At 39.2% G+C, this 288358-nt stretch overlaps 6 protein-coding genes across 31 annotated transcripts in view; 2 read left to right on the top strand and 4 right to left on the bottom strand.

Annotated features, from left to right (window-relative positions):
- LOC307040521 (protein FAM3C) overlaps positions 1-985 on the bottom strand; it is a 6644-nt gene extending 5659 nt beyond the window's left edge. For 2 of the 4 annotated variants that reach the window (XM_079683432.1, XM_079683434.1), the window contains exons 1-2: positions 877-985; positions 618-757 (exon numbers count right to left, since the gene is read on the bottom strand). In XM_079683432.1, the coding sequence (XP_079539558.1) occupies positions 618-651 (34 nt within the window). In that variant the 5' untranslated portion in view covers positions 652-757; positions 877-985. Of the gene's footprint in view, positions 758-876 lie in introns of those variants that run through there. The other 2 variants (XM_079683433.1, XM_079683435.1) reach the window with 1 other exon arrangement.
- Positions 986-3191: 2206 nt separating this feature from the next.
- cfap20dc (CFAP20 domain containing) lies at positions 3192-37153 on the bottom strand. Of its 7 annotated transcripts, XM_079683431.1 has the most exons (16): positions 36931-37107; positions 36695-36784; positions 35066-35159; positions 34904-34976; positions 33771-33885; positions 33482-33629; positions 32896-33042; positions 30040-30212; positions 29816-29924; positions 27650-27742; positions 24202-24509; positions 19286-19633; positions 18327-18581; positions 13370-13431; positions 6383-6474; positions 3198-5515 (listed from the first exon to the last, which is right to left on the bottom strand). In XM_079683431.1, the coding sequence occupies exons 1-16, from the start codon at positions 36949-36951 to the stop codon at positions 5397-5399; spliced, it is 2247 nt and encodes a 748-aa protein (XP_079539557.1). In that variant the 5' UTR covers positions 36952-37107; the 3' UTR covers positions 3198-5396. The 7 variants fall into 7 exon arrangements, with proteins under 7 accessions (XP_079539552.1, XP_079539555.1, XP_079539556.1 ...); XM_079683426.1 differs by lacking the exon at positions 6383-6474 and having other exon boundaries at positions 3192-5515; positions 24202-24506; positions 33461-33629; XM_079683429.1 differs by lacking the exon at positions 6383-6474 and having other exon boundaries at positions 3192-5515; positions 24202-24506; positions 29882-29924; positions 33461-33629.
- A 48135-nt stretch (positions 37154-85288) lies between these two features.
- On the top strand, positions 85289-196629 carry ca16b (carbonic anhydrase XVI b). Of its 3 annotated transcripts, XM_079682166.1 has the most exons (30): positions 85289-85956; positions 113674-113739; positions 115814-115918; positions 146255-146434; positions 155446-155594; positions 166316-166411; positions 168609-168675; positions 170876-171033; positions 172272-172464; positions 176773-176957; positions 179577-179685; positions 179805-179854; positions 179950-180691; positions 181978-182116; positions 184664-184755; positions 186564-186655; positions 187801-187897; positions 188016-188098; positions 188412-188546; positions 188636-188770; positions 189321-189493; positions 189630-189765; positions 190520-190666; positions 191122-191215; positions 191752-191828; positions 192017-192145; positions 192331-192477; positions 192610-192752; positions 193664-193799; positions 194242-196629. In XM_079682166.1, exons 1-30 carry the CDS (start codon positions 85872-85874, stop codon positions 194386-194388), a joined length of 4287 nt encoding a protein of 1428 aa, XP_079538292.1. In that variant the 5' UTR covers positions 85289-85871; the 3' UTR covers positions 194389-196629. The 3 variants fall into 3 exon arrangements, with proteins under 3 accessions (XP_079538292.1, XP_079538293.1, XP_079538294.1); XM_079682167.1 differs by lacking the exon at positions 113674-113739; XM_079682168.1 differs by lacking the exons at positions 85289-85956; positions 113674-113739 and adding an exon at positions 103498-103505.
- A 1533-nt stretch (positions 196630-198162) lies between these two features.
- cadpsb (Ca2+-dependent activator protein for secretion b) lies at positions 198163-256173 on the bottom strand. 15 transcript variants are annotated; one of them, XM_079683408.1, is made up of 31 exons: positions 255592-256169; positions 243030-243143; positions 241208-241540; positions 232700-232780; positions 232199-232432; positions 230823-230944; positions 227496-227607; positions 226132-226271; positions 225662-225728; positions 225258-225366; positions 224946-225158; positions 222038-222049; positions 219022-219158; positions 218718-218905; positions 217844-217945; positions 217672-217735; positions 217453-217576; positions 216115-216183; positions 212561-212667; positions 211838-211867; positions 208903-209059; positions 208664-208805; positions 207786-207947; positions 206030-206185; positions 205753-205900; positions 205560-205634; positions 204799-204882; positions 204375-204407; positions 204102-204209; positions 199873-199977; positions 198163-199457 (listed from the first exon to the last, which is right to left on the bottom strand). In XM_079683408.1, the coding sequence occupies exons 1-31, from the start codon at positions 255928-255930 to the stop codon at positions 199281-199283; spliced, it is 4044 nt and encodes a 1347-aa protein (XP_079539534.1). In that variant the 5' UTR covers positions 255931-256169; the 3' UTR covers positions 198163-199280. The 15 variants fall into 15 exon arrangements, with proteins under 15 accessions (XP_079539534.1, XP_079539543.1, XP_079539535.1 ...); XM_079683417.1 differs by lacking the exon at positions 216115-216183 and adding an exon at positions 215240-215272 and having other exon boundaries at positions 255592-256168; XM_079683409.1 differs by lacking the exon at positions 207786-207947 and having other exon boundaries at positions 255592-256173.
- An 8849-nt stretch (positions 256174-265022) lies between these two features.
- On the top strand, positions 265023-272499 carry LOC307038892 (synaptoporin-like; the record flags this gene model as incomplete). Its single annotated transcript, XM_079680566.1, has 6 exons — positions 265023-265265; positions 265607-265639; positions 267539-267663; positions 269133-269331; positions 269481-269672; positions 269756-272499. The coding sequence occupies 6 exons, from the start codon at positions 265023-265025 to the stop codon at positions 270110-270112; spliced, it is 1149 nt and encodes a 382-aa protein (XP_079536692.1). The 3' UTR covers positions 270113-272499.
- Positions 272500-274080: 1581 nt separating this feature from the next.
- On the bottom strand, positions 274081-275869 carry LOC307041191 (green-sensitive opsin-like; the record flags this gene model as incomplete). The annotated part of the gene is made up of 5 exons (XM_079684516.1): positions 274081-274179; positions 274287-274526; positions 274641-274806; positions 275028-275196; positions 275485-275869. The coding sequence occupies 5 exons, from the start codon at positions 275867-275869 to the stop codon at positions 274081-274083; spliced, it is 1059 nt and encodes a 352-aa protein (XP_079540642.1).
- Positions 275870-288358: the final 12489 nt, after the last annotated feature.

Here is a 288358-nt window from a genome sequence, read left to right as displayed (position 1 = left end):
TAACGCCCCTTGCCACTCTACAACCAACATAACAGAGTCTCCTTAATATGCCGCCCTATTTAACCTGCCAGACCTCTCTCAATGCATTGCTTGCTGCTGCTACTTCCACGTCGCTGCTGCTTGCCTGCCCCACCACCACCCCAGCTTCCACCTGTAGGCTCGGGGGTTAGTTATTTGATCATCACTCATCGTGCTATGTATATCTATGGAGTGATGATGCCCGAGCCTAGTCGCCAAACTCAACTATATGCTGCTTCTAATAAACATGTTAAAGAAACACGTGAGTTGTATGACTGAAATTGCATTAAACATAAGGAAATAACACTCTCATAAGAAATCGAGCCAGACGAAGAATACAAATCCAGAAACATAATCCACAGGTGCAACAAATCCATGATTGAATCAGTCAGTCGTCTGAAATTAAATCATCTCTTTTATAGGAGATTCAGTCTTTATATTATTGCCCAGTGAATAAAAAAATCCAAACATTTTGTAAAACATGAGAAGTTGGTGCTTTTCAATTCCTCTATATATAATAGGTTTAAGATTTGTTTTTTTTAGACTTGACAAGAAAACACATTTGAGCTTGAAGAAAAAGATGATGGGTATTTTCTTACTTGTTTCTGATGTTGAGTGGAACAAAGGATTCATCTACAAGGAAAACAATCTTTTGCTGAAGTCCTTAAGCACACAATTCATCCAAAATAAACTCAGCCAGTCCTGCAGCATCCCCCTCGGACACTTATTCCAGAAGATCCTGTCATGAGGAAAAAAAACATGACGTGTGAAGAGATAGGGTAAGCTTTGTTGTGTTTCTGTGGGATACACAACGGTGAAAAATGAAAAATATAGTAAGGGTAGCCATGAAGCACTGACCTCATCCGACTCCTCTCCCACTGTGCAGGGCCCCGTGTCCCCCCCCTCTGTCATGGCTGAACCCTGTTCCTCCATTCCCCTCAGCGTGGAGTATCTGTAACTCGCCTCACTGAAAACAAGTGACAGACCAGGGTGATGTGTTCATACTGCACTGAGGATTTGAAATACTCTCATACACGCTCATTTAAAAAGTCTGCTTACTTGACTGGGTAGCAGTATTTTCGGATGATCAATAGAGCAGCAAGTATTGCCGCCACAGAGACGAAGATCACCGATGCAATAACCCCAGGGTGAATTCGACCTAACCCTGCCTAAAAAGACAAATTAATTCAATCCAATGAGATCTAACAGTGGGGTAGTTAAAGAGCCCATAAACCTAACAGCTCAGTTCATGATGTGTGGCTCAGATAAAAAAAGGAAATACGGGCAGGAGATATGACAGCTGAACAGCGTGTGTGTTATGGATCACACTGGTGTACGACCCAAAAGCTCAACAGCAGGAGTGTGAATCACAGGCCAAGCAGGGAAACAAAAGCAATTTTGACAAATAAATGATCACACACGTCAGCACTAGGATCACAAACCAATATCTTTAAAGTCAGAGCTATGCATAATATCATACACTCTGTAACGTTAGGATTAGAGTGTGAAAACTTTAATCTTTAAGTGTTAATTATGATTCACAAGACCAGAAGGTTACAATTCAACAATTAATCACACATCAGGAGGTGTCTGAGCTGAAAAACAATGAAGCTGTGATGAGATATCACCTCACTTATATTCACGTTATTATTTAGTATCAATATAAATGTGGCCTATCACTTTCTTATTATACTTTTTTTAATTTAAGGTGCTGAATTGAAGTTGAAAGTTGAATATTCATCTTTTACAGACTATGGCTGAAAGACATCTTTGATTTGTAGCTTCCTACACAGTTAATAAAGTGCATACAGTCTGTGTGGAGACATCGTGAGTGGAGACACAAATTCTGCTAAACCTAATATTGTCATTATTATAATTATTATTTTTTAGAGTAATATGAATCTTGATGGATATGTATGTTAGCTCACTTTGCTAGAACTTCAATGATTCCGAAAGTTCTGTAAAACAGTGAGTATTGTGCAGGAAAAAACAGAATGTAGCCTAACAATAGGTGTATTTCTTAGCGTTTTTAGTGCATATTGTAATAACTTGAATGAAATCAGCCTGTATGGTTCTTCAACGAATAAGGTAAACATACCCATATTTAAATTTCCCAAAACTCTAGGCCTTTTTGTACAAAAGGTTAAAAGTCACGGTAAACAATATACACGGAGTTACTTCTGTTATGTTCCTGAGAATTACATGACTCGCCATTGTAACACCACGGTCATAATGAACTGTTTTTATTTTGGCATGTTCAGGGTTATGTCTTTCAAACCATAGATAGACCATTACCGGAAGATATCAGCGGATCTGTCAGACCTTTTCACATATTTACCTTTTCTGCTGACATCCTCGTGACTTATCAAGCCCCAAATAGTTTTGGGGAATTGTAATAACTTAATACTAAATGTTTTCTGTAAGTTATCGCGCTGGGTCAAACCATGGTTGTTTACTTCCTGGTTGCTCTAACCTGTTGCAAGCAGTCGACGCCCCCTTTTAGGAGACGTCACTCGACATTTGGTGTATGGTTTTGTGTCACGTGGCTTTTATGAGGAGATGCAGTCTATGGATGAAATAAATGTATAACAGTATCGAGGTTTGTAGTTTTGAATGCACAAAATGCATTTTTTTTGTTTATTGAAAAAACACCCAAGCCTCAAATTCCGCCTTTCTGTGGAACATCCCTTTTGGCAAAATTCCTGAGTCATACATCATAATATTATGCATAAAGATCATATTTAAAAGACTATGAAACGTATGAGAGGTGCTGGGAAACTGCATGTATTCCCCTTCAGGCATATCATAATATGCTAATGTTCAACCATGTGTCTATTCAATTTATTTCCTCATTTCTAAGTTCTTGTTTTGGTGTGTCCGTTACATACTACACATAAGCTGGTTGGAAAAAAGGGTTTTGCAAATAAGAGAGAACTTCTCAGACTGATCATAACATGTAATTGTGTAAATATCAGTATTTGACATAGAAAAGTGCAGACCTGGGCCTAGCATGCTGGATAGGCCGACTGACTTGTCACTGATCCAGTGTGGGGTAATGTTTGATTAAAACTACTAGGAATCGCAATGTGATGAATGCATATTAGTTTTCCTCTTCTTTTCATTTAATTTGTTTCCTGTCACTGTCAAGCGGCAATTCATCTCAGGCTGAAAATGATGAATTCAACTTGTATAAGCCGTTCATCAGGTTTGATCAGTGTTTTGGAAAGATTAAATGACCTGCCAGCCCCATGAGCTCCCCATCTGTTGGTTCAGGTTCACCTGTGAACACGGTTATTACAACTAGTGCTGCACGATTCTTGCTCAAATGTGAATCATGATTTTCCTCCATAAGAATTGAGATCACGATTCTCACACGATTCTCATCGTTTCAATGAAAATATTTATTGCACTCTTACTCTTAGACGTCACGTGAGTACAATGAATTTAAACAGACAACATTTGTCTCTCTTGTAACACAAACATAATTTTGTCTTTAGTCTGTAGTTGCTGAATACTGAACAAACATTACTACATTCAAAATGTGGCACCTGGAGCCAACTATTGTGGCTTTAAACAGACACCATCAACATCAAAGCGTACACTTTGCAGTAGCACCTGTCCACAGTGGACACCCAACTACTGTACATCAACACCAACCTGTTTGTTACAGGGAGGAATGCACTTAAGTTACTCAAAATACCTCACCACAGTGCTGAATATAAAAACAAAACAATCACAGATTTAGAATAATAATATAAAAAAAGCCTAGCCGGCTAGCACCCAGTTCAACTACTGCACTTAAAAGGTTCTTGTACTGAAAAAAACATAAACTTAAACAAAGTGCTAGACTCCACTGAGTAGTAATGTCACTGAATCAAAAGGATTAACTTAAATACTGCAGTCAGTACTGAATATAAAAATGGAACAGAACATAAAGTTACAGCTTCAGAATAAATGTAAATAAAGCCTAGCTGCCTAGCTACTAGCACAGTCCATCTACGGCATTTTAAGATTCTTGGCTAAGAACACCAACATGTCGACATTCTGAGGTTTCAGGGAGGAACGCTGGCAAGTTACAATGTTCCCCCCTGTACTGAAAGCCCTTTCTGAAGTCACTCATTTCTGTCTCACTCATTTCTGTTTTTTTGTAGCCTACTACTAGTCGCCCTCGTCACTCTTTGCTAATCAGTGCTAATGCTAACGCTTCTGTAAACATACTGCCGGCTCCTGCCCTCACGTGCTGCAGTCAGTGAGTGTTGCCAGGTATACTTATTATAAGCCACATTGGGCTTATCTTTCTGTAAAGTTGTTGTAGTAAGTAATAATGGTTTTTGCGGTTGTGAGCTTGTAGACCCGACATATATAGGTTTAAAGTGCTCATGTTCTTTTGCGCTTGTTTTCATAGACCTGGTTGCTTATTCCTTCCGCAAAAACTGGCAACACTAGTGGCTGCAGCGTTAACACTGCATGCGAGGAGGAGAGACAGACAGAACACTACCATTTGCATGCGATCATGGTACTTTAATGTTAAATGTATAGAGTATATTTGCTTTACATCGTTTAAGTGTGATTGACATTGCAAGTTGGTATTATTCAGAAGCAAAATAATACAACATTTTTAAAAATCCGCATGACGTCATAGGATCGCCGTAATTTAGAAATGAGATCGAATAGGTGTCTGAATCGAGATCACGATCTTTTTTCGATTAATCGTGCAGCACTAATTACAACAAGGGATTATTGTGACCATTATATACACATAGATATACATCTTTATATATAAACACAGTATACACCTACACACACCCTCACACAGTATGGATCATTTAGTAAGGCTTAATAGGTGAATAGCTTTGCCACAGCAGTTTCCTTAAATTCACACATGGAATCAGCAACACTGTCTTCTCAAATCATTTTTAATTCAAACAATATATATATATACACAAATTATTTTGAATTACATTACTTCACAAATTATAATAAATATAGAACAAAATAAAGCATTCTGCAATGTAAAAATCATGGGAAAAGTTAAATGTCAGAAATCTTCTGCGTAAATAGAAGCTCTAGGATGTCATCAAAAAAAAGTTAACATATTATTTTGGTAGCCAAGACTTCTGTAAAGACTCTTTCTACTATCAGATGTGCTACTGAATGGGGCACCATCCAATGTCTTACTTATTGAGTCAGTCCCACTCCCTTACACACTGACATGAGTATTGATGGAGACACAAAGCCCGTTAGTTTCACATGGAAAGATGTTTGTGAATGGGTTATTCAGTACTGATCAATAAGCTAGGCCTCAAAAACTTGATGAAGCCATTCACCCACCTTCAATAACTTATGATTTATTAATTTAGATTCTCTTGAGCTTTGAGTCAAGCTAGTTCATAGTACTTCCCCGTCTTTGGATCGAAATAGCAGTTCAGGCAAGGATCATAGAGCAGATTCAAATACTCATCCTCCTTTTCCTGTTCATTCAGCGACTCATCCCGTCCTGTTATAAAGAAAATCACTTGATATTAATTGTGCAATACATATATAACAATACATACATATAACGATGCAATTGTAATTCAAATCAATGACGTTTGCGAGGGTACCATTTTTTTTGTTCATGCATGTCAAATGTAATTTGTATTTTCTATGTACAGTAGCATAGTCATGCCAGAGATAAGTAAGGGCCTCCTCTATCAGCTGTTACTGAAATGAAATAAGAAGCCCGGATGGCGAGGTGACCTTCAGATTCAGGTGGATTTAAAAGTTTTCTGTCGTTGCCATTCTTTCCTTCATCAATCAAGTCCTAAGACAGTCCCCGTACCACATTATGAAGCAGTAAGGAGATTCCCTATAATCCCCGCTACTTTAAAGTGGGAGAATTTCGCTGTTAAATTGACAGGCAGTTAAATGCTAAAAAGGTTATGGAATACTCCAGGAGCAACATTTTATCTTATCAGAACTTTGGCGACGATAATGAAAACTAATTATAAGACACATTGTGTAAGAGCTTTAAAAATGATGTTGTAAACTCAAAAGGTTTCATCAATTAACCTTGCCGATGTGTCTTGGGGGTGCAGACCTGTAATGAGCCTGTCTCTTTTGACCTATGGAGTTATGTGGAGGACAGAGAGCTCCACTCTCATGGGCTTTTACTCTTAATTAGATACAGTTTCACATGCTTTCCCACAGTGTTGAGAGCGGTCTTTGGGTGGAAGCTCTGACACCAGTGAATGTTTCCATTAGTACTACGCGTTTGCATAATTACAGTGGTAAATGTTAAGGCATTGTATTGTTTGCCGTCTGACTTTAAAAAGGACATTGAAGGATGTTTGGGGGCAAAAGTACCAAATTAACATTACTGTACCTCCGATTAGATCCAAATTGTTCCATGTGTTGGCTGACCTTCTCCCATGGCTGAGAGGCATTAAGGGAGGGCTGAGCACGTCCATCCACTCCCTAGGTAAAGGGCCATAAACGCATACAGTCATGACAACCCATGCCATTACACACACTATCTTACTGTAACATGCCCATCAAATCGCCTCCATATGACGTTTTAACAATGAAGCCCCATCATGGTGAGCTCTCAGAAGCCCATCTTAGCCCCTATTGTCCTTGAGCCCCTTCTCCTGCACACTTAGCCTCGCTGCCGCACAGTTTCACCTGAAGGATCATTTATTAGACTCTGACTCAAGCTGTGATTTGCACATGTCGGAATTCTGGCCCAGAGTAAGGGGCCTAACCTTGCCTGTGTCTCTGAGAGCAGGGCTGACTTTGTGTCTAAATGAGTTTATCTTTCCCGTCTGAGAGCTACACAGGCAACTAATACATCAATCATTTTTCAGTAAAGTGCAACACTGCTCTTTTAGTGCGGAGCAACAGATTAGAGGAAGAGAGGAAAAAAATGCCACAAGATGAATTATTACATGAAAGCACTGTAGGATTCATTTGTTTAACAGAATTCATAATACGGTTAGGCTATACATCAGTTGCACAATTATCCATTTACATCTTTTGCCTCCATGACTGACTTTTCTAAGGAATCGGATCTCCGGGGGGGATTGATTCCCGGCTCCACAAAGGAACCAAAGCAAGTGGTGGGCCTTCTACTCATCTTCTGCCTCTGGACATAACATCTCAGAAGTGCACATCATAGTACATTTAATTAGGTACTATAAATCCTAAACTGTGCAACATTTAGCTGACATCAGATTATTTAAACATTCATTATTAATGATTGATAATGTCTCTCCCTCTGAAGGGGTACATTCACCAACCACATTATAGTATGGTCACTAAACTAAAATCCTGACCTGCTAATGCTACCAGCACGCTAAGTAGGTAAACATTTACATTTATAGTATATTCTCTGATTATTGTGCATTTTGGCGATAAAGAGAATTTGGGTATTAGTGCATGCCAAATAATCCTCCTTTATTGCAGTAAATACTATAATAACATAAGTATAATACTGCTAGTGATGTGCCATCTGGAACTTAATGCACATGCAAAACTGTTAGATAGTATGTTAAACTAAAACTGTATGAATCAGTCAAAAGTAAAATGCACAGTTTGAAATAGAATTTACATAGATACATAAAAACTATTGTTACCATAGATTCATCCCGATGAAATACAAAACCAATGCAATGATTTACACCCACATACAGGCCATTCATTCATATCTCATCTCAGCATGCATTCAAACCAGAATCATTTCTTTATTCCTTATCTCTTGCCTTTAAAGTGATAAAATACATTATCTCTGTCGAGGCTCTGATTTTGCTTTCTAACAAAAGGCCTTTACCCGCTCTAACACCCCATTGACGTTGTGATAGGCAAGAACATAGCACAAAAGTTAACGAAAGCAATTTTCGAGGACAAAGGCCTCTGCTACAGAGCTGCAAATTGAACTTTCAATGTTGAAGGAACTTGGTGTGGGTTATTAAAGTCTTCTATTTTCAAGTAATTATAAATCGAGATACGGTGGAACCTGTGATAAAGGGAATAAATTAGTTTGATTTCATTCGAGTGAGCACACTGTTTTTACACAGCAGTGAAGTTTATTGAAATCAAGCTTTCCAAAAACCTCCCAGCTAAACGGTGTCAAAGCAACTCTGTTTGTCTGACACTGTGCAATTGAACAGAATTCAACAATTGTCTTTATTGTGAGAACAATTTAAATCCTACTCTTGGGTCCTGTGACAGCCTGATTTGTGGTTTTAACATTTGGTATTCCAGCCAGAGGCAGACGCAAGTAACAAGCAAAGAAACATGTTAAAAATGCTAAAGCCCTGGCACTATTAAGCACAGCAACAGGAGCATTTCAGCTGTTAAGAAAACTGTAGCCCTCAACAGTGAGGAAGCCTTGCAGTGATGCCAAAATCCTGAAATAATACCATGATAGAATTCACTGGAAGGGTGTCTCAGAATGCAATTCCTGAAAGAAAAGGAGCAATAACAACGACAAATCCTGTGCAGCTGCTCTTCCAATATGTAAATCAAAGCTTCGAAGTCTTAATTCAGTACAGCTGCGGATGCTGTGTGAGGGAGAAAGCTTAAGGTCTATAGCAATATTAATTTCAGTGGACATTCAATCAAACATAACCTCACTGAATATTTCAACCAAAAACATGTAAGCATTGAAATAAGAAAGTATTTCATCTGAGTTTACACATGTTCATGACAAGCTGCTTGGCTTTTCATCAATAAATCAGAAGTGTTAGAGAGGAGGTGGTAGCATATTTGAGTTTCAGACCTATGATGCAATCCCTTTGTCTTGTTTTGTAACATGCAGTAGGATTGTGTACATCTACAAAGAGATGGAGAGGTGCAGAGAGCGGGCTCAGTGGGGTGAGGCGGGGTCTCCATAGCCCTCCGAGGGGAACCGAGAGATCCATCAATCTGCTGCCACGGTCGGGCATGGTGTGTGTGAGCCTTTTAGATTCAGCCCAGATGGTCATGTGTGATAGCGTATTACATACTAAAGAATGTTTTATAACATGATTTAACATTTTAAAATCTGCCTCAGAGAGCGTCCCTTCCAGGAAAACAAAAAAAAGCCCCTTTAAATGAACTTAAAAAATACATTCTCTTCTGCTGTTAAAATAATCTTTCATTTTTGACAGAGCACATTGTCAGATGAAGTGTTATAGTTTACCTTTTTGATGTCCCCACTTAATCTTATTGTCAACTTCTACTTAATTGAGTGGTTCCTGGGCTACATAATGTGTGTTCATTGCATATGCCTGTAGTTGATATTGGATTCCAAAAATAATAGTGGTTGTAAGTTATGCTGCCTTCCCCAGTAATATAGCCCATTCATCAATATGTTTTACTTTTGAGGTTAGACTTCAACTTTACTCTGCTTTAACCTCTGGGCAGCTACAGCGAGGCTTGTGGCTGCTGAGCATTGTGAACTACTAAGGCTCCTTCCATGCAGAAGAAGGTGTTTGCTTTATCAAGGACAGATTTGTTCTTGTTTAAGGCAGTGATAAATCATGGCGTTGGATTTTTCAAAAAGACTTGAACCAAAAACTGTGAGTGTCGAAAATTAATGATCTAGAAGATAAAAGTGTAATAAAAAGCTGCCAGTTATAAATCTGACAAGCATAATAATAAGTCAGTAACCAGAGGGCAATTTCTGAAGAATGAAAGATTTGTTGAAAGGCTGACGCATAACTAAATTGTTGGCTTAAAGGTTAAATAATGCAAAGTCTGAAAGATGTGAAGTATTTGAGGGTTTGTTGGAAAGCAGAGACTTAACTGAATTTGTGGCTTTTAAAGATCCCCTTTCATGCTATTTTTAGGCATACATTATGGGTCTCAGATATATACAAATATAAAAAACATGTCTGTGATGTGTTTTGCTCAAAATACCAAACAGATCATGCATTGTAGACATCCCTCATATCCCTCTATTTCAGCCCTGTAATGGCGCATTTCCACTACACGGCTTCACTCGGTATGGCTTCGTTAGGACTGGCTCACTTTATGGCGCATTTCCATAACAGTTTAGGAACTGGGGTAGTATCTATACTATAGTAACGCAGTGTAGGCGGAGCCGTGACGTCATCTTCAATGAGAACCACACAAAACCAACATAAGCCGTTAGCTGTTAGCCCTCAGAGCTCACAGCTCCTCATATCTGTTCAGAAACTAGACAAAAGTTAATCAAGTTCAAACCACAGACTGTCTGTGTCATGGCGAATACAGTCGCTGGTTTATTTATGTCTGTATAGGCCGTTGTTGTGAGTGTAGACGGTCGGAGCATATACTGCGCTAGCTTAGCCGATCTCCATTTAGAAAACACGCATTTTAAAAGGTTTTTTGCCTGCCGTCTGTCTGCAGATTTGTCAAAGCATTAATTCATGGTTTTTACTAACCGGTATCAGTATGTTGTTACTTCGGCATCATTTTGAAACGTGTATTACAATTAAATCACGGTCAAATATGTTCATCTTGTTGTAGTTGTAGCCCTCTTGCCAGCGATTCTCTCTAGCATACTCAGCCCGACTCAGCCTGGTTGTTGGCCCGGAAAGAACCTCGATTTTATGGGGCCAGAAAACTGTGAAATATTACCTGCTAGCCGGAACTACGCCAAGTGGAAACATAACCAAAAACGGGCCCCGCGCGGCTCGGCACGCTTAAAGCGAGCTCCGCGCTGTAGTGGAAATGCGCCATTAGAGAATGGCTGATTCTCTGCTGGCCCCGCCCCCTTTTGAGCATGCAGGCTGACTGCTCTGCTCAGATGCAGCTAAATGCTGCCATGATGAAACACCATATATGTTCCAAACCACTTGAAGGATTATTTCTGAAACGGTATTGAGCTCAAATGCTTCTTTTCTTGCGGGTTTACTACAAGGTGAGTACCTTTTTATATTCTTGCTTTTTTACACATGCTCTCTCCAGTACAGGTTAGCTCTGAGTGTTAGCAATGGTTGCTAATGTAAACAAAGACCATATTACTTCTAAAATACGTTGTGCATTGTTTCTGATAGCGACGTTTCTGATAGGGCCGTGGGTGTAAAGCCAGCCCACATTTCCGATATTACGTCATATCCAACGCAAATCTGAATCAGCTCTGTTGTATCCCCGTTTTCAGAGATGGGGGTAAGGAGGAAAAGTTTTATTTTATTTTATGACACTTTGTGAGTTCCCTGACCCACCGGGGACACATATTTATGTATAAAAGACATCAAAAAGTGCATTTTGCATGATAGGAGATCTTTAATGTCAAAGTATTAATAAGTACATGTAACAGGACTGGGCAGATAAAGAGAAAAGTGGTAGTGTAGCAATCACAACAGAAGCAGTGTTCAAGTCCAAAAAAGAGGCTTTATTGCTGTTAAACTCAAAAATACCTTTAACTATAAAAAGGCTAACGTAGCCGGGCCGCTAACCGACTTACCAGCTTACAAAATGTTTCCTCACGCTGGGAGTCTCCTGCTCCCTCCATGTGCCACACACAACTGAGAAACTCTGTCTGCTTTGTCTCCCTTGAGAGAGTGATTAGCACCAGGTGTGAGGTCTCCACACCTGCTCCCAATACTGTTAATTGGAAGCGGGTGGAGCCACCTATTAGGAATGTAGGTGCCTCCCACTACTCTGCCTCTCAGTTCCTTACAGTAGGGAAGAATAAAAAAAAAACATCTGCATGTTTCAAACTGGATTTATAAACTCATCTTAATCTGCTCTGTGTCCCAACCTGCAATTAAATGTTGCCATGGGGACGGTAACTGTCATGTGACTTCCGTCCTTGAAATTCCATTTCACAGAGATTAGACTGAGACCTCTCACCCTACCACTTTCAGCTCAAGACTTTAACCACTGTCGCTTAATGTTTGCAAGACAGGAGACCCTACTTTGCACACAGTGTAAAATGCATGCGCCTAGTGCCAACAGTGTGATGATTAGAGCAGGTTAGAGAAGTAACTGTTTATGCTTCCCTCGTGAAATGTCTGGTCTCAGTTAATAAAAGGAGGAATCAATTGAGCAGTGTGTTTTTCACTCATGTCATTTAAGGCTAACAGTGCCACGAGATGTCTGTTTCAAAGCATACATGTTTTGATGTATGAAGTAAAGGCTGCACATTATTGAGGAAACTGAGATTGCAATATTTGTTTCTGGTATATAATAGTTGAGAAGAACAAAGACTAAATAGACTTTGGTCAATGCTGTTTTAATTGCCACAAAATGTTCCTTTTTGGTGCGTTTCTTCTCTTCATCGCTCATTTTAGGGTTGTTGTCGGGAATTAACAAGGCCTGCTTTGGTTGTATAATAAATAAAATGTTCAAGCAAGCTCTAAACTTATGTCGAAATCCCCCCAAGTTCTGAAATGGCATAAACCTGAACTGAGATAGTGTGAAAAGTATTGAAACATTTGAACAAGTTGAATTTATCAGAGGAAGTCCAAAATACTTTCAAAGTCTGAGTGGAGTTTCTCTGTGAATGTGGTAATAGAAGAAGTTAAAGAGGAGTTGGTTTGAGGGTTTTTCTAATTGAGGGTATAAATCCAGACTTTTTGAAAGATGTGGTACATTTAGAAGTTTGAATGAGGTTTCTACATCTTTGTATGTATGAGAAGATAAGAGTGGAAAAATTAATGAAAAAAATGAAAATGTGTCAAATTTGAACATTCATTTGAATAAAAAAAGGAAAAATCATGGACAAGTTGAACGTATGAAGGATATGAATAATAAAGATTTATAGCAATGTTTCCTATTTCCTAATTTGTTTCACTGTTCATATCAACTTCAAAAGTATGAAAATGACAACAGCAGTTAAGGGAGAAGAACTACAACACACTCAATTTATTCATACTAATCTGTAAGCCAGAAAGCCTTGATTTGCATATCTATCTGACAGTTGACATTTAGCCTTAATTCTGCAGTGACTGGTTATTATCTGATTGTGATCTTCAGGGAGTTTCATGTAAATGCAAGCAAAGACAGACTACATAAGGCAATATATAAAATACACCAGTCTTTTGTCACGTGTTCTCACCAAGACTTGGTTACAAACAACCCAGTTCCTTGGGACCACATGTCAGTTCTTTTTAAAGATCTCTTCTGTATCAATACACAAGTGTTGTTGTGTCAGCCTTTTCTTGTATTGCTGATTTTATTATATTTTTAGACATACACAGCTCAGCAGATTATTTATGCTACAAATGTGTGTGTGTGTGTGTGTGTGTGTGTGTGTGTGTGTGTGTGTGTGTGTGTGTGTGTGTGTGTGTGTGTGTGTGTGTGTGTGTGTGTGTGTGTGTGTGTGTGTGTGTGTGTGTGTGTGTGTGTGTGTGTGTGTGTGTGTGTGTGTGTGTGTGTGTGTGTGTGTGTGTCACATGCTTACCTAGGGTTTGATTGAAAGAGTGGGTTCATTTCCTTCCGATAGTGGTGACCCTGATTAACTGGCTGGATCAGAAATATAACAAAAAAAAAGAAGTTTGGTTAAAAAAAGTCCTTGAATACTCATAAATCCACCACTATCAGACTAAGTTTTAAGTTTATTACTGAACATATTATCATTGTCTTACATCAGAAATGTCTTTCTGATGGACGAACTATTACAGGGAACAACCTATATTTTGTGAAGGGACCAATGTCCATAACATTAGCCTAGGTGCCCAGTATCACAACAATGCCCTATCTATAGGCAAACATCATCAAAACTGCCCCACCTACATCTGTGTATGCCCCACAGAGATCAAGAACCAACATCAAGAAATGCAAGGAACATTCTCTCTAAAACAAACACAAATAATATGTGTGTTTCATGTTTAACTGTCAAAACAAACCTGAATTCCACAGCAAGAATTAGAAAAACAAAGGGGAGAACAATGTAGGGTAAACAAACCAAGATCAAGGGATCATTCAAATCTTTAATGTGTTCACAAATGTATTGCACACTAACTATTGTTTGGTGAGAAAGAATTGGAGCTGGGTTGTATTTGTTATTTGGGCTTTTTAAAAACATGAAAAGGTACATTCTGTGTGAGCTGTAAGAAATAAGATAAGAAAATATTTCACATTCAGTGTGAGGTGGTATTCAGTGCATTACCCTCTCCATCTTGTCAAAGCTAAAGACCATATTATAGCCTCAGGAGTCTATTTAAATCTAGTGCCTGTTTAAAGGCTATTACCTTACATGACGTTGATCAAGATGCTGTCATTCTGAAGCTGAAGTCCTTGCATTGCTTAAGTAAATGTAGCCATCTTCGTGCTCCAGTCCCTTCTTTATCTAATCCTCTTCTAAAAATAAGGCTGCACCTAAAATTGTACCCAGTGGAATTGTGCATGTAATGTGTACTGATGATGATGATGAGTCACCTGTCAGGTGATGGGAACAAATCGTTTGGGGAAGTAGGAGCTGAACCATTTCTGTACTCTATCTGTAATGTAAATCCCAGAGCCTCAAATGGTCAGTTAAAGTTGCATGGACTACAGAATAAAAGAGAACGCTTGGGTCCAGAAGTCTTAAAAATACATTTGCTGCTAACAGAAATACATTAATTATTTTGATCACCTCTTAATTGAAGAAAATGTGGTCTGTGTGTGAACACAGCAGCACTGGCTGTCTGTAGCGGCAGAGTCTATGTGAAGACTTGGAACAAAATCTTCAGTATTACATCTCAGATTTTTTTTTTTTTAAAGTCTAAGCTTAAAGTTTGCTATACACAGAGGTGGGAAGTAACTAAGTACATTTACTCAAGTATTGTACTTAAAGGTGGGGTATGTAATTTATTTCAGAAACACTTTTTGTTGTATTCCATGGAATGCTCTTAACATCCCGATAGCAATGAATATATTAAATGCTTCGACAATAAATACATTCAAAATCATGTACTTTTAATCCACTCCATTTATTTCATATCTTTAGTTACTTTGCAGAATCAAAAACATATAATATATATTATTCTGAAATAGGTCAATCTGCATAATAAGTCCTACTTCGGTACTTTAAGTATATGTCGATGCTAATACTTTTGTACTTCTACTTGAGTAACATTTTGAACGCAGGACTTTTACTTGTAAAAGAGTATTCATACACTCTGGTACTTCTTTTACTCAAGTACAAGATCTGAGTACTTCTCCCACCTCTGGCTATACACCAGCTTTGCCTACGCCTTTTTCCTTAAAACCGTAAAGAAGGACTGTTTAAATGCAAGTTAAATGCCCAGCATTCGGCGCCCCTCGATGACGTAGTATACTTGAAATAATGGCTCTGCATCAGGTATACTCGACATTGAGAAACGGCCCCTGTCTTGACCTCTAACGTTTGACCATTAACCACTCCTGAGCATCATCTGCTACCCTGCATGCTCTGTCAAATGATGCTATAAACAAAAAGGGCTCCGCTGGTCTCTGATCAGCATTGTAGTAGACTGACTCATTTCTGGCTCTTTGCCTGCCCTCTGTTATGGAGACATAAACTCAGCAGGTACCTTTGAATCAGAACATTTGTTTTTGCTCCACTGCATTTCTGGGCTGCACAGACTTGTTTGGCAATATCCAACCAAACTGTTCTGGTGCTAGATCATTTATTTTTAACATCCATCTTACAGCCTTTTTTATCAAGTCAGTTTCCAGGTGATTGCTTTGGATATGCCCCACTTTATGCTTTTTTGTCTATATATGCTATTCCTATTACTAACCCCCACATTGTAGACCTGCCACTCCTCTCCCATCTAAAATGTATTCCTCTAACACATCTAATATTAATTATCCTCCTTTGATTTAAGAACTATCTAGGACTCATCCTTGCACACCTAAATTAAGAAGCTTGCTTCCAGAATTGGAATTTCTTACATGTGTTATTTAGTGAAGCGACGGCTGACACTTTTCTCCGCAAAGGAACCTGGCTGAATGCCAATGTGGGTGTTTCAGGATATAACTTATTTATATGTGAAGGAAAAGGCAAAGGACATGTAGTGGTTTTGGTAAAGAGTTGTTTCACTGTACAATTGCTGAACTCATCTTCTGAACATTGAGTATGTTGCTCTAAATGTTTAAGCCATGGCTTGGAGAGCTTCTGGCACAGACACCGACTGGCAGAATGTTAGACAGAAGAGGCATCTCATCATCTTTATATGGAAAGCTAAATCTGATCATTATCTAGTGTCATTTTTAGGGTGTAGATTCTAAAAACTAGATTTAGTCTTTCACACTGCTCACATTAATCAGTTGTGGCAATTTTCCTGCTCTAGTTAACCATTCGATCATTTACATTTTGTTACTTTGTTTGGCTGATTAAAATAAAACCAGGCATGGATATGCCAGAACTGGTAGAGGAACCTCCGACCAAGGGCGGCCATCTTTGACCCACTGAGTGGACAGACTCAGAACCAACTCATGAAAAGATCAAAAATATATACGCTCTATTATTAAAACGGACAAACCCAGACTGTAGGTAATTCATGGGAAACATTGCATTGGATTGCTCAAGGAAAGTGAGAACCATGGCAGTTTTCTTTTGGTATCATCAACCAGTAAAAAAGTTGTAGCAAAAATATGTTTGATTTCATTAGACGACATTGCAAGTCCTCCAATTTGAATAATGTGAGTGCACACTTAATGTTAATGCTGATGAAATATAGCGTTAAGCCCTAAAAGAAGCTGACATTTTCCAAGCTAAGACAGGGTGAGTATTTGCCTTGGTACAGACCTTTGAATGGACCCACCTTCTGTCTGATATCAGGGGGAGTATTAAACTCAAAAAGGATTTTGGTCAGACTTCTTATTTTTGAGTGTCATCTTTTTTCACACTGCCATCTGTAGCTTTAACCAGACGTCATGGTCCATCAGAAGAACCTCTGATTTGGCAGTTCTTACCTCAGTCATGTGCCCACAGGGAGAATGTGCATCAAATACATATAAAGGTGTCTGACATCTAAGTGGACACAACACTAAAGACAGCAACAGCAGGCACTTGAATCACAGCATCTAGAGGCAAGACATGGCTTGTGACTATTCACTTCCAAGGCCCCCCAAACCTTTTCTTGTGTTTATCTTTGAAAGACACCTGTTAGGTTTTTATTTATAGGTATATTATATTATATTATATTATATTTGTAGGTAATTCACTTCAGAAACACTTTTTGTTATATTCCATCATGGAATGCTCTTAACATCCCGACAGCCATGAATACATGAAATGCTTTGACAATAAATACATAAAAAATGTCATCTGTGGAAGCCGTAGTACGGGTCAAATAACTACATGGCCTACCTGCCTGTCAGTCTTCCATCTCGTGGACAAACTTATCTCGTGCCCTCATTGGTCATGTGTGCGTTCGTGTGTGTTGGAGGAGGGGCTCTGTAAGGAAGTTGCAGATTTTTTCCGGTTGTGTATTTTCAAATTCTAGCTTACTGGAGCTGGTTTCTCCATTCTTACCTACCCTGCCTTTAAGTTTTATTTTTCAAAACCTTTCATCAAATAAGAACAATATTTGTATTAAATAAATTACTTTTCTGTGTTCTCTCATTTTGGCAAAGCATTTTATTAATATGCTGATGGTGGTGCTGTTGCCATATGCATTTGAATAGTAAACCACTGTGACTGATTTGGAAAGGATCACATCGGGGTTTGTTCAAGTCGAGTGGAAACGTAACCTGTCACCGTGGAAAACTGTTTTGAGGGTACAGTACGAAGATACAACATTTGATTTGACACCCCATCACTGTGTCCTCTGGAGAAACCATGAGATGATAATCCCTGCATGAAGTCACAGTTCTGCTTGAATCTCAGTATATTAATGGATACCTGCATGTCGAGAAATAGTAACAGGGCTATGACCCCAGCATGTGTAATCATTCTATTCAATGGGGATCGTGCAGTAGACCCAGCAGGGCCAGGCAGGGCAGTGTTCACTCTTCATAAGTGCAATGTGCTTATGTTAATTGCCCATAGATATAAATGACCTTCAATAGCCAAGAGCAAACCGCACACTCCTTGAATTCTAAAAGGACTTGTGTGGATCATTTCAAATGACCTAAATGTTTTCTAGTCACTGGGGGAAACTGTGGATATTATGCCAGTGTGCTTTTAAGAGCTATAAGAGGCCAATCAATGTGTTTCGATCTCCATAATCTTTTGTAATGCAGAAAACACACGGGAGAAAAAGGTGCATTAGCACTTCCCGTTTGCATAAGTCCGGGGCTTGATATGTAAATGAACAAGGGCGAGGATCAACCGGGGTCAAAATAATGATTCCACACGGGCGATAGAGAGACGGACAACGTGCTAATGATTGTAAATAGTGAGACGAGCTGCACATGAGCTGCTGGTAGAAGAGGATGATGGTACAGACCTTGGAGATGTGGGTCCAGGTAGAAGCGTCGTCACTGCTCATGCTAACGCTGACATTACAGTGTTGGATCTGAGAGGCACTGAGGCCTGAGGCTTTACATTCATCTTCCTCATGCTCTCTTTTGAGGCTTGCCAGCATTCGAAGCTCTTCTTCATCTTCCCCATGTGTTCGTAGACTGCTAAGCGGGTGCAAGTTGTAAACACTGGAGTCATTAGGGTGTACGGTGTTGGCTCCTTCTTCCTTTAAACTGATCACCTGCACACAAACACATGACTTATTTGAAGGAAATCCCCAAAAGAATGTCTTTCAATTAGTCAGAACCACAGATACACTCTCCACATAGTTGATACAATGCTTTGTGCAAACAACAACATAGAGAAAAACAGCAGACAGTGGTCTCAGACAGAGCTCAACGCGGCTTTGGACACTACTCCTTACCCTCTAAAGAAAATGTGTTTTAACAGTGGATCTATTGATTTAAGAGAGTGCTATGCTAACTGGATTTGTGCAAGGAAGCCTAGTGTTTCCCTGCTGTCGAATCAATGGCAGTCAATAAACCAGGGCTGTAGGGAGGGAAACAAAATCCTTGTCATATTTTTCTGACAACCTTTCAGTCAAAGCTTTCACTGCATGCTGCCTGCCGGAGTCGGCACAAATAATCAGCTAGAAGCTGTACCGTAGAAGGATGCTGGGACTTGTCTCAGCAGTGAGTCGCGTAAATGCAGAAAGCAACAGCCAAGTGACTGATCTCCCCTCAGGCCTTGTGATCGCTCCAGTTGACAATACTCTGATCCTGGATCTTTTCAACTGGAGCAGCGGCCAACCTCAATTTGCAACAGTCCGTAGTCTGATCCGTCTCAGCACGGTGTTGCAACAAACTTTTTCAAGAGTCCTTCTTAGCTCTGCCTCTCTGTCACAAACAAAATAGAGCCAGAGCCTGTTGTATATATAAGCAGTACCTTGTTCTGTGTGGAGGCATTTAATTTGACTTCATGCAGGAGACTTCTGGAAAGCGTGACACTGCTGTTCTCATCCACAAACTGGTTCAGTGTGTCTGATCCACGCGGGCCACACTTGTGTTCCTGCCTTCTGGGTGTCACACTGGGTGAGAGGCAGCGTGTTGGGGCCATCTCAGCTGCCTCCGCCCCCCCACTGGATGGAGACTGCATGCCGGTGGAAGCTGGACTGAGCTCCGTTGGTGCTGTTTGGTCCATGTTTTGAGATTCAGGGTGGACTTCAAGTTGACCATCCAAATATGGACTAGGAGATCTTGAAGTAGCATGGTTGATCTTGGTGAAGCTGTTATCCTTAAAGAAATACAGAGAAATACAATTGTTGATGTTTAAATGATTGTAAAACCCACTGTAAAAACAGATGATTAGTAATGACCTAAGAGTAGGCAGCCTCTCCTAGTGTTACCTGAACAACTTTAATGTTGTGTTCTGTCCTTTAGATTGATGTTGGCTTAATTAAATATGATAATGAGATGTCTAACAGTCATTGGGATTGATCGGGTGTTGGTGGCTTAGCTTTAAATTAACCTTACATTTCAAAAGGGTAATGGCATTCTCTTTAAGTGTGCTAATCTCCCCCCTCCCCCCCCCCCCCCCCTTTAAACTGTGATGTACTTCACGATGTGTCACCTACCAATAAGGTTATATTTATTTTCAATATTTCAGGAATACTCCACTGAAAAAGAGTTTTGAATATCAAACACTCGCCACCGAAAGATATGTGATTCAGAGAAGTTTGCTCATTTACTGAGGGTGGCTGCTGGATTCACAATAGATTCCAAGTGTGACCCACTTTCACAGTAAGAAAAGTTAAAAAAACAAAAGCGCCAAAACTTTCACAAAAACATCCTACACTAAAAACCACCTCACCGAACACAGGTAAACCGTATGAACAGACCGCCACAGTGATGCAAGTCTACATTTAAAGCATAGAACGCTGTTATATATTTTTAATGTTAACTCCAGCCTTTGCATTTCTCCATAAATACAGAAGATTATAATTGTATAATACTTACGCCCAGACAGCAAGCACACACTTTTTCAGTTCATAATATAGACATTGTTTCTCATCAATTACACCGTTTGAAGCTTCCCTCAAAATGACACTATCTCTTCATTTCTTCCTCCAGCCGTCTCTTTTTGAGGCATTTTCTTTCATCTCTGAGCTTTGTTTTTTTTCGGGGTGAAAGGTTATCATAAGCACCTCAAGGTTCTTATCTCACTCGCTCCATATGTTATTTGTTTTCTCTTTTCTGTCTATGCTTTATCATTGTAACAAGTGCAAGTGAATAAACAATGAATGAGTATCATGAAAGTAGTCGCTGCACTACTGCATCTGTTCGGGTTTTATTATTGCATTTTCCTGAATATATATATATATTTTTTTACATTGGTTCTATTGTCTCTTATCCATTTCAAAATAGTTCATAATGCACACTGCAGGTTCATTGCTTTGTTTTGTCGTTAATATTTCTCTTTGAACAAATGTTAGCTCAAAAGAATTGCATGAAACTGATGCAACTACTTGAAAGATGATATTGCTCCAAGAAATGAGCAACCTACCATAAATGAATAGAAATCTAAATCAGGCCAATTTCTGCTAGATGGCTAACCACAGTCACAGTGTGTTATTACTTTGGACAGGATGAAGCAAGCATTTAGTTGTGTCACTACACTGAGCTACAGTGAATGGGACCTGAGATTAGGAAGCTTTTACAAATGTCTCTAGAATGTGCATAACACTTGGATCCACTGATTAAAAGGTCAGTTTGGGGGTGTATAGACTTTGTGGAAGTCACTCACCTTTACCATGAGCCGTTGACAAAGAGTAATGCTAATACAAAGCTAACTAAAACCAACAGGATTTCATAAACAGAAGGGCTTCCATCAGGGCTCACAGAGGAAACCAGGACGGAGCCATTTAAGCCCCTGTCTGAAGACAGAATTTGGGACAAACCAAGAAGGAAAGTCTTCACCCAACATACCAAATACCATCAGTGGAGATTCATTTAATTGAAACTCAGAAATCCATCCAGTTCTCCTTCCTTACTTGTCACACTCTCCCCCTCCTCTCCACTCCTAGGGTTCACTGACCAAATGAAAAACTGGTCACTGTGAGAACCAAAATTACCTCTTGTCCCTTTCTTCTCCCTACTACCATTTTCTCTTCCTCTCTCTCCCCCCAAACGCCCTGAGGCGTTCAAATCCACCATTATGGTTAAGCTCCGGACACCTTTGACGAATGTGTCCAAGTCACATCATTTATAGAATGTGGATTGTCTTATTTGTAACCTGGCTGGGAAATGGTAGCAGTCACCCCAGATCCTAACACCTCCAAACTTTAATGTTACGAATGTTTCTCGACATGACAGGAAAGGTGGTGATGTTGCTGCTATAATTAAAGACTGCTTTCAATGCAAGCAGATATCATTTGGGGATTTTGTCTACTATGAATATCTTTGCACAGTGTTGAAAAGATAAAGAAAAATCCTGCTGTTAATAATTTACAGAACAAATTTTGATAGATTTCGGTAATAATTTAGATGCTTTTCTGATATCTCAGCAGATTTAGCAATTATTCAATTCACATTCATAACCCCAAAGACAAAAGGGAGCGAGGGGATTCTGTAGTCTGTTTGAAACGTCTGATCTGTTGCAAGAGGAAGGGCCGACAGAGCCAAGGGCACGCACTGGATTAGTTTACTCACAATAGTGTTAATATTTTAACAGCGATTTCAACAATACTCATGACTTATTGACAGCTGTTTAGAAGTGTACTAATCCCTAATTATGATTAGCCCCTTATTTCCTCAATACGTTTTAATGGGTATATCATTTAAGTGAAAACATGTGTGCCTTAACGCTTACATTTTGCAGAACCCGATAGCAGTGCCTACCCTGGAAAAACCAATAAATAAAAGTTTGGGATAAATTGAGATTTTAAAAGTGTGTTGACAGATCATTTGCTTTCCATCCCAGCCCTGCTGATTGCTATTTGGTATGCTTAAATCTTTCCTGAGAAATAAGCAATCAAGAAAAAGTAATATTGAGGATATTTCTAAAAACAAGCACACTGCATTTGCTTAAAAGTATCTGAAAGACCTACACATAGATAAAGAGCTCCATAGTGGGACTATAGTTCAAAAACAAATCTTCGCTCAATGGGAATAAGTAACAATAACGATCCACATGTTTCCACCTTCTGGGGCAATGTGTAATTTTCAGCTTTGTGCTTCACCATAAACAGCCTTCATACAAATATACACTGTCGGAGAGCAGTCTATATTTGAAGAAGTTGTGGTTATCCAATATATAATCTTTGGGGATAGCAAAAAAAAAAAACTGTGTTTATTTTGGATATTACAGAAGCGTGGCTCATTTTCGCCTCTGAAGAATAGTCACTTCCAAACTGACCATCTCACAGAAAAGTTGTACGCGAGAAGCATAACACTTCAAATGCCCTTCTTCCTGCTGGTAGTTTCAAAACACTGAGCATTTTACCAGATCCAAGTTCTTACTCTTTTTTTTAACAGTATTGAAAGTGCATGCTTTATTCTTCACCTTTTAACTATACTTCATGCAGAGTGATGGGAGCTGATTTTAATGTGTTAATTCGAAAAAGTGCTCCTTTAATCACCCCCCTTAGACACACTTGTAGTGTTATTTCATTGTGAAATGTTGTAATTAAAAAAGTCATCCAATTTCCTTCAACCTCAGCTGTTTAACGTCAGTAGTAACATTCAACCAAAAAAAACCCAAGCTATGGTTGGCGTGTGTTTGTTACTTTTGGAAGTGTTTGGGTGGCTCACTTTAGGGCAACATTTCAAATCAGTTTTGGAACACTGTGTGCTGTATGACTTCTCTTTTGCAAAAAGCACACACTGTATATTTTCCTCTTTTTTCGTTAGTTTTTCTTGGGAAGTAGTATAATGAAACACTGTTGGTTATAAGCTAATAATCTATTTGTGGATTGTAAGCAATGAACACTGGCAGAAAACCAGCCGTAATGAAAATGTTTCAACAGAGGTACATATATGGTAGACATAAAGCCCTTCTTCAAAAACAAAAGTGGAAAATCAAAATGTCAACTCTGGTTAGGGCCGTAACACGAGCAAACAGAACCTGTGTACTGTTGTTCTTACCAGATCAACCTGATGTGAGCTCTATAGATGTTTATCTGCACATGCACACATAGCAATGGAAAAGGGGCATTTTCCCAGGCTTCCTGTTGACTCCATTTCAAATGACCAGGAAATAAACTGATACTTTCTGGATTGTTATCACAAGTTAAAAAAAGCATATTGAAACCATAGACTGTATAAAGATTGAAACATGAGATGTTACACATACATGCAACAGAGATGTCCAGAATCAGTTTCTGGTAAGGTTTCTTTTGTTTAAGCAGTGGATTTTCTTCTTTAACATTCAAAGGTCACTTAAATCATTTAATGCAACACATTTTTTTTAAACTAATCAGCTTCACAACTACATTTGGGTTCTTAATGGGTCTGAATAATCTGACTTATTATAACGTTCTAAATAAGTAAAAGCAATTAGCATTTCTTTGAAGGTCTTTGCACTTGGTTCAACACTTTAGATTTCTGTGCTCAGCAATAGAAAAACTACTTATCTTAATTATAAGTCTCAGAACCATTATTAAATATTCTGATAATAAATGCCCCCCCTGACCTTTGAAGTTAAGGTATTCTGCAGTTAACTGCCACTGATCAATGAATCAAATCAAACTGAATGGAATCAAAATGTGGATATAATGCAAAATATTATAACATCATTGAATATTTTTCAAATGTGCACATTAAGTACTGGCAGTGTGCACGTGCCCCTACAAAGATCAGACATACCTCATCACTCTCACTGCCGATGAAGTCGTCCTCGGGCTTGGCCTCATACCGCCTTCCACTCTGAACCGGATCATCTCCCATCTCCGTCTTCTCCTGCTCACCCTGGCCTTGCCCTCGTTTGGGTGAGTGTGGCTGGGATGAGAAAGTGAACACCTCTTCTTTCAGAGTGAGCTGGGGCTCGGACCCGTCATTACTCTCCCAGCTGCTCCCGACCTGCAGGTCACGAGAAAGACCTGGACCGATGAAGCCGCGCAGGGGCTCTGCTGGAGAGGGGGCAGATCCTGAACTCTCCCTGAGGCTACACTCTTCTGAAATAAAAGAAAAAAAGTAAAAATCCTCATATTTAAACTGAAGCAGGAGAAAAAATCTTTTTTGAAAAGCCAACCTTGAGTGTACAAATCGTTGGATTCATGAATAAGTCTTTTAGAAAAACACATGAAGGTCTTAGCCAGGTGGAGTAAAGAATAATGATAGGAATCTAACTACAGTGAATGATTTGAGTTTTTTTCATCGTGTGATTAATATCCTTCTAGTTTCATTTGATTATATGCACATAAAAATACATAATAAAAATATGCAAAGTTGTAATGAATTTGATTGCCTGCCAGAAAAAGGCCATTCATCTCTCCAGCACTGATGTGATGGAGTAGTTCTTTTTTTATAGCCCTGCTACGCTGATACCGTAATGATAATATGAACAACATAATCAGTAGTGAGGACAGCAGTTTACTGCAACGTTGTCACTCAAACAATGAAAGCTCTGTACAAACACTCTTTAAAACTGACATATTTTCCAGGTAAATGTTGCAGCCGTTCCGCTTTATATTTCAATTTTTTGTTACAGAACAAAGAGAAACTGTGACAGTATGTTCCTGAATATCTGGGTACAATCTCTTCAAGCCTTAAATGAAAGATGCATGACACACTGAATCCTTAACCTCCTCCGGCCTGAGATCAAAGGGAGTGGCACCACTATGTGAATGAGGGAGCACATCTGAACCTCTCGACAGTATAATCACTTTCTCTAATTGCCCACTGTGTGGCAAACCCTGAGCTCAGGAGATGGCCCTCTGACTTTTATTTAATATGCCACATTACCATTAATGAACTAACTGCTTTCAGTCTTTGGGCAGGGCTACAGCCAAGGAGCTTATTGCTGTGGAGAAACATCCATAGATGAGCTTTCAGAGCACGTGCACACGTTTTCTGAGGACAATGCCGGTGTAGGTGGGTGTGTGGCGTGTGTGTGCGCGCCTGTGTGTAAGTGTGTGTGGAGGGGGGTTTCTTGGGCTAAGATAGAAGTAGGTACACCTACACAAATCCTGAAATGGCCTTGACGTGGGCTATGCAAAATTAAAAAGGGGGAACAAAAGCGATGGTGTATGCAGCACTGAATGTGGCTCATTAAAATTCATGCAATATTTTTGAAGTGATTTAAATTAAGACTGGAAATAGTTATTTTTTATCAAGTATAAAAAAGCTCCTTGGTCAAATCAGAACAGGCAAAGTAGAAACCAATATCACTCAGTATGCATATTATTCTCCTTTGTCCCATCACTCACTATCTTTTTAGACTCTTCAAACCATCACTCAGTATGAAAGTGCACACATCTCCCTGCTGCTCCATCTGCTGCTACACTCCCTGTCTATTCACAGCAGAAGATAGCCTAACCTGCTGTTAGGGGCTTTGTAGTTTCTGTTAGGGTCAGGGGTTGGTGCTCACTCTTTTGCCTACTGGGTGTGGAATTGCCTTTCTCCCTGGTTTTACTTCTCTTTCTGTTGCCACCATGGAACAGCATCTGGAGAGGCTGCTAATCAGAATTAAATAACCTACGGTAGGGGTTCCCAATACGTCGATCGCGATCGACCGGTCGATCACAAGGGTAGTGTGTGTAGATCGCATGGCATTGAAAAAAAAAAAGAAGAAAAGAAAAAAAAACATTTTATTTTTTTCAAAGTTAGCCTATCATCCATCCTTACCATGGCATTTGCCACTTGATTTACGTACAGGTAAGCCAGTCTGAGTTGTATTGTGCCATATGGGTTCATGCAGTTATGAGGGGGCCTCACCTCCTCATCTGAAGCGCAAATGCGGCGCACTATTATACGTTTATGCGGCGCAATCGACCTTTCGCAAAGCCACGCCCCTAAATGCCCGTTGTCCAATCATATTCGATCACGTGCGCGGCTCCCTGTGGAAGTCCGACAAGCTTAGCGTTCAAATTCATTGCGAAAATGGTGAAGCGTTGTGCTTATGGTCTTTGCAAATCGGATAGCAGATATCCCATAAGCTTAGAGGGGGGGGGGGTGATATTTTACCCATTTCCTAAACCCAAAACCCGAGAGGAGAGATGCCGCCAGTGGATAAAGAAATGCGGCAGGCCCCATGCCCAGCTGAATATGGCGAATATCAACTAACACAAATACGTTTGCTCCAAGGTAAATACGTGCTAACGTAGCTAGCTAGCTAGCAAAGATTACATTCACAAATTAACTAACTAATTTAATTAACTAATTTCACTAACTAACGTTAGCTAAAGTCACACGACTACAGCTGTAAGCTGTGTGCTTATAGGTCGTTTTGACCATGTATATCACTTGATGTATAATAATGTCTGAACAGCTGAGCTCCGTTATTAGTCTACCTGTGGTCAAAGTACAAACAAGAAAGCCAACAGGCAATCATTCATTTATATTTTGCTTTAATCTTTGTAGCATTTTGTTAATGGAAAGCCTACTGCCGACTTCCCTAATCCTGCTGCACAAGTGGGCACCCCGACCCCCACAAAGGAACAACAAGGTGGATGCAGAAAGCCACCAAGGAAACGGTAGTTAACTTTAGACAAACTACAACATTTAATGCCTCTTGTGATTGTATTGTTTTATTCCAAAATAATAATAATAATTCCGTCGAATTTGACATACAGCTCATGTGGTTTTCACTCTTGCACTGCGACCTGTATGCAAGTGCCTCTATTGATGTTGTGCCTCCCTCTTTTCTAATGTTTATACTGTGGATATAACCCTCCATAGCGTATTGTAGTCCCTTTTGTCGGGACCTGGAGGATATTGCTGCGTTATTGCTCCAAAATGAGTCTTTTAAGGCGACTCCGACGTTACGGAGACCCTCCATTATGGCTTTGTTTAACGCATCTGGCTCTCAGCTTGTCGGACTAGCAACAGTAACCAAGGGGGGGCGTGGCTTTGCGAAAGGTCAATTGGTGTAAGCGCGCCACAGTTTATCCACCGCCGTTTATCCGCCGCCGTTTAGTCCACTAGCACCCCCCCCCCCGGCCCTGTAGGTAGATCACTTGGGCGTGGTCATTTTAAAAGTAGCTCCCAAGCTGAAAAAGTGTGGGCACCCCCTGACCTACGGTGTTGAACCTGTAAACACGTTAAAACTGTGTATTCCAACATACTCAGTGAACACGCGATGAAGTGATCTCACCTCTTCCTGCACTGTACACCCGGAGCTTCTTAGATCCCTGCTTGTCAAACACTCTGTCTTTCGGGGGATGGGGCTGTAAACTGCCAAGTGTTCCTACAGAGTCCTTTCAACATTAGAACAGCTTTATAACACAAAACAGTCAAACAATGTTATTATAGCTTGCCAGAAGCATATCTGTGAAATGATTATGCACTGTGAAAGTCCTTATTAATGAAGGCATTTCAGTAACTGAGCTTCTTACATTCATTCAGTGCAGGGAGAATACATCCTGCTACATTATGTTCAGCTGATTAAGGAATTGTAATCATCGGTTTTTGCATTCAGTCATGCTCAAAGGATGGTGCATTACCAACGGAAAAAGCTGTTATTAGGTGCTTGGGAGAATAAACTGTGCCAGAGCTGGGATCTTGTTTTGTTGGTTGATATGTAATGCTTTAACTGATGCACAAGAATAATCGGATGCATTCTTAAGGCCAAGAAGATGTGATTAGGGGAATGCAGTGTGCGCTTTAACAGCAAGAAGCGCACTTTAAGTCATGCAGCTATACACCGGATCTGCATCGGTGCACATCACATTCACAAGCCTTACAATAAAACCAACGGAGTGATTTCCATCGATGATGTTTCTCAGTCACCCAGGGTACAAGATATTAGGAGGTACCGAGTCAAAGCCTACGTCATGTCCCTTGATCAGTTTATAACATTTTCACTGCAAGACAAACAACTAGAGCTTGGTTGATTTGCTTTGTTTGCATATGAGAAAAAGGGATATTTAAGTTTGGTTCTTTCAAATTATAATGTTTGGCGTTTTTGCGTTATGAATTAATGAGGGTGGGTCGCAATGATATTGGTATCTCCTCTATAAGCCAATGCTGAGCAGTGAAAAAGTAAGCCTTGCTTTTCCAAAAAAACACTTTCTAGCTACAGGAATAAACTTTAATTCTGTAATTTTCTAAAAACTTGTCAGCTATGTTTCTGTGCTGGGTTCAGTCTCCCATTTTAGTTTAATTTCAAATGTTCTGCTCCTTATTACCGCCTATCAGTCACTTAAAAACAGGTCGCTCTCTTTGGCAAAAGTTGTCATGTGCGTTATTTATGCATCACTGCCAGCTCCCTCTCTGACTCTGTCGGTCTCGCTGATTGCTTACCTATTAATGACTGAGCTTTTGAACAAAGACCAAATAATCTGCCTTTTGCGATAACTGCTCAACCTCTGCATTCTGCTTCTTGGTCCACATTACAACTAAGACTGTACATATATCTATTTATTTCTTCTTTCCAATGATCCGTTTGCATGTTTGCTGCTTGCTATTGGGTCCAGAGACCTACAACTACATACAAAAAAATGGCCAGTGTGGGATTTAACAACCAATCAGAGATGGAGAATCATCTGTCGATCATGGGCTTTGTAAGGAAACACTCACTGGCTTCAAAAAGAAAAACCGCTCTGGTTGGTAATGTGTGCACACATTAGGAAAAACAATAGCCAAAGCTGTCATTGAACAATCAATGATCTCAATTTTTTTTTAACCTAGAAGCTGATCTGAGGAGAAGGAACAAAATACGCTTAAAGACTAACAGACCTCCTTTCACTTCATATTTTAATTACTTTACAGCATTGTCTTGTTATCAGTGTTTATTGTTCTGTATTTAACACTGGCCACCCCCCTAAACTCTAAACCATGTTGTGATTCAGTGAGTGAGCGTAATGGCTGCTTTATTCTACAGTAAGTGTGATATACCAATGTGCTTGTTTAACACTGTATATTTATATATAAATATAATGAATACATATATTTTATATACGAGGTATATACTTATATAGCTGTTAAGCATTATTGTTAATCTGATTATTTTTTACCAACTTAATGTTTTGTGTATGTATATACACACACTGTATATTTTTAATATTAATAATAAAGCTTAGTCTTTTATCCACAGAAAAACAGGTAGAAGAAAATTAAATGTCAGCTTCTTCCCACACAGATTTTCATTTTGTTGAATTTAAAGCCATCCTCATGTAAGTAAGTCTGTATACAACGCCTTAAACAAATAAAGATACAAATGTATCTGGTGATATAATAGCTGACGAGGGCATGTATAGTTGTAGTGTAGGAAGCATGCAGCTGAGATAAAACCACACATCGAACTCTTATTCGATTCTACCCTGGAGAAGAATTTGGGAAGGTTCTCCGTGTGATAAATGATCCCTCAGTTTGGCACTGCTCTCACTTTCTGCAGCAACTTTTTGGTTCATTTTACTAGACGGGGATGCCTGCAGGGAACAACAAGAGAAGGAAAACAAGTTCAAAAACAACATGATCTATTTTGTATTTGTAGTCATGTATGACATATAGTTATGTTTGATATTATGGGATTCATGAGCTTACCACATTCGATACAAAGAGAAGACTTTTATCCATTTCTTCTGAGGCTGCACTGCTTTTTCTTCCAGTTTGAGGGGGTGGCCCTGAAACCCTGGAGCCTGAGGCTGTGTGTAAAACACCCTGAGGCCTGGCTCTTCTATAACCGGTAGATCTGGCAGTGGTAGACTGGTCAGGAACTGAAACGAAATGTCAATCATAGACCTTTGTTGTTTAATTAAGATTTCCATTTTTCGAATTTTCTTACATCTTTTTCTCATACATAATCTAAACGTGGCTTTACCTCAGCCACAACGCAGACTCTATGCATTACATTCATTCACACAATGTTGACAATTCTCAGCAGGAAACCGATGGACTGTCCACTCCAAGTAGGGAATGAGTCCTTACCCCGAGTGAAGGAGTTCAAGTATCTCGGGGTCTTGTTCTCGATTGAGGGAACAATGGAGCGTGATGGGTCGGAGAATCGGAGCAGCGGGAGCGGTACTGCAGTCGCTTTACCGCACCGTTGTGACGAAAAGGGAGCTGAGCCAGAAGGCAAAGCTCTCTGTCTACCGGGCCATTTTCGTTCCTACCCTCACCTATGGTCATGAAGGATGGGTCATGACCGAAAGAACGAGATCGCGGATGCAAGCGGCCGAGATGGATTTTCTCCGCAGGGTGGCTGGTGTCTCCCTTAGGGATAAGGTGAGAAGTTCGGTCATCCGGGAGGGACTCGGAGTTGAACCGCTCCTCCTTCGCGTCGAAAGGAGCCAGTTGAGGTGGTTCGGGCACCTAGTTAGGATGCCACCTGGGCGCCTCCCTAGGGAGGTGTTCCAGGCACGTCCAGCTGGGAAGAGACCAAGGGGTAGACCTAGGACCAGGTGGAGGGATTATATCTCTTTGCTGGCCTGGGAGCGCCTTGGGATCCCCCAGTCAGAGCTGGTTGATGTGGCCAGGGAAAGGAAAGTTTGGGGCTCTCTGCTGGAACTGCTACCCCCGCGACCCGACCACAGATAAGCGGGAGAAGATGGATGGATGGATGTTGACAATATCTGTTTTTTTTACTGCACATATTTTATATCATTCTATTTCAATGTAAATACTGCTTTATTTGATTTTACTATATTTTGTATTATTATTATTTTTTAATGTTATTATAGTGTTCTTAAAATAGTTTGCTATCGGTGTTTTTGTGTCATTAGGACCACGTCCGCTGGTGCTAACAGAAACACACACTCTCTGTCTGATCGTCATAAGAGCCAAAAGCAGACACAAAACACATAGGATTGCCAAGATGATACAGACAGAGCCAAGCTGATGCACTCAGAGCGAAGAAAGAGAAGTCACGCTCATTTGATACAGCAGATTTGACTCCAAAGTGACCATGGTTTCAGAGTTTTGTTGTGCATTTTCAATCTGCAGAATCCCAGAAATCAAAAAAGATATATGATGAATTGATGATCATTATTTATTTTGAGCGTTGATTTGATCTGTGCAAATTCATTGACCTGGAAACAGAATGTCTTAGATAACCACGTTTTGTTTGCTGCTGCGCGTTAAATACTGCCGTCGCTTACTTTTAACAGTTTCTGACAGATTGGGTAGTGAAGCAACAATATTCACCAAGCAACTTTGTCACAGTTAAATTGGATGCCTAGTTTAATAGCAATCGTTTTAATTATGATTAGAAATGTCATGCTAATAATGCTGATGCTAATTAGGAAAAGCCATTTGTTGTGTGTGGTTACTGCTCTCTTCCATGGGCATTGCCAGTTGACTCAACATGACTTAGACAGCTGTCAGAACAAATAAATAAGCGCTGATAAGAAAGGCCACAGAGGCGGCAGAGCTGGATTACTGGTGCATGTCTTTTTATATGAGGAGATAATTGCAGCACTCCGAGTACAGGTGAGGTGCACACGAACATAAAAATGAGGACTAAAGGCATTTCATGGGAGGAAAATAAAAAGATTCAAATCCCAGTCTGAAATCGTAGGAAGCTGTTTATTTATGTGCATCAATTTCTACACCATCTCTACAGTATGTATATTAACTGTTGCATTGATAACGGCAGATATCTTGTGTTGTAAATATATATGAGCAAACCTTCAGTATACAGTACTTGTTGTTATACATTTAAACATGTTATGATGCATTAAAGATAACATTCCTTTAAATGGAGCAGTGTGTATGAATAAAGGGGATCTATTGGCGAAAGTATAATATTCATCACTATTTTATTTTTAAAAAGATATTTTTTCTTGCGTTCGCCTTGAGATGCAGAGTTGAAAGGGAGAGACAGAGGGATTAACTTTGCCTGAAACCTTCTGAAGGCTCGGGAGTCAAACCTGCGTTCTGGGCAGAAGACAGCCAGCTCACAACTGAGCTGCCCAGGGTCCCATGTGAGCGACACACTTATTTGTATTTGTTTATAACCACCTGAAGCTAAGAATTGTTATTTTTTTCATCAGCCTAAAATGAGCCCTTCACATGTACATTAGCAGCGGGTCAATGTCTCCATGTTTCTACAGTAGCTCAGAGCGGTGAAACTCTGGATAATTGAGCTGTATTCAGTCACTTAATCGTATGCACTAGCCCTTTAAATGAAAAGAAAAAGGATAAGGGAGCTTAATTTCCAAGCTTATATTTGATTCAAACACGGGGGTTTTGATGCTGTTGTTATAGCTGAAATATTATTGCTGTCGGAAAAATGTATTAAAAAATACAATCTTTTCTTTCAAATGTAGTGGAATATAAAATGGAAAATCTGAAGAATAAAAGGTACCACAAAAATGTTAATATAGTGCTTGAGTAAATGTACTTAAGATATTATCCACCAATGTATAGCATTTTACAATCATGTGATTTTCTCTTACCCACCACAGTCAGAGCTCAACAGTCCAGCCCTCATGTCTGCCTTCCGTAAATTCTCCATGTTCAACACTTGGGTAACGTAGTTTACATCAGATGGGAACTGGCAGCTGCGAGGGACCGAGTCCATGAGACCGGCTCCACTGAGAAACGTATCTTGATCAAAAAAAGAGAACATGCTCAGATTAAGCCAAATCAGACAATAAACCCAAACACTTATTATTGACTTAACATACATGTAGCACTTTTGTCAACAGAAAAATACAAATGACAAGCTGTCTTATCTGGCAAGTAACGTATGTGTGCAGTAAGCAGCCAGTGCTGAGTGCAGCTGTTTGCTCCGCTGAGCCATTTTAGAGTTGAACAAAAACCACCGCTCTCAGCCAACTACCATAGACACAGCCAACTTGTTCTCTCTCTCCCAACACACATACACACAGTTCCAAATAAAGACAGACTAAACCTATTTAAAGTGAAGAGCATTGATTCGAAGTTTCAGTGCAAAGCCATTATCTCTTATATAACGAGTCAGGGAGGGCACTTTACGGATTAAACATTTGTTTAATCAGCCTACCTGTTTTGTTTAAAGCATTACCATCGCCTGAGAGTTCGGAAGGCACTGTTTTCATGGTGAAGATTCTGCGGACTTTACAGGTTGCAAACAAAGTGATGCCATCCAATGTCAAAAACCCCTTGAACAGTTCACTGGTGAATGATATAAGGTCGATGCACAAAGTAGACCACTGAGACAAAAGAAACAATATGATACTGTAGTTATAAGGTTCTCTTAGAGCAGCTCACGAGATTTAAAACAAACAATAAAGAAGCACGTATCTGAAAGAACTCGGAGAATAGAACATGGCAAGGATGTGAAAGATACTCACGACACTGCGTTTCAATCCTACGAGAGGTATCTTTGCATGCAAATGTGTGGCAGACAGCTCTTTATGTACTGTTGATAAGTAAAGTCTTCTTTTCAGGTGCTCTAAATCGGTTATCCTGTAAATGACAGACAAGAAAATATAAATAATCATCAGCATAAACGGTGTCATAAGGAAGTACTGAGCAGAAAATGCCACAAGCTTTTATTGGTCTGTAGAAGGTTAGCTCTTAAAAAGGAGCTTTTACTTTAATGTAGCCTCGTGAAATCAGCTGTCATGGCACTCTCTAATGGAACAGCAACCCCAGCAATATTACCCCATATTCTTAAAATGATTTAGTGTGCATGTAAAATAGTAGGTTAGCAACTTTGTAGTGTAGAAATGATTTAAAGTTCTGACAGTATGTCCTCCTTGTTTTATTGAGGGCCTGCTGCATGCCATATCACTTTCTAAACAGCAGCATCGATACTGTAAACCAGAGCCTGAGACCGTAATGAATTATATTTGACTATGAAGAGAATACATACATCAGGAGTTTTGAGCACAGGGAGTGTGTCTGTAGACATTGGTAGAGAGTTGATTGCACAAACAGTGATTTATTGATCATGAGAACACTGGTAAATCGCAGTGGCATTCTTATTTCTATCAACAAACATCCATGCAGATCATATTATGTTTTACACATTTAAAATATTCCTTTGTAAATAACCTTGTAGAATTGACTCTGGATGGTAAGATAAAAGCTTTCTTTGTAGCATGTAGTTTAATAACATCTTAATCATAAATGATTATATAAGCAAATTAGAGTACATAATAAGCATTGCTGATAAAGTCATTATTCCAGGAGGCTCAAGGGCTTCCAACAAACTGTTTATATTTATTTATTTAGGTAGTCTGAGGGGAATGCACTCCAGTTACATTCATATTTTTTAAATTTCACATTATATTATAGTTTTTTTCCTTGTGTAACAAAGTTTGTATTCACTCCATTAGAGATTGATGTCTCTACCATATTGAGCCACAGTTGCAGTTATGAAATTCATTTATCACCCACAGAATAAAAGATTTACTGAGATGTTCATGCAATACAAAATGAAGTATTTTGAACAGAAAACTATTTTGCTTGCTGTACTTACAAAAGCTCAATGGAAAAATCCTTGCACTGTTCAATATGCACTTGAAGGACCAAGAATCTTTGAAGAAGTCCAACTAACAAAAGTAGGCAAATAAATAAATTACTATTAAGCTGTGGGAAGCCAAAATGCCATGAACTATTAGGTGCAAGTGTGTTTACTTACGAGACATTTTCCCATGCTCTGGCATTTGCATCTTGACTGTCTGGCTGCTGCCCTCCAGACAGTAAACAAAGCCTCTGACTTCTTTATTGTACTCCTAAAGGAGAAAATAATACATCAGAGAGCTTGCTAAGTACAAGGCCTCGCTCAGTGAAGTGACCATTGTTGTGTACTAACAGTGGGCTACAGGTAAGATTTTGAGACTTTTTTTATGTAAGCATGAGTTTTGAAATTTAAAAAAGGCTAGAGGTCAAGAACAGAATTTTAATATAAAATGTAAGCCACATTCTACTCTGAATTGAACCCATAAGGACCCACCGTAACACGGTGTCACATTGACTTTAAATGTTCTGGAAAGTTCCTTATACAGCTTTAGCTTTTTTGTTGCTAAAAGGTCAAATTCAAGCCATTTAAGAATTAAAATGCTTACATAACATGCCCTTTATTACATTTAACATGTTGTAGAAACATTTCTTGATCAAATTGATATGAAACAAATGACACACATCGCTGTGACACTGGTGTCACATCGGGACTTTAACCCAAACGTTCACAGTAAACCCAAAGTGACATATATGCACAATTAGAAATATTATTATGATCTGATCAGTTAATTTAGCTGATTCAATTATATTGAGTTGCTATGTTCTTATTTTTCAATTCAAAGAATGTTCAAACTAATTCAAACCAAAAAATCCTCCTTGTTAATGAAGTTATATATAAGAGCTTAGTCTAAATTATGTTCCCCTTAATTTCCCCAAAAGTAGAAATGGGTCCGGGTTCTTATGGGTTAAGGTAAAGGATATAACCCATGGAAACTTGTACAATGTCAAACAGTGTAGGTTAGGTTTACAGCCTAAATGTATTGTTTCAATGCAGCATGTTATCTAGGGGGGTTAGTTAAACCCTGTGGTAACTATTCAGACTTTGTGAACGTTAGGCATTAGGCAGGTACTCAGATCGTATACTTGAATAAAAGTAGAAGTACCAGAGTGTAGGAATACTCTGTTACAAGTAAAAGTCCTGCATTCATAATGTTACTCAAGTAGAAGTACACAAGTATTAGCATCAAAACAAACTCAAAGTACCAAACGTTAAAGTACTTATTAAGCAAATTGGTCCATTACAGAATAATATTATATGTTTTGATTGTGATTCTTGATGCATTCATGTGTTATCAAGGCTGGTAAAGGTGCTGCGAGTTTTAAGGACTTTGTATACTGCAGCTTGAATGTTACTCCAGGTGTAACTAAAGTCTTATTTAAGTGTTGATTATATTTCACATCATTAGTCCAAATCTGCAAAGAAACTTAAGGTATTAAATAAATGTAGTGGGGTATAAATACACGATTTATCTCTGGATTGAAGTGGAATAGAAGTACGAAGTACAAAGTAGTAGTAATAGTATACTTTAAATATTCAAGTAAAGTGCAAGTTTGTCAAAATTGTACTTGTAAGTTCAGTACTTGAGTAAATGTACTTAGTTACTTCCACCCACTGACTTTAGGATATGTATTGTACTTTATCAGATTATACACAGGGCCGATGTGCTAGCTTGACGTAGAGCACAAGTGGGCTAGTAAAATCACCATGTGAAGGTGGTAGGGTAAACTAGCAACTCTGAAATCTCACCTTGTGTATGAAGGACGGACCTCCACAAAGTTTCCATTTTGCTACAGGGTCTTTTCCTTGTCCACTGAATATCTCAACCACAGGTCCCCCCTGCGAGGATACACGATGGGTTGTGAGTAAAAGCCTCCAGCTAATGTCATGCTACACATTAAGCTAATTAGCCTAAAGATACAGGTGTTTACTAAGAGCGTTGCGTTCAAAGATGGCCAAAAACAGATGGGTTAAAATAAACGTACCTGATAATTATTCCTGAACATTTTACGTGACGACACACCAATGGTTGAACGTTTAGAATATACAATTTATAGATAGCTTACTACATATCTGTTACAGTTCACGGAAAAGTAATGTTTGGCATACTTAAGTACGAGCAGCAAGTAAAAAAAGCAAGACGCATTTGTAGGACAGCCAAACACAAAGGATATATCTCCATGGTTACCTGATGCTACTGTAGCTACGACGTCACTTAACAACCGTAGTCAGGTAGACAACGGGTTTACGACGTAATTTTGATCTGAGCAGTAGAAATAAGATTGGTCTCTCAACCAGTCTATGGTCTCACTTGCAGCAGCAGAGGTGAGACGAGTGCGAACGAAGTACAATGCAACCCCGAAAAAAGATTGGCCTACAAAAAAACAACAACATTAAATTCCCAGTCAATACATTGGAGTAGTCTCTCATTGCATGGTTTCTTGTGGTATTCATTCATTTTTTTTGTTTTATGTACTCTCTTTGTGGTCAGCTCTATGTATGGGTGCTGTACTTGAATGTGCAGTACTGATTTAATGTACTTATTTTAAATTAAGTTTTGGGTAAAAAAAGGAGGTGCCTACTGCCTAACGATACATACTTCAACAACATTACTTGTTGCCATAGTGACGTTGCTGTAACTTGCATAGGCAATTTCGTATACTTAACTTTTCCAAGATTTGTAGATCCAAGGTCTTATATAAAACGGTAAGCGACATAGCAAAATAAATATTAAAATGTATACTGACAAAAACAATGAAAAAACCATGAGATTTACACTCAGCTTGACTTTATCTGTCAATCAAGAGCTCAAAGTGATATGTGACTCGCTGAATGCGAGGACAGGGCCGTCTACTCTTGTGTAGAATGACTTTCATTTTTCGAAATGTTGATTGCAAATGTGTTTTTCTCTCTTAACTTCACTCCCCATTCTCATCACTGGACTCCTCAAGGACGAAAAATAGTTTCTCATACCGAACATTCACTATAGGTTCATTGAGGGCTTGGGATGTTTTGATTAATATCATACCCAAAGATGTTGCAAACAAATTGATACATAATGAACCTGTATTTAAGTATCTTCTGTTAGAATGCTAAAATCCATTATTGTGTCATTGTCGCTTGCTTTGTTTACCCTGGCAGCAAGGCTATTATGAGATCAAAAAGATGTCTTTTTAATTAGCTACTGAGGGAGACCACATCCGGAAGTACATCGGTATGGTACTGCTACAGCATTTGTGCACGTCTCTGACTTCAAACACAAGGTGGTCTCAGTTATTTATGGATATAGAACAAAAGACACTGCAAAAAAAGAAATCTGTCCCATCACAGCTATGAATACTGTGAGTTGTATTGTTTTTGAAGAAGTCATACAACCATTTAATAAAACTGTCTTCATTTGCATTTTCATGGATTTCTTTGAGTTCAGGCTTGCAGGCGCCCAAAGAAAAATCTTCTGATGTATTAGCAAATACTAAACAGTTCTGTCCTTAAAACAATTTCCGAATGAATATCGAGAATGCATCATATAAAATGGAATTGGATGCCAAGTCTTACAACATTTGCATGAGTGGGCCATCCTGGCTCAACCTTTGCTGTTTGTCTCAAACAACTAAAACATAAAGGAATATGTAACAGATAGGTCAAATGGAGCACATTTGTTTTATATGATATACCTGTATCAAGAAAGTTTCAACTCCCAAATATTATTCATGTTGGATAGATGTTTTATTCAGATGAATAGTTTGAGGGGTTTTTGGCTGATTCTCCTTACACAAGTTTGACATTCAATGAATTTTAAATGCATGAGCTTATTTCTATTATCTTGCTTCTGAAAAAGTGAAGTCTATTAGTATCATCATACCTGTCATTTCCACATGTGAAATTATACTTCTGTACAATGGATGTATAAATGTACCCCCGAAACGTAACCACTATATAGGCTCTTGATACACTTAACCATGATTAATTATTAAGAGTAATGAAGAGCACTTAGGTAAAGTACTTCTACTAGTAATTCCTTTAGCTGCATCACCCCAGGGCTTATCATCACTGTGCAGAGTATCCCCTCCTTATTGCTGCTTTATTATGACACTCAATGCAGAAATGTGTTAGATAGAAAGAGCGTCAACAGAGCATGGCATGGAGAAAGTTTCATAATTAACTTTTTTTTCTCTACAGGAAAGGCTTGACACTGATTGGGACAGACAGTATCATTAAAATAAAGCCTGGCATGCAGTGAACACTGACGAAGCCGGTATGGAGAAATCAGTTAATAAATCAGTGCTTGTTAGCATACTTAATTATGACTAATTATTCAGTCATTATTTTGAAAATAATCTATTCATTTGCATCAGTCAAAACACAACAATTACTATTGACAATGTTAGTTTTGAGATACTTGAGACTAGTGACAGTAACATAAAGCTGTTTTCCCAAACGATTAAGTTCATAATAAAAGTATGAATGCAATTAAGGCGTCCAGAAATAAAATCACCCTTATACCTTAACCGATAACTAGCGTTGCATTCAAATAGCACTTGGTTCCAGCTTTCCTTAAAAGAGCTTTTTTTTGTGGGAAAAAGGGACTAAGGGAAGAAGGGAGTGACCCACACAGATTAGCTGCCAGACCAAAATGCATCTCATCGAAAATCACGCATCAGCTGCCTTAACCAATAAACCTATTTGTATTGAACCAGTCTGTGTTTCTCTTCCTTATACTAATCATAATTGAAAAATAAGCTTCTTTTGAAGTAAAAAATGTAATCCTTACAAAATAGTGTAGAGGCCATACTGTGTATTATTAGAGCCACTTACATCCAAAGCTAAAGCATGTTTGGTTAGCAGGTGCATTCAACTTAAAAACTTGTATCCCAAATGAGGGTAATTAAGTACATACAACTTAAAATTCCTTTTAAATCAAGCGGTAAAACTAGTTGGAACAACTTCATTTTTGGAGTAATCAACTTAAAAACTTGTATCCCGAATGAGGGTAATTAAGTACAAACAACTTAAAATCCCTTTTAAATCAAGCGATAAAACTAGTTGGAACAAGTTAGTTTTTGGAGTAATCAACTTAAAAACTTGTGTTTATGCTACCAATTATTAAGTAAGTGGTAATTAAATCAAGTGGTAAAACTAGTTGGAAAAAACTAAATTTTTTGAGTAATCAACTTAAAAACTTGTGTTTATGCTACCAATTATTAAGTAAGTGGTAATTAAAAATACCTCTGATTGTAGAGGAAAATCCTTCTCCCCTAACTCAAATAACTTTGTTGCTTTAAGACAATTTCATTAGAAGTTGTCTTAACTCAATAAACATCGATGCAAACTGTTGCGTTGATTTTCTTTGTTGAGCCAAGGCATTTGTTTTTAGAGTGTACAAAGGGTTTTATTTGATCTTCTTCCACTTCGTTGCTATTTTAGATTACAACCTTTCTTATTAAAGATCACCCTAGCAGGGAGCACCTGCACTGGAAAGTGAGCTGAGCAGATAATGATCAAGTCACTGATATTCAGTCAAATTAGCCTGAGGCATATCTGCCAAAGTCAGTAAAGTATCTGACACGAGGGAGAGTGTTGATTAATTTGTCAAAGTATGAGGTTTCCAAATTACATTTCCTTGCTACTCTGAAACAAGGGGTCACCTCGATGATGGGCAATCATTCACTAGCATGGTTGCAGAGAAACAGGCTGCCTTCAGTATTTAGGGGGCTGAATTTGGATAATTATGTCAGTCGTGACATGGGTTTATTGCTCTGCTGCAGGGTAGCAGATAAAGGTACAGCACACACACAGCAGTATCAGTAGTGCCTCATATGTGTTTCATCTTTAACACAACTGTGCCCTGTGACAAAGCTTTGCTGCAGGAGAAATTGATGAGTGTGTGTCTGTAAAATGTCGACACTAAGCTTGTGATCTTTAAATTGGCTAAGACAACAAGGAACATGATGAAAATACATTGCCTTAGTGATCTTTGTGGAGATAACTTGAGAGCTCTGCAGCAGGTAACGGTGGCTTTGCTGCGACGAGGAAATGATGACATATGAACTATGCCACATTAAGTCACCCATGCTCAACTAACCTCCAGTCTAATGTTATGTTCTACCTAGGAAGAGGAAAATGTTGCAGCATGAGCCACACAGTCAGTTACCATGCACGCACAGGACCTCAATTCCAACAAGGGCCATGACTACAGTCTGTTGTAATATCATATTTGTCTGGCCAATTTGCTATTCTAAACTTCTGCAACCACAAATTGAAACTTGCATTTCAGAAGATGTCTCTTGCCTCTTTGTCACTCATTTCCCTATGGATGGGGGAGAGCGGTACTAACGTAATCTCTGCTCTTGATTCAAATCCGCCTGACTGCTTTTGATTCAAAACTTCTTATAAAGTGCATGCATCCAATGTTGACAAGGTGAATGCTTCTCAAGGTAGAAAATAGGAGATGTTTACTCTTTCACCCTCTCTCTCTGTCTCTCTGCTCCTTAAACATAACCTGTCAACAAGTCACAAAAGGTAAATAAAATATATAAAATCTGAATTCTAACCTTTGCTATCAGATCTGTGTTAATGTATGCTACCTGTCATTCATGCATATGCACATTTGTGCAAAGGATACAGACTTTAGAATGTCTACTCATCCACATTAGACTTTTTTGCTTCTAAATAAGGATTTGATTTAATGTAAATGATGTGGAATGCTTTGCACTAATATACTAGGCGTTATTACAAGTTAAAGCATCCCACACAATCCAAGCAGGGACCAAAGAGTAATGAAAATGTATCCTGTCTTACATTATTTAGGTGTCCAAAAAATTGAGAGATAGCTGGAGTATTTTCAGGGCAATTATTGCAAAATCTCCCTCCACAGGATAAGAGCTGGCAACACAAAACTTGTACGCTGGCAAAGCTAATAGCTCATTCTCATCAGGTTCTACTAATGCTTTGGCAAGGTAAGGAGTGCTGAGTGAAAAAATAGGAGATTTACAGGCCTCATTAATTCCCCCTCTGATTAAAAATATTGGTTGTTTTTGCTGAAATCCTTGAATCTGAATAATTTCATTGCTGCTCTTTGTACACACTTCAAATGTATTGAGTTAGTCAGTTAAGTTTAATCAAATATTGAAAATGTAATGACTATTAATTTGTTTCTGAATGATAGCTGTTTACTTGTCTGTCAAGATATAATAAACTAAAGCTTTCAGGAAAAGTTAAGCATTATATTTATGACCACTGGTCTAGTAAACTACACATTCACAAACAGAACAGCATTGCTGCTCAGTGCAGTGATGATGATGATGATGATGATGGTGTTTTTAGTACAACACACAACAACAATTTAAAAACTTTGGATATGGGCATTGGTTCGATATAATATCTACTTTAAAATGGCACATGCGGGCTCCGTTTTCAACCCAGTGGTGGAGCCGGTCATTCAAAAATAGTTTTTCTCAAGTCGACCCAAGTCTTATCGCAAGAATTCAACATCAAGTCCAGATAGCGCTGGAGTCTGTGCGCACAGGTGTTTTTAAAAAATGGAAATAGTAGGAGGCTCATCATATTGATATTATTGATATTTTATTAATTTACTCAAGCAAAAAGTATTCTCAAACTGTCACAATAAGGAGGTGTTGTGCTCATTTAATAAGAGGCAGGCTACTGCTGGACAGTCAAGACAACTGAGAAGCGTTGGAGGAAAGAGACATCTTTTTCACCAGCTCAATTCTTTTCATGTTGTTGGACAGCTGTGAATAGATTCAAGACTGGTCTATCGACCCTCCTTTGGGAAAATGACAGTTTTGTATATGTGTGTGTGTGTGTGTGTGTGTGTGTGTGTGTGTGTGTGTGTGTGTGTGTGTGTGTGTGTGTGTGTGTCTGTGTGTGTGTGTGTGTGTGTGTGTGTGTGTGTGTGTGTGTGTGTGTGTGTGTGTGTGTGTGTGTGTACACGTGCATCAGTTGGAGGGAGGGAAAGACAGGCAGACAGAATTGGTTATTTTGTGTGTTACTTGGCACAGTATTATTGAGAGCTCGGTGGAGGTTTTGTTAAACCCTGCAATGTCTCAGCAGCACTGACAGCTGCACACCTCACGTCCCGTATATAGCCACTCTACCTGCCAATAAACACCGCTCTGTCATTGTGAACTGATCCCAGTGTTACCTTTGCCCTGTCACTTTGTTTTTGGTCTATATATAGGCCTACAGTAGTTTTTGATTTAGACTGGAGGCAGCCTTATGGGCTTGATCTCCCTCAAAGATGCCAGCTTGTGTGTGTGTGTGTGTGTGTGTGTGTGTGTGTCTGTGTGTGTGTGTGTGTGTGTGTGTGTGTGTGTGTGTGTGTGTGTGTGTGTGTGTGTGTGTGTGTGTGTGTGTGTGTGTGTGTGTGTGTGTGTGTGTGTGTGTGTGTGTGTGTGTGTGTGTGTGTGTGTGTGTGTGTGTGTGTGTGTGTGTGTGTGTGTGTGTGTGTGTGTTCACGTATAGCGGCCTGGAGGTGGGCTTGGCAGTGTGACAATGTTGTGGTTGTTAGAAGCTTCCTGCAGGTTTTCTGCTGATATGAGGTAAGTCATATCAGCAGAAAATAAGTCATGCATTTGCATTGCAAGCAATTTGGTTTGTGAGTTTATTTGTTTGCAATGTTATTTTTTAATAAACCTAATTGTATACGAGCAAAAGCAATCACAATGTAGAGATTGTGTATAAAACATGTAACATTATAGAGGCACTAACCTAAGTCACTTGTGTGCAGCAGTTACAGATAATACAACTAGTTTTATTATCTGAGGCTCAATGTTGCTAAAGATTAAGTGGATTTAGAGTGAATCCTGGTTGGAGAACATGTCACTGCATGGAAATAACAAGATGTGTGAATCAAGCAATATTTCACACAAAATGTGTCCTTGTAGTAATGTGCAGCAGCTGTGGACTGCTGAAAGAAATTCTCATAGAGCTTTCTCAAGCCATTCGCTGAATAATTTACTTCCCTGTTGTCCATTATGAATATGTTACAAACATTCCGAGTTTCTAAAAAATATGGGCAAAAAAAAACACATTCTGGTTTTATTTTTGCATGACGCCTATTGTTCACATGTACGTATGTTCTGAGCCATCATTTAAGATTAGTATACTTTTATTTTATGTATATTAAAAGTTAATAAAAAAGCTGGAGGGAGGGAATCAGGGTATTTTGTTTGCGTAATGATGAGAAGACTGGATTGTGCTGGCTACTAGGTTTTTACTCACTTTTAATGAGGAGATGCCAAAAAATGCTTCTCACACCTTTGTTTTAACCCCTTCACGAGACCGTAACTGCTGTCATGTTTTCATGAACTCTGACTCACTGAACGCAAATGACATGTTAATCAAAACATGACACATGGGTTGTTCTCATTAGTGCCAAAAACCTTTTTTTTTACTTGGCTAATGCTATTCTGTATCCCCATTGGCCATTGTAATTTAATTTGGTGCTCAGGCATTTGCTGAAGCAAGCTATATTTTGAACCCATGCCTGCACATAATAATGTCCGGTCCACAGGGGGAATTTATTCACCTGATATGCTTGCATTTCCACAAGCTAAGATTGTCTAATGTAATATAGTTATTCCTAAGTGGTGTAAACTCGTGTAAGTAAGAAATAATCCATGACACACAACACAGTGCAGAGTCTGCTGGTTGTTTTAAAAACAATATATGAACACAAAGAAGCATTTAGTGTGACTCATGGGCAAACAAACAATTAAATAGGCCTTCATATGCTTTTGTGAAACAACTTAAACCGAGGAGTAAGGTTATAGCAAAAAGTAAGTAATTCCATGTTTTGCATGTTTCCATGGTTACAAATCCAGGTTTGTTAGCAACTTTATGAGAATCAAATTCATTATAGCTGATTTTCATTTGTACATAATGGAGGGGGCAGACTGGCCCAGAAACGAAACTGGCTGTAAGAAACTTCAATAATATCAGTGTTATGAAGAAACTTGTTTATAAATGTTTTTGAAATTCAAAAATGTATGGTGTTAGTGGACTTCCCATTGACTCCTGATGCAGTTCTCTAATTGTATCATCTCATTTTCTTTGTTCAACAATAGCAGTGAGCAGTGACAAATTGTTTCCTCTGAGACATGAAACTCTCAGAATACAGAATCCTGCTCTGGATGTGCTTTTTGTGTGATTGGCAGGTGAGTAATCTGCTTGTTAGACCTGAGAGAATTGCCTCTTGCAGACCTACCAACGAGTCTTGACAAGGAAATTCAGACAGTACCTTCCTATTTGGCTGGATTTTTCAACTTAAAACTTACAAGCAAGTCGTTCCTAATGATATTTTAATGCAGTCTGCATTTCAATAACAACACAATGTAAAAAACAGGGTTTAGTGAACAAAAGTTAGCTTCAGTGGTACCATTGTTTGTGTTTTAGAGTTCAGCACTGTGTAACTTGTAACATTAAAGAGCATGTTGCCACACTCACACATGCACACACACACATATACACACACACACACACACACACACACACGCACGCACGCACGCACGCACGCACGCACGCACGCACGCACACGCACGTACACACACACACACACACACACACACACACACACACACACACACACACACACACACTAACACAGTGAAAAACATACCCTTTTGTCATTAATTGATGCTTAGTATTCAGCGCAAATAATCCTTTCTTGTGTTGAATGATGCTGGGACTCTTTGTCTTATATCTCATTCAAACATGCTGTTTGTTGCAAGCCTCTGCTATCATTGTTCCATGTTGCCATAGTTACCTCCGCCTCTCGTATTTTCTGGTCCTGAGGTCAACTCGTTTGCATTATCAATGTGGCCTTCCTTCATATTTGTTTACCATAGAAACACATCCTGTGTTTACTAATGTATATATTTGGGGGAAATCGCCTTTTTTTTCAAGAGAGAAAAGGGTGAAGAAACTGAGATGTTTATGCTTTGGGATTATTTCTTGAACTCAAACTGACAACATGTTTCTCAGAGGTCTTGACCTCAAACTTGGGTTGAAAAAAAATGAAATCCAACTAAATCTGTTCGTTAGCAAGAAGCAGCAGTAAAGGTGAATTTAAGGTTTAGAAAAAGAAATTAATTCAGTTGAATACGGGCACATTTAAAAACTGTTTTTTTATTCAAAAGATATCCATAAACAAATGACTTAACCACACATTTTGATATTCCTATGCAATTACAACTATCATGCTGATATACTTAACGTTTTCAAATTGTGTTATAGACCCCCACAATTACATTTGATTGAAAGATGAAAAATATTTAAAGTAATTTTAGGAGCGGAAAAGAGAGACATTTTGAGATAAAGACTCAAATGTAATTTGTTGATATGCATTTTTCTTATACGACATGCAATTCACACAGAAAGAGGCTTGCAACTTGGAAACAGTATTTGTTTGTGCACTTTGTCTTTAATACGGCAGAGTACTCTTTTAGAAAACCATCTTAAATTTAATTTTCAAAAACAAAAAGCATGTTTGACACACTCTACTGACTCCACTTTCTGAAATGTAACTCCTCAAAAGGGTTCATGTGTGTAAATCATCAAACCACAGAATAGTGCGTAGTAAAAGATAACACCTGGTTTTACATTGCAGCTGATTATAAACATAACTAATCTGGATAGGTTGCTTAAAGAATGAACATATCTATCTAGCAAGACAGATAATCACCAGGAAAAACGGAACAAACTCGCTTAAAAAGAAAAACAATTGAATGCATTTGATTAACTCATCATGTTGAGTCATTTCTGTTAGACTTCGTGAGTAATCTGCTGTCTGCCTATGTGGCCCCTTTGGCCACAGACAGTGGCCCTCCTTTCATCATTAACCTTTACCTCACTTTCAAATTACTGTATAATAGAGTAAGCTAATCTTTGGCTCTGCTTAAAGGACACCTTGTGCACTGTTCATCAGTTCCTACAGACTTCTTAAGATAAAAAAGTAATTTCTTATACTCTGACAGATAAGACCTGAATTCCATAATATTCTGCTGCATGGCATTTTGAACTTAAGGCTAAATCTTTGCTATTATATCTGTGAGTTTATAGACAATTGTTCCTTGCATATTGTCATTGGCGCTGTTAAGAGAATACACCTTTGAGTTTTAGAGCGTCTACCTCAACATTGTACAAGAATGTTTGCAATAGTTCAATAAGTTGTGTCCTGAATTATGTGAACTATAATAAAAATGATTCATTCATTGTCATTTAATATTATTGAGGAAGTGAAGGAGAAAATCCTTCCTGCAGCTCTTCAGATTTAAAACCGCGTGGTTGACGATTCTCCAGCCCCTGCAGCCATAACGGTGTTCTCAGATCTGCCTCAAAGTGACTCATCACCCTGCGGGGCCTACCGACGCTCCTCTTCCAAAGCAGGTCTGCCTGTTCCAAAGTCTCCTCTGGGGATAGAGATTTCTCCTGTGCCCCAGAGCATCACAGTTATTTTACTTCAAGGATGTTTTTCTTTCAGGGAAGCTAAGGTCATTCCTGGGCCTTCTGTGGACACACTTGGAGCTGCACCATTTTAAGTGATCCCCGGGGCCATTCTACGCTATGCCCGATTCACAAAAAACACTGTCTAGCCGGGTTGTTGAAGTGCTGACTAAAGGTCTGAGGCGCAAAAATGTCTGATCGTCTGTGAATTAATGACTAAACAAGTGAACACTTAGTTGGGTGGGTACTTGTTCCAATGTGCATGTTCTATCTTTTGTGTACAGTTATTAATTTAAACTTTATGTCTAATTATTTTGAATGGAAATGTGCATTGAACGCTTGATTGAATTCAAGTGGTTGTGTGGCGTCAACAACTACACTGTGGTTAAGTAATGTATGAACAGGGAGAGGTGGTTAGGTTACTGTGTAGTCATACACTTTCATTGTCATCATATAATAACAATGATGTTCGATTTAATTTTGTATTTCTTTATAATTCAATTTTTTTATATTTAATTCCACAAGTCTAGTCCTTTGAAATGTGTTGATACTTTAATTCTGATGGATCTCTTTTTCTTTACCACTCTCTGTCTTGGATATTTGTATTTGGAAAGCAATAATACAATCCTAAACACAAGACATCGGTATTTGGAATGTATTGAAATAAGCATATGAGGTGTGTTGCAATCTAACAGACAAACAGATAAAAAAACAAAAACAAACATCATTATTCAGCTGCTGAGGTCAAGATAAAGGGTGCAAGTCGTTGGTTTTCCTCATGACATAATGGAAGCCAGAAACAAATAACACAAATCACTAATTGAAGTTGCAGGGTGAATTATGCATCCATTTTCCAACGAGTGTGAGGACTTCTGCTAATGAAATAAGTGATGATAATAACAGACTCTTTTTGAAAACAACACAGGATATTACAATTACTGGAATGGATAAAGAGCTATTTAAAATTGTTATCTTGAATTCTTTCACCTGCCTCTTTCTGCCTAGATGAAAGTCACAGCAGTGATATATCTGCCAGTGTTTGCAGGAAAGTACTTTTTAATACAGATTCCCATTTGTGTTGCAATGGCAGATGAGATGTGTCTCTGCTGAAAACCACTGAAGAGACCTTGATAGCACTCTCCATATGTTCAGCTAAATGATTTCCAGCATTATGCAGTCACTTGAGTGATGAAACATCCCATCACTGGTGAACGTTGTCAATGCCTCATTACAACAAAACACAGGCGTGCAGCACTGTCAGTATGAAGGATTCTGTGTTGAGAATAAAACATGGACTTTTCCATGAAAGCATGTGTAATAGAGGTTGAAACATCATATGGGAAATGCAGTTTTACCCTATCTACTCACTGAAGGTAAATAAGAATGTGTTCTCTCCAAAACAAGGAAAAACACAAGTCAATCATTTTTAATCCGTGCCATTTTACGCAATTGTTTTTGTACCATGCATGGCCTGTGTTGCCCTCATCCAGTTCAACTGTGTATAAACTAAACAGCATTAACTGTGGGGCCTATGTTGTTCTTGATGCAACTTTTATAATTGGTTTCAGGGAAACTATAAAACTTGGGAGAAAGCTGTGCCAGCGTCTGTTTGTTTGAATAATGACAATGACCTGATAATATTGAAAAATATGCTGCTCTCGCTCTAATTTATGAAGCTTCACCCTCAGGGCAACAGAACGTAATATTTCTTAAATGATTTACTGAAAAAAACACTGGTATTGTAAAAGAACACAGCATACAGTAGATGCGTGTGTTTGTTAGCGAAAACAATAGATGTCTATATACTGCAAATGCGGGGGTGCAGCAAAATGTAATGATTTTTACATATTTTTTACATTTGTTTTGTTAAAGCGATGTATATGTATTTTTGTGACAAGCCTGTCTCCGTGGGTTTTTATAGAACATGGAGAGAACTGAGCTGTGTTGTGTGTGCTCAGGTGTGTCTGGAGCCACACTGTGAGGAATAGAGGGCATTATGAATAGTATATGTAAGCACTGTTTATTCAGCTGTTAATTTACCTACTTAAAGCTGTGCAGCCCCTCATTCGAGTCACTAACTACTCTCCAGTCACACATGATGCCTAAAACGGCACCCTGTTGCCACATAACCCCCACTAAAGAACATGCTGGGGACTCATCCAGTCGGTGATTGGCCTCCGCCCAAATGAGTTGGAGGAATAATCTGCCACCACCATGTGAATGGCAACCAAGCGGAAACCCCTGTAACGGTATCAGTTTGAGAGTAGCTTACATTTCATTACATGTTACTTGTTAGACGTTTTTATCCAAAGCGACTTACATACTCAATACTGTGGGCAATCCCCACAGGAGCAATTTGGGGTGAAGTGTCTTGCCCAGGGACACAACGACAAGCTGACTGCCGTGGGGTTTGAACCTGTGCTCCCCTGATCCGAACACCAACGCACTAGTCCACTGTGCCACAGCCTTTGAAAAGTGAGAGGATCAACAGTGAAAACCAAACTTTACCTTAATAACTTAACTTAATGGAAAAAGTTTGTTTTTCTCTGAACTCTGGAAACAGCGGATTCAATAAAACCAATTTAGTCAGAGACACTTTTATAGCGAATTGTTATACAGTTATATTTAGCTGCCCTTCATGGAATACGAGCAGCGACGTTGATTCTGCTGAGAGAGCTAAACCCCTTTAATAAACACATTAGTGAACATACATCTTAATTATACCAAGGCCCCATAAGGAGGAGGTGAAGGGGCGTTGGAGGGAGCTGGGCAGCAGGCAGTGTTGGCATAATCAGCAGAATAACAGTGATAAGTCTCAGGCTAAATTATTACATTGCCACCCAGCTTGTGAATGAGATCGTAAAGCACATTATAAACAGTGCGCCTTCAGTGCCTGAGCTAACACTGTGCTTCATTATTATTTGTATTATTATTATTTAATGATTTACCAAAGCTTACCTTAGTTACCAATGCTAATGAAAGATAAACTGGGAACTTCTTGGTCCACTGTTAAACCCTTTATGCTCTCAAAGATTCAACGGCTTTACTGTCATAAGCACAGTACCTACAGTGTATATGGCAATGAAAAACTTAAGTCCCAAGCTCCTCCAACAATGCAACATAATCTATATACTATAGGACATACAACAATACAACTAAAATATGACTAAATCAATAAATAAACTAAAATATAACTAAATAAATCAAATACAAATAGTACAAGAAGAAACAAAGTAGAATACAATTGTGCAGATTATGTTGTAGGACCAATGTGCAAGTAATGCAGGTGAAGTAAACTAAATACAATAAGCTAAGTGTAGCAGTGAATGTTGTGTGACCAAGTATATGCAGGAGTCTATACATACAATAAGATGGACAAGGACAGAATGTAAAAGCCCTTCATTTTCTCCTAATTATCCACTTCCTGCCACCTGTTGTTGCTCCTCGTGATATGGTAATACCTTTCCCTGTGCATCTGCTCTAAGGTCAAGGATGTATTGAATTCCAGCAGTAGAGGGCATCGTGGCACTTTCACTTTGACCAATGGATTGACAGATTTTATTGATTTAAAGTAATTGTCTTCTGGGAGGATCTTCTACAGTAAACCTGCATTTCCCACTACATGGTGTCATTTATAGATAAAAAGAAGACCTTGGTGCGTCTGCAAGTTCTTGCTCTCATTGCATTCAAAATTATGTATGCAACCCATGAGAATTAAAATCATTTCCAAAAACCTCGATATTAAAATCAAATCAAAATGGGTCTTCAGTTTGTTTGTTTGTTTGTTTGTTTCCTTTATTTAACCAGGAGAAATCCCATTAAGATCAAACGATCTCTTTTTCAAGGGCGACCTGCAGCAGTAATGCAAGTCCTTAATATATGCTATTGCTGATTCATCGAAGGCCAACATGAAACTAGAAACAGTTGAATGTCAAGATCTTATTGATGTCTGTCATTAAAAATAAACCTGTAGACTCAACGTTTTCTTGGAAAGAGACCAAGACCTGTCTACTGATGACAGTATTCTGACATTCACTTTCAAAGTCCAAAACCTGGTCATTTGGAGATTCGGCATGTGTATAAGCACTGTATTCCTTTATTCTCTTCTAAACAGGCACCATTCAGACCTTAAGGATCATTATATGTCAAAAGAAAAGTGTTCCACCTGACTAAAAAATATCAGTGCCCCAACTCATTTTTAATGTTCATAGATATTTCAATATTAAACAAATGTTGTTCATGCTTGACATCCAGGTAACTGACTGAAAAAGAGAATCCTAAATATTTGTAATTAATCATACATGTTTGTTTTAGTTTAATTTCCAAATGAAAGACAATCATCATAAACAATTACATTTAATTGTTCGATGTTTGAGTACTCAAACCCAATCTCTTTTTCTAGTCACGTATTAGTGGACGGATTTCAATCAAGTATTGAGAGAATCAATCAGATGAGATGGTCTTTCCCTCCCTTTCTCTTCCTTTTTCTGCGAGGCCCTCCTGCACGCTCCCTGTGGACCATGCCTGTCTAAATGTGGACCCCCTCGCTTGATTAAATGTGTCAGGTAGTAGTTGGTCTTCAAATCACTGCGGTGAAGCCAGCTGCCTGAGGGCTTCCGGTGGGTGTAGTTTCCTGACAGCCTTTGGATTTGATCTGTGATCCTTGTTTTTTACAGACACAGGAACAACATTATCAGTTCCAAACCATGATTAAAGCTACCCGTACCTGTCTCATTCAACAGGCCCAGGTGTGTTGTTCAGAGTCTGGATGGGTGTCCCTTCTAAAGATTCACGGGCAAATTCACAAAAGTATTGCGTGGCTTTTTTGGCTATTAAAACTGCAGAAACAGGATTAAAAAAAAGAAGTATTTATACTCAAAGCAGAACAGAGGTGAAATGCTGCCAACAAAAGAGGGTCATGTTGCTTCTGTGATATTTGCAAATATTTAAATAAGGGGATATGCTGTAGTTTGACTCAGAATTGTCACCTTTCTATTAATGTGCTTCACCGCAGAAAAAGTCAAATGTACAGAGATAAGCATAATGGCTACACACAATAAAAGGGACATTATTAGTGTCGTAATAGAGTTGTAGTAACTAAAGCGCATTTATACTGAGAGGTTGGGATAATAAATCACAAATATGGATTCTCTTCTGCATGTTTAACTTCCTTATCAGACGTTTTGAGAAAAAGCCTCTTCACCTCTTCGGTTGGGAACTGTAGGTCATTTTCTACATTTGGTTTTTCCTACTGTGAGGAAGCACAAGCAGTTGGTGAAATGAAAGGCAAAACAAGGGCACATTTCACTCAGCTGCAAAACATTATGGCTGTTTTTCATGTTAATATAATCAACACAATGTCTTCATCATGACACGTATCAATACATGGTGCTATCAGTATCCATTCTTTGTGAATCTACTTCCCTACATGTCTCACAGAGAGTGAAAACACGGTTAATGCTGGCAATAAAACCTCATTGTACAGACAAAAATTCTGCACATTCAATTACAAAAGGGTCAGAGTTGAGGAGGTCAGAACTAACATGGATATGAACAGCAGTTTGGCCATCCAGAATTCTCTTTTAACATATTATTATGTTTTTTCTACAGCACAGTGATAAAATGCCAAGTAGTTATCTTCACTGACTCCAATTTTATCCAAAGTCGTATCCGGTATCAGCAACCAAGGAGCAGAGTCTTAATTAAAATGAAGGTGTTTGAAAGCTTCGATGAAGAGAATCAGGAAATTGAAATTTCCTAAACCAAACATGCTTCACTGGCTTTACCCTTTTCACAAATAGACGCATCTCAGGTTTCTTGTCACAGTAAAACATGTTGATGCCTGTGTTCAGTTCAGTGTTGGCCCCGGTGTAACTCTCCCAAGGACTGGTTATCTTTTATTGAACCTCGAGAGCATTGTTTGTAATTACTAAAAGCATGCTTTTTCTTTGGGTAAAACAAAGGCTGATTATTGTACATTCATGTCTGTGGTCACTGTCCCTAGGTGGAAACTGTCGATGGGAACTGTCACAGGCTGATTTCATTTCCACGGTCTCGTTCAAAGGGACCCAGCGCTCTCTCTTCATTACACTCCCTATGCACATTCCCCTCATTTCTACAGACAATCCATCTAGCGTTCTAAAACCTGTTTTGTCAAGAGTTGTTAGCTGCTTGGCCCTAGGGATGAGCACCGCAGGCTATTATTAATCTTGTTTGTTTCGTGTTTCTCTGTCTCTGTGCAATAGCAGGAGTGAATGCCCAGTGGACTCTCTTTTCCACACACATAATCAGCGACTTAAGTAAGTGCAGATTATCATTGAGACTTGTGAAGGAGGGCCGCCTCTGAGGTCAACATGTATCACCTTGTGAATGATTAGATATTTGTACAGAAGCAGTTTTGCTGTTGTAGCTTTGAATTGCTGCTAAATTCAGTAAAAACACAAAGGCAAAGAGAGACATCTTAAGAATAATTCTGGCAAAAGGCCCATAAGCTTGTGTGCTATGTTTTAATAGCAAATTATTTAATCGATTGTTTTCATGTAAATAACAAAAAAAATCAAGCTTCATTTGTATGTGCGTGTTATATTCATGCCTTGTGATTTTCTGATACCGGGGGAATATTCCTGCAAATGGAATTTATAGCTATTAATTAAACACCTTTGCAGAGTGTGATTTCCAGTAAAGTTATGCTGACCAGTTGTTAACGCCGGGAAGCCAACGGTGGGAAAAGCTGACAGAGTCAGATCCCTGATAATCATGATGTTGTCAGAGAAGGACAGGAGGAGAAGAGAAGGACATTGCTGATTCTGGCTCCTGCGTCTTTGATCTAGCCAGAGGCACTGAGGATTTCTGAGCACTCATAATCAATACATTTTCACCCATGTTTCAGATGGAAGTGAGATCTGACCTGGAATCAATCCCACTTTGGTGACTCCGATGCCTTGCTGACCTCATCTTTTTTCCATCACATTAGCATCGAACAAATGAGCTGTATCCCCTCGTGCTGCCTCACAGTTCCACAGACATCTCAGTAATCAAACTGCAAAGAAAAATGATCAAAACTGCACTGTGGATGTTTTTCCTTCAATTTAACTAGTGCGTAGTTCCCTGAACTCATAAATCTGATGTCACTATAAAATTGAGTTTCTGCGAAAACAATACACTGAATAATAAAAAAAAATCTCTTTGAAGAATTAGGTTTGAGTGCAAATAAATCACGGCACTATTTACGGAAGCCAGTAGAAGGAACACTAAACCAACCTTTTGTGGGTTACACTAAAATTAAGAGGTGCTGCACATGCATTTCTACATAACTTGTGAAAATGCACACCCCATTCATGATGGTAGAATGTATCCTTGTTAGACCACATTAATTTAAGCGTGTTAACCATAAACAACTGGAAACTGAATCTTTATCATTCTGTTGCAGACCATAGACTGGTGCTGACCTGCAAGTTCACTTATTGTCTCTGTGCAGTTGCTGCTTGTGTGTTTAAGAATATATGAGGCTGCTGACGCACTTGCTGATGAAGAAATGTTACTCGGATGTTCATGGTTCCCACATATTATTAATGATTCCTTGATATTTCCTCTAGCGCCACAAGGAGGTTGACAGGTTGGCCAATGACAGGATCCATAAAGTAAAGAAATGGGCATCTTATTTCTTGAACCTAATATTGAGAAAGGCTTAGGCTTGTCTGGCAAGGATTCAACTGACTCCTTTATTGTTTCTACTCTTTCCTTCACTTCCACATCTGCAGTATATTAGCTCTCTTCCCCCCATCCTCCTCTGATCTGCTTTCTGCCTCTATTTCATCCTCTTTCTCAGGTAAAGGTACAGAGCCATCTAGAAGCACGATACAGAATTAGTGTTCAGGTATAGCCAAATTTACATATGTTAAGTTTGCACAGCCTAGCCTCTAGGATAACTGTGTCGCGGTAAGAGCTATCTTTTGATAATTTAAATATTGGTTATTGCTATTGAAAATTGCCCTTCCCTCTTTGTCCAGCCTTAGCCTCTCGACCCTTACTGGATATTCAGGTTTAATGTTTTGATCCTATTACATTTAATTTCCTTACAGCTGGGGAACATTGTTAATTAGCAAATGTTAGCATGCTAACACAGCAAACAACATGGCACAAATCAAATAAGAATAAACATTATACCGGAGAAAGAAATTCCACACCATGACTATTATCATTGTGAATATGTTAGCATTAACTCAAACTACTGCTGTGTGTAATTACAGCCTCACAAAGCTGAAATGCTAATTTGTCAGCTATCATTGTTAGTTGACAGTTCTGTCCAAAGGTTATTATTGTACTCAAAACAATATCATTAGCCGGAGAGATGTAATTTAGTGCCATTTATGCCTATACAGTAATTAGTCTTGTTCTTTTGTTATTGACGCAACATTTAGATGAGTTTTTAAAAAAAAATGTTTTTATTATTTTCGGTTTTTAAATGCCTGTTTTTAAATGCCTTTTTATAATGCGCTTCCACTGTATTTGTTCTTAAATGTATTTTATTTCATTTTGTAAAGCACTTTGGGTTGCCGTGTGCTGAAAGGTGCTGTATACATAAACTTGCCTTGCCTTGCCTTGTTGTCTTGTGTTAGTATATGCTCCTAATTTCAGGTGCTTTGTTAGGGAGCCGCCACACAGCATCTGGTGCTCAGACAGCACATTGAGGGTGCTCATTAGATAGTATATTCCCTCCGTTGTCTGAGGTGAGGCCAGTGGCTTCAGTAAAACATTTGTAGTTATTACTACTACTGCTGCTCACATTACATTCCAGTAAATGCAGTATCTAATGGGGTTATTACTGTCACTCCAATATCTTCACAGTTGAGCTTGACGTATGCTTAAATGAGTGGGATGAAGGCCGAGCTGCGATGTCAAATATCAATTCTTTACATATATTCCTTGGAACTTGGCACACAAATATGTCTAACTTGCCAGAATGTAGCTCCTTTTGGCTCAGTAATGTCTAGATCTCATTTTAAATATATGTCCACTTAACATGTGTCACTTTGGTTTTCTTGTATAGTTTGACCAAACATTCTTCTTGTAAAGGCTGGGTAAAAAACAACTTCAACCTAAAGGCGATTAAATAAAAATCGTGTTTGTTCAAGATTTAATATAGGCCGGTAGTGGGAGGTGAGACAAACGTATCCAACAGGACAAGGGTGTTAATCTAATTTTAGTACATGGAACACAAAACCAAATGTAATTTTATGTGGTAAAACAATTGCACAATAATAACAAAAACCTCTAAATGCTTCTCTCTATTTAATTATAAAGTACCAGGACAAAATGTAAACATTCAGATTGATTGAAGTATGCATTAACAAAAGAGATGATAAACAGCCTTAGGTGTCTCGCTCATCTCTCTGCTACGACTAAAAACAGACTGCTGCTTATTCAAACAAATATATCTTCTCTGCTCTCAGTTGTCCTTGAATGTACTTGTAATTAAAAAAATGGCACTAATGAATTCTCTGCAATTTTCCCACCTCGCAAAGTCATCCACGGGGACGGTCTGCATCTTTAGAGGGCTGGAAACTGGTCTTGGGGCCGTATGTTTGACACCCCTCAATAGCAGATCAGGATAGAGAGCAGTAGGCAGGACGGGGGTCCTAACAGGCCAGGAGGAAATGGATGCACAATAAACAATGTGATTGAGATGAAAGAAAGTGGGCAGAAGTACCAGAGGGTTGATGAGAAGAGTGGAACAGGTGTGCAGGTGTGCGGGCGGATCAGGTGATGGATAATTTGGGGGGGATCAGGGGTTACTGCAGGGCATGTAGCAGGTTTGTAATGGACAGACAGTGTTCACACATGGAAGGGGGAAAAAGTAGACAAGGGAAAATGTGAGAATTGGAATTAGCTGTGATTTTGACACTTATGTCGGTTTGAGATGTTTGCAGAGATCCAGCATCACTTGTGAGCCTCTGTGGAGTTTTAAGCATAATAACTCATTAAAACAGGTTGTTCGTGAACTCGTGATCACTCAAAGAACAATTTCCAACTACATGCTTCAGAAGCGATTAAAGAGGGTATTTGACATGAGACTGACAAGTCCCAAAGCACTCAATTATAATTGTGTGTTTCATACAGTGCCTTCATGCCAAAATGGACATGATTGAAACTTTCAATTAAATTTGATTTCCATGGGGTCAATTGTCTTGTTTTTTTTAAGCCATTTGGTAACATACACTATTGTATTAATGACATTAAAGGAATAGCTGCATCCATAGGGGTTGGCATTTATCAATATTTAACCCACCATATTAAACCATATTAAAGCACCTTTCATTCAGACTTTGAGATTTCAAATCCAAGGTTAAAATCAAAGGGTGTTTTATAATCCCTGCAATTTTTCAACCTTCATAAAAAAAAACAGAGGCAATCTGAAAGGCACTTCCTATTTGAACTCCACCTTACCTTATTGTACCCTCATTTATTTTGTTCCTTTTTTTATGTGACTACACATATAACATAATTGTCCTTACTGACATTATTTAGCTTTTTCTCATATTCAATATTTTTTTATATTGGACCTCATTTGGAACTTGAACTATCATTATACTCTTGATATTACCATAGTTGTACAATGTAACATCAAAGACCTTGCTTGGGGTTTCTGTAAATTGATATTCTTTCGGAATGTGTCATGCAGAGTCTCTGTTCAGAGTTGCAAAGTGACTTTACACACACAGCATGTGATGAGCCACATCTGTAGATGTACCGGTGTATATAACCTGAGGGGAAGTTTTAATGAGCATTTACAAAACTGAGAAAGTATTGCATATCAAATGGGTAGATAATGTCCCTCAAGAACTGAATAAACAGTTTGAAAGTATTTGAAAGTGAGATCAAAATCTGCAATAAGTAGAAAACACACACATTTACGATCATATTACACCCACTTCTTAATAATGCATATATTAATCAGTATTCAGTATGAAAATGACTCACAAGCATTCTACTGCGTACAGCATCTCATGGCCATGGGGCTTTTCACAATGAGACTTTAGGACTGAACAAGCCAAAGACAAAAATGAAGCAACACTCCCAAACATCTCTTTCCATTAGATAGCACTGTTGCTCAGCTTGATGATCTCGGTATTAAGTACATAAATATACTATGGTCATTAGAAGAAAACAAGATTTTTCTAAACAAACGTTGGACTTTATCAAAGACTTTGTTACACAGTAAAATGTGCACATGCTTTTGAATCAAGTAATGTTTATTTTTGCTCCTTAATCAGAGTAACATCGTCCAAGGGCTTCACAATACAAATTAAAAAAATACATAAAAACAGAATCTATACAAGAGCTTCTCACGAGAGAACAAAGAAAACTAAGAAAACTATAAGATACAGAAAACAATATGAAACATGGCTAGTGGCTTCTTCCAGTAGCAGCACCATTTGAGTGGCGAATATCTCCTCCAATTAATGCCTTAGTTTACGTCCCAATGAAGTCATGGCCATGCCTCTTACTGTACTTACAGGCGTTGTTGAGAAAGATCTTCTGAACCTTTGCAAGGTATTTTATAAACCATAATAAATTCAAAGGTTGACAGAATCGAATACAGTATGTAAATGTAGATTGTAAACAGAACTGGCGAATTTAGCTTTAAATGCATAATTCATATTACAACCACAGTCATATTTTAATAAGGTTTTGTGTTGCTCACTTTGTTGTGGAGCATTTGTTCATGAGGAGACCACTGACAGGGACGACAGGGCATACACTACCCAATTATCCAAGAAGGTGTCAGTGTTGGTTGGTGAGCCGGTGTTATTATGTGGCAAACTGTAGCCTTAGTTGGTGAGAGCAGTTCAAGTTGTAGCTGAGTTTTCCTGCCAGTAGGCGTTAGCCCATTGATCCCCAAGCAAAGTCTCGCTGCTGATTATGAAGTTGTTATACCTGTGGGTTTGTCTGACAGCCACACTCGTACAGCTTGGAGTTTTATGTTTGTTTCAGGCCTAATGCCATTGGCTGTTGCATTAATCAACTGCAGGTAAAAGATTGAATGATCCTAAAACAAGCGGTAAGACGTTTTTCGCATGTTTGCGCCTGTAGGCTATACAGAAAAAAACTCTCCAGTTGTGACTTTCATTTGCCCTATTCATATAGATTTTACGGAATCAGAAATATGTTTATTGCCAAGTAGAATTTTGCTGCAAATAGTATTTCTTGGAAATGTGAAATATATTTGCTCACCTCAGAGGATGAAAAAAAGCCTGTGAACAAATCCTAGTGAAATCACTGAGAGGTGGAACTGAAAGGATTATGATGATTTATAATGATAATTGCCTTTCTGCTTCAGCCTGCGTTAAAAGCTTCATTTCAGATACACTCTACAATCTAACATCTTGCTACGGACATCGTGGTTTGAATGCAGAAACACTTAAACTAGAGTGGTTGCACATTCAGTAAAATCACTGAGAAACCATAGAATCAGCTTGGGGTTTTATTCACTATCAGGACTACAAGAAGAGCCCAGACTCTTTGAAAGAACCACTTTCCCCCCCCGTGCGTTGTTTGAATGCGTGCCCTCGGGGATGCCTTAGGCAAAGAAGAATATTTACAAAAAGTCACGTATTTCTAGTGAAACTGATATCTTAGACTTGCTACACTTCCTATAATTACTGCCGCTATTCTTCTCGACAGCACAGCTTTGCATATGAGTCATTCAATACGTGTGTGGATGTAGATTTGAGGTCATTTCTATTTTACATGTCTCTTGATGTTATTCTTTTTGTATGTTTCATCTATATCCTGTATTTTTATTGTGTCTTATGTTGCATTATCAAAGAAAACTGAAAGTTAATTATAAAGTCTTAACGCATTAATCCTAATACTGTATAATTTAGTCACATTTAAAAGATGCAATATGCAATATATAATTCAATGTAAACTGATTAATTGTTGGCTTGAGTTTGAAAGGACCAGCTTTATATAATAAGTTAGGACTCTGCAAGAACTCACATGATTTATCACTTGACAAAAATTAACCAGACACTATTTTGGTAATGGTTCATTATTTTTCTTCCATTTTTCAAGCATAAATGCCACATATTTGCTGCATCCAGCCCCCAAAATGTGAGGTTTTGGTGTTTGTCTTTGTCGGGGAAAACTAAAAACTTTAATATTTGGACTGTCAAATGAAATAAGGAATGAAATAAATTATAATAAACTGTATTTCTCATTTGATTTAGGTCATCTCTCTTCCACGGAGCAATTAAAATGGGTCGAATCAAAAGCACAACTGGTTGTTATTTTTCTTAGGTTTTCATTATCTTTTGAAATTGATGTCAATTGATAAATTATCCACGCATCATCTTGTGGTAATCCATTTAATAACAAGCCTGATAAAAGCCCGAATCCTTTGTACATGTGTAAACAGACAATCATGTTTTTCCCCCCACACAACCTGTACAAGTTAAAATGTGACTGCTGTTTAAATTGCCCATTTCACTCTCAGTGATTCATTATACATGCAATGAGATATGTGATTACCATTTTGAGTATCAGCCCCCCTTTCAATCATCTGCCCACTACCCCACCCACTCTCACACATACACACACAGAGAAATGAAGACTACAACACACTGAAGGTCATTTTTAAAGGACGAGTTTTCTGTTTTATTTTGTAAAACAGAAGAGAGTAAAACCTTTGTTTATGTCTATCTGTGTGTCAGAGATCATCTTTCTGACTCAGTACTCAACATCAAAAATCAGCATCAACGACACCTGTTTGGGGTTAAATGCCAAACTGCTGGGCACATAGCCAGCAGGCATTTCCATCTTTGTGCAGCTGAAAATAAATGCTAATGGTTTTGCTCACATGATGGTGATGGAAACAGTAGCATCTACTCTCGAACACCATGCAGTATATACTATTATTTATTTCATTACAAAAAAAAATCTGAGCTCAGTGGACTTTAAAAAGCCATCTGTCAACTTACCTGTCAGCATCTGTTATTATACAGCAATTATTTTTATGTCATTATTTCCCACAAACAACTTTTTTTTTTAAACTAAAACATTTTACGACACGATATGACAGGAAGATAAAAAAAATAAGGCTGGCTAGCATTCTTTAAATGTGTCATTCCCCGCCTATTTTCCTTTGCCTTACTCCTTGCGTTCTTATATCAAAGGAAATGCTCCATTTTTCTTGGACTCAACTGGACTCAGCTTCTCTCTCATGTTGCATTCATGTCTTGTTTTTCTGAGAGCAGTTGCACCAGGAAAAAAATACATTTAAGAGCTTCATAATGCTTTTCTCCTGCTGCCCACACTCTGTTCAGCACCTTCCACTTATGTCTCTTCTTTCCCATATTCTGCTTCTGTGTCTGCACAGGAAATAACTCAAATGGAAGAAGGGACCTGCCAGCTGACTTGCTCTTCATTTATCACAGTCTTTTTGTGGCCATTGTACGCATGGGGTGAGTCAGCAGTAACGTGCGCATCCATGCACCACAGGGGCATTGGTGGTCTTCAGCAAAGTGGACAGGTGTGCTGCTTTTGGCATGCTGTCACACATGATGCCTGCTACCTTTGAACCGGCCCAGTGCTGAAATGCTAATGATTGCAGCAAAGAAGCATTGTCATTGGAATACAATCTGAAATGTCATTAGCGACGAGGCCAACCCATTCTAATCACTAACATCTTGAAAAGGCTGCTTCTGACATTGGTGCAGGGCCTGAATGAGTTGTGATAGCTGATGATTGTTATCTGCTCCAGGGGTGACAAACTCTCCCCGTCACCATACTGCTGCGGCTTTGAATGCAACATGACAGAAAACCCAATCTCACATCCTGCAATGTAAGAGGATTGTTAATTCAGCCAAGGGGGAAAAAACATTGGTGGCAAATTGCTATTTTCTCATAGAATGGTCATACATAGAATCAGGCAAAGCCGTTTATGTGATGATTTGGTGAATAAGCAATTTCTTGTAGAAAATCCTGCTGATCCAGACTGGCGTATTCACTTAGGAGTTATATAACTTCGCTAAAAGCATTCCCGTAGATGACATTGAATTATGTTTGCAAATGAGCATTACATTTTCATTCCAAACCAGACACCTGTACAACAAAGCAAATAACTTGCTGATGTTATGCAAACTCTCTCCATTTCCCTCCTGCACAGATATACACATGCATATTGAGTAAATGTTTACCGATTAGCATTTCAACACAAAAGAGAATAAATTAGATACATATCATGAGTCCTACGATGGATTGTAATTTGAACCAGTAAACATACAGTGTACATACTGATGTGGTTCTGTTTAATTTAACCACAGCATGGTGTCGGGGGTTGTGTGCCCTGCTAGAGTGAAAAGATGCCAAAATGTTTCCATTTAGCCAATTACCGGTTGCAGCTATCCTCCCACACTCGAAATCTCATCATGTAGCCAAATAGTCGGTTGCCATTTAAAATGGGGGAAATGGTTAACAATTTAACACAATTAATATTCATAGTGACAGAAACTGCTTGCTGAAGATGTTTCCCAACAAAACCTAATTTAAATGACAAAAAAGGCAATCTTCTCACATATTAAATCCTGTCCAGACAAAGGCAGCTGTATAGCCAATTTGGCTCGATAAATTATAGTTGTTTCAAATAAAAACTTTAAAAGTATCTGAGCATGAAGTCAGTGCCAGCTTTCTATTTTTGTATAGTTGTTATGTTTGGAAAATCCAGCCATACTTTGTAACTTTGAAAATAGTTTTTCAAAAAGTTAAGAATTAGGACACTCAAGGAAGGAAACCTTGTTGTTTATATTATTCATTATGCCTAACGTGCGACAAGCAGTGCCTGCTGCAGAACTGTGGAAGGGGAGTACATAATATTCTTACACAACTCACTAGTGAAGGTCAAAGTCATTATTGTAGCTTACAATTAATGCTAAGGTGAAGAAGAGAACACTGGCAAGCCCATATCTTATTTTATGCATACTAATCAGATAGTAATGGGGGCCTGCGGTGCCCTTTCACTCAAGCAGAACATTACTTGCGGTGTTAAATTATTTCTCATACTGGTCGTGTTGATGCTCATATAAATGGACTGTTTGGCTCTTTAATTGAGACAAGCACTGCCTGCAATTTGTCCTACGTAGACTGGGCTGAAAATAGTGACCCGTCCTAATGAATCCTAAACATATAATCACCTTGAAATACCTACCTTGAAACTGTTGATTTCCTGATGTCTGATGATCTGTTCATGTATTATTAATTCCTGAAATTGTTGGCACAACTGTTTACAGTATATAATTTCAATAATTAATTTTCATTGTTAACGTTTTATTATTTAAGTTACAGAATATCATCCACTGAAAAAATAAACTAAATTAAGTATTGCCATTAGTAGAAAAATAACTTACTTTCTTGTCATGTATTTTCTGCCAGATAGCTACAATTACCAACATCCAAATTTACATTGATGACCCATTATAGTGCAATTACCACTACTGCACCATGCCATAACTTAAAGTAATGATCTAAATCTGCCAGCTGCACTTACAGCTTCTCCTCTATGACTCATTGTATCCGTGACCAGATTTTAATGCTCAAAGCCAGCCGATAAATACTGACATGTTTATATAAAATGAGCTTAAAACAGTTTCTACCCATCCTCCGCTTCCCAACTGTCGTCGGTATAATCATGCCTGCATATGACCGGGCACATTCGGAGAAAACCACTCTCCATCTGCTGCTTCAGGAAACGAACACAAGCTGTTTTCAGCTCAACACATCTAACTCAGACACCTGTTACTGTTAGACAGACTAGGCTCCTCTCGGCAGCTTGCACAATATTATAAATTAGCTTCCTGCTGCCTCCGCTGAATGTTATAGTCTACGGTAAGTTTACAAATGAAAATTGCTCTACTCCTTCATGGCACTGTGATTCTAAGCGAGTGTGACCTTTGAGGAAAGTAATTTGTCATTTAGATTCGTTAGCGACAAACTTTTTGCTATTTCCTCCTGCTGTGTTCTTATGGACACACACTTAAGTGTAGGGTTTAAGTATCAGCATCCAGTGAACATGCAATTGAGAATTGATTGACCAATATGATGGCAGTTTGACATTTACATCAAGTTTGGAAGCTATTTGCAACAGCAATCACTAATACCTCAATTGACTCCCTAAACATGATCTCATCTTTCATCTTTTTCTTCCTGTGGAAAAAAACAATATGTGGCAACAGTTTTATCTTCATCCTGCCTACTATTACACATAATTGCTATATTTTCTATTAAGCCACATCAAGTGACGTAAGGATTATTTTATCAACCCTTACTGAGGATAAACGAAGAAAATAAGCTGCATGAGACGAAGGCAGAACATTAAAAAACATCTGTCCAACAGCTTTTATCTAGAGGTTGTTTTAGAGTCAGATGCTGTTTAATGGATTCAGAGAAATTTCTCAAAACATTAGCCGAACACTATTTATTTATTTGAAAGTTTTGCCTATGGTCTGTATCCAGAGCTTTGGGACTGCAAAGAACATTTTAATTTTAATTTTGACCTGTATAGCCTTTTCCTGAAAAGTTAGTTTTTTGTTGTTAAAAAATGCATGTAGGACTGTGTACAGGACACATTGTTTCAATTAAAACTCTTAATAATGTGAATTGTTCAACTATGGAGGCTCCATTGAAGTTTTACAGAGCCTAAACAAGTTTGAGAAATCATCGCAATGAAAGAATATTTAGTCTTATTTGCCGAGCCAGCAGTTTTTACTTGAATGTAATTAGCGCCATTTCTGAGGGCAGTGTCCAGTTTGTATAGTATTTCTTTGGTTCTGTCAGATTGTATATTGATCTGAAAATCCATCATTTTGGATTCATTTATTGTGTTTGTATCATGGGTTGGTTTCTGTGGGGCTCTTCATTTTGGCTTCCTAAGAAAACTTAATATTGCAATTACGGCTAGTATTAAAATGCAATCCCCATAAATAGAAAGTGTTGGTAGGGTAACTTAAAAATGTAATCAATTAAAAATACAATTTACTTGTAAAAAAGGTAATCAGTAAACTAATTTAAATATCATAAAAGTAATGCTACTTGATTAGTTCCTTTACTTTTGGATTATGCATTAGTAAATACAATCATTCTGAGCAAACAGAAAATGCTCTGTTTTAGTTCAATTAATACAGTTAAGCTCACCCACAGTATGTTTAAAATGAGTGGGCTCACAGAAAAAAAGAAAAAATGAACTAAAAGTGATAACAATAAAGCAAATTCAGGCAGTAGGCGTAGAGAGTTAAAGTTTTCTGCCTACAGAATAGTATCTCCTTTTACTTAAGAACTATAATATGCTTTTTTTTTTGTTTACTTTTACTTTTAGTTGAGTAGTATAGGATGTTTCCCATACCCTTGATGTCTTTGATTTGTGTCAGCCCTTAGACTTAGGTTAGGTTTTACTTAGGTTCTGGTACAGCATCATAGAGTTGAGTAGTTTCAGTAAAATTAGGAGTTGGTTACGATATCAACACCAACAAAAAGCTGGTTAGATGTTTGGGTCGAACGCATAGCAACGCTTTAGCCCGTGGCAGACGGGACAAAATGGACATCAAAGGAACAATAGTTACTAGCAGTTACAAAGCTACATATATTTATTTTGGGTCGTGTTTCTAGCCATCGGATGAATGTGAGTGTATTATTTATTCTCTTCAGCTCTGTTTTGGTCTCCACCAGCTCCTAAGGGAATTGTCTGGCTGTTTTTCGACTTTGTTCATCAGCTACTCTTACTATTTATGCAGGTATTGACATGTTGATCTATCTGAGGTTGTTTTACTGAAAACAACTGCCTGCAAAATCTGCGTTCTTTGAGAGTGAACCATCAGAAAGTTGTGTCGGACAGGGAATCAATGAGCTGAAACTCGCAATTAAGCTCGGAAAAGCCTTAGGAAGGATTCAGGTGATAATTCTCTGTAGGTTAATCACAACAAAACAAGTCTTTTCACATAGCCTGAATCTCAATATAGAATCATAGCTCTCTTGTTCCCCATTGTCCCCAAATTGATTACATTCATTGATCCCTTTTTCACAACAGACAGTTGACCTGTCATAATAGGTACAATAATAATTACGTTTTGGGAGTTACTGCCATGAAATGCCATAATAAATGATATTTTACCTGTGTTTCCCTATAGGTATTCTGTAAAAGAAGGTCTGTTCAACTTAGGTTTCTCTCCCTTCTTTTCACCTGCAGTGCTTTGGGCATTAGGCCATCATGCAGACAGCCACGGCCGGGTCCTCAGTGGACAGTGAAATGTAAGAAACAGCAAGGGGCTGCATCAAATATTAAATGAGATACAGACTCCAGTGAAAACATTCAGAAATGCAGATAATCAAGGTTCAAGGTTCAAGGTTCTTTATTGTCAAACTAACATAGCTACAGAGTAATTATGTCGTTGAAAATCTTGGGCCACAGGCTTCTCCAACAATGCAACACAATAATACAGATAAGCAGACAATATTAAAAGAATATTAAAATATACTATATTAAAAGTAATACAAAAAATTTTTTTTTTTTAAAAAGGTGAGAAAGAAAAATGGAATAGTGCAATACGAGTCTATATACAAGTTATTGGAATGACATAATAGATCAATAATTACTAAGTAGCAGATGAATGTTGTGAAATTGTTTCAGCAGTTCAGTTGTTTAACAGTCTTATTGCCTGGGGGATGAAGCTGTCTCTGAATCTGGTTGTTTTTGTCCGATAATGCTGACAGAGCTAATTAAGCTATGGGTGTTGTGTGTTGCTAAACGAGCACAGTAGTGTTTAAATAAAAGGCTGCTCTTTTTCCTCATACAGTACAGTATGTGATTATTTTTGAAGCACTGAGGAGCAAACCAGTAAATCCAACAGTTTGTGTTGTCACTTGATCCCTTGCATCCTCAGGGCGAGCAGGGCCTCTGGTGAGTTACTGGTGACAGAAGTCTGTCTCAGGTGATTTCTGTCATGTCTTTTTGTAGATTTGCGCCAATTAGGGGATACTTTCTTCAGACAGATGACAGATCCAAGTAACATCAGATTCATTTTTTTTGCAATTCCGACACTCTCTCCCCATGGATGAAAAATAATAGAAGGCATGACTTTGAAAGCTTCCATTTAAAGCAGATATCATACCACAATAACATTGGTGTAAGTGTTTCTGCAATTATGGAAATGCTGTGATTTTTTCAATGTTTAAAATATATGGAAAGCTAGAAACTTAGCCAATACAACCTGGCAATGGACTCAGGCTGTCTGAGGGCAGGGGTGGATACAACAAAATAACATCTAATTGCAGTGTGTTTCTCCTGCACCAGCTTTCCTCTGGTGTTAACCTGGTCTGATACTCTAAATAAGGGTATTTATAATCATTCCCCTAGCAACAACAACATGCAAGCTAAAATAAGTGGATAAATTACCATTTAGTTTCAGACAGCCATCATAACGAAGGGAGGAAATCCAGCTCAGTCAAGGAAACCTTTTCATAATTAAATCAGTTTTACAACGTGCCAGTTTACAGTAAGAAAACCATGTTAAACTCCCACTCAGAGAAAACACCAGACTTCAGCCAGTAATGATCTCTAGTCATTTGTTTTGTTCTATTTGGATTTTTCAAGTTGTTGATTTGTTTTTTTCATTCCAGCAAACTGATTAAGTATTGAATATATCCGATGTTATACGAGATTGACAGGATTATGACACAGTATTCTTGCCAAAGATAAACTGCCTTTTTTAATGTTGATGCTGTTTGACAGTTACCGGCAAAATCTGTCGTGATGTGGAGGTCTATATAAGAGAGTATGTCTAATGCATGTCATTCAGTACACCAAACAAATGTTAGTCATCGTGTAATTCAGTAAAGAAAAGTGAAATGCTTAAAATGTTTCACTTATTTTAACGGTGTTTCATGGCAAGTATTGTAAAACCTTTGTTTTCGAGCTTGTTACTTGTTCATTGTCTTACTTTCTAAGGCTTTATTAGCATACACGTGTTATATCCAGTTAATGGGCACGCACCTTAACCTCATCTCTGTTGTTGGCTTGAACAATAGACTCATTAATGTTTAATAATTATGGTTAATTTTCCAGAGAGACACTTATCTTTTTTTTTTTAATCAATAGAATAAGTTTCTTCGGAGAAACCTTTTATCATCAGGCCAATTCCTCAGCTTTGATGTGAGATAAAGCAATTGAGAATCACATTAATACCAAAACATGGTCGAGACGATTTATCTCAACCAACTAATGAGCCTGGGAATGTTTCCAGTGTGCATAATCAAATGCTGAGAAAAAACAATACATTATTAGCATATAACAAATAAATACTAAAACAAATCCGCCAGTGCTGGTACAAAGAAACAGGTAGACTGTGACAGAGCTGGAAAGATTATAAAGGATTTACCTGGGCACGCAAACACCATTTTCTTAATAAAAGCTTAGGAAAACAGCTTATATAGCTTGGCCTCAATTTAGTGGGTCTTTTTTTATAATTCTCCATTTTTTATTTAAATAATCCTGCTTTCACAGGAAGACCAAATGAGAAAAACAACCAAGTTTATTACAAGGCTTACTTGTATAGCTTCAATTAAACGTATCTAGGAATAGCTCAAATTAAGTCAGAGGGGGGGCTTCTCCGTCCTCTGATGTCCACACAGGGCAGGGGTCTCTTAGAGCAATGACATGGTCCTCTACATCTTGTGAAGCCATTTTTCCGTAGAGAAAAAAAATGACGAGATCATTGTTCCTGAGCCTTTCTAGCTTATAAAGTTTTTGTTACAAATGCACTAAAACGTAAAGTTTCAAAACAACCTACAAACAGCAAGTGCAGAAAATGAATATATCTCTGTTCTGATCATGATCCTGGCTTTTCGGTTGTTTGATTTCCTGTTTTATTTTGGAAGTTTGCTCCCCCCTCCTGCTTTAGTGTTTCCTGCCAGGTTTGATTGTCTGCCCTGCCCTTATTAGTTTCAAACGTGCCTTATTTGACCTGCTGCTACCACATCCTGCTCACCTTTGCTCACTCTACACCTCCGTCCGTCTCCTGCCCAGGTGCTGTGTTTCTTTTCATCTCTCTTCATCTCTTTTATGTAGTTCTGATACATGTTTTCTGTGAACTTACCTGCAGTTTCCAGCTTGTTCCTTGTATTTAGCCTATAAGCTTTTAATTGATCAAATCATTTAATCATTCCTACTGCCTCCACAGCTTGTATCTGCATTTGTGACTGTCCACTGCTCTCTGCTAGTTAGAGAATGAGTTAGGTGTGAGCATTAACTAACTGGGAAAGACATTTTCAACATTTGCAGTTTCACATTAAAGGCCTCCAACATCAAAAAGTGTTTATGGGAAGAACATTTGGGAAGTTGTAGGGTATCAACAGCCGTTTTTCACACAATATCTTGCAGTTCACATGATGAGAGCAGAACTGAATTTAGGTTGATCTGCCAGATAAGCATATTATCTATATTTGGATACAAATAATCGAAACAACTGTATTTAGAGCTGAAACTGAAAGTTTAGCGGTATCCCACACGGCACAGCAAAACTGTTTGTGTGCACAGCCACATCAAGCATAGTAGATCATAACATATTTGTTTAATATTCTTACCTTTGGTCTTCATTTTCTCTTTGTAATACATGTGTTTAACCTTGGGATTTGATCATCTGATCATTTCTTCCTTGCATTGTCGAGATATCACTGGGTTACGGACATGAGCAATTAACTTGGGAAGACTACAGTCATAACTTAACAAAATGAGAGCTAAAACGGCAAAAATAAGAGTTGTATTTGATTAATCTTTTACGATATTAACCAAATAGGAAAATGTATGCCTTCTTTGATGAGCCTTTATATGAGGTTATAGATACAAAGAGATCCTTGTGCCTATTATCCCAACAAAGAACAGCAAGAAGCGCTTTGGTTCTCTAACCATTTCCGCAGGATCATTCTAAATGAAAGCCAAGATGTGCCCTTGCGCATTAATCAAACATCCATTAATCATCATTATAATTAGAGCATCACACATATCACACAATTACTGTTGTGGAGTCACACCATAGGCTTTTATGTGGGACGTCAAATCACAGCTAACTGCCCGATAAAGTGAGAAAACACTCCCAAGATATAGTAATGATTACATTGCTAGCTGACACAATTACAGGGAAAATGTGTCTTTCAGCCAAGCATCAAAAATGATGCTGTGAAAACATTCAGAATGGCAAATGATACTGACAGAGCTAATTAAGCGGTGGGTGTTGTGTGGAACTAAATGAGCTGGCTAAAGGGTCTGAATGTACTGTAAGGCTGCATGGTGCTGTAATCTTTGCACAGTGTGTGATTATCTAAAGCATAACATAAAACATTAAAGGGTTTGTGTCTCTAGTTTGAATTGACCTGCCACAGGATCTTTTGCAGGAGGGTGAATCGCTTCCTTTTTCAGTTTTTCTTGCTGATTAAAAATTGGACCGAAAATATAACCCTTGTGATTTATATTTCTTCGTACCCATCCCTCCACAGTATTGTACAAGTTGTATACGAAACAAGAGCAAGATTAACGACCCTTGACAGTGAATTATTAAATGATCCAGATGCAAATACACTGTATGGATGCGGTCGCTTTTTTGTAATTCAATTCAAGGGCAGAAATTAGACTTGCAAAACATTGTCTATACACAGGGAAATTACAACATGATGTAGCCTTCCTGTTACTGGCAAACAACAGGGAAATGAAACATGAACCAGAAAGAAGGGACTATCAATCTAATGGGATTCTATTGCAAATTATCTTCAAGTTGAGTATTGCCAGCTCTCATTGGGGGATCGGAATAGCTTTTAGACCCTTCAGCACGCAAGCAGGAGGAATCCGGCTCTCTAGATTCCACGTAACAAGCTTTATAGCTTCTAAAGCTGTGAATGTCATTTTTACTATTCTATAGAAATAATAACAACTTGAAATAGAATATTATGGAATTCCGTAAAAGCCAAATCGCCCTCATTAGACATGGTAATAGCCTCATTTAGTGATCACAGTCACAATGGCTGTGGCCAGCATTAACTCTGCTCATTAAGAAGGTTTGAGCCTCACTGTGATCTACACATGCCAGCCAAGGGAAGAATGACCCATTCATTTTTGTATTTCTGTACCAGGCAGTAATTATTCTTTATTCTTAAACGTATTATGCATTCATCATGTTGTGGATATTCACTTGGATTGCGTTCAAGGGAACTAGCGGTGCCGCCATAACTAACCTAAGGCACCGCCTCTTGTTTGTAATATTCAGTGCGAAAATGGTGCTTGAGAAGCCAAGCTCTTCCTGTGTGTGCACTCATTTGTGCTGGAAAAGAAAGAAAGTGGAGGGTTGGAAGACACATTTGGCTGAGGGAACGTGATTACCCAGACACTGGCAACATCGGCTGTCACTTCTGTAAAGTTTCAAAATACAACCATCCTTATTTTCAAATTCCCAACTCATAACAACTAGTACAAGAAAGAGGATAATGATTAAGATCTGCTTAAACGTTACGACTGATACATGAAGGTACCGTTTGACCTTCTTAGTACTTTGGTAGGAAAACTCTGTGCAATCACATCACATCCTGCAAGATGAAAGTCCAATAACCTTTGCATCATTCTTGCTCTCAGCTACAGAGAGATATCTTGGGGAAATGTGAGCTGATTAGTAAAACTCATCCAAGACAACTTGTTCAGCATGTTTGCTTCATGGCAATTATCTCAGGATGAAATAAACAAAAAAAATCTTATTTGGTATTTTTTTGATTTTGTGAGTTTGTAATAACGCCTTGCATGCAGAATGCTTTGGCAATACTATGTTTAACACGTGGTCATGCCAATAAAGCCGCTTCGTATTGTATTGAGTTTCTGACTGCAAACCACTTACACAGCAGTTATAAAAATGGACATTAAACATGCATTTGTGAGCATAACATTCATTATGAAACATCAAAAACTAGTCGACAACAAGAGGGAAACAATGTTGTCTGCTGTACTCTATTTAATTATGTTTTTATTTTCTAGTCTTGTTATGGTCATTTAACATCTTGCCAAGGACAACAGTTGAAAATTAGCCTGCTGGCTAATAATGGCTCATTTACAGCAATGTGAATTAATGTGCACTGTCCTTTAAATAAATAAACAAACAAACAAACAAACAAAGAGGGGAATCAGGGTGGAATACGATTTTCTAACTAAAACCCCCCAAAAATATTGTTTGAAATAAATGTAATGTGACGCTACTTAACCTTTATTCTCATTTATGTTTGGGCAGAGAGATCCTTTCAGTTATGGTTCAATTGCTTTGACTTTCAGAGTCCAAAATTTGCCGAAAAGAAATCTCATTATGTCACCATCCACAGCATGCTTTTGCAGTACTGACAGGAGAGAATATAACATCAACACACTATCCCCACAATTTCAAAATGAAAATATGTTTGTTACTAGAACACAAATGACTGTACATACAATCAGCAATCTCTGTCTATTGTTAGTTGTTATTAACTTTTCATTCCATCACTGCATTACTGTTTTCAATGGATTTGATGGAGGGCTTGTTCAATACTGCACATATTCCTAAACTACCTGCGGTCTTTCATCTGTGATTCCATTGAGGATGATTAAAAATAAACTGTCAATATGAATTTTCTCTGGATGCTTATTGGACATCAAATGAATTATTTGCTGTGGCTCAGCGTAGCTATAACAACTGTCATCATGTATCATGGGTCGGATGATATTTCTTATATTATGCTGCATGTGATTCAAAAGTGTTGGTCAGTCGGACTCATTTGAAAAAAGTGTTTACTCTTATTGAATATGTTAAAAAAACTTGGTTGATGAAGAGGTCAAATAGTTTTCTCTTTGAAAAAGGATCAATGTCATTAAACAAGAAATAACAAGCTGGTAAGTCACGGGTGTGAAGAAAATAAGAAAAATATACAATTTAATCTGATTTAAAGATAAAATGAACAAAATGAATTGTTGAACCTAAGCACTATATTGAATAAAAACACATTTTATATTCAACATCACTGCTTTGCTGCGAACAAAAGACGTTTGGAGCAAAACACCAAATGAAAGGGAGAAGTAAGTGAAACAGATTAAACATAATCATTACTGTTTGCTTCATTTCCATTTTGCAACTCCCAGATTAGTATGAGGAGCTAATTGTTGTGCGTCTTGTTAGGGGGAGGTATATCCATTCACGAGGGATCACATCCATAATTCATTACTTTACCTATAAACTTAGATCACAAAGAGGAGACACATACCTTTATGAAGGTGGCAACACCAATTACAGAATTATAAACATTAAAAGGTGTTTAAGGAGCATCGTTTCCATAGTTTCTAGATAATATTACTTTGAACATGGAGCTGAGTTTACTCAGCTCCATGTTCACTATGATGTCACACCATGATAAGACTGTTGACTTTGACTATATGAACTATTTAATTTGTTTTAATACCAACCTGATAATGAGAAAGCCCTGCAACACCTCAGTTTATTACTTTTTCATTTGGAAATATGCTTTAAAATGTCTCTCTGTCATTTATTTACAAGCCATATGCTGTACAGTAAGTGTGATCTACAATAAGGATAAAACTTCAATTTGGTAACGCTTTATTTCACTCGGCACTAAAAATACGTTTTATTTATTACTACATTATAATTTCTTACGGTTGATTAAGGATGTGAATACTTATCGCTCCTCCTTTGAATCATCCATTGCTGATGTATACATATAATATAACACTTTTATAATATAGTTAAAACGGATAAATAACAACGAAATATGTTTTTTAGTACTAAACATTTTTTGTTGACAGATGTGTTATATTTTTAAATGATATGTTTTTTATCTAATTTTGATTGAAGATACTTGTTGTGTTTGTTTTGTTGCTTTTTAGTATCTCACCTTTATATCCAAGGTCACATGAACCTTAAAGGTCACAATACCTTGATATATGTGTTTTCAAAATATCATAAACATCATAAACAACACAATCAGTAGATGCCCAAAAGTGGAACTTTAAAGGTTGACAAATACATTAAGTAACACTTTGAAGGTGTCCTTTAACCTGCGTATACCTATTTATTGTGTATTATAAAGAATGTTTTAAGTCTATCAAACATTTAAAGGCCAATTATGGGGTGATAAGTGTTACTCAAAGTTCATTATAATGAACACAGGAATTAGAATCCTTCTTACAGCGCTGGTGGAATTTTTTTGGCAACATCACCTGCAAATATACAATCCCTGCTACCCTGCTTAGATCCCTCTGTCCGTTTGTCAATATCACTTGCCGTTTTTGCTTTCAAGGGCACATAAACGAAAGGTTGAGTGCAGACATTGAACCTGATTATGCTGATGGTTGTGGGACTCTAAAAGCCGTGGGTCATTAGCTCTCATAAAGGTCTACATGCCGTCCCCTGAGTGACGTTCTGCTGAGGACAGGGAGATGCATCTGATGCATTTTTATTATAGACTCCACAATGACTGCGGAGGGAGGTTGGTCGATAAAACAAAGGCTTGGGGAGTGTCAGGAGTGTATTGTTTTTTCAACTGTCAGGCCTGCCAAGACACGTTTATATTGAATCTGTACTCTGTATGCAGACCTAGATCATGTATCTGCAGAGTAAGCCGCTATTTTTATTGAAGCAGTGCGGTGAAGAAATTCAATGCATTATTTCTGCTGTGAAAGTGACCTAAAAACTACATGAAATGTGTCAGTCTTTCTTATCACAAATATATTCAGACTTCAGGATTTTTAGGTTTACAAATGCAAGACACCTGGACAACATCATTTAGAGACACATGATTCATTTGTGGCTGTTGAAAACTGCAGAACTTTTAGTGTACTGCCTTTAATTTAAAATGCATGTGTTTTCAGCTGGATGTTCCCCCTCGGGACATGTTTCTATCTCCTCCACACAATAAAGCTTGATTTATTTTCAGTCTGCTCTGTGCATTCCGTAATGTAGTTTAATCTGATTCGAGGCAGAATCCTGGCATCCAGGTAGCGAACGCTCCTATTTGTCTGCTCTTGGATTTGGATCCATCTTTTTCTCTGGGACCTAAAACAAAGCATGTGCTGGATGGGAGCCACTCCACAGACGAGTAGCTCAGAAAATGATCTTCAGCATGCATCAATACGGCAATGATTCAGGTGGGGAGCCTGAATGGAGCTTGTCTCATTGCAAAACAAACAAATTAAGGTGTCTGGATTTTTTTCTTTATGCATAGCACTGAAAGGATATCAGCTTATGGTCAAATACTGTACGCTTTATGATTAAATGTAATATTTGTTTTTATATTTAACACATATCCAACTTACTACTAAAATAATAAATCCCACCAATCTTGCATAGAGCACAGTAAAGTATAGATTCCATATAGGTCACACAGAAACATTTTAATTAAAGTTCCTTATTATAACCAGAGCAGCACAGAGATACAATAGTACATAACCTTTCACTGCACATAAAGGAGGACTGCGAGGGTACATTGATGTTAAAATTGATTTGTGTCCTTCCATCTCCATGTGATATCACATCTCCTATATATAGGAATGCCACAATAGTCTGTAATCTCACTTGAGTGCATGGTGTTATCAAGTTATCCTTCACCTGTGTGCAGTAAAATGCCTGCAGGATGACTTTACTCCAGGTGGCATATTGAACTGAGAGAAGATAAAGATGGCCTAACACGATCATGCTCGGAAAGAATAATATAAAAAACAAGAAAATATATACTTTATAAACCCAGTGCCATGCATAGGTGTTCCACAAAGAAAAACATGTATTCACTAGCAGAGCAAAGAGACATTGAATGGTTCAACTCAACAAGCATAGCTGTAGTAGAGCTTTCATTTGTTTCTGATCTTGTTCCACATGTTGTCAATCTGATATATCTGTGTACCTTGTTTATATCATTACAGGGTATATAAAGGCAATATTAACACGGCAACAGCATGGGTACATTTGTTGTAAACATGCAAATTAGGGCTGTCAGCATGTCAGATTTTCCCTCCATGATTATGGTAGTGGAAATACTTCACAATAATGATAATATTGCAATATCTATACAAAATATAATTAAAGACATTTGCACCTCTCGTCTGTATGTTCGAGTGTAAGAAGGTGGATACGAAGTTTGAAAACAGGCTTGATTCAAGCTTGACCTGGATTTTGTTGATATGTCCATTATAAAGATGATTTATTAAAGGTCACCTATTATGCAAAATGTCTTTTGTACATAAACATGTGTCCTCTCTGTGTAAAGAGATTCTGAAAGTTTCAGGAAAAAAGATTTGCTCACTTTCTCTCCTGATCCATTTATATAAAAACCTGTCTGAAAATGAGCTGATCAGATTTTGGCCACTTTATGATGTCATAATGATATTTTGGCTTGTGTAACCATTAGTCAATAACAAACCAAGGTATTGAAATAGGATAGAGTGTATGTCCTACCTATGGGTTGAATGCGCAAATGAAAATAAATACAGACAGTAAAGAAGCTATTTGGTGTTCAGACATTTAACAGTTTACTTTCATTTAAAACAACAGTGGGATAAAAGATAGATTGTACCATTACAAAAGTGAAGAAACCTAATTCAGACTAAGTGTGGTGAGCAGTGTGACCTTGCAGCTTGGCTATTTGTATTGCTCAGCGCTGCAAAGCATTGCTTCTTCTTGGAATCCATTTGTATTTTCTTTAAACTATTGGGTCAATAACATTATGGACACATAAGAAACAAGTAAAGGCTGTTCCACCCAGTATAGTTTCTCCCAATTACACTCTGCTATTTTTCTTTTTCTAACTCTGCATGACAAGAATAGAGGGTAGTTGTACATTTCCCAGAAGCGATGCTTTTGTTCATCTGCATAACTTCAATTTTGATAATTGCATTCCTCAAATGGAACTCCAGGCACCTGCCCAGAAGCGCTATTTGGCTGCTATTGCTTTAGATCCTCCCTTAAGATGCCTTCAGACTCTGGATAGTGATTTGATTTTTCGCACATAAAATGCAGGCTGGTTAAACATTCATAAACAGGTTGTAGGGTACGAACACCGAAAAATATTTGACAATGCCTGACAAAGACCTGTGTTGGATCGAAACGTTGCTCAATTAAAAATAGCTGGGAGCTTTTAACACAGTGTACCAGGTTTTTTTTGTCAGATTCTTGCCTTAGTAAAATATTCATCTCTCATCTTCGCATAAATTACATCTCATTATCAGCTGTGCATACAGTCACATACTTTTACAGATATTATTAATGTTATAGCACTTTTATCTGTTACTCTGTAATTGGCTTCAAATTCTGCAACCTTTGTAGTGTCTCCTGGGTGAGATGTCTCTAATTGTGTTGCTGTGTCTTTATGTAAAGAAACAGACATGTACTGTGGAGACTAACCTGTATGTGTTTTTTGTGGGGTCTCAATTCCTTATCACTTATAGGAAAATATATATACTTAAAAGTGTTCTTCATTATAAAGCTCCATGGCTTATTTTCTGGGAAGAACATGTAACAGTGTACTACAAATGTTTGTCCCTCACCTGGTGTTGCCCTGTTCGATTTGACCAGAGATGTTTTTGAAGTTCCCAATCTATCAGAAAATATTTATTTCATGCAGCATGGGAAAAGCAACTTCTCATAATCTTAAAAAAGTACTGATTTAGCATTGCAAGCAAGCAGAACATTAAGATAAATTAAATGTTGCACTGCTATGCCTTCTTGAAAGGTTAAAAATCTGTCCTTGTTTATTATAATACAATTCTGCAACACACCCCACCTCAGCAGGTTAAGTCATGGAATAAATTGTCTATGTGGAATACAGTCAAGCTTGCGTTTGGTGTTTTATATTGGTAATTATGCAAGAGAGCGGAGACTCATTTAAATGATTAGTTGTGGCAAGAAGACCCTGGGATACCTGATGTCTGTGGGAGGCTGTGGAGGAACTCAAGTAAAACGAGAAAGCTCTGTGGAGCTTCACACTTAATGTGCAGAGTTGTTAACTAACACAAAAGACTTAAGCAGATCCATGAGATGAAACACTAATGTGGGATATCATGCTCAAATCATGTTATGGATGTGGTATAACACACAGGGGCTGCAGCTCTCTGCCGTGGTGCTGACAAGTTGATTTCTTTTATCAGGACGCATTACTGTGACAGCTTCTTTTGTGCGGCCATGTGTCCTAACATCTGCCAGCTCCCGCAGTAACTCTGTGCCTAAAAGACGCCAGCTAGAGCCAGGAGGGAGATGAATGAAGCAACTTCTGAATTATTGAAGGTAGTCAGAGGTATCTTAATTTTAATGACTTTGGACATGAGGGGAATTTGAGGATTTTCATTGCTCTTTTCAATCAAAGCAAGGACATAAAAGCATCCTCTTATTTAACAATGAGCCAACTCAAATCTATTTTTGAAACATCAGGGATCCCAAAGCAACTGAAACATGGCCTAATGATGAGACACAAAGCTGGGTTGACTGTAGTGGAGGACCAAGATGCAGGAGCCATCACTTACAATCAGTGAGAAATGACATCATATAACAAGAACATATTGGAGTACATTTTCCTCTGTATTTCATTATCCTATATAGCCATTTTGTATCCACTCTGGTTAGCATTGGAATTAATTCAACCGAAAATCAAGATATGATATATGCATATATGCACATTTCTTTATACCTCTCAACAATTCTCTTGACATGCAAATTAGCACACGTTTTTGGAAGTGAAATGGAAATATATCTCTGAGCTTTGCTTTTGCTGGTACAAACTATGTGTTAAATAAAAAAATAACTTTCATTGATGTTTCACTAGGCTTTTTACAGAATATTCTGGGATGATTGTTTTTCCTTGACTGAAGAAAAAAAAAAGAATGCAGTTGATATTTGCAAAACAACAGTTGTTATGTTTGGAGAACACACAAAAACAAGAGTAAATTGGGGTCTCGCTGCTTGATTTTTTAAATCACAATAGAAACTTAATATCATGTTTTTCTTATTTTTTACGTGTCAATGCGGAGGCGGCCTTTCTCTATTTCTTTCTCCTTGTAACACTGCACACGTACAGTGTAGTGTCCACATTCTTAGCAAAGTGCTTACCATTGGTCATCAGGGAAGACATTTACACAAACACACACTATGCACGGCCTTGTCCTCTATACACTGACATCAAGTAAATTATAGCGGCTTCAATACACCATATTAAACATGTTGACACTCTAACTCTATATTCTACATTTCTTGGCTATTAAATCATCACTCCAAGTCCTTTGCTGGGATTCGTTGCCCTACTGTGACAAATTAATCTATTATTTTCTGTGGTAGCGTCACCGACAGTCCTAGGTGGTTTGAAGAACTGCAGTGATTAATAGCAACATGAATTTTGCAGACACCCTCTACTGGTTTTAAATAGTAACTACTACCGCCTCAAATTGTTCAAGTCATTTCTCTCTTTTCTTCTCTCTGCCACACTCTTTTTTATTTTGCTAAAATGTTGTTTATCCAGTACTGACCACCCAAATCAAAACATGCCATGTTTCTCTCATTATCTCGGCATTACAGAAAATGATTCTCCATCCTCCCAAATTAGGTCAACTGCCCCAACATATTACATCATGGCAAAGCCTCTATCGAGCCCCTCTATTACTTTGATGAATGAAGTCATTTGCACATGTGAAACAACCGTATGATCTTATAATGATTAATAAACTATATGAACACATTTGAATCGCATTGCTTCAGTTGACACCCACAGTACAAGCAATGTGCACTTCTGTGTAATTTATTTTAACACTGACTGCCAGAGTAAGTCTTTACTTTACTTTTCAATAATCAATATGAGGTCTACTAGCATTTGCACCTCAGGAGATGTTTCCTCCTGTTTCCACAGGAACTGCAGAGGTTCCCATCTGCTCTAGCGGAATCGTGTTGGATTGAATATTATTGCTATTGACACCTTTCAGTTCTCAGGGGAAAATTTGTTTTGATGCACAATTCCAGAAGTCAAATTCAAACCCTGAATCCCTGAGTCAAATTATGAGCACATTCAATATCTAAGACTTACTTGGCTGCGACAAAACTCACAATACTTTGCAACGTCTACTATTTTCTCACTGATTGTCTTCCCACCCTCTATCAGCATAAATCTTGAATGCAATCCTTTTTGGCAGTCGACTTCCCACAGCACATGAATGCATCACACAGGCAGGCAGACTTTTTTTTAGATCAATCCATGCATCACACTAACATAACTTAGGCAAATACAATGAGATGTAATGCTTTTTGTAATGGATTAGGTCGTCAGTAATACTATAAAGAAATGAAATGGAACAAGTGTTCGCCAACAAAAACACATACAAAATGGATGGCAGCAATCCCAAATATTTTTGATTTCAGTATATCAGCTAAAAGCAGGGATAGTCCCCTTAATCTCTGAATCAAAACCCAGGAGTTGCCATAGATTTGATCAGCTTGGCTATATGAATTCATCATGAAGTGCCTTTTCAGACCTTGAGCCTATTATTGCTTTGAGTTGGCTTCAAAAAAATATTTTTTTCCAATATATCCTGACCTACATTTTTCCTCAATTGTCTAACATTAAAAAATACAGAACAACGTTGTTAAGGAAAATCATGATTTTGTACGTGGAGTGCATTCTACTTCTCTGGCATTTTTCGTGGCAACTAAAAAAAAAGGAAAAACAAAAGCTGGTATTGACCTGCTAGAGGCTATTGAACATCCTTCAGAGTGCTCCCTCTTTAATGCTTGTCCTGCACCTGGCTGACAGACACTTGTGTCACTGTCCTAAGGCATTAAGGCAGAGTGGATTCACTGCAGAAACATGACACATTGATGTGAAGAACTACACGACAGACCAACAAAGGATAAAACTAAATGGATAGAGTAATAATGATAAAAATAGCTTTTGATTAAATTATGTAAGAGATTGAGAATCAAATAAATTATATATGGTCATAGCCTGAATTGCATTACATAATTGATGCACAGAGTCGTACATTATGTAGCATCTGTCAACATCTGAAATGGGTTTGAAAAAATAATACAAGTGTGATTCTTAAACCACTTAAGGGCAAAGAGGAAGGAGATGCCCTTGGGGACAATGCTGGTGTCATGGCTGAACTCGCATGAATCATGTATATTGCAGCTTTTCTTTTCTTTTTTAATCTGAAGCACAATTTAACTGTCAGAGGAAGTGTCAGAATGCCCTTAGGGTCTTAAACCCCAAAGGGTGATAAAAGATTAGAATGTCAAATGTCACAGCACACTTTACAAATGTCTCATGAAACTACTAGAAACACTACGGAGAACTGGTGGTGTTTTAGGGTCTTGGCATGAAGCTCTGCGTGAGGATTTTAAGACAGAAAGAAATAACGGTCTTGACTAATTTTCCCTACAAATGTTATAGCTTTTATGTATTGGCAACTATCAGAGAGAGAAAAGCTGCGGCTCTGAATGAAAAATAATGACTCAGACCAAATGAACACAGTATCACCAAGTGCATTTATTAGATTCCCTGTTTTGGTTGCAATGAATGCAACTTACTGCTGTATTTATAATGTTTCTGTTCCCTTATTTTATACAACCCACAGCGCACTGCATGCATGGAGGCTCATGAAGTGTCCCTGTTCAGTAAATTGAGTTTCAACAGGGGCTGAGATGCAGCCGCACAATGAGATTCCAAGTACAAACACTCATCTGATGAAGATCTTTGAATTTTTAATGTTCTCAAGATAATTTGTCATGTAGAGTATGTCACGCAACTGGTTTATTGTTTTTTTAATGCAATTTATTGGAAATAAAACATTGAGGAACACTTACATCCTTTTTATTAAAGCTACAAGCCTGGATCCTGTCATGGGTGATATCAAATCAGCTGCAGGGCAATGTTTGGACACATCACAGAGCCTTGTGCCTTATTGCTTGAATTATGACCACAAATGCTACCATGGCTTTTTAGATTAAGACTGTCTATTACTTCAGTTTACACTGAGTGCTGCTTGTCCGCTTTTTTTGAGGACGCCTAATTCTACTGCCATAAAGTAATTTGCGGTAACAGTAAGGTGACATCTTTAAATTGCTTGTTCATTTTTTCCCCAAGCAGTCCAAACCCCAAGGTTACTCAATTGACTATCATACAAGACACATAAGAGGAGCAAATCCTCACAACTGAGCCGCTGTAACCACATGATGTTTAGCATTTTACTTGGAACAATACTTAACCCTTGGATGCATAAGGGTCTTTTTTGACCCGGTGAGGTGGTTTTGTATCTAATTACATTTTTTTATAATTTCATATTCCAGCTATCAAACTTGATCAGCCGGCATGGATTGATGGGGGGTGGGCTATGAGTAGACAAGAGGAGAAGAGATGAGTTTTGAAAAGGGACTGGAATACTGCGAGGGTCTCAGAATAGTGAAGATCTTTGCATCAATATGTTCAAAACGTTATTTTTCAAAATGTAAAAAAAGAATTATAAATAGTGACATATTTAATATAAAATATTTCTAGTGTGAACCAAAATATAATACTAACTATTATACAAGTGATTTTTCTTAACCAAAATGACAAAAATTGTCACTTGTGCATCTAAGGGTAAACAATTAATTGATCTTCACATAGTTGCAGATAGATTCTCTGTCCATCGACTAAAAGCAAGCAAGTCGAGTTTAAATAATGGTTATAATGTCAAAATGAAATTGGATTAAAGCATTGTAAGACTGATTTATGCTCTACTATATTGGTACATTATAACTAATATGATAACTGTGGTGAATTGCATTATGTGTTATGTTCATATTGGTGACATATTATTGTATCTCTACACATAAGGGTATCACAGAAACATTATTTGGAGTCTGCATGATTAACCAAAGGGCCGCCTTGTCATGTTACCTGACAGACCAAGGCAGAAAACAAAAGTGAAAAGGATTCAGAAACTAGTGTTAAGGTTAATTGCATGTGATCAGTCAGAATACAGTCAGGTCTGGAGCATTGTCAACCATGCGAATGTTTTGCAGTGTGTATGGAGGTAGCAATGATGCCCATGAGGATGTGAGGGCTTTGACAAGGTAGGCTTTTTGGAGAGGAAGCAGATGGCCCACATTAAAAGCAAAGGGCCCTTGTGACTGTCTTCAATGGCCCTGCAGAGAACTGGGTAATTAAATGAGAAATTTAATCAGATTCCTCAAATTAAATGTCCAGCTGGATAGTTCTGCAAGAACACCACTGACTACACATTTACCTAAGGGAGTGTCACCGGTGGATGCATAATTCTCCAATCAGCCCACACTCATACTCGATGATATTCCAGGTGATGATTACTGCTAAAGTATTCCATTCACAGTTCTGCCAGCAGGAGGCAAAGGGACATCACTGTGTGGCCACAGGAGGGTCGTTTTAATAATGGGGCCTGGGAGGAAGCAACAAAACAACGTGATGACTGGATGGGGGTTGGAATCAGTGGATTTAGAAGGGAGACCATTTTTCTCTTTTCTCCTTTTGAAACAGGCTTCAATCCCCTGCAGATTCTGAAATGGCATCAATGCCATTTCAGATCATTCCTAGCATTCGGTGCCATTTAGGTCCCCACCACATTATATCATATATTTTGTATTTAAAAAGGTCTAATGCTTATTTTTTTAAAGCTTGGTTTTAAATGTTTATACCCTCTACCATAAAACAACAATGTTTTTTAGCCAGGATATTAAAAATTCTAAATAATTACTCTGATTTTAGCACAAGTAGGCCAAATTGCTGTGTCCCCAATCATGTTTGCTCAACTTCTGTAACAGATATACAAAAATAAATCAAAGAAATACAAACAAATTCTACATTTTTGTGAGTGTTGTATGACCCTTTTGCTAATTATCCTCACCAAATTGAAATTGTTGTTTTTAATTCATTTGTATTGAAAATAAAGTGTGTGTCCCGTTTGAATGTCCCCCCTGTTACTCTGATTTGAATCCCTCTGGACACGCCCCTTTACTATTCTACTTTTTGTATGACTCAAGAAGAAGAAAGATACATTTTGAGTGGGAAATAATCTTAAAGAAGCAGAGTGAATGCATTCTTCCTTCAACGTTTTTCTAATGTTTTAAAGAACTTAGCTATTGCGGTAAAGCATAAAATGTCCACCCTGTTATGCTCATTTTTAGTGGAACTGATCATTTGTTTTACATTTAGAAAATATGGTGAATATATCTATCAAATATATGTTTCTGTTGTCACCAAGTGCTAGCTTGATTATCATCACACATGTAGCAATAGCCAGGTTTAGCCTAAAATGTCCACCTTGTTAGCGTCCACCCTGTTACTATTTTTCACAGTAACAGGGTGCACACACAGTAACTGGGGATGGTAAAAAAAAAAAAAATGTAAGCATAATATCCTGAGCTTGACCAAAATATTTTTCTTATACTTTAACAAGCCATCATTCAGATTAAATAAAAAAAACACATGGAAAATTATGTTTTTTATTTTTGAATACCCTAGCTGAAATGGCACCGAATGATAGGAATGACCCGTTGACAGTTTTTTCATCATGTTTGATGCAACACGTTTGATGCAACATTTAAAAGAGCCAGCACAATCCAGATCTGGACTTTGGTAACTTCAAAATCTGACACGAGCCACTGATTTCTGGAGTCTTCCTTATCTATAGACAGAAACCAGACTCTGGGTCCGTTCTGACTCATTTTGCATTCAGCAAATCCAAGAACCGCCTCCCCTCCCTCCCTCCCCCGCCCCTTCCCTCCGCTGCCCCCCCCTTCCCTCCGCTGCCCCCGCCCCGCTGGCTCCCTCTCACACGCAGCCTGTCCTGTAGGATGGGACCAGCAGCCAGATATCCATGCAAGCCTGACCGCTAGTTCACTTCCTGGATGGAAGAATGGGACATTTCCAGCTCCACTTTTCGTCGTATTGTGCATTGCCCTTCGTCACGCTGACGCCGCGGATAATCACTTAATAATGATCACGTGTAATCGATATTATTCGACCACTTTTTCCTGTAGTTTAAGACAGCGATCGATCGCCGATTGACCCCTCCACACTACGGGAATGTCGCTATCTGTAATCACGCTGCAGGCACGGTGGAGTCCGACACATTTTGAACTGTTTATGCACGGGCGTAGTGTGCTTTCCGTTGTGTTCCTCGAAGCTAAAAACAGCATCTGCTCGGACTGGAGGCGAATAAATTTGTCATTTTAAAGAAAGCAGTGACTGCAGACGAAGCGCTAACAATTACTTTGATGCTCTGCCTTCGTGGCTGCTGTGCCAACTTCGTTTCTGCTTTGGCTGTGTGTGTGTGATTTTTTTTTTTCTTCTTGAAGAACAGAAAAAACTCAAAAACTTTGTCACCCGTTGCTTTCTTGTTGCTCTCGATGAGTAGTCTAACATGCGGAGAATACGGGAACCAAGTTACTGGTGGATTTTATCCTTAATGCTTTTAACCTTGCCCAAACACAAAGACTGTCATCCTGGTAAGTACATGCACCACGGGTTAGCTTTCATGTATGTAGCCTAACTACTGAGAGTCCACCGTGTTGAATTTGTCTCCTGTAATAATGAAGGGTAAACGCGACTTTTGGTTGTCGACTAAATGCATTTTCCAGTGGCAGTACGGTTATAAGGCCGAGCTGAGTTACGCTACGGCGGAGTCGTTTAGCCTCCGTGATTTGTGTGCATGTTATTGATTAGGCAGCTGGACTATGGCGCAAACTATCCTCTGCTTATAGGCTAAACACAGTCCTGCTAAACAACTCCGCTTTGACTCTGAGGTTTACATGTTAGCCACAACACACTGGTTATTCAAACAACATGGTGTCTCAATAATTAATCCATTTTAGGAAATGTAGCTAATTTATAACATTCCTGCCAGTGTTCACATGCGATTGCATGACTTTATACCATGTGGAATTAGCAACATGTCTCTGTCTGCTTAAACCTGTAATTTTGTTGTGGTATTTACAAGGAGTCCCCAAGTGTTATTATAGGCTTTCTGTAGTTGTGGTCTTGGTTTACATAGAGATAAAATCATAAGTGTCTGCTTGCTGTCATGTGCGTAGGTAGAAACGAGGATGAGGGCGATAGTTAGCGCTGTTGGCTCGTGGATGGATGTGCAAGTATGAAGGGCGATTAATGCCACGGGAGCACAGATAGTCCCGGAATATCTGCCTCAATATCAGGATTGTTGTTAAAATCACATTTGTGACCTATCAGACATAGTGCTACAGATATTGAACTGTAACATATTGATGAGTTGGTTGAACATTAACAAGTATTAGTAGTGTATAGCCAGCATTTAAAATTGGTGGGCACCAGGCAGCTATCCAAATGTGTGACTTTCCCTCTGGTTTTTAGAAAAGGTCATATTTTCACAGGTGTTACCATCACTGCCAACATCGATAATGGCTATGACAACATAGTGTAAAAAGTTTCGACAAATATGTAGCCTACAATTTCCAGGAGGTCAAAGAAGATGGTGCAATACAGGGCAATTTCCCCCTTCAAATAGTGTGTCCCAAAGATAAACATTAATATAAGGCCATGGTTAACCTCACACTGATGTCTGGTGTAGGGCCAAGTGTAAGAGCCAATATTGTGTTATTAAACACACACTGTGACATCAATACTGCTTTAAAAGGTTAAAAAAAGACAAATCAGAATATGTAAACCTTTACAAAGTCCAAAGTCAGTCAGATGGGGACTAATGACAATGGAAGACGGATGCCTTTAACACGAGCTCAGAATAATGCCTCTGTGACTGTATGGTCTAATACGTCTTCATATAATTTTTGACTGGTAATCTAAAGTCCCAATTGTATGTATTGGAATAGAATACATTTTATAATAATGTCTTGATTTTTCATATTGTAGACATCTGAATGTAAACCTAAGATATCTGTTAATGATCTGTATTTTATGGGGTTGAAATATACTGAACAAGACCTTTTATACTTCAAAAATAATCTTGTCATTGCTCTCTAGATGACGTAATATAACTACACATATGTTGGGCATTTTTGCACCATAAGTGTTTACTTGTCAACCAATATAGAAGCTTATATCTATATATCTTATTAATATTAAGTAATACAGGCCGGTAATAGTTTAACAGTCTGGTTTTATTATCACAACATTTGTAATTTAATTGGATATATGTTAAATAACATTTTAACATTATAGCAACTGGAGATACTTCTAACATACCACGCATATTGGATGTCTCGATTATGTGGCATCAATTCCCCCCCATAGTGAAGTTGCAGTGATGTAACACAGGAGAATGGTTTCTCTCTGAGTCACCCCCCATCTGCCCCCAAATCCCCCCCATTCCCTGCTTCCACATCCTGAGTTTGCAGCTTTATTGACTTGTAGCCTTATAGGCCCCTAACACATCTGAGTTTCTCATACGGCATGTCTCACCAGACCTCTGACTTGCAGCAGGCTACACAGGCTGATGGGCAGACCAGCTCGGAGGTGGTTGAGGATAAATCCAATTTAACTTCTTGTACACTGTCACGTAACCGTATTCATCTACCGTCTAGGCTGGGTGACCTAAATCTTTATAATATAAATTTAGAGTTTACATCGATCATAGACCGCATTGCATAAGTGGTGCTTAAGTTATCATGAAAATAAAAGATTTGAAAACGGAGGGGGATTATTATCTTCCTTAATACAATGCACACTGGATTTAAAGACATAGCTGTCAATTAAATCTTTCCGAATTGTACAACACACGTCATTTTCAACCCTGTTTTAAAAAAGCAGTCTTTCACGTCTTATCAGTAACACAAACGTCTTAGGGTGTTTTTCACTAAAATGTCACGAGTTCCCTAAAATAAATGGAAAAATATGTCAGAGAAATATCAGGAGTTGTGATTTGGTGAAAATGCTGTTATGGTTGTTTTACATTTTGTTTGGTTGATATTCTGTTTAGCATTCGTTATGAGAAGCATAGCTTGTAATTAAATATGAAAGATCTCCTGATTTAATCACTTAAGTAATGAGGAAATTATAGCAGTTGTACAGTTGTTCACAAATGGATGAAGACATAACACCTTTGTGATACAGCTGTGGAATAATTAGTAACATAGAGTATAGAACCTTAATGCTCTAGGTTTGTGGCATTTAAATAAACAATTACTGCTTTTTGACAGACAAAATTACCTTTTTCGCTTGTGAGTACTGTATATTATGAATGTCCTTTCCAAATAACACCATCACTGTCCAAAGCAAATTATATATTTGTGACCAAACATGTTATTAAGGTTATTAATGAGGTCCTGATGTACTGCTGTGCCAGCAGGATGCCAGCTGTCTGGACATCACTGATGTTGGCAACGGCATCATTATCATCAAGGTCCTCCTCTAGCTTTTCTCAATAATTGGTTCAATATGTACGGTACTGACAGAACATCTCAAAAGTAACTTTCTGCAGTTTTAAAATAGCCCCAGTAACATATGCTCAGCCTGGATCGTCGACGGGCTCAGCTCACGGTTATCTGTTGTCTCTCCACCAGCTGCCTGTGCCACCCACTAAACGGTCCAAAGGGGCACACTGCAACTCTAATCACTTTTTACTGGTGCAGATAATTATCGTTGCTTATTGCTTTTAATTTTCTTTGCACATTTATAAATGCAATTATATTATTAAGAACAGTTTGGACTTAATGTGGTGCTCATATTGTATAATTGTGGTTTAGCAGTAACCACTGAGCAACCCAGCAGGCTTTTGCCACTCAAATCGCCTGTGGAAAAAATATGTAATTTGCTGTAAAATAAGCTACATTTAAAATATTCCACCTTTTCCTCCATAATTCTGGTGACTGATAACACAAAACCACTGTTGTTCTTGATACAACACTTAACAAAATGGGTTGTGTCGAATGACTCTCCTAGTACCCTAAAGCTGAAAAACAACAGTATTTTTTTTTTTAGGGCAGAGAAGGTGGACATAAAAAATTAGGCTAACTTTCACAAACCTTAGCAGAATAATTTAAAATTTAAAGGATTTGTTGAAGTAGAGTGTAAATTATTTCTTTCGGGTTCAGAGTTACTGTTGCAGAATGTCCTCATTGATGGGAAATGCTGTTTGAAAAAATTGGTTATAATTTCCCTGGTGTAGCCAGGGCAAGTTTGAGTAAACATTTTCAACCTTGTTTTAGTTTAATCATTTATGATTCTTTCAATCACGTTCTCAAAACTTATTTCATGCCGGACCTTGGGCTGTGAGACCAGTCGTTTCAAAAATATTTGGCCATGTTTTTCGGTTTAGAAAAGGATATATTTGCTCTTATGCCCCTACTAGATATAATGTTGCTGTGTGCTCGGACCCCAAAGAGTCACCTTAAGCACGAATAAATCAAATGAATAGAAACTGTGCATCTATTCATATGAAGTGCTACCTGAAAATGATGAGTGCTGCATGCTGGAGGTTAGAGTCTGTGCTGCTCCTGTAGCGTTTCCTTGTAAACAAAAAAAAGTTATGGTTACATTCAGTGTTTTTTTTTTATTATCAAAAGTATATATCCTTGAAGTCTAACAAATAAGTTGGAGGTGTTTTCATCCACATAACATTTGCAGAGCAGAAACATTTTTTGTATACCCCGCACTGAATACATCTGGATTCAGTCTTCCTTTTCTCTCTGCCTTTGTTGCACATTGCTATCAGTAAAATACTGTGAAAGTCACCCACACCAGGATGCCACATGCACACTGAAATCTATTTCCATTGCGTTACTAGTGAATCATAAATCAACAGTTTATCCTTTTTTTTTTTTAAACAAAGACTGATCCCCAGCAGGGTGGATGTACAGTTACATTATAGTATCATAATCAAATGAGAAGAGAATCAATACTTGGCGTACCATGTTCAGGAGCTGCAACTGAACTGAGCGATTAGCAAACATAACTAGGTCATACTGTCTCGAGACGTTGGCATTCATATTCAAACTGACTTTTTCAGTTATTACGAGCCCAACATTATGAGAACGATGCATTGTTTAAAGGGTAATTATAGTAATTTGACATCAATTGTGATTAAACTGTTTATTTGTTTAACTTATGTTAATCAAGGCAATCAGTCATCACTTCATTACTTGGTGTGTACAGTTGACTTCACTCGGCCTTTCAGCCAATATACTCCAAGCTGGTCACAGTAGCATTTTAATCATTTAGAATGACTCACAGCCTCTCACTGCGAATCATTTCATCTCGCCTAGCAACTTGCAGCGCAAAATACACGCGCACAGACACACACATACATACAACGTATTCGACGAGGCTGGTTGAAATGAGGGAGGATAAATGCTTTTGGGGAAACTAGTGCACTTATTTCCTGTTCTTCATGACAATAGTGATTAATGTCCAAGCAATAAGGCAGCGTCAATGAAGGACGTATACTGCTGCACTCAAGGACTTGGCCATATCAATAAATGTCCTGTGTCCTTCAGTCAGCACGTCCTCTTTCCCCTTAAACAGTCTTTCCGCTATGTGTTACTGTGTCAGCTTTATGTACAGCTGCCCTGTGGAGAGTGGACACAATGGGACCTTCAGGCTCCCTTTTCCCCCTTTTTCCTGCATTGTGCTATTGTGGGTCGAATAAGAATGTGTTTGCTTTGTGCTCTTTTCTTTTTTCCTTTTTTTGGGCTACATTCAAGATTGTCTTTTTCAGAGGCGAGGAAAAGCCAATTCAAAAGTAGGCTATCCTATCCACGAGGCTCATTCTCCCTGTAGTGAGTTATGGCGACAATCACTGAAGATATGGGATTAGGCTGTGCATGTTTTATCAAGCCCAAGGTGCTCTGCAGAATGCAAAATAAGCTTGTTGAATGAGAGTCAAGTTGCATTTGATGAATTTAATTTTAACATTTGCATAAATTATATCTTTGCTTTTTTGAGCCCCTGTAGAAGATGCTTTAAACAAACCTGTGTATACCTTTTTGTCACTATGCATCTATGCATCACAGTTTGAGTTCAAAATGCAGTCATTTCAGTCTCTTTATATAAAACTTGAGTCTTTACACAGCTCTTGAACCTCAACAGCAGTCACTGTGTATAGTAGTTATCACTGTCGGAACAGACAAGTGTTTTGTTTGAAAGGAACAGCAACATAATGCTTAAATGAAATTGAAATGACGCCATGCAAACCTGACAGTCCTTAGTTCTTTGGCATAGGCTGTTTCAGTAAGAAAACACCAGAGGGTATTAGTTTGTGCAACTGAAGCTTTAGCTGTGTCGTTCATTCTTACTTTACTGCTTTTAAACATATTGATTCTTTTTGAAACTCTGTAAAAGATTTAATTTGACATATTTCTTTATGGTTTTACATGCGGGCAGATATTGGATTATTATGGGATATTATAACAAATCTGACGTCATAGTATCTGCTGAGGCTTAATTTCCTTTCTCATAGAAGTGCATGTTAAAACTGACGTTTTGTTTTTATTACCACCCCTGTCATTTAAGTTATTAAGGACACGTGACCAAGATATAAATAGTGACCATTATTTTCTGATAGTGTATATCGGTTAACTAAAACTCACCCTTTCTAAGTTTTAGGGTTTAGCTGCTGTTCAACCAGCAGATCTGTAATGTTTACAAAAAAATAATGTCATATGCCCAGCGTTTCCTCCAGGGGGGCGTCTTGCCGTCATTTGACGGCCTTATTCAGCTCGGGTCGCCCTGAACGCGGGCCGAGGGCGTCCAAAAATATAAATAATTCGAGAGAAGATCGAGAGTTTTTACAACACGGAACGTGCGCGATTTGGACGCGATGAGCGGGGTGGTTTTAGTGGAGCACGCGCGTGAGCTGCGAGCGATGGAGCCTCGCAGCGGCGATACTGAAGCTCCGTGGTAAACTGTGGTAACATGAAGAGCCGTTTGGGAGCCGAAACAGCCGGCGCTTTAAGAGAGCCGAGCCAAATGATCCGGCTCACTAATGTAAAAAGACAGTATCTACAGGGCTGCCAACACTCACGCATTGAGAGTGAGAGTCACGCAATTAACCAATATCTCACGCACTCACGCCACACTTGCCTTTCCTCACGCTAAGTTTTCGTCCAAAATAAAGTGAAGGAACAGAAAACCGAGCGGTCTACGAAATGAGACGGTCTTCTGGCTTAGTTCAGTAAAGTTGGAACGACGATATTGGGAGATTTCACGGATCAATAACTCATGAAGAAAACGTTATTCAGACACAAATTAAGTCTCCTAAGTAGGCCTACCGTGGTAAGGTCGACAACGAACTACAATCACATTTTGATAAAAAAAAGCCAATACGCGCCGTCCTCCGAGCTGGACACATTACATTGGTCTCTTATCTGCAGTCGTAGAAGAAACGAGTGCTCAGGGACCGTCTGCAAAATGCAACTCTGAAAAAAGAGAATACAATAATATTCAATCACTATTATACAGCTTATTACCACCAAACTCACTACACACATCAATAGTCTCCTGTGTGTCATACTACAGCAAGGAGTTTGGAAGAATATGCTTTTGAATAATTTTGGGGAATATTTATAATGTAAAATCTTCAATAAATATGGCATCATCTTCAATAACTTTACTATTATACAGTATATTTCTACCAAACTCACTATTTGCATTGTTGTTGTTAGCATCTGGTTAGCTTAACGGATATTAAAAGCTGTTTCTAAAACAAGGAAAGGGAGAGCTCTGTCAGACTGAGATAACTACAGCTCAGTGAGGTAAGGGACTCTGTTTAGATAGTTAACTTTAGTCTAGTTATCTCAGTGGGCCTCAAACGTTTTGGTCACCATTTATGAGAATAAATTAAAAATAGTTATGAAATACTATGACAGTAAAACAAGAATACAGTTTAAAAGGTGAGTGATTTGTAAAATATCCATAAAGAAAAAGAAAATCTGTTTTCCATAAATTCATTTTGCTCTCAAAGTGCACCAGGTAGATGCATTTAACCTCAATATGTAAAAAACAATCTGCCCGGAGAGCATGCCCCCGGACACCCCCTAGAGCAGGTGAGGACCCCCTCCCACACTTATGAAATAGCACTTTACCTCTGCTTACACCTATATGCTATTTTATATGCTGTGAGCTGATTATCGAGCCTTCATTGTAAGAGTCGTGGGTACACTGTCCATGTAAGTATTCCACTGAAGTGCCCGGTACATTAAAGGGAAACCCTAGTTTGTAACACTGTACACATGAACGTTTCTCCCCCCCCCCCCCCCCCGCTCTCGAGGTGGACGCCCTCTCAGCCCTGGTCTGGCGGAAACACTGCATATGCCATATTATGGCTGTAATCAAACTCCTTTCAAGGTTTTGACTCTAAAAAGGCTGTAAAGGTCTGTTGCTAAGGGCGGCTGGCCATCTTTCCAAATGGGTGTTAGACTTTTCGACGATTTAAGAAGCTTAAAATCACCGAAATTAGAGCTGCGCTAGAAAATAAGACAGTTGAAGACTTAAAGAAAAATGACTGAAGCATTGAAAAATGTTGGCACTACAAACTTAAATGTCTTCTTTATCGAGGATGTATGATAAGAAGGTTGCTTTGACATATCGCATCATACTTTTATTAAGTATTGTTTATTTTTGGCATATACACACCATTTTACAGATTGGAATTTGACTTTAGTTATCAGATTCGATTATGGAAAAAATGACTTATTAGGGGTCATTAATCATAGGCATGTGACATAAGGGGTAAATAAAGTGGAATAGTTGAGTGTTACCATGAGTTGATATCCACTCTTTTACGCCAGCACTAAACCCACTTCATTAATTCCTGTTTGAAAGCATTTTCTCCCCTCCCTAAGTTAACACCCTGAGAGATCAGTCCCCAGGCTCTTTCCTTTGGGTTTCGAATGAGATTGATGTTCTGTTTGTTTCTCTCACACACTTCGACTGTCTCCCTGGGAGCTTTCTCTATTTCCAGAGAAGACTCTAAAACAACAGTGGAGGGGGGTCATTGGTATTTAACCATGTTACTCAAAAGACGGCAAAGCATTTCAAGGTATTTTCCTTGTGCTTAACACATTGTTTCTGAAAGCTCACTTTGGAATGTTGATCTGTTACACAAAGTGAATTTGGTGGGAGAAATGCAAAGTATGGTAAAAATGACAGAGGCAGCCAGTGTGGAACATTTGGTGTTGGTTCATTTCAGAGGCTTCCAAGGGAGAAGATTTGCTGAGTTGTGTAGTTTTTGGAGGCAGAGCAGGATTTTAGAGACTACCCTATCGATCCCGTTGAAATGCTCCCCTTTGGGTAATGCAAATGTTTCTGTTATTCAACAAAAAACATTAAAACCCTCCTGGTAGTGGAACCCTAATTAACTCGGGATTTGAATACCATGGCCTTTTCCCTTGACATTTTAATAATTCAAAAAAGGCATTGTTTAACGTTTGTTAAAAAAATACAACTGTTGTCTTTATCAGACAGCGAAAAGAAGACACGGTCAATGGATTAATTTGTTAAAAGTTCAAATCAACAATTATTAAAAGAATACCTTCCAGTGTCTCATGTAATTTTTGCTCCTCTGTCTTATAAATGTGTTTTGTTTTAACCGTTAAACTTTGGTGTGAGCTGAAGGTGTTACAGCTGCTGTATGTTATTGCCACTGCTAATTTAAACCTCACAACACAAGTGTTTACCACAGCCAAGGAAACCTATTCCCAGGTAACCACTAATCACTCAGGGGTCCCAACACTTAGCAGCCTGCGCAGGGAAAATGGAAACTAGCAACCACTCTGCCTCAACAGGCTCATCATCTGCTTTGCTGTAAGGTTTAGAATGATAGGCTTTGAAAAGGCTTCATGGCACAAATGACATTACTGACGGCCATCTTGATAACATAGAAGTGGTTCGTTTCCGATAACAAAGGTTAATCTTGTTTTCAAGCCTATATTATAATTGTCCTGTCAATAGATAGATTTAAATGTTTTTTTTGTTCAGTAAAGAGGATTCAGAGTATTAATAATTTTCATCTTAGCAGATGCAGCACTTAACCTTTTCATATATATATATATAAAGGTGTCAGTTTATTCTGTATAGCCTGACTGATTTGTGTAGAGCCGCAACAATTCAAGGTTCAAGGTTCAAGGTTCTTTATTTTCTAACTAACATAGCTACAGAGTAATTATGTCATTGAAAATCTTAGGTCACAGGCTTTTCAACGACATAATTACTCTATAGCTATGTTTTCAATTCATTCAATACGTAGATTTTGTGTTCTTTCGTTGCACGGTTTTAAAATAACCTCATCATTGCTGTGATCTACAAGAGCTACAGTAGGGATGTCCCGATCACCTTTTTTTGTTCCCGATTCGATTCCGATCATTTGATTTTGACAATCTGCCGATACCGATTTTTCCCGATCCGATCTTTATGCAATGCATTAAGAGAAAAAAAAGGTAACGGATAACGGCTGGTCATCCAACGCGATGAATTCAGCTATCTTGGCTGTTATTTTGTTGGCCTTTTCACTCTTCTGGGGCAGTTTCTCTTTCCTTTTTAAGAGTCTCTGAACGTGTCGGTTGTTTCAGTGCCGTTACCTGAGTGGCCGCTGTGTACTGGTCATGTTGTTGTTGGTGTTTGTTTCTCAGGTGGCGTATTAGATTGGTCATGTTGAACCTAGTTCTTTTCTTTCCACCAAGCGGAACCTCCGCCTTGCAAACATTGCATCTGGCTGTTACAGTGCCTTCGCTTTTAATTTTATAATACTTCCAAACTCCTGACATATTCTCTGTCCCGACTCCCGAGTCACCAGCTGAACGTAGCCTCTCGTTAGCTTACTGCTACCAGTGCATGACATTAAGGATTTTGGGAGATGGCCCTGTGGGCCATCTAAGCAAATTTACAGATGGCCCTGAGCCCAATAGAGATTGCCCTGAAAAATGCGTGCGGACGAAATGCCACAAAGGGTTTGGGGGGCCTCCCCCTCGAACATTTAGATCTTTGCAGGTCTTAGATGCTGTCTGGTGCATTCTCTAGACTGAATTATAAGATGAACCAGCACAATATTATATTGTACAATTTCAATTTTATTCTTCATTTCACTTGTTTGTTTGTTCTTGTTTGTGTTTGCTCGCTTGCATGCCTTGCATAGCTATAAGAAATACTTAAGTTGTTGGTCAAGACACTTTCCATCTGATGAAGGCAAATGCCTTCATCAGATGTAAAAAAGTAGAAAACATTACATTCAGTTGTAACTGCCAAAACAAACATTATTTACACTATTATGGCCCCTGTTAAAAATGTTGTAATGTTATCTACTGTAAGTTGGTCGAACGAATGCCTCCTCATCCGGAAGCTGACCGAGCAGCAGTCGAGAGGAGCCGAGCGCATCCACGAAGCATAGAAAATGGCGACGTCAGAGTTCCCATTGGCCGGCAAATCTAAATCTCTTCGGTCACAATAATTTCCCTTTAGCACAATACCGCTTCAGTTGCGCCACTTATGTGACAGACAAGAAGAGTATGTGACAGACAAGAATAGTCAATTCTAATGTCTAACACTTAATGTGGAGAAAGAGATGTCCTGTATGGGTTGATTGTGCGTTGATCTGTTGGTAATGCCTCGGGGTTCCGGTGGGCATGTAAACAAATGCATAATGCTGCGCTATACTTTGTGGCCTCACCCAGTTGCATAGTGACACTTATTGTTTAGCTGTCTTTTAATAAGCAGGTAGTCCTATCATTAGCTAGAACTAGCTGGATCTGATCAATATGGACATAAACGCGAGTGAAGTCTAATCTGACGGGAGAGAGAGTCAGCTGCTGCTGACGAGTCGACACGCAGCACTGCATGATCACATGCAGCGGTGAGCGGACAAAACACACACTTCAGGTTAGAATATCACACGTAGCTATTTGAATTACCTCTCAAACTACCTAAACTAGTTATAGATATGTTCAGTTTTACTGTCGGGTCACTCATTGCTGGATCCGCGAGCTGCTGGCATAATAGATTGCCCGATCGGGCAACCAGCAGGTGAGGCTTCATTGCCCGAGCTAAATACTAGATGGCCCCGGGCCATCGGGCAGCCCTTAATGTCGAGCCCTGGCTACTATTAGACACTGCGCCCTGCCCACTCTGTTGCCAGATTTGAGAGAAATAAGCAACCTGAGGCCTGTACTACGAAGCTGGTTCAACCTAACCTGGATATGTTTGAGTTAGCCGGTTGGCCTAATCCAAAACATAAGCGCTCTCGCTAAGCAGTCCTACGACGCGGGTCATCAAGTGGATCGCTCAAGCCAGCCGTGTCCTATCTAGTTAGGTGCGCGTTCACATGAAAGTGGTGGTATTTGGAGCATTCGACCAATCAGAAACATGGACAAGCGTACTGACAGCGCAGCGCGTCATACTTCCTGAATGAAAAGTCAACTATAATATTAGAAAAATATGAAGAAGTTAAACTTTAAACATCCATGACCCTAACACTTTATCCAGGATTAAAGCCACATAGTTGCACCTGCAAGGTGAATACAGCTGGTAAAAGAAAAAGTGTTTGAATGCGTACATTACCAGGTTTATGATATCACTGCCCCGTCTAAGACACGATCTGACTTTAATTACATTTGACTCAAGTCTTTCGTCAACTTAATGTGTTGCTTAAAATAATACTTCTGCATACAGTATGTGACACTGAGTGTTGCACGGCCAGATACAGCTCAGCTGACTCAGATAAGGAAATATATGATACATTATGATGTGATATGCCACGGACTGTACTGTTACTTTGATCCGGTTACTTATGTTGTGGCAGATATTTAATTAAGCTTTCTTAACGCTAATGTTATAATAGTCAGATTGCTCTGAAGATGGGAGGTGATATTCTATTAATGTCCACGTTCACACAGTCGGTGATTTTCGCCGGCCGTCTTTCCTGCAACGGCAGTTTTTCTGTATTTCCTTTCTGCTGTAATATGACTTGATCGCTTTAAACTCTGCACACTGAGCTCTGATTGGTCAGCAGGCAGTGCTTTCACTGAGTTGATCTCTTAGCCTGAAACCTAACCTGCTCCGGAGCAGGTTAGCCGCTCAGCATAAGTTACCATGGAGATCTAGCCTGCTAAAAAGGGAACCAGCGTTGTAGGACCGGAAACCCAGAGTTTTCCCTGAAGTTAGACGGCTAAGCGAAAATCCTGCTTCGTAGTACAGGCCCTGGGTCTATGAAAACAAGCCTAAAAGAAGCAACACATACATGATGTTGTGTAATTTTAAACCAATACCAAGGCCTCAGGATGACTTTAAGATGTGAACATGGTCATTTTTTCTATTGTACCATTAAATAAAAATAATTAAAAAAAGTTCCCCAATTTTTTTTCTTCCCATCTTTTGAAAATCACGTGATCGGCTCCGATCCCCGATCACGTGATCGGATCGGGACATCTCTAAACTACAATATAAAAGGTTAACAAGAAACTTGTTCATGATAGGATCACTTGAGACGCATGGGAAGAAAGCGTTTCCAAAGAGTGTGTTGATGCATGTTCTAGGTGTCAGTTGTATTTGTTTTCATGGCATAAGAATGAATATAAATTAACAGATTACCAACAATGGAAGTCCATTCCCTTCTGCTGCTGCAAACGGTAAAGCACATCTGTGTTTTCTAGGAAATTAAAAACTGTACTGTACTTTTAATTAAAATCAATAAATGTAGGAGAACGTAGGAAGGTATTGACTGAATATCAGCGACTCATTTTTGAGTGGCCAGTGTGAATACTTTGATCTTTTAATACCTGATAAAACAGCTCCGCTTGCTAATCTTTTTTTCATACCCAAGATGAAAAGTGGTGCTTCTCTGAGATAATGAAGACAGCTCTGGAATCTTAAAAGCAACTGGATATGACTTGAATCTAATTAATGTTAAAATTAATAAATAATACAATTCTGCCTTGCAGTAGAATCACAGAGTGTAGGAAATCATGGGCGTAGCCCTGGTGACTTCACCCATAGGTTTTGTAAGAAATGTATTAGAACCAGGGTTTGGGTTTACTGTCAGGTTTCAATTACTGATTGTATATATTGTTTATATAATACCTTTCCAACTAATTGTTAGGCCTATAAACTAAGAAAATATAACAAGAAACACACAAATTAATTTTATTTAATCGTTTATTTTGCAGGGACATTGCACAAAAATGAACACTTAGAATAAAAAAAATCGTCAAGCGTAAATATGCCGGATTTAGCTTTGAGCTGCTTTGCATCAGCAGTCCCTCACATAAAACATTTTAGAACATGACAATCATACACATAGCAAATACATGATATGCAAAAGAGCAAGAGCAGCATACACAAGTATTTAGAATCAGAATATCTTTATTAGCCCCACAGAGGGAAAATTTGCAGCTTTACAGCAGGAGCCACAGACAGCTTAGTGTTGCATATCTTACATGCGTTTATCACAGCAATACAATATAGCAGCAACGACATATAAAGTGCAAGAGAAGATACAAGAGATAGATAATGTGCAAGAGAAGATACCCCTGTTTAGGTATTCAATGTTATAAAAAAGAAGAGAATAATTTATCCTCACCTTTTAACACTCTTGAATCAGAGGCGGTTAGCAAGTTTGCTTGATAAATGACAAACAGCTGATCAGTGGCGGATTTAGGATTGTAGGAGATCCGGGCCTTAGCCCAGGAGTTGTTGGGGGAGGGTGCAGGGGTAAAGTGCTATTTTTTACAAGTGGGGGGTGGACCGATAATTCCTTTAGGGGGGTCGTCGCCTCCTCTAGCGGGGGCCGGGGGCATGCTCCCCCGGGAAGATTTTTTTTAAAATATTGAAGTTAAAAGCATCAATCTGGTGCACTTTGAGAGCAACATTAACCCTACCTTAATAATACCTTAAAGCGGACAAAAGGCACTGGAGAACACTTATTCATTAACACCCTTTAATGAAGTAAACTAATGCCTTAAAGGCCCAGTGAAGTGCATGTTTTTGCACCAAAATGAAATGGCAGTTTCATTCCTTACATATCATTGTGCCTGTTCATGGCTAAAATTGTTTTTAATAATTCATAATTAATGAATTAATGAATTATTAATTTTGCCGTCTGAGCCTAACGGAAGTTGCAGACGATAGTGGCTGTGACGTCACAAGATGTACCCAGTTGCGATTGTAAACATGGCGGAGACTCTGGAAAGTGATACTAGTGTGAGAGAAATGATTGATTTGGACAGCTTTTCGGACAGGATAGATGAGGAAAGTGATCAATCTGGTGCACTTTGAGGGCAACATTAAGAGATTTATGGATACAGCTCCCAACACTCATATGAAACATATATTTAAATAATCAAAAAACATTGGAAGGATTTCTTAACCTATTTTATACAACTAATATTACATAGATGGAAATATTTGTTTACATAGATGACCAAACCCACTGAGATAACTTAGGCTACAGTTTACCTCCCTGAGTTGACGTTATCTCTCTCAGTCCCACAGGAGAGCACTCTCCCTCTCCTTATTGTTGAAACAGCTAATCTCCGTTAGCTCCGAGCTAGCACCGGATGCTAACAACAACCCTATAACTCTCTCAGTCTCTCTTTCTCTCTCTCTCTCGAATCGACCAGTGGCCTTTATTTATCATGATCAATCAAAGAATCTACGAAACAATGACACCAGCCAGGCTCACCTTCATCTTTTGGGAACAGAAACATCGCCACTTCGACAGACTTGACATTACTACAGCCAGCGGCAATGCATCGTTTCCCCTGTGTTTTTCATCCCTCTTTCTTCACTGTCGCCTCCATTGTCAGATTTTCTCGATTGGCAATCAATTCCAGTCGACTCCGACACACTTTCCAGGAAAATACTAGCTCAAAAACGTTGAGAAATTCGACTTTGAAAAAGAGAAAAAATGAACGGTGGTGAATGTAAACAGTGCGGCGGCGTCCATCTCGTGACGTCACGCAGTAGATCGCAAGCCACGCCCACGAAGGCGAAGGTCGACTGCAGATTTCCCCGGAAAATTCAAAACTCGTCAAATTCGTTGCTATTCCAACATCTTTTGATATGGGTTCCAATGGACAATTTTGGTCATTACTATACGTATTAGCATAACAGATCATGCACAGGTGCACACTTCACAGGGTCTTTAACTCACTCAAATATAGTCGTTTACTTATTTCGTTGAAACGAATGTGCGTAGAGTTTTAAAGGATGCGTATAGTCTCACCTTGATTCTGGCGCATTGCTTATCGTTTTATAGATCTATTCTCACCCACCATCTTTGTTTGTGACGTAAAGAGTGTAAGAGTCACGTTTCTGAATCGGACACTGAGTGGATGCAGTCACAGCCAATCGGAGTCTGATTCAGAGGGTTGCCTGTCAGTTCCGTTGCTATGGTTCCGTTGTTATGTGTACTGAAACGAGATCCGGTATAATTCCACGCGCGAAAACAAAATACAAACTGGAATACGTTATTTTAGTGTCTTAAAAGTAAACTGAGGTATGAAGGGTTAACGTTACATCTTAAGATAATTTTTGTTCATGTTCTGTATACATACTGACAAGGGTATACTTAGTGTGGTTACTATGTTTACTAGCTATAACATTAACGTTACATCACTCTTTTTCACTTCTTACTCAGTCAGCCAGAGTGCAGATATCATCATTAGATTCACAAACCTGAAACATCATCCATTTCTTCACTGCTGGTGATGACATTGCTGTCGGCTGCTGATACTACTGCTGCTGCTGCAGCAGCTTGTGGTGCCTGCTCGATGAAAATAACTTTCTAATATCCATAACTTTATAGGCTATTAGCTTAAAACTTGTCAGGCACTAGGAAGGATCACTTCTTCTTCAGGGCAGGGAAGGCTACGCAGTACGCAGGCTACTGTCCCGCAGCAGCTGCCTCTCTGGTGGACTCCTGGACTGCACATTACTCCCGAGACATTTTCCAAATAAAAAATAATAATATTTAATTCTTTTTTTCTTTTTTAAAGTGAAACATCCGGGGCTTTTCAGAAAACATCCGGGGCTTGAGCCCAAGTAGCCACCTCCTAGCGCCGCCACTGCAGCTAATTATCAAAACAGTTGCTGGATTTGACTATTGAATAATTGACTTATTGTTTTCAGCTCTAGTCTAATCTTGAAAAGTTAGAGTAATCCCACCACATTTCCACAAAGAAAGACAGATCCATGGTAGAGCTGAGAGGGACGCAGGGCTCGAGCTTAAGGACGTCCCGTCATCCCGTGGCCGAAAAAAATTGTGTCGGGGAGGATAAAAAATAATTTTGGGACGAATTTGGGACGAGAGTTAAAATAAAAATACCCTGCTAACTCTACTACAAACGGCGATGAAAATGAAACCGACTGCACGTTTTGTGTAGCAAACAGTTATTAAACCTCCTTGTCAACATAAACACACGCACTAAACATTTAGCAACCCACGAAATACACACACATTACGTAGCTACAGCTGTGCCGCTGGCTGTGCCCGCGAATTCCTGGCCCGCAAATTCGCGGGTCTAGCTGAGTGTGTGTATTTCGCGGGTTGAGTGATGTAAAATGACAATGGTATCCCGGGGAGGAATTCTGAAATGTTTTACCGTTACATCACAAAAACGCATAGCAGAACCAGACCCTGGAGCGCCGGCCTCTTTATTTACTTACTCCTCTTCATCCCCTATGGGTAATAAGGCTGAGATGAGAACCCTCCATCGTATTTAGTCCTTAGCAATATGCTGCGCCTCTCCCTATGTATAGATGGGTACCGAGCCCCGGTATTAAACGGGCTCCGCCCGGGCCGGAATTATTAAAGACAGTGGTAACGTTAAGCTCCGACGTTATCTGACTTTTTATCAGTACTGGAGACATTTAAAAAATATGTCATATTTATTATTGCTACATAAACATTATATCGCAGTTTTAGTTTAGCCAACTCCATTTCTAATATGCAATAAGACTACAACATGTGTCTATGATTTATTTTCGAGCTTTCCAATCCAGACGAGATCTCTCTCCCGTCTGTGTGCGAGGGGGCTGGGCAGTTTGTAAAGGTCTCCTGACTGTGTTACAGACTGTCATCCTGGTTAGTGGTTACTCTTGGTTCTGTCTTCAGGACAGAGTGTTGGATGTTTTTGTTAATTGGATGGGACTAGATTTGATTCAATATTAGAGTAATTTTCTCGTTTGTGTGTTTGTTTAAATATATTTGGCCTTTGTTCATGTGATTGACTGATTTACTCAAATAAAAAGGTTGATGAATTATCATGTAATGATTTGTATGATGTTTTATTTATGTTAAAGGTCACTTTGAATGATTTTAACTAATGATAATGTAGAAAAACTAATATATTAAATTCGGGACAGCCACATTAATTTCGGAACGGCTTAGATTGTATTCCGGGACGGTTCCGGGAGGATGGTGAAAAAACTTAGTCGAGAGCCCTGGAGGGACGGTCTAGCAGAAGCACCATAGTTGAATGTATTGATAATAATGGCCTTCATGATACCCCGTCAATGCAACAAACATTATTAAAATCCACTTCACATACACCAGAACTGAAGCTACATTTTGAAAGCATAGTTTTCTGGACTAAACTCTACTTTATTCAAGATAAAGACAATCAGTTTCACCATAAGATGAACTGCAGCTTAGTGCACTGGCACCGCGGCCTTGGTGTTCCTGCTTGATTAGAATCATTACCTTAAGTCTAAGCCAAGTAAAGCTCAATTGAATGCTTTTTTCTAGCCTTTGTTTGCTCCTGTGTGCTTTGATCTAATGCTTATTAGCCTTGAATTCGTTTTTCTGCAAGTTTGACTACATTTAGGTTATGAAATCAGTGCCAATGTGGCTTCCTTACATTTGATGTGAGATTGTATGGTTGTCTGCTGAAGGTCTTTTGTCAATTTGACCAAGAATGGATACACTTTCATATACAAATCAGGCAGCCATGTATCAAGGGCAGGCAATACAATACAGGTATATTAAAAAAAAGAGAGAGAAACTTGGTCCGTGCAAATGTTCTCACTTGTCACAAGTTATATGTTGGAATGGATGATAGGTGTTACTTGTGGACAACTAGCAATAATCTTATTTTGGCATGACAATCGATTTTCTTCATGTAAATAAATCAACAGTAGCATACTCTCATTATTTGGACCACAGCTTTGAACCTCTGTGTAAAGTTGGTATACCACACCAAAAATCATACTTCGACACATCTATTTTCTTTATGAATTGATTAATCTAGAACATATATAAACATTTCCATCCCAGTTTCTCTAAGTCCAAGGTGATGATTCAAAGACATCCAGTTTATTACGATATAAAACATAGAAGAGTATATTTGAGGGGCTTAATACTAATCATACAGTATTAAATGTATGTTGGACCCTTCCAAGCGAACCTGTGTGGTTGTCTTACATTTCTCAAATAGAATTATATTGACAACCTGGTCCTTGTAATGTTCTTGAGAAATACATGATGAACTTCTACAGTAAACATTACATACTAGTCAGGCTGCTAAATTGGAATCAAGAACATTCCTCTTCTTCAGGATTTTTTTTATCGTTTCTGAATCCAACCTTCAAGTATTGATTAGAGTCCAACATCAAAAAACGCTTAAAGAGGAAGGGAGGAGGTCTGACAGCTTGTATGGCCGCGGGCAGGTATGAAGAGCGAGTTTGAGAGTGATTCATTCAAAGTCCTAGTGCAGCAGTGGTATTATTTATGGCTAACATTGAGTCATTTGCCCAGTCAGCCTTTTCCTCAGAAGCACATTTTTAAACCTTTTTGATTTCACCTATGTTCTTTAATTGTAGCTCTATTATAGAAGTATTTATAACTGAAACCGCTTTACTGTAACCACAGCAACCTACAATTTCAGCTCCCGTGTCCCCAGATCAAATCACCGACTCTGCACAATCAATGACACACTCTACCTGTTGCGTTCGATGGACCCATTTACATTGCCAGTTATCAACCATCACCATTCATGAACATCAGTAATGCTTGAGTAGTGTAATGTATCCACCAGAGGCAGCTGAATTTATTTCAGAATCAATAACTAGACAATTCATGCTGGGCTGCACACCTTGTCCTCAGAAATGACCTCATAAGCTCTTGGCACTGAGGCAATCCAATTGCCACATATTGAAAATTGAAAACCACACTTTACACAGTACATTTTCTTGACATTGTCAGAGCTTTTATGCACAGACTTGCCACTGTGTGTGGCGACACATTTGGGGATTTTTTATTAGGGATGTAACGATACCAAAAACTCACGGTATGATAATATCGTGATAAAAAGTCCACGGTACGATATTTATCGCGATATTGAAAAATAAAGAAAATGAATGTGAATTTTTCTTTAATATTTTTTTCTTTATTAAATAATAAATCGGATTTGTACAGCATTTTAGTAGGATAATAGTATTTTAAAGTGTAAACAATATAATAATCAGACCCTGCAATAGAATAAATCAAGTTTCACTTTAGTTTTTCAAGTAACTCAACTCTAACTCACTCACTCAGCATCATCAAGGTTATATTTTAGGAATATGAGCATGTCCACATTTCCAGGTAGTAGCTGGGATATTTGGGCGTTTACAATATCCCCTGCTGTGGAAAGAACTCTCTTGCTTGGTACTGATGTTGCTGGGACATAGAGATATGCTTTGGCCATTGGTGACAGCAGTGGGTAAAACTGTGCATTGTCTCTCCACCACTTCAAAAACAATACAGTTTTTGCCAAGAAGGTCAGGCTTATTGACAGGGCAAGATATAAATATACTGTTGGTACTTGTCAACGTCTCTAGGTATGTACATGTAGCCCTGTAAATATGATGTCCTTTTGTGTTATCTGTTGTTTTATGTTCATGTTGTAACCTACTTGCTGCCATGTTGGACGTTTGTTTAAATAAAGGTTTAAAAAAAAAAAAGTCGTCGTCAGTCTTACAAAGGTATTGAGACATTTATTTACCGCGATATTCGATATATCGTTACATCCCTATTGTTTATTGTAGTCTACGAAAGGAACAAGCTATAGCTGGTCTATCAAAGATGTCACTAGGCCTGAATTTGTTTATTCTTGTTAATGGTTTCCATCAGAGCCCCTGATGCACTCAATCAGCTATTTAATGCGCTGACTTCACTGTACCAGCATTACCATAGAAGCACACTCAAAAGCAGATTGACGCAATTTAAATTTACCATACAATTTCACCATATCTGAGGTGTAGCCATCAATTGTGTTCAGCCTGTATGAGAGTGGCTATGTTAAACGTTGACTTCTCCTCAGGAAGTCGTGCAGTTTCAATTAATAAAAGAGCCCGTTTGTTTTAACCGAACAATAGCGCTTTTCCAGCTTTTATGAAAAAATGCCAGGATGTTATATTTTTTTCTTTTCTTTCCTTTCTTTTTTTTGAAGGAAGGCTGTATACTCAAGAGACTTTCATCTAGACCTTTTCGCCCACATTCTCTATAAAAGTCTTTTGACACCCTGTGTTCTCATGTTCCCAGTAGTAAAAGGTTGAAGAACAGTGTAACACATGACACATTGCTCTGTTGGGCCTCAGCACCTCTTGACTTCTCTAGTATTATAGCTCTTCTAATATGAATCATCACAATATACTTGCACCTAGACGGTTGCAAACGCAGGAAATGCAGCTTTCTGAACGGAGAGTTGGTGAAGCATTGGGATTTGATAACATCATTACATGGTCTTATCTATTTTCTCAAGGATACAGTTGGAGAAAAAAAACTGCAGAACAAGTGTGGCATAATGAGAAAGTTGAACAGGCCTCCTCTGACCATCCTCCTATTCTGCTTGCTTTTTTGAAGTCCAAGGCTGTAATGCACACTGTGTGTGTGTGTGTGTGTGTGTGTGTGTGTGTGTGTGTGTGTGTGTGTGTGTGTGTGTGTGTGTGTGTGTGTGTGTGTGTGTGTGTGTGTGTGTGTGTGTGTGTGTGTGTGTGTGTGTGTGTGTGTGTGTGTGTGTGTGTGTGTGTGTGTGTGTGTGTGTGTGTGTGTGTGTGTGTGTGTGTGTGTGTGTGTGTGTGTGTGTGTGTGTGTGTGTGTGTGTGTGTGTGTGTGTGTGTGTGTGGGGCAGTATTTTTGGACAAGCTGATTTGATTTTCTGTCACTGAGCTATCTCTTCTTGTCTCTATATCTCTCTATGAAATAGGGTTTTCTGCACCCTGCATGGCATTGACAAAAATATCTTAGCTCATGTCTGTTAAATGCGCAGGATCACTTTCTTTCAATTCACTTGACGACCACACAAGCTAAAGAGAAAAGATTAAGACAAGGCGTAGAGGAAAATTCTAATATTATGTTTTGAATTTTGTTACTAAATGTTTGCATACTATTTCCAATGAGTTACTTAAGGAACAAGTTCAACTCTAGACGACTGATGGGCTCAATATCACTTACCGTAATATGGCTGCATTTCTTTAGCTCTAGGATGCTGATGTCTTCTTTGCTGAAATGGCTTGTTTGCTCTTTTAGCTGTGTAGGCCTAAATATCGGCATTGGGATTTGACTTGTTGTGTTATTATTTCTGAGCTTGATGTTTAAGCCTTAAGGTTCGGCTCCTGCTGTTCCGTATCTTTGGCTGATCTTGGCAGTTCTCGTGTTCCTGAGGTCCTTGGTGTGACTCAAACACTTCCGGAGCTATAGAGCCACATCGCTCACTTCCCGAGGAATCAGAAACACATGCACTCTCAAGATCAAGCTCCACTTATCCCCTTTCTTAGCTCGACCCCCAACAGTGTTTTTCCACTGTGACTTGTACTGGTAAACCTCCACACACAGCGGATTGAGTCAGGTGTTTGAAACAAAACAAATGCAGTGCTGGTGTTTACTGATTGCTTGCAACAAAAGACACTCATCTAAACAACTTCGCGCCCGACGCCACTTTAGTTAGATGAACACATTTGAAATGTAGGTGTATTTTCCATAAGTACATGTTAGTAATTCGTCCAAGCAGATGTTCTCACATATGACAGACCCCATGCATTGCAGATGAGATTGTGGAGACAGCAGCTGTCTCCTCAGTATGCACACTTCCTCATATACATAGCAATTTTGAATCACGAGTGTGCCCTTTATGCCCTCTCGATGCCTGGGAAAAACACGTCTCTCTTCTGTTTAGTACAAATTCAGAGAGAATAATTTAAAAGTTGTTGAGACTGCAGTTTGTCTAATTAGTAATTGTAATGATATGCCTTCTTTCTGCCTCTAATTAGCGGACAAGCTGAGACAACGGGGCTGGGTGACGTAAAGGAGCCGTGCTTCCCTCTATAACTACTGTCAAAGTGTCTATATGTAGCCGTATGAATGTAAAGCAGGCTGATGCTGGAGGAGAATGTCAAAGATAACAGCGCTGACTGACTTGTCGGAAAATAATTGATTTTGTTCAAACATACATTTTAGTGAAACACTTAATAAATTGCATGCTCTTCATGGAGGTTTTTTTTTTTTAGAACATTGTTAACATGTGAAGAGAAGTCACCTCAGCTCTCCTTGATTATTAAGCTTAAACAAACGTCACTTTTCCGTCCCACGTTAAGATTATGGAGGTTTGTCTAGCGTGTAGAGTATAAAACACAGCAGAATACTATGATCATTCTCCTGCCCTTAAAGTCTTTTGACATTTGATATTTTTCTCAGGGTCAATAAGTGCCAACAGCAAAACCAACAATGAATGGATCCTTCTAACAATTGTTGTCTGCAGTTGCCAAAGCCTGATATAGCTTATTCCTTGGTGCCATATTCAAAAAAAGAATAAAAACAAAATCAATGAGCCACAATATTGTTCCTCTGTGACATGTTCCTTCATTACCATTAACACGGGCGCTGCAGTTTATTTTGAGGCAATCCCACATACCCCATCCTGCTTCAGTAATTACTCACACACGCACGCACGCACGCACACACACGGCTGAAAATAGTCCCCAACAAATGCACTCTCTACTACTGTTGAGTAATGTTTTCTAAAAACTACAGGGCCCAGCTGTTTGAGGAACTCGTTTTTATTTTATTTTAGCTTGGATTTATTTTTGTTTGGATTTATTGGAAAATATACAACACATAAATCTGTCTTCTGTAGAGGAAGTGCAATTTAATTGATAGACTAATGTATTGTTGGTGTTGGTCGTTTCATGGGATTTGTTGGTCTGGAGTATAACAGCGACTTTATCCTGTCACTGAGGATCGGTAAATATAATATATTCACTGATTACTCCTTTTGAATAAGCCTAATGAGCCTATGTTTATTCTTAATAATTATATATAATTTATTTGTATTAATTATAAGGCATTTTAACCATCCAGGGGATGCTTGAAAGTGGTGATGAACTCACAAGCAGCATTAGAGCCTTGAGATATGACAGTCCCCTGAATATGTCGCTATGCTAGTGATTCAAAATAAGAACAAGTAGATATTATTCAAACAAAAACAGGCCTAGTGCTCTATTTTTAGACCAGGGCTTTTAGGCTTTTTTATTACTAGTGTTCTATTCTTTTTACCTTTTAACATATGATGCACTCAATTAATGTTGTAATTTTCACATTACGCATTTGTGCGGAGGGTAGAATCAAATGTTAACCACATCTGACTCTGTTTCCTGAACTCATAATAGACCAAGTAAGGGTGTTGATTTTGCATTCTTGTATGCACAAAAGCATTTTTTTCACAAGTTTTGCCACATAATTAGCAGGGCAATTTACACAAGTTGTATTTTGGTCCCAACGTCCTGGTTAATGACTCTGGAATCGGCTATATTAAGTGAATAAGCAATCAGTGGAAAACAATCTCAAAATAAAAATGTCCACCATCCATAACTTGAGTGTGCTCTTAGCTGCATGAGGCTTGAACATTTGTTACTTTAAGCACCTAAACAGCAGCATTTAATGTGTAAATGACATGGTAATTGTAAATTAGGATGCATTTGATAGCTTATGCATCCCATAATTATCCTTCTGGTGACGTGGACGTGCCAGCAAGGCTGTCCTTCACATAACTGATGCTAACATTATCTTAAGATTGATATTTTAACTCGAGCCTCCAATGACTAATGGAAGTTAAACGCTCCTGTGGTTGTTGTTAGGCTGCTGTTTTTCAAGGGCTCTCAGGGGTTCTTGGCTTGTTGTTGAGTGCGATATTATGGAACAAATAGCTGGGCTTAATGGTGATATAGATGATTTAACCGCCCTCAGGGCAATGAAAAAAGGAAAATGATTTTGTACGCCTCGACGTTGTACAAGGTGTTATTCTGTAGGTGTTTCGAGGCTTGTAATACCTTTGTGCTTCCTGTGAACATACTCTGATGTAAAATCAGGCAACGTTTCACATTGTCTCAATGTAAAAATACCTTTTAGACTAAATCTCTTTATAGAACATCTCCTTTTTAAGTACTGGTTAATCTATATAATTGCCAGTCACATGTGCTTTCTGGATTTATGAATGTTGTTTGAGTGCTGTGCCTCAGCTTCCTCCAGGCCCAGCTCCGACTGCGTTGTCTGCTCTGTTCTGTCAGAGATGCTGTGGCTTTAATCCTTTGCCCACAGGGGACGGCTGACATGGATGAGAGTAAACTGTTGACATGGTGCTGTCTCCTATGCGCTGTGATCAAAGACAGTCCAGCCCTACTGTTTCACAACCTGTCTTCAAATATGCTCCAAGTGTCTGCCACGGAGACACCCTCCATCTCTGTTTCACACTTCGTGTTAACCTCTGATTTTCCCCCAGAGTGAATTGATACGTCTGATGATAAAAAAAAGCATTTTATGATATTAGTAATTTATGACCCCTCCCATTTCGCCTGTGTGACCTCCCTCCAAGTAATGAATTTGATTTGGAAAACACTCACTAAGGCTCATGCCATAGTGGAAACCATTTTTGGAGACAGCAATGCTTCGACTTTAAGTGCAGGGAGAGACTTGGCTTGATGTAATGCTTAGTTTAATTAATCCCAGTAATGATGCAACTATTAGTAAGAGCTGCGCTCGTCTTTAAGTAGCTGGAGACGTGTGAGTGTGTGTGTATATGTGTGTGTATCTATAACTCACTATCGGGAGGTAGTTTAGCTTCAGGAGTCCGAAGAGTTCTGCGGTTGTTGCTGTAGTAACTTTTAACCTCATGAGACTGTAGTGTGACATACAGTTGTCATGGTTACAGAGTCATGATGCATGGCATGTATTTACACAATTAAGAGAAGTGAACTCCTGCCAAAAACTGAGATTTGTTTGGTTAAGATTGTTGGGAAAACTCTTAAACCAAGTTTATGTAGATGTTTTGGTAGACAATATTATGTTGTGTTGAAATATTTAGTGCTGTAATAAGTAGTTTGTAGATCCATTTATACATTTCTTAATGGACATACGAATGCTACATGTGTATAGATACAGTGAGAGTGCAGTTAAAGATAACAATTTGACACTAATATAATTAGTATTAAACTATGTGTAGATTAATATTTACAATATTCTTCTATTATATTCCTATATTTTGGCACTGTGGTTAAACAATCAGTTTGCTCTCATGCTTGCTGCACCAAGGTTGAAGAAGAAGAAAGTTGATGTAATTAAATGAGACTAATTTAATCAGAAAATCACAGAAAATAAAGATTTTGTTTGAATTACTTTTTATTTCTAGGATGATGACATCTTAAAATATGATGATAGACATTCAGAGCTTTATTTAAAAATCTCAAAATTGCAATTTGTAACTAGATGGAAAACATAAATTGTGAACAACAAAGTGTCCAAAATGGTTTCAAAAACTGTATTTCGACATGTTTAGATTTCTGCTTTATTTTGAGCCAGCTCACTGATTTATTTTAGTTCTCCCGGCTGTTCCCTTTAGACAGAAACAATCTGCCTACACATTTGTTTGCATCCTCCTAGCAACAGGCAACTAATATTAGCCAATACATCTCCTAGTTGAATGCCACAGTGGATTGAGAGTGCTTGACGCAACACAACACACTCTGTTTTGCTTGAGCACCTGATTGACAATGGCTATAGCTAGACATTTTTGTCTCCACTGGCACAGACTGCATCCGTTGTAGAGCACATTCACATTGATTATTGCAAGTCTGGGACTAGGGACTGTGTATGCTCAAGGACAATTGTTGCCTGCCTCTAGCATTCACTGTTGACAATGTTTGATTTCTTTCGGCCAATTTGCCCTAAGAAGCTCAAGAGACATTTGTGCCCAGAAGACATGCATGTATTACTGAGTGTCTGCACTCCTGGTATAGGATGTCTGCATTTTACTGATTTAGGTAATGCACATGTGAGTTTTACAGGGAAGTTATTGTGTCATTATTATATCCCTGCGATTATTGGGAACATATTGACCATCCAGTCTATTTAATTATTTTTCTTCCTAGGCTTTTAAATAATTGTATTTATTGTAGCTGTGAGAGAGCAGGACACATCATAGGTACTGAAGGAGAGACTTTAATCGGAAATGTACATGTAACTTAAAACTGTGCTTAGAAAAATAGGAACTTGCTGATGGTCTTAAGCTGGACCTTAACACAAAAATAATTATTAATTTCTTCTCGCTCATGACTATTTCTGCTTCTCTTAATTTCCTCCTATCTATAGAGATGTTTTTCACTGTCGTGATAAAAAAATTATCTTTCAACGGCTGACTGAAACCTGACCTCTCTGCAGCTGGTTGATACTAGTTTTTGTTAGGTTTAGTTTACTGTGATACGTCTAGCTGAGCGTGGTTGACTAAAATAAAGGGACACGCCACCACAGCAGTGTTCATTCAGCCCTATCAGACTATTGCCTTGTGCATGCACTGTGTATTTGTGTTGAATCCATCCTGCATAAAGCTTTTATTACACAAACACTCAAAGACAATCTCTTGACTTGAAGACGGCTTTATTCACAGTATAATATTACCTCCACAAGGCTTCTCCTGTTTTCCGCAGATGGTGATGATCATTACTAACCATTAAGGCATTGTGTCAATTGATGGCACCTGGACTCAAAACAAGGGCTTTGTTCTTGATTTTTTTGGAGCACATTGTCACCACTGTTGCTCCTGCTTCAGTTTTCAGTTAGGGAGATTAAGGCCCCATTTACACGGGAACGCAAACAAACCGAAGTCGATATAAAAAAAGTAGGTCTGTCAAGTTAATAACGCGTTAACGCACATTTTTTTTTAACGCCACTCATTATTTTAACGCGATTAACGCATGTGTATTTTTTTCCCTCGGCGGCCCCGTAGTTTCAGAGCGCATCAAGTTCCACGCTAACCGGCAGGCACCGACTGGCCATCGGGAGGACCGGGAAGGTGTGTTTATGTGTGGCGCGAGAGAGACCTTACGTGTATTGTTGTTGTTGTTGTTAGCATCTGGTGCTAGGTAGCTACGCTAACGGATATAAGGAGCTGTTTAAATGAAAACAGAGGAGTGACATTTCGCCGACAACTGCGCCGAGCACTTGACTTTATGCAGGTAGCCAGACAGTGGGACATTGTACGAAAGGTCAGCACACTCAGCACGGATAGTGCGCGCAACATGATTGCAGCGTACAGGCAGCTCCCGTTCGAGCACACACACACACACACACACACACACACACACACACACACACACACACACACACACACACACACACACACACACACACACACACACACACACACACACACACACACACACACACACACACACACACACACACACACACACACACACACACACACACACACACACACACACACACACACACACACACACACACTTTGTATTGTATTATTGTATGAGAGAGGTTCCAGATTGAATTGAGGCGAATATTTGTAATGTTCAGAGGTTGTTGTGTTTAATATTCATGAGAATATTTGTCATTGTTCAAATGATAATAAAATGCATAAAGCATATTTTTCCACTCATATGTTGATAAGAGTATTAAAAACTTGAAAAATATTCCTCTAAGGTACATTTAGAACAGATAAAAAATGTGCGATTAATCGCGAGTAACTATGGACAATCATGCGATTAATCGCGATTAAATATTTTAATCGACTGACAGCCCTAAAAAAAAGTATTCTGTTCACACGGATACGGCTCAATAAACGCGTCCCTTCAAACGAGATCGCTCGACCCGCTGGAGCCGCTGTAGTACATATGCCGGGCCTGTAAGTGGCGCTGTACTTCCGCCACAAAATATACCAAAAGCAGCAAAGAAGACCCCCGAGCATTTTTGCCATGGTTGCCTAGTTGCCCGGTTGCCCTTCTGTTCATTCTCCGCTGTGGATTTAGCAACATGTAGTTCATGTAATTCTCTATGTCCACTTGTTGCTGATGGTTGTGGTAGAGGAGCTGTAGATTTTGCACTAACATCTGTAGCATGGTCAGTAGCAGTAGCTGCTAGAGCAGTGAGCAGCAGAGGTGGGGAGAGGCGGGGCTATGGCTTCATCGTTATCAGGAAATGATCGTATAGGACGTACACATGGAGCCGTTTGGCCCCCGAGAGCGTTCCGTCCGCAGATCTATCCACATTGGGACCCGTTATCGTTTTAGGGGTCCGTTTTCGTTCCCGTGTAAACAGCACCTAAGAAGATCCAAAAAACGAAATGAGTCATAATAGCCAGGCCAAGATACTAGGTAAAAGTTATTAAAGTATGTTTCAGTCTCTTTCAGCACTGGGTGTTAAAGTCCCTCCAGAGAGTAGCGGCAACAGCTGCAATTTGCCAGGAGATTTGAGGCAATTTCACTGAATGTTTCTATTAAACTGAAGTAAAGAGGTACTTTCGCTGAATCTACAATTTGGGGGATACTCTGTATAGTTTTTTAAAGGACTTTTAGGTAAGTGTTGCATTTATAGCCTATTGATCTTGAACTTGGATGACTGAAAAACCCTCAATTCTTTGACATAATGACAATATTAATGCCATTTTACAAATCAATCCCTTTATATGAAAACTAAAAACTACAGAGCCTGCAATTGATAACTACAGTATGGTAAAGGTCAGACATTTCAAAACTGATAACAATGTTTTGACATCATCACAGTACTGCTGAAAGTTGGCACAAGTTAATATTGAGTCATTGTCAAGTCCTAGCAGATAGGCCAGTGTCAAAGTTAGACTCATTACACATCCATCCATCACCTCGACCTTCCTGCTCTCAGTATTTTGTGCAGCTGCATTGCTGGTACACTTTGTTCTGCATTGGCACCAAACATTGTAAATCTAACATGTGCTGCAGAGTTTCCAGGGAGGCTGGCTTGTTATTTTCTTTATAAATCTCTCACGCTGTGGCCATTTTGGTTTTATCATACATGTTTAATAGATTGTTGGAAACGTTGACAAAGTATTTTTCTCCAACTGTAATTGAAACTGCTCTTTTGTCTGCCCCCCACAGTTGAATCTGGTGGCCAACCTCACCTTGCTGGAGACGAGCACCATGGGAGCACGGGCATAATGAGGGAGAGGAGGGCAGCAGGTGACCCCTACTGGTCCTATTCAGGTGAGTCTCATTTGTGCGCTGAGCAGAGCCCTCAGTAGGAGGGGAAATGCCTTTCTTTGACATTTTCGCCTCTGCTGTATCTTGCCCATAATACTCATATTTTTGTCTATTATTTTTCTGGAAAACCCTCGTTTTATATTAATAATATACCTCAGTGTACGTTTTCTTTGTACTTTCATTATTACCTCTTAGCTAATGCACTGGAAAGAAAAGAAACGGCAAGATGCAAAGGGAGTTGATGTTGTAGCCAATTGCGATTATCCACAAATGGAGAGTTGTTTAAAATGTATTTCTTTTTTATCTTGTGTGGATAAGGCAAGCCGTTTTGTGGATGGAATTGCATGACAATCATTGAAATAGCATGCCATTTCATTAAAAGCCTGCAATTAGTCGTGAATCTTTCTCTGATTCTAAATGAAATGGTAACAAGTACAAGAGTCAAACAGGAGGCATAGAAGACGATTATGACCTTTATGTCACATTTACTTAGAGACCTTAGTTTTTATTAAAGTCAAGTTTATACCAAGTTGTTAAAGCCTAACTATAGCTGTTTTGAAACTCAACTCTAATATTAATAACTATTTAGGTTCAGCAGCTGAATTATACGGTGTTTTCAAAATCTATTTAGTCAAATGGTTGTGAAAACATGTTTGATGTGAGAAGCTTCATTTTGTATATTTTAAATGTACATAGCATTTTGTATATACAGAAATTATCTTAATAGATTGTTCAGTCTAATACTTTATTTGCTACCAACAATCAGTATTTTTCTATAAAATTGTTTTGTATAAACAATACTTAAAGGTTGTTTAGAAAAAAGGAAATCAATGACAACAAAGCTCCTTCTGCATTACACATTCTTGTATCTTTAATAGTATGATGCTTTGTGCCAGGTGTGTGCCGACATCCTGATGCAGTTTTTGACCGGGAACAGTTCTGACAAACATAAATTAATGTTCTTTAAGAGCACTGCTTCACATTCAGCTATACACATTTAAACAGTGCAAACACAGCCCTCAGTTGGCCATTGAGCAGCTCCAGTGGGAAATGGGGGTTATGTGCTTTGATCGAGGGCAACTTGCTGGAAGAGCTCAGGAAGGGAGGAGCAGTCGGTACAATTATATTTACAGGTTCCAAGGTCCAAAAACACCCCCCAGCAAATAACTAACTTGGTCCCTCTGCTTGGAATGAATCACAGCTCTGACAATTATTATTCTGATGGAATATTTTGTCTTTGCTGTTCTCATGGTTTTAGGCAAGGAAATGTTTATGGTTTTAGTTTTTTTCCAAAGATTACATTCATTTTTCCATCATATTATTGGTTGGTGTTTTAACACTGCTATAGAACACTGTGATAAAAAACCCATTGATTTTTTTACACTACAATATATCCTCATTGTACAAAATAACTTTTCTTTTGTGAAGATCTTTGACTTTAGTGAGCGATTGCTTAAAAATGACCACATTATGAACCAAATCTCCAGTGGGACTCTTTATTTTGTTCTGCTTTGCTTTTGAGACATCTGGCTTTATTCTTAGTTCATTTATTTTGCTCAGTGATATTCTAGGACTGTTTGTATGTTATTTGACAGAATGCTGTGTATAATTATGTAAATAGTCAGAGCTGCAGGCTGTTTTAACACCTACTAATATTTTTGAGCCCATTGGGAAAATATGAAGTTTAGTCTTCGTGAGCAGAGTTGTTTGAAGGAAGAATGAAGCTGGTAATTCTGAGGCGATCAGATCTTTTAATGTTTAAGATTTGTATATCAGGCGGCTGGACAGAAAAGAACACACATCGGGTTAGGGAATTGGCTGACTTGGGTTGATTTTGGTCGTTCATTTCAAGCTGTGCAGAGCACACATTCCTACCAGGGAAGGCAGCTGGCTGATTGTACTGAGAAAAGGGGAAGCATTGAGGGAACACAGAAATGTCCATTGCTTTGGAAAGGTAATTAGTGGCTAAGGCTGTGAATGGGGGGCAGACAAGCGTGCCTTAGCAGCTAAATGGTTATTAAGGGCATTTGCTCCGTGCAAGTGAGTGTAAAAGAAATGCACACAGTAGGGTCAGACTAAAGCTAGAGGGTACTGGTGCAAGACTGGCAAAAGCTGTATGAGCTAGACACATATAGAGTACATAACATACGGGAGCTTATAAACCATTGTTTCAGCCAGACTCCACACCCTTCTCTGTGTCTACTAACTTCTGGTGGGGAGAGCTTTTGAAGAATGAGGAACAATATTAGCGTCAGAAACTACTGCAGTAGCAGATACAATATAGAAGGTCCACCAACTTAGAACATTTCTTGATCCTTGTTTGTTCTTATTAGATTTAAAGGTTTGACTTTGCACCTACTTACAATGATTGCTAAGTTTACATAATGCTTTAAATGTTTGCTGATATATGACATAATGGTTTGGAGTTTTTACATTATGTAATGATATATGTCCGAATCAGTATATAAGTACATCCCATAGTTTTCATGGGGAGAGAGGTTGCCCTTGTATTTTGCACATTAGTCCGGAGCATTGAGGAATTGGGCCAAAGTGCAATGGGAGCGCTCATCATTTCATGACATGTCATGTCACTATCCTGTTTGCTTTGGTATGAACCTTGTTGTAAGTGGCCTCGAAACCTACACCCTGAAATTTGATTAAAAGTTATTTAAGGCATGGTGTGTGTGCGTGTGTCGGTGCGCGTATAGAGGCATTTTTCATAAGAGGGATGATATCATGCTAACGGTTAGACTCCCACAGGAACAAGGCTATGCATCATTTCCCCCCTTTTTATATCTCTGCAGGTTTTCTCATCTTCTCTGTTGGTTCCTCAGGCTTCCGTTAGAGGTTGTTTTATATTTCTGGCCAATATAGGCAGTAGGTTGCTTTTGATTGCACTCTTGTTGATTTATTGTTCTAGTTTAATTACAGCACAACAGTTGGAGTACCTTAATGTGCATTTGCAGAAGCATTAAGCTTGATCCCCTCTGTGTGTAGATTGAAAAAGGAAGAACAAAAGGAAGCACAAAAATAATGGCATAAGATGTATAAAAATATTGATTAGTACTCTGGAGATAATCTACACTTGATTGATGCATTATGAGATTCCCTGAATTAACTTGCATGTCCTTCCAGACAGAGATGAAGCAATTAGTCCTTCTGAAAGATTTAGGTTCTTGCGGTGCTCACTGTGAGAACTAATGATTTGTTAGAAAAATGCCAACTGTGTGTAATAGGGAAAATTAAAAATGCAGTAAATAGCATGGTATTCTACATCCACAAATGAATAATCTAGCAATTAAAAGCTCTACACCTCCAGTGATTTTTCACATTCATAAATCCGAGCTCTGTGCTTTGTATTGATAGCGCTCCTCCTGCAGCAGTCATGGCCGTTTGGATGGAAGCCATCCTGACAAGCTGTTGTAGCCGCTGAAAGAGCCTGCGATTGTCTGATACGTGTGGATTATATTTCCCCTCAGCCTGACTGTTTTATTCCACTTCACTGAGGTTTCCCGTGATCATTACCAATCTTTCCACTCATGTCTCACATAATGAAGTGAATGAAGTGTCATTTTCAATCAATTGCTTTGTTGATCCAACTTAATTAGTACGTTAGAGGATACATAACAAGATTAGGTAACTCACTGTTCTTGATTGTCAGGGCTGTTTGTTTTGGCTTTGAATTAACCTTCTATTCTACTGCGGCACCCTCTTTCTGTAGTTTCACATTATGCACTTTCTATTTTTGGTAAAAAGACTAGCTAAAATTGATTTGTTGATTTAGTTGATAATTCACCCTATTAATATGCACTTTAAAGAGCCTCAGTTGTTCAGACCAAGTTTTAAGGTTGATTTCAAAATGTGACTTTGATGAGTTTGTTTTAGCATGGTAAACCTTACATGTCGTAGAAGGTTTAAATTGGCTGGTTGCCTTGTGAAAGCAGTGCACTTTGTCTCTTGCGACTTGACACCCCCCTTACAAAGACTGGAGGGAAAAGAGCAACGCCATGTTGTCATGGTGCCCGACAGAAGGAGCTCAGCCTCCTGGAGGTATAATGAATCGTGAGGAGGATTGCTCCCGGTAGACCTACATGTTTGAGAAGCACTTGACTTTAAAGCAAAGCTCCCTGACTATGAGGCTGTGCAGGGGGTATGCACGCAGGCTAAAGTATGCGGCATATTATACACGGATACAGAGACGTGCTCATCAGGGATGAAGAAACAAATGCCAGCCCTAACAAATGTTTCCCTGCGAGTTTCTCGGCTGGGAAAGAAAAGTGATATCTCCAAAGATCTTAACATGCTTCTATTAATGAAATCAGATTTTTTTTTTTTTTTTTTTTTAAATAATTATGTTTGCTCGTGATTGTTCGGAGACAATCACATAATGACTATTAAAGCTATTGTGATTAATCATGATAAACCATTTTTGTTTTCAAAATGAACACAAAGCAATTGTTCACTCAGATGAGATTCTTGAATGGCAGCTGAAAATCACAGTTGAATTACATTTCCAATTATCATCCAGACCATTGACATTACCAGGAACTAGACTATATGCCCTGCAATTTTCCAAAGTGGCCATAAGAAATATCAATCTTAGAAGGGGGTCTTTTTTCCAGCAGTTTTGCATTACCATGTGCAAAAAGTATACATATTCTTCTTAGGTGAACATTTGCTATCACTCATCATTGTGCACACCAACCACAATCCATTCAAATGAAATGTCAAGCTTTTCAAACCTTGCATTGATTCTTGCTTCTCTAACTGATGCACCAAGCCTCTAAAGCTTTGGCCCTACCCCCCCAACCTCATTCTGCGACAAATGTAGTTAAGCCTTTAAAGCAATAGGTTTTAATGTTTCTTTTCAATCACACAGTCTCTGTAGATTGCTGTTTTTCTGATGTGCTATTTTCAATGACGGATGTTTGGCAGCTGAGAAAATGTTTGGAATGGTTGAGCATTTTTTCGATGACACAATAGTTAACTCAAAGTGTCATGGAACACAAATAGGAATGTATTAGCAGTTAGAAGGCAGCTTTTATTTTGAAATGTACTTTGAAAGAGATGGCACTTCCTTTGTGGCTATGACTACTTCCTTAAGTTCCAGGAAGTCCTTTTTACACATGGACACTAATGCAATAAGCATGTAATGGGAACACTAGCTGCAGAATCCCCATCCATCCTTTGTTCTAAGCCAAAACGTGGCATTATCAGTAAGTCAAGTTACTAATTATTATCTTAGCTACAAGTGTTTGATATTATTTGTGGTAATATATTTTTGTAGTAAGGATAATTATTATTTTTGTAAGAACTTGTTGCTGTGTTATAGTGTGTTACGTAATGCTGTGTAATGTTGCATTGCATATTTACCTGCAATAACCTGTTCTTGTAAAAAGTACATTTATTCTGTAAATGTTAAGAACATATCATTGTTTTATGTGTACTTATGGAGAAATGTATTTTGTTTCAGTTTCACACTTCTTATCATTAAAATCCCCGCCAAATACAACACCTGCCTGTTACTTGGAGGAATGATGCTGAGGAGAGTTTAGCTGGCTGTTAAGTTTCAATATCCACACGTTGAAAACGAGAACAGTACAGTGAAATGATACCTACATTACAGAAGAACTGGATCTAGATGTGGATTTATGTCAGTATGATGCTCTGCTTGCTGCATATCCAAGGTCATACAGCCCAGAAACATGCTTACAACAAGTTATTGTAATTCAACATCATGGAGGATGAGTTGACATCAACATCGGACAAGGAAAGTCTTAAAACACGTTCTCATGTATCCCACAGTAGTAAATCCGCCCGCCTTGCTAAATCCTCACGCTCTTCAACAGCAAGAAGTGTTAGCATGGCAGCTACTAAGGCACGTTCGGAAGCTAATGCAGCTCAGGCTAGGGCAGCCTTTTCACAATGAGAAATGGAAATAAAAATTGAGAAGGTTCGTATCGAAGCGAGATTGGATGCTCTTCAGCATGAGAAAGAAGCAGAGTCAGCACTCGCTAAAGCACTGATCATGGAAGCTGCTGCTGCTGAGTTAGGCTCCCGAAGTAGTGTGGAAGAGATAGAGTCCTTGACTTCTCAGATAAGTTCACATCAGAAAGTCAGTGAATACATAGCTCAACACACAACTATAAATGTTAACCCAACAGTCAAGCAGCAGTCTGATTCCCATCAACAGGGATTACAGTATGACTCACGTCTTCTAGAGCAGCAGTCTGACTCACGTCGTCTAGAGCAACAGTCTGACCCACGTCAACAGGGACTACAGTCTGACTCACGTCTTCTAGAGCAGCAGTCTGATTCACGTCAACAGGGATTACAGTCTGACTCACGTCTTCTAGAGCAGCAGTCTGACTCACGTCGTCTAGAGCAACAGTCTGACCCACGGCAACATGGACTACAGTCTGACTCACGTCTTCTAGAGCAGCAGTCTGATTCACGTCGTCTAGAGCAGCAGTCTGATTCACGTCAACAGGGACTACAGTCTGACTCACGTCTTCTAGATCAGCAGTCTGACTCACGTCTTCTAGAGCAACAGTCTGACCCACGTCAACAGGGACTACAGTCTGACTCAAGTCATCTACAGAAGCAGTCTGATTCACGTCAACAGGGACTACAGTCTTTCTCACGTCATATGGGGCTACAGTCTGACACAGGTTCTATAGAGCATAAGTTCAGCCCGTATCAGGTTCTTCATGAGCATCCTGACGCAAACCCTTTCAGCAGAGAGCATCTTGGCTTACAGCAAAGCATCCAACAGCATTCTAAATTACACCACCAGGACCAACATCAGGGCAGTTTTTATAGAGACCAGCATCAGACTGTCACACCATTTCATGATAATGAACAGGTTCTCAATCAAAACCGCTCATATTCTCATTATTACCCAGATCAAAGAAAATAAATGTCAGAACTTGCCAAATTTCTAGCCAAAAGCCAGCTAGTGCTAGGTGGATTGACAAAATTTGATGATCAGCCGGAAAATTACCTCGGGTGGAAGTCAACGTTCAACAGCTCTGTGGAGGGTCTGGATCTTTCTGCTCATGAACAAATTGACTTACTCATAAAATGGTTGGGGCCAGACTCAATCAAACAAGCACGTCGACTGAAATCAGTCAATGTCAGACACCCATTGGTCGGCCTCAAAATGATTTGGTCAAGGCTGGAGGAAAGTTACGGCTCGCCTGAAGCCATAGAGAGGGCTCTGTTTTCTAAAATAGAAAACTTTCCAAGGATTTCTAATAAAGAGAACCACAAGCTCCGTGAGCTTGGTGACCTGCTCTTTGAACTAGAAGCACCCAAAGAGGATGGATACCTACCTGGCTTGACATTCTTGGACACAGCAAGAGGTGTGGGTCCTATTGTAGACAAGCTGCCCTTTCATCTGCAGTAAAAGTGGATGTCTGTAGGTTCCAGATACAAAGAAGAACATGGAGTAGCCTTTCCACCTTTCTCCATTTTTTCTCAGTTCATACAACGTGAGGCCAAGGCTAGGAACGACCCCAGCTTCAATACCACAGTCTCTACTACACCTTTGATAAAGGAAAGACCAGTAGGAAAGCCCATTAGCAAATACCCTGTCACAGTGCATAAAACCAGTGTGTCCATCGAAACTGCCAACAATGCAGAGACATCATCAGAAGATCCTGGAAAAATATGCCCCATTCACAAGAAACCTCACGCACTTGGAAAATGCAAGAGTTTCAGAGCCATGCTTCTTGAGGATAGGAAGAAATTACTCAAAGAAAAGGGCATATGTTTTCGCTGTTGTGCCTCAACTTCTCATCAGGCCAAGAACTGCGAAATAGTGGAAAATGTGCAGAGTGTGAAAGTGAGAGACATTTAACAGCACTTCATCCAGGTCGTGCTCCACACCTACCAAAGCCATCAGGTCCCTATAAAGAACATGGCGGGGAGCAGGTAACTTCCTTCGCGCACTTATCTAACCAAGCCGCACAACCAATGTGCACACAAGTCTTCATGTTCTAAGATATGTCTGGTAAATGTATACCCATGTGATCGTCGTGAAGAAAGCAAGAGAATGTATGCCATTTTGGATGACCAAAGTAATGTCTCATTAGCCAGGATGGAATTTTTTGATGTGTTTAACGTTCAGGGAATGCCAGCATCATATGTCTTAAGAACCTGCGCAGGGGTTGTTGATGTATCCGGTAAAAGAGCTCAAGGGTTCATTGTAGAGTCACTTGACGGAAAGAAAAGCATCCCTCTCCCAACTCTTATAGAGTGCAATCAGGTGCCGAACAATAGAGAAGAAATTCCTACTCCTGAAGCCGCATATCACCCCGGCCACATGCGGGCCATAGCTAATGAACTACCGGCACTTGATGAAAACGCAGATATCCTGTTACTCCTGGGACGAGACATTCTACGAGTCCACAAAGTCCGAAAACAGTTTAATGGCCCTTATGATGCTCTGTATGCACAAAAACTGGACCTTGGATGGGTCATTGTAGGGGATGTGTGCCTTGGTGGTGCACACAAGAAAAAAGAGGTCAGCACTCTGAAAACCTGTATCCTTGAGAATGGTCGACCAAGCCATTTGACACCCTGTGAGAGTCTAGTCAGAGTAAAGGAGAACTTCAACCTGGGCTGCCCACAGGTCACTCCAGACTGGTCTCATATGCTAAAACCAAAGAATCGTGAAGCAGAGGAACGTTTCGGCCAGACAGTCTTCCAGAGAACTGAGAACGACTATCAACTTGCACCTTCATCAGAACCAACTATTCCCAGACTAGAACTCTGTGCAGCAGTACTTGCAGTAGAGGTTGCGGAGTTTGTCAAAGAAGAAATAGGACAGAAGCTGGACAAAGTGACATTCTATACTGATAGCAAAGTTGTCTTAGGATATATCTGCAATGACTCACGAAGGTTCTACGTGTATGTGCACAACAGGGTGCAACGTATAAGACAGTTAACTTGCCCAAGTCAGTGGAAGTATGTTGCCACTGACAACAATCCTGCAGATCATGGGACACGGTCTGTTTCTGCAGGTCAACTGCAAAGTGTCAACTGGCTGTCTGGACCATCGTTTCTCCTGGAGCCTGAGAACTCTACAGCAATCCTCAGTTCGAAGTGGTCGATCCAGATTCAGATGTAGAGATCCGTCCAATAGTTACGGCTTATTCCACCAAAGTCTCAGTAAAGGAGCTTGGCACAAAATGTTTTGAACGGTTCTCATCTTGGAGTTCTCTAACGAAGAGCACAGCTCGTCTCTTTCACATTGCACAAGGTTTCAGCAAACAATCAGACAACACCAGCTGCAGGGGATGGCATATCTGCCCAACAGTTCCCACTATTGCTGAGATCAAAAAAGCAGAGCATATAATCATTAAAAGTGTCTTCTCACCAACCTAAAAAAGACATACACAAGGCCTATCTCGGACCTTGTGCTTCTCCTGGCTTCTGGGGAGTAACAGGAAAGAGAAGAGAGGAAGTAGCTAAATGTGGCATCATTAATGACGCCAGACGGGGAGTGTCATGGAACACAAATAGGAATGTATTAGCAGTTAGAAGGCAGCTTTTATTTTGAAATGTACTTTGAAGGAGATGGCACTTCCTTTGTGGCTATGACCACTTCCTTAAGTTCCAGGAAGTCCTTTTTACACATGGACACTAATGCAATAAGCATGTAATGGGAGCACTAGCTGCAGAATCCCCATCCATCCTTTGTTCTAAGCCCAAAACGTGGCATTATCAGTAAGTCAAGTTACTAATTATTATCTTAGCTACAAGTGTTTGATATTATTTGTGGTAATATATTTTTTTAGTAAGGATAATTATTATTTTTGTAAGAACTTGTTGCTGTGTTATAGTGTGTTACGTAATGCTGTGTAATGTTGCATTGCATATTTACCTGCAATAACCTGTTCTTGTAAAAAGTACATTTATTCTGTAAATGTTAAGAACATATCATTGTTTTATGTGTACTTATGGAGAAATGTATTTTGTTTCAGTTTCACACTTCTTATCATTAAAATCCCTGCCAAATACAACACCTGCCTGTTACTTGGAGGAATGATGCTGAGGATAGTTTAGCTTGCTGTTAAGTTTCAATATCCACACGTTGAAAACGAGAACAGTACACAAAGTATGATTAGTATTTGGCGAAATGCTATAATATACTAAATTGAGTGCGATTTTTCTCAGGATTTGAGGGCAACAAACTCTGACAGGGTTTGATAAGCGTCAAAACACCTTCGACAATTGTTTTTTTTTCAAGCCTGCACACTCCCGGTAAAATAACAAACATCATTGCCAGTTGACACGTGACAGGTGTTTACAAAAGCAGCACATCTGTCACAATCAACCCCTGGATTCTCACCTCCGCTTCTTTAATCCCCTGGAGGCACATTTGTGATAAAGTGTATAAAAACGTACACTGACTACAGTGGTATCTTTTACAAGTTTTTGTTGCAATTGTCTCCTTTATTCCTTTAATTTTGAGAATTTTAATTTAGCCATTTTAATCTTTTACAGTTCAGATCTTCAGAACTTTTGAACTCCATGTGCCCATCCAGCAACATTGTTCTACTGCCTCCGATAGCCACTTCTGGACTTGATTAATGTACTCCTCCTGGCAGAACAGAGATAGATTCATCTATCTTACACCCTGCATTTATAGTCACAGCCATTCTCTGTGATGATGGAATCTTAGCACAACATCATCTATATTCCTCCAGTCCTGCCAACGTGTTGTAGCAACCTGTAGTTGTACCTGCACTCATTTTCTGAGAAAATGAGGGGTGCAGGAACACTAATTATTAAAAATGAATTTTTGCCGGTGCCCAAGATGACTCATTATTCATCTTGGTTATTGCTAGCAGTTTGGATAAGCCTTCGTGTGCCAGAATTGGTCCATTTGTCTCTGTCAGGGGCGGGCCCTTGACAGATGTGCCAATATGGCTGCCCAAGTTCTGTGCTGGGGGAGAGGCATCTTAATTCTCCATGATGTATCACGCTGGCAGCAACCAATTTAGCAGAATTGAGCTCCAAATCATCTTACTTCCCACTGCTTCTGCCAACCTGTTTCCTTTCTCTAGATGAGGTAAATATATTAAGGATGGAAATAAATTAGGGCTTCCTGTGCCCTGAGCTAATACTGTATCGGTGAGGTATTGTTGGAGATGATTGTTTGTATTGTCACATTGGCATGTCAGGAGAACTGAGTCTTGGGCCGGTGCCGCCAGGATCCACAATGCTAAGGCCCAACTACGATAAATAAAGTCAAATCTTCTGGTTTCCCAGTTTAGGGCAGATTGATGTATTGAGCCGACAGGTTTGTTGTGTAAACCTAATTAATTTAATTCCAGGTGTCACATGGCGTTGGTGTGCCTCGTGGCAGCATATTAGGCCTAGTTGGTGGCTCGGGTCCAACATAATGGATGTGGACAAGCTTGGCCTGACGGGATTGCAATATTGAAGAAATGTGAGATTGCCAGCCCACATGTTTCCCCTCTAATGTGGTTATGTTGATGAGCCAAAATGAGCTAGCTAGCAGCCCAGCACATTTTTAAACTCATAATTATGATGACTTACTTTGTAATGAGTACATACCCCCCCCAGAAGTGAGTAGTTAACTACAGGGGGAAAAGCCAGAACGGTGGCATGATGGCACAATGTTGGAAACACTGCAATGCTTTGTTTGAAAATCATATGGTGGAATGCTGAGAGGTCTGAAAATGGCACTTAAACCTGAGAAGTAACTGTATAGAAGCAATTGATGTGTTTTAGTACTGCATCACTTCTCGATCACTGACGTTTCCAGGCTTCTTAGATCATTTATCCTTGTGTTACTATCTCTAGTTTACTGAATTACACTGCTAACTATCGATTCCTGTCTGGATTCTAAATTATAAGGACACTTGCTGTGTAAACATGAAGCCATTGTTGTCCTTGCTTAGCTTGCAGAACAACTGCAACATAGAAGAGTAATGGCTGCTGAGAGAGTGGGCTGAGCTTAGAGAGGGCAATAGCTCAAAGTGGTTCAAGCCTTATTTTTCTACTGTGTTGTTTTGTGGGTTAATGGGGCCTGTGGAGTGGGTGATATGGTTTGGGAGGGAAGAAAAGACAGTTATCTAAACATATGGTATACTTTTGTAATTGCCTGAATATTAGGTCTATAACTTGGGGTTGCTTAAACTATGCACATAGAAACCCAGCCAATATATCAACAAAATAAAAATCTTACTGCAAACTCAGACATTTATGTTAATTTTGGGCTATCCAGCTTCATATTGTAACAGCATCAGGCAGAAAGAATATCTTTTTGCCACTCTTTGTTTTGTATAATCTCATGACACACTTAAGTGGGAGCTCATACTGTACCTGTAAGGGGTAATAAATCATTTAGATGCATCAAAAAGTATTGGTGTAAGCTGCTCTTTGTGTATTTGCAAAATAAGTTTTAGGCAATCATACATTTTAAAATAAAAACACCCTCAAAGATTTTCAGTTTGTTTATTCTGTTTCTAAAACTGAAAGCTGAAAAGTCGGCAGGACACACAAATAGACCTTTTGATTTACTGAGTAGAAATAATCCTGATGTTGGAAACATTTTGAGTGCTGTTGTGTCCAGCTTTCTGAAATATATAAATGGAGCCATTTTCTTGTTACTTCCTTTTAATTACATTTTAAGCCCCAAGCAGCAGAGGGAGACTTTGAAGCCAGAGGGCAAATCACCATTTTGTCAGTTTTCCAAGTGTACTTCCTCTCTGCGATGCCATTAGCTAGCAGCTGTGGTAACAACAAGCCCATATATGTACTTCATTTAGGTGGCACAGACAGTAGCTCGGCTTTCTGATTTCTAGCATGTGTCTAATGTGTGGTGAAAATGCAAAAAAGGGTATCACGGAAAGGAAATTGAGAGTCCAGATTTGCACTTTTTACCTTTTTTATTTATATGTCCATACCCAGCAGAGACATGCCCACAGGATCTTTAATTATGCATTGAATATATACCGATCTTACCCAGCATTCACCTCTCTTCTGGAGTCAATGTTTGTTTCCTCTATGCAAGCTCCCTCCTCCTTTCTATACTTTAATTTCCCTCGTCATCTGTCTTCCCTAATGCTGGCCGCATCTCAATTCTGAGCAGGGGTTTGCCTGTGGATGCTATGGGGGTAGTGGGGAGGGTGAGACACAAGAGTGGATTAAGTCTGGATTTAAAATGGCTGCTTGCTGTGCTTAGCTCAACACTCATCTGGGGGATGTGGTCATGTGCTATCTTGTGATTTGTGGCCTAATTAGTGGTTTTGGGGCACCCAAGGCTAGAACAAAACCTGCACAGATCTTCTCTCCAGTTCACTCAGTTTGAATATCTTTCACTCTCTTGCCTCTGTGTGTCTACTGACTGACACATGTACCCACATATGCACACACACTCCCACTCTCAAGCTGTAGAAATGCAAGCAAAGGATGACTGTGACACCACGCAGGGAATAGACAGCCGGTTTAGCTGTGCCTCTCAATACAGTCAATTTGATAATGTCTGCTTCGTCAAACCTTAGGTTAGAGTGCACAGGTGCGAAATGGAAAGATAATGCAGCTACAGTTGATGCTTACCTGCTTCGAAAAATAAGTGAAGTTAAGATGGCCTCTGACTTTCTGTTTTAGTCTGTTGCCAGCGTCTCTCACACTAATGGCTGGATTGACTTGGACTTTTCTGTATTCAGTCGCGATCTCTCTGAGAGTTCATTCAACAAAGAGGAAGGCACATATTAAATGTGGAGACTTTGTGAACTTGGCTATATAGCCACCACCATCATCCAAACTTTTGCAAGAGACAACCGTTCAGCTGTGTCATCTAGCCAATGACACAGCTGAACTGTGATTAAGAAGTAATGGTGAATTAAGGAGACTATAAGGACTTTTCACTTGGTTCAATGGGAGTTTGCTAAGCCTTCAACACCGTACTCTATTTTCATCAATCTTATCCTTTACCGAGTGAAAATACTCTGCTTTAAGTAGTTCTTCTCGGAAAATCTATTGGAAGATTTTTTATTTAATTGTCAGTTTACATATTTTCTTATTCAGTTTCTGTTCTAGTGTGTTAACCTGTGTTGTGAAAATTTGTGTATTTCTGTTTCAACTAAGAGAGGAATAGAATAGCTCATAAGCCTTTGGAAGATAATTACAATGTCAGAGCCGCGCATGGAGCTCCGTATCAGTCCCAGACAGCTTGTGTACATGTGATTTGCAGCGCTGATCTCCACTTTGATGAAAGATGAAAATCAGATTTTACATCGCATACTCCTCCCCCCTCAATGTCATTGACAATCTGAATCCGATATTGAAAATGATAGCTAATATTAGACACAACCTGTGTTCTCCACACATATCGTGATGAAGACATGTTGTTTATATTGCACTGTATGAATTGAACTACCATGAGAGGAGATAAGCTGTTATAACATGGGCAATTTAGGGAGGATTATTGAGACACTTGCCGGTTTTCACACTTGCAGTGTAAAATTGGCACCGTAGGTCCAAACAATCGAAATAGCAGCTTTCGCAAAATAACATGTACAGGCTGGCAAAATAAAATACCAGATAACATGTCATCTGAGGGTTCACAGTGTGGGTGGAGATCTTTCACCTCTACCTGCTGACTGTGGCTAATGGTCTGCTTAGTGGTGACCTCATGCTGGGAGGCCATCCTGACGCTGTGACAGGCAGGTAGGGGAGAGGCCGCTGTGTGTCTCACAACCTCTGTCCCCCAGGAGACAGCAGCCTGCCTGTCCCCTTATGCCTGTCCTGGTTTATCGCTCTGCAGTGAACCACAGTCAACTCATCCTCATGCCTTCCGTCGCCCCTCAGTAAAGGGGACGAGTGCCCTCTGGCAGGCATATACTGCCGCTCACTCTGCCCTCCCTGTCTGCTGTCCAGCTGCTTTATGCAACAATGGGGACACGATTGGTTCTGTCATGTTTGGGATGTGTTTGGCATTTTAGCCATGCTAGCTTCACGACTATGGGGATGGCCCTGCGTGACTGCCTGCTGTTTTACCACTGTGGTCCAGACTGAAATATCTCATGGATGGATTGCCATGACATTTCATACACATGTCCATGGTGGCATGAGGTCGACTCCTGCATGCTTTTGTGATCCCCTGATTTTCCCTCCAAGTAAAATATCTCAACATCTGTTGGTTAGCCATGAAAGTCACTATACACGTTTCTGTTGGGATACGGTGGTGATTGCTTTACTTTTCCTCTGAAACCACACAGACAAATTCCAACTCCATTGTCATAATCCATTATTTGTATTTAGTCCTGATTAGCAAATGTTAATATGCAAACACCCTTAACTCAGATGGTAAATATGGCAAATAGTATACCTGCTTAACATTGGGATTTTAGCAGGCTGATGTTAGCAGTTACTTCAAAGCTCTAGTGTGCAAGTACATCCCTTCAGATCTGTAGGAAATAGGGCAGTAAGCAATAGTCAGGTTTGTCATTCGGCTTGAATAAAGTAAAGTAGCAAGCAGAGATTTGGACCATGAAAGAAATATGCCTTTTTTAACTAAAACATAATATCATGATGATCATGATATGCATTTCCCTCTACTGAAGCTAAATGCATAGATAAGATTGACACAAGACAAAGAGAAAATATTGTAGACACTAAGGTTTGCGTTTAATCCGAATTGGGCTTAATTGATTTAATGACTCTCACCAGTGAGCTGAGAAAGTGGTCGCAGTCTTTCTCTTGTATGGTATGGTATGGAAGTTCATAGCTTAGTCGAATTTTCTAGAGCCGAAGAAGAGATAATTAAACCAATTGATGTAGCTGCTTAAATGCATGAGGGTAAGGGCGCTCAGAAAGAGGTGATGGCTGAGAGTGAGATAAGGTGCACTGCGAACTGAAGAGAATCGTAACAATAGAACTAGAGGGAAAGAGAGATGTGTCAAATTAAAGGTGGATTATGTTATACTTTTGGTGTGTGTGTGTGTGCGTGAGTGCGTGTACGTGTGCATGCACAGTCTCAAGGGGCCTTATTGGTTCATTTTAAAGCAACATATTTGTTGTTTCCTCTGAGTAACAAATAAATAAATACATATTGTAAAGATGTCATCACACATGGCAATATCCTATCTGCTTCATAGTCAGTGCTTCATCTCCATTTTAATAACTGCGGAAGTACCCACTAATTATTCCTTAATACAATATTGACTGTGATTTGAATACAATTGCTATTTCTTATATTAAAACGTCCATCACACGACCAGCTGCAGGACATTTATGACTGCTGAGGTTAGCGTCTGTGCTTCCGACAGTTAGCTGATATGAAACAGTTGCCCTTGGACAAAGCGGAGTAATGTAGCGTCACTAATCAGTGTTTCACTTTGCGGCTCTACAGAGGAGAGATCTGTGTTCTGCTCGGCAGAGTGCTCACCTCTCCCTCCTGTTTACAATTAGCAAGAGGTTTCCTTAAACTGATGCGGTGTTGGATTGGCGTCAATGTGCACTGATACACAAATAGGGCAAAACCCCAAAGCTCTTTTATGCTTTGGAGGAAAAACTACTTTTAAATGTGTGGAAAAGCAACTATGATGTTTAATTGAAAAAGGATGTATTTACTTATTGTATTTACTCCAATTATGCAGAACCTCTTCTCCTCTGTCATTAGCCAAACACGCATGCGGTTTTTAATCCTAATTGAAATGGAAGGAAAGTGTACTGGTGTTTTATCTTCTATAACAAATATAGTCATTTTGAATCCAAACTCAGTGGAGCTGCACATAAATAAAAAATCTGGACGAGATGATTTGTTAAACAAAGTTACGTTTGCCTAAGATACTGTTACTGAAACAGTTGTTAAAGGTAAGGTAAAAATCGTCCTTACCTTTTTTATCCTTCAAACAAAGATAGATTTCTTCTGTTTTGCCTAGTTTATTCTGCTTGATATTATTTTTAGTATTATTAGAAATTGCTTTTATTTTTATTTTGCTACTGTTTTGATGATTGATGTAATAACAGGAATACAAAAATGTTACAACAACTGATATTCCATTAAGACACAGCCAAAAGCTATTCAGGATTATACAATTGCAAAAAAACCAAAGCTAAACATACTAATAATTTAAGCGTTAGAGCGAATTCAGTGGGACTGTTTTTAGTTGCATTCATCTACTGCATACTGATGGTATAAGACACCATTTCATTACAACATCATACAACTTCCATCATTGACACTTTACATGTGTAAATGGATGTTTAAATACCCAGACGTTTAGAATATTATCACTCCATCCTGTGTAGTTCCCCTAGGAGTCATGAATTATTTATTCAGTGTCTTTTTTTAGGCCAAACACAGTTACTGGTCAGTTTTTCACTGCAACAGATTGTTTGTTTGATTACATAAATGAATCTTTGTTATGGGCTTTGTAGCCTGTTGGAGATAATTATTTGTATGGAGGTTATCTTTTGACACGGTGGATGCACAAAAATAATGAACAGATCTGTTAACTTAAAACACTACAGCTTTTATAACCAATGTTCAGTGTTTAAATTGAGAGTGCTACACAATTTAATCAGATTTAATCCACAACTAAGGGTCCTGTTGTACTGGGCCTTCTTCAAAGAACTCATACCAACACAGACTCTATGATCAGTTTGTGTCACTTCATACCTTGTTTTAAACAAGTTGCACTCTTTTCCATACAAAAATATGATGCTTAAATTTTTCATTGACTAAAACTGAGTTGAAATCACATAAAGTGAATACGTTGAAATTGTCATCACTCGAAATTGCATCCTGTTACTATTAAACAATATACCAAACATACAGTAACTCTGCAATAGTTACTGCAGGAAATATTCTAGAAGAGACTAAACATGTTAGGCGTTTATAGCCTAACCCTGGATCAACAAACTGGGCTGTACCCAACAAATGCTGTTTTTTTGTTGATTTTTTGGGGGCAAATTGAGCTTAGAAAATCTAAATAATCAGGGGGTGAGATGTTTGAGCTGTCTGCTCACTGGAACTCCTTGATGATACATATTTAAAGACTAACAGGGGGGGATGGTAAAACAGCAAGCAGCCTAAATGGGTTTGTTTCACTTGGTATCAGAGCCGAGTGGAGCTAACGGTGGTTAGCAGGGTTGAAAACTTTAAAACAATATATTTTTTGATATCTAATCATCATTCATGTTTGTACAATGATAGAGGCACATGACAGAGAAGCTAGAACTGTTGGATAAACCCGCTTCACTGTAACCCCGCCCTTAACACCAGACAATACCTCACTTTCGCCATATAGGATCTTCAAAATCAATCAAAACACAAGATCTAGTCTAAACAGTGAAGTTTAAACACATATGTCACACCCAAGTCTATTTTGCTCATAGTTTAACATTTAAATCGAACTTAAGCTAATTGGGTCTTAGGACATTTTGTTTAAAACATACTGCAGGGTGCAGCTGTTTGATCTGAGGGAACGAGCTGTCCACCTGCTGCCTCTTCTACAATCATCTGCTCCGGAACAGCAGCTGTGCTGTGAGGCAGAACAGACAAACAGGGATATGTGGAGGGATGCCGGTGACCTGCATCATCCCGTCTTCTTCCAGCATGCTTCATATTGTTACTAACACCCATTGTATTCAGGAGTAAAGATGTGCAGCTCAGAATGAGTCTGACTGAGCCTGCGGGGTCTTATTCAGACCTGCTTTCGCAAACGCACCGAGGGGTCAAGTCAAGTTAGGGCATCATATATGAATGTTAAATTGCTGATTGTTTTTAGTTTTAGTTTCTAGTCTTGCTTTATGTGCTTCTCACACATGCACCATTCTGTAGCCCTGTGTATTACAGTAGGTTCAAGGTTCTTTATTTAGTCATACGTGGGTGATGCAAGTTCATAAGAATTCATTTTACATTGTAATATATTGTCTTTGTGGCTTATTGTGTGCTAAGTATTCAGAGATCCTTACAGAAGTGTTTAGCATTTGTATGCATCTTGGCTCCTTGCCATGTTGAAGAGGAAACTGTTAAAGTTTTTGAATTGTTGGGGAAGCTCTTCCTCATGGGGACAGAATGTATTTCTGTCCCTCATTTTCTTTACACAAGGTCCTGGAGATTATTTTTACAGACTAGGGGATGTTGTACTTGTGCAGCGGCCAACACCCAAGAACAGGAAGCCACAGTTTCTATGAAAGTCCACGAGATGGAAGCAGATAGCGCCAAGGGAAAACAATATTTTGGCTGGAGCTCATTCTGGTGGCCAATTAGACCCCAATGCCTGTATGATTTACCATTTCCTCTACCTGCTTTTATGTGTTTGGGGCCGCTTTGTGGAACACAATGACCCCTGATTAAAGATTGAGCTCAGGCTCTGAGACGGCTGTGGCACCATCCTTATCAGTTGCCTACTTCTCAGAACTCAGCAAGACCACCTGAAGTCAATTTTTATGGTTAGCCACACCATCATATACATAGAGCATATTGAAGCGTTATTTTCAACGTATATAACTAATGAATACATGTATTTTAAATATTTTTTTATTAATATGATTCTGGTACTTCTTGTACTTGCATGAATCCACAGTTTTCCCAAAGGTCTCATAGAAGCGCCTAATCAACTACTCAATATGTAATGTCTTTGCAATGCTTGATGCATTAATGCTTTAAAGATATCAAAGCTTGCTTGCCATTACTGTATAATGCTAGTCAGCTTGGAAATGGCAGTATATTTAAGGGTTTGAAGTCAGTAGCTAACTATTAAGGGCCCTTTGTCTTTTAAAGCATTTGCTGAGGCACATTGTATATAACGGATGGATTGTTTGTCTTTTCCTCCACCCTCTCCTGCAGACATGGGCTGGAAGCAAAGACCGGATCTTGAATGGGCGGGTGGAGTGAGGGGTATGAGGTCACACTGTTAATTGCATAGTGAAACATGTCTGGGTTAAGATAACGCCTCAAAGAGACCGTTATGTAACCTAACAATTGGAACTGACTTATATTTGATGAAAATGTGCAGTGCAGTCAGACAGTATCAGGACAGCTTACAATTTGTTTTGGCTGTGCTCTCCAGTACATTGGGTTTAAAAACTAGCAGTAACTTTCAGCTTAAAGGCTTCTTTATGATTTGTACATGTTGGATGAACAGTGTGTGACATGGTAACCCTTTGTTTAAATATCCCTTCAAAAGGACCGTGGAGCCTAACAATGGTCCTAAAAGAACAGAGCAGCAACTATTCTTTTTATGGTCAAACAGTAGAGTGCTATTGACTGGCCAAGTTATTTGACCTCAGTCCAAATGAGCATGCCTTTTAACTAGCTGTTGAAAAGACTAGTCAAACGCTACTGAAACAAGGAAGAAGTGAAAATATCTGTCTTTTGTTAATGAGTTGGAGTTTTCAGACATGGATTGCAGAATGATTTGCAACCAAATATGAACATGTGTCCCTCAATATAAGTACATGATGACATCCAATTTCTTCAGACTCTCACACATTCTGAGGATACTTATTTAATACATTACTTTGAGTTAGAATTAAAAGTCCACTGGCGGTCAAGTACAGAATGTGTTTATCAAGTTATTTAACTTGTTACTATCTTTTCAATGATAATCTCCCTTTAAAATATTCTCACCATAACTGCATTTATACTAAAAGACGCTCATCAGTAATGTCCTTTTCAAGTTGTGGTAATCATCTACTATTCAAACATGTTCTCTTTATTTCCAAATAACTACTGTTTTTGCTTACATTTGATCTTCTTCTGGAAAGTGCTGTAATACACCCAGGCAGTCAAAGAAACCAAGTGAAATCAGTATTTACTCATCTTTGTTTGACAAATGTTTACACATCCAAACTATATTTATACTTCACACTTGCAACCTGAAACTCACTTTGTATGAAAGAAAGATAGATATTTAGTCTTGTGAGTACAGAGTCCTTTATCTGTGTTATCTTTTATAGCTATCTACTGCATTGAAAAGGGTATGGCACATAGCGGCTTGATTATGGGAAAAATCATAATCAATCATCATATTATTTTGGTCAATGATGGGAAGATTTTACAGGATTACTCCTTGGCTTTGAAATGTGGAAGAACATTGTGTGATCTACACGTCAGTAGTGCATTGTATGTATCATACCACAAGAGCATCTTTACAAAGCATACGCGACACAATAATTGTTTAATATTTATTATCTTGCATTCATAATAATTGGGAGCGTAAATATAAATAATTTCACAGCCACAGTTTGACATTAAGCAACATTCCCTTACAACGCTATTTTTTTTAAATTACTGTAGTAAACATTGCAGTGTACAGTATGTGTGGGTGATTGGGTTCAAACCTTTTTTTTTATGTCCCTGTCCCACAGATTTTTCTCAAAAAACACATTGACTTGGCTTATGAACTTGCTTTCGCTAAGCTTCTTCCCATCATAACTCCATGTTACGGCCACATCACACTCTTAGAGAGTGATTATTAACTCCCCGGGAGATAAGACATTTAACCTCCACTTCTTTCTTTACAACATTTGGCTTCAATCCTGCTAATTGGCCATTAGATTGCCATGAAATGCTGGAGAGAAACTGCTAGAAGTAGAAAAGATTTTTCCTGACACTGATTTGCTTTATCGCCTCTATTGAAATGAGCACTGTGATCAGTCTGATCCTTTGTGGCTACGTTGTGGGAGTTCATATCAATTTCTGCTTAAATGCATATCTTCTGGACTAATAAAGCAGATGAATGTCTGAGTGAAGTACCGCTTCGGACCACCCCTGGATGCCGTTTGGGGACCTGAAATCTGACTCATAATTCAAAAGGGCAGTTAACAAAACTTGTCCGCCATCAACAACATGTAAGCCCACTGACTCCCTGGTATGTAAAAAAACAACAATTTGAACTCAAATAACAGGGTTCAGTAAGTAACCCGCAGCATCAGCAAAAATGAGTGCAACTTCAAAGTGACTCTTGTGGAGTTTCATTTTGATGTCGGAGATAGCAGAGGATTATTGATGGTCCATTGGATCTTGTCTGCTTTTGTGTCACTTTTGCTTTAGCATCACACGTTGGCTGAAAGTAGTTGCCTTATCTGAACCCCCTGTGAGCGCTCAGATCTCCCAGAACAGCTAGGCCTTTAATCACCTGTCACAGTTAGTGTCTGTGGTAACTTTAAGGATGCTGATATTGTAGTGGTTTCTTCATACAATGATGGAAAGTTATAATTACTGTACGGGGGAAGTATTTATCATGTTTATTACCAGATATGAAAGTGTTTTGAAAAGGCTACAAAGGATAAAGGTTGAACGGTTTGGCAGATAAAAGCATAAAGTCTGTCAAGAATGCAGTGTACAGTTTTTGATCAATTATAGATTGCATTTTTTGCTGTTGCACTCTTTTATTATCATAGAGAGACTCATGGTATTTTTTGTTATAGACTACCTCCCTGGCCAGGCCACACGTGCTTTAATGCAGCATTTGCTATCTATTCAATTACTTTCTATTCTTTGGAAAAGTCAAATGATTTGTATTAATGACTTATCATTTCAATCAATATTCAACAAACATGGCTATCTTCTTGTTGGGGCAGATTTGTCTTCTCCGATTTTCAACAGACCACAGGCCAATCTCTACAAATAAAAATATCTTATTTTATGGTGTGCTTACTTGCTTGCCTCTTGCATTTGTCTCTTTGTACACGTCAGAACTGACAAGGTCAAGTAAACACACCTTCCATTTGGTGAAGTGTGACTGAAGACTCACTCATGCATCACCCTCTGTGGCCCCCACAGTGACCCAATGCCTTTTTTCAATCCTGCAAACTGCCTTGATACGTTTAATGTACGTCCCTGGTCCTTCAGATCTATTCTGAGAAGTGGATGTTAAACAATGTCAAGAAAAAGCTTTCAAATGCACCAGAGCAGTCTCTGCAAATTACTTAAATGTTTATAATTCCTGGTAACCATTATTCACTGTTCTTCATAGCATATTCCATCACTTGTCTTTGAAGCCTACCAACACCCACACTGAGGGTATTGTGTTTTTTTAACTGCATGGTTCACTGGTAATTGAGTCGTCTTGTGCAGACCGGCTATTACAGAAAACTAAAAAAAAAAATGCGCACAGTTCCTATAAATACAAAATCACACACACAGGAGATAAAGGACTAAGTGTAGCAATTGGTGATTTATTGTAATAAGCATTTTTTCATTTGTTTGCATCTCAGTATCATTTCTGTGGATATGTTGAATGTTCACAGAACACCATTTTTTGAATGCTACAGTAATTGCAGCACCACAATACTCTTTTCTTGGTTGAACTGGTGTTGAGTCACATATTTCACTCTGGTGTAACGGTTTGTAGTTTTAGTAGCATGACCTCTGAAACAGTCATTCAACCAATTTTGCCGCAATTATTTTCCTCACTTTGATTCTAGTTACATTCAGTCTCTTACTTTGGTGCATCTAAAAATGATACCCAGAACACAACACGTGACAGAAAATAAAAGTGCTAGACTGTGGCCCACTCTAGGAGTTAGTGAAGCGAAGATATTATGAAACATTAAAATGATGAGCTCGTGACTCAAACCATATCCATCACTGCTTGGTTGATATACACCTGGTGCAGTATGGATTCTGTACCTTTATTGTTTAACGCTCACACTCGGCATCATTCAGTAGACTGCATCAGTAGTCTCTCTTTTCTTCTCGCAGTCGATTCAGATGTGCACTGAGCTCTCTCCCATTCCCTCAACACTTTCCAGCCATTAGGTCACAGAGCTGCCAGGAAGCATGTAAAGAGATCTGTGGGACACAGTGACAGTGGAACGAAGTGATACTGGAGGAAGGGACAAAGTCTGTCGGTTTGTTTAGTGCAAAGGGGCTCTGGTATTGCAGTTTACAACAGATAGGATAGAACTGAAATTTGCTTGTGTTGGTACCGTGGAATTACCATGCCTAAGAGTTCATTTTGAATGCTATCCACATATACAGTAATGGCTCCACACAATGTGCAAAGTCCATATTTAATTATTCTGTACTGCTGTGGGTAGGTGTATACACATTTATCAGGAGTATTTTATTGTAAAAAGGTTTGAGGCACAATGCTTATGCATTTCTTGCTTATCTGAGAAAAAAATGACAGCTCGCACTGTGCCAGCAGCATGACTATGAGGGTGGCAATTTCCGTCCGTCTGTTAGATCAGTCCTCAACTTTTGGTCCAGCAGAAATATCTCAGTGTCAATCTGGTCAAATTGAGATTAAATATAATGTATTGTTATCTTTTTCAGCCCCAAATATCCCATGGCTGGCAAACGTGCTGATGACGTACAGTAGAAGGTTTTCATCTTGACCGAAGAGATCAGATAAATCCAAAGATACACTTTCCAATTTTTTCTGAGTTTGTCGTTAACTTCTTTAAAAAAAGTAAAAACAACATGTTTTATGACGGCACAAGCTTGGTTCTGTTTGTATCAGTTTTGATAACATGGTCACCAAAGTAGCTACAGGTCCCCCCTAACACGGTGACGTCGCTAAAGATTGGTCCGACAGGACAAAAAATTGGAGCAAATTATCATACAGGTTGTAAACAAGCTATCAGCTTTACCAGATAAGCTACCATTTGACATTTAGATAAAACCATAATGAAGCACACCATCAATGATGCTTAATTTCCCTTGAGAGTGTTAACAAATATATATAAAATGTCAAAGTTGAACCAGGGGTCTGTCTGTAAGCTGTTAGATGCTACATTATTGGCCTGCTTTATTTCTTCTTCTGCCAAATAATGTAACTACCTAAGTGTATTTATTTTAACCTATGTACCGTAATTTTCGGACTATAAGCCGCGCCTTTTTTCCCATTTTTCGACCCTGCGGCTTATATAACGGTGCGGCTAATCTATGGATTTTTACAGCTAACGGCCACTAGGGGACCTCCTAAATAAATGGATTTTACAGGTTACAGTCCACCACCTTTAACTCTATGGGTTCTATGGCCGGTCCGTGCCCCCCACCTTTAAGCGGCGGGCTCCAGCAGGAAAAGCTGGAGGCCGGAAAAGAGTGAGACAGGTAGCGCGCAAAAGTAAAAGTGGAACCGAGAGTGGTACGAGAGACAGAACGAGAGCAAGACAGACAGACATTACGAGAGCGAGACAGTTTGTCCCCGTACCACTGGTTGAAAACCACTGCTGTAGATCACTGCCGGTACGTGCGCTGGGAGCGCACCGTTTAAGTTTGAAAGTTGAAAAGTTTGTGTGTCTGAAACGCTATGTGATACAGTACAGTTTACACAGCACATGTTCTGTAGCTACTATTGCACTAAATGGTAACACTTGAATACGTTATGCAAATATGCAACTTGTTTGTTGAAATGTTAATAAATGGGAGCTTCCTCAAACAGCCATCTCTTTCCCGACAATCCCCTCTGTGCATGAACCCTTACATATGGTAATTAAACATTAAAACACCTGCGGCTTATAGTCCAGTGCGGCTTATATATGTACACATCATTCAATTTAGCTGCTGCGGCTTATATTCAGGTGCGCCTTATAGTCCGAAAATTACGGTAATCATCTCAACACTTCTTCTCATCTGACTCTTGGATCTTAGCAATTTTCCTGAAGTCGGTTATTGAGTATTATTATAAAACGATTTTAAAGATTTAAGATACCCCTCACAGTAGGTGTTCCTGGCAAACATAAGAAAAATCATATCTCTCTGCTGGTCCTCAGAAGACTGATTACAGTCTTGGTTGACTTTCCTGGCCCGTGTCTACATTGTACAAGCCCTCAGCTCATCAGTTGTCTAACCTGGACATTTAATACTCCCGAGTGCTTCAATGCCTGTGTCTCCACCATCTGGAGTGTTATCAGCATATTGAAACTGACAGCAGGAATGTTGTTCAAAATGTAATCCAATGCTCCTGCATTCACTGAATGGATTCTGCAGCATACACAGCTTTGATCTCACTTTCCACCGCTCCAACTGCCACAACTATTATGACCCCTCTCAGTGCTGCAGACTGTGTCTTATATCTGCTGTCCATGTTATGTTGTCAGTGCCACTCATACATATGGACTGATCAGCGTAGATTTGGCTAGTGTGCCAATTCTGGGAGTTCTGCCAGGCGGCATACAGCATGGATGCTTTCCCTCAGAGGGACAAAACGGAAATGACAAGGCAATTGCCATTCTGTCAGCATTGCCATGGTAGCACAGGCACGGCTGTTTATCCCAAGGTTAATGGGATGACGCCTGGAACTGAAAGTGGCAGATTGAGAGAAACATGTGCCTGTTTTACTTAAAACAAGAGTGCTGTCGCATCTCACAGAAGTGAACCAGAACAGGTCGGATTCACGAGCAGTATGGACTTGATAAACGTCACTCCTCTTACCTCCAGCATAGATCATACATTACAAAATCAAGACATTTGTGCATTTGTCAAAATATTGATGTAAATGATGTTTGTCACTTAACCCTTGCTGGTATTGATCAAAACACTCTAAAGCATGCAGAGCATTACTGAAACTGATAAAAGCAGTGAAGCGGTGAAGACGAAGCATTTTGTAAAGACAGGATGTACATTTAGGCTTTAGGTATTTGACTATCAAACCTAATGAAGATCTCTTACTGAGGATATTTTTGTATTTGTACTGATGTACTGATGCCTGTTTTGATGCTTTAACATCTGATCAAATTTGACTTATAATATTGATACCTAAGTATATAGTCATTTTCCCACACAGTGAAAATGGCATGTTTTGTGAATGCTTTACACCAGAGATTACAAATGACGCACTTTTAAAAACAATATTTCAGTTAGCAGCCGCTGTCTCAATATATAGAACAAGCTTCACAGAGGTAGGATTTGGTGCAGGGCGATTTTATTGCTCGGGTTCAGATTCACCAGTTTCCTGAGCAACAATAGGTACAGCTTAATTCAGCTCGATATTGTTTACTCCTTGAATGTGAGGTGAGATCAGTGCAACTCGCTCATCCATGTCAATAAAGATAGTTACGTTTATAGTTCTTTACTTAATATATAGGTATATGAAACGATCATCATAGCGTGTGAATTACCCAATAACACCTATAAAGATTTTCATCAGAATAAGTGGTGTGTGTGTGTGTGTGTGTGTGTGTGTGTGTGTGTGTGTGTGTGTGTGTGTGTGTGTGTGTGTGTGTGTGTGTGTGTGTGTGTGTGTGTGTGTGTGTGTGTGTGTGTGTGTGTGTGTGTGTGTGTGTGTGTGTGTGTGTGTGTGTGTGTGTGTGTGTGTGTGTGTGTGTGTGTGTGTGTGTGTGCGCCGTTCTCTCCGAGCCCTATGCTGCATGTAATGTAGCTGCAAATGTGGAGGATAATGTACTTGATAAATCAATCTAAAACACTTTTAAACTTGTACTTATTTGTAATTTGTTCACCTCAGCCGTATAGAGTGGCATGGCTGCTATGTGAAAGGCTTTACCACTAGGATTATAGTCATTCTGATGGATGGCAATGAGACAGATTAATCGACTGCTGTGGAACCCCCACTTATCTGATTTTAGAGCTGCTCCTCCCTTTATGTTCTTGAAAGGCAGAATTATCTCTCCAGCAGTAAATGGGTTGTAATGTGTGTTTTAATGGAAAATTAGCTAAAGATTACAATTTTCTCTAGTTACAATTTGAATAAAACAAGCCTGTGAAACATTTTAGTGGTTTCAGTACACTACATTTATTTCACTATGAATAATGTTGTTTACTCTATGAAGCCCGTTTATGTCCCGTTAACTCCTCAAAAGTTTTGTTGTAGTTTGCCGCAATTCACTTAAGAGAAGAAAGAAGAAAAGAAGAAACTGGGGTTGAAACTGCCCACTGGAGAACCTGAATAGTTCCCAGTGTTTTTTATTGCTGGTAGCCCACATAGCAAACTCTCCTTGTTAAGGGAGTGGTAAATGTTCAAAGCAACTGGAGGCATTGTGTCTCAGACAGCTCTGCCAAAAGGAATTTTTCTGTGAAAACAAATGGGACGGAAGTAAGTCATAACCAATTGCCCAACTGCCTCCAGTGTGTATTACTTTAACTGTATACATACACATCAGCTAGCCCCGCACAGTCTGAGCTCTTATTGTTTTTTCCAAGAAACATTCAGAGACATACAGAGAAATGTAATGGAACTGCGTGGGGATATATAAGTGCCATGATTGATTCATGTTGGTGGCGGACAAATACTAGAGATCAATACTGATATTTGGGAGGTTGTACCCAGTCCAGAGTAAATGTTTTAAAATATATGTAAACACATTACATAAGCAACAATTGGATAGATTCATTCTTGTCTGTGCTCTCTTGTGAATTACCTATGTAATGGTGACAATGTTTCCACAATATTTCCCTCTAATATACTTCTGCAGCTCTGCCTTTTCTTGTTACTCAGTGGCCACCACCAAATAATCTGCAAAAAACAGATATGAGTTTATCGGTTTCAGCTCTATGGGTTCAGGGGACCAAACATGTCATTATATGGCAATGAATCAGGGCCAGAAATGATGAATTATTATCCCTTTTCAGGTAGGATATGGCATTTAAATGAGCTGCACAAGCCAAACAGAATAACTTTGTTTGTTTCTTTAACATTAAACAGAAACAGAGCAGTATTTCTTTACAGTTTGGTCTATCAACCGCTAAGACTAATGTGTGCCTTTATTCAGGTTGCTAGTTTTTCCATTCTTTACTCTAGACCTCCTATATTGATTGTGTTGTCGATTCTCAGTAAGACTGGCCTTGGTAGCAAAGCTTTTACATCACAGGGAGTCATTTGCTTCGGTGTTGATATAAAATATATTACTTCACAGCGCTTTAACCTTTAATCAATTGGTTAATAGACCTAATTGAATTGAATTGCTTCCTAAAAACTCCATGTGAATGACAAGGTTACATGTATAGAAAGCTTGTCAGCAGGCACAGATCAAATATAATTGAAGGAAATGTATTGTATTCACATATATTTTTTCTATTTAATTTAAGAAGATTTCTTATACAGAACATTTTTATTTGAATACGCTAAGCATTTGCTCAAATAAATAAAAAATACTTTCTATGTATTTTCAATTTTCATGCAGCCTTTTCTATCCTCATAATAATTACATACATAATGGGCTAGGTGCCATTGTATAACATTAGTTGGTGAGATATTCGCAAGTCTAACGCTATGATTGACAAATATAATCCTACCTCCTAATGCAGTCATTATTAGAAATGCAGCTCAACCAACATTCTAATGCAATCCAGACCTCACCAGCTCATAATCTTTGAGGTTGTATTCACAAGGCAATTTATCTTAATTTAAGTCACTGGACAAATCCAAGAAATATAAGAACCAAGACACTGAGGACGTGACCATGTTTAATTAACTCTTCTCCTAACTTCGTGGCATACTCACTGGAGGGATGAATGTAGTGATTCCTGTTGATGTGTCTGCGCTCTCCAACATGCATCTTTATGTTTCTTCCTTGGCCGACGTGTTCATTTCAAAATAATCCTTTAGTTTTGGCTGCAAGGTGTTTATACATTACGACATAAAGCCACTCTTGATCCAGCCTGTTTTAGTACAGTGGGGTTCTCATATTTTTTCACGAACCAGCCGCCAAGTTGTCCTATATCTTTAGGGAATGGGATCATGAATATTGTGTTAACCCAGAAAAGTTAAAATCCATGCATGCTTCCTTGTTCCCCTGATTCCTCAGCTTTTGTTATTGCATTGGCCCATTGTACCCGTAAAGAGATCAAGGGGACCCCTGTCGGTTCAGGATTATTCCTTTGTAGAAGCGCCACTGTAGGGGATAGAGGATTAAAAGAGCAGACAGTGAATGGGGATTCTACAGGAAGTTCGTTTGGAGCACACACTGCACAATAATTGTTAAAGCGGACTGTTTTCTATTCAATAGCGTATTTGGTTTAATGTTTTTTAAAACCTATTTGAGCCAAGGAATAGACCCCCATTAACTCTGTACCCATTCCAGGCTTTCAGTTTGTGCAGCACTGAAGGATCTGCCTCATTTGGATATTTATATCCTATATGGACTTTATGGACTAATTAACGCTGGAATTGCCTGTAGCCAGATGATGAATTTTCATTATGTTTACATGTTTTCCCAGCTGTTGGAGGGGTTTAGAGGGCACTGCAGCTGAATGAATATGAAGAATCTCTGTCTCCCTTCCCTCAATTTCCGTTAAGGGCATATTGAAAACTGTCCGCTGCTGTAGCAGAAATATTGTCACTGTGTTTTCAAAATGGTGTGTGTTATATAAAATCCTTAGACAAAATTGTATTCTATCTGCATCTTTATAAAATCGTGTTTCTTCTGTTAATGCAGGAAACCATGGACCTCGAGGATGGGCAGCCGCATACCCAGAATGTTCTGCGAAGAACCAATCACCTGTGGACATTACAGATGAGCGAGCTTTGGTTTCGGAGGAGTACCAGGAGCTGGTGTTTGACAAGTTCAACACTGAGTCCTCCAACCAGACCACCATGAAAAACACTGGAAAGACAGGTCGGCATCTAGTATTGTCTCAATACAAAAATTATGGGTGCAATACGATCCCTGTCGAAGGCATTTTGGTATCAATACTACAATTATACCACAGCAAAAACCTATTATGCAAATTCCACTTTTCCATGTCTTTTATACATCAGATTTTGGCCACTTTATGATATCATAACGTTTTTTTGGCTTGTGTAACCATTAGCCAATAACCAACCAAGGTAACCCCCCCCCCCACACCTTATCACCTGGATCTCCTCCTAGAGCACCATTGAGTTCTTTTTAACCAACTATCTCGGCGTGGGGAGCGGCTCCTTATTTTCATCTAAAGTAACAGACAGAGAATCAGCACTTTGGAAACAGGGCTGAAACAGAGGGGATTATGGGATGCTACAGTGCGTGATCTGTTTGGTGTTTCAGAGACATGTTTTGTATATATCTGAAACCTATAATATATTGATGAAAAACGGTATAATAGGGGACCTTTTAAACAATGGAATAGGACTGTTATTATTTTTTCTCTATTACATTTTATTATTAAACAATTTATATATTTAGACAATGTCAAAGTAGGCAGTGGAGGATGTGAGAAGAAGCCACAAAACAACATGATGAATATTATACCATAGTGTGTTCATAGGTTCATACATTTGACTTGCCATACGGACTGAAGAAAATAATCAGCTCTTTGCACGTTCACATCTCCACCTTCATATTTCACACTGCTTCTTATAGGTTTGATCCTTGCAGTGATAAGTGTGAGCAATACTGTGTGCTTGGAAGGAAGGACTAATCAAACTAGACATACAGTAATGTGATAACGACATTTATTCCACTATTAGTATAATGACAATGTAACAAAAATACACTGTAGGAATACATCGATAAAAAACGTTATCTTAATCACATATCCATGTTTTTAAATACAAGAATAGCTCTTACGTTTCAGTAAAGGACCTAACAATCACGTAGTCATGATTCTTGTAAATCTATCGGTAGTTTTATTTTTAATTGTACCATTGCCTTCATTGTACTGCCCCCTGATCTCCTTGTATCGCTCCCTCTCTTCTTTGTTAAAGTGTTCACGCCTTGTTTATGAAAAACATTTTAAAACTCACTTTATTAACTGCTACTTCAAACCATTGCTTTACATTTCTTTCAAACAGCGAATCCGGACTATTTGTGTGAAACTCTGACCTTAATTGATCTCCTCTGCTCCTGGCACTATTTCTCTCAGAGAGGAGCTTCATCTTTTGCGTTTGATCGTAATGAGAGTTGTTAGCCTCCATGACAACCAAGACCGCTGGGACAGCCAAGCAATGCTGGGGGCTGCTTATTTACAATGATAGAAATAACATGGTTGGCTGTAATTTTGTGCACAAACCGTACAAAGGGAATTTTAGATGGCTAAGCACTGTGAAAATCAGGAAAATTGAACAATATTACCAGAAAATGTAATCACGCAAACACTTTTTAGAAGAGGTCAATTTAAAATATAGCAGCTTCACCCCACAATATTTGAAATTAATTTTACATAATGTTGCCCTAAAAGAGGAAGCTTTTTTTCTTTAACCCTAGTTTGCCATTACAACCACTCTTTTGAGCAGCCATGATATGACAGGTACATTTTATTCCTCACTGAAGCATCAAATTGTTGATAGAATATAGGAGGAAATATTACAGGAACAAGATGAAATGCACTTGAGCAAGTCATGACATATTTCTTGATCGTCTCTCTTCTATGTTATTGGTCAGCTGGCACTTCTCTCTGTAAAAGCCTACAAGGTTGAGATTAGATTAAAAGCTAGTGGGTACAATTGTTACATTCCAACATCTTTGGCTGCATTTGCTGGTCTTTGTCTGTTGAAATGTGGATGAATGTCTTCATGAACCACATTGTTAAGTTATTGATCTGAGGAGATATTTATCCTTGATGTTCATGGAAGACAGTTAAAAAGTTTTGAATGTGATGCAGGTTCTCAAACTATCTTTGGCCTTCGGCGCCATCCTTGATAAGTTGCAGTTGCTAAGTCTGCAATCTTTTTTCATGTGCTGTCCATGACAATCTTTTGTTGTTTATTGTACTGAAGTTGTTAAAGATGATATCAAACATGGCCAAGTGTTTCCAAGCCCATTGTTGCCATTGTTTGGTTGTCAAAGCGGACATCAGGATCTGAACAGACACACACACACCCCCCCCCCCCCCCCTCCCGCCACTATAATGTCCGTCTTTTCACTGAATTGTCGTCCTGACAACAACTCCGCAACAACATCTACCTCACCTGTTGCCATTTCAACGTTAAATACAATAAAACGGGAAATTAATTGCTACGTCGCATTCATCTAGATCAGGGATGGTCAACTTGGATGGTGGTGGGGGCCACATAGTTGATGTACTGGCCACCAGGGGGCCGCAGATTCACTTGGAACACACACACAAATTCCATGTATTATATGTAATTATTCGCAAATATACTAAGTCTGACATGTTCATTGACATTTTACAATCTTTCAGGGAACATCCTCTTATAAGCTCACTAAACAAATATCAGTTCACAGAAATGTGAAGTGGCATGTTTGTATTGAACAGGTTATACAGAGGAATAAAACTATTTTAAACTTTTGGAAAGCACGGAAAATGTGTGTGCATTGAGATTAACCATTAAAGAGCATCTTGCTGGTTGTTATTTTTTCTACATTTATGCTTAAACTTGCTTGAAAATTACAATTAAAAAAGTGAAAGCAGGATTTGATATGTTTTACGAGACATAAGGGCAGGAATTCAGAGGGAAAGGAGCAATTTTGAGCTCTGCTCTTAAAAAACGGCTTTTTTTTAAGGTCATACGTCAAACGCGTCATATTACATCACACAGGGGACACATCTCCGCTCTCTGACCGCGGTTATAGTAGAGTTGCGTTGAGTAGAGCGGTTGTGTTTTAAGGAGCTGGTATTTTTCGTTAGTTTTACATTGTATTTCACCATTTGTAATCATGGTGCAGTATTGTGTTTGTGCAGGTTGCACAAATACCAGCCTGTCAGGACATCAAGTCGACAGTAAAAAGGACCGGAGCTAGCGTTCGTTCCTGGGTGCGTTGTGCATCCACCCCCCCCCCCCCCCCCCCCTTCGCTGCTCTTTCTCTCTCCCCTCCGGTACACGGCACCGTAAGACATAGTGTGGAGTTGCATTAGGTAACGCTGTGGTGGCTGTACTGCTCCAGCCGTCTCCTTTGTGTTTGTTTGTTTCCCCCTGTCTGTGTTGTTTGTGTGTGCGTGGTGGCTGTCACTCCTGGCTCCCGGCTCAACCTCCACTCACCTGCTGCAATCAGCTTTGCACCCTCCCCGACTACACACCTGCTTTCCATCAAGCCATTTACAACGACATATCAACGGAGGCTTCCACAACCTTTCTCCGCCAGAAAGTCAAGTATCAGCCGTATCTCGCGTCTCCCCTCCGGTACACAGCACCGTAGTGTGGAGTTGCATTAGGTAACGCGAGATACGGCTGATACTTGCGCATTAGTTTCTGTTATGGATCAGTATCAACAGTCCTGCCAGTAACGTTACTATATTATCAATGCTACTTTAGTTATAGCCTGATATATGATAGCTAACTTCACAATGTTGTGATGTGACGTTAGCTAACATTGTGTAGCTAACGCCGGTCACTCACCAAGATAGCTGCCCAGTTCTCCACTGGTTCTCCTCACACCACAGCTCAATTTCTCTCCGATGGCCGTTATTTCTTCTAATCCTTGGCTGCTCCTGGTCTCTTGGACGCCTAGCAGGCTCATAATTATAAGGTTGTGGTCCGTCATATGCATTCGAATATTCATGTTCAACTTCGTCTGTGTCTTCTGTGTCGAAACTAGCATTGGGATGCATGTTTATTAATACGTTACACCGGCCGCTCTCCCCCTTGTGTGGGAGGTCACGTGCCGAGGCTTTTTTATGCGGAAGTGAACATTTCTTACAAAAACGACGCCAGTTGTCACTGTAGTGTATATTTCTGTATATTTTTGGGAACATCTAGTGTATTCATCATTTTCCTACACATTTATTCACAGGTGTCTTTAACCTGGAAGTTGCTCTTTAAGATGACATAAACATGAAGTCATGAACACTAACCCAGACATTAGTTGTCTAACTTGAACCTAAGACGCTTGTAGCCTGTCTCTGCATTCCCCTTATTCCACAATAAGGGGAATGTCAACACAGACACCTGTCAGCCCGCACTCTGCTGTTCCTCAGCGCCACTCCCCCTCCCTCCCGCTGAGATTATGAATGAAAAGCGTATAGTAATCATAGATAACACGGCAGGGTCCGTGACAGTTTGTTTTCATCTGATTTCAAATAAACAAAGTCTTGGTTTTTAGAATATTAAACTTGTTTCGCCAAATTCAGATGATAAATACAACTTTTAAGCTTGTAAAAGCATAATTACAAGCGGTAACTTAACGTCACAGCAGGCTTAACAACAGCCGGTGTTTCTTGTGAGTGTTTCCCCGTGAAACAAACACAATACACACAAATGCGTCAGAGATTATTTTGCGGTATTTGGCTGCGTAACGAAATCATGTATGCAGCTTGCGACGTAACTAGGAGCCTAGTGGACGGTATCAGTAATACCCCGGACCGCCATTTGCCCATCCCTGATCTAGATCCTCTGTCTTTCTCCAGTAAACTACCGGGCCTTCTAGAGTACCCTGGAACCGAGGGAAGCTCTGAAAGAATACGCCCATTGGCTACAAATCAATATATGATTGGTTGATCAAACTGTCAATCCAAACGTACGCTCTCATTCAGTGCAAGGGCCAGGGCATTCTATCAAGGATATAGAATACCTTGGTTGAAGGATATTCTACCCAGAGACCCAGAACAAGATCTGATTGGTTGCATTTCTTTTCTAACACAAAACCACTGAAATGCGTAGTGCATGGACCGAGAAGGATAAACCAATCAACGTAACACTGTATACAGATCAACAACACAGATACGATTATTTTCATTTAATTTAATTTACATTTTATAAAATTCTATTCATATAATTAAATAAATAAATCGATTTTTTGTTTGTTTTATCTGAGAGTTTCAGGGTATTCTCTGAATACCTTGAAGGCCCTGACGCTTTACCGCTGACTAACAGTATGTGTCCATTCATATACCGTAATTTTCGGACTATAAGCCGCGCCTTTTTTCCAATTTTTCGACGCTGCGGCTTATATAACGGTGCGGCTAATCTATGGATTTTTACAGCTAACGGCCACTAGGGGACCTCCTAAATCTATGGATTTTACAGGTTACAGTCCACCACCTTTAACTCTATGGGCTCTATGGCCGGTCCGCGCCCCCCACCTTTAAGCGGTGGGCTCCAGCAGGAAAAGCTGGAGGCCGGAAAAGAGTGAGACAGGTAGCGCGCAAAAGTAAAAGTGGAACCGAGATGGGTACGAGAGACAGAACGAGAGCAAGACAGACAGACATTACGAGAGCGAGACAGTTTGTCCCCGTACCACTGGTTGAAAACCACTGCTGTAGATCACTGCCGGTACGTGCGCTGGGAGCGCACCGTTTAAGTTTGAAAGTTGAAAAGTTTGTGTGTCTGAAACGCTATGTGATACAGTACAGTTTACACAGCACAGTACATGTTCTGTAGCTACTATTGCACTAAATGGTAACACTTGAATACGTTATGCAAATATGCAACTTGTTTGTTGAAATGTTAATAAATGGGAGCTTCCTCAAACAGCCATCTCTTTCCCGACAGTCCCCTCTGTGCACGAATCCTTACATATGGTAATTAAACATTAAAACACCTGCGGCTTATAGTCCAGTGCGGCTTATATATGTACACATCATTCAATTTAGCTGATGCGGCTTATATTCAGGTGCGCCTTATAGTCCGAAAATTACGGTACATTACAGTATATTGCCATGAGACTAGGGCCACTTTTTGTCTATGGCTTCCTCAGTTATTTGTTTACATGGACTTCTTCTTTTCCAAAATGTTTATTCTCAAACGTAAAACCTTCAGGCTTTTTCATACGTGAGCAGTAAACAATGCTTTTACCAATGTCATTGATTTAGTTTGATATCTTCTACGAATATTCTAGACATCTGGTTGAAACGACATGTGTGCCAATACAAGGTCATCTAAGCATGTTCCCTTATACTCGTTATTCATTAATACATTTGCCCGAGTTGCTTTTTTATATATATTGTCTTTTTTTGTACCACTAGGGGATGTTAAGATTCAAAAGTTCAAATGGGCGTGAACATCATTGATACTATTTAAAAGTGAATGTTGTAATTAAGAGCTGAGTGAATAGGTCTTAAAAGTTCATTGAGATTGATTTCACAGTGTTCCCTCGTGCCTTGACCTGCTTTGAGATCGAGCTGATTGGCCGCTATTCAAGCAGCGTTCCTCAACAAAACATTTCTCAGTTAAATTTCAAACAACTCTCAACTAAATTCATGAGGAAACGGAAGGCCCAAGAGACATTTGCATTGATCAAGGATTTACTTTCACACACACTCCCCTTCTCACACTGGCTGTGATTCAAGGTCTTTTTGGCTTAGCTTCTAATTCCTACTTTGCTGTTTGAGGGTTCAAACACACCCAGGGCCGCATTTTTAATGAAACTCCCATGACCGGCCAGTATCCCCTTTCCTTGACTTTCCTCTTGTTTCAAACGGGATTACACTAACAACAGCAGAACAGGGGATTTATTGCCATCCTTGTAAATATGTATGTGTTTGTGAAAGAGTTAGCAGCAATTATAATCATGATATGGTTAGTTTATTCCTCGGCAGACTGATTTACACTTTGACCTGACGCTTTTGCTCTTGGAAATTTCCTCCATCTAAGAGCTTTTTCCATCTTACTGTGGGCCATCAGCTTAAGCAGCATTGGCACATTAATACTGCTGGCAGATCCTTTCTTGCCTCGCGACAAGGGCTCAACTCATCCTTCATCACAGAAGGTTCTCCTCTTCAGATCTTCTTGTCTCTCCATTCCTTTTGTCTGGATCTCATGCTCGTCACGATTCTTCCTGTTGAAATCACCCCATGGTGATCTGTTTCACTTACCTTAATGTCATGCATCCCCTCTGCACAGCTTGTTCATCATGTCATCTGTGTTTACTGACAGGCTGTGTTTGCTTATACACATGCTCATTCTCTTGGATTGCTTTGTGTGATATGATTAAAAGTGGGCTGTCCTTATCCGGAGAGACTGACTAAATCCCCCTGTAACCGGGTGGGATCAGCCGACAGAACACTGCGTCTAATCTGGCTAATGATGTCAAATGTAGACGTGGTAAAGGGTTGTAGAAACATAAAAATGTAACCTCTGCCAGGACAGCAGAATGATGGTAATATGCCTTGTCATGATGGCATTTTGGATCTAGTGCAGTTAGTTCACCCTTACATGACACCACTGACAACATTGAAAAATGTTGGCTTTCAGGAATCCCAGACAGCCTGCACTTTTAAGGAGAATTTGAATTGCTGTTGTCATGTAACAACCTCATAGCCGCAGTAATGTCTGTGTTTTAACCTCAGGAAGAGGATTAAATGGCCTACTACAAATTGTGAGAATGTTATGACCCTTAAAACGCCTCTCCGAAGCCACTGCAGGACTTCAAAATTGCTCAGGCTACTAACAAGTATATGTTATCCACTGAAAATAGACTTTTTCGAGTTACTGGATCTTTTGTTCGCAGGAAGCCGGAACATCCAAAGCCTCTGTGATTATTCTGCTTGATATTGTCAGCAACAACAATATCTCTGCAAATGTTGTAATATTTAAGGTTATGAGGTTAATTGTCAGTTTATCTCCAGCGCCCAATTCTGCACAAATATTTGTCATGCTGTTGAATGGTTTTCATAGTGCTTCATTCCTGAATCTCAGACTTTTCAATAATAGGAGAATATTGGATGTAATCAAACAGAAAATCATGTGTGAATAACCTAGAATGAAAAGCAAGCTCACAAGAAAAAATAGGAACATTAAGGGTCATCAACATTATTAAGATATTTCATTCTCAAATGGATAGCACTGTTTATTGTGTGAAGAGGTGCTGTGTGTACAGTATGTGTCCCGCAATGTGAATTTTTTTTAATCTCTATCCGAAGCTTAAAAGCCCCAAAAACAATATTTCAGACATCCCATGCACCAAATTCTCGAAAAATGAATGTTTAGAAAGTCATATTCTTGTGTGTATGCTAATACAACTATGTAAAAAATGCTAATACTAGGATTTCATAGAACATTCATTTCCATAACTGATGAGAGCGTCTTTATGCTGTGTGTGAGTGTCACAGCTCAAAGACGAAGCAAAAAAAGACTCACATTACAAGATCTTCCCTACAAAAATGTCAAACCTTCAGCCGTGCAGAAACTGGTAATAACCTTGCATGAGAGGACAATTTAAAATGCTTGCTTTACCACAGTTGAAGCAACAGCCTTACAGCCTTGCAAAAATGCTAGCAGGGAGGGGAAGATCACAACGCAGAGAATTATGTCTTCCTCGCAAACCATGCAAGAGGTTTAAGACAGAGAGTGGCTTTGTCTGAAGCTTCCCACACTGAACCAATAGGATGTCAAGGACACTGTAAGAGGGGGCTGTCTGCTCTTACTTAAGGGCACCTCAGTGGCGTCATTGTGAATGTGCACACAACTGACTCTGTATCTAGTCATGATGATCCCTAACACAGTGGCATACAGAGGCAGACCCTTTCAGACCCTTTTTTTAATGGATGGTAAAAGCTTGTTGAGCTAAAACACTTTTTCTCTTAAATAATTTCAATCTAAATTGAGGTAGTCGGCTTAAGTTTATGAAGAAAAGTTAAGATAATAAAAGATACAATATTGACATTACTGGCAAAAAAAAACAGCCACCAATGCTGAGTTAATCTAGAATCAATTAGTTGACTACTCATCTATCTTTGTCTGCCTTTGCATGAGTGTACTCCATTTTCTTTCTTTCTTTGATTCCATATTTAATTTTGACTTTTTCTACAGTTGCTGTTCTCCTGAAGGATGACTACTTCGTAAGAGGTGCTGGACTGCCAGGGCGTTTTAAGGCTGAGAAGATTGAGTTTCACTGGGGCCATAGTAATGGATCAGCAGGCTCAGAACACAGCATCAATGGCAGAAGGTTTCCTGTAGAGGTAAAGCATCCTGTCACGACATTACACTTTGACAAATGTGCAATACGAGGCCTTGAGGGTCCGTATTGAATATTGGAGCCTGGTATAGAATTCAGGCCGAACACAGACGCTAAAATCTAGTTTTACTTCAGCTTCAGGAAACCCCACTAGGTTGAGGCTTTAGGATTGTTGAAGAAAGATAAATTCACTGTGGACAAAAGATATTTCTCAGGTAAACTCTGGCCTCGAAATGATTTTAAATAAACCCAACTTAAAAGAAAAACTAGGCAAAGAAAAGCTTCCTTAATCATATAATACCCCCCTTTTGAAAATATGTCTTAAATCTACTATAGCAAATGTCTAATCATTGTATTACTTATCGTTTTAGAGGATTATTTTAAACGGGGAGACAACTTGACTGTCTGTGGGAATTACACAGCTTTAATCAGTGGTGTAGTGGGGATTTTTTGACTGGGTGGACGGGGGTGGACGGGGTGGGGGGATTGACACTATGGATGCGCTCGTGAACTGTCAACGGGGGGGTGGGGGGGGCTTGGGGGACCTCTGTGTTGCCTGTCAGCGCAACTTACACGATGCCGTTTAGACAATATAATAATAAAGGGCGGTGCCGGCTGTCAGCGAACCGATCCGGCCTTTCTGCGCGACTGTCACTCAAATGCGGGACCTAGTCTCAATTTGTGGGACGCGGGACAAATAATAAAAATGCTGTGTGTGCAGTCCCGCACAGTGTGGGACATCTGGTCACCCTACACATACACACACACGGTGCTGCCCCTCACACACACACACACACACACACACACACACACACACACACACACACATACACACATACACACACACACACACACACACACACACACACACACACACACACACACACACACACACACACACACGCTTCAAATCAAGTTGCATAAATGCTTGAGCTATGTTTTTATTATAATTACTGTGAAATCTGCCTATTATGTTTTAGTCATTATTACAACAAATACACACCTGCAACTGATAACACTGGCAATGATTTTATATTTATTAGACTATTAAAAAAACGCCAACGCCCACTACACCACTGGCTTTTATACATACAAGTTAGTCTCTTAAAACATCAACCCTGAGCAGTGAAAAGCACATATTCCAAGTTCTATTTCTTCCAATATCCCAATACAAAAAATAAACATATTTCATTTGCCAAGGTTTGCACAGATGTAGCTTAATGTTTTGGTGCAAGCGGTAAGAGACATAATATAAGAAAGAAACATTTAGAATAAAAGTTGTTTTTACATCTGTTTTTTAAAGATGAATGTTTTTGTGCAGGAATGGAACAATATTGACAACTATCGCATCAATGAAAGGCAGAGTGAAAAGGAACATTTAGTTTTGTCTGAGAGTTAAATGAGATAAACATTCAGGCAGAATTGTGTACTTTTCTTGCTTTTAAAGTGTTAGTTGCACAAGGTCAAAACACATTTCTCAATGCCACTGTTGCCAAAAGACAAATAGAAACAAAGGGAGAACATACTGCAAGTAATAAAGGCAAGCAAAACATCACCCACTCATGTAGCACCGATATGAAAGGTTTTCATTCTAAAACCTTTTGGTATTATTTGTTCTGGTTTTCAGATTAAAGCAGAAATCTCAGTTTCCATGTGGTGCACAGTGTTTTTTATTAGCGCCTTACCCTCATTGGGGTTTATGTTTTACCATTTCAATTTCCATGAATTTTCTAGGATGAATGTGCAAATGTGTCGTACATTTTGTGGGGTTATACATTTGTTTTCCTTTTACCCCTTGTACTGTCAAATGGTTATAATTATTGTTAATATTACAGTGAAAAACAAAAGGAAAAGGCTGTTAGTGAGCCTCTCCCTCCTATCTCCAAACACGCAGCTCGAGTCCTTCTGTGTTTGTTTCTTGGCCCTGTTCTTTGGAGCCCTCTCTGCAGGCACAGCTTTTGATGCTGAATGGCTGAGTAATTAGATTTATTTTTGCCACATCACTTTGTGTTCAATGTAGTGTTAAAGGGCACTGGATTATATACAGCCATTATAAAGCTGTTGTGCGTAGGGCTCCTTTGATGGCCTGCTTCTAAATAAGACGATGGAATTTACTTTAATGGCCAATTTAGGCAGCCGTTAGAAAAACGCTGAGCAAAGAGACGAACATTATGCCTTACAGGTATATTATATAGTTGGAAAACATAGATGTCTAGCTTATCATGTGTAGACCCAGATTTGAACATCAACCATTTGTTTCTTTTAAAAATGTATTCAACCAAGCAAAGCCTCATTGAGATGACTATCTTCTATACAATCCAAGATCAGTAAATTGAAACGAAGCTTCAGACCTACTATAACTGTTACGGACCATATCGTTTTAGATCCCAGTATATGGAAATAAGACCCAGGTAATCATATCCTGGACTATATAAGGGCACTTCTACTTTTGAAAACTCTCACAGAGACCAGTTTCCCCTGCAACATATTCCAAGACGCAGGAGCAGTGCACTTAAAAGCCCTTTTACCCATTTCCAGACGGGTAATAGGTGCAGACAGATCAATAGATATCATCTTTCATAAGGATACATTTACGAAGATCTTTTTTAGGAAGCAAGTTAAGAACTGCCTTTTTAAATAAGTACATGCCAGGGATTGAGTGTATTGATGGACAGCCAACCCAACAAAGCAGGCAGCAATGATGAGTGGGGCCTTAAGATCTTTAATTAATGCCGGTGCTCCATGGGATACAGTATCTAAGGAGTAAAGGCATTGAAAATATGTAAAACATCATCATAGTATACCACAGACGTCAAAGTAGCAACAAGTCTCCTTTTTGAATTGAAGAAAGCAAATCATATTTCTGAAATGAAAACCCAGACTCAGTTATAAGTTATTCAACAAGTTGATCTGAATCTAGAAGCTTATACGAGAGGGAAGTGGCAATTAAGAATCTCATATATGTATATGCAAATACAGACTCAATGACCCTCAAATGTAAGAATAGATGGATGAATTGCTTTTTCCTTGAGTTTGTAAACATCATTAGTTTAATGTTGTTAGGATTTAAAATCACTTCCAATTGATGAAAGGGGTGTTAGAGTGATATAATCATTTTAAAGTAAAGCTTCTGCTCCATGTAAAAAGGGAAAAATAAAAGAAGACATCCATACAGGAGGAATTTGGTTTCAGACTAAGGACAGATTTAAAGATGGTGCAATATAATCAGAGTCTAACAATAACACATATTGCTATCTGTTATTTAGACCTGGCAATTTTGAGCTGTCTAAAAATGTAAGGGCCTATTACGCCTCTATGATATAAACTGGCACAAATCAAAACACTAACAGTTACAGGGTTTCCCTTGCAGGTGGTGATAGAGGGAACCAGAGGCAATTAAGTGCTTATTTAAGCAATCAAGCTCTATGGTTTTGTCAGAGATGTTTTGAGAGTCCTTGACTTGAAGTAACCATTTTTATTTCCAGATGAAGATTTAATAGTCTTTCAAAACAGCCTTGGGTTGTTGAGATTTTTTAAAATCTTTCACCAATGAAATGTTTGGCTTTGCCTTTTTTAATTGCAACTGTGCAACCGTGGTGCCTGGAATCAGCTCATCATGTTTCTGAATGCTCTCTTAGCTTACCCAGTGGTGAGTACTAGTTGGCCCTGATTTTTTTTTGGCCAGCATCCCGACTTTAAGTCCAGGGGAGTCGGCAGCTCACCTCCTTTTTGATCACCCGCACCCCATCTTTACAGCACCACCAAAGCAATCCTGGGCTCCCGTTTCATGGTACTTCACTGAATATGTTCATGCTTAAACCCAGAAAGGAAAGGGGCAGTACTAAGGAGCTAAATGATTGCTTCGGTCCTGTGCTTTGTAACAGGTCCATTACTTATCACACTTAGAAAAGTCATCTGTGGCCAAGTTGCCCACAGCTTTCATCTGCTCCAGGTGTACCACACTGCCTGCTCATCAGGGCGGATACTGTCTGCCAATGGACTGTGTAAAGGCCTCTGTGTGTATTGTGACCTTCTTTGGGCTGCCTTCAAAATAATAAGCTTGTGCTTCTGTTTGCATCTTGAAGGCATAGTTTTCTGAACAATTAATAGGAAGAACAAGTTCAGATTCAGTGAGATTTTGTTCAGGCCTCTGGTCGACCCAGTTGAATATATTCATGGCTAAAGGTTTTATCTTTAGTTTTTAATTCCTGGATTGTCCCTTTGCAGGTTTGTTTTAAACATTCACATAGGCTATCTCTAAGTTGTTTAAGTAACCCACTCCCATTGTTACCTGGATACTCAGTACAGTTTGTCTCAGAGAATTCAACTTTGTTAAAGCAGCACTTCATATTTGATCCATGCCTGCTTTGTCTTAAGATTCACACACAATCATACTTACTTACTGAGACGCTGGTTGTCAACAGCCCTCTCTCCACGAGGTGTTACTCAATAGCTTGAAATGCTTGTGTTCCACAAATGCACATGTATCTCTATCCCTGGTCTCAGGCTCTTTGATATAAAAAGCCTGTCTTCTGGCAAACTGTCTGTGAGACATGAAGAGATGCTGTTCCACCTTTGTTTGATATTGTGCATCTATTGGCTTTGTTAGAACTTTTCTTTGTATTGTTTGTTTATTTTGGTAATGGTGTATTTTTTTCTGAGCGAAAGATGACTCTCTGGACAGAGAATTGATAACAGCATGCTTTCTCCCTGCTGACAGTTTGTTGAACCCCCTTTGCTTGGATCTTTCACTTATGCCTACTCTTAGTCTTGCCATAAAACTCTTTTCACTCTTTCTGAGTTTGTCTTTTAGTTTCCACATCTCTGATAGCTGTTTCTTCAGATGTAAGGCCTGCATTTCAGTTTACATTTCTCTTTCTGCAGTCTTTTGTAACATTACTCTGCTGAATATGTGTTCCTTCTCTTATCCCTTGGTAGTGTACATACATTTAAAACTTCATTCAAATGATTGGGGTCTACTACACCTTGACCTATAATTTAGGCTGCACTTTTGCTATATCTACATCCACCAGAACCTTTATAATGTTCTCCATACTGTAGATGTGAGTGTAAGGTCTAACAATGCATTTCCCACCTTTTTCTTTTCCCTTTAAGCACTGGTTGCAGCCCTTCATTTCTCTTTCAGTTTTTTTTAATCTCACTGGCAGCTCACTTCACTTATCTTTACTCGCCATGTTCTACTCTGGCAGCTCAAACAGTAATGTATTATAGTGTCAAGCCATAAATCGTTGGCGCAGTTTATTTTTGTACTAATGATAGGTGACAGCTGATGAGCATGTTACAGAAAAGGCATTTTCTCAAGTTCTAAAAACACACTCAAGCCATATGTACTTTATGTTGCTTCATTTATAGTTTTCCCTTTTATCATACCTTTTATTCTGGTTGAATAAACATAATTTAAAAAGAAATCATTTGGGAACATAGACCAAAATGGTTTGTCTGGAGTATTTACACTTATGCATGGCAATTGTGTATTTTGTTGCCAATGTACTGGCACTTTAAGCCGCTGGAAAGCTCTTTTGATGCAAAGGAACTATTTTTCATAACTGAAAGGATGAGTGACCCTCTTCTCAAATATTTATTCTGCCAACACGCATGTCAAGAGCATGCAGCCCTGATAGGATTGCCTACATACAATATGATTGGAAAGGTTCCAAGGTTCTTCGTAAGTTGCACAACAAAAACCTTTTCATATATATTACTGCTTTAGAAAAAATATGGCCAATTGATTGCCACTCATAACGACCTTACATTATCCTTATGGGAAATGCTGTAGTCTTTTCTACAGGAAGTACGTAAGAAAGAAATACTTCATACACATATCTGCAAAGATGTTTCCTGTTTACTACATATTGGACAAACATACGCCCAGGGTTGGGAGGCTTACTTTGTAAATGTAATCTGTGACTGATTACTGAATACATGGCTCTGAAAGTAATCCGAATACAGTTACAGTTACGTGTCTTAAAAAAGAAAAACGTAATCAGATTACTTTTAGATTACTTTTGGATTACTTTCTTTTTCCATAACAGATGGGTATGTTTTGGTGAACAGGAGACACAAAAGGCAAAAGGAAACTGAACGTGTTTTTACGGTTTTAATGGCTTATCAAGAGCACAACTGAAACACAACATCTGAAACGATGTAACAACATAATAAACTTGTTGGGGATGCAGCTTGGGATGTGAGGAGTGAGGGACACGGCTTAGAACGGGGGTGTCGCCTTCTGTCCTGCCAGTGTTGGCAGGACATGAACTAAAATGTCGAACTCGGACTTCATTTTAAGGACATTTCGGCCAGGGGTGTATTTTTGTTTAAGCACCGGATTGGCAAAACAGGAGAGTGTGTGCACCAGTCTGCCTTGATCTATGAATTCATGTCCGTGACACTCACAGTATCTGCTGCTCACAGCTGCTTTATAGAAGGAAAACCTCCTTCACTTCATGAAATCTCTGCAGCGCCAGGAGGCAGCGGGAGGGTTAACTCAGCCCCAGAAGAGGAGCGCGCCGTGCCTTTCACGCACCGCCTTCACTGTGTTTACCTTCAGAATCATTAGAAAGGCTAAAGAGCGGTGTGGCTGATGTGTTTTAACCACACACACCTCTACACACACACACCTCTACACACACACACCTCTACACACACACACACACACACACACACACACACACACACACACACACACACACACACACACACACACACACACACACACACACACACACACACACACACACACACACACCACTTATTCTGATGAAAATCTTTATAGGTGTTATTGGGTAATTCACACGCTATGATGATCGTTTAATATACCTATATATTAAGTAAAGAACTATAAACGTAACTATATTTATTGACATGGATGAGCGAGTTGCACTGATCTCACCTCACATTCAAGGAGTAAACAATATCGAGCTGAATTAAGCTGTACCTACGCAGACTTTTGTTCCTCCATGTTTCGTTGTTATTGTTTCACTGAGCGGACCCGCCCCTTTTTTTTTCAAACGCTCCCTTTTTTGGTCCATCTGCGGCGGTAATAGTTTTTGTGCGCTGTGATGATTCGGCTGTACCTTTAGTAATGAATATTAAATGTTGTGAGGAAATCTTTCCACCAATAATTCCAATAAGTAATCCAAAATGTATTCACTTCAGGTTTACGAAAGTAACTGTAATCAGATTACTCGTTTTTCAAATGTAACGCGAGCTGAATACAGTTACTTGATTTTTGTATTCTGATTATGTAACGCCGTTACAACCCAACCCTGCATACACCACGCACCACATACGCAGAAACAACACAGAGTGGGAGGTCTTTTTAAAATTAATGATTCTCTAAATCGATAATTGAGCCTTCATGTTTCAAACATGATGCATTATTTCACTCTCTGAATCAAAAGGTGAAAGAGGAAAATTAAATGATGAATGGTTGAAGGTGAACATGGTAATGCAGGATCTGGCCTTTGGCTATTTAACTGCTTCCTCCTGTAAGATGTGGCATTTTCATATTTCATATTTAAACTTTGACAGAGTTTGATATATACTTGAGATAATATAACATCCGACACCCTTGCGTTTGACTTTCCCGATGATCTTTAACAGCGGAGGATGGGTTTTTGTTTGTTTGTTTATATATTTGTTTCGTTCTTCGAGAATTGAGCAGTATGACCTTGGAGGTTGAGCTCCAGGGCTGATTTGTCTCTGCTAAACAGAGACTGCTTTCCAATCTGCTGTCTAATTATGTCTCCACTTCATATGAGTCACATTTACCCCTTAGTTGTTTTTACCACACTGCATAAAGCATTTACTATTTTAGTAGAGGGGGACAACTCCAAAGTGTTTATTCCACTTGCCCAGAAGCTTGAAAACCCACACAAAATATAGTTCACACTTTGATACAGGGGGTGGAAAGAGAAATTCAAAAAGCTGCATTATAGAGCTGCTCTGCCTTTTGTAACATGGTTATGTAAAAACACAACAGCGGAGAAATAAACATGGCTGCTCGGCCTGTGGCTCCTGAGCTTGACATTAATCTAACCAGCGTCTTTTCATGGGAGTGAAGCGGGGGAAATCGATAGATGGACCACCTGTTTGCTCAAACAGCACAATGAAAAATGAAACCGTGGATTTTTTTCCGCCTTAGGGTACTATAAGGAGATCTTTTCTAATAATATATTAGGGTGTCACCAAGGTTAGATTAATTATACATGGATTACAAATCACACCTTGCAAGGGTACCCACTCGCTACTGCGGATGTATGAAATGTACGGGGTGGGTGTACAGTACTGTATATTTGATTAGGAAAAAGCTCCAGTGGCACTGAAAGCATATCTGCATTCTAGACTAATGGGGATGGATGTGGTGACCCTGAGAGCTCAACACAAATACTAAGTAGATGGACAGTAAACAGTACAAAATACATAAATTGAATGCGAGGGAAAAATACACAACTGCCATGGTTAGTGATGCATGGAGTGACTGACGTTAACAACTCATCTGTGTTGTTGGAAAACGAGTTAACAGTGGAATAAAACACTAGGTGTTAAGCAAATATCTTAGATAACATATCTGAATCATGTAATCTTACATAGTACATTTTTTTTCTTTATCTGCTGGTGACTATTTTCTAGGTTGCAGTTGCATTCAACTCTGTCACTGTAGCAATACTCAATAAAAGAGTGATGTATGTGTTTTTAAGGATAGTAATCAAGAGCCTTTCCTGTTCAGTATGAAGTTGTCAAATTCCCTGGAATAGCACGCCTCAGTGACTAATCGAATCTTCTTATTGATGCTTTCTTAAATTTCCAAATGTGCAATGACCTAACAGCTTACGCATTTCAGGTCACCACTGTCGCCATTGCAGAGAGAGAAAAATAGCTCCGAAGCATGGCACTGATTAACATGTGTGCCTTTTACCTAGCAACACTTGGTGACTTGAATAATTGAATAAGGCTTGTATCGATAAGAGGTATAGATAATTATTTTCTATCAATGAAATCATACCAATTCTCATCCTTAGTGTTTAAAGTGTCTTAATCGCAACAGCCAACATAACAGCAGTAACATTCATTGTTTGTAGTTTGCTTGTCTTGCCTCAGCATCTCACTGTTTTGTTCATCATGCAAATGATGACTCATTGTTTCACCTGTGTGTGGTTAACTAGTGCTTGAGAATGCAGAGCAGCTTTCAGAGCTTGTGTTTGCGCTAACTTTGTGGACCATCTGTTCTACAGAGAAAACTGGAGGTGAATCATAAAGCTCAAATAATGTTTTGTTTATAATTTCAGTCTCCGGTTGCCTCTGGTGGCTTGCCAGCTGTTGGTTATTTAGACTTACCTCATGCGTTCCTCGTCTTAACATATTCCTCTGTACAACAGTCCAGTAAATATTGTACTGACAAAAACAAGCATGTATGAATGTTTATGTGTTGTCTTCAGTGAGCTTAAATGTCGGTCAGACCACCTGTCTGTCCTGCTTAAAATCAACAATTTCCAAATATATCTCTGTATGTGAATCAAGTCTACTCCAACAAGGGGGCTTTGTGCCAGAGCCCGAAGACGTACAGAGAAACTAAGCGTGCAATCAATTGATTCAAATCGCTTACGGCAACATTTATTTTTAATGGCTGCCTGCTATGCAAGTGTTTGACAATATCACGTTTTCCAGTGTGCTGTTAATAAGAGCAGGTCACATGAGCCAGTGTCAGTGAGCCTAAGGGGGTCAGCTTAATTGGGTAATGTAGTTAATAACATCTGAAGGGTGATGAATGGCCAGAGCTCTTTCTTGCGGAGCTCTCACACAACTAATTAGTTCCATTAAAAGCCGCAGTTAAAGGAAGTCCGAAGAAAACTGATTAACTTAAACTATCTGGATTCAGTCATTTTCAGGCTATTGGTACACATTACTGGATGTGTCCTTATTTATAAGCTTGTTTATGTATCCTTATTTAACATCTGTTTTTAGCACAGTCAATGGTGGCTGCTTATTTTCCATGTAATATCCCTTTTGAAAGATGAAAAAAGGAAAGCATGCCCTTTAATTAAATCAACATCTAGGACCTTTTTTTTATTGCCAATTAACTTGGTTCAGTTGCATGAAAGGGTTTTCATTTTAAAGAGACTCGGGTAAGCGAAATGATGGGCAGCTCCAATTGCTACTTTTAGAATAATTTGCTGATTTTGATCAGCACTACCATAATATGTCTGCTTTGAAATGAAAGGACTGAAAACAAATTTTTATTGGAAACCACAGTCATCAAAGGTATATCATGTATTCTCTGCATGTTGTTTTTGCGTTATGTTCTCACAACTTAAGCTTTGTTGTGAAATCAGAATCAATGTTGTGGGTGATTTGAAGTAATTTGAGTCAAGGATTATAAGCATACCATTCTGTTAGATCTCAGCACACAAGAAAAGTGCATATTCCTCCAGTTCTTCCTCTCAGCTTGTGACTTGTCTCTGTGAGGACAGTCGCCCTGAGGAATGGGATGCTGTATTTCTCGAGCATCCCCAGGAGTGGCAGAACACAAAAAGGAATGACACAGATTATGGGAGATTTATAGGACTGATGAATACACCCTCTTTTATGCCCCTCAAAACAGCTTTTCATCAGCTCCTCACAGTGTGTCCAAGTGATGGATGAGAGCAGTGTCGGTTCTCCTTGTCCACTCCTAAAGCTGTTTATGCTCTGTCTTTCCCATCCTAGATGCAGATTTACCTTTACAATTCGGATGACTTTGACAGCCTCAGCGCTGCCATCAAGGAAAGACGCATCATTGCTGCCATGTCCGTCTTCTTTGAGGTAAGGAATCACCAGCTCTGAAGGTCAAGACAAATGTAATCTGAAGAAAACTGAGACTACACGGCTGCACTTGTAGTTCCCTTGAACAGAGACATTTTAATCAATGCTAGTGGCATGTTTCTAGGGATGACGAGGGTCAGTCTGTTGGTCAGCCCACTTCTTTGATCCTGCCAGAAATATCTCTGTGGCTATGCTAGCTAGCTACATGGTTTACTATAAATGTGGTACACACATCCATGCCGCCTTTAGAATGAATTTACTTTGGTTATCCGCTGACTTTTTCTTCTAGCGCCACCATCATTCAAACAAAACCTACACAACAAATGACATTCCCATCAGCCTCAGCTCTACTTGTTGTTCCTGCTTATTTGTAAATGTTAGCATGCCAACATGCTAGACTAAGAGAGAGAACATGCCTAATATCAGCATGTTAGCAGTATTGTTGTAAGTTGTGCCTAAGTTCAGCCTTACAGAGCAGCCTGAGTTGCTGGAGACTCACTTTGCCTATTTTTAAAGATGTATCCTTTATATCAATATTAGTTTTATCAAAAGCATTTATTTGCGTTACTTACATACATTGTGATTACTTTAAACTATGAACAATAGAAACCAAGTGGATGGTTAAATAAATATCCCAAAATGAAAGAAAACAGAAATGCAGCGGTGGGAATTGTGCTAAGAAAATAAGAGTTATTGTCAAATAAAAGATGGAAAAAGGACATTTGATGAGGCAATTTTGACTCTAGGGGGATATTTGTACCTGTATAATTCCAATTAAGTAAAGGACCGAGTTGGTAATTCGCTTTGGAGGTCAATACATTTTATCTAATCATTAGTATTGTTTTTTGGCACCTGTGTTGGGATAGGAGAGTTTATCTTCAGCTAGTAGCCGATTATTTTTCTATTTACTGTAGCACATTGCAGATTGCTAACCCAGATACTACAAATTGTCCCCTGAAGGTCTGCACACATAAGCTCTTAATGGACAAGAATGGTCCTAATTTCTGTTAACAGTCAAAACACTTCAAAGATTTATGAGCCGTGAAAAAGCATAGACCAGCAGCACATGTTGTGCTCTTAGTTTCTATTAGCAGTATCTTTACGATTGATGTCAGGCGATCAATGCAGGCTAACTTTCAGCTTAATAGTATATAGACAAGGGTCAGAGAAGAGCGAGGCTGGAATGGGGACACAGGTGTTTGTAATGTAGGTCTACTCTCAGACACTGATAAACCGTGTGTGTACGAGGACCTAAATGCCTCCGCTGGGTCCTGACAGCCCTATTGCTTACTGCAATTAGCACCACCATACACAATCCGCTGAACAGCAGTTTACAGTGCAAGAGTTTTTAAAGCGGACACACACACATTGGCTCAGATTCACCATTTCTAATCAATGAGCAGAGTTCTTCCTTGTCTCCCCAAAGGCCTATTAATGGCCTCTGAGGTGTGCATATTATCCGAATTCAGCATTCAGTTCCACACAATTATTCTCCTCTGACTGACCTGAATTAATGTTGAGCAAGAGAAGATTGGTCCCCTCATCCCAACACTGTTTTGCCCAGTCCTGTCTCTTAACTAGGACGTTTGGGAATACTGCAGAATGTGGGGCTGAACAACATTTGCCAGTCTTCAATCATTTCAAAGAATTAGCTGTAGGCCTAATAGATAAGGAGGGAATCAACACTGGTGTTGGTTCTCTGGAGACGCTAAAGCTTAGGGCCAAACGGCCTCATACGTTTACTGAATACCTCCTGCTAAAGGATATCTTTCAAAGCTCATCAAATGAGAAAATGTGCTCACAAAAATGTAATGTAATAAAAAATACATGTATAATGGAAAATGGAATCACACTTTCCCCCAAAGAACCACCAATATTGATAATCTAGGTTTGGTTGTAAATACCATTTATAAGTTACGCAATACAGTACTGTGTAGTCGTGAGTAGAACCCCAGAAACAACAATCATCTTTGACGTGCACTTTCAAAATCGTACTAAAATGACCGTCATAGACTTCATAATACCAATGGATGGCATTAGATGCTGCTGGCTTATATTTAGTTTGTAGAGATGTTGCCCTCATTGTGTCCACTGCCTGTACTTTGTTCACATTGATTGTCTTTAGTCATTACGTGAGATTATTGTTTGGATCTTGTAATCCCTTTTGTAATCTCTTGTCTCTGGCCATTTCCTGCAGCTGGGGCAAAAAGACAATCCAGCTGTAGAACCCATCATCCAGGGATTGAAAGGAGTAGTGCATCACGGTAAGGGATGGAAATATTTGTTGTACACTGATTGTTTTTTTCCTCCACATGGAACACAACTTAGAAAATGTGGTTAATTTGGTATTTGCAAAAGCTATTGTCCTTACAAAATCCCTCTGACTTTGCTGTTTGGCTTGATCCTAGAGGTACATTCCCAGTGATAGTGAAGACATTGTGCTCCTCCCCTTACCTTTTAGAACAAACATGAATGCTCTTCCTATAAGCATTGGTTGCTTCATCAGAAAAACAGACAAACACATTGGAATCTAAACACAAGATATGAGGAGAGTTTAACTTCAAAAGGAAGAAACATTTGCAAGATAGCACCTCTCCCTTGGTAGCACAGCTCCACAGCAGGAGACCTCCGAGGAGCTTCACTTGCAGAGAAAGAGCAGTTAAATTACATCTGAGCCTCAACTATACAACACTATTATTCTGACTCAGACATACATGTTCATGGATTGAACTGGCTCCTGCGTAGGCTAAAACTCACACTTAAACTGTTAATGTCTGTTCATGGCATGTTTTCTTAAATTGCTGGCTGCTATGCTGCGTTTACTGCATCCGTGACTTATGCAGACCATAAACAGATGTTTCAATGTGACTTTGTAATCCTTCACTGCCTCTTAGGACACAGCAACTCTGTTTACACAGACACGTATGGCTTCTTTTACAACCTGCCCCTGATGGTCTTTATGTGAGCATAAGCACACAGTGACAAGGACATGTAACTGGACGAAGATATATAGGAGCATAGAGTTATGCTGTTTTCACACTAGTGCTGGGCTTCATGAGTCGTTTTTAATTTCAATTTCACACTCTGTACTTTCCTGGAGATGGGTATTTGATGTTATTTGGTATTTAATGGGTTCGGTTTTGACTTTTGCGTTGTTCAAAAAAAACCTTCTGACTGAGCAGGACAATAAAAGAGCATGTCGGGGGGGGGGGAAGCTCACTTAGAGACCACTGTAGAGTTTTTTTAAAAGCTTGTGAATTTGCTACAGAATCTGAAAATGGATCGCTTTTTTCAGTGAATGTTCTGCACTCAAAATTCCATTGAAGTAATTGCAGTAAGGAAAATGGCCTATTTTCTGGTTGCTCCATTATCAGCTGGGAGACCATTTTACCTCTGGTTTCCTTTCCATACGGGTATGTATGCTTTTTTTTGCTACACAACCTTGATTTAAGACAGGTTGCCAAAACACTTAATTGTACAAAGACATTTTATGAATCTCCATCAGCCTTGTAAAGTGGCTCACCCTTTCACAGATGTTCGTGCTAATACCGCAGTATCTCATTTTCCGGCTGAGAGAGAGCTCAGTGTGGGTGTGGTGGTTTTTGGACTGTCTTCCTGCTGGCTGCTAAATGCTCCTCGCCTCCTCCCCTGTTAGGTTGGTTGGTTTTCCGCTTGCTCGTTATCCCACAGTCATCCATCCATCAGCATCTCGGCGGCCCATGAGCGATAGGGCACGTACACTGTCTGAAGACGGGGAGAAGAAAGGCTGTGAATACTGAATTTGACTTTGAGTACAGATGAGGCATGGGGGCGAGGCTTCCAGTGCCTCTGTAGTCATATCACTCCTATCACCCCGAGCTTCTGCTGTTTTAGACAAGTTCATGAGCTGTGAGAGATTGTATTTGACATAAATTCCGCTTTTTTTGCGTTTTTCACGTCATAATTCAAGCGAATAACAAGCCCACTAGCATAACCCACACGGCGTAATTGCAGGGGATAAAAGGATCTTCCTGCTGTTCTGTTTTGTTTTTCTTTACACAGCTTTGCGTGGTTCTGATCACGGAGGACAGAACTGAGCCGGTAATCATTTGGATCAGTCTTAATCCCTGCAGCCCATGTGACAGTTGTTACACGTAGAGTAGGCAACCACCCAGCCACGGATCAGCTGTCAGAGCAGGCCATTTTATCTGACTCCTCTCCCGTTGCTCCTTTCTATGGAGGACCAAAGGGAGATATTTGTGTAAAGAGATTTGGCCAGAGTGATAATAAGTGACAACTGCTGTCACCATAATTACACTAGTGGAGGTTCAGGAAAGGGTGGGGGCGAAATGAAATAAACAAATATATGTTAACATTGGACTAAATGTAACTGTAGATATGCAGGGTTTTCAGTAAAGTTATTAAGGATGGTAAGAATGTTCTATTTTTGTACCCTGACACATTTTGATCCCCTGCTCTACCCAGAAAAGGAAACAAACCTCAGGTCGTTCGTCCTGAGGGATCTGCTGCCGTCGTCCGTGGACAATTACTACCGATACACCGGCTCTCTGACCACCCCGCCCTGCATCAAGGTGGTGGAGTGGATCATCTTCTCCAGGCCTGTGTATCTGTCCCACTCACAGGTGTGTTAGCTCCCCACACATACATGCCAAGACATTCTTCATTTGCACACAGTCACTGGATCACTTGCTGTACCAAGTTTTCACCGCACAAGCAATTTCTCCCCTCATCTACCTCTCCTCCTTCTTCCCATTTTCTCTCGTTCCTCCCCGACTCCTCTGCATATGAAACCATGGCTGATCATATAGTGGATGAGTAAGCAGGGACGGCGAGCCAATTACTCGCCTTGGAATGATAGTGTGTGATCACTTTCATGCATATACTATGCTGTTGGTCTGAGCCTATAGCGTCTTAAATATAATACTGCTGCACACGGAGGCTGCTAATAACACAATTAAAATTGGTCAAGTACAGAAATGATCATTAATTTAAATTAGCGCAGTACATTTTTTACATATGTTGAGTGCAAACTGAAGCATTTTACAGGACTCGGCTATATGCTTTGCAGCAGTTTAACTCCACCTGGTTTTGTGATTTTGAAAGATAATATATGCCAAATCATGCCCCATGCTTTTTGCTGATCCCATACACAGTACATTGCTGCATCTTTTATACATACAATTCTTGGGTAACTCAGCTGCGTATTCTCTAGAGCGTTCTGTGCGGTAGAAATGTGCAGGGCTCAGTGGAATTTCTATTAACTTGCAAGAGGACAAATCTTTTGTTCAAAAATGACATCTGCTGCAAGAATATTGACCAGCGCCACAATGTTTGTGACGCTTACAGATAGTCTTTTATGAACCTGTAATTTATTTCACCAAGCACGCATAGGACACATTGATTCCCCAGTATCTGTAATATGTAGTCATTACAGCGCGCGGCAGGAGATCATTCATGGCAATCAATGGCCACAAATTTGCCCCATTGAGAAGTTACAGCCCAGTAGGTAGCCAGGATGATGATTGAGCTCTGTGCCTGCTGCTGCCTGTGGTGTGGATGTTTCTTGCAAATACTCTGCAGCAGTTGTGAACAGTCAGCTGCTGGCAAGTGGCTAAAAATGCAGTCCTGCATGATATATATTTTATTCAACACACGCACGCACGCACGCACGCACGCACGCACGCACGCACGCACGCACGCACGCACGCATGCACACACGCACACACGCACACACACACACACACACACACACCCCCACACACACACACACCCCCACACACACACATACACACACACACCCATAGTAACACTATCACTTAAATGTTGCTTCAATAGCTATTCTCTGTTTCTTTCCCTCTAGCTGGAGGCCTTTTACTCCATCTTTACAACAGAGCAACAAGACCACGTCAAGTCTGTCGAGTACCTGAGGAACAACTTCCGGCCCCTGCAGGACCTGGATGATAGGAAAGTCTTTAAGTCGGCTGTAAAGGACGCATGGCAGAGAGATTTAACCGATGTCCTGAGTAGTCCTCACAGCACTGAGGCTTCAAGAGGTAAGCTTTGTCCTCCATTGTATCACATTCCCCCAGTTTTTTTAACCACAGCACCACTGATTTTACCAATGATTACAATCCTGTGAATTTCTTCCTAAACAACAAATTGCCTACATGTTTAGTTAAGGTAAGCGGTTAGTATTAGTTCATTACTTTGTAAACTGCAGTTATATCAGAGATCTGCTTATGTCGAATCCCATTCAAAAGCTACCTGATCATTTTTTTGCAATTTACAAACTTGTACCCTGAATCCTGTTGCACATGCCTTTCATGTTGCACAAAGCAGATATGTAGTTTACAATGATAATGGTTTTTGTTTTGTTATTGTTTTTTAAACAATGTGTCCTGGATTTTAGACATTGGCAAACAAAAGCAGACTCACTTCTAGCCGATTGAACATTGATTTTCTTGATTGAAATGTCAACTGTCCCTGGAAGGGTTTGTTAGCTGTATAGTAACATTAGCTTCATGAGCCATTTAAAAATGTTGCCTGTCTTTTTAAGGTTTCCAGCTGACTGGTATTAAAATGACAACCCTCCAGGGGTGTTTAATATAGATGCGATGTCTACATGATATCGTGGTAAGAGGCTGACGCTTTAGCTGGATGTTTCATGCAAAACACAGCATCCTGACCAGTTAATGGTACGTGCATAGGAAAGGGAAATAAATATAGAATTGGAGGATGAAATATAATTGGATGATGAAACCCTCTTTAATTGTCACACATACATGCACACAGCACATACAGTGAAATGTGACCTCTGCATTTAACAGAAGTGGGAGTTAGTCCTAGTGTTATTAGTATGATAAAGAAAAAGGATATGCTGACTCTTGGCCTAGGAAGCGCTATGGTACTTGCATTTGGTAAGCTAGTCAGCCTGACATGCTTGCATCTGCTAGTTCAAGCAAATCAACCTTTTTTAATCCATTCCTTAAACGTATTTGCTTGTTTTTTAGAACTAAACTAACCCTTTAAATGGCCATTTATGCTGTAACTCCTACTATATCACTGTTTGAGGAACGGACCACTGAATCAGTCAAACTGTTGCCAAAGTTATCAAGTAATGTCTCCTTACTAATGAAGAATGAAAGGATTATCACAAGACCCCTGGGTGTACAGTCTGAATTGCATAGGGCTAGTAAATTGGGCATATTGAGTCCTTGTGGGATTTGTCGCAGAAATTGTTTATTTTCTCATGTCCCATATAAACCTGCAACCTCTACGTAAATGACATTAAGGATCACAATTTATCTTCCAACCTACCTTTTTTTTTCTGGTGAAAATAATAATTGAGAATATTGATTGTGTTTGGGAGCAATGTTCAGGAAGCTTAACTAGCTAAGCTCAGCACAGAGACCAATTCAGACTTGGCTCTAATCAGTAGGTCAGTAAATTAACAAGGACTAAACAAGTCATTATTTTTAGTTGGGGCTTTTTCTTACAGAGATAATTCTGCTTAAAATCACCACATCAATAGTTGAACATGTGTTGTGGTTTTAGAAAAAGATTGGTCTCATCATAATACACATGTCATTTATCATTGTTACAAGTCATTGTTATATCAAAGAACATGTTAATACAAAGCTCAGACCTCATGCAGGGCATGATTAGTGTATTTGTGTTCTTCTCTCTTTTATGTGTGCATCTTGCGTGGCTTGCTTTAACCGAACAGTACAGGAAATATGGAGACTAATGAGAAAGGCTGCTGCGCCTTAAAGTGGTGTTGTTGGTGTCTGATGGGGAGAATTGATTGGGAATGCTTGTGATGAAGTTGGAGCACTCTCACAAGGCCGATCAGCAATCATCATTAATATGTGGCACAGCTAAAATAGACCCATACAAATTAAGTTGTGAAATTGCTTTTGTGGCATTATGTCAGGAGGCAGAATGAATGTGGACCAGTGCTTCCCCATTTTTTTTCACTTCCCCCTCCCCTTGCTCCTTTTCTTTGTGTGCATTTCTATTTGACTGTACTGAAATGTAAGAATCCATACTTTATAGGAGGCGCTGGGAGTTAACACTGTCAGTCCTATCTTCAGGGGTGGCATCTGTCAAGGTTGTGTAAGGTTGGATATTTATCTGTGCACAGTAAAGGATGGCTTTGCTTATAAATGTTCTGAGAGCCAGGGCCATACCTTGACTGAATGTTCCATCAATTTGGTTTTCACAGCCATCAAAGTTGTTGAGCTGTTAGCGATGCATAGCTCTGACGCACCATATAGGTAAGTAATATTGCCGTGGTATAATGGACAGTGTTTGCTTTATTACTCTAGCACTGTGATATTTAGTCAATGGTGATATGGTCCATAGGGCTGCAACAGACCTTTATTTTGACCATGAATTAGCTGAAAAAGTGTTGTATCTAAAACCTTTCAGTAAACAGTGAAAAAGCCTTGAACCTGCTTTCTTTTTACTGAGTACATTGAAAACCATATCATGCTTTACCAATACCAGTGGATTTACACATGTATAAAAGTGTATATATGTGTAAACAAATCATAAAGCAATGAGTTATCTTACTGTTTGTCAGTTTATTTCTGTCTGCTGTTAAAGTTTGGCAGTAGCTGTAGCAAGTCACACATTATGATAAAATATTAATTTTAAGTACTGTGGTTAGTGTTGTTATTAAGCCCTTGGATGACATACATAATTTACATTTCCTGTAAATAAAATAAAATGGAATGAATGTTCAATTTGTCTTTATCAGGTTTTTCAATTAAATGTTTGTTTTTTGAAATATATTCTACAGCTGGGTTAGGAGATATCAGTTTTACTGCTGTTTGTAGACAACTTTAATGTAGGATCTGTCGAAGATGTGTGTTCTGTCATTGTGGACTGAGAAACCAATATGAGGCTGATTTTTGGATGTTACAGTGAGTCTGAAAATTCCTAGGATTCTTCAGTAGAGACCATGTTAAGTAATTGTGCCAGTGATGAAACATTAGTAACTATTCATTCAAATCGCACTGTGTCTCAGTTGAAGTTTTTCTTTTCAGTTGAATCGGAGATAAAAGGACAAATCCATTTGCATACAATTTTTTGCAGCACCTATTCATTTCGCAGCCAAACTGTCATTTTATTAAAAGGTTTTCATAAAATGAACACTTACCTTAGATCAATGATTTTTTCATTAATACAGCATTCCATGTTTGCTCATCAGTAAACCAAATGTAAAAAAGTGGCCCCAATTATTGCGTACAAAAGAGGTTTAACAAAATACAAATACAAACAAGAATCACAGCCGTGTTCTATTTCAAGCTGCCCCATATGTGTTGATAAGATATTTATCTTGTACTTTAGATCCACGCCTACTGTCGATATTATCGTTGCCGGTGTTCTAGTGTTGATTGTAAAAAGGATGGTAGCTGACATGATGGTAATGATGCAGGCAGTAGAACCATGATGATGTCTTCAGCTGTCATTAAAATATCTGTTTTTGAGCTACTGAAGTTGACAACGAACATCCGACGGGTTATAATGCATTTCACACCTGTCACACCTCATCAACACCCCAAGATATTTTTGCTATTGTGTGTGTGTGTTTTTCCCCTGTGTACCTCTGACTGATTTCCTCCCACACTGTCTCCCTTTCACATGTCATGGTGCATAATTTGCACCATAGCTTCACTTTGTAAATGGAAAAAACTGTGGTGACAATTTCAATTTGACAGAAACCCTGTGTGCATATAATCAGCTGACACTGGTTCATGATTGCTGTTGCCCTGATGTGCTGAATAGCATGTCCAGATTGTCCCTTACTCATACTGACTGATCCATGTGTAAATATCCAATCTGCAGTCTACACTGCCACCTTGAGGCTGACTTACTTACTTTTTATATTCATCCCTTTGTGCATCCTGTTTAATGTTGCACAGACAGGAACTTGCAAATTACATATGGACAGGAAGTTGGACTATTATCTCTACCACATGTTTAGCACTACACCCAGCTGTTTAGTATTCTAAATGGAATCTCTTGCCGTGCTGTGGCATACAAATGACACAAATGTCCATAATGACAATCTGCACCGACACTCGTTTTGTACGTGACCCAAGTTAAACCTCCAGGAGTCATTTTTTGACAATGAGTTACTATATTATTGTGCGCTTGTAGAAGTTCCTCAAGTGATGGCTTTCAGTCAAGTCAGCAGCAGACAGTAATAATAGGCTTGTAAAAAGGCAACCACAAATGGGCACAAATACATATGGTCAAGCAGTACTCCTGAAACAGCCTTTCAGAAGATTGTGGAAGGTGACGGTTTTGTGCTGCTTCTTCATCCCACTCCCTTCTACTTTCTGGACTTACAGTGTGCAGCAGTGCCCCGGTGAACATGAAGATCCAGCCGCTCAACCAGACTGCGCTAATGGTGACCTGGGAGCGCCCTCTGACCGTCTACCACCCCCCCATCACCAGTTACATGGTCTCCTACAGCTGGGTGAAACGTGAAGTTGCTAACGAAATGACCTTCACCAACACTGGGGACCAGAGTATGGTGTGTATTATTATCTCCTGATTGGTTTTCACAGAATCTGATGTATGAGGCTGGATCAGCCCAGTGTATATAGGAGGTGACATGTTGTGATGTCCTCTGCTCAGGGCTGTTGCATGAAATGAGGGCCTGTACTGTCTCTGTCACTTACCTGTCTAAGAATAGACACACAGGACTGTCACACACAATGACAAGTCTAACTGATACATATGTAATGTGTTGACAATGCGCCAGTGGCCTTGTCTCAGTTCAATCTTTTCCCATCTATTTATATTTTACTCTGAGATTCAGGTCAGTACATTATAGGCTCAAACAGAACTTACAGCAAAAAGTAAATCAGACAAGAACAACATAAATCAAATATTTATTTTTTTACTTTAACATCTTGGAAACTTCTTATCATTTGAAAAAGAAAAAGATCTGTTTCAGGCATTGAAAGGCTGCTCTTTGAACACAAACTGTCGTCTTTTAGCAACCTACGCAGGCAACTGTGCTCGTGTAATTCTTTAGATCTCAGTGTTTGTCAAGTTTTTGACACCACTCACACTTCTGTTGTGTGCCTTGAGTTACCACTTCATGTATTTCTGTATCTATCAAACAGCACATTCACTGCCTGGCAGACATATATCCTCCCATCTGCTGGAGGTCACACCTACAGGGCTGTTCATTTTTCACGCACACTCTTCACCCTGGTCACACATTCTTCCATTTGAGGAAATTCCGACACCAAGCTGTGCAACTCCTTTAAAGCCCACTGACCCCCAGCTGCATGACTGCCTCTTTAGATATAAACTGTGCAGTGCTCCCCCCCACTGGTTCAGAGACTCGGGATCAGTTCCCTTGTGGCAGTACTCCTGTACTTCCAGCACGCGTTCCAGTAAATACAGTTCTCATCGTCATGGGTGGGAAGCTGGTGGGCGAGTTGCTGCACTACTGACTTCCACTGGTCGTTTGGAGCAGGGTTAATATCATACATTTAAGTCAAATAAGCAGTGATACATTTTTTGTAAACTGAAACTAATAAATAAGGTTTGCTCTTTTTATTAAACTCAAATTGAATTAAAACGATATTACCTGGTTCATAAAAATGAACTACTGTAATGTATTACAGTTATTGGTTTTTAGGTCTGAAATATCATTGTCTAAAAGGAGACAATACAATGAATTCCTGTCTTGTGACGTTGAACCACAGAAATTAAACTGGTTTGACATCCCATAAGTTGTCACAATGTGATTTATTGTATCACATCAAATGCCTTTTAATCAAAATGTTTAACTCAGAACTGATGTGAACCAAAAACCAACAAGACTGTGGTAGTGAGGTTTATTCATGTTGATTCTAAAAATTCAGCTCACACCACACTTACTGTAGGATGGACCTTTTAGTGAACACCTTGTGTTAAGCAATTTAATATTTAAACACTATTACATATTCATGATGTAAATTCTTACTGAAAGGAGGAGTTTATATTATTCAAAAATAAGTCTCAGAAACAAATGATTATGAGTGTATCTTTACCTCTTAAACCTGCCTAAAGAGGAATGTATAGCTTACAAACTAACTACCAAAGCATTGGATGAGCAATGGACATGTAGGTTGGAATTAATAAGCAATCTGGCTTCCTGCAGTCTAAAACTCCCTCACTAAAATTAACCAATGCTATCCTCAGCTGGAGATAAATTAACATGTATTTATTCAATTTAATGTCTGCGTCCCTTAGAAGTTGGCAATTGCTATTCCCCCCTGTACTGGTTACATGCTACGCTCAGCATCCTTCAGCTACATTTACACACCTTTACCCCTCATCAGCCTTACTGCTCCTCGAGGTCCTCTAGCAGAGCCGTCATCTCACCGCAGCCAAAGCCTTCCATTTTCCATATTCTGTGAGTTTGACATGAGATCCTCTATACTGGGTTTGAACTTGCTTGAGGCTTCAAAACGTGTTCATTAAACCTATATACTTCAACCCATGCATTGACCAGTAATTAGTCTTATTTGGTTACTTGCTGTCTTCAACAATTATCAGATTGAGTTTATTATCAACAATTTCTTTGTTTGGTCATAAAAAAAAAAGTTCTTCTGTTGAGAGATGTGTAAATGAGGTTGTTTTTCTACATTTATTGCAGATGGCTGACTGAAGGAATGATTGATGTGTCCATGAAGTGTTACAGTATATGTGGCTACACTCCATTAACACAAGCGCTATATCAGGCTCTTTACCGACTGTATTCTCTCCACATCTCTCTCTGCTCTCACTCTGTCTTATTTTGCCCACTTCATTCCCAATTCTATTTTCACTTTCTATCTCTGGACACCTTTTTTATCTGGATCTTTTACTGAATTGTTTTTTGAGAGCTGCTGGCTCTCCAACACCTGACGCAATCACCCATGTTCTGAAGGCCATTTAAATATAAGTAAAGCCATCTGCAAAGTGCACACAATTAAATTAGGCAGGAAATGAGGTTTGAACTGAATCAAAGTTTTGGGTCATACACTGTTGACAGCAGCTAGTAATTCCATTTCAGACACCATGATGTCTACAAAGTATTTTCATCCACACATTATTTCAACATGTTTTCAATTGGTTTCAAGTGTTTTTATGTGCGTATTTTCTCTTGCAGAGAGCCATCATAACTAATGTGTCCCCTGAAGTGCTGTACCTGTTCAGAGTGCAGGCAGTGTGTCAGCATGACCTGCGCAGTGATTTCAGCCAAACACTGCTGTTCAGAGGTACCTGACCAAAACCCTCCAGCCATCTAGTCAAAATGTCTTCTTAAAGAAGAACTCATTTCCCATGTCAGACACATGAAATGGATTTTAAAATGCTTGCTTGCTTTTTTGCTTCTCAGCTAATACAACAAGAATATTTGAAGGGTCTCGTATTGTGAAGACTGGCATGGTGAGTTGACCAGAAGATGGCAGTGCACATTTTTTGTATGTAAGTGCCAGTCATGTTGTTCTGTTGCTCACTTTCCCTCTGCCTGTCTCCGTCAGCCCACGATATCTCCAGCGTCCTCAGCAGACATGGCTCCCATCAGCTCTGGTTCATCCACTTGGACGTCCTCTGGCATCCACTTTTCCATTGTCTCCATGGCAACGGGGATGGGCCCCTCCTCTAGTGGCAGCCAGGCCACGGTGGCATCGGTGGTGACGAGCACCTTGCTGGCAGGCTTGGGCGTAGGCGGAGGGGTCATCTCTTCTTTGCCCAGCTCTGTTTGGCCCACACAGACGCCCCCAGCAACGCAGAATCCCACTCGTCCTTCCACCCCGCCTGCCAAGTCGAGCACCGAGCAGGCGGCGGCCCCGGGCCCTGATAAAGACACCCAGTCTGAGGAGAAGCAGGCTGCAAGTGAGGGCGAGGAGGAGGAGGAGGGGGAGAGAGAAGGAGAACAAGATGAAGAAGAGGATGAGAAGAAGAAGAAGAGCAAGCCTGCACCTGATAATGAGAAGAAGCAGGCGAACAGCACTGTGGCCAAAGAGCCTTTAATCCCCACCCCCGCATCCACAGCCAAAGAGAAAGGAGAAGGGAAGCCTACAGCCAAAGGCACCGCAGCGCCCGTGTGCACCGGTGGCGATGAGCTGGTCAACGTAGAGACAAATCTCACTGATGTAAATGCAGCCCCCACTCAGGAGCCTCGTAATGACACTGCAGAGATGCAGATTCCACAGAGCTCCACACTGTCCCCAAAAATCAGTAGTGATGGCAGGAGTATCTGGCCTTTCTCCGTACACACTGGTGAGAAGACCTCTCTCCCAATCAGTATTGTTTGATGTACCTTCACAAACAGGCTCAGCCCTTTTGAATTCACTGTGAAGCTTTGTCTCCTGTTGTCAGCTATCATACAAGACAGGGCTTTTCTCCAAAGCAGAATTTAAAAAAAAACTACCAACAGTTACGGAGCCCATTGTAGAATAACAAACACATTGATTTAAGACAGTGACTACACTGGTTACAATTTCAGTGAAAGATAATGCTCCAGGCCTTTGTTTCACTACCACGCAGAGGCCTGAAGGCAGAATTAAGTCATCTGCCACAGGGTTCTGCCTTCAGTAATCCCTTGAAGCATTTTTAAAAAGAGTTTGAGGTTATCGGAAGATATTTCGCCAGAATTTTTACCCTTTTATCATAAACAGTCTTTTTTTTCTGCTGTTAAAGGTGTCTCATTGTAAGGTTATGTATGTTTTTAACCACAATGATCATATGGTTTATTATTTTGTCACAGGTTGTCAAATGAAAAGTACTTAAGTTTTATGCATGTATGTGTAGAATTAAAACATCTTTTAAATTTGGCGACGCCCAGTGGTGGCATCAAAAAAGACACTTAAGCAGACACATCTGCATGCTAATACACCCCTCTTCTCCTTTATCAGTCCTGCAGACATGGAATAAAGGGCTAAAAGCAAGATGTTTTTTTCAAACTAAAACTTAAAGTGGACCTATCATGAATAATATAGTGTAGGACCATACCTATATGAGGCATATTTATACTTTTTATTTTTCAAAATACCAAACAGATCATGCATTTTAGCCATTCCTCATTTCGCTCAATGTAACACTGTCTTTGCATCATGGGCTGATTCTGTGAGAACAGCACCATCTACAGGCCTGGCATATGTACTACGGCGTCTCCAGCGCTTTCGAACGGCAATGTCCGTGGCCGTCTCCTCCTGATTGGTGGAGTTAGCCCAATAGCCGTAGCGCCACTTCTGTGACGTCACAGAAGTGTTCAAATCTGGATCAGTCTGTATCAGATCCGTTGCAGCCCCTTTTTTAGAGGTTTGGGTATGGAGGAAAATAGAGAGGGTCGTGTTTTCTGATACTTGGTGAGTTCCCTGGAACATCGGGGACACATATTCATGTATAAAAGACGTACAAAAGTGCATTTTGCATGATAGGTCACCTTTAATTATAAACCTGCTGTAAATACATAAAACCCTACACACGGACACTTACAAGTTTGGAAATTAAATGTCATTTAGTATGATTGGTGCATGTATTTACGTGCATGTGTTACTTTCCAGACACAACCATGTTGTCCAATGTGACCCGGGTCCCTCACCCGGGGATGGGGAGGATGGTGTGGATTGTCCCCTTGGTGGTGGTGTCCGCTCTCACACTGCTCTGCCTCATAATGCTGCTGATCGTGATGATCTACTGGAGGTGAGTTCAATTTACCTTTTTATAAACATGTATACATCTAAAATAAAGTTTGCTGTAACCATAAACAGCTTTGCATAAAGTGGTAATGCATACAGAAAATCCTCTGCTTGATTCAAGGGTATAACTGAGACCTCCCTCGGGGGTATGGAAAACTAGCTGCCCCTCACCCACACTGACCCCCATCCATAAATCTCACATTTCAGGTTAAGTGACGTGCCTGCATGCATGTCTGGATTTCCCAGTCAGTCTGCTCCACATTCAGACCTGTCTGGTTTGATTGCATCTGTATTTTGCACATCTTTGTATGTGAGTGCATCAATCTTAAACAATCTGGCAAGACTGCTTTAATGCCTGCATGTCGTACATCAGGCCCATCACCCACCTGGGTGAGGGTCAGGAGAACTGGAGGCCCGGCACAGCCAGAAGGGGTCCCAGCTGTGTCTTCATCTGCTGGGCTCATTTCCAGCCACTCTATTGGAGCCCCAGTAATTACACAGGCCAGGCCACTGGCACATGTGGGATGGTTAATGAGTTACAAATAGCACTGTGGACCATCTCCTCAGCTAGTCCCATGAATATTTACTGTCTGCTTTTAGTTTGGTAGCATTTTGTTTATTTACTGCCTGAGATTAATTTGTGTAAATACATGAAATGTGTTAAATGCATTTCATAAGGACAAGGACATGTTTCTAGGTGTGAGATTGCTGCAGCAGTTTTTATGGGCCAACAACACCTTAATGTGCCTTTTTGTGGTGTCATATAATATAAGAGTGTGGTATAAATAACAGCCTGCTTATGAGCTCCACAGAGAACAGACCGTTGAGAGAAAGACGACTGTAGCGAATTCAGTCGGTGCACTACTGAAAGTTGTGCTATTTGAATAGTAGAGCAGGGGCAGTTTTAATGTTAGTCATGAGCAACACAGCTGTTGTTGCTACAATGCCGACAGTTCACAGACAATGCCTGCTTCCCCTGGGGAAAAGACAATAATGAGAGAGGAGACCAGCCCCTTCGCAGTCTCTTCACTCTTTATGCTCTGCATAGTCTCTCTCTGGTGATGGTCGCTATAAAAACTAACAGATGTTTTGATCAGCATCACAATCTATTTAATATCTAATGTTTACTTAAAAAAGATGTAATTAATGGGCCATGTTTTGAAGTTTAATACCGTTGTCTTAGTTTTAGCTTGCTCATTTTCAAAGTAGGTCTTAGATTATGTCTACAATGGAATTAATTGCTGGGTTTACAGAACACATCTGGGTGCCTCTGAGGCTTGAGATATGTGTTAGACACTCACAGATGTTCAACTGAGGAAAAAGAAAAACATTAGCGACTCAGTGCTGCTGATGCCTGTGTTGAATGGGATGCCTCTCTCCCCTGACATCCAGTCTGAAAGCCTGTTTCATCCTAGATTTTTTCCCCCCAAAGCAAACTATTCTTCTGAGATCATGGGAGCGATTCAGGGAGGAGGTGTCGACTCTGCTGGTTAGTTAGCGGCGCCACATCTGCACCCACAGGGAGTAATTGGATTGCGAGGCTGTGACGCAAGCCAGGAGAGAGCCCTCCTTTCTTTTTGGTTTTCACCCTCCCCTCTCAGTCTTTCTCCCTCTCTCTTCTTCTCTCTTCCTTTTATCTTTTTTTTTATTTTTGTTTTACAGTTTATCCTTTTTTTTCTTCTCTCTATGCTTTGCTTTATTCATCTTAAAGAATGACAAGCATCTGCTCCCTCCTCTGCATCAAGTACAGGTAGGATTAAACCTTTGAACTGCCAGCAATGAGATAAAACATGAAGTAATTCATTTGTATTGTGTGTGTAAGAGGGTGGAAAGGATGTGAAAGGTCCCTCACCTGCAGACAGTATCTCAAAAGAGCAATATTTGTACATGTATTATATGGAGAAAAAACATCCCACTAATGTTAGAATGTTGATTTTCTCTGTAAACCTTGACCTGTGTAGGGAGGATTTATTCATTAGAAGGCAAACAAAGATTTGCTTTTGAAAGAAACATGAATTGTGTATGGAAAAATAATGAACATCAACATTTTTGTCTGGTTTCGATGAATAACTTTGTCCTTGCCATATGATCATCATTGAGTAGAAGCTGCTGGCCACAATATCTCACATTTTTCCCCTTAAGAAGCGGCTTGAGCGGATTTTGTTGTCCTCAAACTGGAGTGGGATCTCTTGAAAGTGATGTATTTTGCCCCGAAGAGAGAATCTGTGTTTGGATTAGTTGTCTTGAGTTTGAGTAGAGAGCTAAATTTTGCGCTGCACTGTGTGAAGCTGCGAGTTGTTTACCTGTTCCCTGTAGTCGGCTCAGAATATGTTTCCAGGAGCAACTCAGCGTCAACGACTCTGTGTGCGATCAGCTGTGTCCCGCTCACTCTGGGGCTTTCATTAGCAGTTTTCTGTTGTTCCCGTGTCACTTTATTCAACTTTTAGCTGCTGATGTTGACAGACCAGATCTGAAAACAATAGGATAACGACTCCCTAATAGACTTCGCTGTGGCATCTCACTGTTCTTCTCCTTCTCTGTGTCCCTGTAGGAGATTTTTTCAGACAGCTCACTTCTATGTGGAGGAGAGCAGCTCTCCACGGGTGGTGGCCAATGAGAATATACCAATCATCCCTATACCAGGTAAGGCTCATTATATAAGAATATGTGCTGTTCATATGTCCATAATTGTTAGTAAAAGTATAATAAGAGAAACAGTTTGTTGCAAGTTTTGTAGATGAGCTATTCTCAACCAAGGTTACTTCTATATGGTACTTGGTTGATTGGCGTACAAGTTATGGAGTAGCTAAATAAATTGGCAAAAAATAGAAACTATAATTTATATAAAGGATAAATTGATGCAATGAATGGCTAACTCAGCTGCCTAAATGTGGTGGTTATTCAGTTTAAAAGGGTAGCTAAAGTAATTAATATGTGGTTAAAATAGATAGCTAAACGTACAAATTTAACAATTGGCTAAACTTGGTAAAATGGTTTACTCAAAAAAAAAATAGCCTAAACCAAAGAAATGAACAGGTAGAACGTTAAACTTAAACTAATGGAGACATGGTTGAATTGATGTTGGTGTTAAGGAGGGTTCACTTGAGTTTATTTTTACTGGACTTGGGGGGTAAATGTAAACACAAAAACAAATGTTATTTACCCTTAAATAAAATAGATTTCTCGGACTGAAACTGAGGGCCAAAAGTATTCTTGAACTACATCACACATCTACCAGCACCTATTAACCGTTGTCAATGTGATTCTCTGTTTACTTGATGGCTGCACAGTTTCAGTCCATTTACATGTGAAATGGCTCTGGTGAAAACCTCTTTAAGAACTTTGTGACTGTCTTTTTGTTGCCTTTAATGTCCCAGGCAACAGCGCAGTGGCAGATAGTCGATATCAGACTTTACTTTCACAGTGGCTTAAAGCTCAGGGACATTTCAAGGCTTTGATACCACAGTTAAAGAGCACAGTTGATGCCAGTATTGACTACACATTAATTAGGTTTGTTCCCTTCCATATCCCTGTCTGCTTCTTTTCTTCTTTTCTTTCTGTCTTTTTCTTTTTCTCTCTTAGAAACTATGGACATGTTCTAGCAGTACATATATTCAAGATCATCATATGCAAGATAATTAAATGTAACGCTTTAAGTGCTAATCATTTGCATAATGTGTCTCTCATTGATATGTGTATATATTTACATGTTTAAAATAGAACATTTTAATATGAGATTGGGAACATATCTCTGCACAGTTTTCATCTCCAGTCAAGTAAAAAATGGACCCAATCACCCTCACTTCATTTAAATGTCTAGCTCCTAAAGCCACAATTCACCAAGAACCGTTCAGAAGAACTGATTAGACTGATAAGTGACTCTTGACTCTAAAACGGGGGGTGGCATTTTTGATAAATGAACATATTAACAATCCAGAATCCACCTTAATGCCGAAACCGCTGAGGCAAGTGAGAGCTCTTAAAGCCCCAGCTGCGAGGGTGTGTTAGTTAAGACATTCACTATTATCATCAGCAATGACAGCTGGGTCCCCTGCCCTATTGTTCCACTGTGATGGTGACCAGCCTTATCAAAGATCCTTCTTGTGTGATGTGGGGCTGATTTGACTCAGATGAGACAGATGCTACCTCCTGTAAATGCTCAAAATACCAAATCTAGATATTTGTAATAATGTTCAGTCTCTTAAAGTGGCACAATATGGATGATCTAGTCTTTTCTTTTACTTAAATAAATAACATTTCAGAAAAGAAAAAAAATATGATATACATTGGTTTCCATGTTTGGTTGCCATGTTTACAGCCAAAACACTCACACAATGTACACGTGCACACAATCTCAGAATAAATGGTGACTAAAACAAACCCTAATAATGCACTAGATTCCCACACACAGTAACATGCACTTTGCTAACTGTTCTGTCTTTTTCCTGCAGATGACATGGAGGCCATCCCCGTTAAGCTGTTTATCAAACACATTATGGAGCTCTACAAGAACAACCTACAAGGTTTTTCTGAGGAGTTTGAGGTACACTTTCAACACTTAAATACTGATTATTTGTAAAGCCTTCTTAACCTTGAATATAACACTAATGGGGTTTTTAAATTGAAGTTGTGTTTAATTGGCCTGTACAAAGGGAATAAACAGATACATGTTTGCCTTTTAGTTCTGCTCGGCTCACATTGACTGATTATAAACCAACAATGACAAGTAAACAAAGAGTCATATTGACTGACAGGTAACTCTTTGATTGGACAGTTTTGGCAGCTGTCATCCTGTGAGTGTGGTCATTTCATTGCCTTAATTATTTGTTTGTGTCCTCCGCTGTTTCAAAAGATCTTTAAAATGTACTGATAATTGGCCTTTTCATTAATAGTGTTTTTGGTTTGTTCATGTCGTACATTTCACTCAATCCTTATTGGCTGGACAGTTCACTGTCAGCAGATGAATGATTAAGCACTGATTTCTCCCCCTGTACTATGCAGATGTTGTCTGCAACTGGGCCTGGGTCTGAACAGCGGTTAGAGATTATTTAATGCATGTGTCCGTGAGCAGGGTATTGAGCAGATGGTTGAGAGAAAGACGGAGTAAAAGATCAGGAGAGACGGAGGTTAATTAGAGAAGGTCTGTCTGCTGGTTGACTGGACGGGAACACATTCTCTGTGTAACCAGGTTAAGAAACGAGGAAAAGCTCTGACCCCAGAGGATTCCTTCTAATTGGGGTCATTTGATGTGAAGTCTGTGTGTGTAATTTTTTTTAATGCATCACAATGAAGCCATGTTGGAAAATCTAGTTGTATTTTAGGGGCGGGTGGGTGCAGCAGGGTGTAGTGAAGAAGAGGAGATGATGGCTGTCTTACTGGAGGCCTGGGTTCAAGCCCCTGTGGCAGTAAGCATCTGCTCTTTTCAAGTGTCCTTGACCGAGACACTGAATCTCTTCTGAAAGGTTCTGCTGTAGAGTTTATGCTGAGCTCCTGACGGATGAGACCTCGTTTGGAAAAAGAAAGAAAAGTTTCCTTGTAAAGACAACAGAAGGAAAGAGAAAGATGTACTTGTCATGAAATAATGACAGTTTCTTTAGAAAAATCATGTAAACAGTTAATTGGTGAATTCCAACGCTTTTTTTATACTTATTTAATAATATCCATCTCTGTCTATTTTCCTCTCTCCAGGAGGTCCAGCGCTCCACAGCAGACCTGAAAATCACATCAGAACACTCCAATCATCCTGACAACAAGCACAAGAACAGATACATCAACATTGTGGCCTGTGAGTCAGCTGTAAAATGTGCTTATGACGTCTACTGCTGCGCAATCCAGTTATGATTTTAAAACGCGTTTTCATCCGTTTAATAATCTGAACAAATATATATCAATGCTCTCCCTAGACGACCACAACAGGGTGAAATTACGAGCTCTGGCGGGGAAAGATGCCAAACATTCGGATTACATCAATGCCAACTACGTGGATGTGAGTATTACAAACCGCTTATTAGTTTTCCTAATGCAGGTCCTGGTGTGGTTTTCTTTTTTGTGTTAGAAAGATGTTGAAATTCACCAGCAAGGCAAATATACATTAAAGTATCAAAATTATAACGCCGACAGACAGAGGAAAAAGATTGATTTCAAGAACATTGATTGATTTATAAATATTCAGAATGTCAACTGAAGGAGTGGATTTCATGACCTACCTTTGTCAGTAATCCAGCCATATCAGCTATATCAGCGGTGGGCATAATATCAAATATTGATGGCATCTATATTCTCCCACTCTCCCGTTTCAGGGCTACAACCGGCCGAGAGCTTATATAGCTGCCCAGGGTCCTCTCAAGTCTACATTCGAGGACTTTTGGAGAATGGTGTGGGAGCAGAACACGGGAATCATCATAATGATCACCAACTTGGTGGAGAAAGGACGAGTAGGTTCACTTTATGTAAAAGTAAAAATGCTCAGAAAAGCCCTTGCTGTATTTCATTATTTTTATATAATGTCTTTTGTGTCCTGTAGAGAAAATGTGACCAGTATTGGCCGACAGAGAACAGCGAGCAGTATGGGAATATTGTAGTGACGCTGAAAAGCACCAAAGTACACGCCTGCTACACACTGCGGCGTTTCCTTATAAGGAATACTAAAGTTAAAAAGGTAATTTAACGTCAAACTTGTTTTTAATCTGTTTTGTTTGAATAACTTTTTTTAAACCTGGATCAGTTTGAACCAGCTAATTGTAAAGATTTTAAAACCAGCTGTTAGTTGTTCCAAAATAACAGTTTTAAGGACCAAGCCATAAATTAAACTTTAGTGCATACCATTTCCAGTTTTCACAATATTTTTTTGACATAACATTTGTCTATTATGTAGGTCAATTGGGTTGTGTTTGTAGTATGTAATTCATATCTTCCTGGTTTACATCATTGTGAAGCAGTCACATTTGAACTGGTAACCTATTAACAAGCTATTTTTTAAAAAGTTGTTCTGGTAATATCATTATAAAAGCTTAAATGATGCATCCCTATTTGAGTGTTGCTCAAATAGTGTTGCATTATATTACCACTTAGGCTAGTTATAACATTGTGTTTGCTAAGTTTGTTCTTAAAACAACTAACAGCTGATACAGCCAGCCCATGATAGTGTCCTCCCTGTGTGAAGGACAACGATTCTGCAATGGGTCACAAGTCTCTCTCTCATGTTTTAGGGTCAAAAGGGGAACCCAAAGGGGAAGCTAAATGAACGCATCATTGTGCAGTTTCACTACACTCAGTGGCCTGACATGGGAGTACCGGAGTACACCCTCCCTGTCCTCACCTTCATCAACCGCTCGTCAGCAGCTCGCATCGCAGACATGGGCCCGGTCCTGGTGCACTGCAGGTACGCTGCTTACTGTAGTACTCAGGCTAAATGACTGTTAACTACTGTGCAAGTGCTAACGTCTCATAATCCCTGATTTGGTTAACAGCTATGGGCCTGTCATTATGCTCATGTTTCTCTGTGCTTTGCTTCTCAGTGCAGGGGTGGGGCGCACAGGAACGTACATTGTCATTGACAGCATGCTACAACAGATGAAGGACAAAAGCACAGTCAGCGTCCTGGATTTTCTCAAACATATCCGCACACAACGCAACTACCTAGTTCAGACTGAGGTAAGAAGCCCGAATTTCGACCTTATGTTGTGAAACTATCATTTTTTTTTATCAAAAGGTCATCTGTGATTAAAGATGGAGAGGGAGTTACGAAATGTTTTCAGTTTGATACTCTGGGCTCAGGTAAAGGTCACATACCTGCTGCAATTTCATTTTAACGCTCAGTACAAAGTAATATACACGTCACCACGATACAGAGGAATGTGTGCACTGGCTGTCCTCAGGCCACAGCCGTGTCTTTGATTCTTTAACCGATGGATGTTTGAGGTTATTTATGTGTCCTCCCACCTTCACTTTTTTCTGTCTGCACACCTTCTGATGTTGTATGCTTTGGCTCAATTCAGGCTCAACTAACTCAAGCAAAACTGCACGTTTCAGAGTGGCCTTTTATTGTGGCCAGCCTAAGGCACACCTGTGCAATAATCATGCTGTCTAATCAGCATCTTGACATGCCACACCTGTGAGGTGGGATGGATTATCTCGGCAAAGGAGAAGTGCTCACTATCACAGATTTTTTCAGATTTTTGGACAATATTCGAGAGAAATGGTTATTTTGTGTATATAGAAAATGTTTTAGATCTTTGAGTTCATCTCATGAAAAATGGGAGCAAAAACAAAAGTGTTGCATTTATATTTTTGTTCAGTGTATATGATTCTGAAATTAGCTGTAACTTTTGTTACATTCAACATTCTTTCAAATCGTTATAATATTGATCTATATCATAGTTTTGTGCTCTTTTGGTCTCCCCTTTAGGAACAGTATGTTTTCATCCACGACGCTCTGATGGAGCTCATTATGAGCAGAGACACAGAGGTGCCTGCCTGGCAGCTGCACAGTTACGTCAATAGCATCCTCACCCCCAACTCGGCAGGCCGCACCATGCTGGAGAAGCAGTTCAGGGTGAGTAAAGTTTATCTGAGTCTGACTGGTCCATTTAAACGAGCTGTCACCGTCTGCAGAGGCACCGTCAGCTGAAATCAAAGCTGTTTTTGGATCAGAAGCTTGTTAGCAGCGTGCACGGTGGCTTTCCACTCCCAGACAGGAATAGATTGAAGGCGTCTCTGATGTGGCTGCAATAAAGTCATGTCTGTCACCCCTGCTGCCTTATGCAAAGCTTGATGAATGTTTCATCAAGCTCCTGCTCAGTCAACATCAGTAGAGGGAAACGAATTGCTCGCCAATAATGTCCCTTCCTCCAGGGCTCCACATGCACATTATTAATGTGAAAGACTTGCTCTTAATCTTTGGTGCGAAACAACATTGTCATTTTTTTTAAATGTATGATTCCATGGCACGGTGACTCTGAAAAGCTGATTTTTTTTGTAACTTGTGGTCTTTTGGTTCTGTCTCACCAGCTGTTGACTCAGTGCAACGCGCGCTTTGTGGAGTGCTTCAGTGCCCACAAAGATTGCAACAAGGAGAAGAACCGCAACTCCTCAGTGGTTCCCTGTAAGTATCTTATCTGTAATACCACAGCACACTTGTGATAGAGCTGAGGTTTTGGAGGACCAAGGTCATGTCTAACATGTAGAGTAAAGCTTCAGGAATCTGCACTCAGATCTGGTGATAGTGGGTTTCAACGACATGGTTACATTTTAAGGTTAAAATCACATTTGGGGTGTATGGGAGAGACCTTTTTTTCCTTTGCAGACCTTTGACACGCAAAAAGCCTATACTGTATAACATACTATTTCATTGCCTCTTTCATTTCAGAAATTGAATAAAATACTACTCAGTCTCGTAGTTTTCTACATTTTCCTGTTTTCCACTCCGTAAATTATTAAAGACAATTCCTGTTCCAAAATTAGATTATATTTCCATAATGCTATAAATGAATCTTTCTATGCTTTCTCTGCACCCTGGCAGGGAAAATGACTTACTTGTTGCTATAGTAACAGCTAGGGCATGTAATGAATGTGTGCATTATCAGCCAGTGTAACATAGAGACCTGCCATTTAATACTTTTTTTTTTCTCCTCTCTTCAGCGGAGCGAGCAAGGGTCGGACTCGCCACTCTGCCCGGAATGAAAGGAACAGATTACATTAATGCATCCTACGTAATGGTACAGTGTGTTAGCCCAGCTTCCCTTTCACTGCTCACTGTGTGTGTGTAGACCTTTATTGACAGGTCTGACAGTTTGGATGACAGTTTCTTAGAAAATGATCAGCAGTCTGTCAGCTTTCAAAGACATCGATCAGTTTGAGTGCTGTGAGCTTCGGAAAGGCTAACAGCTCCCATCTCTCACTTCAGGGTTACTTCAGGAGTAATGAGTTCATCGTTACTCAGCATCCCTTGCCCCACACCACCACAGACTTCTGGAGGATGATTTGGGACCACAACGCTCAAATAATTGTCATGTTGCCTGACAACCATGGCCTGGTAACTAACACAATAATGGTCTTAATCTGTTGTTGGATTTGCCTTATATAGCTATAATCCTCATATAAGGAAACACTGAAATCTAGTCAACAAACCAACAGAAAGCATAATGACAGCTTAACCAAAATAAAAACAAATAGCGAATGAGTTTGATAAATTAAGATTGCTACGTTGTTTCTCCGCAGGCTGAGGATGAATTTGTTTATTGGCCGAGTCGGGAGGAGTCCATGAACTGCATCGCCTTCACTGTCACACTCATCAGTAAGGACAGACTGTGCCTCTCCAACGAGGAGCAGATCATCATCCATGACTTCATCTTGGAGGCCACTCAGGTACCCGGGACCCACATGTACCGTCCTTAGATGGATGTGATTCTGATGACTTCATTTGTAGAGTCCCAATGAAATATCACACCATCTTCTGTCATGTGTGTCCTACGAGTGACATTCCTTTTCTGTGGACAGGATGACTACGTTCTGGAGGTGAGACACTTTCAGTGTCCTAAATGGCCCAACCCTGATGCTCCTCTCAGCAGCACCTTCGAGCTCATCAATGTCATCAAGGAGGAGGCCATGACTCGAGATGGCCCCACCATCGTGCACGATGAGTATGTTTACCTCCAAGTTGTTTTCAGTCAGCACAGGGACAGTACACGTCTACCTAAGATTCAGTGAGAGAATAATCCAGGACTCTATAGATTAATCAATATTAATTATATTTGTAATACACATTGTTGAACTTGGACTCAGACAGTTCAGACGTGGTCCATGAATCCCTTGATGTTTAATTACCTTTTACTTGTCCTTATTAAACTGTAGTACTTGCACTACCAGGATGAAATACAAGCCACTAAATGTGAAGTGCTCTCCATAGCTCGGGGTTTGAGTGTCCTCCTGTTAATGCTAGCGCCGACAATCTACAGGCGACTACCAAGATAAACAAAAGTGCCATTCTGAAGTCTCTCAGTAACCAGGCAACCATAACAACTTTCACAACAGTTCCCAGCTGATGTCTTTCCGACAGACCTTTGTGCCTTCAGCACCTCGGCTGCTGTTAGTGAAAACATCCGCTAATTGAATACTCTCCGCCACCGAAGGTCCTGATAATTAATCACACTTCATCCCTCATTTACCTAAAGCTGTAGCTGTGGTTGTCTCAGACTTCAGGCCACTCTGTCTCCCCGACTGCTTACACCAGAGGCTAATGTGATGGGATGCTAATTGCTAACAATCTGTAAGGACTTAGTTGCTTAACTGCAGACTGGGAAGTTATTAACATTATATTCTCTGCAAACAAGTAACTGCCGATGTGTGAAGAAGTTAGTGTGGATGAGATCCAAACAATTAAATCACACACAAGACTCACACACAACACATTAAAGCCCAAGACATTGTCATTGTATAATGGAGTTTAACTAAGGATTTATGAAGTGTAATGTAACATTGTTTCAGAGCACCTGGACAGTAAGTCCAGACTGATTTAGACTGATAATAGCTGATTTTGAACATTTCTTCATAGGTATGGAGCCGTTTCAGCGGGCATGCTCTGCGCCCTCACCACACTGTCCCAACAGCTGGAGAACGAGGGCGTCGTCGACATCTATCAGGTGGCGAAGATGATCAATATCATGAGACCAGGCGTCTTTACAGATATAGTACGTTCACTTTTATGTCAAATACAAACCAGAGGGATTTCGGGTCAGCAGTTTCAAATTTGAAACATAATATTGAAATACCTTCAGACAGACCCAGTCAGCAACTATAAGTGGTTGAACATTTAGTAGCTAACAAGATGGATGTTTACCTTCAGGAGTTGGTGGAAAGAGCTTAAATGCATCGTTAGGTGGATAAACACAACTCCACATTAATGCTGAAGTGGCTCTGTGTCTGCTCCAAGTTCAAAGGCAACTGTTTCGTAGCATGTTCGCCTTGTTAACATCAGGTGATATGTCAATGTTGTGTTTACAGCTTGTTCTGCTTCCCCCAAGTGGCCAACAAACTAAAGACGTGTTTTTAAAGAAGTGTCACAGCTCTGTAGAATATTGTAAGATATGATCTGGAATGTTAAGTGTTGTGTGTTTGTGTTCATGTGCACAGGAGCAGTACGAGTACCTTTACAAAGCCATGCTCAGCCTGGTGGGTAACAGAGAGGACGGCCTGAGCCCCATGCACATGGACACTAATGGGGTGGTGGTGATCGCAGACGAGTCGGACCCCGCGGAAAGCATGGAGTCGCTCGTCTGAGGACGTCCTCACAGGCACTTAATTTGTAAAAACTCGAGAACTTTTCTGAGGCCTTTTTCTGCCAGACTATTGATTAAATGAATAATCTTATTACTTTTTATACTGATAAAAGTCTTTTGATATTTATGTTTTCGTCCTTTTTTTCTTGTCTTGAATGTTATCCTGCTGAGCGTTTGCACCTGTTTGAGTTGACGTGAGGGAAAAGCAGCTCTGTCCAGTTTGCACTATACTATCAGTGTTACTGCCTAAATCAAGTGAATGAAGACGTTTAACAGTTAAACCCTGGCATCATCACATGACCAGGATCTTTGGATCACATAAGACAACCCTGAAGCATGAAGGCCAGGAGGAAATAATGCGATCTGCTTCGAAAAGTGTCTCCAAACAAAACATTACAACACAAAGTAGCCCAGCACGCATTATGTCACTTTGTCGACCTCGAAGCGTTTTGAGGCTCCGCTCCATCTGGGTGAAACTCTTTATCACATGTTAAGAGACTATTACCTGCTTAATATTCATATATTGTCCAAGTATCTCACTGCTGTCTTGTATAATGTACTTACGGCTTATTTTGTTAAATTGTGTTACATCATCTAATGTGAACATGTATTGCTTTTTACAGGGATTTATATTGTGATATTGTTTTGTAATATATATATATATATATATATATATTATATTCTTAATAGCCAACCAATGTTTTTCTTTTTTTTTAGTGCTTTTGCCTATTTGTTGACTGGCCTTGATGTAGATTCATGTTTTTATGAGACTGCCATGAATAATCTACAAAGCTCAATTGTTTTCATCATTTTTCACAGCTTCTTTACCCACAACTGTCAAAACTCAACAGTTAACAAATATAATGGGTATCTGTATTGAAACAGTACAAGGTCTACAAGAAGTATTCACCCCACACAAACTTCCATGTTTTATTGTTTTACAACATCAAATCACAGTGGATGAAAATCAGTAGACAAAACTATGTCAAGTGAAAACAAAAGTCAACACATGTTTGATCTTAGTTCATTGCAAAAAGAGTATGTGGATAGCTTTGGACATCTTAACACGTTTGCAGCTTATCACGTTGCCCTGTCAAACTCAATTTTATAAAGCGATAGCAACATTTCTAATCCTGCCACTGATCCTGGACTGAATTGAGGTTCTGACCTGGCCACTGACAGACTTTAACAGCTTCTTAAGAGAAGACATAGCTGTGGCTTAATATTTGCTGTCCTTGGTTTGATGAAAAAATAAATTCTGCAGTTTCCCACGTAAAGAACCAGAGTTTCCTCCAGGACTTCTTTATATTTTACTCCATCAATATTACCGTCTAATTCTTCTTAAGCCTTGAAGAGGCCTGTTGCAGAGAAGTATCCTTAACAGGCCTCCTGATGAGGACGGTATGTTTTAGCCGATGTGTCACAAAAAGGCTCGCTAATGATCGTGCCCTTCATTTCACCACAATTAATTTTTAAGAGCTGGGCCATACTGCTTTTTAATTTTCTATAAGTGTATGTGGAATCTCCAGTGCCTTGGAATTGTTATTCCTTCCCCCTAATTGATTACATATGTAAAGCTATTTTCTTTAAGTATATGTTTGTTTTCATGGTGCAGTCTTTGCCTGGAAATGTACTTAATAGCTATGGTTTCCAGAAATATTTAACCTAAAAAAAATGTGTCACAGCGTGATTACACTCAGCAGTCTCTATTCGACTTGAAACAAACTGGCTGCACCGATGAGAAATTCAATCTTATAGTGAGGGTGAATATGACTTTTTTTTTTACATTTACTTAATTTACAACTGTGAATCAATTGAGTCTCTTTCTTTTACAAGTGTAAAAATTATCCTTATTACATCCACTGTGATACAAACGTGTAAATAAATAAAACGTGAAAAGATCCAAAGGAGGTGAATATGTGTTAAAAGTCACTGTATATTCTTGTAAGGGAGGGTGGGGGGCTTATTTGTAACCAAAGATGTGGTTCCAGTTTGCAACATGTAGGTGGTTTTGTCCTGAGATCTATTTAGTCCATTTAATATCAAGATTGTTGAACCTTGAAGTGCAGATTATCGTTGTCAGAGGTTAAGCATGTTTCTGTTCCAGCCTTGGGAACTTATCTTACAGTAAACATCAGAATACAATATTTTAAATTGAGACTGTAAAACGTATTTTATTTGGGTCGATATTGTGTCAAGGCACTATTTTGTGACCTTATTATAAGCCCTTTTAAACCCTGAACCTCCCTCTCTCTTGATTGATTTATGTGTATAATTTTACTATTTAATAACACCCTCTTCTCTGACAAAGGGGAGTTGCTCAAATCAGTTCAAACTCTCCAACATTTGGAGAAAAGTCCATATTGCTGATCACTTAACTGCAACAAAACATATCCTAGGTGTTTCTTATGAATACCAATCGCCTCTCTGTTTGATATTTCTACGCTTGATGTGTACGGTGGCAAAACACATTAACTAAAAAAAAAAAGGAAAAAAAATGTCTTTGACTCTTATATAATCTTTGTGATCATAGAGGTTTATATTTTCATACAAATATGTGGTTTGTATAGTGGCCATGAAACGGTTTTGTGGGAAATGTGTTATCCAAATCTCCACAGAAAACCCCCCGCAGTCATACCGGCCCCTTCGAGGTCCACGCTGATATTTGAAGCAGATATTTCCTGACATTTGCTGAACGGTCCAGGGATCCCGTGTGTGAGTTCAGTATAGTTCTCCTAGGTTGGTAGTGAAGTCTATTTTGTAACGTTAAATTCGAATAAAATGGTTTTGTCCATCATATCACATGTTTATATGATGTGTCATAGCCATATATTTCTATGATGCTGTCATATACCATATTATAGTGTAATAGTGTCATTTAATAGGTACATTGTATTGCTATTTATGAAATAAAGTTTGGGTTTGGGTGCACAGCATCCTTGTACATGGAATACAAATGGCGTGAAAAAGCAAATAAGCAACCTTTTTATACTGTCGCCCCCTGCTGGCAGTCTGTCACCAAACAACAGTGGTGGAAGATGCTTTGCTCCAATATAACATACTCAAAAATGTAACTAACTAGAAGTATTAGCATCAAAATGCACTTAGGCAGCATGATAATAATGTAGCTTGTTAAGGTGGAGCTATTTCACATTATTTAATACACTATTCTATCATATAGCATTTATTAAGTGTACATTTTATATGACCACAGGTGTTGTAGTCTTGTAGAAACTGTGGATATTAAATAAATGTAGGGAATTCAAAAGTACAATAACATTGTAGTATATGGTGGCAGGAAATGTAAGACTAACATGAGTTGAGTTACCCTAGCCCTGCTACAACCTGAGCCTCTTTTTTAGGCCTATATGTCGGCTCTTTGGGAACTTGACAAGATGTAGTACTGAAATAGCTATTAGCCGTTCCTGTTGCAATGTATCAAAGGTTGAACTGACCACTACTCATGGATTAAGTTAATACTGGAGAAAACTTAAAATGTGACAATATTATGCAAGTGCTGGTGTTATAAGAGCATCATATCATTTTATTTTCTTCCGAATGGAATATCCTTACAAAGTGTAAGCGATAGTGTATCTAAAAATATCCACTTCATGTCTTTGTGAATGAGTTGTGACTCAGAGAGGAAGTAGCTGAAGTACAGTCGCCTATTTGAGTTAATGTTCCTTTCCAACACCGCCATACCACCACTTACACAGCTCAGTGTACCTATAATTGTGTGTCCGGTGTAAATGCACCCAGTAAACATGACATCAGATGCACATGTACAGTAATTTTTATTTAGAAGCCACAGCTCTTGCATATTACAACTGTTGGCTTTCATAAGGCAAAAGCAAGAATGAATCCACCAGCTAATTCACACAGAAAACAGAAAGCGTTTGGGGAGGGTGGGAACCCACAGGCATGCAGCGATGGCTCAGAATGCAATGTACAGCATCTTATATTTATATATATATTTATATAATATATACAAAACAACAGTGAGACCCAAACAAATGCCAGACATCTCATTCTACACAATTACAGAACAAAGACAGACCAACTTTTCTTTTTTAATAAAAAAAAATATTTCTGCTCTTTTCTCTGTAAAAGTGCAACTCAATTAAAATAGAACCTGTTTCAAGGCCTTTTAATGTTGAAATAAAAATAGAATCTCCCAAGTTATCAAAATGGAGCTATGAGAATATTGCATCTCTAGAATACCCACTCGTTGAAGTTCATGATTCCTGTTGAATCGTGTCTAATTAGTAATTGAGATAAGATCACAGAGCATTGACATATGATAGAAATGCAGGTCTAGATAAACTGTTGATATTAATAACAGTGAGTAGACAACAATGTATCTGTAACAGCCGTAAACAAATACAGAGGTTTATTTTTCAGTTTGAAGCAGTTGGCATTCACTTAAAAACAGACAAGACAAATAAAAGGCTCCACACACTCATCACGACAATGTACCATTAATGAATGTAGAATACGACAAAGAAGCGCCATATAGGTTTGCATTGGACAGGGACACACCTAATAATCTCACTCAACATCGTCAAACAAATGGTTCTCCATATTGCTTAGTAACACATAGAAATGAATTTTGAAACGAATGAATCAAAGATAGGTGCTATCTTTATCATGACACAGCTAAACTGCCAATCATGTTTAGTTTTTTTTTACATTTTTATTTTATTTTTCCTCATTATAAGTACTATTTTTTTATAGTTAATAGTTCCTTCATAGGCATTTCGAGCTGACAAAGAGGTCCTAGAGTGGCTATCTGAGTTGGTACATGCATCGGTAACCAGGCTAAAGTCAAAAGTGTGAAAGGGGGTCGGGGTGAGGGGGCTCAGGGGAGATGGCGGGAGTGTCAGTGCACAGGCTCTAGTCATCGTCTTCGTCCTCCTCATCGCTGTCCTTCATGGAGATGCCCTGCATGCCTCCTTCCCTCACTGAAGCCGTGGCCTCCTCCAGCGTCAGCCTGTTGCGCACCGTGTCGTACATCTTACTGTTCAGGGTGGAGTCGAGGACCCCCTGCAGGCGGAAGTCCCGGTACTTTTTCTACAGAAGGACAGAGGTAAATCAGCACTGTGTATTTGGGAAGTGTACTGGACCTGACGGGTGGTTCCTGTGCTACCGACAGTAAAGGTCTTAATCTTGTTATTTGTATTTCTGTTGTACCTAAATGTTCACTTTGTTTTATGGGGTTTTATCATTTATATTGTTGCATCGACTCAGTTGTCTTGTGTCTTATCTGTCAGAGAGATTTTTATTATCATACATTTGACCTCCTTGTGTCTATCTGATAAAATGTGAAATTTTGCTGAATGTACCTTTTAAAGTTCTTAACAAATAATCTGAGGGGAATTTCTTGTTGTTTGTTTTTAACTTGTGATGTGTCATTTTGTAAAGCACTTGGAGCTGCATGAGTTGTATGAAAAGTGTTATTTAAATAAAGCTTTATTATTATTATTACCTTTGTGATCCTGATGAGAATTTTCAGCTGGTAGACGTGGAGCTGCTGCTCCATGCGTTCAGTGAGCCAGGTCCCCAGCAGGTTCATGGTGGCAGTGAACCATTGCTGAAACACATAAACACAACACTCTCCAGCAAAACACACACTCACACACATACTCAAGACATTGTAACATAAAACTAACCTTTTATGACACACATAAAGAACAACTAAACATAGAGTACGACAATAACATTAACTTTCAAGCATCCTCGTGTGTGTACTCAAGCATCGCTTCAATAAAACCGGCTAGAAGACATGTGAGGATACTTTTCCTTTCACCCAGGTGCACAGTATATCAAGTTAGTGAGGATTAAGGTGGAGTCTCCATCCCACTTCACAAGAAAGATATCCCTGCTTTTCTCTACTCAGAATCCGCAAACATTACACGTTAATGTAAGATTAAAGTAATGTTCAAAAGAAACAAATCATAAAAGCTAAAAAGAATAAGAAGCTACAGTAAAGTGGGTTTGTTTCTTTGTATCATGTATTTCAAATCTAAGGTGAAAAAGAATGTTTTTTACTTTCATTGCCTTCTGTCCTCATAGAATATTTAAAGCCCCTGAAAACTCAGTTTCTATAACTTTAAATATAAATGACTTGCCAAATTCAAAAGCTTAGAAAACCCAAATCCTTCGGGATCTTTAGACACAGATATTTAAGTTGGTTATAAGGGACTGTGTGGGTGTTTTAAAATACAGCAATATCTTGTTCTAGGTTATGCAGAAAACTCAAAAAGTGTGTTATTTTGGCAAATACATTTTTTCACCAGTTTGCTTAGTTGAGCTAAAAACCTGGAAGAATACGAAACTGATAGCCTGGCTCTTTCCTCTCTCTGCCAACAAGCACTTCCAAAGATAACCGATTTGCACTCAACTTGTTTGGTTAATTTGTACAAACTAGGGTATGAGAGTCCATGAACGTACTGCACCCAGGTATACTGTATACTGCAGCACGTCATATTTTGTATAAATTAAAGAAACAAGATCTAATATCTTAAAAAGTCAACTTTAGAGATGCTGATAGAATAGGTTACAATTGGACATCAGGCTAGCTGTTTTCCAGTCTTTAATTTTGAGCAGACATACTGTACATGAGATGGGTGTCCATCTTTCCCAAAATGTCAAACTATTTCTAAATGTATGACGAATCATAGTAACAAGCCGATTGAGGAGACTAAACTCAAAATGTGTGTGTGTGTATGTATGTGTTGCCAAGACACACACAAAGACACATGCACACCCACACGCACAACAGAACCCCCACACACACACAATGTGACATCCACACACAGACTGCATTTTTAGCACTGAAAGGTGCAATTTTAGAGTAAAGACCCGAAGCATTGATACAACTGCTACATCATCAACCATTGACAGATGTATCAGTCTCAAACTGTAATTACCTTTTAATAACTACAAATTATTTTCTGAGTCAATATTTAAGCTGCATGGCCCATTCATTATTGAAGGCAATTGCTTAGCCTTTATTAATAATTTATTCGAGTAGATGCGGAGCTGCATTTAAATATACGGAGTATAGAAAATTACTATAGGGAGTTTAAATGAAAGTTTTGACGCAATTCATTAGCAAATGAAAAATAGAATGAGAGTGAGTAAATGGTTAGCAGGCAGGGAGCAGCGGTGCTATTTTCTTGTACCTTGTCGCTACTTTACTTTGGGTTTCGGTGTCCCAGACTGTATAAAGTTAAAAGTGACAAGAGAACAGCACCCAAGTCTAATAGAAACAGCTTTCAGACCTCCAACTTCAAAAAGTAGAAGTCAACTTGGAACATGTGAGTAGGCAGGAACGCAGAAACAAAAGCTTCAATTAGAAGTGGGATAATAGAATTGCTTGGTTGTTGAGTTAAGTTTTGAGCCTTGGTTTAGTTTTCAACAAGATTAGGTGAATGGTTGAAAGGTTTGAACTTGTGGCTCGATATGCAGATGCCTGTCCACTTCACAGTCGAGTTGAGCGTGCAGTGCATGCAGACCTCGCAGGTGGGTGGGTGGCAGATTACGTGCTAAGGAAAACTGCTCTATGTGCAAATGAGGCAGAACTCTGAGGAGGAGGGTCATGCTAGAAGATGTACACAGGAAGATTATTTGACTCTAAAATCATGCCAACCAACATAATGTGATAAAACAACGCAACGCAACACTAGAGATAAGTGCCACTTTTTGAATAGAGGAGGCAGCAGGAATGGTGTTAATCAGAAAAGAGGAGATAAAAAGGATTGAAATTAATTAGTGAAAGAAAGAGAGATCAAGTAGAGCCTAAGCAACATCTAGGTTTTTTCACATGCATGCAAATGGATGGATGGAAATGCATTCAAATGAAAGAGAAAAACATATACATCCTTGAACTAAAGCAGAGTTTAAAATGCTAATAACTGAAAGATTCACAGCTTGTGAAATCTTCAGAAGGGTTTATCATGACAGTGCTGAGTAGGATTTTGGTGCACTTTGGGGCCACACAGAGGACACAAGGGGTAAAACTCCACACTAGAAAAAAGTGACAGAACACAGACGGAGACGAGGGAGCTAGTGTGAACCTCGAAGACAAAAGCAGACCCACTTCACAACAGCATCACTCCTCACTCCAAAACAAACAAACGGAAAACAAGAAATCATAGTTATTTGGCTCGAGACTCCTGCTTCTACAGCCAAACACATACATTAGAAAAAACCAAAGGGAGCATTCTGAGGATCTCTCAGACAAATAAAACGTGACGTCACTGTCTCACAGAACTGGGAATTTGTCAAACACACAAAGCCATCAACACCTGTAGAGACGCAGGTCTGTACAAATAGTTTCTGAATGACATGAAGCACACACATCACAGCAATATGTGTTGTTCAAATCACACATGGAGGACACATTCTGTCAATGTATCCCATTAGGATTATGCTTTTGTAAGACAGTGCTCTCTTCACCCTGTCACACTGGTTCCCAACCTTTTATAGCCATGTCATGTCTATTGATAACCTAGCATAATTTATTTTATTTTATTTAGAACTTTGAGGAAAATATGACCTCCCCCGAGCTGGTGTGTCGCTCTTTGATTAGTCATGAAGGATTTCTTTGTTTTGAAGGGGATTTTTACTGTTTTTTGTATTGTTAATTGGAAAGATGTACTTCAAATATGTATCATATATAATGCCACTTCAGACATTTACCTTGTTCTCTTATCTGGTTTTAGTCTCCTATGTCCAGCCACTACTTAGTCATCTCTCTTCCATTTTATCAGATTGATTCCCTATAATAATAATAATAATAATAATAATAATAATACATCCATATCTGCTAGAATTCGTTCATTATGGTTACACTACCGTAAGTTGAGATGGAGCAACTATACAAAGTAGAACGTTTAGTACTAATCTATTGAGTTACAGTGTAGCAGTTCTTTTTGACCTGGTGATACATGTTGCTGAAAATATTTGTTCAAGATATAGCTCAATTTTAAGGGGAAGTCAGAAGATATTCACATTATTTATAGCAACATAAAGGTTTTTATTATTTTCCTATCCTGTAAGTCATCACATGACCTTTCAGATTTATGTTAGAAGGGTTTTGACCTTCAGGTTGGGAACCACCGCTCTAACAGACCAAGGGTATTCGACATGTCAGCCTCAGAGTTTGACATCATGTTGACCCTGGCCCATCCAGCAGTGCATCCTTCACCCAGCATTTTCAGCTCACAGAGAAACGTGTGGGTGCTACACTGTGGACTGAGGCCAAGAGTGCTGAGTGCCATTTATTCAGAAGGCTGACATGCTTTATGTGGAAAGTATCCAAAAGCACAGTGGTGAGCTAAAAAAAAGTACAAGTTGGTGGTGTGCTGGTTTATGTTCTTTCCAGAGAGCACTGCTTCAAATAATCCTTTTTTGAGGATGCTTTTATGGACTCTTTGTAAATAAAAGTTTCCTTTTTTTAATACACAAAGACCCAAAAGCAGTGTGGCAATGCACACCAGAATGCAGAGGGCAGCTGCTAAGGCTTTAAGAGAAGAGAGACAGAAAGAAAGAGAAAAGTCTAGAAGGGTAGAGGATCAGGAAAACCTTTTCTGCCAGGCTAAAATACATTTGCTGCTCTCAAAATGGGACTTATCCCTCCCTGCCCTGTTGTTTTGCCACATTTTGGTAGGCCCCTCCCTTTTTGTGAGGAGGAGACGGCATCTTACTTACATCAAATAACCTTTCTATATACACCTCCTCATTGACCTTATCACGGAGCATATCCTGAGAATGGCGCACAAAGGTCACGTAGCCGTCGGCCACGTCCATTCCAGGCTTCTGTAAAACAGAAACAGAGAAGGGTCGGGGCTCAGGAGAAGAATAAGCAAACACAGGAGAAACACTGTTGATGATAAAAAACAAAATGAAGCTTGCTCAGCCGCATCAGGTTAAAACAAACAACGAGCACACAGTGGTGAAGTGGTAGGGCGTTATTGCACTTACAGGTACATCCACATATTTAGAGGCAGCTTTCACCTGAAATCAGAAAACAAAATGATCAAACACATTTTCAAAAGCATTTGCATTTCTATCATTACCTTTAGGGCTGGGTATCATTTTACATGTTTCAATTGTATTGCAAAATATGTTTCTTGAGTTTTGACTCCAAAGCAATAATTTGACAATAGCTTACTTTGACAGATACAACATGTTTTTTTTCCTATAGATCACTTTAAATACTATCAAAATGAGAATATTTGAAGATAAACAGATCACTGATCAGTTGAAAGGATAGACAGGCACAGAGCTAAGGCAAGCATTTAATCCAAGCTTTAGCTCATAAAGAGTATTGAGGTTCGATAACCAGCCCTAAATATGACTAATGTGCCCATTGAGTGAGGATCTAAATAAAGAAACTTCATCTCACCGTGAATGAGAGGAATGAAGAGAAGAGAGTGCCTTCATCGTATCTGGAAATCTTGGCCAACACCCCCTCCAGAATGGCAACAAACTGCAAAAACAAGAGAGAAACAGCATTAAGTGTTACAGTGCTAACATGCTGATGTTAAGCAGGAATTTTGTGTTTACCATGTTAAATACCTTAAATTAAGAATCTGCTTTTTGCAACTAACTTAAATTACAGCTGAGAATGTCATTAGTTTTGCATGTATTTAGGAATAAACTGAAAATATTTGAGATTTGTTTATTTTGACCTGATGATGGCACCAGATGACAAGTGAGGAAATTAAAGTGATTAGGCAAGGCAAGTTTATTTATATAGCACCTTTCAACACAGGGTAATTCAAAGTGCTTTACAAAAAATGACAAACATCTAGAAAAAATTGCATTTAAAAACAGTCTTTAAAAAGCAAAGATAATAAAATAAACATTAAAATAAAAAAGACATGAATAAAAGTTACAGTGCAGTTTAAGATATGAATAGCTCAATTAGAAGCAGCGGCAAAAAGAAAAGTCTTCAGCCTGATTACAATGTATCCTGAGAGGATAAATATAATTGGATTCATCATTTGTAAACCTTGAATATACACAATTAAGTGCCATGTCCAGTAAATGTTTTGTCATTTTACAGAATAAATAAGAACTTTATGAAAATGAAAATGTATCATCAGTATTAAGAATGAACAAATAATAACAAACGATATATTGTGAAAATTGATATAGTCTCACCTTTGCAACCAGAAACAGGATCATGTCTTTCACACTTTCCTCAATCAGCTCGTCTATTGTGGTGTGGTACTGTTTCTGCAAAAAAAAGGTTAGAAGTTTTTAACAAAACATCAACTCAACAGATAACAAAAAAGAAAACTACCTAAACTAAGTGTCAATGATCAACATGCAGTCCCTGTGAGCTGGAAGTTACCTCTTGGCCCATCTCCATTGCACACAATTTAGCTGATTGGTCCTTGGCATCCACCATCACGTTGAACATGGTGCATAATGTTGGAGAAATGCGGAAATCTGTGGACTTGCTGCTCTTTGTCAGCTTGGACTCAAATGCCATCTTAGTGCTGCAATGAAAGTGAAATATTGTAATGCACTATAACATAAGATATTGAGTTTGTTGAATCTCAACATTTGGTGCCCCTAAGTGTTTGCAGTTTCTGTCAGTCTCTCTTCTCATGCGACCACACACGCACCGCTTGACGCAGTTCTCGATCATGTTGCTCGACATGAGCTGGATGCGACTCTCGAGGTGTTTGGCAAACTCATCCTCAGGCCAGTGCAGGTCCCTGATGAAGGTCTGCAGGGCATCCAGCTTCCAGAAGAGATCCTCCGACGTCCCGGAGCCATTACTACCATTGACCCAAACACACACACACATGTTAGAAGACAGCGGGCGGTCACCTGCTGCAGAGAGGGGGTGGGGGAGTGGGGGTTGTGGCAGGTGCAGAGGAGGATGCTGTTCCTCCACACCTAAAGACAGTCAAATTATACTCTGACCATATACTGACTGGTTCATCCGAATGTCTGTCTCAATATCAGTGTTTCTGAACAGTCAGTCTATGGGAGAAAAGGAGCGAGCAGGGTTTACTGTAACAAATCAATAAACATGCTGTAGAGCAGAGGTGTCAAACTCAAGGCCCGGGGGCCAAATCCGGCCCGCAAGAGCTTGCAAAGAATATAATACGTTTATTATACGGTTATATGCCACTTTAAAGAAGCAGGTTGCCCATAAACTAGATGCCCCACAATGCATCTCGTTTTGTGACATGCGCACTGAAGAGACTTGCAATTATTTACCCTGGACTTCTGCTTTCAGACGTAGTTAGTTATTACCCTATCTGGTAATAATCCAATTCAGAGGCAATAATGTAATATAATACATTATTTTATATATATATTATATATTTATATAGTTACAACCGGCCCTTTGAGTGCAACCATAATGCTAATGTGGCCCGTGATAAAATTGAGTTTGACACCCTTGCTGTAGAGTATGATTATTGACTGGGATGTGAAGTGGCCACATGCAGGTAAAGTCACTGCAGATACAGCAGCTAATCAAATTGTGTCAAGACAAAAGAGTGGAGAATGGGGAAATGAGAGAGGGCATGTAAGAATGGGATGTACGGACTGAGTCTGTTTCCACCCAAAAACTGTGCAAATTGATTTCCCTTTATCACAGGCCCTCTCTCAACATCCATGTCCCCAGGCTGGTGGAGCCCCTGGAATAATTACTGAACAAATCATGCAGACCTTTAAGGGCATCCTGAGTAGAGCTCATTGGAAAAGTGCTGCAGGAAAGATGTGGAGTCTCAAGGAGAGGTGATAAAACGGAGAGGGAGCTACCCAGCCTCCCCACGCTATCATCTCCAATCCAAGCCATTATCTCCCCATCCAATCAGACCACTGGCAGGTGCTCAAGGTCAGAGATTAATCTGAGGCCACTTACGATCTACAGTGCACTAGAAATCACTAAAGCAAATGTCTGTGGAAAACAACTCTGGGGAGATGCATTTTTTTTGGAATAGATAACTTGACTTGCAAATGGTTCCAAATAGCCTTGGAGCGATATATTGTATTAATATATACATGTAGAATTTAATTGGTTTTGGCCTGTATCTCCACACCTCAGCTCAACAGCATGCATGTTGAGACAAATGAGAGTGTGTCTCATTTTAGAAAGCAGAACCCCATCTACTCTAACACCTTTCAGAGAGCTCTTGGCATGAACATTTATAATGGAATATTCACACAAGGGAAAAACCAAGTACAATTGATTTTGTTTAACATTGAATCTCCAGTTAGAGATATCTAGAAAATATTTTTGCTGTACTTCAAAGAACAAAGAATTTGATTGTTTTTTGATGATCTTTTGCTGAGGACATCTTCATACCAAGGCAGTCTCAGGTTGTTTAATATGTTTCTAAAGTAAACTAATTGAATACACACTCAGAGTCATATATAGCAGCCATCCATGACGGGGTAGAAAAGCTAGGCATTTGTGGAAGGTTAACTGATAGTCCTGCTACTGGCACTGGCAGATTTGGTACTTTGGGAATTTGGAGGTTCACATTTGGTAGATTCACATTGGGCAGATTACTTGTTAAACTCCTGCAGAAAAGACAGACAAAAAGAAAAAAAGAATCTATAACAGTGATGTGGAAGCTGCAGAAAGCCATGTAACACTCATCATAAAAGTAACGTAAAATCTCAAATTAGGTGAAGACAGGAACGTAGAGTTGCACACATAAACAAGACCAACAGTAATTGTCAAAGATGCACATTATACAAAGACCTGCAGAATAAAGAGAGCTCATGATGCACATAGATACTGTATTAAATGCAATGACAAGGAAAAGCAACTTAATAATACTGATAACAATAAAAACAAATAACGTTTTACCTTGTAAATCTTAAATATGATATTTTCAAAGCAAAAGTGTGAAAGCCACAACATATAAATTATAACAGCAACACAACAGAGTGAATGCCTTTTGTTTCTGGCAACATGTCAAAGCACACATTATGGAGGTTAGTTCACAAAACAAAACAACAGAGACATGTTGCCCTGACCTTATTGTGTCGGAGAATAGAAATAGAAAGACATAAATAAGTTAAAGACCTATAACCAATTTTTCCAGAGAATAAATGGGTTATTCAGCCCACTCTTGGCTCATTCTTTAAAGTGAACCCTCAGGAGGTCTGGGTGACCATTATAGCTGCCCTCCAAGATTGTTGAGCGTCCATGTAGTCAGTCTGTCATCTGAATATAAAAGCCTTGCATCTCCAGCCATCCTACAGTCTAGCTAAATACAGAGGTTCCTTACTTAACAGGCTCCCAGGACTCTCGGTCAAATCCCTTGTGAATTGACTGTGCAATGGAGGACTCCATCAGATCCACATATCTAACCACCAGAGGAGCATACAGATCCTGGAGGTGTTTGTGGAACTTTCCATTGCACAGATGATCTGTGTAAAAAATAGAGGCAGTGACAGAAAAACGTTAGCGTCTTTGTTTGAGTATAAAAATACTTGAAGGGTCTATAAAAGAAATGTGGGAGCTTACAATCATTCCGGAGGAAGTCGTTGAGCAGTTGGAAGAGGGGGAAGCTGTCCCAGCTCTCAGGGGACTGGATCTCCAGAGCGGCATCCATCTCAATGGCATAGAGGGCCAGGAAGTTTTCTGCATGCTCCACCATGAGGTCTGTCCACCATGCAAACGCCTAGAGACACAGCAGGAGGGGAAGCGAAGAGGTGAACAATGGCTCCAGTTAACAGATGAGATGACGCAAGGAAAAATAACAGGGAAGAAGGGAACATACACACAACTGGCGCTCATCAGTTCTTGAAAGGAATTATTTTTGTATGTGTTTTAATGTATGTCAAAGGACTACATTTTGGGAATCATGTTTATTTGCTACCTTTCCAAGAGTTCGGTGACAATAGTTATAACTCTCTCCTGCTAAATTCCACCAGGAAGTGAGTCGGATGTTAAAGCACATTTTTGTAGTGGCTAAATGGTGGTACTACAAATTCTCTGTCTGTCCTTGATTTTATTGGGCCCAGATAAACTTTTCCCGTTGACTTACATTTGGAAAGAATAACTCAGTAGGTCCTTAATGGTGAATAATGTGCTAAAAGTTATTTTCCCCTGAAAGTGGCAAACTACCCCTGGTTAGTTCCATTAGCTTAACTTAGCATTACAATTTAAAACAGCTCACAGCCAGGCTAGCTGTTTCCACCTAAGTTTAGAAAAAGTCACCTATCCCTAACTCATTCAAAACCAGGTCATAGTTATGTAATGTTTTTAAACCTGTTAAAAACCAATGGGTGAAATAACACATTGTGGTTTTATTAAGGGTTACATGCTGACTGACTTTGGTGAGTCACCACTTAGCCAGGACATCCACAAAACTGTCTAACCAATAAGCTATAGCTTATTATTATTATAATTATTATTATTATTATTATCTTATTGGTTATACTATAGCATAACAATAAATAGGCCCGAAATAACTTAAGTAGTGAGCTTTAGTGGTGCTTTTATGTGGATTTGTTTTCCTTTAGGAGAGAGCCAGCAGGTTCCCCTTGCTCGCAGTCTTTCCGTTGAGCTGACCAGTTTGTTGGCTAAAGGTTACTGCTTTTTGTATAAAACTCATAGTTATAACATTTGTATTTATCTTTTCATCTAGCTCTTAGCAAAAGTGTTTTTATCTTAAAGTGTCAAAATTGGTAATTAAATTATGCATTATATAATATTATGTTCATGAATACTGTGTAACTGTCTCGTGCAGTTGTCCTGATTGTGTGTGTGTGTGTGTGTGTGTGTGTGTGTGTGTGTGTGTGTGTGTGTGTGTGTGTGTGTGTGTGTGTGTGTGTGTGTATGTGTGTGTGTGTGTGTGTGTGTGTGTGTGTGTGGGGGGTTGTTTCCAATCACATACATGAGATTTAATCCACTGCGTATAAGGACTTAAAAGTGGATTCATTGTAATTACCTAAGTTTATATGATTGCAAAATTATCACACAGTAGAGTTTCATCATCGTGCCTTGTTATATTTATGACAGCATCTATACATTTGAGGAAAAGGTGCTTTTTCTCATGCAAATGTGGAGCTCTCTGCATGCTTTTTTCTCAAGCTAAGAGATGAGGGGGTCCACCATTCACATCACTGACAAGCCCTTAGCGCTAAATGCGAATGTGACTCATGCACATCTTGGAGTAGGCATACCAAAGACTGCAGCACACAGCATCTCTAGTGTTGGAGTGTGTCCGTTCCAATTAGTAAAGTACCGGTACGTCTCCGAGACTCAGCTGACCGATTTCTAGCACAGTCAGGATTTCCTTGCGCTTTGATAGCAGGAGTACATTAGTTGCTTTGCTGGCAGTCTTGGCTTGGCTTCATTCAAACCAACATGTTGCCAAGTTCAATAAATTAAGTGTGAACTTACGTAATGCTGCATGCTTTCTTTTTTTGTTCATTAATTTGTTTTGTTATTTTCCGTTTGGCTTTAGTGGCAGTCATAACCTGACTTACCTGGCTACTTACCTGCCCACGTCCAAACATTTAAAAATATTCTCAACAGTTCTAGAGATAGAGCAACAGGCAGCAAACAAAGCTGTTCTCCATCACATTCAAGGAGAGATACTCTTATTGCGTACAGGGAGGGATCAAAGGGGAGGACTGTAAACGTAATGTAAACAGATGGAGGAAGGGACAACACTCAAAGGTTGGCTTCCAACCTTTGATCGAGGCAAAGGGACACATTCAGGACCCTGAAAGCTCTGAGGCAGACCCAGTGTTAAGCCAGACAGACTCTAGTGCTGTCACAATGCAACTGTGTTAAGGGATCCATTTTGAGGGAGTGTACTAATGCTGAGGGGGAAGGAAACGTGGCATCATCTACTGGACATGCACAAAGCATTATGGGTGTTTCTCATTCAAATTGACTACATACCTCTTTTCCCTGCTGGGACAGTCACCAATCATGTAACAGTGAGAACACAGTATAAGATGTACAGGACAATAAAGTTTTCTTGAGGCATTTGCCTTTAGAAGTATTATTTTCTTTTTAACTAAGTATAGAAAGCAGAGAAGGATGGAAGAGGAGAAGCTGGGGAAGTAATGCTTGCAAAAGTGCGGACTGTGAAATTAATTGTTGGATGGAGGGGAAACAAATGTTTATGGTGGATCAAACTTCAAAAGGTTAACATGGAGCATACTTTGGGAATTTTACTGGTTCAGCATGCTTGGAAAGAAAGGAAACCTTTGTATGGCCCGATGAACATGCTTTATGATCACAATTATGTTGTGCAAGCTACAGTGCCTTTTCATTTTTAAACATGTTTGCTCCACTTTTATGCCTAAAAACCCACCCATTGCTACAGTGTCTATGAGATCATTCTCTGCCTAAAAAGGTGCCTCTTGCCATAGTGGCGCACATGCCATACAGGGAGGTCGTGATGGGGACTGAAGAGGAAAAATAAATAAAAATACTGTACCGATTGATCTCCAGAACTTGTGACTGCCGCCTGTCAAGCATATTCAGAGAGATACAATAAATCTGCTTTAACTGTATATTCTACGATCACATTGGATCACCTTCAGATCTACACAACATGTTCAACATGCTTTCCTACAGGCTCAGTGTTTATAGCAGCATACAGGATGCAATAAATTAACAATTTTCAGTGGTGGAAATACTGGTATATATTACTACACCGCATTCAGAGGGGAATATATAACCCCTACTGCATTACATTTGGCTACTGCTACAGTAACTTTTCAGATAAAGTTGTAATACAGTCGGAGCCTATGATATGTTTATCCAATACTATATAGTCTTATAGATTAAACAGATGGTTTGATATGTTTCTGCTTGTAAATTCTGGAAATAGATCCAAGGCTTATGTAACATTGCAAGGGAGAGCTACTATGATCAGAGGAAAAAACTGCACACATGATATCCTTTTATATCTAATTTATAGTCTCTGCTCAAACACGCCGCACTGATTCCATGTAGTCATGGTCTGCTGAACAGCAATTAGAGCTCTCCTTAATTAAATTCATCTTCGAAATATCTTTTTTTCTTAGTTACCCCTAGATGAAGCAGCTTTATTTATAGAAGGCTGATAATAAGACTAACTCCCTGCTGAGGGGCGGAGTGAGATAAGAGTGAGAGTAAAGAGGAAAAGTGTTTTGAGGAGGAGAGGGTTCTCACTCACCTCCGCATGGTGTTCCTGGTTCTGCTGGAGGACCTCTATGACTAACTCCGCCAGGCGAATTGTTTCCTCCAGCTTTTTGGCAGGCGTGACTAAGCGGCCTACGTTCTCTGAGACAAAAGGATGAGGATGAGGGATGAGTGGTTAGTCAAGCAAAGAGGACTCCAGGGGGATTTTGTTAAGAATTTGTTTCCTTTCTATATGTTTGGACCATTTAATATAAGAGTACAAACAGCGCTTACACTGTGATATTGTATCTAGCATAACAAGTTAAATGTGTTCTTATTTATATGCATTTTGGGCTGCATGACATATAACTAACGTGTTTGTAGGAAAGACAGGCGTATGTTGGAAAGAGTATCAGGCACGAGAACAGTGGCGTTGGGATGGAGGTGCAATGTGGCTTCAAGAACATGCATATTGTGAAGCGCTACTGAATAACCCATCTGTGTAAGGAGCTGTCACATGGTCAAAATAAAGAAAACACTCAATGAGAACATAGGCCTATTGTAAAGTATTTGTTCATTCTGTGTAAATGTTTTATTAAATAACTTTCAGATTTGAGTTTCCTATTCAAATACAGGTCTAATATTATCTTACAGGCTAGAATCAAGCTTATTACTTTACTCAGTACTTGTGATGCTATAGCGGTCGAAGGAAAATGAACTAATGATTGTATCAATGCCTGTGCATATATATATGTTTAAGCAAACACATGTATACATTTATTCTACTTTAATTTAAGGCCATTTTTAAGAAATGTAATACTTTAAACCATTTGTTATGCACTTGTAAATTACATTTAATTGAATCTATTAACAAACAAAATTACTTTCTTGAAGCAGGTTATAGAGAGTGTTTCAAGACACTCAAAACACAGGAAAATGCGTCATGTTTTTTGTTCATTGGTTTTTGGATTGTGCTTCTCTATACAATAAATCAGCTATTATCTCAATAGTTCGTCAAAAAACTGATAACAAATCTTTTGAATTAATGACTTCAGTTTTGTTTGACTAAATATTTCCACAGGATGACGCTGTTGGATGAGCCATCAACTCACGTTTTGAGCACTAAACACTGATTTTGGCCATCTTTCACTTATCATCGTTGGTTTATAAGTTGAAAAAGCTGCAAATCACTTGCTTGTACCTTTGCTTACAGAATAATGCATAAAACAGATACACATAATGCAATGGAATTGTTTAAACTGTGAGACTATGTTGGATGATATGTGCATCATTTGAACATGGAACTGAAGGGCTACACAAATCAAAAGCACATTGAAACATAACTCTACATTGAACAGCAGTGGTCTTTACACTGGGGGTCCTTATAGCTTACACTACTATTTTATGAGTTTGCATTATTTTATGAAATATTCCTCAGATATTTCTGCAAAAGCCAAACATGTATCTATTTTCTGGTTTCGGTTGGAAAGTAGTAACAAGAAACACTAATCTGTCACTTTAATTGTCATGCAAATGTTATCATGGTAGGGCAATCTGAGATAAAAAGCTGAGATAATAATTCAGTCATTGTCTTGAAGGGCATTAAGGTTGACACCAATAGGTTTGGGTGACATGGATTTGTATATCAGTAACTATATATCTATCTGTAATGTGGAGGGGAGCTGTGGGAGCAGATCTGAAAAGAAGCTTTTATCTCTGTTTGGTCTAAAAGAAAAGCTAAGCAAGCTTTATGGCTTCATCGGCATCGTGAATGCATTCAAATCGTTGTGACAAATATGTTATGTTGTCAAATCTGTTGAATTATGTAATGTATGCTAATGTGTTCTATGTTTGGCTCCTACTGCAAGACAAATTCCCCTTAATGACAATAAAGTTAAGATGTAATTGAAGTGTAAGTTTGAATCAAAACTATCTGCATGGGTACACAAGATAATGTAGGACACATTTGTGTTTGACTTTTTGTTAAATGTACCTTTATGTATCTAGAAAATATTACGAAATTTGATTTAAATGTATGATCATCTAAGGTAATATGTAATATATACAATCCCATTATAACAATTATAATATTTAGAGGAACATTTGCTCATATGTGTGTATCTTCTTTTCCCTTCGCCTTTAACATTGATGTTAATATGTGACTTATTGGTTTTTGTAAGAGATTGTATTACTCTACAATACTTTGTACACAAATGTGGGAATAATGTGTTTTACAACCTCCTTACCACATAACTGAACATATATATAAGCTAAATGTAATGGAAAGAAAAACTCCCAGAACAAAGTATACAGTCTTGAGCCACATCTGAAATGATATAAAGTAATACAATCTCCAAGTATTTACTTTATAAAGAGATGCTTAAAACATGCCAAGACATTTGAAAACTTGAATGAGTTCTCAAATGTCTATTACAAGGGTGTATAATATACTGTATGGAAGATGTGCTACATGTAAAGGTTATGTGCATACATGCATATGTTCGGCATCTTTTCACAAAATACATGTGTGTGGAGGGTTGGGGGGTTAGGTCTGTGTGTGTGTGTGTGTGTGTGTGTGTGTGTGTGTGTGTGTGTGTGTGTGTGTGTGTGTGTGTGTGTGTGTGTGTGTGTGTGTGTGTGTGTGTGTGTGTGTGTGTGTGTGTGTGTGTGTGTGTGTGTGTGTGTACATGTGTGTGTGCACTGTGGCTAAACCACAAGCTAAACATGGGTTCACCTGGATCCTTTTGATCCTTTTGACCTTTCTCAACTTCAGCGAGAAAAAGGGAGAGAAGAGATAAGAGATGTTTAGAATTAGCACTGTTCTTGGGTTATTTTCACGTTACAGGGGGGGAAGCTCAGAGTTGTTATTCTTCACCATGTGACCCTTTCAAAGAATCTGCTGGGACAATTTCAGCTCCAAGGAGTGAGGTTTCTAGGCCACAGACAAACATCACAGACATACAATAAAAAAGAGACAAACGGAAATATTAGCCTGTGGAAAACTGGAAATGAAAAAGAGTGACAAGATGTTTGTTAACAAACAGACAAAGCTCAGACTATCGTAAACAGGTAAGACACACAAACAGCTGGCAGGATCATAGACAGGACACACTGAGTGACTTGATACACAGACAGGAGCTTGTAAATCCTTACGCCCTACGCCCTGCGCTGTCCTCACCATACGTAGCTCTGTGGTTGTGCTCCTTCACTAACTGTGGTGTCGCGGTGAAAGGAAAGCCTACCTGTTCTGCACAGCACACCACTGACACATGATCAGACCAAATGACTGGAGGAGATAACAATGTAAGCAATGTAAAAATGCATTCAAGTCAAAGGAATCCAACCAAAAGAAAGAAGCTTACAGACCAGACGGCTCATTCATGTCCATCACAAACAGATGGTACTAAAAAACGGAGCCCGACTGTTTCAGTGCGATGCTGCTCAGATCGCTCGACTGGTGCGCTCCCCACTCACTCTCACAGACAAAAGGCACACATAAAAGCAAACATGGCAGGAGCAACACATCTGAAGGAAGAGAAGCAGCAGAAGGGAGGGCGAGGTGATAAAAAGAGGGAGAGAGACTGGGGAGAGGGTGATGAAGGTACTCACGGATGGTTAAATCCATCACTTGAGACGCCAAGCAGAAGACAGGGTGCTCAAACATTTCCCTCTTTTTTCCTATAAAAAAGGATTGGTGCATGCAAGAGGATGGGGTCAGAGGTGGGAATGCTAAAGGTTAAGGTTGATGGGAAGAGGGCTGTCCAGGTGAAAACGACAGTCTGTTAGCCAGGAGGCAAATTCAAATGTTTGATTGATTTTAAGACAGGCGCCTCACAAGGACAGTGGAAAGTAAATTCAAACAGCATGGCAAGATAGTAAGGTTTGATTCCTTAGTATCTTTAGCACCCTGGGAGATTTCTTTCAAGGCATAAACAACATCATTCAATGCTATTAATGGGTGTACAGGTAGAGAGGACGAAGCAGGAGAGAAAGACATTATAAAATGTCTTGTCACTGATGTCATTTTTAGTTTGTAATCCATGCCAATAAAGAAAGGCCATGTTGTTAAGTCTCAAAGCACATGCAGGTGGCTGATGCTGGTTTGTACGTGTTCAATCCCAGCATCCCTTTGGTCAAAAGCCAGTTATCACTTAGTCCAAGAGGTCTAATAAAGTGATAATGGTGACAAAGCCCACAACTGTGGGGAAAGATAAAGAAGCAGAGCAGAGAGCAGGAAGGGAGAGGAAGATAGTGGTCTTCAGCAAGAAGATAGAGGTGAGAGAGAGCTGCTGGTATTTCAAGGCAGGGGAGTAAAGGGGGGCGGGCAGAGTCAGCTGGAGGAGGTAAAAGGGAGTCAGAGAGGACATTCAGTTAAGCTGAACTCACAGTCCAATCATTAAATGTCAGAGGCCGGGCTACTACACAGCTTGAATAGTCAAGGCATAATGAGAGATCAGCACATCAACAGATTTCAGGGCTTTGGATTTGAATGCATTTTTACTCACACACCTCTACACAAAAGCCAACTTGACCTACAGAACAGCACAGAGCTAATGCAGGCCTGAAACAAAGGAGAGAGTTATTGGACTGAGACAGAAAGTGACCGACAAACTGTCACAAATAATCGGGGATGCCACAGATCATTTGGGATATGGACACAAATATATACCAAGTGAATTCACCATGTGTAAATAAATAACAATGACAAGATCAATCTCATACTGGAATAAGAAAACGGACATCTGAGAAAAAATGTGTATTATTTTCCTATTTTATTCCACACACAACCACTCGCTGAGCATTTCAATCTGAAACCATACATGTTAAATTATATGACGCATTGCACACATTATGATGACCGTTATGGTATAGGATTAAAAAAAAAAAATCATTAACATATTCGCTCCAGATTCATTATGTCATGTTGGCTTGTGTGTTTCTGGTTACCTTCGATTGTAGCATATTCTTGAATCCGCTCGTAGTTGAGCTGAGCGGCCTGCTCCAAACATTTGCGGATCACTCCTTTGACTTCTTCTGGTGGGACTGGGGTCACAATGTCCTTCATCAGGACCTAGAAGCAACATTTAAGAGAATGTATGTAAGTTGTATTCATTACAGTTGCTGTATCTTAAAGTATTAAACACTTTCTCAAATATATGAACAAACCCTCTCCAGCAGAGATAATGTGGCCTTCAGTGCTCCCTCTGGACGGCCGAAGGGGAAGCAATATCTGCAATGGAAAATATATACAGAAAATGTCATTTCAGTGGGAAAGTATACATAGGCTAAATGTTTTGAAACTTTTGTGGTTATTAGCTGTTGGGGAGTCGGCTGTCACCTGAAATTTACAATCTGGTTTTCCAAAATCACACGCAACCGCTCCTTGATGTCTTCAAAGCGCTCCTTCTCGTCCACTTTCACTGTGGTCAGCCCGTCCGGCCTATGAGGATCACACCCACACACTTTTACCCAGCTGAAACCCTGCAGTGGTTCAACTTATGCAACCACTCATCTGAGTCTGACAGGAGCAAGAATATAAAAAATGCTGGCAGAAAGCGTAGTACTCCCAAGGTACTGACTACAAAATGTGTAAGATTTGTTCAAGATCAGAGTTCACTTTGTGTTACACATACAAAAAAAACGACAATGTCTCACCTTTTTTGCCCTTGAAAGAGTGGTATTTTGGAATCCTTTCTCTTTCTAAACTTGAATATGCGTGCTTGTTTAGAGACAGTGGGAGGATCTGGGCTCTGGGAGCTCTTTGGTGACATTTGGGTCTCATAGCCCAGCGGCCCCCAGTAATTGCTGCCCTCTCTGACTTTAACGCACGCATGGGAGGATGAATAATATGGACAGTAAGAGACTATGGTAATAAAGGACAGAGAGAAAGGAAAGCAAAGAAAAATGGTAGAAAACAAAGAAATATGTGGAGATATACAATTGATTAACAACATAATGCAACATGTAACACAAAAAGCAGAACAAATTTAACAAACAAAAAATAAATAAACATGGCAAAATTAAATAAATGGAAGACAAAAAATGCCTATGTTTGAGGCTGACTTCTCTATTCTGTTGTAGTGCAATGTTTATGGAAATCTAGTGTGCTCATCTGCTATCAGATCGACTAAAGGAATAACATTTATATTTGATGGGCTTTCAAATCCTGTCTCTTCCAAAGCATAATATTTTAAGAAAAGATAAGGGCACACCTGTTCCCATGGACATGAGAGGCACAAAAAGCGAAGCTGTAGTGAAGAAGAGTGGGGTCAATAATAGCCCCACCCTCTGCTCTTTCCAGTAGATCACGCAGGTAACACAGATGTCTGTGACAACCTCGAACTCCATTCCTGGCACAGTACTCGTCCAAGACAAACACCTGGCCTGGACTAAACCAACCCTGCACAAAACAAACACAGATGGGGATTGTATTACTGTGTATCGGCTAACAAAAGCATAGCCCACTGCCATAAATGTATCATGTGGTGATGTTATAACAGGCAGAGGGTCACCCACCAAGCAGCAGAAGGTGTCATTGAGCCTGTGGTCCAACGTGAGCCGCTGCACCATCTCGAAAAGCGAGGCGTGGTCAAAGCTACAGGGGTTAGCGGAGATAAACTCATCCATGCCATGTTTCTGAGCTCTGTCAGCATCTATCCAGCCAACGGCACAGGGGAGAGAACACGGTTCAGAGGAGAACACATCAGTGAGGAACAGGCAAAAAGCAATTGTTTTTTGAAACACAGGAACAACAGGGATTGTTTTTTTTGCTACTTCTAAGGGCAAATTATAAACACTTACAGCTTACATTGTCAACTTGCATTGTATCACGCAGCGTAAAGATATTTTATGTATTGGTGGATGAGATTCTATTGATCTGAAGCGAAGCTCAGAGGCAAGGGTGCTTCTATTGTATGTGCATGCAGGCATCTGTATGTCACTTTCCCTGATGTTTTTGCAGGGGAAAGATCCAAACCATGTTTGAAAAAGTGCTGGTTAGATAGAATTAGATGCATTCTTCTTAATGTATTTAATAGATTCTGCCATTCTCGATTGTTGAATGTCACTCTGGTCCTGATAAATATTGGGATGTGTGCTAATAAAAAAAAGACAGCAATATGGCAAAAGAATAATTTACCAGAACACACTGTAGAGATACAGTTTAAAGTGCTTATTTAGGGAAATTGTTGTAAAAATCAAACTGAGTTTTGTAGATTTTTCTCCCGTTATGGATCCTCGGAAGTCATATCCTTTCAGAATTGTTATTGTTTTTCTTGCTTCATAACTTTTGCCATCAAGAAGACTATCAGACTTTTAAAACCCTAAATTGAGCTGTGAAATTCAATAAAGGAAAGAAAATTAGTAACATCAAACTGTGTAAAACAAAAAAGGCAATGGGGGATGAAAACACGGTGGAAAATGTTTATTTAATTCTCTAAACCACAGAAGAAAACTAAACTGGCTCTTTAAATAATATCTGTCAGAGACAAAATGATGGGGATGAGGATCATTCGAAATAGATAAGAGATGCAGTCCTCAGTGTGAGTGACAGGTGTCATGTCCATGAGACACTGACATGATTGATGATGATTTGGGAGTGTGGGTGGGAGGTGTGGAGGCCTGATCTTAGCTGGGCAGAGCCGGAGCAACGTATAGGGCAGAACTGACATCTGTCAACCACCAGGTCAGTGAGAGGGAAGGGAAAAGACTGTGATACTGGTGCTAAACATTAATTTAAATGTTCTATAAGAAAAAAGAGCCTAACAAAGTGTTACACTTCAAGAAAATTAGCTTTTTTACTCCAGTCTTAGAAGGTAAACCTGTGAGACAACAAGTAAAAGTGTTTGAGGACGAGGGACAAGACAGGTAATGTAGGTCAATAATGTAAAAAGAGTAGAACGGTTAACATGTGAGGCTTTGAAACACGGAGAGAAGACAGGTAATGGCTACAGAGAGGCCCAAAGGCTGGATGACGAGACAGGATGTAAAAATACTTTGTGGGTAAATCAACCTTTTAAATGGGACAATAAGACAGTGATGGGACAGGTGCTTAATGAAATTGATGACCGCAAGAAGGTTCTCTCAAGTTACATCCAAAGAGTGAAGAGAAAGTGCCTGGGGCTGACAGACAGTGAGTGGGCTTTGTCTGCTTTGAGTAAATGAGGAAGTGTAAGTGCAGGATACACTCAATACTCTAGTAACATTATCATAACTTACAATAATGATAATGACTTCAACCATCAATAAAATGACCAAATACCCAAAGTGAATAGGCGGGTACTTTTGCATACATATATAAATTATCACATGCTGGATAACAGTGTGACCTTTCATTGAGCTTTTAAATGTCATGCACATTTGCAGACCCATTTTCAAATTTGCATTTTTATCTTTTTTTGGCATTCCTTTTTTTTTCTCTACGCATTTGCAAGTTGACAATACTTGAATATGTTGCAGTGTATTCATGATCTCTACAGAGCACACTAACAGGCATACCACTACCGGAGAACTCTAATAGGGTAGCAATACAATTTGGTGCAAGTACATGGGTAAATAGCATGAAGCCGACAGAGGCAAAACTGTGTCATTCTCTGGGAGATGGGGGAAATGAATGAAAACTCCTGTATTTGTACAGAAGTATGGACACATGACACAGGTGTTCTCCTATTCAGGCAAAAAAGGGCAGTCAAAATAAATCAAAATGGATATTTTCTTTCTGGAGGTTTAGCACGGGTCTAGCTTCTATCTACAGGCCCATCTACTGGAGGAGGGGGGGGGGGGGGGGTTGGAGTATTTTATCGTAAGAAGGGGCGGCATTAGCTACTCCTTTTCTTTGGCATTCAGAATACTCCGCATACATATTTGCCAACTCTCATGGAGAAAAAGTTCCAAGGAAAATAACTAAAAGCATTTGAGCCCTCTGAAGTAAAGCATGATCAACACGTTAAAGTGTCAAAACTCATTTCAATCATGCATGAAATATATTTAAAAAAAAGAACTGCATCACAGACTGCCATCATCATTCACACTTAATTTACAATTGTTCATATTTAACATCTGAGGTTTTATCTAGCTGTAATAAAAAATAATCACTAGCTTGTTTTCAGATCTTCACATTTATCGATAATAAATGTAAACATTAAATCTTTCTTATGTCACATGTAATTTTGTATTTGTTTTCTAGTATGTCACATTTTGTCATCATATTGCTTTACTCTGAGGGATCCAGTCACCAATAAGAATAAAGAGAGAAGGCAATTATGCAACAGCTATAATATCAACTAACCATTGCTGAGTCAAATAAAAACTTCTTAGAATAAAATACATGCATCCTATATTGGCACGAATGGATGCTTCTACTTTGATCCTCAAATTGAGGTCGTCAAAAAAAAAAGAATTATCAACTAATATCTAAGACATGAGGCGAGAAGTGAAAAAAGGAGAAGAGGGAAAGAAGAGAGAAAGAACGTTGCATTTGTCAGATAATCGGCGGGGATTATCTGAGCTGTGCCGGCTACAGGGAAGCACTTACCCTTGAGTCCAGCTAGAAGACAGCAGGGTAAGAAGGGACAAACCAGAATAACATAAAGACTAGCAACAAGGCTGGAGGAGAGCAATCACGAGACCCTGACCTAGCAGCTGCAATACTCAAGAAGGGTACAGGCAAAGCATGAAGAAGAAAACACAACTTAAAAACAACGACCTATACCAACATGAGAGTTTGTGGGCGGTGGTGTGTGAGTACATGTGAGGATATGTGAACTTGACAACAGATGTTGAGGCACATTAGAGAGAAAGAGGGAGGCAGAGAGACAGAGTCAGAAAAAGAAGCAGACTAGGTAGAGAAAAAGATTGTGTCAGAAATAGAGGGAGAAAGAGAAGACTGTACGATCCTCATCACTCTACTGCAGTTTTTTTTTTTTCTGGTTTATGGACGAGTACTTAAGAGCTACACATTAAGTACTGTCACTCTTAAAAACTGGAGATCAAACATAAGGCTTACTTTTAAAAAGGAGGCATTGGCAAACAGATACACCTACCAAGATGAAGCAAAGTCCGAGTCAGTTTGGTGTGTAAAAGCTGCCTGTGTCTTTTTTAAAGGAAAGAGACTATGAAGGTCCTGAAGAGGTTGGAATAAATGATGGAGTGACCATATTACTGTTTGCAAGAGATTCAACATTGCCACTTATTTCAGCAGAACAATTGAACATGCTTGGAAGGGGCACTCCACTGGTTTTGGAAAAGATCATTCTACTGGTCATGGTTAGTAGAACCTGTGAGAACAGCATCATGTACTTTGCAGATAGAGGGAACTCCGTTAGATTGGATGTTTTTCTTTTATGTCTTTAATCAGCTCAGCGTGAAATTAGACCAAATTGTGTTAGTTAAACTGATCTAAATGTGTTAACGCATAAAGCTATTTGAGAAGCAATATATCAACAGAAAAACACCTTAAATGCTAATCCAATTCTGTGTAGCAAGGTGAGCTTCATGTACTAGTGCATTATCTTTTGAAACCTCGATGAAATAGCCAAGTTTACTGTAAGTAGATGTCAACTGAATCATATCAATATGGGACTTCCGTGGGTTTTAGAAAATAACCTTGATGATGTCATTGTGATGTCATCAGGGTCAACTGTTTGAATACGACCATGTTTAAATAGATAGTGTGCTACGCTAACTACAGGTGTGGCATTTTTTATATGCCGGTGCTTTTAGGATTATACGTGTTTTGCTTGTGCCCATTCTAAGGGCCTGAAAGACAGGATAAATCACCCTCTGAAATATTAAGTATGTCTCTCACATGTACTCTAATATTATATAATTGCAAATGTAATTGTTGGAGTACCCCTTTAAGCTGTCTATGGACTCCTCATATATGATATACATGTTTTGTTCTTTCTGTACAGTATATTCTACACAACAAATGTGATGTTCACTAAGCCACTAGCATGTCAATTGGGAAGAAAAGAGAATGTGTGTACGCCGCTCAGAACCTTCATAGGACTCTCGTCTCTGATCAGTCCACTGCAGCAGAGTCAGGAGGGCTGTGTATGTTATGGTCCCAGTGCCATTCAAGACCACTAGGGGGTGAAACATGTACGCGTGGTGTGCCACAATGTTTCAGGGAGGGGGTAGGAAGTCTGTGCCACTGTGAGGAGGCTTTGAATGGCAACAGCTGGCATCAGAGGAGTCAACTAACCACAAGAACGATCACATACTGGACAAAGAAACCAATGGAGAAACAACATAGAATTCATGTGATAAGATTCTGAGTACTGATCCAATTTATGTCTTTATAGTTTTACTCCAATTAAAGTATTTACAAAGAGTAAAATAAATGTGGGGCTTTTGAAAAATATTATAAAACTATCATTATAACCCTGGATTTCCATATTTAGTATTAATGAGTAATGCCAATTTCTTTTTTCTCGGTTCATGTAAGAAAAAATACAAATCTTGCTCTTTAGAGCTGGTGAATAAATCATTCTTAAACTATGGAGTCAATAGATGCACACAGTCATGCTTGTTTCTGAATAGCAGGATCTATTTTTGTGTAAATTGTATGTGACTTAAGCAAGTAGGCCAGAAAGGTCTATGTTAGTGTTGTTAAGGGCAACAATATTCGCATTTCTGAAAAAATAAGAAAATTACTACCAGCAGTCATACCCAACTCGAGTATTGTATAGATTGTGTGAAAAAAAAAATGGTGCTGGCAGTTTCTATGGTGATACTTACAAAGTAAAACATTTAACCCTTCTTTAATGAGGGGGGACACAAGAGACGGTTGCAACAAAAGTTGGTACAGATGCAACACTACTGCAGACAGTCTTACCTTCACTTTGCTACCTGAACTCTGGTGCAAGTACAGTGACAGATTGGTTAAAACTTCAGACATGTTGTCTGGCTTGGACGTCATTCAGTGACAGGGGAACCATCTGAGAAACTGTCTCAGAATCCAGACTGTCTTCACCGCTGCCCTCTACAGCTACGACTGGATTAAAACAGGCCTATGGTTAGGACAAGAGCAGCACTCCCTGGCACTGTCAGTCTGAATTCAACCCCAGCAGGCTTGAATGTTCAAATCGCATGTGTGGTGACCTATTTAGTTTATACAAAGTTTGCACGCCAAATCCTGCTGCTGCACGAGTATTTTTCGGCTCGTCCGTTCCTTGTGAACAGACTGATGGAATAGCATGGGATTGCACTTTTAAACAGTGTGAGAGTGGTGACAATGAGTGGAAGTCCATAAGATGCTGGAGGGATCTGTGAGAGACCAAGGCATGTGTGTGCGTGCTTGTGTGTTAGTTCTACCAGCACGTTTTGTGACTGCAGTGTGGAGAGCATGGCGTGAGACATTTATGGGTTAGAGCTTATACTGCATTGTGGATGAAATCTGCTCTTGTCAAAGTGACCGTTTTGTGTTACGGGCTACTCACAGAACTGAGAAATGGGAGCATCCATTTGGGCCGAGGCACCCCCTTTGGAGTTAAGTTTCTGGACCTGAGTGGGTGGGACGGGCTTGTGGGACTGGCCGGTGGCTCGGTACATGGCCTGGACCCACAAGATGCGGTCCTGCTCATCGTCGCTGGCGAAGATCACAGTGTCACCTTCCTTCACTGCATTGAAGAAAGCCCTGCCACCATCCAATCCTGAGACAACAGGATAATAAAGAGCAAGTAGTTAGCGTTTCACAGTATGTGTGTGTACATGGACGTATAGTAACAGCAAGTCTAGGTGTCCCGTCTTACCTGGCTGGGGGTCACTGTAGTCCACAGTATACCCGTCCAGCTGGAGCAACTCTTGGGGTTCTGACTTTTTCTCTCTGTAGCTGCACATGGCAAACGTGTACTGACTCACCTACAACCCAAAGGATTAGTGATCAATTCAACCAGCCATGGAAAAGCTTTTATGTACTGCAGTAAAGTATGATTTAACATGAAGATGTACTAGAAAATTGTCAAAATATTTCAAAATCAACACATTTCATTAGATGCCTTTTGCATATCCTGCATAGTATATATATACATATAGACAGTACCAGGTCAGGCAGTACATAAATGTATTAATTTCATACATTCAAAATCATTACTAAGTATGCCACAAGGAAGAACAGAAACAACCTCAACACTAAACACTCTTATTTTGTACCCACCTGCACAAGGACAAAGAAACGCTTCTTCCAGCGCTTCCAAACATTCTTTCCAAAAGCCCAAAGATACCTGTCAAAACATTGTGCACAAACAAGGAGACAAAACGCAGTCTGCATGTCACAACAAAAATTAAGGTAATTTGTCGGCATAACTAGGGCACAGAAACTTTGCTAAAGAAAGGAGAAAAAGTTAAACCAAATTATTTATATGAAAAAGCTTCATAAATTAAATATGATTAATGTTGTGTTGAATATTTTAAGTTTCTTTCAGCCACCTCTCATGTAAAAGAAAATCCAAACTACACACTGGCATCCACCAGGGGGAGTAGTGCACTTCACAGTATTTTTCCATGGTACGTGACTAGAAATGAGGCCAAGGAGCTGAGAGGGGCTGGAGTTCTTAAGAAAAACATGGAAAATAAAAGGCACACAGGAACGTCACTACAAAGCTTTCTTGGCAGCGCATCTCTTACCCGCAGTGTTTCATGTTCTGAGGTTTGTCCATACGTATGGCCAGTTTGATCCTCAGATCTTGGTCGGGGCACGCCTTGGTCACAGTCATCTTGTGGAGCTCTGACTGCTTAGGGCTGTTAGGAGTCGGGTGGAGGACGACCTGCACTCAAATGAAAAGGACAGGATAAAGTGAGACTCCATAATCCAGAACATTCATATAGGAGGTGAATCTTTGGTCAGTGTGTGTGCAAGGGAATGTGATTATGTTTCATTAAGAGAAAGACTAAAGCGAGTCAGGGTAAAGAAACAGAACAGCACTTTGCTCTGGCTCCCCGAAGAGGGGGCCTAATCTCTCTTTGCCGAGTTAAAGAGCTTTGAGGAAGCCTGCTTTCCTGCCAACGCTAATGCAGTGGGAGATCAAAGAGCCTTGTCACAGCCAAGGTCACTGCCACTACAGGGACGTCTGAGGCGTTTCTGCACAAACACAAACCAGCAAAACCACCATCCTTAACCATTGATCACAGCAACCTTACATATTCACACCTCAGGGAAGTGCGTGTGAAGAACCATTTATGCTCTCTCTGAGTTGGAAGAGCAAAATAATTAATAATTCTAAGATCGTAAACATGATATTAAAAACATTTTGTTCAGGCTTCTTCTTTTCTCATTAGAGAAGTTCTGCTGCATCGTTCTCTCACATAATTCCAACACAAGCGTTATGTGAAAGAATCAAAAAGTGAATCAGAAGTGTTTGTTGGAAGCACAAGCACACCAGAATGTGTTGCTCCATCTGACAGTACTCGCAAGAAATCAAAACTGATAAAATGCCCCGGGACTAGAGCTCTGTTTTTTGTTTGTTGCAAAATACATTTTGACAACCTCTTATTGAACATGCAAAAATATTAAATATTAAAGGTTATGTCTGAATCAGATGCAAATGTTAGTACACTGGAGACTAAGGTGAGCTTATTAATATCCAAATGTCAATACATTTTGTCTGAACGCTATACAGTGTGATGTAGACTAATGTAGCCTGCCATTGGCCGCCTTTTTCCACTCTCCTCATAATCGCTGCCTGCGCTATTTATTTGGCAAGGGCACTAGCAGATGATATTGATTGGTTTTAAGAAAAATAAACAAACCAGAGCATTTTTTCCCTCTGTTATAGAAGTATAATGGCTTCAACCTGACTTTTCTTGACATAGCTTTGTGGATATAATGCTTGGGAGATTAATTGTTTATGTATTTTTAAAAGCAAAGAGGTTTACTTGCTTAGTGTGGTGTTAATTTATTTGACATGTGAGTCTTAATACAGCATTGTTGGGACTGTGTGGAAATCAGAGTATTTTTTGTGTGAGTAAAACAAAACAAATAGATGTGTTACCCTTCCCAATTCTTTGTCTTCCAATGCCAGCACCCCAGTGCTCTCGGTAAACAGTTTCACCTTGACACCAGGCAGAGGGTGTGTGGTGGTGAAGTCCCCTTGGGTGCCCCAGCTGAAACACACAACAAAGACACTCCAGAGGTTAGCTTCCATGGCAGCGTGGTAGCACAGAGTTCACAAACACAATGACTTCATCTCCTGCAATCATCAAATCTCTTTTACTCGTCATAAAAGTGTGAGTTAGTTATTTAACTGAAATAACATTAAATCAGTCAGTAAACAAAACAAATAATAATCAAATCAAAGAAATAAAATCTCAGTTTTGACAAGAAAACTAATCCACAAAATAGCGGCTGATGGTTTTCCAACCACAGGGATTGCAGTCTACAACAGGGGGAGCATTACATTGTGTATACACACACACAGATGCACAAACCACAGTATATTTTTTATCACAGAAGAAAGGTAATAAGTGACAGACTGGAAATAAAAGAGAAACACTGAGTTACAGTATATTGAAGTCTGGGCAAAATCCGTCTTGCTTTCACACTTGGTTGAAATGCATTCCTGTTAATAAAAATACCAGACATCTTTAAAGCTGCACTTGGCAATATTTTTATATAACAAAACACCCGTGTTCTCAGCCAACATGACTTTGTGCGTCTGCAAAAGAGAGATGCCACAGACGAGCTAAAATTAACTTCTGCTCTCAAGTGTATTGTATTTGAACCCTGTATCCGAGACTTGCCTCAAAAGCAAGACGCTGAGTAGAACATATTTTATACACAGAGGTAAACCAAGTTAAAATAAACTGAAAATATTTGTAATGCATTATCAAATGTCATAAAATGAAAAAACTGATTAGGTTGCATTGTGTAATTCATTGCCACAGGCAGCAAAGAAATAGAGGTCAGCATGACCCCAAGAGGAGACAAGCTTAAAGGACAGGATCCCTTTTTACTTTTCACGTATCTACTTACATTTATGTAAGATGACCCTATCTTTTAAGAGCAAACCGTTAATACTCAATCTCAATCTCACCAAAAACGCCAGTAAATGCTGTTTACTGTAATGTTACACAACGTGTATTGGCTTTCTTTTCTTCTGGCTTTTGCAGCCGTAGCAAACATAATATAAACGCCTGCATTCCTTTTCTATAGTAATCTATGGAAGACATGGTGTCAATTTCCAGCCTTGGAAAGCTGTTTTTCTTGTAACCGTTTCAAACATGTATAATGGATAGCTACTTAATGCACTCAAAGAGACTGCACTTCTGACATGTGCAGAGCAGAGAAGCTGCTGACTGCCAGCAAGGAGCTGGTAGTGCGCTGTGTTCATTTTTAATGGAAGCATTGTCCTGGCATGAAGGTGACCTTGTGGATCGAACTGAGGTCTATTAATGGATGTAACAGTGTTGTGCTCCCACAACTGTTCAAATACATGAAGCTCTCTCTGTGCTCAACTGGGTCAAATAAGAAAATGAATGTCAGAATCACAAAAGAATAAGAGGTAATAATTATTGAGGCGATGTTAAGAAAAACAACCCCTTTATTCATTTATTAAAGTTAAGTATAAAATCACAACAGTAAGTGTAATGTCTGGGCACAGAGTTAGAGAGCATAAGCAATTATGGTATGCAAAAAACCTGTCAATCAATACATGTATTTCATGTGTGTTTCTGTGTGTTTTTACTGTGTGTACGTACCCACACACACACATATTACTCTCGCCTTGTTCTACTCTAATCCTCTCTCGCATTCATGTCCTTCCCTCTCTCTCATACTCTCTTCATAAAATGGTTCTTGAATTAAGGGGATCAGAGGAAGACGTTTGGTCCTTAAAATAGCTTGTATTTGCATGAATGTTTCATGGACCTCTTCTCTTGTATCTTGTGCTATGCAATACTGATTAATTAGATGAGGAAAAAAGGTAGATATATTTAGCAGAAGTTATATTCGACTACACCAGGAAACCATCATGGTTATGGATTTAGTCTAGAATAACAGGGAGTGAAGTATTTTAGGATATGTGTAAACTGCTGGGACTCTCAAAGAAAGGAAGGGAATTTACAAATTATGTTATTCCCTTTCATGCCCGACATACAATTACACATGAATTCTCACAACTTGGTCAGCTGAAATTCAAATTATTCAGTTAAAAAAAAAGGGTTTTGGTTTCAGCTGTGTATCATGAATGTGTCAAGGAAAACAGAGAGAGGAAAGGTTTTTGCTTTCCCACAGGTACAGTATAGAGGGTCTGTGATCAAGGCCAATCATAGTACTACACAAAGTCTGTATTAAAACTAGATTTGAGATGAAGTGCAGATACAGGTTAGGTGTATTCTAACTGCAAGAACTCTGGTCCCAATAATAAATATGTTTGAAATAGAAACATTGGAAAAAAGGAAAATGTATGTTTAGCACGGCTGCACAGTCCCATTTATCTTTAAATACAGTGCATCAAAAGCAAAGTGCCTTTGAGAGTGAATGACGCATCAGAGAAACCAATTTGAGCACCATAATCAAAAACCCACTGAGATGCAGTTTGGTATAGGTTAACACTATTTTCTTGCAAATGGATTTCAGCAAGGGCATTTGAAGGTTTTCCCAGGAGGCACAAAGGATCATTAAATGAATGGTGCAAACTCTTATCAGTGCATGTTTTAAATAAACAGTTTTAAAATATGGAGGGATATGAAGAATTATTCATATAAAAATGTCCCTTTGGATGAAATTAATAATCAAAAAAAGCCTGTAAATTATCGGCAGTAGTGCAATAACTGAATGTGGATAAGATGAAAGAAATGAAACAAGGTTAGGAAATGAAATAATTAGGAAATGTAAAAATATATACAAAAATATTCTGACACTCAAAAGGTCAAACTTTGGCTGCAAAACATAATTACAAACTATTTTAAATGTATTTAAAAACTCCTACCTGATACCAGAAACTCAGCTGAAGCAGTGCTGATGGAAACACTCGGTTGATAATGCCTGTTTTCATATTATACCAAATTTACCATTTGTACAAATAAAAAAGCCCTATCTATTTTATTCTGGGATAATTATTTGGAGTCTTAACTGGCTCATGTGTTTAGCTTTGGCTGCCAAATGCAAACATAATCGGGTAAACTCAGCATCAAACAATGTGCTGGAGACATTTGGCAGGACTTTTTTTTCAGGTTTTTCTCTGTAGTGAGAATCTATATCTATATATTCCTCACCACAATAACTGAAACAGCTATTAGCTATCTATATGGGAAAAGAAGCATCATCTGATTCTTTTGATTTTTATATTTTTTTGTAAAACAAATGTTCAGGGCCTTACGTTGGCTTGGATGCCTCTGCCTGATCGGTTTGGAGTTTCTCGCCTCCCTCCACCTCCATGGTGCAGTAGACAATCCTGTTCGGAGCCAGAGACTTCAGACCCACCACTTCCATGATCACCACCTAAAAACACCAAAAACACCTCAGTGAAGTTTGCAGACGAGAAGGACTCATCTTTTGAAACAGGCCATAGAGCAACACGTCGACAATGGATGTGAAGGCGGCAAATCCTTCAGTTTGACAGAAATGTAAGAAATACTTTGCCAGCCACAATATCAATTTACACTTTCTGCCATTGCCCTGATATTAATAAAATGTAGATTTTAGCAGACTTTCTACTGGAACTGCCCATAAGAATGATGGCCGTCCTTTCTGTAGAAACGAGTCTCAATGCTCAATCTGCTTGTGGGCATACTCTTACACGTCTTTAATCGCTCATTGAATACAATATAATACTAACAGTGCCAGGGGTCACTCTCATATTGTAGCAGTACATTCTAAGTGGGAAACCCAAAGTCAGAAATATGTGCTGTCAGGGAAATGCATCCACTTTGAATCAAAGCATCCACCACCACATCCACTAATGTCTTTGTCTGGTTGCCAATATATCAAATTATAAGGCGAGGAATCTCTGTCTGTCTTTGTCTGTCTGTTTTATGTCCTCGGAAAATCTGGAGAGCTGTTCTGGGGGGGGGGTCCCAAGCAATATGGTGTATGTTAAAAGAAATGCTTAAAGACTGTACTCGAGATTATTTCAACGTGGTTCTCAAAAAAAGTCCAACCGATTACAAAATAAACACATCTCAATAATAGCAAATTGCCGCTAGTTTGCAAATAATTTCAGCATTTATATATATTTATATAATGTGTGCCCACTAATGTGTGATAGAACAGAAAAAACTGTGTCATATTATTTGCACATTAAATACTGACTGAATCTGAAATAGCACTGCATCATAAGAAATGAGGTGCGACTGCTCCCCGTTCTGTGTTAGCTCATCCCAGACAAGCTGATAACAAGATGACTCATATTCCCCATTAAGGAGCAGGTAAAAGGGTTTGTGTGGGGGGGTGGGGGTGTGTGTGTGTGTGTGTTAGTCTGTTCTTCACATAGCGTCTGTTCCACCCTTCGAACAGGTCTGCTGTCTGTTTCTATACTTAGTCTCGAGCAGACAAGTAGTCGATGACAGCTCTGATTTATGAGATCGTGTATAGCCAGCTGTAGTTTCATTAAATTTAGATATTCTGGTGAAATAATGTTTGCTCTATCTTGCTATATTTAGAAATACTGGGATGTACTCGACGTCATAATTATCAAAACTTTGCAACTTTTCACATTTGACTTGAAATTCTAGACAGATTGCCAATGCACTTTACCTCCAAAGTGAAGGACAGAACCACATCAGACTTGGACAGTGTGTTCTCGTCCTCCTGGCCCATGTCGATGATGGAGGTATTGTGTCCCCGTTTCGTCTTCTGGAGTTTGAACTCCCCTCCCTTGGACACTGGCATGCTCTCCAGATTAGCCATCAGCTGGTTCACCGAGGACTTAAGCTCCTCAATGAACATGGCTTCCATTTCTTTAGACACAAATTTGGGGAACTTTCCACCCTGTTGGAAAAAAAACAGAAAAACTCTGGATGACAATTAACAATTAGGTAAACATAGGAGAATCCAAAATGCTGAAAACATCACTGTAGGTGTCTCCTTTCCTCTTATGACAGAAGTATAGTACAATTTGTAAATATGCATTCTTTGGAAATGTACAATCTCTTGAGCTGTTGGTGGAAGCTCCCACAGTGATGTTTACACCACAGTGTTGACATGTTAACTATATAACAAAGCATATTAAACAGTCCCCCGTAGAGTCTGACTCACCCTGGCAATCTGGTCTGCCATCTGAAGACGACCATCCAGCTCTCTTCTGATCTGGGCAGCCTGCTCATCCAGGTTGTCCAACTATTAATACAAAGAGAGAAGCAGGTCAATGAGGTCGCATCAAGGGCCAAGATATACTTAAGTACCAAACAAGGGTCAGTGACAGTGTCAAAGGTCAACAGCTCCCAGCTTCATTATCTGACCATGACAGATGAAACCTTCAAGAAATCCTCAATTAAAACACATAATGCAATGTACATACACAACTGAAAGCATGTTCAGGGTTTTCGAGTGTGTATTTTATTAATTCAATTTAATTATAAAATTAAATGATTTCCTGATAATTCACTCAGTGGATGCTGAGATAACTGCCTCTTGTGACCTGCACATAAATGAGCCTGTATAGCATAAACCTAAATAATGGAATGATGCACATTGTGATGACTAGTTACCTCCATTACCAAGTATCACAACATTTTTCAACTCATGTTTGTTGTGGACATACGTGGAATCATAGGTTTCTGCTTTAACAGCAAGATGTTAAAAAAGCGAGTGGTGGACACAAAGAAATGTGTCCCCCCTGTGAAGTTACCGACAGCCGGAGCCTCTATGGCGCAATGTTTTCAGGAAGGTGTGCAATCAAGTGATAATAGCCAACCAATTACCTTGGGCAGAGAAAAGGAGCCGGGTTCAGAGGTTTTAAAAGCTCATTTATTCTAAGTTCAATGGACATCATATGAGGCACATGATCAGACTTAGCTTGGCTCACTCTGGAGCCACACATAGCTTTATAAATGTGAAGTAGTCCTTCACCTTTAAACATAACTTTAAGTTAAAATCCATAAAGTTCCCCATTAATACTTCCTGTGAACTAAAGCAGTATTTGAATTACCTATATATAAGCTAACATGTGACCATTACATCTAAAGGTGATCCTTTTATTTAGTATAAATGAATAGGTATATATATAAGGTATAGTGGGCTGCAATCATAGCAGCATGGTGTGGCAGCACACATGAATAGAGCAAAATCAAAAGGTAATTCATCAATCACTCATAGGAACCATCACCATAGAGACCCTGAATGGAACACTGTTTGCAGAGAGGTATTTTAAAAAAGTGTTTGGAAATGTTTCATTTCCATCTTGATTTCAATCAGAAGAAGAAATGTTAACCTTCTGAAAAGGTCGAGCTGAGAGAGGGGCAGTCAAATAATTTATACAAATGAAATGTGTTCTCAGGGCTAAGGAAGAGCTTTGACTTGAATAAGTCATTCCACACTGTGTTGGCACTATATGAGACAAAACCAGTGGTAATGTAATTTCTTGAAAATGTTGGAAAAACGGCCTTCATTGGACAATAACTGGGCGAAGATGTCTGACATCTGTTAGCCTAGTTTTTGCCCTGGAGTAATGAAATGCAGAGAAATTCACAGCTCTCTCACATCAATAATGAACGAGAGTTTTATATTAGCTGACACAAGGAAATGAAAGAGAGGGTTGACATCTCTCTCCTGCTCTCTGCTTCTATATGCTTCACGTCTCCAGTTATTCTCTCAGCCAAAATGGCTCATTCTTGTCAAATGTGATGTTGTGACTCACTAGTCACCACCATTTCCTCTGAGGAAGGGAGCCTAATTGAGACAGAGTATCTGCAGCACAGTTGTGAGACCCTTGGGAGTCACAAACCTTTCCACACAGGGTTGTTGTGAAAGTTTTGAGTGAAAAATGAAAATGTGCTCTCACTCGGGTGATAATACATTGCAAAATCCATGAAGTTTACACACAAAATGTATTTTAACTTGGGGAAAACATATATTGCTTTAGTTTTCATAAAGGATATATTCCAGTTGGGTTTTTCATAGTGGACGCATGAAAAACCGAAAATGTGCAGTAGAAATATGGCAACTTGAGCAAAAGAGCCTTAATCTGTTTAACAATTTTACTAAGAAAAGTCATCCACTTTTTATTATTTATGAGTTTATATCTGCTTAAATTCTGTAACTTTTCTTAATTGGAATAAATTCCAAACAGCAAGGAGCGGAACCAGGGTGAGTTTCAATGTGAGCAAAACACACTGTTGACTTCAATGCAACGGGTAAATGTTACATTTTGAGGAGAAAAGGGTTGTTTTGCATTAAAATGTATTTATTTTTTATAAATGTCTGTCTTCACACAAGGAGTTAGCAGTTTTTTGGCAAAACAACTACCTGAAACATTTTAGTTTTGTACATTTAGTATTAATAGTACTGTGCAAGTCAAATAAGAGATCAACTTTTACAAAGAAACAACATGAGATATTACCCCAACGAAGGAGAGCTAGCCGAAAGACTTCTAAGAATGAGCATAATGTGAGAGAGAGTCATCCCTGCACAGCTGTATGGTTTCTCCACTCCAACGGTATCCCTGATCTTTGTGATACAATGCCTTAAACTCTTCTAGTCTCCTTCTGCACGCATGCCAGAGCTCACCTCGTGGTGCCTTATGATATTTCACCCACTATAACAGCTAGCCACTAAACAGCCACCCTGCTACATAACCCAGAGTTCCTGTTTAGTAGAGCACATAATCAGACTTGCCACCAGCTGCAGCAGAATGTCTGCACTTGCAGCACAGTAGTACTCAGTACTGTTCTGCCACACAGGGACACTTAAACAGTGGGTTTCCCCTTTTCATTGCCATGTCCAAACAGCAGAAACCAGATTCACCCGCATCCATTACTGTAACTGGTAAAGATTGCCTTCCTGCCTGAGCCGTGCCTGAGCATAACCTTTCCCCCCTGCTGCTGGCGATCTGTGCAGCCTGTCAAAACACTCAACAGCTCTGGGCACTATTCGGACTGCGGTGCCAGCGACATCTGACTTGCGCAATCCCAAAAGAACTGTCACTGACATGCCTGGAAATCCAGCAGCTTGGCTTGTCTGTGTTTGACACTGCATTTTTATTGTCTCATCTTTGTGCCTCGCCATCCCACAAAACACAACGGGCCTAAATCCATATGTCCAGGCAATTTTACACACTGCAAAACCTGCATACTGAGTACTGCAGTAGCAGATCATATTGGTCATTGTGACTATGTGTTGATTCGAGCTTGTCGGCAAAATGGCTAACATGAGAGGAGTCACTCTGAAGCATATAATGCGAAGGGGGGATGGGGCCAGTTTCTTCTGTTAGTCCCATCTCTCTTTACAGCAGTGAAAGGCAAAGACAGCCTTGGCAGTGGGAGGAAGTAGAGCTGGAGGTCAGTTTCTTTGTGAACCAAAAGCCACCCCCTACTGAGCCCCTCAGCACCCCAATCTTATCAAACCTACAACTACTGAAAGGTCAATATTGTCAATGGCCCACAGGCTCGATAGGGGTGGACAGGCAACCCCATATAAAATGAGGCTGGCTAAAAGGTAAGTTTCTCTCTACGTTACTGAAGCTGACAGCAGCACGGCAGCTAAATAAAGGTGACAACGCCTCAGTGTTAGCCAAACTGACAGAAGTTCAAAGGTGACGGAGCAGAAGCAGGCGGGTAGTTAACAGCCCAGCTGATGACAGATCCCCTGGTGGATGCTGGGATATTAGCAGCAGATAGCACAACCAGCCAGGGGGGGTTTCTTATAGAGAACAAAGGCTGGGCGGACAGGGCTACATTGGAGCTGGATGGGACGTGGAGGAGTTGAAGCAGCTGGTCTATATTTAGACTTGCTGTGTGTGACTATGTGTCTGTGTGTGAAAAAGTGTGCAGTGGGAAAGAAAGCTTTTCTTGTATAGCGACCTGAAAGGCATGCTAATTAGGAAATGTGCTAATGAGTGGATATTGTAAATAATTTTCCAACATGGCATATAACATCTTAATCTACTCAAAGAAAATGTCTTCAGTCTAGTGGAGAGATTTGGTTTATTTGGTCCTTTGATCTTATTGATCAATTAGATTAGCAGGTGTAATGTGAAGAGTCACTCATAGGGAAAAATCACTACGCTAACTACAGTTCCCTCCAGCTGCAGAACATTGTTTCGGTCTTACAGTTCATCCCTTTATTTATTAACTCTCACCAGCTTGAAGAATAGTGATTTGTTTAAGACAAACTATGACAAATACAAAGGGTAAATCTTTTCATTTGACCTTAGAGAAATCATTGTCTTTCAAACCAAGTCCATGTGCGCGTCAAGCTTCACCCTGTGTTTCAGCACCACTGATTTACAGCCTAGAGGTGGCAGGCAGGCAAACTCTCCCAATCCTGTGTGCAGTGAAGAGGTTCCATTACGCAATTATATCAGCTACAGGCTAAACCAGGAAGAGCTCAGGACTCAATTCCCAAATAACTGTTGCTGATGAGACATTTAAAGAAGAAAAGTATGTTAGTTGGGGGGAGGGCATGATTTATAGCTCATAGAAAGGGGGGGGGGGAATGTTCATGTGCTTTTGCCTTGCTTTTTCTCCTAGTAATTTAATCATCCATTTGAGATGAGTGAAAAATTGTAAATCCACTGGTGTGAATAAATATCAATGATTAAAACACCTCCACCAGACACAGATAAGCAGATTAATCAATATATAGACAGAAAATAAATCAACTATAGTTGATAATAATTGTTTCTGTTATTTTGTAAGCAAGAACACCAAACATTCACATGTTTTTTTAATAATGAGATGTTTGTTCTTTGTTATCCATAATAACTTGGGTATATTTTAGTCATGGACTGCTATATTTGGCAACTTCCCTTCTGACATTTGCATTTTATATAACAAATTGATGTGAACACACACTTGACTGAATATGAAAAGTTAATGCTAGCTCATAGTCATAATGAAAAAGAACTTGCTCCACAAATGCAGTCCTGCAAAGCTTCTTATGGTAATTGTTTTGTTTTTACTTAGGCCTAGCATGGTTGACACTGAACCTCTCTTATCAACCAAACAAGTACATTCATTCTCCAAAGATCAGGAAACGGGAACTGGAGCAGGGAACTCAATACGTTGCATTATAAGGAAACATTAGCAAATATTTGAGAGAAAATAAAACGTGACGTATTTTAAACCGTTTTTCTGCAGCAGGCCTTAGTTAAAGTAGTGATCCATATGACAGTGCGCCTGCCCAGGAATAGAGTACAGCATGAGCATTTCCGGCGAAGGGTGAAGCGCGGGCGGCGCACGGAGTCGAATTGAAATGTTTGATTTGAACGTCGGCTTCGCCCATTTTGCCCCGGGCAAACAATGTAGGCTAGTGCAGAGCAGACAGTAAACATCTGTGAGAACTCAAAATACAGTCGATGATGCTATGCGATGGTGGACCCCATGGTAAATAACTCTAGCGTGTATTGTTTTCCCAAAAGTTTGCGTAGAGTAGCCTACGCTGTCTAACCGAATTATGCAGATAACGCTACGCAAGTGGTTTTCTCGTAGTTGCTGGAGACCAAAGCAGAGGTTAAAGAATAGTTAATATCGGACTTACATTCTTCAGATAGCCATGCGTTTGACTTTAAATACATGTTAACGTCTTCTCTGAATGATTAGGGAATTACGCAAACTCGTCAAGCAAGCTGGCCGGTGTTTTTTTAAACTCTATTTCGTTTATGGAGTACTTCTGCCCCCTTTTGGCTAAGAGAGAATAATGCTTAATTGAGAGAAGACTATAGTTGTAGTCCATATAATAGTTACCTAATACGACTGTAAACATATTGATATTTGACACAACCTGTTTAATGTCAGTATCTGTTTTGCACTGGTCAAACTGCAGTATTTTGGTTGGAGGATCTGAGAGATAGATAACAGTTATATTTAAATGTTAAGAAAAGTATAAGCAACATTAAAAGTGGGCGGGCACTAAGTTATATTAATAAAGCATAAATTATGGTTTACCCAACTGTTTTGCTACAGAGCCTGGTTATGCTTGGTGTTGCCACAGCTACATTGCTGCAGCCATCAGACAGTGAGCATGCTCAGAGCAGGCTGGTGCAGCCATACCAGTCTGATGAGTCTGTTAGTCATTTCCAGAGGCTGTTCATGGTGTAGCATGACACAGCAATAGACCAGTGCTTCCTTTCTAATATGTGGCTGTAACTGCATGAAACGTAAATCCCCAGCAATAACAGTTAAAAATGATGGCCTCTGAATCCCAGCCAATCCATGAAAACCTTTCATCAACTCCCAGCAGCCGGGCCCATGCTGACTAGATTGCTGCATATCGTTTGTTGGTGATATCATGTTTTAGAGTGCAATAAAAGGTTGCTGGGACTTACTGACAAGATGCTCAAAGTCAACATCAGTACAGTCAGATGTATTCATGATAAGAGCAAATGAATGGCAAAACATTCCAAAAAGGGAAAGCAGCTGGACTAAAACAGATATTTTAAATTGATGTTTTGCTAATGAGATACTCTTTGCTTTCATGCAGGTACACTTATGATCCATTTAAAACCAATCTCTCCCTTTCCACATCAATGTCCTGCGTAAATGTGCCATTTTTACCTACCCATAACTGTCACATAGCAGTATTTCATGGCAGTAAGAAGCTGCACACACACATTTCTGCAGCATACGCTTTTATGTTCGTGAATCGTTGAATGTTCTCCAGCAGCTCAGTATTGTTCAGAGTGGGATCTGTTCAGGGAAATGGTATTATGTTCTGCATGCAGATTTCTGACCAGATCTTACAGCTCTGCTGGCAGCACATTAAGAAAAACTAGGTTAAGCATCTTCAAAGGCTTGGGAAGAAAAAGGCACAGTGGATTTGGAAGCTATGGCGATGTATTGCACCTCAGCTTTAGAAGCATCTAACAAATGAACACTCTGCAGAGACCCTATTGATCTTTCCAAGAGACATTTGAAGAATACAACAATCGAATTTGTTTAACAGCACCTCATGCCATCTGTGCCAATACACTTGCAACTGTTGAAGAGGGATGACACCCGTTCCAAAGATATTCAGCATTTTAAAACCCACTGGCTTCCAAGAGGTGGGTCCATTAGATCTTAATGAAATGGAGAGCTATGTCTTTTTATGCATTAAATTATGAGCAGATGTAAATGTGTCAGCGTCCTCCTCCAAAGCCTGCGTGTTGAGACTTTTAATCAAGCTTCTGTAGAAAGAATACATCGGTGCTGCTTTCAGCATTCCCATAGAGAGCTGTGAAGACAGCCAGGGAAGGAGAGTTATGTCTGGCACAAGCCCCCAGTGGCCACTGTTATCCACCTGCAATCTCAACATATCTCCACTACAATTAAGTATTGCAGGCTTCTGGTATCACAAGCTATATCTAACTATTAAGCAATGCCTATTCAACGACACAACAACATGATGTCCACGGCAAAAACCAATAAATAAACATGCATCCAGAGTCAATACAATTACAGAAATCTTGTCATTAAACTAAATAAGAAAAGGATGATTATTGAAAAGCATTTTGGTTAAAGGTGGGGTAGGTAAGTTTGAGAAACCGGCTCGAGATACACTTTTTGTTATATTCCATGGAATGCTCTTAACATCCCGATAGCAATGAATATCTGAAGTGCTTTGACAAAAAATCCATAAAAAAATGTCATCTGTGGAAGCCGTGGCGCTGTAAAAAGCACGACCAATCATCTGAGCCGGCCCGGGTCAAGTAACTGGATGGCCTACCTGCCTGTCAGCCTTCCATCTGTGCACAAACTTATCCCGTGCCCTCATTGGTCATGTGCGCGTTCATGTGTGTTGGAGGAGGGGCTCTGTAAGGAAGTTACATAGTCCAGATTTTTTCCGGCTGTGTATTTTCAAATTCTAGCGCACTCGAGCTGGTTTCTCCAAAATTACATACCCCACCTTTAAATCTCAAATTCCATGGATTACTTTGACATATTTTTCTTATCTGGTTATATTTCGTATAATGTCAATTATCCTGACATCACAGTTGTTTTATTCATACAGTACAGACCAAATATTGTGTTTTTTTATGGGGGATTATTTTAGAAAGAGAAATACATTTTCACAATAATCTGGTGCATTTGTTGTCCAACTCAAAGATTGGTCTTGGGAGCTCATGTCTTGTCTTTTCTGACAAGCAGCCCAAGACTTATAGATATTCAAATTGCTATTATATAAAAAAGAGAAAAAAAGCAACACACGTTTTCCTCCAAATAGCTTGAGCTAGACATGTATGAAAATGTTTGCTTTAATTAAACATGTTAAATGACTAATTCACTATCAAAATTGTTATGAAGAATAATTATCTGTTGAAAAATTAAGTGATTCATCGACTTATCATTTTAGCTCGAACCCATCCACTTACTACCTGAACTAAACCATTACTGTCTCATTTGTGACAGAGAGGAGGAGGCTGTTTTGAGATAGATATTTAATAGAGAAAATATGATGTGTACTGTCATTTTCAGCTAAAAACCATTTTATTTACTTTGCAAATAATGATGATAATGTTTCCTCCTTTCACCAACCACCATATTCAAAAAAACTCAAAGAGTTCTGAACCAGCACTCAGATACGAGTGTGAAAACTTGGGACGTGTCACCTGTGGGCTTGAGGTCTTACCTGACAGGCTTGATAGAGCAGCTGGTGCTCAAACTTTTTGATGCCGAGGATATTCTGGAACATCTCGTACAGCTGGTCCTTGCTGAGGATCAGCTCAGAGGCCGCGCTGGCAGTCATGCGTTGCTGCGCCTTGCGTGGATCCTCGTCACCGCGGTAGATGGTGTCGAACTTGGCCATCCAGGAGCTGAGCACCGTCTCCTTGCTCAGACCGTCGATCTCTGGAAGGCTGCGTACGCGCTTCTCGATGTGCCTCTTGAACACTTCCCTGAAATCATTGGCCGAGAAGCCGCCGCTCTGGACCATCTTAGCCACACGGTCACTCTTTAGGAACACCTACATCGTGGGGGACCAGATGTCATTAAAAGCAGTTTTGGAAGTGATAAACAGAAGTGTTTTTATTTCAAATTATTCATTATCATTTGCAAGACATCCAACACTCCTTTATAGTAGAGTACATGGCATAGCTTTCCTGTCACATTCTTTTCTGTCTCAAACACAAAATGTCTGTCTTCATCAGCCAAAGGAAACTGTTCGAATTACATTTGAATTGAAAAATCAGAGGCATGTACGTAAAGCTGTGACTCAACACGGCCAAAGCTACATTCTGTCTCCTGCTCATGACAGCCTAACAGGGACAGAGACAGGCGAGGCTATATTGTCACAGCATCAAGCAAAGTAACCAACAGAGCTGACTGCTTTGTCACTCTTGACAGTCACATTTTGTTCTCAGAATCCTTTAATGGCGGAAAAACAGCAACAACAGTACTGAAAGATTACAGTACAGTTATACATTACGCTTGTCATTTGGTGTATGTAGGGTATAATAAAGGTTTGAAGGGTTGATATAAATAGGATGTTTGTTTCTAGTTTTGCAGACCAGAGCATTAGGGAGCGTATATTTGCCATAGAACACAGAACACAAAGCAACCTGTGATCCTCATCATTTAAGTCATTAGTATCCCTGGCTTGTACAGTACGATAACGATGCCACTTAAAGATGATGAGTTAATTAAAATAAATAAAGTAAAAAAACGGCTTACTGCCACAAATAACCAGAGCGAAAAAACTAATACTTATACTGTATTTACACTATTATGCTTTCCAAAAGCCGAATAAAAAATCATCTTTAAACAACAAGGGATTGCAATTCTGATTTGGAACCTTTTCAAGCTTTAACCCATAATCATTGTTGGTATTAAGCTATACAATATAGTCTATTACCCATTAACCTTAAATATATATATAAATAAAATATATTTTAAAAAAGCTGTCACCCACAGGTCGTCCTGTAATTAACCTCCATGGCAGTCCATATGTGTTCTGATGGTTCCCACTACAACATTAATTTTTTCATAATGGCTAATGCTTGTTTTTCCTTTCATGGATTTGGTCTTTAACATTTCCCACTATCTGTAATGCCTTTTCTACTGTATGAATGGTAAGCCACACGCTCTGACTCATAATCTGTGTGCTGAAAAGCTTCAGCCACCATTTTACCACTCAGCCGTCTGAATGCAAGCATTTTGACATGAAATAACAGGAGGACTGTGCTTTTTCGACACGTTTAGACTGAAAGCTGGTCATTTCTGGTTTTAAATTTGCTGCTAAGGCAATCCAGAGGATGTGACGCACATACAATAACACATATTGTTCATCACATATGTCAAAGATTGTTTCAAATTTAGAAAAGATACTAAAAAGTCAGCTGGGTTTTTACATTTGAAAAATTAGGCCTTCATTTCAAGGCATCAAATTCCTGCATTTGGAAAATAAATGGTCTTTTCAATGTGAATGTAATGCTAGGGCTGTTGTGAGTTGGTACCTCATTGTAGCTCTGCACAGCGTTGATGAATGCCTCATCAGCCACAATCTGTGTGTCTCCGTTGAGGAAGGCCTGGAAACGGTCCTTGGTCTGCCGAAGCTGCTGCTCGGTTATCTGTGGGAGCAAGGGCAAACAGAGGACATGTCCGTGTTAAAGCCATATGGAAATGTATTAAAACAAGCAGACAATAGTTTATTTAATTTACAGCTGAAACAAAATATTTTTGTATCTATTTTTGACCAACCGATTCTTTGCAAGCAGAGCAGCAAAAACATCCTTTTCCCAGGATGCTTTTCCAAACTCCTGGGGAACACTAAACACTCCCAGGCCACGTTAGGACATCTATTCCCTGTAGCTTTCCAAATGTTCCTCTGATTCTTTTTCACACAATTATGCCCTGACCAAGTGTCGCAAACAACATTAACAGTCTCCTGTCACAGTAAAGGAGCTGCATCTCAAATACAAATCTATTATTTACAGTGTGATACCAAGCCTACAGTGCTGCAGCCAGTGCCCTTAAGCACTGGTTAAAAGCTAATCTTAGTATCCTTTTCTTCCATCGCTCATGAATGAAACCCAAAGATACCGGAATACTTTTACGAAGATATTCCCCCTTCCTAACCTGACAAGAGCAATCCACCAACATGACTGCATCACACTGAGCTGCAATTGATTCATAGATTGGCACAACATGCACGTCCCCCAGAGGAGGAATCCTATTGGCTTTGATCATCCCCTCATTTTTATTTCTTTAGAGCCACCATGAGGTCCACGTTTGTGTTTGTTTAGCCTCCACATCTATTGGATGGATTGACATTGAATCTGGCACAGGCATTCACGTCCCCCTCAGAACTTTCGCAAAATTCAGATTTTTCATCTAGCGTAATCATCAGGTTACATTTTTAGTTTGTCCCAAAATGTGGTTCATAATCAAAAACGTAAAGTCACAGTCAGATTAGGCTCAGCTTTAGTTTATGGGTAAGATAATATTCAACCTACTAAATATAAAACAATTATTAATGCATGCATTATGTTGCACATGTTATGATGTTTTCTCCATCTATCCTCTTTCTTTTACTTTCGATTCCTCCCTCGGGTCTAGATGTACTTGAATACATCTCACACATAGTTCCTGAGTCACTGACCTAACCATCAATAGACTGACATTCTCCTCCTGATAAATGCTTACAGTCTACAGTTGATGTGTATCAAACAAGGACGTGGTAACGTGTTTGCATGCATTCAGCCGCACATTGCGAGTGACAGACTTTGGTGTAGGAGTGAGATGGAAAAGTACCACATACTGTATCATGCCTTTGAGGCAATCTCAACACCATCTGCGTGTCCATCTCACCATCTAGCACCCCCCCCCACCCCTCCCCTTAAGTAATGTTCAGAACATGCGTATCATGTAACATAAGCAAAGCCAAAGTTAACCTTCAGCCTATAGGAAGGATTTACAAAGGTGCATATAAACAAATAAACACATATAATAATGTCAAACACTGCAGGTTTTCAAGGACATGACCTCTCCATCACTGCCTATAAAAAAAACGGAAAGCCTCACAAATCATTTCACCAAAACCTCCACTCCTACTTGATCCAATTTACGATAGCTGCAGAAGAGTGGATCTCAGGATGATATACCACTTAATGTCCAAATGTAAAAGATGCACTTAACAGCACGTCAACAACATCAGAGATCAATACTCGTGCTTCTGCTTTAAGGTTTCGGGTGTATTCATCTTTGCAATATAGCTTCTGTAGATGTGAGATTAAAGACAAACAGTGGACCATCCCTGTCGTGTTTTAATAGAGCAAGGTGTTCCAGGAACAGCTTGAGGCAAGACATGTTAATAATAACACCAGTATGCAAATCAGTTCAGTCTGTGGAGACTCTCCGAGGCTGAAGTCTATATAGCTGTCCTTGGTTTCTTGTCCGTTTTAAAATAGTGAAAGGGTAAAGATAAATACACCACAGTTTTTACTGTGTATGGCCTTTCCTCATAACGTTCATTATAATGTACGTGTAGGGAATAATGCACTAACAATACTTTCCTTTTCTTTTCTTTTAAGAACATGTTTCCTATTAATTCTGAAAAAGTCAGGTACATTGTATTTATGAAGCCCAATCAAATAAAAGCCTGAAGGGGCTTAATATCTGCAAAGTGTACGGCACTCTCTATTCTTAAACCTTTACTTTGGATAATGAAAACACTTTTTTAAAGAAAAGCAGCTGAGGAGGGACTCCCTGGACGGCGAGAAATAGGGCTACGGTTTTCTCAGCAGGAGTCCTTTCAGGTTAAACATTTTAAATAAAAGGAAAATATATATGCATACATGCTCAGGCTGAATTGTAGGTTTGCTAAGTGATGATTAATTCACCAACAGGGAAGGCTACACCAAGAAAGCATTGTAAACAAATGGATTGTGCAGTATGCTAAGGTATGAGCTGAGATGGTTTCTGTTTAAGAGCTGCTGGGCTTCGAGGTGAAGGTACAAAAGCAGAATTAAACCAAACTGAAATGACTGAAATGTTTTAGAGCGATGCTAGCACTTACACTTCTGGACCTGTGGTCATTGTAGCTTTCTTGAACACACACTCTGGTACATACAGTATACCGACAGCATTGCTGTTTAAACCCCCCAAAAGCAATCAGACTATGCTGTTCATACTAAGTAGATAATTGATAGGTTGTATTGCATTTTGTTAGGAGCTCTAATTATATGGAACAATGACTCTGTTGATGATTGACAGACAACCATTTGTCATTATTTTGATAATTGATCAGCCATTTCAATTAAAGGTGAGGATTTGACTATTCTAATTATCTTTGGGTTTTGAAAATGAAACACATACTTTGAAGAACATTTCATGGAATCTGGGACATTTCTTTGGAAATGTTTTCACTATTTTAGATGAAATGTTTTATCTGGAAAATAACTTCCACATTAATCGGCAAAAGAAAGTATCCTTTGTTGCAGCCGTGACCGTAATCCAAGTGGCCTGTATTAATCTCACATATTAACTTTTCATTCCCTTTTCGCATAAAGCTATAGAAGTATTACAAAGATATTATAATAAACTAGGAGATTGGGCATTGGCATTCAGCCAAACACCGGCAGAACACATTTGTGTTGTACCTGAAAACTTTACCACGAAAGGTCAAAGCTAATAATACTTTTGCTTCTGCTGATAGTTTCTCTCGGCCGATCCGACTTTATGTGACAACACAGCAAGCTGTGTGTGTGTGTGTGTGTGTGTGTGTGTGTGTGTGTGTGTGTGTGTGTGTGTGTGTGTGTGTGTGTGTGTGTGTGTGTGTGTGTGTGTGTGTGTGTGTGTGTGCGCTTGCGTGTGTGTGTGTGTGTGTGTGTGCGCTTGCGTGTATGTGTGTGTGACACCGAAGTAGACAGCAGCAAGCAGAATGTGTCCACTCCACTGAAAGAATAGCTCAGTCGCATAAAGTATTTTTGACTTTCAGATCAGCATACTCTTTATTTCATTGCTGATTGGAGAACTGTGCTGAATAGTAACCAAATTGATGGGTGAGAGAAAATGCCTCCATTTTCATCAGTATTTTCAGACTCTCAAGACATACTTTTCCTGCTTTGCACATATTGATTCTCTCTCTGTGGCTCTTATAAAGATTGCAGGGTTGCATTGGGATTCATTGGCTTCCAATGAAGTGGGCAGTGACATTAATCACCCTTCACATATCAATAGAGGGGATATGCACGTTGCATTGGCTTGATGTACAGTAACTTTATTACAGTTCAGAATGACTATGGATTGGAGTTTATTGGTCGATACACTACAGTTGTGGCTGATTCGACATCTGAGTCACTTTCAAACATTTAACGACAAAATAACTTTTAATTAAAAACTAGTTCGATTTTTTAATTATGAATTTGTTTTGTAGTTGAGGTCCTACAACAGAAAATGGTCATTTTCCATGTATCACAGCATATACATAAAGTCACAAATAAACATAATTTTAAGTATGATGTATAGAATATGTAAGGCCATTGGGCCCTAAATCTGGTTCATAGTTTGAAGCCCCCTCAGGCAAATATCTTGTAGAAATGAAAGCTGTCTTTGGTGATTCTTCAGAGAACCGAGAAAGGATATTTCAACTCACCGCTTTGTCAATATCTGTGGAGTATTTTTAGTATTGCAGTCATATTCAACATGACAGAAGTATCAGGTAGCTAAAATGTGTAAATAAAGCCTAATAATAGCAGTTGAATAACAACTGTAATATTGTACTGTAATTATATTTAATGAATTAGATTCTATTTTTGATTTAGTATGCTATTTCTTTGAGTTTTTCATTCAACCTGTCTTGGAAGGTTTACAGCATACTGTATTCGCTGCCCTTGCAGTACTGTGATAAGTGAAGTAATTAGCTAATTGAATGCAGTACACAGTATATACTGTAGCTCGTTCAGCATCATAAAGCTGACTCACTCTTTAGCCTCTTTAGAAGTTACATTACGTCAAATTAAGGTGGTTTCCAAAATGAAATGGCTGCAGAATACAGGAGTCGGGCAGTTTTCAGAGGGTGGCCCGCTACAGCAGTAATTTAGTCATAAAAGGTATTACAAAATCATACAAGTTTGGTTTATAAAAATAACTCCTAAAAGATACATATCAATGTTATGTAATGTTGGCTCAGTGGATAGTGTGCTGGACTTCGAATCAGGGGGTAGCAAGTTTGAGTCCCACTGCAGTCAGCATGTCGTTGTGTCCCTGGGCAAGACACTTCACCCCAAATTGCTCCTGTGGGGATTGTCTACAGTACTGAATGTGTGTAAGTCGCTTTGGATAAAAGCGTCTAACAAATGACATGTAATGTTAAGGAAAAGGGCAACAAGCTAAACATGCATTTTCCTATTAAATAGATTCCAAACATCAAAATGTAAAAGTCTACCTAGAAATGAGGAATAACTTTCCTTTCATGAGATCAAAACAGCAAATGGATGATTAAAGGCTGTCATGCAAACTAGATGTTTTTATTGAGTTTATATCTGTTTGCTCAGGGAAGAGCTGCCAACCAATAACGCTGTTGGTTTTTAGCAAACGGGGCATATTGAATCCTCTTGCCAGACAAAGAATATTTTCGTCATGTTGCAGATGACACCTCCAGCCCACATCTGAGTAAACAGCAAACACGAGTACGGGAGCGAGCACTGCATGACAGCTGCACGAAATCTACCAGCAACCGGCCACATCAAACAAAGAACACCATGCATTGTGTGACTGTGGTCACAAACTACAATTATACAAAGACAGATGCACAAACTATTATCTCCAACCAGACATGCTCTCGTAGATTTGTTGTTAAGGCACACACACACGCAGGATTGTGTGAGTAAATACCACTCCGCTGGGTTAGTCAACAGCCAGGTGTATACTCTGCAGACAGAGCTTGACACACGGCAAACAGGGACGAAACAGGGAGCTCTGGCTCTGTTTTACCAGTCTCCACACTGTTGTTATATTCAGCTGCAGCACTGCTGATATATACAGGAGAACACAGTGTTCCCAACCCGCTATAAGCCTCTTCTTGTAACAGTCACTCATCGAGTATCACACCACCAACACCATCACTGGCAGCAGCCGCACAGCGCCGCTGGTTCCTTATTATGTTCGTTCAGTGAAGGAGCAGAAGATAAGCCCTTAGCCTAATCTAACATAAATGGCATTGACGCCTTAACGTCCACATAGAGGGGATAGAATCAATAAGATCATTTGCATTAATTTAGGTCCAAACAGTCAAATCAATTGTCTGTTTATCCCATTGCATTACAGGCGTCATATGGTTCACTCACTGAAGAACTGAGGTAGGAGTTATTCGTTCTGCCTGATTTTGATTATATTGATTCGGTGAATTATAAATAGATGAATCGATGTTTACGATTACACTTGACAAGGACCTATTTTATATAGTGTTACCCTAAATGCTATTTCTGCTCATACAGAATCCAGCAGAGCATTTTGTACTGCTGGATTTACACCACTTCAGCTTTTCCCTCACAGCTTGAGATATGCATTTCACTATTTGCTGAGTTTTCTTAAAATATATCATTAATTGACAGAAAAATTATCAAAAAATTAATCAACTATAAAATAAGTGTTAATTGCAGATCTGGTACAAAGCAGTAACATATGAAATATTATTTATGTATCTCTCAAAATCGACAAACATATATATTATGTTTGAAATGCTATCATGTATTAGCACAGAGAAGCCTTTTACTGTCTGGAGGTTAAAACGTTCAAACAGCTACAAGGCCACTCTTCTGAATAGCTCTTTTATAATCTGATAAAAATGTATGTCTTATAATAAGAGGATTTCTTTGATTCAGTTTTAGTTATTTATTTTCGCTATTATCTCAGTCATGCGATATTACGGTGTGACAACACTGTGTTGTAGAATACACAAAGCTAACCGTGGGTTGGTATCTCTTATGCTGGTGTAATACTCTCATCAAACCTAAGAGATAAATCCTTTCCTTCCATCCTCCCATCACAAATCACTTACTGTCTTTTTCCCTCTCGTCTCTGTATAGTAAATCTCCCTCGCTCTTACGCTTTTATCTCTGATATAATTTCTTTTGTGCCAATCTGTTGTTCTAATGAGATGCTCGGTAAGGTTTGCATAGATGTTATTCTTCAATCGTATTACATCGATCACATTCTTCTCAACCATGGTCTTTACCTGAGAGGTTAGTAACACTTTTAAAGCTTTTTTTTTAAATGCTTCTGTCATTTTAAATTAGTGATAGCTGTTGAAGCAATGCTTCATAGAATAATATTCAAAAGGGAAATGAAATATATTGAGGCAAGAAAATATGACACCCATAAAAACACAGGAAATAAACCTAGTGTGAGTGTCTACCTGACATACAGCATAATGGCTGCTCTAGGCTGCTGTTATGCATCCATGAGAGTCATAAGAGGGAAAGAGAGGACTGCAGTAATGATGCTGCAGCTCTTAACTCCATCTCTTTCCTTTAATGTGGAAAGCCTTCTCTAATCTCTCGTTGCTCTTCATCTTATTCCAGCCAAAGTAATCTCCCTATGAAACAACGCTTAATACGGTCCAACATGTAACAGCTCACAGTTGCACAAACACATCCGACCACCAACCTGCCTCTATTTCACTTGCAAGCCTAACGTCCCACAGTGTGATGATGCACTGCCGCTCATTGCGTTCATCAAAAATAATTTCACACAAGCTTTTGTGTGCAGTGAGTATAACTTGCATCCTTCATCATTATGAGTTAGTATTGTTATAATGATGAGATTCTATCTCATCATTATGGGAAAGAAAGATTCACAATTACAGTGAAAGGAAAAGGTATGTGATTAAAACAGTTTGAGAAAACAGGAACATGATTTCATTTGGATCAAACTCGTATTAAAGGATCGTTTTGACTCTTGTAAAGGTACCGATGTGAATGAGTACTTTAATTTGACACTCATTGTGACCAAACATGCAAAGACCTCACCTTGGACTCTATGATGAATGTTTTGTTTCGTTTTGTTAATATCTTTGAATTAAAGATGAGCATTATCAATAATGAATTTAGTCGGGGGGAAAAAGTAGTGTAAGGCCTTGAGGCTTTTGAAGCTAGATATGTATGTTGTGTGTGCACATACTCTGTGTACAAATAATACATTGATTCAAATGATCTGTTAAATATCGATTTGTCTCTCAGTTGCATTGCCAACCAGGGCTGCTGATGTCCATTTTTAAAACCCGCTTTCATTTTCCGACTTTTCGCCTGGGCGGGATTAATGTGCAGGGATTATCTAGCAATGCTCAAAGATTGACAGGAGCCCTGTAGATTAATTTGTCTCAACCCATGCATACAACACGAGGACATATGAACAGCTCTCAAACATTTCCTGGGTCTTTTTCCTTAAAAAACATGGTTTGTGTGAGGTAGCACCTGGATTAAGGTTGAGCAAAGATAAACATTTGTCAATAGGGAAAATAGATTATGATTGCATTCTAAAAGTACACTATATTCTAAAAAAAAGAGAATATAATCGAGCCAGAGGAAAGATACATGTTCGCCTCCTATGGAGTAATGCCTTACATGAGGCCGTGTGCAAACCTTCTGTGGCATAACATTTGCATTTTTTTTGCAGCTATTTTGTCGGTACATGATTGCTCTGTGTACAAACATCAGGTCACACGCGCAGATTATTTGAGGCACAAGGAAAAGATGAGTCGGTTTGATGCTGAAAGTGCTGCCTTCAAAGTACTGTAGACGCACCGTTGGGAAAAGACGTCAGAATTTGAACAGATAAGATCGTAGCCTTCCCTCCTGGTTATATGCAGGGAGAGGGAATGTTTCATTTGAGAAGCTGTGATTTGTTACACGTGGCTGCACACATTGTAGGTGAGGGGGTATTTCGCCTGCTGCTTTTCAGCTGTCACCCTTTTTGAATCTGCTTTCATACCAGCGTTGATGGACATATTAGTTACTTTCTAGTGTTGCATGAACACATTCAAACCGCAGCCACTTAACAGGAAAGACTAACGTTCTTTATCAGCAGCTTTATGATTGACATGTTCACTCAAAGCTTGACTTTGACACTCGCTGCAGAGCTTCTTTTAATGGTGAAAGGATGGTGATGTTTTCAGGCAGAACACGATTTTGAGATCTTATATAATGATGCAAATGATTTCAATGGCATACTTGAGCCCCCCATTTACTGCCGCACTCTTTTTGTCAACACGACTCTATGCTTCGTGAGCATAATGAGCTCATGCTCTTTCACTTGAGCTATCAGTATTTTTATGTCCGGTGTTCACGTATAACCTTGCATGAAATGATCTCTGGCTTTGTAGGAGGACAGTGATGCGACCTAAGAGATGCCGGCGTCTACTGTATGCACATTATCATTTTAAAACCATTCAGTGCACTTAAATGATAACCGCTGGTGAAAAACCTTACCGTTTGTTCACCCCCTTTGAGCAAATTTGTCCTTGAAGACTTTGTTAGTGGTTCTAGCCTACTCAAATCTTATAGGAGCTGTGTTGGTATGGTGGGTTTCTTATACAGTGTGTTGTCAGTAAGAACAACTGCATTTGGAAGGCATGGTGTAAAGGTGTCTAACCAATCCACAATGGCTCAGAACTAAACACCAAAGTAAAAAACATAATCCAAGTATCACTGATTTGCATCTCAGTCTATTTCACTTTCATATCACAGAGCCTGCTGCACAATTCATAGCTTGTCTCTCTCAGTAGTATCAACGGACATACTGTGTAGTAAACTGCTGAGCCAAGAGGCACACTATTAAAGTCCTGCTGGCAGATGAGTTGATTGGGTCAGATAAGCGTCTGGGCATCACACTTTCTAATTGAAAAATCTTGAGCCCAGGAGATTTTTCCATTCTAAAATACACATTGATTGTGATCTACAGAGGCATATGGGTTTGATTCGTCAGATTTCCTATGCAGTAGTTATATTAATAATGTTGAATATCCTCTATGATAGAAGTCTGCATTAAACAGAAACATCAGAGCTTTTTCAGTATTGTGTTCATCTGTACTCATACCTAAAAACACTGATAGTCTAAATCCACTTAAGCTACTTTGTAAGGCTAAAATTAAGTCAGAGGTTGCACAATTCATTATGTTGTAAGTCCATGCATTATAAAGTCTTTGTAGCAAGTCAAGACTGAAAAGTCCCACATCAAGTTCTAAACTTATAATTTTGAGTATGAACTATGTGTTTTTCTTGTCTACTGAATAGTTTTTATTGACCACTATCTAAATTAACTTTGGTATCATTTTCCAACTGCCGCTCATTAAACTTTGTTTTCATGGTGCTCTTCTACAACTTGATGGGATGCTTTTATGTATGACCTATGACACCGACCAAGTGATCGAAAACAATACGCACGCAGATGGTCATTACATCGATCAAAATGTTGAACAAAATATTGTTAAATTAATAAATGCCCTATAACGGAACCCTTTAATCACATGCGTGCTTTGTCATATCACAAAGCATGCCCTTGCCTTCTTAATGATTCTTTATGTTGTTATTCCTCCAGGCTCAGCATCGTATTGCATACAAATAAAGAATGATTGTGCCCCAGGACAATTAACAATTAAGCTATCATTTCATGAATTACACCAATAAAATGTATATCAGCAATAACATCAATAATATACATACAAGGAGGAGGCAACAGTGTCATTGTTTCTGAGGAGAAGAAGAGTTGCATGCAAACACGTGTGTCGAAAGCCAATGCTGATTCATTCACCCGACAATAGGACAACAGCCTTCACAGTGTTGCCTTAAGATATCTTTCAGACCGAGAGAGAAAATGTTTCCCTCGCCCCTCAAAATAACTACTCTGTTACCCTTTCAGAAGGTTAGAGCAATGCATTTTAAGAAGCAGTGGAGCTTGCAGCCTCTGCAACCTGGCCTGTTTCTCTGTGATAGCCCATCACTGTTTGTGTGCCAGAGCTTCTAATAACGGATTATCGTGGAGCTGCTCCACATGTTTCACTGAGGCCTTTAAGTCTTTTCATTAGAGACATTGTTTCATCACATTTCTGTGACTAATCTATAATAGCCTTAAATTGTATGTGGCTAAATATTAGATTGTTTGGCCAACGCCTTAAATATTTTCCGTAATAAACTATTGTTAACCCACATTCAAGAGAGGTTCATGGTAATGAAATCTGGGAAGAAAATATTGTTGTATCTTCTTTCTTTGGTAGTGTATTTCGTGAGTGCTATAGTCTTCATAACCGCAGAACTATATTGATAGAGAAATGACTAATAAACAAAGCCAGGACACCGTATATCCACATAACTTTCAGACTTGCTCTGTCTTGTCTAATGTTTCTGCATAATTAATTTTCGCCTTTCAGGGTCATTCACATCAAACCAATTAAATTCGTTAAAGAAAAGACTATAAAGAGTCATTTCAGTCTGCATAAGGTCTATAGTTCTTCTGAGGTGATTGTTTTAAACCTAAGCAAATTTGGACCAGATCAACATCTAGACATACTGTAGGCAGACAGAAAAACTTGGATTTCCTGCTCTGACAGCAGGCATTGGATTGTTTGTTTGATATTCATTCACCCACTGCAGAAAGATTGTGGCCGCCTAAGCTTCCAGATATGAAAGTGCATAAGCATGCATTAGACTATCAGTAACCTACGCTGAGCGGGACTCCAAACAAACAAATAGATGGAGACATTCTGGTTTATGCCTCCCACATGCACTTGTGCATGAGTCAGCAGAAAATAATTCAGACCATGTGGCTTAAACTGTGTCCAAAAGAAGAGGAAGGTTGAACCAAAACATCAGACAGAAACTTAATTTCCATAATACTGTTTACAGAGTTTAGTTGTATAAGTGATGCGTGATCAGCCATAGATTAACTGAGCTGAAGGAATCCTCTGCAGGTTCACACTGAATGCTCCTTCTGCCTGGTGAGGAGAGCTGCAATAAACTGATACTACAGTGGTGTAGAGCCATGGGATTGTCAGTGTTTTCACAATGCACCACAAATGTGTTGATCACCTGCATTCATAATTGCATTTTTACAATAAATCAAATTGAAATTAGAGCCTTGGAGTACAAACAGCAGGTGGCCTATTTCTGGTGTGACAGATAAATGCAAAAATCAAGGACAATAAACGGGGGCCATTGTCCTGATTAACAATCAGTTCAACCTTCCTTTAGTACAGTAGAGCCTGTGCATGGTGACTTTGACAGTAAGGACACCATGACCCAACACTGCCTCCAACATGAATGGAGCCTCACAGCAGCAATGTGAAATCAGGACGTGGGCCTGGTCCCTTACAGTAACCATTATAAATCTCATGGAATGGACCTCCTGTAGCATTTTTTATTTTTTGTATAAATGCATGGACCTTAATTTTGTATAATGACATTAATTAACTTCAACCCATCAAAAGGAGGCCACGCTCATCTTCAGAGGAGAAAGGCTTATAGGCAAACCCCCTCAAGAGGTCTGTGCCTAAAAGTCACCTTGGGAGGCCAAATTGACGGGATAAGTATGGCGCAAACGGGGTGAAATTGGGCATCCGCCAGGAAGGCAGGAAAAGTATACATATCTGTAAAGGAAATAAGGATTCCAGTGAGATTTAGTATAACAAGGTAAATCACGTTTTGAATAGCAACTCTACATTTATTGAACGCCCTTTCAATGAATGGGCTCTGAGACTGATCTCACTTATGAGCTTGTGTAAGGAGAAACTGCACTCAGGCTCAGGCTGCAGCTCTGCAGTACCATGTGTCCTTTCACTATCCGGAGCTCGGAGCGCTTGTGCTCTTGTTATGCTCCGAGGATTTCAAGATTTTGCGTCAAAATAACAAACAGTGGCTTCACTGGGACTGTGCTTCATCCGTGCGCTACCGGATAGGCCTAGTGGCCAAAAACCCCTCTGTTCTCTACCTTATGTAGGTCATCAATGACAACATCTGCGATGTGAAAGCAGGCATTTCTTCAGCATGTGGTTATAAATGATGCCTTTGCACCGAGGGCCCTTACCTTCTGCTGTCGCCTTGCCATATCTGTGGGCTGTTTAGCATTGAAGGGGTAAGCGACGCATCGCATCACAAAAACATACAACTGCAGCTTCTTTTTACGGTCTTCTTCTTCCTTATGCATCTTCTCCAGATCCTCTTTCTCCTCGCTGGCGGCGGACGGGCTCGGGCTGGTCGGACGGGCACTGCTGCTGCTGCGGCTGTTGCTGGGAGCCAGCCCGCCCGCGCTCTCGCTTGTCCTGCTTGGAGAGATGCGGGATCCGGCCTGGGGTGCCATCGCCTCTTTGCTTTCCTCCTCCACTATCCCATCAGATTCCTCCTCGCTGGACGACGGATCTAACATCTTGCTCTAGAGGTGATGCGTCCCTACAGATATCCTAACCTACTAAATAAGGTGTTTCGATATCCTTCAGATGATGTATGTGCCGTTGTCTTATCCGTGCTGATATTTCATGAAGAATATGCCCGGAGTCAAGACAGGCCCGGATTGTACTCGCGCGCTGAGGGATGTCAGCAGTACGAGTGGAGCTGGAGGAGGTCGACTCTGCTCCACACTCAGCTTTCTCCGCCTGCGCCGAGCACTCGTCGATGCTTACGTATTTTCTGTATTTTATTGGCCAGTCACTGCTGCGGATGTGAGAGGGGGAGGTGAGAAGGGAGCGGAGGGGAGGGGCAGGGAGAGTGTAGTGTACAGCTGAGGGAAAGGAGAGCGGCTCGGTGAAAGCGGCCGATGGCCTCTCCCTGCCTGCCAGGCGGGGACGCAGACGCGGGAGCTGTCCGTGGTCCTGAACTCAGAATAATAAGAACAGAGAGTGAAGGATGCGCGACTCGTCCTTAATCCCATCCTAACGCTCTGCAGTGCTACACCTAAAATGGCTGCCACAGGATTTCTCTGATATTGTCACTGAAATGGGGAACATTATTCAGTGTATGTGCAGAGCAGTTGGGGTAAAATGTTTCTCCTCCTGAGCCGTTCCATGCCGTTTGATGGTGAAGGGTGGGGTAGCCATGAAGGCTGAACCTCCATGCTCTATGTCTGTTGGCTTCTGATGGAGAAATTGATTGTTGCAGTATGCGTTGGTAGGCATTTCTTGAATTACGCTGCAGTCACATGCGTTCAGAGATGTATGGTTGAAGGAAGAGAAATCAGGTGTTCAACTTAATCTCATAGTTTCTGACCAAATACAGATATTTAATTTACAGTGTTAATATTTACTAAAGTAACATCTAAAAGCAAAGTCTGTGACTTGGTTGAATTATATTATCTGTAAAGATACACTATGAAACTATACGACAGTTTTGCAATACTTTATGATAAACAAGTGATTTGACGCACTGTGTAATCACGTGGCCATTCATGGCCTTCCAACACTACAATACTACAGGGGCAAACTGACTACATTGACACATGGTTTGCAATACTCATTTTGTGGATACGCTTTTTAAGACAAATAATGGCAACTGGTTTCACTCTTTTCAATTTCTTTAAAGAACAAGGAACGCTTTGATGACCAGTATTTTTTCCTTGGCCCTTAATACAAATAACCTGGCATGGTTTTTTAATGCGTTGACATCACTTTGCAAAGCATCGAGGTGGCAGATAGAGATAGCATTTGTCAGCATGAAAGAGAAAATGCAGACTATTTTGACATTTTGATTCAAAGACAACTGCTCTTTTTTAAAGAAAATAATATGGCACATTAGCACAGCAGTTACTGTGGGTCACGTGAACTATCTGACACCTAACCAGGGGCCATACTCCCATAATTAAACCAACACAAATCATATTTGGCCTATGAATTATGAGAGACACTACGACAGGTGTTTCTACTAAACAAATACTGTTATTATTTTTATAGGGAAATGATCATCTAAGCCATCCCATAACAGTTTCACCTTGAAAACCACATTTTCATAATAATGACACATTAAAAAAAGGACTAAAGCCACACACTGGAGTTAATCTGTTGATGATTATCTCCGCCTGCTAATGACATTTTTTAAGTGAGAGCTTTTGGAGCTGCTCTGATCGCCCGGTCCTGCCTCTGACTGGATTTACCTCTACTCTATATCTCCTTTCCTTTTCTACCTTGTTGGTTTATCAACTTTTAAAATTAAAGCAATATCTGCTTATATCTCTTTGTTAGCGGTCGCATATGTTCAACTGTTGGGAGCCAATATATATATATTCACCCCACATATGATATTACCTTTGATTTGTTTTTTAGAGGTAAAGCCATCTAGTAATCCCTCTGACCCTCATTGTGTTCCCCTCCCCCACCCTCCCCTGGTGTTTACAGTCCTAGCAAACCCATGTCAGCCTTTGTACTGTAAACTCAGCATGCACACAGGATAAGCTTCAACTACGAGATTAAATGTAATATGACAGTTGGACTGACTAGCTGCTATTCCAGATGTTCTTTATGCGTCTGACCCACAATTCCCTGTCTGTAACTATGCTTTCAAGGACTCCCATCTCCAGTTTTGCTTTCGAGTATCTCCTGTTGCCCTGACGCTGCATTTAAAAGTCCTGTCTTGGTTTTTACTCACACAGTTTGCCCGTGTGGATTATCAGCATGAGGTTTGCCTTTGTTCCCCATAGCACTTAGCTCATTAGGGTCCCAGCAGGCCACTGCCAGCTCCTGACGGGTGAGACCCCTCAGGTTTGTGGCACTGCACACTCTTGAGATCAAATCAAATCAAGTTTTATTTATATAGCACATTTTTAAAACGATTTTTGGTCAAGCCAAAGTGCTTTACATACAATAAAAATACTTTGCAATAAAAACACGTTACAACAAATACAATAGCACAAATAAATAAAGAACATGCAGGGAAATGTCAGGAGTCGTGCTCCGCTCAGACTAGAAGGCCAGAGAGAAGAAGTGAGTTTTAAATGTAGATTTAAAAACCCCTAGGGTCTGGGCCGACCTCACATGGAGGGGTCTAGCACTAACCTCTGCAATGTTACTCTCCAAACCTTTTAAACATTAATAATTGACTGAAGTTCTCTGCTCCACTCCTCTACTCCAACCAGAGTGTGTACACATTAAATGTTGATGTCCTTCAAGGTAGTACAAGAAAAAAGGCCAGTGTGGAAAAATATATACATTTAACTTTGCAGCTGGAATTGTGTTTGTTTGTGTTTTAAGGAGAGGATTTACACTGTAGTAAATGTCCATAATCAGACTAGTGTTCAGGAAGTTAAGAAGACAATCTCACCACCATGTCCAGTTAACAGCTGTGTATCACTCATCTCCACATGCTGATTAAGATGGAGGTCATATGACATGTTCAAATGCTCCAGGACAGCTTTTAATAGACTTTTAAACGTAGTAAAGTGGTTCTAAAACCTGCAATTACAGATTGTTTGCCCCTTAAGAGCAGTAGGAAGAAGTTGTGGACTAAGCAGTTTTCTGTTTACAGCCAGGCTAGCACCTACGAAGCACCATGAGCGTTTATTTGGAGGCATGTTTGTGTCCACCAAACCCAATATTCACTATTTTCACACTCTGTTTGGTCTTCACCAACTCCTGAGGGAAGATATGTGGCTCTTCAGCTGCTAAAATCCCCATTACTATTTGCCAGCTAGGGGCTATTTCAGCTGAAAGACACTAAAATGCTGTCCAGATTTGAGTGAAAGATATAAATATATACAATTAAATGACAAATAGGAACAATCTATGTGAAACAGTATGAGTGTTCTCTCCAGATCAGCCTTTAAAGGATACATTGTGGTGACATTATGTTCTCAATACAAAATTAAAATGAACTGTTGTGCTCATTAAATATGGTGATGTCCCTTTAATAAAAGGGTCATTTGATATTTGCTCACATGACCTCTCGAAAGCAACTCCATGTGCATTCAGACATATCAACGACTGTCAACTAAAAATGAACCCAAAAGAAGAATAGGTTCAACCTAGAGAAAGAATACATGTATATACGAATCTAAGTCCATGAGATGAATCATGTCTGAACCTCTGTTGACCCTTCATCAGAAATGAATTATTGATTAAAGTCAAGCTTTAAAGAAACCAGCCTCACTGTATCCTCACATCTTCTCTATGATCTGAACAGTTGTTCTTTAACATTCATTCTGTCTCTTAACATGAAAAACCATAATGAAAAAAACAACAAGGTTTGTGTTTATTTGTGAGTGCGTTACTGCATGTGTCTTTTGCACGCTGTCATGTGTGTGTCTATGGAGAATTGACACAAACAGGATATGTAAGGCACACAGTGACACATGGCAGAATAACAGCACAATGATATATTAAAAACTTCCCTCCATCACTTTTCTTCATTTAGAAATCGTAACATCCTATACTTTATATGTACACAGCATGTATTCTGAAAGAGTGTCAGAGTGTATGAGAGGATGTGTAAAAATAATTCATATTGTCCACGCTTGTATCATTGAGATCTGTTCTCCTATTAAACGACTATAGTCACCACTCTTAAGCTCTGAAGATCTGTTTAAAAAAAGGTTTGTAAGCGATACATTGACGGACTTACACACACACACACACACGCTCACACATCTTCATACACAGAGGCTCAGAGCTTCTCTGGAGTTAGCTGAGGAGCTTTTTGAAATATGGAAATGCTGGAAGCGGTTTTAATATGAGATTGATGGAATAGGGTCAGTGTCAGCATGCAGCTACTTTAGCCGTCTCACAGAGAGCTTCACACCCAGCAAATACAGTATGATGGAGCTTGTCATTTTCACCAAGAATGTGTGGACATCCTGGGAACTGGCCTTTTAAGATATGTGTGAGTTAACAGATGGGTTTTATGTTTATTAGATTTTTTTATTTTTAAGTGATATTGGATTATAAATGGATTGCAGAGGAATGAAATGCTAAATATTTAACATGGCGATGGGTCGTGATTACTTAAGGAGTAAGGAGAAGCAATTTCCAACCAATCGGTATAAAGCCTTTTATGTATGTTTTCAGTTTGTTTCCCCTAAATGCAAAATAGGAACGGGAATTCAGATATTTCCATGTTTGCTCTGAGTAATTCCTTTGCAGGGAATTTGTAATGGCATCCAAGCAGGTCTAGAAAAGAAAATAAAATAAAAAAAATATATATATGTTTTAGTTTCTTACATTTATTGTTTTATCTTCCTTGTCTGTATAACTTTATTGTACACTATTTGTTTTCCTTGCACAATGTCCTTACAGCAAAAAATGCACATGAGATCATTTATGGATTATCCTTACTGTTTAAGGTTCCTTTTTTGATATTTTCCGACTAAATTAGAATCATGTTTTTTTTATATTCAATTCAATTTGGGTTTGAAATGGGATACATCTTTGCAGATTAGCTCCTGGCCAAAGGTAGTCCTCCCTGAGAGAAAAAAGAAGCGCTATATCAGCGTGTTGGACCGCACAGTTCCAGGTGTGGAGGCCTCATAAAGATCACCAGATGAATGCTCGCCTTTTCCTCACACAGTTATCAGGGTAGAGAAGGAAGATGATGCCGGAAAAAGACTCATTAATAATGCAGCGAGAAGCTAGAGCCTCATCACTTCGACATGACAGAAAAACCATATAGCTCCGGCTCAATCCGCTCATCAAGGGGGATATCTATCTATCTGTGCACACAACCGTGAAAGAGGCAGATGTTTGAAACCTTTTGTACATATCGACACAATCATCAGCTGTGTTTTTGACAGAGGACAAAGATCAAATGCAGTGAGAAAGTAAGAAGAGATCGTCACTGCAGCTTCACAGATTCTCTCAGTATAGCTAAGTATTGCCCTCTGTTGGCTAGATAGTCAAAGAGCGCTTAGTTTCAGCTGGTGTGTGTGTTGACTGGAATTACCATTTGAACAAATACAAATATGATCTGTTTGGCAGGGATGGAAAAAATAATTGCTATTACTTTAAAATGTTACGGAAGTTAAAGTAAAAGTACTTTACTGTGAAATGTACTCAGATAAAAGGTCAGGTACAACGTTTTCTGAGTAAAATAAGGCTTTTTTAAATTATGATGTTATGGTTACTGACCTTTAGGCTATAAAGTTGTAACTTTATTAATACATCAATCATTGCAACCCCAAATATATAACATACATTATTCTGAAATGGGCCATTCTCCATCATGTTTTTTTTTAGTAAGTACATTTTGATGCTTAAACTGTTGCTTTCATAAAGGTAAGATACTGAATGGAGGATTGTCTTTTTAGTTATACTCTGTATATATACTATAGCTCTTTAAATTAGATTTTGAAACAGCGCCTCTCTACAAGTCGTGTGCACAAAATGTAACATTTACCAAAAACATCTTTCATACTACACAAGAGTATAGTAAAGTGTAAAAAATCTTTGTAAAGTTCAGACATGTTACATTTATTTTGTTTATTTTTGGGATGGAAATCCAAACCCGACTGGATTTGATGGATGATATACACAAAATCTGTCAAAAACAACAACATCACTGAACATTTGAAAATGAATCCACATGCATCTCCACAGTTCCACCAACCTCATTCACATAACTTTGTAATTACAATGTAGTCCTCCTGTTTCCTTCAGATGAGAACTAGATCAATCAAACAATGTTTATCTCTGATCAAGTTGGACAGCTAGGTTTTCATCTGTTCCCTGCATCAACCTATTTTTACCCCAGTTTGAAGTTCCTGTCAGCCTCCAGCTTGTGAAATGAGTTTTAAAATACTTTTCTGCCTTTACCCTCCGGCACTGGGTATTTATCACTTTCAGAAGTGATTACTTAATCCTGTGAAAAGTATGGCATCTTGCTGCCTTTCAATCCCTTCACCTCAAATTAACCAAAAATCAGAAAGTCATTCATTATTACCACATTTTTTCAACGTAGACTGAACATGTCCCCAGTCATTTTGCCAAAAACATCACAAAACCTGCCTGAGGGAATTAGTTAATCAAAGTCACATTACCAAACAAACATTACCTCTCAAAGCATACTGCTAATGACTTTCCATTGTTGTCAATCTTGTTTTTAATCCTACATTGGCTGCTACCGCTGTGGTTGTATTACTTTCAAGACTCCAGTGGCCCATTTACTTCAATAGCTTATTTCAATGTCAAATCCACCGGAGTTTGAAATCGAACAGTCTTACGCATAATGCTTGTTAAAAAAGTTTTGGGAAGTTAGACCTTCTTTTCTCGTTCACCTAACTCATAACTCCTCAATCCTGTTATTTTATTATGAATGTTTTAACAAGTATAGTTTCCGGTATCATTAGCCTCGTTACATCTTTGAGTATGTGCTTTACTTTGTCTTTTAAAGCAATCGTTTTTTTTAATAAATTCTCTATGTGTTCCTTTAGTGTGGTAAGAAACTGTGGGTTTAGTGGTTGCAAAAGTTAAAAATAGTTTGAGGAAATTGGGTGACTTCTCCAAACAATGGGGACAATATTCCAGTCCAAAATCAAGAAACGAAAAGTTTAGCTCAAAGAATTAAAGTTAGATTATCCTCGGTCCTCGATTATTCATTTCCTTCTCTGGCAATCATGTCATTGCCATTAATTAGTTTCTGAAATGCCTACGTGTTTGGTAGTGTGTTTTGTAAATAAGAAATAAATTGGATCTAAAATGTGGAGTTTCTGAGACTTCAAATATATGTTACCCCTGAATTGAGAAAGCCACTCTTAAAAATGTATATCACTAAACAGCAGTGCCCAGTTTGAGATAACACTTATACATCCTATTATAAAATCCAGGTTGCATAAAGTACATTATTCATTTCACTCACTTATGTGCAGTTCTAAATTCATCCTGTAATACACGTGTGTTGCCAAAAGAGGTCAGCAGAATCCTTTTTATTACAATGAAAATAGCCCATTCAATCACTCAAGGTTGGTTGAAAATAGAAAATAAAGATTACATTAGACAAGTCAACAGATCAGTTTCTATTTCACTCAATGCCATATACATTAGAGATATTGTTTCCTATTATTATATTCTAACACAAGCAAAGTTTGAAACACACTGCAGTCTGATTATTCATCGGACCTTTAAATAAGTCACAAGTATATTTTATGTTTATAGTGACGCAGCTAATATCTACCTATTGTATGAGGTACAGGTATATGTCTTTAACCAGATAGTTATGAGTTCTCTTATTCTTAAATAAGAATGCCAATGATCAAAATAATCTTAGCTCCCATCTGATATAAATTGTGAGAATGTAACAAAAGTCCAAGGACAGGAAAAAACGAAACATGCTACCTCTTAAGCCCCAAGCCTGTTTTTCAGGTTTCAGGCTCGAAAATGACATTCCCAGAACAAATGACCATATCTTCCCTTCTAAAAGGGTTACATTAATAATCTTTTTTCTCAAAGTAATGATAAACCTGTGAGTTGGATGTAGACAAGTCAGAATCAAAATAGATGTTCTTTATTTTAAAGAAAATTCAGATTGAACATGGTAAAAACTGTAAATTATAGTGTCCGTCCAAAAAATATATTTTGTACTTATAGTGAAAACTATCCTTGGATGATGGGTTAGTAGACTAAAAGCTTTAGGAATCCAAATAAGTACCCTGTATCAAGATTGATGTAAAACAAGTGATATTTGACCTTTTTAGACAGATTTAGCAAAAAAAACCTCTTCATTTGGATGGATTTTCCTTATCTCTGGCCCCTCTTGCTCGATTTTGACATTAGACATCTCTTTCTGACCGTTAGAGCCAATAGAATCGAAGGGAAATCGTCCCACACAGAGCCCTAGGGCACACACTCATGTTAATAAGAAAAAGGTGGTGTCTTTGCGCATTCAATCTTGCTACAGAGCGTAGGAGTGGCTTGCTCTGATATTTGAAAACGGAATTGCATTTTTATTGCTTATAGATTGTCAGAACATTTCAAAGGGGACACAGTCACATTGGATATTAACCTATGGATTAACTACAGCATCGTTTTTATGCCATTGAAGACCAGTTTTGACTAGACAAAACCAAGGTAAGCATGTTAACGTTTTAGGCTACCTAGTGCCGCATGTTTTGATGTACGTTTTTGTTGATGACGTCGCGAGTTTGTATCTTTCAGTGTTGAGGTGGGCACCGTTAGATTCTGTGTCTTTGCGATCATAAACGATGTGTTGGATGTGCAGCTAGGATAAGTAATAAGGGAGCTAGGAGTGATTTTCGGTGCATTAATAGGTTAGCATTTTTCGCTCGGGGCCAATTCAGAGGGTTGTGGTGCCGAGGAAAGGGAGTCGGAGGCGGTGTGTTTAGAATGGAGTTCCACTCTTTATTATAGGTTAACATCCAGAAGGTAATACACGTCTGCTCTGCATGACAAGCTAGCAGGACAGAATAGCTAACGCTACAGGTGTTCCCACTAAAGGGTCCGTGTAGCAACACAACAAGCAAGGTGAATTATGCTCCACAATATGGTGTCACCACACAAGCCCCCCCAGAATTTACAAGTAAACAAAATCCGTATGGTGGGGAGGAACCACACGCCTACCGCCACGAGTCCTGCGCACCGGAGCCGGCACAGCGACTTCCGCCTGTGCGGCCCCCGTCAGAGGAGGGATCGGAACAAAAGGTCCACACCCCCTGACAGGAATCAAAGCCGGAGGGCGGCCCCGTCTCGGCGGTCGAGCCAGCACCACTGGCCGGTCCACGTCCAAATGAGCAGCCTTCACCCGATCAATCGAGACGTGCTCAGCCTTGCAGCACATGTCGACCAACAGGCCCCCCCGAAACGCTGTCGCTGACGAAGAGGAGCCTGTCCGTGCCGCCGACACTCAGGGCCACTACTGAGCGCCGGACCCTCCGTTTCCCGGGGGTTTGTAGCTGCACGGAGCGATGCATTTCTTAGACATTGTCCCGAAACCTGCGTGGTAAAAGCACTCTCCGGTGTCTCCACGCCGGCTCGAAACTGCCGTGTCCGGCCCCCTCCATGCTCTCTTGCCTGCAGATATGCCACTGAGCATCGCGGCTAACGTCTCTGACCCGGGCTGTTGTGTAGCCAGGAAAAAACGATCCGCTTCATCAGCCAAGGCACGGGGCTCCGTAACAGGCGTGTTGGCCAGCGCCGTCTGGACCCGGGAAGGTAAGTGACGCAGGAAAATCTCCGTGAATAAAATCCGGGGATCTTCCCCCCCTAGCAGATTTAGCATTTTCTCCATTAGCCGAGATGGCGTGCTGTCTCCTAGGCCTTGAATGTCAAGTATCTGGCGGGCCCTCTCCTTAGCAGATAAGCTACCTTTCTTAAGGAGAAGAGCCTTAATCGCCTCATATTTGCCATGATGTGGGGGGTCTGTGATAAAACCAACCAATCTGGGCGACGTGGAGCCTCCTAGCGCTGCTACAACATGGTAGTCACGGACCTGTCGGCAGGCGAAGTGCGCCTCCACGTGTGCAAACCACGCTGCCGCGGCATTCTCCCAAAATTCCGGCAGCTTTACGTAAACATCAGCGCTCAGCCATGTTCGTTAATTTTCCAGAAACTTTCTAGGAAAAGTCGGGGTCACCAGTGTGGTGCCGAGGAAAGGGAGTCGGAGGCGGTGTGTTTAGAATGGAGTTCCACTCTTTATTATAGGTTAACATCCAGAAGGTAATACACGTCTGCTCTGCATGACAAGCTAGCAGGGCAGAATAGCTAACACTACAGGTGTTCCCACTAAAGGGTCCGTGTAGCAACACAACAAGCAAGGTGAATTATGCTCCACAATATGGTGTCACCACAGGGTCATTGTTAGCAATGTGTGTTTTTTTTTAAGAAAACAAATGAAAAAGATCAGTTAAATTAGTTTTTTACCTTTTATATGGATATAAAATATTCATAGTTTATTAAATATTAAGGTTCCTTAGACGTTGTTTCCTGCAAATGACGCGATTTCGGCCCCGGAGCCGGGTCCGTGGGGCTTAAGAGGTTTTAAACCTTTGCTGTCTAATGTTACTTCAAAACCAAACATGCCTGATTCAGCTATAGTGTCTTTTCTGATCATCTAATGGTTTTCATTAATAACATTAATCAAGCATGAGTAACTGTTTTCTTTGTACCTGAATACTTCTAAATGAATACATGTGGAGATACACCTATTAGGTTTTCATTGAAAGAACAAAGTGATGCAGGAGAAATGTCTGATGATGCTTTATTTAGAAAGATATCTTTTGAGAGCATTGCCCTTATGGTCTTAGAAAAAACACAAGCCCTCTATTTGCACAAATTCATATATTTATAGTTTATTGCAGTGTTTGTGAACAAATTGTAGAGGAACAGTAACATCTCAGACCCCTCCCAGGGGGAGATACCTCCTGTCAGCCCTCCTCTCTGCTGGAAGAGTCACTCTCTTTTCCCCTCTCTACATCAGTGGAGTTTCAACCCTGATGACTAAAGCTATCGACACTGTGTGGCGTCGTACTGGAGATCTGTGATTTATCAATGTGTATGGTTATATTTGCTCCGGTAAGTTTAAGCTCTCGTGTCTTGCTATTTTGTAGTTTTTGGTTAAAGTTAGATCTGTTTTAATTCACTGCTTGAAACATTATATGACTGATATTGTCAAGTGTGATCTTGATTTATTGATTAGCTGATTGGTGAAAAATCTGTCATATTGTCAGGTCAGTGCTTTTTGTTGATGTGACGTGTCGCGTAGAAACAGAGACAAATCTATTCAAAGTAGTTTTCTCAATCTTAATATGAGTATGCTGTGTATGAACTCTAAAGATCAAATGAATCAGATATTTCAGACCTAAAATAAAATCTGTGCTGTACTGCTGTGGCCACCCTCCAGCGCACAGTAAGCAGCTCTGTGAGTTGCCTTCCGACCTTTAAATTATGCAGGTATTGTTTTCAAACCAATTATAAATCTTAATAATCAGTCATTTATTGATGTGTATACATTATGCAGTGTGCTTCACTCAGATCCGATATTGGATTAATGAAATGTCTGAATTATTATCAACAAATGGTGAACATTTTATGGCTTTACTTTTGTTTTCCCAGATTTTTGCCATCTGTGCTTTTGCAACATGTGGAGGATACTATGGGCATCTCCAGGTTAAAGTGGACTGTGCAGGCAGGAGGCCGAGTAACCTCAGCATCAACATTGATTTTGGATATCCTTTCAGGTAAAGTGGTTGATTATGTTCCTGTGCAAAAGTATTATCATCTAATTAGGTGATTAATCTACGAATACACAAAGACCCATATTTCTTGTCGTACTTTCCGGTTTTTCTATTTCGTTCAATCATTTGATATTTGACAATTAATCTATTAACATGTTGTGCTGCAAATCAAATTGTGAATTAACCGACTAATTAACAAGCTCATTTTACTGGATACTTAAATAGATGCATTCAGACTTACCGGACATGTCCAGACAATCGTCTCTGCCTATTTCAGAGGACCGGTCATCCAGACAGAAAAAAAAAGATTTAAAAGCTGCACAGCTTCAATCCATCATGTAGGCAGGCTCGGCAGAGGGGACCTGACCCATCTTAAAGCTCGGCCAATTTAAAAACAGGAAACTGGCCCAATTTAGGTCCAACATTTTTCACTGCAGCATTAAAAAAGAACTCTCAGCTAAGACTTAACCTCAGGTGGGATTTTGTGATCCGCTTTGCAATGGTGTCTTTCTTTGTCCCTTTCTTTTGACTCCTGCACATCTGCATGTTTCATGGCCACTTAGGTGCAATATAAACACCGCAAATAGTTGCATTTGTCATCCTCATTGTTATTTTGAGTAAACCATGAAGCCATTTTGTTAATTGAACGACTTCAGCATGTCTTGAGAGCGACTGGCCACCATTAACATTTCATTTGATGATTGGATGGTGGGTCTGTGGATGTGAACTCTCATGCCTTGTGGTGGACCTACCCCTAACTCCATGCTTCTTCAGTGATGGCCAACAGAACTGTTAATTAGTCGTCTCATTAACAGCTCAGCTGACTTGACACTGGTGTATGTGTGTTAGTTCACTGTCATGTATAAATGTAACAGTAACTCAAACTGCTACAGAATTTTGGAAATGTCTTTGAAATGTTATTCTATTTCTGAAGGACGTTTTCAGAAGGCACACATCTGAATAAGACTTCATTTGGACTCTGCCTGTAGAGATGCTAAATATGAGTACAGTACTATCTTTGCTTAGTTACTTACATCTTTGTGTTAAGATAACACAGAACTGTATGTATCCAAACGGAAATTGTTGTGCAGCAGTTTCCAAAAATAAATATTTAAACACATTTATTCTAATGGTCCGCAAAGCTTTTCATAACATGTGAATGTATCTCCATTTTCAAAGTGAATTTGGAAACTGTACTACATTAGGATGTTGCTATAGTGTACTTCCTTTTGTCACATAGAAAATAACTGCTTTTTTCCGAGGCAGCGTTTTCATGAATATTGTGTCCCTTTGTATGCCACATCAAATAGTTTCTCACTTGTGTATATTTAGCCTGAACCTTCCTTTCCTAGCCACACATTTGATAAAGAAAGAGTTCTCAGAGTGCCAGTGAAGGCCAAAGTGATGCCTTTCCCACCGACTAAACCTCCTCACATGTTTGTATCATTAACTGTAAACCTCCTTTCTTGCAGATTAATAGATGTGCATTTTAAGGCTCCCTTGTGTGTGGCAAAGACGGAAGAGATTATTTTCCTGGATGGCAACTTTTCCTCCGCCTCTCAGTTCTTCGTGACTGTGGGTGTTTTTGCTTTCCTGTACTCTCTACTGGCAACCATTGTCTACGTCTTCTACCAGAACAACTACCTGAAGAACAACAGAGGCCCGCTTGTGGTCAGTGAGCTGATATCTTTAACAAACAATCATATAATAATACCTGAATTAGATATAAGTTATAGTGTGATACTGTTGTGTTTGTATAACATGAAAGACATTGCATTTACCATCCTATTAATTCATGTTTTCTTTCCACTCCTGAGCAGGATTTCGTTGTTACATCCATCTTCTCCTTCATGTGGCTCGTGAGCAGTTGCTTTTGGGCCAAATCTCTTTCTGATATTAAGACAGCCACAAACCCAACACAGGTGCTTCTGCTCATCTCAGCCTGCAGAGCTCATGAGAACAAATGCACGGCCACCCAGGAGCCTCTCTGGTCACGACCTAACACATCTGTGGTGGGTGTTCAGTCATCTAATTGTGCACTGAAACATACAAAAGGGTCAAATAAGAAACTCACTTCTGTCCCTTCTTCCTCCAGGTTTTTGGTTTCGTAAATGTTGTCCTCTGGGTTGGCAATATTTGGTTTGTCTTCAAAGAGACAGGCTGGTACAAGACAGGTCAGAGATATCCAACCAGAGGTGCTTCTGGGAAACGCCACAGTGAAATGAGGCAGCGTCTGTACATTGGGAGCAGCTTCGAGCAGCCGGACGAGGGTTTTGGTCCCCAACTCTCCAGACAAGGCAGCTTCAATCAGCAGGTCAACAGACAAGTTAGCTTCAACGAGTCACAAGTAAACCTGAGTTTACCGCACGCATATCTTGGAAAACCAATCATTTATGACAGGGACAATAAAGTAGCTTCTCAAGGGCCGATGATAGTTGTCAATGAGATGTGATTTTGGGCTGGTACAATGCTCCATGTGGAGAACCAGAAAGAGAAATTAATCTTAACGTCTAGGTTAAAAGGAAAACACAGATGGTATATTGTTGAGCATTTCCTGGATGATACAAGTTGTACCTTGAAATTAGAAATTGTAATGCATCACTTGACAGTCAAACTGAGTAGTCAATGCAACAATTGATAACTATAATAATAATTATAATTATAATAATAACAATAATAATAATAATAATAATAATAATATAATAATAATAATAATAGAATGATGGGATATGTTTGGTCCCCTTTGGAGAATGGTTGATTTTAATCCTACAGTTTTGCCATAACCCAGGTTGGGGAATAAACACACATCCAGCGGGTAAATTATCTTGCAGTGAAGAAATACCATATATATATATATATATATATGTATATCAAACACAATTATTATAATCATTTTAGCCCTGCCTAGTGCAACATTTAGATGGATTTAGATTTTGTATTTACTTTAAGTATGGTGTGATACTGATTATTACTTATGTTAAATAAAGGGTTTATTTGAGTGATGCCGAGTACAGTGGTAGTAATATGTCTGTAGGTAAATATGCAAAATGGTGTGTCTACCTCTGTTAACTACATGGAAGATATTTATGATTTTACAAGCTAATAGTTTTCGGACTCAGAAAAGTTTGTTTTCTGTAAAGATACTACTGTAGTTATTCTGACCCCTAACCACAGTCTTTGCTTTTATAAAAAAAAACGTTTTTCAATGCAGGGCCTTACAGGTGAGCTTATGTTTTCATTCATTCATTTTTTTTTTTCGTTTCACCCACGGTACATATTTCACATAACATATTAACTTAGAGAAGTGTATTGATAGAAAGGAGCAGGGGGAAGAAAATCTTATTTGACCTACTCACTATGAGTTGGTCTGTTATCACAGCTGTCAGATTGCATGCTATTCTAGATATTCGCACAAAAATTATATATGAACCGTTCTTTTAGAATATACACCACTTTTGGATTGATTTAAAATGTTTTAACAATAGTTTATTTAAATTGTTTTAACTTAAAATCTTCAGAAATTCATTCAAATAAAAAGGCAAAGAAATGAATGCTCAGCGATTTGGTTTGGTTTAGATTTAAACTTAGATTGTGTTAATATTGGAGTATTCTCACTTCATTTATTATACATCTTTCTGATTTTGACCTGTGAATGAAAAACCTTTTTTGTTTTTTCCAACTGTGTCTTCATATATTTTCTGAAAATATTTGGCTCTGGACTGTTAAAAGGAGAGCCTGTGCAGATTCCTGTCTCAGAAATACACTTAACCAATTTACCAGTGTAATAGCTATGAATATTTCATGTTTGACTGTGGGATTATCAAATACATAATGTTTCAGTCAAGATTAACATTAGGATGTGTGCATATCGGTATAAATATATTTAAATTCACATTTTATTATTCTAGTGTCAAATAATAATAATCTTATAAAATAATATGTTGCAAACTAAAGAAACTAAGTTACATGATTTGGATTTTGAATATTGTGCTCACGTTGCACTGATACCTTTGTTCCCACAGTTTCTGCATTATATACTGATCATCACTTTAATTGACAAAAGAGATAATCTCTATACAATTCATAACCTACTGTTCAAAATGTAATTATATTTGTGTGTTTTATTGTAATGAATATATTAGGCATAGTTTATTGAGTTGTAATTGGAAATAATATAATGATGATTATTAATATGAAAATATAATGATCTCATCAATAAAGCCTGTTATGGACGTTTATAATGTTCTTACCTTATGCAGCAGAACTGGTGTCTTGAACACCAGCCAGGAAAAGTATTGAATGCATCTTATAATATTACATTTGTTTTTCCAACCTCTGTATGCAGCTATAATGCGAACAATTAGAACAAAGGGAGACAATGCTTGTGTCAGCCGGCCCTCTGATAGACACACTAACCACATGCAGGTGTCCAGAGAAAGCTATGGAAGAAAATTACAGTGTTTGAGCCCACAGCATGACAATTAGGGTCAGGTTATCAGCAGGAAATGGAGGGCTTTGGTATTCAAGAAGGGTGTATTTATCCCCTCTGAGCTGCACCATGTTATAGACTGATGTGTAACATTTATCCTTGGTAATGTCTGTATTTCCCACTAGCAGCGCATGCCTTTATTTACAACCGAAAGTAGTATGCTTTATTTGTATTTGTTGTAGCTATACAAAAGACATCTATTGCATATCTGTCTGTCGTTGGGAGAGTCTGTCTGTCGGCTGCGAGGGTCTCAGGAGGTGTTTTATGCTGTACACACTGTAAAGCTTCCTGAGAGAAATGTGCAATTTGTGATGTTGTGCTATAACAATAAAATGGTATTGATTGATTAATTAATGTATAGGTTGATTGGTTGGTTGGTTGGTTGGTTGGTTGGTTGGTTGGTTGGTTGGTTGGTTGATTGATTGATTGATTGTAAGGTATTAGCCTGTCAAGAACGACTTAAAATTACAATATGCATTTGCTCACTTTTCTTGACATGTTTACTGCCATACAGTAGTTTATTCCACTAGAGCAGCCTTTAGTGCAATTTTCCCCTTCGGAAATGTATTCTTACATGACACATAAAAGCACACTGCAGATATGATGTGAGGGTTCGTGTAATGACATTCGCCTGATGGTAGAGCATCATACTTGAATGTAGCATGCATGAGTTTGTTTTTGGTCCGCAGGGTTCCCACAGCAGATGATAAATAGTGTTAATCATGTATTTTTACAGGAGTTTTTTTTTATTGTCGGCAGATAAGCCTCCCTTGTTTACTTCCTCTCTTTAGAAGAGAATAATATTCTTAAACTGCAATTTCAACAGCAATTAGCTGCCATTTGTCAGCATATTTCAGTCAAATGCTTTGTTGCTTTCAACTTTTGCGAATTACTGTAAGACTAGTAATGTTTATCCAACACATATTGGTTGAGTAGGTGTCCCTTGAATTACCTCAGGCCGCTCAAGAGGATTTACAAAAGATTATAACAAGGGCTTAGAGCGGGGTCACACGCTGCAACTTGATTTATGTTCAGTATGTACACTATTGACATTTCATTTATGCTGAATATAAAGAGCAGACACTGAAAATTAAATATGTTAGATTTGTTGATTTAATTCAAACTGCATAGCAACCTCTGTAGAGGAAAAGCATACATCCTCTCCTTCTTTTCCTACAGCCCTTTGAGGCAACCTTTTTGTTTGGGGGATATAGAAATGAGACTTGAATTGAACATTACAAACCTTGGTAATTAACCACACTTTATAAACATATTTATATTTAAAATCCGTAAATGTATAAACATTTCAATTGTTAATGTATAATTCAAAGACAAAGTAACACAGGAGTAGATTTATTTTCTGTCACTCATGTATTATCTGAGGGGGTGGCTCACCCTTCACCTTAAATTGCTCCTGTGGGTATTGTCCACAGTATTGAATGTATTACATGTTTAATATATAATGTAAAGCGCTTTGAGCACTTGGAAAAGCACAAAAATTAATACCATGAATTGTTATAATTATCTTATCTTTATTTTTCATATATACATACAATTAATGCCATTGCACTAGTAAAACATAAAAACAAGAAAATATCCCATGTTGGATACATATTCACCATAGATGAAGAAAGGTGATGATGTTTCAGCAAGTGTAGCTTGGTTTGACAGTTGAGGTTTGTTCGCTACAGTGTGACAGTTCATTCACACTCACTCACTTACACACTAATTTGTTTTTACCCTTGTACACACACAAATGCTGTGCAACCTCTACAGCAATTGCATTTCATTACAATTGTTGGTTTATAAATATTAACAGATGAAATGTAATTTTGCAGCATCCTTATCCAGAGTCCGTTCATCAAAACCATAAATCCATTCGGCAAAAAGTGATCATTAGGAACATGTCGAAAATGATGATATCATTGTGTTTAAGACACAGAGGACACTTCTGTCTTGCTGGCAGAGACTGAGGTCTCGTCCTCCACCATACCGCCCATTCCAATGGTGCTCAGCATGCAGTTACGGAACTGAAAAAGAGATCAAAGAAAAACAAGTGCATGGTTTAGGATTGAGCAAAGATGAAAAAGCAGATTTTAAAAACTGGACTAGGGAATATTTAATATATTCAGCCCACCTGTTTGTTCAACAGCACGTAGATAAGAGGGTTGTACAGGGCTGAGCTCTTTGCAAAGAAAGCAGGAATAGCTGCTGTCAGGGCGCTGAAGGCAGCTCCCTTGTTCAAGAAGATCCAACCAGCGAAAGAGGCATATGGGACCCAAGCTACCAGGAATCCAAAGACCATCAGGAGGCACATGCGTGTCACTTCCCTCTCAGCTTTCTGGGTGGACTCTGACTCCTGCTGCTGGGCTGCAGCCTAACGTTTTTGTGATCAGAAAATCATCATTAGGATTCACAGCACACGTGGTTTTGCAGAAAGACAGTTGTATTTCTCAAACGTTTTTACTTTAAGGTAATACACTTCACTTACGGCTTTGACTGTCAGGACAAGGCTTCCGTAAGAGAAGAAAATGAGGAAAACAGGAGTGAAGAAGTGGACACAAAATAAGTACATGACGTATGATTCATTGTTGAAGCCTGGAGCCAGAGTGTAGAAGTCAGGTCCGCAGGAAACCTGCACGCCCTCAGGAATATACCTGTATGGTTAAAGAAGGAAAGTGGTGGTACATCTTTTAGACTTTTGACTTTCTACAACCTATGCATTACCAGTATGTAATTACATCTATCTATGCACTTTCTTAAAACTGATTTGTTTGTTGGAGTGTTTCTCAATGTTTTTAAAATCTTAGTTGTCAGGTTTCAGAGGTTTGAAATCATTTTTATTGTAAGTGAAATGACAAATAAAAATGTGAAGTACCTGGACCAGCCAAACAGTGGGGGTCCAGCACATGCCAAAGCCATGACCCAGGTGATCCCAACACCAATTCCAGCGTGAGTATTACTGAATTTAAAGCTTCCCATGGGTTTGCAGACAACGATGTATCGCTCAACAGCCAGGACTACCAGAGACCAGAGAGACACCTGACCTGTAGAGAGGAAGAGCATCTTAGACAAGATCCCTACAAATGAACTTTTACCTTTGTAATATCTTAGAAGGAAGGTGATGATATCTATTTCCGAATCTTTGTCAGGTTTAACAAATGTCTATTGATTAAATCATTGTCTCACTGAAACAACCTGAAAATCACAAACTGCCATTAAAGAACCCCAATTCCTTACAAAGTACTTCATATTCTACCAGCTGCATGGGTTAAACTTTGCATTTGAATGAGCTCTTCAACAAAAATTAAGAAAGAATAAAGTTAAATTCATACCTCCAATTGTGGACATGAATCCCTCAATAGCACAGAAAGTGGGGCCAAGAATGAAATAGCCGCTGATAGAAGATATGAAGGCGATGGTGAGTCCAAAGATGCACATGATCAGCCCCGCCACAGACAGGTTTACCAGGATGAAGTTGAGAGGCGTCTGGAGCTTCTTGTTCTGGATTGTTACTAGCAATGTCAGAGCGTTGATGGGAGCTCCAGTGAAGACCAGGAAGAGCATGTAGACAGCTAGAAGCTTGAACATGATAGGATCTGCCAAATAATACTGGTTGTATTCATAAGGACTTCTAACAACCCCAGTCCTGTTGGACATCGGGATGTAGAAGTTAAAGCCTTCTGTGCCATTGGGCTCCATTCCTCCCTCCCAAGCCATCTTCAGTTGTCTTCTTTGCTAGAGCTACAATTGATGGACTGCAGAAAAAAAAGTACGAGAGGTCAAGCGAATGGATCTAGACAACTCCCAGGGCTTATGCTGTTGTGGGTGTTTTATACCCGGAGGTTATCCTTAAACTGTCAATAATAGATCATAAGAGGATTGTGAGGAATTAGGCTGCTCAAGTCTCAACACTCTCTGAGCATATAATTTAAATTCTCCTTCTCACGGTATAATTAAAATAGTCTTAGGAAACAATTTTTTTGCATTAATTGGTATATTGAAAATAAGTTTACAAGGTAACTGAAACGTATTCTCTCAAATATTAGCAGCTATACTATTTAAAAGATAATTAATAACTAGTCAACCTATTACTTGTTTAAGTATTGCAGGAAAGATAAGGGAGGGATTTCCTTCACAAATATTAATTTAACAATATCTCGATCTGCGCACAGTTTATAACCTGCATGCAGTACAGTATGCATTAGATACCATGCAGTGTGAGCGAAATGCACTTTACATGAGCAAATGCAGTTCAATGTTTCCCCTCTCTGCTGTGTTAAACTATGACTTATTTTCCCTCAATGAGCCCACCGGAGGGCGCTCCCACCAGAGATGTGTCTGCTATCAGCAATCTATAGGCTGTAATTGAATCAGTCCTACAGTCAACTTCCGGGACAGGCATCTGACTTTCCTTTTCTGCGTTCATTAAAAAACACATTTTAATTTCTTTAAAATATCGCTGGACGGAATTCAGGTAAGATAAGATAATTATTACTACTTGACAAGATATACTTCTTACTACTTGATTCTAATTTGGAATTTTCTATCCATGTAGAACAGGGGTATTCAATTAAAATTCAACGAGGTCCAGTTAGAGAAAATCTCCCCATGCATAGGTCCGGAACATCAAAATGTCTAAGCTGCTTTATGAATTAGTGTGAAATATATTGAAGTAGCCTGTAGCTTTATCAACGTCTGCATGTAATCAACAACTGATTTGCCAATCAAATAAAGAAAGTACAATTCAAAAACAACAATATTTATTAACATTATACAGATATGTAAAATACTGTGGATATGCAGGCTATGTGTAATGTTCCTCTCGGGCTGCAAGAAAATAAATAAAATAGCTTTTGAAAATGTGTGGATGTTAAAAGTGCTTAATTTTAGATAAATAAAATAAATTGTGTAGCAGCAGCTTGAGTTTCCCTTTTTCTTTGTTAACCGTTTCACATCATGACTTAACAGTTTCAGACGATTAAAGAACAATATCAGTGTATATACATCATAAGAATTGAACAGTTTCTCTTTCTTTCCCTCTTATATTGCAGTCCTCACTCGCTTTTCTTTGTTCAGTGCGAGAATTGAGCTCGAGCTTCTCCTGCCGGGAGTTTAAATCTGGGCTGAAATGGTTTCAGGGCCATTCTCATACACACATGAGGTGCTCATTGGTTAGCCTGGAACGACATTTAGTTTGAATTTTGATCCTGGTGGATCAGAGGCGCGGGAAGGTATTCTGAGTGGGGGTTCTGAGGTGCTGTCCAATGTGCTAATTACGCACGGGGGGGGGGGGGGGGGGGGGCTTGACGTTGACATAAACCGAGCAAAACCACACACACAGTGCATAGCAACGGACTCCAGTGCACGCTATTACTGGCAATATAGAGCACGCACAAAGCGCGATGACACACACACACACACACACACACACACACACACACACACACACACACACACACACACACACACACACACACACACACACACACTATTGAGATGTCAAATATTATTTTACCAACAATGTTGAATTTACATTCATTGAAGTAGGCTATCAAGGCATTGCTAATTCCTGGCTACATACAGTATTACACAGATTCTGCGTAGTAATGCCCTGCCTTTGCAATTTGCATCCTTTATTTCAATCTTTTTAGCAGATTTAGCGTTTTTAGTGAGAAAGAATTAGGAGATACGTGTGTGTGCCATATCTCATAGCGGCGTGTGGTGCAGTGGATAGAGCCTTGGTCTGGGGATCAGATGGTCAACAAATAATACAACAATATATTTCAGGCAGTGGCGGACTGGCCATTGGGAATACCGGGAGACTTCCCGGTGGGCCGTTACCGAAGTGGGCCGGTCTGACAATTCACCGCTCTCTCCTCTTCTCTCTGCCGCTCTCTCTTGTCTCTCTCTTCTTCTGCGTTTCTCTCCCTGTGTCGCTCACTCCTCACTTTCTCAGTTGAGTAAAGTTAGAACGATATTGGCAGATTCGGATTTCACGGATCAATAACTCATGAACAAAACGTTATTCAGACACACATTACGTCTCCTATGTACCGTGGTAAGGCTGACAAAGAACTACAATCACATGTTGATCAAAAAAAGCCAATGTGCGCCGTCCTCCGAGCTGGACACATTAAATTGGTCTCTTCCAGCAGCCGGAGAAGAAACAAGTGCTCAGGGACCGTCTGCAAAGTGCAACACAGAAAAAAGAGAATACAATAATATTCAAACACTTCACTATTATACAGTATATTTCTACCAAACTCACTACACACATCAATAGTCTCCTGGTGGTCATACTACAGCAGAGAGTTTGGAAGAATATGGGTTGGAATAATTTTGGTGAATATTTATAGTGTAAAATCTTCAATAAATATGGTATAATCTTCAATAACGTTAGTATTATACTGTATATGTCTACCAAATTCACTACACACATCAACAATCTCCTGGTGGTCATACTACAGCAGAGAGTTTGGAAAAATGTGCTTTTGAATAATTTTGGGGAATATTTATAGTGTAAAATCTTCAATAAATATGGTATAATCTTTAATAACGTCACTATTATACAGTGGAGTGCTACCAAACCCACTACACACATCAATAGTCTCCTGTTGGTCAGACTACACCAGAGAGTTTGGAAGAATGTGCTTTTGAATAATTTTGGTGAATATTTATAATGTAAAATCTTCAATAAACATGGCATCATCTTCAATAATTTTACTATTATACAGTATATTACTACCAAACTCACTAAACACATTAATATTACATTACAATACATTTAGCTGACGCTTTCATCCAAAGCGACTTACAATCGGTATAGTCTCCTGTTTGTTATACTCCACCGATACATTTGTATAAATATTTTTGTGAACAAAACTAAATGTTAATTACAGATTTAGCCAAAGTTGAAGTTAAAGTCAACTTTAGTGTCAAATGTTCCACATGTGTTATACATACAGAAACATTGAAATACCGTTTCTTACAGTCCCACAGCGTGAACAAAAACTATATATATATATATGAACAAATTAAGAAAGTTCTAGCTAAACAAGGGTATAAAAGTAAGTAATAAATATATATAAAAAACACAATCAACAACAAACATAAATTGGACATTAGTGCAAGTACTTCTTAGTGCAAGAAATTAGGACTAGGATTTTGGACTAGAAATGAAGACAAATCGTGAAAACATCTTCAGGTGCAGGTGATGTACACGATAATATACTTTACTTTTTATTTCCCCTCTAAAGATCAGCTGCCACACTTAAAAAGAAAAAGAATTGGTCCATGGCAAAAGGGTGAAGAGTTTATTTTAGAATATTTAACACTTATGTTCCCTAACTTTTTCAGGTCACATTTGATCTATATGATGGAGCCATTGGATTTGTGAATATAAGAAATGTGCACTGGAAGTTTGTGGTGAGTATACAGCTACTCGTGTAGTAATACTGTAGCTGCTTTTACAGCATGTATGTTTTGCTCAGGATTTGCACATTTCAAGTTAATCAACTATTACTTTGAAGATGTATGATTACATTTATTCCAATGCATACAACTAAATATACATTGCTATTAAAAGATATTGTAATACATTACTCATATACTGTGACAGAGTTAAGACTGAAATGTGTATCTCATGCAGCCCCATTGTGTAAATACATCTTTGCCTCAGGATTGATTTAAAAATGCTTCTTTTAGTTTTAATGTCTTCATGTTCTTCATCTATATCAAAGGGAAACAATATAAAATGTAGTCCAAAATAAGTACTCATTCAAACATTTCTCATTGGTGGTCGCTCCTGCTCCACTAAAGATTTGAGTCTTCTGTCCCCAAATTGTACAACTTTCTTTCATCTGATCTGACATATTTAATTATTTCAATACTTTTAAGTCTTAATTATACCCATTTAAAATGGGTAGTTATTATTTTAGTATTACTTTTAATAGCTTTTTTAACAGTTGAAGTGATTTAATAATGTGAATCTATTAGTTAACTGTGGTTTTCATTTTTTAAGAAAAGCTGATACATTATTGTTACTGCTGACATATTGAAAAAGGTTTGGTTTAATTATACGGTATGCTACTCTTTAAAACAGTACCTCCATGCCCTTTCAAACCACATTTATGTGGTTGATCCTCTGCAAGGGTCAAATGAAGTTGAGGACTCCAGAAAGGCTGTTTACAAATGTGAGTAATATAAAATATATTACAGGAAATAGATTGGTTAAACGCACATTTGGTAAAGGCAAAGAGTAAGCTCCAATTACATTTTTTTCCCTATTGTTCTATAGAGAGTATTTCAAAATGCGCCGGAACAGACTGGGAAAAGAGGACTGGGTTAACATCAAATGGCATCCTGGAAAGATAACCAACACCTTCCAGAAAGATGCCACCAGTTGTGGAGCCTTTGTCATGCAGGTGATTTAATGAAACATGTTGTGTTCATTAATAATAAAGCATTTTATTTTAAAGGGAAATTCAAAAACACGTCATAACGTCATGTTATTTTACCATCTGTCCAGGCCAAGATGACAGTGAAGGAATTTCCAAAAATTCCACAAACGTTTCACATCAAGTCATCAAAATATACGAAGGGACATGGCAGAAGAAATTCTCAAAGGATCAGGTATTAGCCAAAAATATGAAATGAATATATGGATGGCTTCCTGTAAATTGAACAGTAATACACCGGTTATTTTTTCAGTTTCAAAGGATGACTTCTGTTCCTTCTGTGGAATTGAGGACCTGCCCACAACTGCTGTTGATGCTGTTTGGGTGAGACTAAATGATGAATTGTTTTGAAGCTCCAGAAGATAATCTGAATAGTAGATAATATATAGATCATCTGGAGTTAGAATTCAGGAATGACATAAAAGTAATTACTTTTTGTATATTTTTATGCATTACAGGTTTCCTTTTGTTTTTCTTATAATTTGTTAAAGTTTTAGCACAGTACAGATAAACCTGAATAACAACAAGTATTTATACATAAAAAAAAAGAAGTATAATCTCTATAAAATATAAATGAATATGCCTGCTTTACAAGTGTCCTACACTTTACATTTTCTTAATATCTTTGTTGTATTTATCCCCATGTAGATTCAGTGTGAAACTTGTGGAAGACTGCTGCACGAATACCCAAAACAACTACCCCGTGGTATTGTGTTTTTTGTATCCTCCCAAACTAAAGAGGCTATAGGTGAGTTTGTGTAACTTTTACCAGAGGTACCAGGATTTGGGGAGGTAAGGCTTGTAGTTTGAACTACTACCACAGTAGAAGTAATGCGCTTACAAACGGCTTGTGGGGGAAAATCCAGCCCAGCCAATGATTTGAAATCGGCAAAATGAAAGCTGAATTTTGTACAAAACAAACAAAAATCTGCCCGGCCCTGACTCACCTTTTACCCGCTGTCCTCTGGTTTGTTTGCCTGCACATCATCCGGCTAATACTGTTCTGTTATCCCTCTGCTCTGGTATTATTACCAATAAAGTTCATTACCAATACTCCTTGGTTTCTCGAGTGCTGCGTTTGGGTCCTTTATAAGATTGTGACCATTTTACTGTTTCATAGCTAATGAAAAAGTTGTTTCATGTCTTAATTTATATATAACATACTGTATATACAATGTGTAACATTGTATATACAGTATGTTATAATACAATATAAATATTCGCCAAAATTATTACAAACCATATTCTTCCAAACTCTCTGCTGTAGTCTGACCACCAGGAGACTATTGATGTGTGTAGTGAGTTTGGTAGAAATATACTGTATAATAGTAACGTTATTGAAGATTATACCATATTTATTGAAGATTTTACATTATAAATATTCACCAAAATTATTCAAAAGCACATTCTTCCAAACTCTCTGGTGTAGTCTGACCAACAGGAGACTATTTATGTGTGTAGTGAGTTTGGTAGAAATATACTGTATAATAGTGAAGATATTGACGATTATAGGCCTACCATGTTTATTGAAGATTTTACACTATAAATAATCCCCAAAATTATTCAAAAGCACATTCTTCCAAACTCTCTGCTGTAGTATGACCACCAGGAGACTATTGATGTGTTGTGAGTTTGGTAGTAATATACTGTATAATAGTAACGTTATTGAATATTATTAAATATTATTGTATTCTCTTTTTTCGGAGTTGCACCTTGCAGACGGTCCCTGAGCACTCATTTCTTCTCCGGCTGCAGATAGAGACCAATGTAATTTGTCCAGTTTCGAGGACAGCACGTACTGTATTGGCTTTTTTTGATCAAAATATGATTGTAGTTCGTTGTCAACCTTACCACGGTACTTAGGAGACGTACTTTGTGTCTGAACAACGTTTTGTTCATCAGTTATTGATCCGTGAAATCTGAATCTGCCAATATCGTTCAAACTTTACTCAACTCTCTTTCTCGGTGGCGGTTAAAATAGAATCGCCTCGTCAAAATGTAAATCCCTTATTAATGTAGCCTATTGATTATAGGTCCGGGTCCGTATAGGTCGGCGTCTGGATCCGGATCCGGACCGCGGTCCGCCTGTTACTGAACTATGATAGGCTACAATGTTTTGTAGTGGGCTGCATTGTTGCATTATTGACCTCAATCGGCCTAGTTCACAATGTTTTGGAATGCAATGTTTTTCTTCACCAAATAATGCAAGCAATGCATTTGTAATGTTGACAATAAAACCACATAGCTCAGGGGTGGCAAACTCAATTTCCTCGAGGGCCACATTAGAATTATGGTTGCACTCAAAGGGCCGGTGGTAACTTCAAGACTATATAAAGATACATAGATAAATATATAATATATATTAAATAATGTATTATTTTACTATATTTCCTCTGCATTGGATTATTATCTAGGGTAATAACTTCATAATTAACTATGTCTGAAAGCAGAAGTCGAGGGCAAATAATTGCAAGTCTCTTCAGTGCGCATTTCAGAAAAATGAGATGTATTGTGGGACATGTAGTTTATGGGCACCGTGCTCCTGTAAAGCGGCATGTAACCTTATAATAAACTGATTATATTCTTTGCAAGCTCTTGTGGGCCACATCAAATGAAGTGGCGGGCCGGATTTGGCCCCCGGGCCTTGAGTTTGACACCCCTGACATAGCTTAATTACACGTATGTGTTCTACACTTTGTTTAGTGTTTGGGCGAAAGACGTACATAATGAGTACATTGACATAGCCAAACAACTTGATACGCAGTAGTAGCCTATTCAAACGGAACAGCTGAGAAGAAATCCAGATAATCACAGCTCACAGACGTCACTCTCAAAGACCCGCTCCTGGGGGCGGGGCTTCAGTTTGAGATGATGATAATTGGTCTCATGTAGAACACTATGTAGAGTTTCGTGTTTAGTGGTAACAATACTGACAACATATGTGAAACAATAACTTATTTACTTCAGATTTTTTAAAACTGACACACACATACTCTGCTCTGGTGCTTCGAATCTTGCTTTTTTATATCAGGTACACAAATTACATTTCAAATGTATAGTTTAGCTTACGCATCATTGCTGTAAAAAACTGTACACATCAAATATTGAAAGTTAAACATTTGCAGATGGACACAATAGAAAGTAATGCAATATGACAGTTTTACAGTTTTACTCACAGCTCTAATTGTAACTGCATTAAAACATATGCACACTCAGCAAGTACCAACATGAGGCAATGATTCCTTCTTAGCTTTCTGAGTGTTGTGGCTCAGTGTGCAGCAGGAATAAATTCAATGTTTTAAGAGTTCAAGGCAAAGACACTTTTACGGTCAGCACAATGAACCTATAACTGATAAGAAATGTTTTTTACCATCTTAATTAATGTACATTGTCTTTGCGCCTATGTTGTCACAATGAAATAGTCTGTACTTTTGTACACTTGAATGTTACAGTTGCTGCTGAGTAGGAATGAACTTGTCTCATGTTGGCAGTAGCTCTGTAACGTCCTCTTCTGTGCTCTTGTAAGGGAGGTGGCTGAGAGGTTGATCCTGAAGCCTGGGACCAACCACTACATTGGTTGCTTTTGTTTCCTCTTTGCTCTGTCCTATGGTCCTGAGCAGGGATAGGTGGATTACTTTAAAAGTATAATCCATTTAAATTACTAATTAGCTTTAAAAACCAGAAATGTAATAAAAGCAGGCGACCAACAATAAAAGTGAACAACCTATGACCACATATTAAAGTTTTTAAAAAGCAAAACAAACATCTGAGCAAACATAACCTTTCATGCATGAATTATGAAAGCCTCACTCAGGATTTTTTTAACCAAGTGTTTTTATTGCTCTTGGGGCATTAAAAACAAGATTTTAACCTTTTTTTCAAATTTAGGAAAAAAATGTTTTGTATGTCCACTCAGGTGGACAGTATGCGTTAAAGTCTAAACTGAAAACTTGTACATTTGGAAAAAATGATAAATAAAGATGTGCAAACTTAAAATTACATTATAATAACTTAAGTATATATATTTAAGGCCCAAAAATATATTGCAAATTAAGTATTTTCAATAAGAACAGTAGCAGTAACAGTATGAAGTGTAGTTGAAATATAGCCAGTGATGCATGATGTCCACTGTAGTGGACAGGCGAAAAATCATGATTTCCTGCAAACATAAAATCAATAGAATAGAATAGAATCATTTAATGTCATTATACATGTACAATAAGATAATAATAAATGCTTCTCCCTATCAAGGGTGCCATCAAAACAAAACAAACAAAAAATACACGCAGCATACATACAGTACTTAGGAATAAGGAATAAAGGAATAAGGAATAAAGTGCAGCAATTATTTCCAGGAGTATAAAAATAAAATCTGTAATGTAATAAATAATAATAATATTTTGTATTTATAATAATAATAATAATAATAGTAATGATATATATGTATATATGTACAGAGTCACATTTATGATGATTAAGAGGTATTATTTGAGGTGTTAATGATGGCTCTTGGGAAAAAACTGTCTTTGAGTCTGTTTGTTTTGGATGTGACACACCTGTAGTGCCTGCCGGAGGGCAGCAGGTTGAACAGGTCAAAGCCGGGGTGTGAGCTGTCCTTGATAATGTTTGTGGCTCTACTGAGGCAGCGGGAGGTGTAAATGTCCATCAGGGAGGGGAGAGGGCAGCCGATGATCCTCTGGGCTGCTTTTACGACTCTCTGAAGCCTCATCCTGTCGGCCTCAGTGCAGCTGGCGTACCACACTGTGATGCAGTATGTTAATAGGCTCTCGATGGTAGAGCGGTAGAAGGTCAGCAGCAGCTTAGTGGCCAAGTTGTTCTTCCTGAGCACCCTCAGGAAGTGCAGACGCTGCTGGGCCTTCTTGATGACAGCTGTGGTGTTGTCCTTCCAGGAAAGGTTGTTGGTGATGAGGACGCCGAGAAACTTGAAGGTGTGGACCCTCTCCACACACTCGCCGTTAATGTAGAGGGGAGCGAGGTCGGTAGTATTCCTCCTGAAGTCTACGATGATCTCTTTGGTTTTTGTGGGGTTCAGTGCCAGGTTGTTCACTGAACACCACGTTGAGAGCTCCAGGAACAGGAGGGTGGGGGAAGGCCTAGGTTTGATAATTTGCAAACTAGAATGTCCGGAATGATTGTGTTGAACGCTGAGCTGTAGTCAATAAAGAGCAATCTGACGTAGCTCCCACAATGCTCCAGGTGGCTCAGTGCAGAGTGGAGAGCTATGGCTATGGCATCTTCAGTGGATCTATTTGCTCTGTAGGCAAACTGGTGTGGGTCGAGGGAAGGCAGGCCTTTATGTGATGTAACACCAGCCTCTCAAAACACTTCATGATCACAGGTGTGAGTGCAATGGGGCGGTAGTCATTAAGGCTGTCCGTGGTTGCTTTCTTAGGAACAGGAATGAAAGTGGCAGTTTTAAGGCAAGGTGGGATAACAGCGAGTTACTTTGACGATTTATGAATTATATGATTCCTTAGTTGTTACTTGATGTCACCAAATGTTTTATACCTGCAGGGAGAGCTTTCCATGAAAGGATTGGCAAACATCTGCAGGTGACTTGGTCCATCTGGCTTTCTGTCGTTCATCTTGGTTCAGAGACATGTATCATGCACTTGCACTTACTTTCCACTGAGTGGCAGTGTATGGGATGATGTAATAGGGTCCTATGTAGTGGCTGATGGTGCAACTATGCAAAAAAAAAAAAAAACATGCATATACAAGAAAACACCTTTTGAATAGCTGTCCACTGTAGTGACCTCTATGCATGAAAGGGTTAAAATGCCCCCTTTTTAGTTTAATACATACAGTAAAGCGTATTTTATGAATATATAGATCCACTTACAGAAATTAGAAAGAAAAATTAAATAGAAACAATAAAGCAAATTCAGGCTATAGGCATATAGATAAAAACTTAAAACAGAACAGGATACAGTATGCTGTAGCTTATAAAGTCTCCTTCTTTGAACTAAAGGCCATGATGATGAACTGGAAGATTATATGGTTTCACTCAGCTCCTTACACTTTGTGTTTTGAGATTAGAGAATTTTTTTAAGTTGTGCATATATATTTTGTAATATATATAATTTTAAATTTAGTCAAATGTATGTGATTTTTTTTTAATGTAAAATACGTTTTAACAAATATAAATTAAGGAAATTCAGTAACCTTTTTTTTTGTAAACTGATGCACAATCCCGTTTCATGTTATCTGTTTCTCGCCTAGTCCTAAACTCATCTTTCATGACTCTACCAGAGACGTTACACTTTTCCTTAATGAGGCCATGGCATAATAATTATCGTTTTATTCCTTAAACACGTCTCCAGTCTCCTGCCTCTAACTGCACTATGTTTCTTGCTGCATGTTTTATCCATTTGCATAAAATAAAATCAATTAAATGATTATTGAAACTGATCCAGGAAGAGGCTCCCTGACATGTAACCATGTAGGTTATACATAAAAACATTTGATTGAAAAGGTTATTTCTATGGCTTCAAACATCCAAACATTTTTTTTGTAGGTTTAATCCAGAAACATAACATAGCAGGTTTTACATTATCTCCAGGTCTCCAATCTACAAATAGGCAACACTGACATTTGATTGAACAGCAAATTAGCAGATTTATTACGACATCTTTCAAATACTTATTTAATAACCCAAAGGCATAATATCCCTTAAAATGAAATGTCTTATGCGATTTACCTCCATTTGCGGTTGTGAATCCTTGGACAGTACTGGCTTTAATAGGTGCTAAAGAGCTAATGCGTCCAAATCAGATCATCACTAGTTTGTCCAGAGCTTAGCCGACGAGAGGTAGATGAGACGTTTCAGGAGTTTCTTGTTTCAGGAACAAATTGAGTGCATGCTCAGCTCCAACCATGATCTACTAGATACGAACTGTGGTTACTCAAAAATACTTCTCACACTGACTGTCCGAAATGAGGATGTAGAAGTTCTGCTCCCTAATTCTCGCAACATATTCAGTAATTGGATGCACAAAATAAGTTAATTAGTGAATGTACGCACTTACCAGCTGTATAATTACATTAAAGTTTCTTTTTTTAACTAAGGCTGCACTTTGTTTGCTATGTAAGGCTCTTAACATACAGGAAACAAGATCTGAGACCCAGGTGAGATAATGTGAGTAATCCAATAAGGATAATGACACCCAGTTCCTCCATATGCAGACAGACACTGATGGTTAAAATTGTAATGTTAATGACCAATAAATAATATAAATTAAAAGATAATATGCAATCAAGGAAAGACAGTAAGCATGTAGTAGCTTTTCTTCCCATTTTATTCTTAAAGAGTAGACAGAAAAGCTACTAAATTAGGGATAGAGATCTTCACCTGGTCTCAGCACACATACAGAAGGTCTCAAGTCATTTCCAATTAGTTATATTTTCATCAGTGTTCTCAAAAGAGAGGCTACTGTTATACAAATTATAAATATATGGACCAATAAGAGACCTTTAAAGTAACCCACTGATTTTCAGACTTTAAAACACATTTATTTCAAAACTATGGGATTTACCTGTTTATCATTCAATTTTGTCACTACCGAAACGATATTGTCAATTACCGAAACGTGACCATATGTTTCGGTAGTGACTGTTTCGGTAGTGACTGTTTCGGTAGTGATGATTCTAGCTAAAATTGAGCATAACAAAAGAATGCTAGCAAGTACATGGCTAGCATACACGTTTTTGAAGAGGTTAACATGCATAA

Source organism: Notothenia rossii, assembly GCF_949606895.1.
Source record: "Notothenia rossii genome assembly, chromosome: 5".
Lineage (NCBI taxonomy): Eukaryota > Metazoa > Chordata > Actinopteri > Perciformes > Nototheniidae > Notothenia > Notothenia rossii.
This window is presented reverse-complemented; position numbering and strand designations above follow the sequence as displayed.

Bases quoted from the DNA above. Each gene is read 5' to 3' on its own strand.
- cfap20dc (XM_079683431.1), bottom strand. From the start codon at position 36,951: ATGTTCAGGAATAATTATCAG. The intron at 24,510-27,649 runs GTGAGATCACTT...CTTTTATTTCAG, and splicing joins GGTGTACAGTGCAGGAAGAG to AAGAGTGTAGCCTCAGGGAG. The intron at 6,475-13,369 runs GTAAGCATGTGA...CCCTTTACCTAG, and splicing joins CTCTTTCAATCAAACCCTAG to GGAGTGGATGGACGTGCTCA.
- ca16b (XM_079682166.1), top strand. From the start codon at position 85,872: ATGCGGAGAATACGGGAACCAAGTTACTGGTGGATTTTATCCTTAATG. The intron at 190,667-191,121 runs GTGAGTAAAGTT...CTGTCTCACCAG, and splicing joins TGCTGGAGAAGCAGTTCAGG to CTGTTGACTCAGTGCAACGC. The intron at 191,829-192,016 runs GTACAGTGTGTT...CTCTCACTTCAG, and splicing joins TTAATGCATCCTACGTAATG to GGTTACTTCAGGAGTAATGA.
- cadpsb (XM_079683408.1), bottom strand. From the start codon at position 255,930: ATGTTAGATCCGTCGTCCAGCGAGGAGGAATCTGATGGGATAGTGGAG. The intron at 225,159-225,257 runs GTAAGACGGGAC...CTGTTGTCTCAG, and splicing joins CTACAGTGACCCCCAGCCAG to GATTGGATGGTGGCAGGGCT. The intron at 217,736-217,843 runs GTGACAGCCGAC...TTTCCATTGCAG, and splicing joins AACCAGATTGTAAATTTCAG to ATATTGCTTCCCCTTCGGCC.